At 41.9% G+C, this 288,358-nt stretch overlaps 3 protein-coding genes and 1 pseudogene across 11 annotated transcripts; 1 reads left to right on the forward strand and 3 right to left on the reverse strand.

The window, feature by feature from the left end:
* Positions 1 to 1,726: 1,726 nt before the first annotated feature.
* On the reverse strand, positions 1,727 to 5,896 carry LOC148040941 (serine/threonine-protein kinase AFC2-like). The gene is made up of 12 exons (XM_087674843.1): positions 5,428 to 5,896; positions 4,804 to 4,993; positions 4,669 to 4,695; positions 4,395 to 4,548; positions 4,270 to 4,321; positions 4,044 to 4,158; positions 3,804 to 3,895; positions 3,479 to 3,626; positions 3,289 to 3,353; positions 3,106 to 3,203; positions 2,614 to 2,719; positions 1,727 to 2,531 (listed from the first exon to the last, which is right to left on the reverse strand). Exons 1-12 carry the CDS (start codon positions 5,572 to 5,574, stop codon positions 2,388 to 2,390), a joined length of 1,338 nt encoding a protein of 445 aa, XP_087530969.1. The 5' UTR covers positions 5,575 to 5,896; the 3' UTR covers positions 1,727 to 2,387.
* A 68,385-nt stretch (positions 5,897 to 74,281) lies between these two features.
* LOC148040942 (uncharacterized) lies at positions 74,282 to 192,196 on the reverse strand. 6 transcript variants are annotated; one of them, XM_087674891.1, is made up of 18 exons: positions 191,979 to 192,195; positions 160,435 to 160,596; positions 158,575 to 158,692; positions 146,218 to 146,319; positions 145,991 to 146,103; positions 109,338 to 109,415; positions 83,998 to 84,225; positions 83,811 to 83,877; positions 83,421 to 83,587; positions 78,354 to 78,518; positions 78,189 to 78,260; positions 77,353 to 78,103; positions 77,192 to 77,268; positions 76,439 to 76,663; positions 75,487 to 76,365; positions 75,065 to 75,178; positions 74,672 to 74,839; positions 74,282 to 74,598 (listed from the first exon to the last, which is right to left on the reverse strand). In XM_087674891.1, exons 2-18 carry the CDS (start codon positions 160,576 to 160,578, stop codon positions 74,542 to 74,544), a joined length of 3,525 nt encoding a protein of 1,174 aa, XP_087531017.1. In that variant the 5' UTR covers positions 160,579 to 160,596; positions 191,979 to 192,195; the 3' UTR covers positions 74,282 to 74,541. The 6 variants fall into 6 exon arrangements, with proteins under 6 accessions (XP_087531017.1, XP_087531008.1, XP_087530981.1 ...); XM_087674882.1 differs by having other exon boundaries at positions 145,991 to 146,115; XM_087674855.1 differs by having other exon boundaries at positions 145,991 to 146,121.
* Positions 127,111 to 127,738, forward strand: LOC148040943 (uncharacterized; annotated as a pseudogene).
* Positions 192,197 to 224,585: 32,389 nt separating the features above from the next.
* Positions 224,586 to 251,066, reverse strand: LOC148040944 (P-loop containing nucleoside triphosphate hydrolases superfamily protein). Of its 4 annotated transcripts, XR_015690360.1 has the most exons (14): positions 247,980 to 251,065; positions 247,642 to 247,819; positions 247,452 to 247,564; positions 247,256 to 247,351; positions 232,442 to 232,511; positions 231,995 to 232,050; positions 230,192 to 230,242; positions 229,835 to 229,939; positions 229,713 to 229,757; positions 229,233 to 229,338; positions 225,895 to 226,091; positions 225,692 to 225,766; positions 225,060 to 225,616; positions 224,586 to 225,026 (listed from the first exon to the last, which is right to left on the reverse strand). XR_015690360.1 is itself a non-coding variant. In XM_087674912.1 (13 exons), the coding sequence occupies exons 1-13, from the start codon at positions 250,767 to 250,769 to the stop codon at positions 225,449 to 225,451; spliced, it is 4,050 nt and encodes a 1,349-aa protein (XP_087531038.1). In that variant the 5' UTR covers positions 250,770 to 251,065; the 3' UTR covers positions 224,586 to 225,448. The 4 variants fall into 4 exon arrangements, 3 of the variants coding, with proteins under 3 accessions (XP_087531038.1, XP_087531052.1, XP_087531061.1); XM_087674912.1 differs by having other exon boundaries at positions 224,586 to 225,616; XM_087674926.1 differs by lacking the exon at positions 224,586 to 225,026 and having other exon boundaries at positions 225,479 to 225,616; positions 225,966 to 226,091.
* Positions 251,067 to 288,358: the final 37,292 nt, after the last annotated feature.

The raw sequence follows: 288,358 nt of genomic DNA on the forward strand, positions 1-288,358 counted from the left end.
GAATGGATTAGAATAGCTAAAATTGATGGCAAAGAATGGCCTGAAGAATCCTAGCATGATATGCTCCAGGTGGGAATCTAAAGATCAAAATCCCCCAATCTAGAATGGCATAGGACCTGGTACAACTATGGGACTCTCTCTTGGGTGAAATGAAGCTTCTCCCCGATCCCCAAAAGAAATAGGATGGTTCATTGTTGCTTAGCATTTGGCTCTTCCCCTTCCCCTATGATCCTCCTTTCACAACCTATCACGAGCAGCCCAAACTGGCAAGGAAGATGGCCCCTAAAGGACAAGTCATGGGCATATGTATGGGACTCATCCTCCACCACTTGGGAGGATTTGCCTACCACAAGGCACCAATTTAGACCGAGAGAACTCCAATGGCTAATGAGACTGAAGTCACGCCTTAAGCCTGCCTATCCACCGCTGAGCAATCCATAGTGCACCCATCTCCTCAAATCACTGATCACTGAGGCAAGCACAAGAGCTTGGTTTGCCAAGAAGTCTGAACAGATTCATGGCTCATCTACCCAGGTAATCATGCAAACCTCGGCAGTCTGGAAAAAACAATTTCCTCACACCCGAATGTCCACTTGGAGGAGACGACTAAGAAGAACTTGGAAAGCTACCAATTCCAATCAACTAAACACCCTCCTGTGGAGACTGGTACTCAATAAGCTACCTGTCCAGGCAAGGCCTAATAAACTTCTTAAGCTCCCCACTAACTGCATCTGGTGTAAAAAAGAGGAAGAGTATCTGTCCTATTGTTAGACTAGTATGGAGAGCCATTAGAAATGGCTAAGAGAGGCCAATCTTAAGGATGCAGTCACTATGAAGCTTGCCCTTTTTAGGAATTCTAGGCCACTTGACAAGACCTCACTCATGCTGCTGGACACCCTAAGAGCAATCACACTCAAGCACATCTGGTGTGTCGAGAGGAATAGAGCCATCTTCGGATCAGCAAAGAGGACGACTCCTGCTGAAGACATACCATATCCACCCTGAAAGATTGGATCATAGTTCATCCAACGAGTATTAGGAACACCCATTGGGTCTTCCAACTCTTTTGTAAAAAGCTAGTAGCATTGGCCTAATGCCTTGATGCATACATATCCTTTATATGCTGTAACTACTCAATCATTATCAGTGGAAATTTCTCCACATTAAAAGGTTCAAGAAAATCAAATAATTATTTGTTACAAGGTGGTGCATCTGATCACTGGTGCATCTTGCCATCTTTTGAACCAGATCAACAAAAAGCTAGAAGGCATATTTTTAAATATCAATGTCAACAGTAGGATAACTGTACTAGTGTGTAAAAACATCAAACAAGATTCCACTTAAATGGAAACTAACACACGTTATAAGAAATGGAGACTTCACATACTTTAAAAGTAATGACGAGTGTCCTACACTTCAATGAAGATACTGGAGAAGCCATAACACAAATTGCCAATGATTCTAGTCAAAATAATCAAGGTACCCTACCGTATGCTACCCATAATGAAACCATGTGCATTTTTAAACCCCTTTGCAGAGAAAGATGCACAAATCGAACCCCTTCATTTATTACATTCACATAAATCAGAGAAATCAATAGTCATCATTTTCTAGGCACTGATTTATTTAATACTTCAAGAAAATATGTGACTGAAACCCAAAAGAGTGAAAAAGTCACTTGTGCTAACTCAGTGGGACTTAAGCCAACCACAGGTTAAGAGTTGGAAGTAGAAATGGTTGTATAATGTTGTATTCACAAAAAGACAACTTGTCATGCTATACAAGGGGCCCTGCAAAGACTCTAGCCCTGTTTCACAGGCTCAGGGGCCCTGCAAAGACTCTAGCCCTGTTTCATAGGCTCCTTCACAGGCTCAAGACCTTACCAGCTACAGAAGAAAATCCCAGATGTTTGATGCAGATCAAACTGCAGTTAGATTTACACCTGTGGTCTCAACAGGAATTCTCTCCTAAGGTTCAGAGGGTGCTGAGAGCGAGAAAACATTTGACATTTTGATAACTTTGGGGCAGGGGATTCTTGGTTGATCAAGCTAATCAACATGCAGTAGCAGCTGACTTGTTTGCACTTGTACTCCATTAGTTTCAAGTGCAAAACTGTCAACTTCGTCAATGATGTGGCACTATAAAGAGCAAATCAAGCTGATCAAAGTCCCCCCACTGGAGGACTTGCATCAAAAATGTTTTGCAGTTCTACTCCAGTTTCAGGTGCAGAATCAATAGCCTCCCACTGACAAAAGTCCTGCTCTGCCCCAACTAATGATGCCTCAGCTTACAGAAGACATTGTACCCTTGAGGAGGTTCTTTGGTTTGTAGCAGTCAAGACTTGTCATGCTCTGCCCAATTAATGATGCCTCAGGTTACAGAAGGCTTTATATCCTTGATGAAGACTTGAAAAAAGGATGTTCCAAGGCTTTTTTGGCTGTAAGCCTGTCCGCAGGATCATATTTCAATAATTGCTCCAAAAGATTTATAAGCTGACCTGCCGAATGATCAGCATGTTCCATGACAAGATTCTGATATCACAGGTACATTGTGTTAGTACAATAGCTTCCAAATCTACATGCTGAAAGTAACTCTTATTTCTTAGATTGGTACCTTCAACCGGGGGAGCCTGCGAACTGCCCGGATGCTCTCTCTCGATGAGGCACCATCTGGCCAATATAGTTCCCGACCATGACTAAAGTATTTATCAGACCGTCGCCTGTAAAGATGCATAACCACAGAAAAACTGATCATGATTGAAGTATTTATCAAAAATCTCCTGTAAGCATGCACGCATCAGCAGTAGTAAGAACAAAAACTTTAGGCACTGCACAGTAGCTATTGGAGAACTCGTAACACTACATCGAAAAAGCATACACGTCTCAAAAGAAATGCCAATCACCTTCCAAGGAAGGAAATCATAAGACAATCATAACAAAAGGCCTCATATAAAAGTACAGCTCTATTACTCTATCATTCAGACAACCTACCCCACAGACAGTAAAGCTGAAGATCTCCCATTAACAAGTAATTTACACAGGCCATGTATAGCAACAAACTCCATTGATGATGAGTAATGGCATCCCCACTGTAGACAATACTTACATTGCCCTCTTGATTATGTGAAAGGGAATAGGCCCAAGCACACGTTCCATCATGGCCAAATGCTCTAAGTTTTCATGTGTCTGAAAGAGAGTGTCACCCTACACCATGAAGGCTTTGGTTAAGCTTTCATTACTAAAACTGTAAGTCTCTCTATACAACAGATTTATTTCAAGAAGGTAATACCGAGCATAGTTCAATCAATATACAGCCCACGCTCCAAATATCAGAAGGGTAACTCCAACCAAGTCCTGGAGAAATCATCATAATCTTACAGACAAGCACATGTGGCAAAGTTTCCTTGGCACAACAGTTTTGAACCAAAGGAACATGATAAAGTCATCCTCAAGATCCATGACACTAGAAATTCACTGACCTAAGATCACCTCAGGTGCTCGATAATGCCTGGTTGAAATTACTGAATAACTATCTTCCCTGTCATATGTAGCACTACCAAAATCAATGAGCTTAATCCTACTTGATCTAGGGACCCGTTTCATTTCAACCAGCTGCTTTGATGCGTTCTGCATCAACCCATCAACAAGTGTTAAGGAATTTCTACAGGCTTCACTTAGTGAAACTGATGAAACACTACCCAGAACAACAACACAAAACTCATTAGAAATTCCTCTTAAGACAGGCAGATTGTGAGATTGCAGCTGCATGACTCAAGAAACCTTTAGCAGCATGCAAACCTTTACCTTGTAGTCTGTGACCTTCATGTAATCCGAAGATACAAGGAGTATGTTTTCAGGCTTTAAATCTGTATGTATTAATCCTAAGCCATGCATGTCTGTAACAAAGATACAACCATTGCCACCATACAAAGTGTTGGAACACAACTAATAAGGATTAACAGTAACAAGCGCAGTTACGTTCATGCAAAAGAACGCTTCCAAAAGGGAACGGAAAAAACCCAAATGAGAAAAGGGGTCACACACATGCCACAGACTCCAAAAGTTGCCTGCCAAATTCGCGGACAAGATCAACAGAGAAAGGGCGAAAGTTATTCGTCCGAAGAAATTCATACAGGCTTGGTCCAAGTTTCTCAAAGACCTGAAAAGCAATCAACTTTCTCATAAAGCAATCTTGTCATCCAGACAAGATTAACATCATACTGATGCTTTTCCATTTGATAATTGGTTCCAACAAGGTACAAATACTTACGATACAGATATGGTTTCTGTAGTCAAACCAACTCCTAATCTGGACACATCCACTGGAAATAGTAGACCCATTCAGTCGTGCAACAAGATTCAAAGGGGGGGAAGTCATTAAGTTAAAATACTAACCATGAACCAGTCCTGTCATTCTCAGAAAGTGCTCGAAGCACATCTACTTCGATCATAGCTGCCTCCCTGTACTTCTCTGCACTTCGAACAACTTTGACAGCTACAATCTCCTCAGTTTCAAGGTCACAACACTCAAAGACACGACCAAAAGTGCCTGCACCCAGCAAGTTCACCAAACCTGGCTTAAGCACAACCATCCAATCCAGAAGCAAAATTGCACGAACTCATTACCATATTTGGGTATAGAGAGCAATTTAAAGGTTAGAAGGCTCACCTTCACCCATCTTGCTCAATATTTTATCTGTCAGAAGAGGAACACAGTGAGTCCACAGTCCAGATCTGAAGTTAGTGAAAACATTCTTGTCCCAATTTCAATTAAAGCAACATTCTAGGCAGGTCTGACAATTACAGCGTCGATTTAGATTCTCCCCAATGGCAAACTGGAGATGGCCGTCTTCATCATCACCACGCCAGGGTGCATCAGCAGCATGCCTAGGCGGCAATTCCTTCTTGTGAGCAGCAGGATGTGACACTGAAGGAAGGCCAACTCTCAGAGCGTTCTGATTTGCAAGAACCCCATTCTGGGCTGCATTCTGAGCCTACACAAACGGGAATCTACTTGAATGACCAGATAATTTGTGTAAAGGACTTAAGAAGCTCTCTCTCTCTCTCTCTCTCTCTCTCTCTCTCTGCACGCTCTCATGTTTCTGTGCCTGTCTGCGTGTGCGTGTCTGAAGTCTGTGCGTCTATCTGCGGCTATTTGTGTCTGTGACTATCTGTGCGTCTGTGTGCACGCGTGTGTGTCTGAGTGCACATGCACCCAACAACATAGTTCTTGAAGCACATGCTATCAATTTTCTGACAGACAACATCCACAGCGAAACAATACACGCTGATCTGCAATAACCTAATCAACGGCAAGCAGGTTTCACAAGACATCAGTGAAACTAGACTCGAACAGACTGCAAATAGCAGATCTGGGCCTAGGTCAGAAAAAACCAGACACAGAAACTCAAAAAACGCATGCGCTTACCGACAGAAGTTGGGATGCGATCTGCAACTGCAAGCGAGCGGCGGCCTCATCGGAGAAGAAGGGACATGGAACGTCCCAGCCAAGGCGCGGACGTTTCTTGGGGCGGGTCTCGTCCCGGAAGGGACCGGACACAAGGTCGAGAGCCATTCGCAGCGACCAAAATCAGCAGAGAAGAGCAGGAGCCCGGGGGTAGGGTTTCAGGGAAGGGGACGACAGCAAACAGGAAGCAGTAGTAAGGTTTCACGGGAACGCGAGAGAGAAAGAGACGGAGACAGAACCAGACAGGCAGAGAGATAGAGAGAGAGAGAGCGAGAGAGAGAGAGAGAGAGAGAGAGAGAGATGCAGACCAAAACAAGCAATGAAAGCTAGGGTTTCGCAGGACCACAAATTACAGGCTTTGGTTAGAAGAAGAGAGAGAGAAGAAGACAAAGAATAAGAGAGAAGACACAAGAGAAGAAGAGGAGGACGAGGGAACGGAACGCTTCACACCGACTTCCAACGCTTTTTCGTTTTCCTTTTTTTGGGGGAACGTTGGAACGTAAGTCGGTCGATATAACAAATTACACTCTTTCATAGCACACGAGGGACCGAGATGCTTAAAAGGTTAACCTAGTTAGTCCTTTTATGATGACGTGGCATAGGAATCCTAGTCTGCTAACTAGGGTCTGAGGTCTCCCAACGATAACCATGGGGAGATCCACCGTTGAACTGGGATTCTAGTTAAATTGTGTGATGTGTTCCTTTGGATTGGTCCACATGTGGTTGAATCATGCTAGCCATGCCAATTCACAATTATTGCTTTATTGTAAAACCAGCTACATGTGCACCTGAAAGCCTTTGTTTTCCTCAACAGGACATACTCTGTTAGTAGCAGTCACAGTTCCTCGTTTGTGGAGGCTTTCAAGAGCCACATGTGCATTGCCAAAAGTGAGGACAAATGTAGAATTGACCTACACTTTGAGCTCCAGCAAACAAAGCTGACCTTCATTTTATAATAATATCCTCGATATTCAAGCATACATGTAGCTTTGCTATTTGCTATGGCAATAAAAGGTAATGTCCATTAGCACGACCATGGCTTAGATTTCACCGATAGTCACAACAAGCGAAGGAGTCTACCTGTCAACACACGCATGTTTTCTCTACCGCTACCCCACTCAATGGCACTCATGTGCTCACCCATGGCCAATGGAGGAGAGTGTCACAAGTCACTGCCAATCCATTGTCTACCCATGTTGCAATTTTCACAAACCAAGCATGAGATGTTTACACACCAAAATTCCCACCTACTCTCAAAGCTACTTGTGCAAGGTAGTGGTTAGACCAATGGGCTCCCATAGCCAAGGTGAGAGATCAAAAATCGCTTAATGCAGTTCTTTTTTTAATGAAAGAAACCTTTGTCTCTACATGCCTTGGATGCAGATGGTGCACCTTAGGTGGGGAATCTTGCTTGCCCATACTTGGGCGCACCCGTACTTGGGCGTAGTCGATAAAAAGTGAAGCCATCAACTTTTTCACATGTGGCAAGACACCCCTGCAATTTTGAGGGTGGGCGGGGGTTCACGCCCAGTGTGTAACCGGCCTCAATTTACATTACTTTTTCAAAGAGAGAATTGTTGGAGACCTTGAAAAGTTGCTCGTAGGCCATGCACATGATGGACTACAATGAATGAATTTGGCTCAACTAGTGCTTAACTACAATACTTTACTTATGCAATTTGGCATGCGTGAAGGGTTGGTCCAAGTATGCAATCTCCAAATAGCTAATTTAGCATAGCCTTTTCAAAGTACCAATGCAAAAGCTCCATATGGTCAATCATGTTGGTTTAACAATCTAGTTGTGATCAACACATCTTTTCCATGTGGTAATAAGGGGGCTTTAGTTAAACTAGAAGTTGAGTGCCATGTCATTAAAGTGTCAACTATGGTGACCTTTTCATGACCACAATACCTCATGTGCAATCGTGTGCGAGGGCTTTCATATTAGTCAAATAAGCCTATTCATTTTGTTATCCTTCTAGGAGGAAACACTTCATGTCACTGTGTGTGGTAGGGGATGTAAGATGAAAAATAGAATCAACCTCTTCATCTAAAGCACCCATGGTTGAAAAAGCAAATCCCACTATGGAAAAGAAATGAGAATTTTGGAATCCTTTGATCCAATCACTCCTCACATGTTCTTTGTGCATTTCACTAATCACACCAACTTTTTTTTTCAATGTTTCTCTCTCCTTGCAAGCATCTTCACAAATGGTTGAAATTAAAATGAAGAAATATGTTGCATTTCTCAATGCACACAATTTTGTTAGACAATTTGCAAATATGTCACTTTATTTTTGTTTGGCTTATTTATGAACCAATATATAACCAAATGTCTGGGACATTATGCTAATAAATCACCACTATTATGAGCCACCCCCACTGCTCTATCTACCCATGTGAAGATGTCCATCAATCTACTATCTAACCACAAAAGGGTCCAACCAAACACAACGTAGTTGCCTATTCGGCAAGGCGCCAAGAAGCTTCTTGAAGTGGTAAAGCATCCTCTTGATACATCTAAAAAGAGGGAGAGAATGAATGAAAGGTAGTGCTTTCTCCTCCACTCAAACTTCAAACATTTCACACCTTGAATTTGTGGAAACACAATAGGTCATCCAACACTGCAAACATCTATCTACTCTCACAAAAATGCACTTTCATGAGAGAGGGAAGTTATCAATCAATTCTAGGCATCTCTACAAATCCATTTATTTTCTTTTATGCATCAACTCACCTAATGTGCTTATTGATTTTGAATAATGGAAGCACATAGCAGCACACTCCTTCAAATGCCTCTCGCTCTACCCAATGCCCATAAACTGTTACTCACTCTCCCTTACACATCCCAATAGATAATTGCCAAGCAAAGGAGTTGGAGAGAACATGCTTCTCCTCTCCCTCATGCACTTATCTATCTAATATTGAGCCACCTAACGTGGTTCATTGATGGCTCTCCTATCTCCCATGGTGTCATTGGGAGGATGACTCTGTTTTTCTTGTTACTACTATTAGCTCAAATCCTACAACTAACACATGTTGTTGTTAGTGCCCCTAAACAAATTCAAGGTAGTCGAAGCCCACAAAGCTAAGTTGAGCCATAATAGCATTAGTGAAATCTATCACCCAATCCTACTCAAGAAGAAAGGGATTAAAACTCCTCCTAGTCAGAAGGAAGAGGATTTAAAACTCTCATCAAATTTTAATTGTTAAAAGAAGTAAATATCCTTGTTTTGCAAAATGAAAATAATCCACACTTTGTTACTTTACAAATTATGTGGCTTCAACTATGCTAATGTCCAAATGCAACCCCATGGACCCTCCACTACTTAGCAAGCTATTATATGATTTTGTATCTTTCTTTTAAATCTTACCGGTTTGCATTAATTTCTCATACCCAAATATTATTATATTATCATCAATATTAATTAGATGATAGATTTCTATGTGGTAATAAAACGAAAAAAATAAGAAACATTAACTAATCCCATTTGTTCATATTAGTAAATCAACAAATTAATCCATTCTTTCGTGACTTTACAAATTATGTAGCTTCAACTATGCTAATGATCCAAATAGGTAACATTAACGAATCTCTTTTGTTCACATTAGTAAATCAACAACCAAGCATTGATAAAAGCTAATCCACCTTTGGCTCACTAAGTACATCTGAAAGCCTTTGGCTCACTAAGTATGTTTGAAAGCCTTTTTCAGACTTCCAAAATAGTCATTAATAATTTTAGGCATTTTTACAAATCCTTTTTTTTTTCCTTCTACATCAACTTGAAAGGTGAGAAGGATCAAAGCTTGCTTGGAAGAGCTATGGCGAGAGAGCAAGAGCAAGAAAGAGAGAGAGAGAGACCAAATGGGAACTCCAACAGTCACAATGTGTGATCGGGCCTTCCTTTATTCAAACTGTCACTAAAAGAATAAGGAATAAAGTGACGGTGACGAGCGCCTGCCACCTGCAGTGTGTAGTGGCAAGTACTATCAGTGTAGTAATACACGACCGGCTAGGTGGAAGTGCCTTTACCCCCCAACAACCTCCCACTTAAAGGCGAATCTACCCCAATGAGGAGTGAGAAGAAAAGAAAAAGACAGTACAATGTATACATGTACAACAGGATGAGGTAAAACGTCATCTCATCCAATGCCCATCAATCTCCTAAGGAAGGCAAAGTGCTCAGTAGTGAGGCTTTTCGTGAGTAGATCTACAGGATTTTCATCAGTGGAGATCTTGACAAAGTCAACATACCTATCCTCCACGACCCCATGTATGAAGTGATACCTCACCTCAATATGTTTCATCTTTGCATGGAAGACCAGATTCTTGGCTAGCTCAATAGCACTTATAGAATTCAAATGTAGCATAGGTATAGTATCAATCCCAAGGTCATGAATCGAATAGCCCAACCATATGGCCTCCTTGCAAGTCTCAGTGGCTGCAACATACTTGGCTTCAGTGGTAGAGAGAGCCGTGAAAGGGAAGTGGAACCCAGGAGGAAGAAGCTTGGCGGTGAGAGCTATGGTGGATGGAGAGCAAGAGCCAAGAGAGAGAGAGAGACTCAAAAGTGGGAACTCCAACAACCACAATGTGTGGCCGGGCCTTCCTTTATTCAAATTGTTACTAAAAGAATAAAGAATAAGTGACAGTGACGGGCGCCCGCTACCTATAGTGTGAAGTGGCGCGGGTACTATCAATGTAGTAATACACGGGCGGCTAGGCAGAGGTGCCTTTACCCCCAACAACCTCCCACTTAAAGGTGAATCTGCCCCAGTGAGAGAGAAAAAAGAAAAGACAGTACAACATGTATACATGTACATCAGGATGAGGAAAAAGACGTCATCTCATCCAATGCCCATCAATCTCCTGAGGAAGGCAAAGCGCTCAGTAGTGAGGCTCTTCGTGAGCAAGTCTACAGGATTCTGCTCGGTCAGAATCTTGACAAGGTTAATAGACCTGTCCTTAACGACCTCACGAATGAAGTGATACCTCACCTCAATATGTTTTGTCTTCGCATGGAAAACCGGATTCTTGGCCAACTGAATGACACTCATAAAATTCGAGTTCAATGTAGGCATAGCATTTGTCATACCAAGGTCTGCAATCAAACGGCCTAACCAGATAGCCTCCTTGCAAGCCTCTGTAGCTGCAATATACTCGGCCTCTGTAGTAGAAAGGGCTATGCACTTCTTCGCCTTGGACATCCAAGAGATAGCCCCTCCAGCATAAGTGAACACATAGCCAAAAGTGGACTTCCTACTATCTGCATGTCCTGCATAATCAAAGTCAGTGTACCCCACGACTCATGTATCCTAGCTGCCATTACAAATACACATATCTGTTGTGCCTTTCAGGTACCTCATGATACCCTTCACGACATCCCAATGTTTCTTGCCAGGTGTAGCCATATAACATGCCACAACCCCAACTGCAAAAGCAATATCTGGACAGGTGGCTATCATGGCATACATAAGAATGTCCACGGCTGATGCATAGGGAATCTTGGCCATCTCGACCCCCCTTTGCTCATCTGTCTGCGGACAATCGGCCTGTGAAACCTTCACATGAGAAGGTAATGGACAGCCAATAGGCTTAACATCCTGCATGCGGAAGTGCTCAAGGACTTTATGAATGTACTCCCTCTGTGACATATAGAGTACTCCTTGAGATCGATCGCGCGTAACGTGCATACCAAGTATATGAGAGGTATGTCCCAAATCTTTCATCTCAAAGCTCTTCTTGGGCTAAGCCTTAAGAGCATCTAGCTCCTCATGAGCTGTCCCTGCTAAAAGCAGGTCATCCATATAGAGTACCAAAATCAATAAAGAACCATCACGGGCTTTCTTCGTGTACAAGCACGGATCCATAGCATTGCGGCTGTAGCCCTGTGACTGCACAAATGCATCAAACTTATGGTACCATTCCCTAGCACTGCGGCTGTAGCCCTGTGACTGCACAAATGCATCAAACTTATGGTACCATTCCCTAGGTGCCTGTTTCAAGCCATATAAACTCTTCTTTAGCTTGCACACTAGGTGTTCCCTGCTAGGGTCTGCAAAGCCCTTAGGTTGCTCCATGTAAATCTCATCATGCAAGTCCCCATGTAAAAAAGTCGTCTTAACATCCATCCGGTACAAGTCCAGGTCAAGCTGTGCAACCAAGGCCAAGATTAAGCGTAGGGTGGTCATCTTGACCACAGGAGAAAAGACTTTGTCAAAGTCAACACCATGCTCATGCTTAAAACCCTTAGCAACCAATTGAGCCTTGTATGCCGGCTTGGGGTGTCAAGGGGTACTTTTTAGCTTGTACACCCACTTGCATGGCAAAGCCTTCTTACCCTAAGGCAAGGAAATCAAATCCCAAGTCTGATTCTTATGCAATGAATCAAGCTCAGACTGCATAGCCCTCTCCCAAGAGTGACAATCACCCCTACTCATAGCCTCATCATAAGTGAGAGGCTCTCATGCATCTGTAACCAATACATAATCCATAGAGGGTGCGAAACGGTCAGGAGGTCATCTATCTCTAGTAGAACGCCTCAATCCAGGCTCTGCTTCCTGACCAACATCTTGTCTAACATCAGCATGTCTAGCATCTGGGCCATGAGCATCAGGTGATGCTGCACGCTGTCTAGCTGGCCATGGAGCGGGCTGAGCGGGAGCACGTGGCTCCTCTTGAAAGATAACTTTGCGTACCTCAACCACTATCTCAGGCTGCATATGCATTTTGTCCTTATGAAAGATGACATTATGGTTGCGGATCACTTTCCACGCCTACGGATCCCATAGACGGTAAGCCATCTCTCCTGCATCTCCATGGCCAATGAAAATGCATTTGACACTTTTAAGATCCAACTTATTGCGTTTGTCCTTGGACACATGGTAGAATGCTTCACATCCAAAGACACACAAATGATCATAAGAGGGGGGCTTGCCTACCCATACCTCCTCTGCAACCTGAAAGTCAATGCCACTGCTAGGCGACCTGTTAATGAGATGCACTACAGTAGTAACTGCCTCAATCCAAAAGTGCTACGATAAGCCAGCCTGGCTAAGCATACTATGGACCCTTTCCTGAATGGTCTTATTCATGCGTTCAACCATACCATTCTGGAGTGGGGTGTAAGGGGCGGTCAATTGATGCTTAATACCCCGCTCATCACAAAACTGCTCAAAAGTACTCACCCCCATTATCTGACCTTAGGCATTTGAGGCTTTTCCCAGACTAGTTCTTTGCCAATGCAAGCCAACGCTGAAATGTGTCTAAGACATCGGATTTTCTCTTTATGGGATAAGCCCAAACCTTATGTGAGTAATCATCTATGAAAGTAACAAAGTACTTTGTCCCACCAAGTGACTGATAAGGCATGGGCCCACATACATATGAGTGCATAAGAGTTAAGGCTCACCCATGCGTTTCTTACTAAACTTTTTATGCGTATTTCTAGTCTGTCTGCCATACAAACAATGATCACAAGAATCAAAATGCGAAGAGTCAAAAGGCGGAAGATACTGCAAAGAACGGAGCGTTTTCATTCCTTTAAGAACATATGCTCCAAACGAGCATGCCAAAGGGATAAATGGAGAATAGAACCCACAGACAAAACATGATCCAATGTAGCTCCAGATACAAGTAAGGGATAGAAGCTGCCAGACTTGGCACCTCTTGCAAGTACAAGCCTGCCACCAGTAATCTTCCATGCAGAGTCTCCAAAGGACACAAAATACCCTGCATCATCAAGCTGTCCAGCTGACATAAGGCTGCGAGTCAACGCAGGTACAGGGTGTACATCATGCAAAACAAAAGAACTGCTAGAAGGAAACTGTAGCCTAACATCTCCAATGCCCACAATGTCAAGAGACCTGTCATCACCAAGATGCACAGAACCAGACATGGTACGATAGGTATGAAACCAATCTCTATAGGGTGTCACATGAAAGGATGCATCCGAATCCAAGAGCTAGCACTGCGTATACATAGAATGTATCTTAGAAGTATGTAAGGCATCACATGCAGAAGCTGCAAGTATGTAATCATCATCTGAATCAGTGGCATGCATGACATTAACCTCTTCTATATTCACATTGGACTTTGCAGGTACAATACTGCACTTAGAAGACTTTTTTTGCACTTTTTCTTTTCCCTTTTCCTTGCACTTATCATCGTGTATTTTATGGCACTGCGGCCTAATATGTTATGCTTTCCCACAATAATGACAAGTAAGATCAGACTTTCGTCCGTGGGACTTACTGCGACCACGTGACTTGGACTTGGACTTATGAGAGTCAGTCCCTGCCCTTATGATCATTATCATGCTTGCCATGTCTGCCACCTCTAACTGTCAATGCATGTGAAGAGCGGGAAGCATCATTGTTTCTCCTATTGATTTCCTTAGTCAATAAAGCACTCTTAACATCATTGATTTTCAGCCCATCAAGCTTGTTTCTGCATATGGCAGTACGGAAGACATCCCATGATTCAAGCAAGGTGCCAAGCAAAAACAATGGGTGCAAGTTGTCTTTGAACTCAATACCCTGTGACAATAGACTCTTCATGATAGCATGAAACTGACTTAAATGAGATGAAAGGGAGGCCCCCTCCTTCATGCGAAGGTCCATTAACTGCTTCAGCTAATACATCTGTGATGCAGGACTCTGTTGCGCATAGAGCTCCTGAATCTTCTCCCATAAATCCCATGCACTCTGATTCTCATCTTCAACAACATTATGATGGATCTCTTTTGAGAGTGACAAAATAATGGTAGACTTGCATAGCTCATCAACTTCCATCCAAACATCATCATCCATATCCTCAGGTTTAATACCCTTGAAATGCAAGGGTTTAATTTGCAACTTTTGCACTAAAATCCGTCATATTTAGGACTTCCAATACCCATAGTTGGTACCATCCAACTTGGCAATGTTAGAGAGAGCTGTGTCCTTCAAATGACCAGCCATACTGTCCCAAATCAAAGCAAAAAAGTAAAATTACAGGTTGCTGTAATTAGCAGAAAATGCACTTAAACCATTGCTAAAACTGGCTGAAAGGGTGGATTTCACCAAGAGAAGCACCTGTCCACCAAATATGACCAAGATAACATCAAATAGTAAGCATTACCCTCATAGAAGTGAAAGGGAGCGACGGATCGGAGGTTGGACTCGAGAGCTATGGCGGGAGAGTAAGAGCAAGAAAGGGAGAGACTAGAAATGGGAACTCCAACAGTCACAATGTGTGACTGGCTGGGCCTTCCTTTATTCAAACTGTCACTAAAAGAATAAAGAATAAAGTGACGGTGACGAGCGCCCGCCACCTGCAGTGTACAGTGGTGGTGACTGTCAGTGTAGTAATACACGGGCGGCTAGGCAGAGGTGCCTTTACCCCCAACAATCTCCCACTTAAAGGCGAATCTGCCCTAGTGAGGAGTGAAAAGAAAGAGAAAAAGACAGTACAACATATACACATGTACAACAAGATGAGGAAAGACGTCATCTCATCCCATGCCCATCAACCTCCCGAGGAAGGCAAAGCGCTTTGTAGAGAGGCTTTTCATGAGCAAATCTGTAGGATTCTGGCTAGTTGAGATCTTGACAAGATCAACAGACTTGTCCTCAACGACCCCACGTATGAAGTGATACCTCACCTCAATGTGTTTCGTCTTCGCATGGAAGACCGAATTCTTGGCTAACTTAATAGCACTCATAGAATCCGAATGCAATGTAGGGATAGCATCAATACCAAGGTCCACAACCAAACGACCCAACCAAATGGCCTCCTTGTAAGCCTCAATGGCTACAACATACTCGGCCTCTGTAGTAGAAAGGGCCATACATTTCTGCACCCTGAACATCCAAGAAACAGCACCTCCAGCATATGTGAATACATAGCCGGAAGTGAACTTCCTACTATCTGCATGTCCTGCATAATCAGAGTCGGTGTACCCCACGACTCTTGTATCCTGGCTGCCATAGCATATGCACATATCTGCAGTGCCCTTTAGGTACCTCATGATACCCTTCACGGCATCCCAATGCTTCTTGCCATGTGTAGCCATATAGCGTACCACAACACCAACTGCAAAGGCAATATCTGGACAAGTGGCTATCATGGCATACATAAGACTGCCCCCATTGCGGATGCATAGGGAATCTTGGCCATGGCGGCCCTCTGCTCTTCTGTCTGCGGACAATTAGCCTGTGATACCTTCACATAATAAGGCAATGGACAGCCAATAGGCTTTATGTCGTCCTGCATGCGGAAGCGCTTAAGGACTTTATGAATGTACTCCCTTTGTGACAAGTAGAAGAGTCCCTGATGCCGGTCGTGTCTAATGCACATACCAAGTATGTGAGCGGCCTGTCCTAGATCTTTCATCTCAAAGCTCTTCTTGAGCTGAGCCTTAAGAGCATCTAGCTCATCATGAGCGTTCCCTGCTATCAGCATATCATCCACATAGAGTACCAAAAGCAATAAAGAACCATCATGGGCTTTCTTCATGTAAAAACATGGATCCATAGCACTCCTGCTGTAGCCCTGTGACTGCATAAAGGCATCAAACTTATGATACCACTCCCTAGGTGCCTGTTTTAAGCCATAAAGACTTTTCTTCAATTTGCACACTAGGTGCTCCCTGTCAGGTTCTGCAAAGCCCTTAGGCTGCTCCATATAAATTTCATCATGCAAGTCCCCATGTAAGAAAGCCGTCCAAGTCAAGCTGAGCAACCGAAGCCAAGACTAAGCGCAGGGTGGCCATCTTAACCACAGGAGAAAAGATCTCATCAAAGTCCACACCATGCTCATGCTTAAAACCCTTTGCTACCAATCTAGCCTTGTATGCTAGCTTGGGGTGTCCAGGGGTACTTTTCAGCTTGTACACCCACTTGCATGGCAAAGCCTTCTTGCCCTTAGGCAAGGAAACCAAATCCCAAGTCTCATTCTTATGCAAGGAGTCTATCTCAGACTGTATAGCCCTCTCCCAGGAGTGACTATCACCCTTGCGTAGAGCCTCATCATAAGTTAAAAGGCTCTCCTGCATCTGTAACCAAGACATAATGCATCGAGGACTGAAATCTATCTAGTGGACGTCTGTCTCTAGTAGACCGTCTCACGGCAAGCTCTGCTGCCTGCCCAGCTGCCTGTCCAACGCCCTGACCATGAGCATCTACTGCAATTGTAGGCTATCCAACTGGCTATGCGAGAGCTCTCGATTCCTCCTGAAATATGACCTTGCGGATCTCAACAACTCTCTCAGGTTGCCTATGCATCTTGTCTTCATGGAAGACTACATCATGGCTATGGATGACTTTCCACACCTGCGGATCCTAGAGACGGTAACCCATCTCGCATGCATCCCCATAACCAAGGAAAATGCATTTGACACTCTTGGGATCCAGCTTACTTCTCTTGTCCCTGGGTACATGCCAAAATGCCTCACATCCAAAGAAAAGGAGATGTGCATAAGAGGGAGGTTTTCCAGTCCATACCTCCTCTGCAACCTGGAAATCCAAACCACTAGAGGGTGATCTGTTTATGACATGCACAGCTGTACTAACTATCTTAGCCCAAAAGCTCTGTGGTAGGCCTGCATGGCTAAGCATACTACGTACATGCTCCTGGATGGTTCTATTCATCCACTCAGCCAAACCATTCTGGGGGGGGTGTAGGGGGCGGTCAACTGACGCTTAATACCCCTCTCATCACATAACTGCTCAAAAGAACGTGAGACATACTCACTCTCATTATCTGTCCTTAGGCATTTTAGCCTATACCCAGACTGGTTCTCAACCAATACAAGCCATCTCTGAAACACAGCCAAGACATCGGATTTCAGCTTAATGGGATAAGCCCAAACTTTTCGTGAAAAATCATCTATGAACGTAACAAAATACTTTGCACCACCCATAGACTGACAAGGCATGGGCCCACAGACATCCGAATGTACCAATGCCAAGGGCTCACTCATGCGTGGCCTACCAGACTTCTTATGCGTAGACCTAGTTTGCCTGCCATAAAGACAATGCTCACATGAATCAAAACATGCATAATGAAGCGGCGGTAAGTACTGCAAACCAGAAAGCATTTTCATTCCCTTCAAAGACATATGGCCCAAACGGGCATGCTAAAGAGATACATGTGGGATAGAGCCCACAGACAAAACATGATCAAGTGAAGAAGCTGATACAATCAAGGGGTAGAGATTGCCAGCCTTGGCACCTCTCGCAATCACAAGTCTGCCACGAGTGATCTTCCATGCAGAGTCTCCAAAATATACATGATATCCTGCATCATCAAGCTATCCAGCTGACATGAGACTGCGTGTCAAAGCAGGTACATGACGTACATCCTGCATAACAAAACTACTGCGAGAAGGAAACTGCAGCCTAACATCACCAATGCCCACAATATCAAGAGAGTTGTCATCACCCAAGCGCACAGAACTTGAAACAATACGGTATGAATGAAACCACTCTCGGCAAGGTGTCACATGAAAGGATGCACCTAAGTCCAAGAGCCAACACCGTGCATACATAGAGTATATCTCTGTCATCTACGAAGCACTAGAAGAAGCTGCTAGGATATAATCATCATCATCAACATTCTCAGGCTGCATAACATTGATATCTTCAATTTTAACACTGGACCTTGCAGGTACTATGCTGCAATCAGAAGACTTATCCTGCACTTTGTCTTTCCCATTATCTTTGCGCCTTTCATTGCGCAATTCATGGTATTGTGGCCTAATATGGCCCTTTTTCCCACAATGGTGACAAGTAACATCTGCATTCTTGCCACAGGATTTGTTACGTGACTTCCCACGAGACTTGGACCGAGATTTTTGAGAATCCCGTCCACGGCCACTACCACTGCCATGCTTTCCATATCCATCATTCCTGCCTCTAACTGTCATAGCATGAGACACACAAGAGGCATCCAAATTCTTACGGTTAACCTCTTCCTGTAGAAGAGCACTCTCAACATCAGACAATTTCAAGGTAGCAGTAGAGGCACATAATGTAGTGCGGAATACATCCCATAACTCATTAAGAGTACCAAGAAAGAAAAGAGGAGTGACATCCTCTGCAAAAGTGATGTCGTGCGAAGTCAAGTTCTTGAGTATAGCATGGAACTGGCTCAAGTGAGTAGGCATAGTCACATTCTCCTTCATGCGCAGATCCATAAGCTGCTTCAGCCAATATATCTAACTCGTTGGACTTTTCTTGTCATAGAGATTTTTTATCTTTTCCCAAAACTGCCATGCACTCTGTTCTTCCTCAAAGACATTATAGTGAACCTATTCTGTGAGAGACAATACAATAGTGGACTTGCATAACTCATCAAGCTCAAGCCATTCCTCATCTGGCATAGTTGTAGGCGGATGCCCGCTGAACCTCAAAGGTTTGATGTGCGATTTCTGCACCAGCACCTGCCAAATCTGGGTCTTCCAATAAGAGCAATTCGTATCATCAAGCTTACTGATGTTGAAAATAGCATGATCAGTGGACGAACTCACCATAATGCAGGTTGGAAGATTGTAGATAGTTCAAAACTGCTTGCTGTTTACTGCAGAAAATGACCAAAAAATCACAAAAATCGAGGGAAAATGGCGAGGAAAGTGGAACCAAAGTTCCTGCCCACCAAGTACTAGTGAAACTACATCATTTCAGAGTGTTTCAGCATGAAAAATCCATGTCAGTCCATACATATATGCTTGCTGTAATAAATTTCAGATTTTAGTAAAAGAGAGCTAACAATACCAAAATCGGATCCCAAGGTAATCAGATATTGCCAAGACCAAAGCCGGCATCATGCGGGCATAGCATAAGCATATGACTGTCGATAAGCATGAATCCAACACCCAAGTATCTCATACAAACATCTGCCAGTGAGTAGGCACACCCCCCAGTTAACGGGGCAAAGCGTTCCTGCCACTACCAAAACTTGACACAAGTAGGCACAAAGATACGGATCCAAAAACTGACACTTAGCTCATAAGCATACATTGAACCAAGACATATGATGTATCATCCCAAAGGGTAAGAAGTCCCAAAGTCTCAAGTGTCTATAACTGCTCAATAGCATGTAACGGTTCAATGCATAAAAGTACCGCTTGCTCAATGTCTGATAAGCATTCAAGAATGCTCCCACTGGCACAAAAGCCATATGTACAAGCTCAAGAGCTCAAGCCAAGGCAAGACACAGTGCCAATGACATAAGTCCAAGACAATACATCAATAGTACATCCCGAACATGTAGGCGGTAGAGCATCTGTATGTAGCATCCATAAGCATGTAAGACATCAAGTACATCCCAATCCAAACTCTGACAAGCCAAGTAACATCAAAGACAACTCCAGATAATCCAAGATGCATTCAAGGTAGAGCTTCAATGAGCACTCAAGCTCAACGTATACATAGGGTAATCAACCGTGACATGAGCATCAAGCTATAGGCAACGGGTATGCATAAACCCAAGGAGCATCACTGTCAAAGCATATATCACGGTCAAGCACGAACCATGTCCAAGAGTGCGTAATGTCAAAGCTCTTCCAAAAGCATCCAGAATGAAATCCAAGCTCGAAGTCGTACCTCGAAGATCAACACTTCATGGCATATATCCAAGATATAGGCCGGAACCAATAGGCATAACCCAAAGCATGTGTAATAGCTTCATCTCGCTTTTATTACAGCATGAAATGACTATAAAAACTGAGAAATTTCAGTCCCAAATCAATGCCAAAATGATGGCATAACATGTGCAATCCATTCCCAAGTTGATCGTCATCCAATAGGCATCAAACCGATTGACTATGTATGCCTAGACAAGCATAGCATTTACTGTCAATGTAGCATCAGCATAACATGACTGTGAACTGCTGTAAACAGTCCCAAACAATGTTTGAATCAGCCCCAAATCAATGTCCAATGCTCAATCCATCAAGACCGAGTATCAAGCATGTGCAAATGCCTCAGATGAAGCTTGTGGAAGTGCCCAATGGCCTGGAGCTTGAGGAGGACCAGGGTGGAGCAGGTATGGATCAGCCTAAAACAAGCGCAAATAGCGTGTTGCTGTCTTGGGGGGACTTGCAGCCCACGTGGCATACTTGGGGTGGATTCGGGGCTCAAGTAGGTGCCCAAGGGGGCACACACCAAGCCTCAAGGGTTCTTAAGCAAGGGCAATGAAGATATGAAGCACCGGAGCTTCAATGGTGGCTGCCCCAAACTGTTCACAGCCTGTGTGACCAGAGAACTGAAGTAAACCCTGAAGAAAATGATCAAATACCTCTGATGTAATGCCCTGAAGGTGCCCAATAATGCCGGGAAGGTGCTTGCGAAGCCGGGGAGTGATGGGAGCTTGAAGGAGTCAGATATGGCTGTCGGGAAGGAGACCCAATGCAAGTAGGAAGTCATGGAATGCTGAGAATGCCACGAACCAAGCTCAAGAGTCGGAAAGCAAAGCTCTGATACCAGTTGAAAGGGAGCGACGGATCGGAGGTTGGACTCGAGAGCTATGGCGGGAGAGCAAGAGCAAGAAAGAGAGAGACTAGAAATGGGAACTCCAATAGTCACAATGTGTGACCGGGCCTTCCTTTATTCAAACTGTCACTAAAAGAATAAAGAATAAAGTGACGGTGACGGGCGCCCGCCACCTGCAGTGTGTAGTGGCGGTGATTGTCAGTGTAGTAATATACGGGCGGCTAGGCAGAGGCGCCTTTACCCCCAACAAGAAGTGCTCAAAATCTGCAGATTTTAGCTTGTTGTAATAAATGACAGCAATATGTAAAACTGTCCCAAAATGAAGCATCACTGATACATATGTCATTGCAACTGCTAGGTAGCAAGATACATCCAACACCGAGTTTCCAGGGGCAAGAAGGTACCAAGAACTATCAAACCAATCACATGTCAAGCAAGAGACATCTTATAGGTCTAGAAGTCATGCATGTAATATGTCTCGGGGTAAGAGAAGAGAGCAAGCTCAAGCACAACTGATAGAGCAGGAAGCTCAATACATAACCATCCAAGATGCATCCAAAACTGACAAACCTGTGACAGAGATAGATGCCTGCCCCAATAGGCATATCAAATCAGTCCAGTATAAACAAATTGCAGACATAAAGCTCTCAAGAGAGCAAATGCATGTAACTGTCCCATAAGCTCAAGCTCATCTGTAAATAAGACTCTGTGTACATCCGAATATACCAAGAGGCTCCCACTGGAAGTGAAGTCAGATGCAAAGAGAGCAAGCAATGCTCTAATACATCAAATACATAGCATCAGATATGTTGAATCCCAGTAGGGTACATCCAAAGCATAAATCCCAAGCTATCTCAGACCCATGAAGCATAAGCTTGAAAGCATTCAAAGAGCATGTAACTGACAACCAAAGGGAATGCCCAATATATCCAAAATGCTCAAATACATATGAAGAGGAAGCTCCAAGTAACTGTCAAGCATAACCAAGTGGCATCCATATCTGAGCAAAGCATAAATGCAAGAAGCCTAAATGTCAAGCAGTGACAATAGGCATACACCGGTCCAAAGCATGCCAATTGAAGCCAAATGCCAGTGAAGAACGACCAAGTCGGAGCTTAATCCAAGCTCAAAAGCATTCCAGAACCAAGACGAAGCATTTGACAACCTCCAAATACATCGGGATGATCATTCAAACCTCTAAGAAGCACCCCATATCCATGAACCAATGCATATACATCGGGATGATCATTCAAACCTCCAAGAAGCACCCCATATCCATGAACCAATGCATACACCAAGTAAATGAGCTTCAACCCACTGTATTACATCAAGCAATTTATTGTTATATGAAGCTCAAACGGTGCTCAAATCTGCTCCAAATCGGTCCCAAAGCATAGACATAGCATCCCATAACATCCGAGCATCACGGGGCATCAATAGACATCAAACGGGCAATGCCAAGAAGCATTAAACAGTAAATGTCAAGTGCTGCCATTTGACAATCTTGGGACTGTGTATACAATAAAGGGCTGAAGGGGGAAAACTCGAATCGATCATCGGGAGTCAAGCACCAATGTCGAGGAGAAGCAATGCTCGGGAAGGTTGCCAAGAGTGTCGAGAAGCCGAGGAGGAGCAGGGAAATGCCGGGGAGCAAATCAACCCAGCCCCCTAAAAATGCGCCAAAAATTGTATTGGCTATTCTTGGGGGCTGAGGCATCTACAACAGCCCTCGGGGACACTTGGCAAGGTCAAGGGGGCTCCAATGCAACCTGGGAAGAAGCCGATAAAGGCCCGAAAGCTCGGGGAGGAGGCGAGAGATCAAAACGTACCTGCAAATGCCATGGCTGCCATTGAAGCTCGGGTTGAAGCTCTTCAAATTCGGGCTGAAGAGAATGTCGGGCAAGCTCCAATGCCTTTCCTTTGATACCAATTGAAAGGGAAGTTGAACCCAAGAGGAAGAAGCTTGGTGATGAGAGCTATGGTGGATGGAGAGCAAGAGCCAAGAGAGAGAGAGACTCAAAAGTGAGAACTCCAACAACCACAATGTGTGGCCAGGCCTTCCTTTATTCAAACTGTCACTAAAAGAATAAAGAATAAGTGACTGTGACAAGCGCCTGCCACTTGTAGCATGCAGTGGCGGGTACTATCAGTGTAGTAATACGTGGGTGGCTAGGCGAAGGCGCCTTTACCTCCAACAAGCCGTACACTTCTGAACCCTGGACATCCAAGAGACAACACCTCCAGCACAGGTGAATACATAGCCAAAAGTGGACTTCTTACTATCTGCATGTCCTACATAATCGGAGTTTGTGTACCCCACAACTCCTATATCCTGGCTGCCCTAGCAAATACACATATCTAGTGTGCCCTTCAAGTATTTTATGATACCCTTCACGGCATCCCAATGTTTCTTGCCAGGCGTAGCCATATAGCGTGCCACAACACCAACCGCAAAGGCAATATCTAGACGAGTGGCGATCATGGCATATATCAAACTACTCACGACTAATGCATAAGGGATCTTGGCCATCTCGGTCCTCTGTTTATCTATCTACGGACAATCGACCTGTGAGACCTTTACATAAGAAGGTAATGGACATCCAATAGGCTTTACATCCTGCATGCAGAAACACTCAAAGACTTTATGAATATACTCCCTCTGTGAGAGGTAGAGTAGTCCCTGATGCCTGTCGCGCTTAATGCACATACCAAGAATGTGAGAGGCCTATCCCAAATCCTTCATCTCAAATCTCTTCTTCAACTGAGATTTAAGAGTGTCTAGCTCATCATGAGCTTTCCTTGCTATTAGCATATCATCCACATAAAGTACCAAAATAAGTAATGAGCCATCACAGGCTTTCCTTGTGTAAAGACACGGATTCATAGGACTCCTGTTGTAGCCCTATGATTGGATAAAGGCATCAAAATTATGATACCACTCCCTAGGTGCCTGCTTCAAGCCATAAAGACTTTTCTTCAACTTGCACACTAGGTGCTCCCAGCCAGGTTCTGCAAAGCCCTTAGGCTACTCAATGTAAATCTCATCATGCAAATCCCCATGCAAGAATGCAGTCTTGACATCCATTTGATACATGTCCAATTCAAGCTGTGTGACTAAGGCCAAAACTAAGCATAGGGTGGTCATCTTGGCCACAGGAAAAAAGACTTCATCAAAGTCAACTCAATGCTCCTGTTTAAAACCCTTAGCAACAAGTCTTGCCTTCTTATAAGCCGGCTTTGGGTGAACAAGGGTGCTTTTCAGCATGTATACCCACTTGCATGGTAGAGCCTTCTTGCCAGCAGGCAAGGAAACCAAATCTCAAGTCATATTCTTACGCAAGGAGTCTATCTCAGACTGCATAGCCCTCTTTTAGGAGTGACTGTCACCCCTGTGCATAGCCTCATCAAGGTGAGAGGCTCTCCTGCATGTGTAACCAAGACATAATGTATCAAGGGCTCAAATCTATCAGGTGGATGTCTACCTCTAGTAGACCATAGGCTCTGCTGCCTATCCAACACCCTAGCCATGTGTACCAACTGCTGCTGCAAGCTGACCATCTAGCTGTGCAAGTTGTATTGGAGCACGTGGCTCCTCCTGGAATATAACCCTGTGTATCTCTACCACCTTCTCAGGCTGCCTATGCATCTTATCTTCATGGAAGACTACATCATGACTGCGGATAAATTTCCGCGCCTGCGGATCCCAGAGGTGGTAACCCATCTCACTTGCATCTCCATAGCCAAGGAAAATGCATTTGACACTCTTAGGATCCAGCTTACTATGCTTGTCCTTGGGCACATGGCAGTATGCCTCACATCTAAAGACACATAGATGCACATAAGACGGAGGTTTCCCAGTCCATTCCTCCTCTATAACGTGAAAATCCAAACCACTAGAAGGTGATCTATTTATGATATGCATAGTTATACTGACTGCCTTAGCCCAAAAGTTCTGTGGTAGGCCTGCATGGCTAAGCATACTGCGTACACGCTCTTGGATGGTTGTATTCATTCGCTCAGCCAAACCATTCTAGGGTGGGGTATAGGGGTCGGTCAACTAACGCTTAATACCCCTCTTGTCACATAGATGCTCAAAGGCATGTGATACATATTCTTCCCCATTGACAGTCCTAAGGCATTTCAGCCTATGCCCAGTCTGATTCTCAACCAATATAATCCATCTTTGAAACACAGCTAAGACATCGAATTTAAGCTTAATGGGATAATCCCAGACTTTACATGAGAAATCATTAATAAATATCACAAAATACTTTGCACCACCCATAGACTGACAGGGCATGGGCCCACAGACATTCGAATGTACCAATGCCAGGGGCTCACTCATGCGTGTCCTACCAAACTTCTTATGCATATTTCTAGTATGTCTGTCATAAAGACAATGCTCACATGAATCAAAATATGCATAAGTCAAGGAGCAGTAAGTACTACAAACTAGAAAGCATTTTCATTCCCTTCAAGGACATATGGCCCAAATGGGCATGCCAAAGAGATACATGTGGGATGGAACCCACTAACAAAACATGGTCAACAAAGGACCCATCAACTACAAGAGGATAGAGGCTGCCAGCCTTGGTACCTCTAGCAAGCACAAGTCTACCATGTGTGATCTTCCAAGTAGAATCCCCAAAAGAGACATGAAACCCAACATCAACGTACATCCCCAATGCCAACAATAGTAAGAGACCTATAATCACCCAAGTGAACTGAACCAGAGACAGTGCGGTAGGAATGGAACCACTCACGGCATGGTGAACGTGAAATGAAGTACCAGAATCCAAAAGCCAGCACTGTGCATACATAGAGTAAACCTCGGTCAACGGTGTAGCATCACTAGAACTAGCTGCAAGTATGTACTCCCCATTGGAGTCATTGATCTGCATGATATTTCTATCTCTAATAGTCAAAGCATGCGATACATGAGAGGCATCCAAGTTCTTATGGTTGATCTATTCTTGCATAAAAGCACTCTCTACATCAGGCAAGTTCAAAACAATAGCAGGAGCACATAAGGCAGTGCGGAATACATCCCGTGACTCACTCAGAGTCCTAAGCAAAAACAATGGAGTAACCTCATCATTGAAGGTAATTGGTGCGCAAATCGGATGCTGGATGTGTACGTAGCAAGCATCCAATTTGCGCACTAGTGGTATCAAAGCGAAGCTGAGATCAAGGGCTTCTAATCCCTTACCATCTCATGCGAAGGCGGAGCTTCTGGAGGAACGAACAGGCTCTACAATCAGCGATGAACCGTCAATACCAGCGTGTTCTTGGCGGTGAAGAACCCCCTCCTGTGCTGTTGGATTGCGAAGGACCACTCTTTATCGATGGAGAACCACTAGGGAAGCTCCTTTGGAAGACGTTTTTTTCCCCCCTCTCTTCGACAGAAAGTCAGTTTTCTTTGAATTGGGCTTAAGCTTTAAGCTTAAAGGGAAAAAAAAAAAGCTTAACCTCTTAAATCCAACGCATTACGGCAGTAGCATGTACTAGACGTCGTCGATTATGACGACGACATGCCACCATCCTGCACGTTTGATGACGATTTGTATAAGCTTTTTATTTAAAAACCTTAGAGCTAAGCTTTAGTAAAGCTTAGAAGTTTCATTAATAAACTCCTTCTCAGTAGGTGTTCACATTGAGCTCTTCCTGAATCAATCTCAAAAACTTCAACAAGTCCCTGTTCGTACCTGCACTGTGAGACAGAGATAATTTCCAGCAAGCAAACTAACACGCATAGTCTATTTCCCGCTTAAAAAGGACTTCATCGATTTTCGTATACATAAAAAGAAAAAAGATCGCAAAAAGTCATATTAAAAAAAAGAAGCAAGTCTTGTAAACCCAACCTTGAGCTATGCTTATCCTACTAATAAGATTTCGAGTGTGTGAGGTTGTTTGAAATTTTTCACAATGTTTGATCAAAATATGAAAGATTTTATGGCCGAAGGTGATTTACCAGAACTAACGGTGGAGCAAAAATTGGACCTAATTATGATGCAGCTTCAAGAGGAACAAAGAGCACGTCAAACTTTGCAAGCTCAACTGGCTACTCTTCAACGATCTATTGTCGATCCAGATGGACCGCAACCCAAAGATGTTATACGACGTACGATCGATGTGACACTTGAAGCACAATCTATTAGGAAAGAAGCCAAGATAAGTAAAAGAAATTTCAAATTCTGTACTTTTAATAGGCTACGTGACGAAAAGATTGTTCTCACTTTTATCAGTCAATTTGATGATTATTTCCATGAAGAACAGTATGTTGAAAAAGACAAACTCAAGTGTGTCACTAACTATTTAGTGGATAGAGCATCATTATCAAATAGTGGGATCTTCTGCAACAAAGAGATCGTGAGCCTATTTTGCAATACACTGAGCGTTTCTAGAACGCCTTATTGCAACTTCGAATGCTTGAAGATGTACTTGAGGCGATCCACAAGCATAAGTTTATGTCAGGTCTGCTTGGTCACTTCTATGTGGAAGTGAACATGTTCAAGCCAACGACTCTTGAGGATGCGATTTCTTTGGCCCACGATGCTGAAGACAAAATTTGAGGACAAGAGAAGAGACCAAAACCATTTCCAACTAGCGGTAACTTTGATACAAAGCAATTCAATTCGAACTTTTGAAGATTCAATCAAAATCACTTTGTTCCATCTTATTTTCGTAAATCTTGGACATGACCCCCTGCTTTACCATCAAACACAAATTCAAATCCTAAGCCATCTTTCCAACCAAATCCTAACATACCTAAACTCCCAGCCATTACCAATAATGTTTCCAAAGCCAAATCTATAGTTTGCTACAAGTGCCACCAACCTGGACATCTAGCGGTGAATTGTCAATCCAAAAAGCCAACTGTTCACATCAACTACTTGGGAGCAACTGAAGATGAAGACCATGAAGAAATGCCAGATTTCACAGAAGATGACGATGATATCGGTACTATGTCAGATACTTTACTAGGTATGCCAAATCCTCATTCTTTATTAACAATGAAAAGTCTTGTGCATGGTAAAGAAAATATTGTTTTACATGATGATGTGAGCACACACGATTTTATTTCTGTAAAATTGATCAACGAATTGAATTTACATATTGTTTCAACTCATTATCGCATCAAGACTGTATTCTTAGGCACTAGATACAATGGTACACAAGAAGTTCATGATCTAGAAATTAAAATTGGCGATTATGTTGAGCACAGAAATTTTTTAGTTGTGCCTTTGCAATCTAGTGACATTATTTTAGGAATGCCTTGGCGTCATAAATATAATCCCAATATAGATTATTCTACGCATTCAATGAAGATTTATTCTAATGGGAAACAAATCACATTACATGGTACTCATGCCTTAAAAAATTTTCCATTGCTTAGTCACACATAGGCTAAACACGCATTAAGAAAAGGTAGCAAATCATATTTAGTATGGGTGAATGAAATTGAACCCAAGGAAAATCAGATGCATCCTAGGCATGCACAATTTCTTCACAATTTAAAGATTGTTTTGCTGCTGACTTACCACCTGGTTTACCAGCTATACATCTTGAAGATTATAAAATAGACTTAACTCCTGATTCTCAACCACCATGTAAAGCACCTTATAGACACAATCAAATTGAACAAAAAGAAATCCAAGCCCAAGTTGAAGAATTGTTAACCCGAGGATTTATTAGGCCCAGTAGTTCTCCTTTTGGTGCACCTCTCCTATTAGTCAAGAAGAATAAACTACAAGGGGCCACAATATTTAGCAAAATAGATCTCAAATCTGGATATCATCAAGTATGATTGGATACACCTGATATTTTCAAAACTGCATTTAGACCTCAATTTGGTCATTATGAATTCCTTGTTATGCCTTTTGGTTTAACTAATGCACCAGCCACATTCAGTTGTATGATGAATTGCATATTTTTGAAGCATCAGATTGTGTAATTGTTTTCTTTGATGACATATTGGTTTTCAGCAAGAATGAGAACGAGCATTATGAACATTTATCTTTGGTTTTCAAACTATTGAAAGATTCCCATGAACCAACCACTTCTCAGTCCCCCCCCCCCCCCTGTCCCCCACATCCAAAAAGACCATCATAGTGGCACAGTCAAAGAGGACCTACTTCTCCTCTTCCTCGCACACTCATCAATCTAATATTGAGCCACCTAACATGCTTCTTTGATGGATCCCCCACCTCCCATGTTGCCATTGGGAGGATAACTATCTATTGTTCTTATTGTTGCTATTGCTTGTCCTCTTCCGTCTTTGTTCCTTCTTCTAACTTGAGGCAAGCATCCCTCAGTTAAGCTCTCTACACTTGGGTGCAAAGTTTTTGGTAGTGCCTCAAAGCATGCAACTAGTACGCGTTGCTATCAATGCTTGTGAACTAATTGAGATGCCATGCGATAAGAAACCCACAAAGCCAAGTTGAACCATTGATAGGGCTAATAAGATCCACCAACCAACTCGTAATTATAGGCATTAAGACTCCCCCTAAAGTCCTAATCAAAGGAAGAATAAATAAAGCTCCCATCTAGTCTTTATCATTGAAAGTCATAAGTATTATTGTTTACAAAACAAAAATAATCCACCCTTTGTTACTTTACAAATTATGTAGCTTCAACTATGCTAATGATCCAAATAATTAGCACTATCCAATCTATTTTGTCCTTATGAGTAAACCAACAACCAAGCATTGATAAAGCCTAATCCACATTTGGATCGTTAAGTACATTTGAAATATTTTTTTACTTCCAGCAATGGACATGCAAGTGCAAATAAAGAGATTTCCTAAGATTCAAACACTATTAGAACGGATTACTACCACTTCTTTCACTCAAGGGGCAATAGGTCATCTAACACTGGTATTTACTCTCATGAAAACACACTTTATGAGAGAGGAATTTCATTCTAGGAATTTCTACGAATCCCTTTTTCTCCCTTATCACATCAACTCACTTGATATGCTTATTGATTTTGAAATGTGCAAGTACTTAGTAGTACACTACCACAAATGCCTTGAGAATGACCTTCTCTGTCTATGCCCCAATGCCCATAACCATAACTCACTTCCCCCTTCACATTCCAAAAAATTGTCGTCAAGTGAAGCTGTTGAAGATGACTTTCTTCTCCTCTTCCTCGCATACTCATTTGGTCCAATATTGAGCCACCTAATGTGCTTCATCGATAGTTTCCCTACCTCCTACATTGCCATCAGGAGAGGATGACTATCTATTGTTGTTCTTTGTTGAGTCACAATGTACTCAATAATAAGACAAATGCAAAAATCATATTCATTCAAGATCTCAAACCATCCAAAGCTGACCATCTCTCACCTAGTCACTTGCTTTCCTCCTCCAAACCATTAGTTACTCTTGTTGTCAAGCAAAAGAAACTAATAACTCCAAGATTGTAGTAGACATATCTCAATATTTTCCATCATTGTAGACTCAATCCATAGTCGATGGTGGCCTCATGATCCTCATGCCACCACCTCAAGCTTTGAGCTCTCAATTCAAACTCTCAAGCCTCCTCCATGTTCACACTACCATTACAAGAGAGTGAGAAGATGAGGAGGAGGAGGAGTGGGAGGATGGTGGAATCATTGGAGTGCTTCATCTTTTGTCCCTCACACTCCCAAGCTTATACTCATTCCCTCTCTCACTCTCCCTCTCAACAACAAACAAGATGCAAGATGCATGCAAGGAGCAAGAGATGGAGAGAGATTGAAACACAAGTTGGCACACACTAGAATGAGCTTCTATTCATATTTGTTAACTATAATTATAGAGTGAACCTCGGTCAAAGGCGTAGCATCACAAGAACTAGCTACAAGTATGTACTTCCCATCGGAGTCCTCAGTCTGCATGACATTTATCTCATCTATTTTCACACAGGATTTCGCAGGTACCATGGTGCGATTAGAGGACTTTTCTTGTACTTTGTCTTTTTCCTTCTCTTTGCGCTTCTCATTGCGCAACTCACGACACTGTGGGCGTATATGAACCTTCTTGACACAATGATGACATGTCACATTAGCATTTCTCCCACGAAACTTGCTGCGCGCCTTACCACGTGACTTAGACCTAGACTTCAGTGAGTCTCTGCCATGGCCATTCCCACGATGATTCTTTCCATTACCATCTCTGCCTCTAACAGTCAAAGCATGCAATGCACGAGAGGCATCCAAGTTCTTACGATTGATCTCTTCGTGTAGAAGAGCACTCTCTATATTAGGCAAGTTCAAAACAGTAGCAGGAGCATATAAGGCAATGCAGAATACATCCCATGACTCACTGAGACTCCCAACAAAAAACAATGGAGTAACCTCATCATTAAAGGTAATGCCTTATGAAGTCAAGTTCTCGAGAATAACATGGAATTGGCTCAAATGAGCAGACATTGTCATATTCTCCTTTATGTGCAGGTCCATAAGCTGCTTCAGCCAATACATCTGACTTGCTGGACTTTTCTTGTCATAGAGGTTCTTAATTTTATCCCAAAGTTGCCAAGCAATATGTGCTTCCTCAACCACATTGTAATGCACCTGTTTAGTGAGAGAAAAGATGAGAGTGGACTTGCATAACTCATCAAGGTCATCCCATTTGTCATCAGTCATAGTTTCAGGTTGCTCGCCATGCATCCCTAGTGGCTTTATCTGAGATTTCTGCACCAATACCTGCCAAACTTGGCTCCTCCAGTAGGCATAATTCATACCATCAAGCTTAGTGATATTGAAGATAGCACTATCAATGGAAGAAGATTCCATACTGCAGTCCAAAATGGTGCAGACATTTTAAAATTGCTTGCCGTTTTCTGCTATAAACAGCCAACATACCACCAAAACCAAGGCAAAATGACCACGAACTGATAGCTAATGATGGTATCCACCAAGTACCATCAAAAGTACAGAAAATCAGGATGATTCAACATGAAAATTCCACGTCAATCCATGCATAACTGCTTGTTGTAATAAATTACAGCCAGGTACAATGAGAGGAAACTGTAGGTAAAATGAATGCACCAAGTCAACCACTGACTGCCAAAGCATAACCAGCATCGAGCGGGCATAAATTAGCATGTGACAGCCATACAGTCATTGAGCAAAAACCCAAGCATGTCAAATGAATCCATCAATAAGCCGACACACCCCCTGTGTAATAGGGTAGAGTGTACACAACACTAGCAAGACCCGACACAAATAGGTGTATGCTCAGGAAGTGCAAAGTCCAAATCAGCCCAAATACATCTGTGAGGACCACGACATATCAACCATGCAACATCCAGGTGAAGATCCCAGTCTTAAGTATCCAAATGCTCAAGTAGCATAAACCGCCTGCTTAATGTCTATCAAGCATATCGAGACGCTCCCATTGGCACAAAAGTCGTAAATATCAAGCAAGGAAGCTCAACAAGGGCATATGATAGCACCAGTGCGAGAGGATCCAATATGAAAGATGACAAGAATAGAAACAATGATGATGGCGAGCCCTTGGGCATAGTAGCCAGTTATGGACAGCTAGGAGAGAGAGAGAGAGAGAAGAAGAAGAAGAAGAAGAAGAAGAAGAAGAAGAAGAAGAGGAAGAGAGATAGAAGAAGAAGAAGAAGAAGAAGAAGAAGAAGAAGAAGAAGAAGAGGGAGGGGGAGAGTGAGAGAGAGAGGGGGAGAGAGAGAGAAAGAGGTGATAGAGAGGGTGAGAGAGAATAATCTAAGGAGGATTCTTATTCTCTTTCCCTTGTTAGAGGGTGACCACACGTGTTGCTCTTCTCCCCATCTCCCCGCGAGTTTAAACCCCCATCGCAATTGAGAAGAGTCACCCCGGCACACTATCTCTCTGACGAGAGACAGAGAGGGAGAGAGAGATTTATAAGCTAAAAGTATGGCCCCCAAACGGAGGGAGGCACGTATCAATGGTAATCTCGCATCCAACAATGGAACCGCCGGCCAGGACGTTATTGCTAATACAATTACAACGTCGGGTATGGATAATTCATATCCGAATATCCAGGTACTATTTTCCATCTTCTCTATTCGTGAGTCATAGGCTATAATGCTTCGGCGTGCGCATGAATTCATGTAAAGGAGTAGGTTGAATTTATTCCTATTGTTATGATTTTGGCATTTTGATTGTTCCTTTTAGCCTAACATAGTTGCATATGGCTTATTTGCTGATGGAGCAACTACAATGAAGAATTAGTCAAGGGTTATGAATGACATAGTAGTAAAAGAACGACATTAAAAGATCGTGCATATAAGTGCTAGGTTAAAGCTTAGTCAAGGGTTACAAATAACATAATTGCTAAAAGAATATAACATTAAGAATCGCAAATAGAAAGTCCTAATTTAAAGTTTGGATACTTCAAAAGTACTTAGCCCAAGAGCCTAAATATTAAGAAAACCTAGATTCTAGCTCAATGCAAGGCTTGTCGGAGTCTAGTTACTTGGGATCACCTCGCATCTATCTTATCAAGTATTTACATGTTAGTCCTATAACATGTTTGATATATGAGAATAATTTTGTGTTTGCTTCATGGCTTGGCTAAGAGCTAATACAAGAAATTAATCATAAGAATTAAAGCTAAAATGTTTTGAGATCTGTCTGATAACTATGACTTCCATCAATCCAATTTAAGGTTGGATTATCGATCAATGTAAGTGACCTATGGAACTTATGTCTTGTACAGTGTTAAAACCCCTAACAAATGCCTTAGCTGAAAGAAGGGCATGTTAAGTAAATTTTACATGGAACCGCTCCCAAGGGGGAGAGCAAATACTCGATGGAAAGGTTATCGCGACTATTCCTGCAATGTTTGGAAAAGGATACCATTGTTTCTGTTGATTGATCAAACAATGTCCTAAATGCTTTTGCATTAAACTGAGTGTTGGGATGTGATTTGGATAATTATTCCAAGTGTTTGTGTTTGATGGTAAATGCATGGTAGGGGTCAGTAATGACAAGTTGCCATGGGGAATAAAGGAATGTTTTCTTGGAAGATGATATTAGGATGATTGCCTTGATTGTGCTTGATTCTTAATTAGATTAATTAAGAAAGGGTATTTCTGCGCTGGTGGATCATCTCCAAGGTCACGCCGCGTTTCAATCCGAGAGGTCACTGCTCGATTCTGTTGAGATTCAGACAATCACACCTATTGACAGCCTCTTTGTATGGAGCTTCAGGGCTAAGGACATGTAGGCTTACCTATCCCATATACATAGTGGTACCTACTGCAGTTTACTACTTTCCTATAAAGCATTGTACTTACTTCCTTTTCTTAATGCAATGATAGTACTCTTTTCTTTTCAGTAAAGTGTCAGTGTCATTGTCCATACACAAGATTGTGTTTATGAGTTCAAGTCTCAATCTTGAAACCTAATTCACTTGTGTGACAGTCAGTGTCTAAGTCTATGTCTACATGAGTCTTCTTCCCGTCTTTGAACCACCATAGCCATACTCTAGATCCATGTATTCTCACATGGTATCAGAGCCTAGTCGGGCATGGCTCAGCTTGGCTTAGTTCTTCTCTGCTCTCTCTTAGCTCATCTTAACCTCAGGTCAGCTTGGGCCTAGTCAATGAGCTCATTCCTCACTTCCAACTTCTCTCAAGCTCTTTGTCTGCCATAGCCAAGATGACCCATCTCTGTTTGAGGACCTAGATCTGCATCTACAGGTCATATCTCAACTAGATTGCTTCTGCAAAATTATTCTACATTCCAAGGCACTTCATCATAGCACATCAGTCCTCAACATCATGCGCATCAGAAAGTAGCATTGCGAAAATTTCCTCTCGTTGCCAGATCTGGGCCTCTTCCTGTTTGTACCATCTGCGCCATCAGCACACGATGTATTTCAGCCTGCGACCATGGGGCTTTGGAAGGCTATGACATAAGCTTTCTATATATGTAAAAAGTTTGGGAAATGATCAAGTATACAGCCCACACAGAGCAAAAAAACCAGGCCCTTGTCTGATACCCTAAACTGTCAGCCATAGCCATTTTCATCAAAGCTAAAAAATCTCATCATTTTCTCTCTCTTGCCACTTGGAGCAACCCACAACCCACTGCCACTCTGATCTACTGCCCCAGCATCAAATCAAGGAGGCGAAGGGCCTAGAAAGATCGACAAAGGATCGAAGTCCCGAACAGGAATATTCAAGCTCAACATCAAGTCAGACATAGTGCGTTTTCACACTACCATTACTTGTGTCTCTTGACACATTGTAATCTGCTCTTTCACTTGTAAAATCTGAGAATCTTGGAACTGATTTGCTGCTGCTCCAGCTCTCCAGCATGGGAAAAGACTCACCGATAGCTCGGTTCAAGGGAGTTGGGTTTCACACCTGGCAAACCCGCATCAAGCTCATCTTGATGAAGAAGGGTCTCTGGGCCATCATAAATGGCAAAGAGAAGAAACCTTGGGATGTGGACCTTGCAGCTACTTGGCAAAAGAATGATGACAAAGCCCAGGCCATTATCAAACTAGAGCTAGACGATAGCTATATCCACCATGTGGATAATTGTGAGACCTCACAGGATACATGGAAGAGACTTGACACCTTGTTCGGTGCATAGCCTAAATCATCAAAGTATGGTCTCCTGATTGAGTTTTTCAGGCTTGAAATGAAGTCCAGCACATCACTTGCCACACATCTAAATTACATGGAAGGACTTCTAACCCAGCTTGCAGGAATCAACATTAAAATGGAAGAAGATGTTTCCATTGGTGTTCTACTTAAGAGTTTGCCTCCTGAATATAATAATGTATCAACAATCTTAATCAACATGCCAAATCCTGAACTTGTTGATATCCAAGCATCACTGTTAGAAGAGGAAAAGAAGCTAAAAACTAAGGAAGAACACAGTACCTCTAGAGATGAGCATGCATTATATGTTGGCGACATGTACAAAGGCAAGAAGGACCAGCTCTTCTGCGACTTCTGCAAAAGGACCGGACACACTGAGAAGTTCTGCCATGCAAGAAAGAGGTCTCAAAAGGCCTATCTTACAGCTGTGAAAGAAGAAGAAGACCATGGACCAAAAGAAGAAGATGAAAATGAAGATGAAGACTCCCAGGATCGAAAGGACAAACCTCACCAGTCCTTCTACTCTCATTACTCTGATAGACTGTTTTAAAAGCCTTGTATTTCCTAGCCCTAATGCGTCTTGCCATAAGCTTTGTAAACTCCCCATGTAACTTGGCATTACAGTCCCTGTACACTTTGTGAGGCCCCTGTTACATCCTCTGGATGTCCACCATGTTTTGGTGCCCACACTTAGCCTTTTTCTGCGATAGCCTTTGGTGTCTACCATGTTTGTGGTGTGCCCACACTTTGCAGGTAGTTCTCATTACAGCCTCTACACACTTTGTGCCTTTCTGGTTGTGATTGAGGAGGGGTGTTGAGATTCAAACAATCACACCTACTGACAGCCTCTTTGTATGGAGCTTCAGGGCTAAGGACATGTAGGCTTACCTATCCCATATGCACAGTGGTACCTACTGCAGTTTACTACTTTCCTATAAAGCATTGTACTTACTTCATTTTCTTAATGCAATGATAGTACTCTTTTCTTTTCAGTAGAGTGTCAGTGTCATTGTCCACACACAAGATTGTGTTTATGAGTTCAAGTCTCAATCTTGAAACCTAATTCACTTGTGTGACAGTCAGTGTCTAAGTCTATGTCTATATGAGTCTTCTTCCCGTCTTTGAACCACCATAGCCATGCTCTAGATCCATGTATTCTCACAGATTCACGGGCTGAAGGTCGAGTGGTGAAAAGGCCAACCATGGAAAGTGTGTCTCACTCTTAGGTCATTTGGGGTCAGTGGAGCTCCGGACACCCCTTGCCTAGTCCAAAACGGAGTGGTAGACTACTGTGAGCCCAATGTCCAGGGCATTGAAAGATCCTATTCTAGATAATGGATGGAGATTATGGTGCCATGTGATTTGGACTAGGTACTTCTATTGGACAGAAGGGATACATAATTTCTCTTGTATGGGCAAGAGGCAAAGATTAATGTGAAGATAAGTTAAGGAATTTATTTGAACTTGTTTATCAAATTGCTATGTATTTGTGTTTGTGCCATAAATTACGCAAACGAACCTTGTGCCCTAAAAGGCTTAATTAAGAAAGCTGATTTTAAATGTCACCATAAATGTGATATGACCTAACTAGATAAGTAAAGAACGCCTATTAAGGGAAGCGGGTGGACGGAGCCCTCGATGGATCTGTGCTACGGGTAGGGTGGTCCCAGAGAACTGGGAGGCTTCTCACAAGGTTTTATCGTCGTTCTCGACCTTTAAGTATTAATAGGTTAGAACCTGATTCATGCTGTTTGAGGGGACCGGAATGGGACTATGCCCTATGGGTAGAGAGGTTGAGCGATGCAATCCCTCTCGTTTCCCATTCTCTTTGGACCAAGTGCGGTATGGATTTGCTTCGAATTGGGTATCTCTGCGTAAAGTAGGATGTCCAAAACTTGATGCTAGAATGCTGTCTGGAGACCTTGACCCTAGGAACCTAGATTTCAGGTCGATCCTAGTGGGTTCACCGTGAACGTTCCATTGCGAGGCGGACTCGGGAAACCCTATGCGATAAACCTCGAAGCATTCCATGGGAGTGCCGGGTAGCGACACTTTTCTTGATGGACCGTAAAATGTGCTTGGACAGCTGATAGGTGGGCATGACATCCACAATGTTGAAGGGTGATATGCAAATTAGAAAACCTTACGGGCCACTAACCAAATATATCCCCTGCCTCAAAGATGAGCGAGATTGGATTCACGTGCTTGCCACGATAGATCTGCCATCCTCAGAGAGCGAAGAGTACGAGCAAGCTGTTAGGATAGCTGATATGCCTAGAAGCGCACCCTTAATGCCAATCTGCATGATGGCCAAAAGCTCGAATGGATGATCCAACCTCGTCAAACTCCATGTCCCAAGTAACAAGCAAGAACTCCTTGAGATTCTAGAATATCTAACAAAGCAAGCTAGCATGCAATCTAGCCGCAAACCTTAAACCTCTCCAAGATCTCTTGGACGAATCTAAGTGGCGATGGACCAAAGTACATACATTAAACTTAACATACAATTGGGCCTTAGCCACCACCAATGAGAAGGAAAGGCCCTATTGAGACCTAGGAGATGGTATTGAAGAAGGATTGGGTCTCGTCCATAGTGATGGTATTGACGAAGAATGGAAAGATCAAAATGTGCGTCGACTACAAAAGAAGGTAAATACTACTACTAAGCGGGACAATTATCCTTTGCCATACACTAACCACATGCTTGTCGAGAGAGTGGTAGGCAAAGAGGCCTACATTTTTCTGGATGGCTTCTCAGGATACAACAGGTGCAAGCGCACCCTGACGAGACATGCACAAGACCGCCTTTACCACTGAGTGGGGTATCTTCGCCCTACATAGTCATGCCTTTCGGGTTGACTAATGCACCTACTACTTTTCAGAGACTCATGTGTACAATATTCAAAGACATGCTTAGGAAAGAGTTAGAGGCCTTTGTTGATGACTTGTGTGTTCACTCCAATTGGAACGAACATTGTCCGAGCAGTCTTTGAATGATGCAGACTATATCGTCTCTCATTGAATCCCTTAAAGTGCCAGTTCTGGGTAAAGCATGGAAGCATCCTAGGGCACATGGTGTCAAAGAATGACATTGCCACTGACTTCTCAAAGGTCAGGGTTATTGTTGATCTTCCACCCCCAATCGATTACAAGGGAGTTCAGTGCTTCCTTGGCCATACAGGGTACTATCAATAGTTTGTGCTAAACTGTGCATTGATTTGCTAGACCCCTGTATAAGTTGTTGATAATATTTGAATGGACTCAGGAATGCTAGCATGCCTATGAGGAATTGAAAAAAGATCTAACCACCACACCAATCTTAAGGGCCACAGACTAGAGCGTAACCTTCCATGTTCATATGGATGCTTCAAAATTCGAAGTAGGAGCTGCGTTATGTCAGCCTGGTGACCACAATCTAGACTATCCAGTGAGTTTTGCTAGCAGATAACTCACGGATATAGAAATGAATTACTCCACGACCGAATGAGAGGGGTCAGCCTGGTGACCACAATCTAGACTATCCAGTGAGTTTTGCTAGCAGACAACTCATGGATACAGAAATGAAATACTCCACAACCGAATGAGAGGGGTTAGCCATGGTGTTTGTTGTAAAGAAATTTTGGCATTATCTTCTAGTTATGCCCTTTATTTTCTTTGTTGACCATCAAGCCTTGTTGTATCTAGTGAACAAACCTTGCGCCATAGGATGCATAGCTTAATGGTCACTTCTGCTTCTTGAATTTGACTTCTCCGTCGTCGTACATAAGGGAAAGCAGCACTATATGGTTGGATAGGGCATTAGAGACGAATTACCCAATGCACATCTATTTACCCTATTTGAGCGAAAGAGATTTGTTTAGAGCTGGCTTGATGCCATACTGGGCAGATGACACTGTCCAAGTATTGGAGTTCAGACTACTTGACTGACCCATAGAAAAGGCCTGACTGAGGCGGCTCATTCTCAAAATCCAATCCTATCAATTAATAGCAGGCCAACTCTATCGGCTAGGGCAATATGGGTTGATGCAGAGATGTGTGTGTGAGCACGAAATGTATGATGTACTAGTTGAGGCGCACAGTGGAATTGCAGGTGGATACTTTAGTGGAGAAACAATATTCCGCAAGGTGCTGCAGTCTCAACTGTGGTGGCCCACACTTTTTTGAGATGCGGCACAATTCGTGAAACACTGTGACGAGTGCCAACGGACCAAGGTGCTAGTTTGCAAGGACAAAATGAAGGTAAGCTCCATCATAGCACGGCAACCATTTGAAAAATGGGGGATCGACTTCATTAGGTCTATCAGTCTTGTGGCTCAATATTCACAAGCCAAATACATCATCATTGCCACCGACTATCTCACAAGGTGGAGCCACCAGAAAGAACAACGTACGGGAACCACTGCTAAGATCTTATGGGAGCAGGTGATCTCTCAATTTGGCTGCCCCATCGAACTTGTCAATGATCAAGGCATGCACTTCATCAATGAGGTGATTGCCCATCTCCTGTCCAGCTTCCTGATCATCCATCGGAAGTCCTCACCCTACTACCCTCAGGCAAACGACCAAGCGGAATCAACAAATAAGATTCTGGTAAATGTCCTGACCAAGGTAGTTTCTGCTTCGCGCAATGATTGGGATAACAAGCTAATGGCAGCCTTATGGGCATATCGGATAGATTATATAATGATTGTGGGATGATAGACCCCCTTCAGGTTGACCTATGGAACTGAGGCAATTATACTTGTAGAATTCTTCGTTCCTAGCTTGAGAATCACTATTCAAGAGAGGTGGGAGGGAAAGGAAGCTTGGACGAAACGTCTAGTTGAGCTAGAACACTTATCGAAAACTCGTCTTATAGCCACCCATGCGTTGATCTGAAAAAAGGCACGATGTAAGAGCTAGTTTGACAAGCACATCAAGCATCGAGATTTCAAACAGGGTGACTTAGTACCGTTGTACTTGGTTAAGGGACATAAGTAAAAAATGAAGTTTAAGGGGTTAGTACCTTGAAAATTCGCACCATAAGCCAAATCGGTAATGTGGAACTCAAAACCCTGGAAGGTGAGGGCATAAGCTTCTTTAATGGTAGCCTCTTAAAGAAGTACTACCCCCCCACACATCCACTTCACAAACCCCCGATGCTAGAACCCCCTGTCAATATAAGAATAGCTACCATTACAACGATTGAAGATGAGGATGAGGAAGTTGTAGCTTCGGCTTACTTACACATGACCATTATAGCCCAGTAGACACATGCCATTGATCCATTGATCGATGATGGTGCTGAATTTAATATCTTGACTCATGATCATTGGACTCTAATTGGCAAACCATAGTTACAACCCACTAATGCTAAACTCAGCCCATTTGGGGTGGGCCGATTATATGCACTTTTGGGAAAGTGCAAAGTTGTAGTCTCTATCGAGTTTGAGAACTTGCCCATGGTCTTTTATGTGTTGCCAAACACGAAAGATGCATGCACGGAATCGCTGTTAGGATGAACCTTTAAGAAATAGGCTCACTATAATGTCGACTACCAATCACAGCATATTCACCTGGACATCGACAATGTATGAATTGTCACAGTCTTTAGCGCAACAAGGGCTGCGTGATTCCATCATAGCCCGCCAAGTCATCGCTAGAGAAACCCACCATCAAGCTTAAGGAGGGGGGTCGTGATTCGTCACACCCTGCCAAACCTCAGCACCACCAAAAAGCCAACCACAAAGCTAAAACCCTTGAACACCAATTCAAATGGGTACGGAAACATCCAAGACTACTGCCTAGGAGCACCCAACCATGAACTCACAAGGCTAGGAACCTTCCCTCGAAACCTAGGAGGCCGAGAAGAAACTACATGCATTGATAGATGGTCAAGCTGCGATGGGTCCCCAAGACCTTGTTGCAAGAGCAAGGCTATTATAGGGGCAGTATTTGGATTTGGGTATCTAAAGCCAAGATGACCAATGACACTACTTAAACATGGCCCTCAAACTTGACCACACGAAGTATCAAGACACTTATTCTCTCCAAATACTCATGTTAGTGTAGCTAGAGTATTTTCCACTTATTCTCTACAAAATATTAGTGTCTTTTTCACTTCATTACAATCCATCCCCATCCAGAGGTTTTTGCTGTGAAAAATAGAAAAATGGGCTTATGACAAATGATTCCACAATGGAGATGGTAGAGTGCTACTCTATCACAATGATTACAAGAATGAAGAAATCTGAAAAAGTCTTCATGAAATGGATTGGATTTGAAGTAGACAACCAAGTAGACCATATACACATCCACTATAGGCCATAAACCTAAGAATTTGATCATAGTAACTTCATGAAAACCCTATTGGAAATAGTAGATAGCATGTTATCTACTACAATCACTATTGCAATAAAATCGAAATAACATTTGATGGGTTGGTTCGAAGAGAGTGTGCCATATGTTTAAAAAAAGCTTATGCCATGTACTTTCAGGATGTAGATTTTACGTCTTTATAAATAATCGAATATAACAATTATTTTAAAATAGTAAGCTATCTGAAAACTATGTACAGTGAAATAATGACTTAAATTGCTTAGTTTTTAACATGAAGAGCTTCTTTAAGATACCTCCAAGTTGGATGATGGTCTCCAAGAAGCTTGCCCTGAAGGTAAACCTTTCCACTTGATCTAATCATAAAAGTCTTAAGTGGATTTTTACTTAGCCTGATCTTAATATGAGGCAATGACGGTGGATCGAAATTCTGTAGGAGTATGACTTTGAAATTAAGTTCAAACTTGGTAAAGAAAATGTAGTAGCAAATGCCCTTAGTCGTAAAGCCTTCCTTACTGCTCTTATCATTGAAGAACCATCTAGGGCAGAAACTTTGGCTAAAATGGTATCAATGCCAACTAATCCTATCATTGAGTTGACCAAGGATGAAGAAAACAAGGACCCAGACTATCAACAATTGTTTTGGGAAGTTCAGATTAAGGAACAAGATCCCAAAATCGAGACTAAGTATCAAGAATTCTCTATAGATGAAGATGAGGGACTTGTTTATTTCAGAATGAGACTATGCATTCCTTCGAGTCAGACTCTCAAGAGAAGGATACTTTGGGAAGCACACGATTCTCCTTTTTTAGGACACCCTAGATATGCAAAAACTCTTAATGCTGTCAAGAAAAGCTATTATTGCACATGATTCTCTTTTCACATCACATTTCTGGAAGAGTTTATTTGAAGCCATTGGAACCCAACTTTGTTTCAGTACTGCTTATCATCCACAAAATGGGTCGACATAACGAGTTAATCAAGCAATTGAGGATATTCTATGCGCATATTGCAGCAAGGAACCTAAAAGGTGGATTCAATATCTATCCTTAGTGGAATTTGCTTATAATGCCTCTTATCATCGAAGTATTTAGATGACTCCATTTCAGGCACTATATGGTCAAGATTGCCGTATGCCACTAAATTTTTCCGATCCTACTCTAAGGGTAGAAGCTTCAAGAAAAATGTTAGAAAAAATGGATGATCAAATCAAGATTATTAGATAGGATATTCAAGCTGCCAAGGACCAACAAAAGGCATGTGTTGATATAAAAAGGAAAGAATGAATTTTCAAAGAGGGAGACATGGTCTTCATCCGTGTCCATCCAAAGAAGAGTTCTTTATCTTTAGGAGAATTTAAGAAGCTAAGTCTAAGATATTGTGGACCATATAAGGTTCTCAAGTGCTTAGGACCAAGCGCTTACAAGATACAACTCCCCAAGAATATAAAAATCCACAATGTATTTCATGTTAGCTTATTGAAAGCATACGTAGCTAACCCTAACCATATCCTTGATGATCAACAAGTTGTAATACCTAACCAGGAAGTCCTTGAGGTACAACTCGACAGAGCAATCGATGTAAGGGAGAGAAAATTGAGGAGTAGAACCCTTAAAGAATACCTTGTCCAGTGCAAGGATTATCCTGAAGAAGATGCGACATGGATAGATGAGAATGTTCTTTATTATCAACAATACCCACAGTTTCTCTTGAGATGAGGACATCTCGATTTCTCTAAGGGGAGCAGGATGTAATACTTCCACGCAATTAAAAGTTAGTTGGTTAGTTCGAAAGTTAGTTAGTCAATTAATAAGTTAGTAAGGTTACTAGCTAAAGACTTAACTAAAGTAAAAACTAACTAACATTAATGATAAATAATTTTATTTAATTAAAAATATAAAAAAAATCGAGAATCATAACCTTACATTTTTTTTAGATTGACAAGGATTGTAGCCACTCATCACGAAAGTTACCACGTGAACGAGAGTTATGAGCCATATTAGTCACTAGTGTTAATGTGTATAGTATGGATGGTCCAAAAATATTAGATTTTTGGGCAAAACTAGCATATTTTAGATATTTTAAATATTATTTATTATAAATATCCTAAAAAGATATGGAATTTTTGAGAACATGATATTATGTAAGAAAAAAAAGTGATTTTTTCAGTCAATTTTGAAGATTTAATGAAAAAAAAGAATGATTGGTGAAATTGCGCACGTTGTGATCACAGTTTACAAGTAGCAAACAACACTTCGAACAGGGAGAAGAAGAAGAAGTGATCTAGAAGATTTCCAGGCAAGTGTCTTGGGGCTTTACCCCCCTTTCGGAGCCAATGGAACTATCATATTTGTGATTTGAGCATTAGATTGAATCCTAGAAGTTTCAGATCACTGATTTTACCAAGATCCCCTCCACAAAGAGCTCTTCTTCTCAGCCATAACCATTCTTCTCTTTTTTAGCTATAAATATGAGGCATGGGGAGTAGTTAGAGAAGCATAAGGAGACCCTGAGAGGTTGCAAGAGAGAGGTAGAGAGAGGGAGGTAGAAGGATACTCCTCCAAGAGGCTGCGAGAAGGAACAAGAGAGAGGTAGAGAGACGGAGGTAGAAGGATACTCCTCCAAGAGGCTGCGAGAAGGAACTTGAGAGAGAGAGAGAGAGAGAGAGAGAGAGAGAGAGAGAGAGAGAGAGAGAGAGAGAGAGAGAGAGAGAGAGAGAGAGAGAGAGAGAGAGAGAGAGAGAGAGAGAGAGAGAGAGAGAGAGAGAGAGAGAGAGAGAGAGAGAGAGAGAGAGAGAGAGAGAGAGAGAGAGAGAGAGAGAGGAGTTACCTTGAGAGACTGCGAGGGAGAGAGTTAGCTCAATTCCCCATGTCTTGGTCTTCGACTAAGTCATCTTCTCTTATGCTCTCCTATCTCGAATTCCTCCTTCGTTATCTCTTGAATCCACTTTTGCGAAGGATGGCTCCAAAGTGACGAGGTGGAAAGACCACGGGAACCACCGCACAACCGGTCAAGGAATGGGTATTGCCAGAAATACGAGAGTGCCTGAGGTTGTTGGAGTTGCCATTGCCAACAGAACATCGGGTGTGGTGAATGCAAGTGTGAGCAAAGACAAAATTTCCAATGTCACTGTGTCAAACTAGGTTATTCATTACTAGGTTATTATTTTTCCATATAAAATAATTACATTAAATATTAACTTTTATATTTTACACTTACACAAATTGATAGTTTCGTCTAGAAAGAGATTATTGCACATATGAATTTATGTACACTTGAGATTAGTAAAATATCTCGATATAATTATTGTCAAATGCAACAAGGTTAAGTGATGACTAATGCTTAAAAAGTGAAACTATTTAAAGGATTTGTAAGTCATCTCGTTAAGTTATTGGCACAATAAAATTCTTTAAGGAATTTTGCTTATGTTAGGTAAGATAGCCCAAATGGGAAATTCATGCCTTGCTTAACATGTTGAAAGAGATATCTCGGACAATAGGAAATGTGGGTGCTAGGGGGGGCTCTGGGTATAAATCCTGCATTGTTCCTAGAATTTGACAAGCTCCTTTGTGACCTAGGATGGGAACTTGGAACCCTAAATACTAGTTACAAGGGTGGAATCTTGGTGGAAAGAATACCCTCATGGAATTCTGTGTATCTTTGACAGGGTCGAAAAGATGGAAATTGTAATAAGCTTCCAATACAATAAAGAAATTTGTTTTATTCAAGGATTGTTTGAATTGTATGCGTGTCTGTGAGATAAACTATGTGAAGAAACATGTGATTTAACAGACTAATTAGGGAAGCTGGTTGTATATGTTCCAATAAATGTGCTGTAGGTAATTAAAAAACTAAAGATGATTCTGTCATAAAAGGAAAGAAGGTGGGCGTGACCCCCGACATGTCCATCCAACAGTAGGGTGGTCCTGATTAGCTAGGAGCTTTTCTAAATCGGCAATAGAAATAGAAAGAGATAAATTGACCAACTAGTCGTTATAGGTAGAATCGACTTGCATTGTTTTAGGGGGTCGGAAAGGGATTTTGCCTTAGGGTCTGGAGGGTTGACGTACTGCACTCCCCTCCGTCTCCCATTCTCTTTGAACCAAGTGCAATGGCAAGTCCGCTTTAGATCGAGTAATCTTGTAGAAGTGGGAGCTCGAAATTACTGATGCTAGCTAGTTGCTAGGAGATCCATCTGATTTTAGGAACCTGGAAATTTAGGTCAATCCCAGTGGGTTCAGCCGGAACTCTCCTGTTGCGAAGTAGACTCAGTAGGGCCTTAGTGATAAACCCCGTGATGTTCCAAGGGAGTGTCGGGCAACATCATTTTTGGAAAACCTACTGATGGACTACTAAAAGGTGTGCCATGGATTGAGACTTGCAGACACCTCACACTTTGGGCTATGTGGAGACAAGGGATTATATAGCTCACCCCATTACTCATATTGAAAATGTTCCTATGAGTATGGAAGATGGCAAAACTGAGTACTTGGCAGATGTATTGTATGTGACAAATATTATAAAAAACTTGGTTTCTGCTAGTTAGATGGTAGAACAAGGATTACAAGTTTGATTCACATATGATGGTTGTTATGCAGAAGATCTAAATAATGATTGTAAGTTGATTACAAAAGGAAAACATGTTGGTAGATTGTTTACTCTTGATGTAAGTTTGCCCAAAATGGATATTGCCATGTTTGCTTAAAGTTTAGGTGTTGTGGATGATATTGAAATTTGACATAAGAGAATTGGTCCTATAAATGTGTAGGGACTAAGAGACATGTAATCAAAATAGATTGTGGATGGCTTGCCCAAGTTTAGGATTCATGGGATGCATCAGTATGCGAAGCATGTCGATTTGGAAAGTAAGCAAGGTATGTGTTTCCACATGAAAAGTATGTATACAAGAAGCCACGTGAATCGATACATTTTGATGTGTCGGGTGCAGACAAAGATTGCAACTTTGAGTGGTTGTAGATATTATGTTTCCTTCATTGATGATCATAATTGCAAAGTATAGGTTTACTTTATATGTGGAAAAAGTGAGGCGTTCACTCACTTTAAAAGCTTTAAGGCATTGGTTGAGAAGGAGACAAGGTCACATATTAAATACTTGAGATCGGATGGAGGGAAATAATATATTTCTAATGTTTTTTTTTTGATTTTTTACAAAAAAATGGTATATAGAGGTAGTATATATGTAGATATACTCCATAGCAAAAAGAGGTGCTGAGTGAAAAAACATGCATATTGCAGAGGTGCTTATTCACTAATGTTAGAAATAAACTTGTCTCATTACTATTGGGGCTACAAGAAGCCACGTGAATTGATACATTTTGATGTGTCGGGTGCAGACAAAGATTGCAACTTTGAGTGGTTGTAGGTATTATGTTTCCTTCATTGATGATCATAATCGCAAAGTATAGATTTACTTTATATGTGGAAAAAGTGAGGTGTTCACTCACTTTAAAAGCTTCAAGGCTTTGGTTGAGAATGATACAAGGTCACATATTAAATACTTGAGATCGGATGGAGGGAAAGAATATATTTCTAATGATTTTTTTGATTTTTTACAAAAAAATGGTATATAGAGGTAGTATATATGTAGATATACTCCGTAGCAAAAAGAGGTGCTGAGTGAAAAAACATGCATACTGTAGAGGTACTTATTCACTAATGTTAGAAAGAAACTTGTCTCATTACTATTGGGGCTAAAGCAGTTGTTGCTATATTATAAAAACGTGACACCCAATTACTGTTATATATGGTATGACACCCAAAGAGAAGTTTATGAGTAAAAAGCCAAATCCGTTTTATCTAAAAGTATTTGAATGTATTGCTTATGTGCATATTCTTGATAAGTTGTATAGTAAATTGGATCCTAAAGTAGAAAAATGTGTATTTTTTGAATATTCTCTTGACAAGAAGGGATATAGATGTTATAATACTATTATATGTGAGCTGAGAGTTAGCAAGAATGTTATTTTTGATGAAATGAGTTGGTATAATAATGTGTAGAATGTAGTTGGGCTTGATGAGCATAAGAGTGTGGTTATGTAGAAAATAGGTCAATAATTTCACATGGACCAGAAGAGTCTCCTAGTCATAGTCATATTGATAGACCTTGGAGTGGGAGATTGAGATCACAGGTTACTCCACCAAGTATATCACAAATATTAAGAAAAGGTAAAGAGAGTGTTGGGGACTCACATATTGCACTAGATGTATCATTAGGTTTCTCTCATGTTGATATTGATTCAGATGGCTGTGAGTAGAGCCTGGATAGGAGTCTGGGATTCCATCTATTAAAACACATGGTGTGCAGAAGGCACAAGAGGATGCTAAAGCACTTGGTAGTGATCTAGGTCTATGCAAGTCAAGTGAGAAAGTGAATGCATGCATGGATTAACATATGATAACTATGTAGCTCATTACTATGCATACATGGCTAACATTGTGTAGGATGTGAAACCCACTTATTTTGAGGATGTAGTGGATAATGAGTATTGGGAGCATGCTATGGATGAAGAAATGGTTGTACTTATGGATAATGACACATGGGAGTTGGTGCCCTCACTTGAAGGCAAGATAACTATTGGCACAAATAGGTTTACAAGGTATTGAGCACTATAAGATATGATTGGTTGCCAAAGGGTATGCATAGACTTATGGTATTATTTATGAGGAGACTTTTTCTCCAATGACTAAAATGGCCACTATAAGGTTGTCATAATAGTGGTTGCATCAAAAGGTTGGATGATGCATCAGATGGATGTCGAAAATGCCTTCCAGTAGCATGGGGAGTTGCAAAGTTTATCTGGAGTAGCCACTTGGTTATGTAGATATTAGAGTCATCTAGATTATGTATGCAAGCTTCGTAAGGCCTTGTATGGGCCGAAGCAAGCACCTAGGGTATGGCATGATAGGATTGCAGAATACCTTATCATCATTGGATTTCACAAAGCATAGGCTAATCACTCACTCTATATATGTGAGTGATGTATGTATTGTCATCACTATTATATATGTGGATAATTTGATCAAAGAAGGTTGAAATTAGAAACGAAAAAAGTAACAAGGTAATTATGCATCCAGTAGTAGCAAAAACAATGATGATAGAAGTGAACAATTGTTTGTTATGTAACACTTCATGAATTCTATGATTGTTGATGGTTCGTGAAAGAATGATGTATGTATGTAGTTTTAGCCACCTCTAGCCACATGACTTCTCATGGAGAGTGGTTTAGAGAGATGCGTTGTCTAGAGTCTTTGGGCTATGCGGAGACAAGGGATGATATAGCTCGCCCCATTACTCATGTTGGAAATATTCATTTGAGTATGCAGGATGGCAAAATTGAGTACTTTGTTGATGTGCTACATGTAACAAATATTACAAAAAAATTGGATTTTGCTAGTCAAATGGTAGAACAGGGATTACAAGTTTGATTCGCATTTGATGGTTGTTATGTAGAAGATCTAAAATATTATTGTAAGTTGATTACAAAAGGGAAATGTGTTGGTAGATTGTTTACTCTTGTTTGCCCAAAATGGAAATTGCCTTGTTTGCATAAGGTTCAGGTGTATTGTGGCTGATATTGAAGTTTGGCATAAGAGAATTGGTCCTATGAATGTGCAGGGGCAAAAGACATGTAATCAAAACATATTGTGGATGGCTTTTCCAAGTTTAGGATTGATGGGATGCATAAGTATGTGAAGCATGTCAATTTGGAAAGTAAGCAAGGTATGTGTTTCCACATGAAAAGCATGTATACAAGAAGCCATGTGAATCAATACATTTTGATGTGTTGGGTGCCGACAAAGATTGCAACTTTGAGTGGTTGCAGGTAGTATTATGTTTCCTTCATTGATGATCATAATCACAAAGTATAGGTTTACTTTATACTTGGAACATTTTGATGTGTTGGGTGTCGACAAAGATTGCAACTTTGAGTGGTTGCAGGTAGTATTATGTTTTCTTCATTGATGATCATAATTGCAAAGTATAGGTTTACTTTATATGTGGAAAAAGTGAGGTGTTCACTCACTTTAAATGCTTCAAGGCTTTGGTTGAGAAGATGATAGAGTCACATATTAAATACTTGAGATCAGATGGAGGGAAATAATATATTTTTAATGATTTTTTTTTGATTTTTTATGGAAAAATGGTATATAGAGGTAGTATATATGTAGATATACTCCATAGCAAAGTCAAAAAGAAACTTGTCTCATTACTATTGGGCTAAACTAGCTGGTATTGCTGTATATATTATAAATAAGACACCCATTGCTACAGTACATGGTATGACACCCGAAGAGAAGTTTACGAGTAAAAAGCCAAATCTGTCTTTTCTGAAAGTACTTGAATGTATTACTTATGTGCATATTCCTCATGATTTGTATAGTAAATTGGATCCAAAAGTAGTAAAATGTGTATTTGTTGAATATTCTCTTGAGCAAAAGGGATATAGATGTTACAATACTATTACATGTGAGCTGAGAGTTAGTAAGAATGCCAATTTTCATGAAACGAGTAGCTGGTATATTAATGTGTAGAATATAGTTGTGGTTGATGAGCATAAGAGTGTGGCTATGCAAAAAATAGGCTAGTAATCTCACAGACATTAAGTGGACACTAGAAGAATCTCCTAGTCATAGTCTCATTGATAGACCTTGGAGTGGGAGATTGAGATCACAATTTATTTCACCGAGTATATCACAAATATCAAGAGAAGGTAAAGAGAAAGTTGGGGACTCACATATTGCACTAGATGTATCATCAAGTATCTCTCATATTGATGTTGATTCAGATGGCTCTGAGCATAACTTGGATGGGGAGTTTAGGATTCCATCTATTAAAACACATGGTGTGCAGAAGGCACAAGAAGATGTTAAAGCACTTGGTAGTGATCCAGGTCCACACAAGTCGAGTGAGAAAGCCAATGCAAGGATTGACATATGATAGCTATGTAGCTCATTACTATACATATATGGCTAAGGTTGTGTAGAAACCCACTTATTTTGAGGATGCAGTGGGTAATATGTATTGGGATCGTGCTATGGATGAAGAAATGGTTGTACATATGGATAATGACACATGGGAGTTGGTGCCCTTACCTAAAGGCAAGAAAGCTATTGGCTAGAAATAGGTTTACAAGGTTAATAATATAAGTTAGATAGATCTATTGAGCGCTATAAGGCATTATTGGTTGCCCAAGGGTATGTGCATACTCATGTTATTAATTATGAGGAGACTTTGCTCCAAAGGCTAAAATGGCCATTGTAATTGCTATAATAGTAGTGGCTGCATCAAAGGGTTGGATCCTACATCAAATAGATCCAAAAATGCCTTCCAATATGGGGAGTTGCAAGAGGAGGTTTATGTGGAGCAACCACTTGGTCACATAGATGAGAGTCATCCAAATTATTATATATGCAGGCTTTGTAAGGCCTTGTATGGGCTGAAGCAAGCACCTAGGGTATGGCATGATAGGATTGCTGTATCCCTTATCATCATTGGATTTCACAAAGCATAGGTTGATCACTCACTCTATATATGTGAGAGTGATGCAAGTATTTTGGTCATTACTATATATGTGGATTATTTGATCAAAGAAGGCTAAAATTAAAAACAGAACAAGCAACAATGTAATTATGCATCTAGTAGTAGAAACAATGATAACAGAAGTGAACAATTGTTTGTTATGTAGCATTGTATGAATACCATGATTGTTGATGGTTCATTAAAGAATGATGTATGGTATGTAGATTTAGGTGTCTCTAGCCACATGACTTCTTATGGAGAGTGGTTTAGAGTGATGCATATTCTAGAGTCTTTGGGCTATGTGGAGACAAGGGATGATACAACTCACCCCATTACCCATGTTAGAAATGTTCTTTTGAGTATGTAGAATGGCAAAACTGAGTACTTGGTTGATGTACTGCATGTAATAAATATTACAAAAAACTTGGTTTTTGTTGGTCAACAGGGATTACAAGTTCATTTCACATCTGATGGTTATTATATAGAAGATCTAAAAAATGATTGTAGGTTGATTGCAAAAAAAGAAAACATGCTAGCAAATTCTTTACTCTTGATGTAAGTTTGCGTGAAATGGATGTCACCATATTCACATAAGGTTCAGGTGTTATGGTTGATATTGAAATTTGGCATAAGAGAATTGGTCCTATGAATGTGTAGCGGCTAAAAGACATGTAGTCAAAATAGATTTGGATGGCTTGCCCAAATTTAGGATCGATGGGATGCATAAGTATGTAATGTATGTCAATTTGGAAAGTAAGTAAGGTATGCTTTTCCACATGAAAAGCATGTATACAAGAAGCTATGTGAAATGATACCTTTTGATGTGTGGGGTCCTGACAAAGACTGCAACTTTGAGTGGTTGCAGGTATTATGTTTCCTTTATTGATGATTATAATAGTAAAGTATGCGTTTATTGTATATATGAGAAAAGTGATGTGTTCACTCACTTTAAAAGCTTTAAGGCTTTGGTTGAGAAGGAGAAAGGGTCACATATTAAATACCCAAGGTTGGATGGAGGGGAACAATATCTCTCTAATGAGTTTTTTGATTTTTTAACAGAAAATTGGTATGCAGTGGTAGTGTACATGTAGATATACTCCATAGCAAAATGGAGTTTCTGAGTGAAAATATAGGCGTATTATAGAGGTGGCTCATACACTAATGTCAGAAAGAAACTTGCCTCATTACTATTGGGCTAAAGCAGTTGCTATTACTAATACATTATAAACAGAGCAACCATTGCTACTGTACATGGTATGACACTCACAGAGAAGTTTACGAGTAGAAAGCCAAATCTGTTCTATTTGGAAGTATTTGGATGTATTGCTTATGTGCATATTCCTCATGAGTTGCATAGTTAATTGGATCCTAAAGGAGAAAAATGTGTATTTGTTGAATATTCTCTTGAGTAGATGTTATAATGCTATTACATGTGAGTTAAGAGTTAGTAAGAATGTCATTTTTGATGGAATGAGTAGCTGGGATACTAATGTGTAGAATATAGTTGGGGTTGATGAGCATAAAAGTATGGCTATGCAGAAAATAGGCCAGCAGTCACACACATTAAGTGGACCACAAGAGTCTCCTAGTCATAGTCCTATTGATAGACCTTGGAGTGGGAGATTGAGATCACAGGTTACTCCACCAAGTATATCACATATATCAAAAAAAGGTAAAGAGAAAGTTGGGGACTCACATATTGCATTAGATATATCATCAAGCTTCTCTCATGTTTATGTTGATTCATATGGCTCTGAGCAGAGCTTGGATGAGGAGTTTGGGATTCCATCTAATAAAACACATGGTGTGCAAAAGACACAAGAGGATGCTAAAGCACTTTTGGTAGTGATCTACGTCCACACACGTTGAGTGAAAAAGCCAATCCAGGGAGGATTGAGATATGATAGCTATGTAGCTCGTTACTATGGATACATAGCTAAGGTTGTGTAGGATGTGAAACCCATTTGTTTTGAGGATGTAATGGGCAATGGGTACTGGGATTATGCTATGGATGAAGAAATGGATGTGCTTATGGATAATGACACATGGGAGTTGGTGCCCTTACCTAAAGGCAAGAAAACTATTGGCTATAAATTGGTTTACAAGGTTAAAAACATAAATTAGAATACAAGGCATGATTGATTGCCTAAGGGTATATGCAGACTCATGGTATTAATTATGAGGAAAATTTTGCTCCAATGGCTAAAATGGCCACTCTAAGGGATGTCATAGTAGTGGTTGTATCAAAGGGTTGGATCGTGCATCGAATGGATGTAAAAAATGCCTTCTAGTATGGGGAGTTGCAAGAGGAAGTTTATGTGGAGCAGCCACTTGGTTATGTAGAGATGAGAGTCGTCCAGATTATGTATGCAAACTTTGTAGTAAGGCCTTGTATGGGCTGAAGCAAGAACCTAGGGTATGGCATGATAGGATTTCACAATACCTTGATCACTCGCTCTATATATATGAGAGTGATGCAATTATTGTGGTCATTACTATATATGCCAATCATTTGATGAAAGAAGATTGAAATTAGAAATGAAGAAAAGAAACAAGGTAATTATGCATTTAGTAGTAGCCGAAACAATGATGATAGAAGTGAACAATTGTTTGTTATGTAGCACTTCATGAATACTACGATTGTTGTGACGGTTCATCAAAGAATGATGTATGGTATACATATTTAGGTGCCTCTAATCACATGACTTCTCATGGAGAGTGGTTTAGATAGATGTGTAGTCTAGAGTCTCTAGGCTATGTGGAGACAAGGGATGACCATTACTCATGTTGGAAATGTTCCTTTGAGTATACAGGATGGCAAAACTAAGTACTTGCTTGATGTTCTACATGTAATAAATATCACAAAAAACTTGGTTTTTGTTGGTTAGATGGTAGAACATGGATTATAAGTTCGATTCACATGTGATGGCTATTATGTAGAAGATCTAAAAAATGATTGTAGGTTGATTGCAAAAGGGAAACATACTAGCAAATTGTTTACTCTTGATGTAAGTTTGCCTGAAGCCATGTTTGCATAAGGTTCAAGTGTTATGGATGATATTGAAATTTGGCATAAGAGAATCGGTCATATGAATGTGTAGGGGCTAAAAGACATGTAGTCAAAAGAGATTGTGAATGGCTTGTCCAAGTTTAGGATTGATGGGATGCATTAGTATGTGAAACATGTCAATTTGGAAAGTAAACAAGGTATGTGTTTCTAGATGAAAAGCATATCTACAAGAAGCCATGTGAATTGATACATTTCAATGTATGGAGTCCCGACAAAGATTGCAACTTTGAGTGGTTGCAGGTATTATGTTTCCTTCATTGATGATCATACTCACAAAGTATGGGTTTACTTTATATGTGAGAAAAGTGAGGTGTTCACTCAGTTTAAAAGCTTTAAGGTTTTGGTTGAGAAGGAGATATAGTCACATATTAAATACCCAAGGTCAGATGGAGGGGAATAATATCTCTCCAATGAGTAGAATAGTAGATGTTATAACCCTATTACACGTGAGCTGAGAGTTAGTAAGAATGTCATGAAATGAGTAGCTGATTTATTAATGTGTAGAATATAGTTGGGATTGATGAGCATAAGAGTGTGGCTATACAGAAAATAGGTCAGCTCACAGACATTAAGTGGACCACAAGAGTCTCCTAGTCATAGTCTTGTTTTGATAGATTGGTAGATTGAGATGACATGTTACTCCACCAAGTATATCGCATATATAAAAAAAAGGTAGAGTCCTAGATATATCATCAGGCTTCCCTCATGTTGATGCTGATTCAGATGGCTCTGAGTAGATCTTGGATGCTAATCACTCACTCTACATATGTGAGAGTGGTGCAGGTATTATGGTCATTACTATATATGTGAATGATTTGATCATTGTGGGTGATAGTGAGATAGAGATTGACCAAGTGAAGGGTCCTCTCAAGACTGAATTTGAGATGAAGGATTGGGGGGAACTGCTCTATTTTCTTGGCATTGAGATAATTAGGACTCCAAAGGGTATATGGTTGTCACAGAGATAATGTGCATTGAATATGTTTAAGAAGTATGGTATGACTGATTGCAAGCTTATTTGTATATGTTTGGATAGCATGTTAGGTAACCAACATGAGGATATGCTAGTAATTCTACAACTAGACTACACCCATGCAATCAATCTTTAGTCATGGCACATTCATTGTACCACCTCTTCTTTCCATGCGGGTTCACACTTAATTAGTGACCACACCAATTGTGTCAAGCATGAGTGCCAAGATTTGACCATTTCTTTCTTCATTGAAGCTCTACTATTCTTTCAAGTTCTCGGGAGAGTAAGCAAGAGGCATTTCAAGGCAAAGCATTCATGGCAATTAATCAAGATTAGGTTTGAATCTTTGGAAACGACTTTCCTATAGCTAACATTAGAAAAGATTTCATTTGAATTTGTCTTGGTTCTTGAAGGTAGGGTTATTATCTATAGCAATCAAATTTGGTGGCTTGATCATTGAAGTGGGATCCTTCTTAATCAATCTTGAAGCTATTCACATTGAAGTTGGAGCATCCTTTATCAAGGTCGGAGCTAATCTCAAGTGGGTCAAGTGGCATTGAAGGTTCTTCATGGACGTATGCATTGAGACTACAATCTAATTTGAAGAGGTATGATGATTCCATTCCCCATTCAATTTTCAATTCTTAATCTCTCTTAAATATCTTATTAAGCCCAATCCATTATTGTAAGAGAGATTAGGTATGAATAAATCTCTTCATTGATTCATTAGAGGTAGCCTATCAATTAGAGCTTTGAACTTTCTAATTTTCTATTGTTTTGAATCATTTTATCAGCTATTCTCTTCATTAAAACACCTAATCTTGACATTGCTTTGATTTGTGTCTTTTGAGCACAATGATTAGAATATTATTCATGAGGGTAAGTGAAAAAAATTGTAAATAGTTAGTCATCTCTGTTGTGTGGTAAGCCCCTATCTAATCTCACTCTATTTGGCTCTTGTATAAATTAATACCATGATATCATTGAAATTCATAAATAATCATTTTAATCCTTATATATCATCACTATTTTTTTAATCTTAGCACGTAATTGCCATGTATATACATATGAGAAAAAGTGGATGCCACGTGATTTGGTAAGATAAAGATAGGTTACCCTCCCTTATCGATATATTTGTTGCGATTGGAGGTCCTTTTGGATTCTACAAATGTTCCATAGTCCCTTACAGATGCCTATAGGTTTTTGGTGATGTAAATGATTTTGGATTACTTGTCTAGGACAAGATGTAAGAAACTTGTGGATAGCTACAAAGATCAATCTACCAATTTTTTTGTACACATCCATAATTCAAGATTAATAGTTTATTGCGTGGAGCACAACGTTAGCTCCGTTTTGAGTTAAGAATTTTGTCATTTGGATGTTTTTAGCTCAAGTTATTACCAAATTAGGAATTGTTGTCACTGTGGATACTCTTATGCATATGGCTAAGAGAAAAAGGAAGGATCAAATCATGAAAACGATTAATGAAGATGTTAGAGCCTATCAATCTGAGAATCACCAAAAATATGTGAGACCAAGTGTACTCAATGCACAAAATATTCAACATGTGAACGAGGATATTCATGCTTCTCAAGGGTCTAATGATTACCTACACCTAGCAAAGGAGTTGAATCACATGAATGTGAGTATTCTTGGAGGTACTCATCAGCTTAACAAGTCTATGGATAGAATGGATAGTAGGTTTGATGAATTGATAGTAGTAGCCATAAAAGGTTTGAGTGGTAATTTGTAGCATTCACAATAGCTACTCAAGAGCCAATTCCAAGCCCATAGTATATTCCTAGTAGAAGATATATTGATTAGCTACATGGGCCTAACTTTGAAAGGGGAGAACCATTGAAGATGAAAGAGACATTCCATTAGTCTTAAGTGCAAGCTAAATACAAAGCAATACCTTAATTCAACCCAAAGAATGTTGATAGAGACAAGAAGTAGACCTTATGAATGAAGATGATTATCATGATTATGATATATTTTACGAATCTTTTTACCCTTAGACCTCAACCATGCAAAAGGAAGTGGAAGCTCATAGCCAACAGAATCGTGAAGACAAGCATAAGGGTAGAAAATCATTTCATGATCAAGCAAATAGAGTGCATTATCCGTTCGATTAGCCCTTTGATCATGGATTTGGGCAACCACTTTCTCATGGATTGGGTAACAATCAATTTGGATAGCCCTCCTTTAGACAAAATTCATGGAGTAAAGACTCATGGAAGCAACCTTCTTATGGATAGCCTAATGCAAATCCATCACTATCTAACAATGAATACAAAGAGAAAATCAATGGGGACAACTCTTCAAAAATGGAATGGGAGGAATGGATTAACAAATTGGAGATGTACTTTACACTCTACCCCACAATGGTGGAGCTAACATTTAATATGCAACCCTTCATCTTGAAGGATATGCTCACACGTGGTGGAGGTACATGCGAAAAATTGGAGAAGAGTTTTTTTGGGAGCTTTAGCTCAACCGCCAAGACCCACTGACTGCTTACTGCTCAAGCGTTTCAAGCCGAATGCGAATGGCTACCTCTCACGTAGCTGTACACACTCTCAAGCCTATGAGTGTAGTGAGCTTACCTCAATGCGCGATAAAGTATCCTTCTCTCTCAAGCACACCGGTAGCTCCACAATCCGAGATGTAGGCTCAAGCAACCTCAATCCTCCACCTTCAATCTGCATGCTCCATAGCTGTGCACATGAGAGAAGAGAAGAGAAGAGAAGAGAAGAGAAGAGAAGAGAAGAGAAGAGAAGAGAAGAAGAGAGGAGAAGATGGAGAGCTTCTCCACCACGGTCCCTCACCCTCACACACTCACTACCTCACATTCTCACACTCCCTCTCTCAAGCACGAGCACAAGAAGGCAAGAAGAAGAAGAGAAGAAGAAAAAGAAGAGGAGGAGGTTGCAATATACCAAGAATGAGCTTCTCTATTCACTTTTTGGTTTTTATACATGTCCTTATCCCTTTGGGCACCCATCCCCTTTTTTGCATGATTGGCCATCTTGCCAAGGTCCTCTTTCCCTTCTATTTACATTATGTTTTCACCTATGCCTGTCTACTCTTTACAACTTGCATAGGGGAGGGGGACCTGGCACTCTTTTACAAAAATTTAGAGGCGCCTTTACATTTTAAAATGCGCCTTTGCCTTTGCTTCGATAAGGTTGTCCTTGCACTTTTGGCCTTTTCTCCTCTTATCTTTTTGTCGAGCCACCATTTTTTACTTTGCTCCACATTTTTGAATTTTCTTTTTCTTCATTTTTCTCTATCTTTCACTTTGCTTCCTTTTTCTTTGTCTTGCAGTGGGGTTAACATTACCCCCCTCCTAGTCGAGTGCCAGTCAAATGGTACTTGCTGGACTTTGTTGATGAGGGCTCGAGTGATTTAAGGGTGGTTATGTGAGTCGATGATGGGGCTTTTGTGGGGAAGCATGTCAAAATGGTTAAGGTTGTGGAGACTGAGGGTATATTGAGTGGGTGACGGGGGCCTCTGAAGTCGATGGCTAGATGCAAGTTGTTGGATTCACCTAAAAAAGAAAAGAGAGTGTACTACCCCCCTTGGGGGGTGTGCCTACTTCACTGTGTAGTGCATTGTGTCTATTAGAAGGGAACTATGAGTTGGGTCGAAGTGCAAGTAAAAATCTTGGGGTGTTGTCCCACACTTAAAGACCTAGTTTGTGCATAGGGAAGGTGCAGTGGGTGTAGCTTGGGGAGACATATCTAACCATAGTCAAGTGTGACCTCCCTAGGTATGTCCTGCCCTTGATATGCCCTAAGCGTGAAGTGGGGAGAAAAAGGGCTAGCGAGTTAGGGACAAAGCCGGCTGACCAAGGCTACCGGACGCACCTAACTTGAGGACCCCTAAGTGTAGTGATTGTGGCACTCATCAAGTGAGGTGTGTTTTCCTACATTCTACTTGATTTTCTTTTCTTTCTTTGTTCTTATCTTTTCCTTTTTTCACTTTTCTTTCTCTTTTTATTTTTCATGTTTCCTTTTTCTTTTCTTTTTCTCCTTTTTTTTTTGAATGTACACAAAGAACTAGTCCTCTCGTTCATGGTCATGAAAGTGAGAGGAAGAGGCTGGGGGCTTAAGGGACTCGCTAAGAAAGCTCTTACCCTGCATGTAGCCCTTTAGGTTCATGTGCACATTTAGAGGGGTTGTTGACAAAAATGGATGATTACATCTAGTAAATCAGCTGTCGTTCATGTCCCCTAGTAGGGCCATGCAAAAGGATGGAAGGAGGGCGGCTCTCATCATGAGTCTAGCCATCGTGCAACTATATATGACAACATTCAAATAAAAAAATAGGGGTGGTTAGGCGGTATTTATGAGAGGTAGGATCTTGCTTAAGTAACTCTAAGTAGCCTAAGGTAGTTACATGTTGTAATGAAAGATGGATCGGGACAAGAACAGAATTCACTAAGGAAATGGGAGATGGAGGGCCCTAGGTCATCTTCGGAGAATGTAAGGGCTTCCACTGGATTAGTAGCATTTACATTATATATCTTAGGGAAATCATAACAACCATGGATGTGAGAGTTAAAGTCCACTCCTACCCTTCTTGGATATGGCATGTATGTTGGGTCATTTTTCTCATAGGGTAGGGTGTTACAAAATGACATCCGGGCATCCATGTTCCCATCCCAAATTCTTCTCCTCCACTTTGGCTGTGACTTGTATCCCTTCACAGTCTTGGGCACCTCCATAACTTTATCTTCCCAATAGTCCTATGCTTCTGTCCCCCATAGTGTTGGTTTCTTCTCTCTTTTGGCATTCCACTCATCTCCAAGCCTTCTGCCCATGCTTATCACCTTGTCCACCACTTTAGGGGATAGCACTCGGCTCAGTGTGGGTAGGTAGTAGAAGGTAGAATCGAATTCACAGGTAAAAAATCCTCTTTCTGAGGGATGGGCACTTTCGGGGCCACTAGTGGTTGTGCTCTCAGTCTTCTTCATGCTTGTTCCAACATCTTCTTCCTCTTTTTCCTAACTTTTACTTTTCTTTCCACAGTTGTATCCTTTGATGGCACTTCTTGCTGAGCTTCTGATCTTGGAGAGGGTGGTTGTGGGACTTGTTCTTCTTCTTGTTGCCCCACCTTGAAGTCCTGCCCTACTTCAGGAAGTGGTATCTGCTAGTCTACTCCTCTTACTACTAGCTCATGTGGTCCATGTTCCTCCTTATACCCTAGCAATTTCATCTCTTGAACTATTAGTCCTACCCTTAGCAGTACTCCCTTTGCTCTTACTAGCTTAGGTTGGTTTTTGCTTCTTGCACTTGGATAGACAAGCCATGCCTTATAGCTCTGCAGGTAATCTCTAGCTTCTTCTTTAAGGTTTCAATGACCTCCTTCTCTTTTGGATGCGTGACATCTAAAATGGTGGTGAAGAAGGCATGTTGCTGGGCTTTCCATTCTCATCTTTATGGCCTTTGCCCTGCTTTGTTGCCTTTAGCATGGGCTAGATGGCTTGCCAAGTCTTTCACTCTTTCCTTGCTCTTGGCTACCCATTCCTCTGCTTTTTGCTTCATTTCCTCTATGCTTTCATTTTGCCTTTATGTTAAGGCCACCATCCGTTGGCTCCTACTCTTTCCACCTTTGGATTGCTTCTTTTTTCTCCTTTTCTAGGTGCTCAATTTTCCTTTCCAGCCTTTCTTGCTCTCCCAGCTTTGTTAGTAGCTTCTGCTTCATTACCTCCATTTCTCTTCGATGCTCTTCCCTTTTTTGAGCTTTTTCTATGTCAGCATCTGCTTCAGGTTTTGTCTGTTGCCTCTTCTATCCTTTTCAACTACTCTCTTAATTCTTCATGTTGCCTAAGGATGAGCTTGTACTCCCTTTGTAAGCTTATCAGCTCTTGTCTTTCTTCCTCGAGCCTTTCTTACCGATTGTCTTCTTCCTTTTCCTTAGCCTTGAGCTCTTCCTTTGACTTGTAGATTTCCTTTCGATACCTTGCTACTTGGCGAGTTCTCTCCAACTAGAAGGCTGCTAACACTTCTTTTTTAGTCTCCAATTCAGCCACCACAGCTGTCTTCTTTTCCTCCTTTGTTCTTTCCAACTGTGCGAGAAGCTCCTTGATGTACTTGTCATAGCCCATAGATGACATCACTGCTATAGGTATAGACATTGTTGATGCCTCTATCTTCTGCTTCTTAGCATCTTGCCTTGATTCGGCATCCGCAGCTGCCAATCTCTTCATTCCAGCCGTTGGAGCTCCTCCACTCAAGTCTGGGGCTATTTCTTGCACTCTATTCACTAGATATTGCACCCATGCCATGAGATTGCTTGTATCTACCGTGTTAGTGATGCCTTGGGTGGTTGTGGTAGTTACAATTTGGGACACAAGAATAGGCAAGATTGGATGCAATAGGCCCTCATCTTTGCCTTTTGTCATTAGAGGTGGTTTGATTTTTGGTACTTTGGTACTAGTGCTTGGGACTTTCTCCCTTAGTGGACTCATAGAGGGTTAACTCCTCCTCCCTAGAAAGTAGTTCCATCGACATATGAATGGCTTGAGATATGTCTTCATATTCCTTCCTACACCGCTCTTTTGCCTTCACTTTTGCTTTCCTCCTTCTCTCTTTGTCAGAACTCCTTGACTCCTCCTGCACTCTCTACAGCTCGGCGTTTTCTTCCTTGGTCATTCTCTCCCCGATTTCTTGCTATTGCTTTTGAGGAGTCTTCTTCTTTGGCTTCCTAGGCCCTCCTTGACTAAAAGGTGTCTCCCGTTCTCCACCCTCACTCACTGTCCTTTCACTTAATTACTCTTACTCATGGGGTGATGATATTTTAGGTGTCTTCCCCACTTCCTCTTCACCTTCCACCTCTCCCATAGCCTCTTGGTGGATGATAGCGGTTAGCACCCCACCAAACCCTATAATCAATGCTTTGGATGATGATTTCTTCCTTGTCGTCCCTGTTGTGGAAGTTGGAGACTCCACATGCTTGTTGGTCTTATACATGTGGCTAGTGCCTTTGCTGAAGCTTCAATGGTTTTTTGCACATAGCCATTCCAATTCACTTCATCCAAGGACTTGCTGGCTGCAAGGCTCTCTAGCAAGGGCACTCTAATCCTACTTATTAAAGCATTGTACCTTTGACTAGAGAATAGAGCATGGATCGTCTTTGCTTGCAACTTGACCTCAGGGTGTGGAATATCGGCTAGGTTGATGTTGTTGTTGGTGTGGACTAGGGCCTTGCCCATTCCCAGCATACCGTAGACATCCCCTTTAGGCCACCTCCTCTTGACCTTGTTGACCAAGCCCAATTCTCTTTCCACCATTTTTGGGCTCAATTCAACCTCGACCATGCGGGTTTCTTCTTCTTGTCTATTACAGTGCCGCGGTTCCTAGTAGCATCAAAGGTTCCTCGGAGCTCTGCATACTTACTGTAGTGAACAGCTTGTCCAACCTTCTCCATGTACTTTTCCAAATTGCATCGATTGAAAATTTGCTTTACAGCCCGTTCTTCCATGGCCATGAGCCGTACCCTTCTGTGCCCTGGACATCCAAGAGATAGCCCCTCCAGCATAAGTGAACACATAGGTAGAAGTGGACTTCCTACTATCTGCATGTCCTGCATAATCAGAGTCAGTGTACCCCACAATTCGTGTATCCTAGCTGCCATAGCAGATACACATATCTGTTGTGCCCTTCAGGTACCTCATGATACCCTTCACGGCATCCCAATGTTTCTTGCCAGGTGTGTAGCCATATAACGTGCCTCAACCCCAACTGGAAAATCAATATTTGGACGGGTGGCTATCATGGCATACATAAGACTGCCCATGGTTGATGCATAGGGAATCGTGGCCACGTCGGCTCTCTGCTCATCTGTCTGCGGACAATCGGCCTGTGAAACCTTCCCATGAGAAGGTAATGGACAGCCAATAGGCTTAACATCCTGCATACGGAAGCGCTCAAGGACTTTATGAATGTACTCCCTCTGTGATAGATAGAGTAGTCCTTGAGATCTGTCGCGTGTAATGTGCATACCATGTATATGAGAGATCTATCCCAGATCTTTCATCTCAAAGCTCTTCTTGAGCCGAGCCTTAAGAGCATCTAGCTCCTCATGAGCTGTCCATGCTAAAAGCATGTCATCCACATAGAGTACCAAAATCAGTAAAGAACCGTCACATGCTTTCTTCGTGTACAAGCACGGATCCATAACACTGCGGTTGTAGCCCTGTGACTGCATGAATGCATCAAACTTATGGTACCATTTCCTAGGTGCCTGCTTCAAGCCATATAGACTCTTCTTTAGCTTGCACACTAGGTGTTCCCTGCCAGGGTATGCAAAACCCTTAGGCTGCTCCATGTAAATCTCATTATGCAAGTCCCCATGTAAAAAAACCGTCTTGACATCCATATGGTACAAGTCCATGTAAAGTTGTGCAACCAAGGCCAAGACTAAGCGTAGGATGGTCATCTTGACCATAGGAGAAAGGACTTCATCAAAGTCAACACCGTGCTCCTGCTTAAAGCCCTTAGCAACCAATCCAGCCTTGTATGCCAGCTTGGGGTATCCAGGGGTACTTTTCAGCTTGTACACCCACTTGCATGGCAAAGCCTTCTTACCCTGAGGCAAGGAAACCAAATTCGAAGTCTGATTCTTATGTAATGAGTCAAGCTCAGACTACATACCCCTCTCCCAAGAGTGTCAATCACCCCTGTGCAAAGCCTCATCATAAATGAGAGGCTCTCCTCCATCTGTAACATGTACATAATCCATAGAGGGCGCAAAACGGTCAGGAGGTCGCCTATCTCTGGTAGAACGCCTCAACCCACGCTCTGCTACCTGACTAACATCCTGTGTAACATCAGCATGTCTAACATCTAGGCCATGAGCATCAAGTGATGCTGCATGCTGTCTAGCTGGCCATGGAGTGGGCTAAACGGGAGCAAGTGGCTCCTCCTAAAAGATAACTTTGCGTACCTCAACCACTTTCTTAGGTTGCATATGCATTTTTTCCTCATGAAAGATGACATCATGGCTATGGATCACTTTCCGTGCATGCGAATCCCATAGATGGTAACCCATCTCGCCTACATCTCCATAGGCAATGAAAATGCATTTGACACTTTTAGGATCCAACCTATTAATGAGATGCACTACAATAGTAACTGCCTCAGCCCAAAAGTGCTACGGTAAGCCAGCCTGGCTAAGCATGTTACAGACCCTTTCTTGAATGGTTCTATTCATGTGTTCAGCCATACCATTTTGGGGAGGGGTGTAAGGGGTGGTCAACTAGCGCTTAATACCCCACTCATCACAAAACTGCTCAAAAGCATGTGATACATACTCACCCCCATTATCTGTCCTTAGGCATTTTCACCCCCATTATCTGTCCTTAGGCATTTTAGCCTTTTCCATGACTGGTTCTCTGCTAATGCAAGCCAATGCTGAAATGTGTCTAAGACATCGGATTTTCTCTTTATGGGATAAGCCCAAACCTTATGTGAGTAATCATCTATGAAAGTAATAAAATACTTTGCCCCACCGAGTGACCGAGTGCACAAGAGCCAAGGGCTCACCCATGCGTTTCTTACCAAACTTTTTATGCGTATTCCTAGTATGCCTGCCATACAAACAATGATCACAAGAATCAAAATGCGAAGAGTCAAAAGGCGGAAGATACTGCAAAGCACGGAGCATTTTCATTCCTTTAAGGGACATATGCCCCAAACGAGCATGCCAGAGAGATACATGGGGGATAGAATCCACAGCAAAACATGATTCAATGTAGCTCCAGATAAAAGTAAGGGATAGAGGCTTCCAGACTTGGCACCTCTTGTAAGCACAAACCTCCCACGAGTAATCTTCCATGTAGAGTCTCCAAAAGACACAAAATACCCTGCATCATCAAGCTGTCCAACTGACATAAGGCTGTGAGTCAACGCAAGTATATAGCGTACATCATGCAAAACAAAAGAATGCCAGAGAAAACTACAGCCTAACATCTCCAATGTCCATAATGTCAAGAGACATGTCATCACCAAGACGCACAGAACCAGAGATGGTACGATAGGTGTGAAACCAATCTCTACAGGGTGCCACATGAAATGATGCACCCGAATCCAAAAGCCAACACTGCGCATACATAGAATGTGTCTCAAAAGCCTGTAAGGAATCGCATGAAGAAGCTAGAAGTATGTAATCCTCATCTAAATCAGTGGCTTGCATGACGTTAACCTCTTCTATGTTCACACTGGACTTTGTAGGTACAAGACTGCGCTCCGAAGACTTTTTATGCACTTTCTCTTTTCCCTTTTCCTTGCACTTATCATCACGCATCTTATGGCACTGCGGCCTAATATGTCATGCTTTCCCACAATAATGACAAGTGAGGTCAGACTTCCATCCACGGGACTTACTGCGGCCATGTAACTTTGGCCTGGACTTCTAAGAGTCCTTGCCCTTATGATCATTATCATACCTGGCATGTTCGCCACCTCTAACGGTCAATGCATGTGAAGAGCGGGAAGCATCATTGTTTCTCTTGTTGATTTCCTCAGTCAATAAAGCACTCTCAACATCTTTGATTTTTAGCCCATCAAGCTTGTTCGTGCATATGGCAATATAGAAGACATCCCATGATTCAGGAAAGGTGCCAAGCAAAAACAACGGGTGCAAGTTGTCTTTGAACTCAATACCATGTGACAATAGATTCTTCATGATAGCATGAAACTGACTGAAATGAGATGATAGGGATATCCCCTCCTTCATGTGAAGGTCAATTAACTACTTCAGCCAATACATCTGTGACACAGGACTTTGCTGCGCATAAAGCTCCTGAATCTTCTCCCATAAGTCCCATGCACTTTGATTCTCATCTTCAACAACATTATGATGGACCTCTTCTGAGAGTGAAAAGATAATGGTAGACTTGCATAGCTCATCAACTTCCATCCAAACATCATCATCCATATCCTCGGGTTTAACATCCTTGTAATGCAAGGGTTTAATCTACAACTTCTGCACCAAAACCTGCCATATCTGGGACTTCCAATACCCATACTTGGTACCATTCAACTTGACAATGTTAAAGAGAGTTGTTTCTTTCAAATGACCAGCCGTACTGTCCCAAATCAAAGCAAAAATGCAAAATTGTAGGTTGTTGTAATTAGCAAAAATGAACTAAAACCACTGCTAAAATTGGTTGAAAGAGTGGATATCACCAAGAGAACCACCTATCCACCAAATATGACCAAGATAACATCAAACAATAAGCATTACCCTCATACTAGTGCTCGAAATCTGCAAATTTTAGCTTGTTAGAATAAATTACAGCAATATGTAAAATTGTCCCAAAGTGAAGCAATCACTGATACATATATCACTGCAACTGTTAGGTAGCAAGATAGATCAGCAGTGAGTGTCAAGGGGCAAGAAGGTACCAAGAACTGTCAAACCACTAACCTGTCAGGCAAGAGACATCTCATAGGTCTAGAAGTCATGCATGTAATAGGTCTCGGGGTAATAGAAGAGACCAAGCACAAGCACAACTGATAGAGCAAGAAGTTCAATGTATAACCATCCAAGGTGCATACAAAACTGACAAACCTATGACAGAGATAGGTGCCTGCCCCAATAGGTGTATCAAATCAGCCCACTACAGACTAACTGCAGACATAAAGCTCTCAAGAGAGCAAATGCATGTAACTGTCCCACAAGTTCAAGCTCAAGTGTACGTAGAACTCTGTGTACATCCGAATATGCCAAGAGGCTCCCACTGGAAGTAAAGTCAGATGCAAATAGAGCAAGCAACGCTCAAATACATCAAGTACATAGCATCAGACATTCCAAATCCCAGTAGGGTACATCCGGACCATAAATCCCAAGCTATCCTAGAGCTGTAAAGCATAAGTCTAAAAGCAATCAAATAGCATGTAACTGACAACCAAATGTAATGCCCAGTAGGTCCAAAATGCTCAAATACATCCAAAGACGAAGCTCCAAGTGACTGTCAAGCATGGGCAAACCAAGGGGCATCCATATCTGACCAAAGCATAAATGCAAGAAGCCTAAATATCAAGCAGTGACAATAGGAATAAACCAGTCCAAGGCATGCCAATTGAAGCCAAATGCCAGTGAATGACGACCAAGTCGGAGCCTAATCCAAGCTCAAAAGCATTCCGGAACCAAAAAGAAGCATTTGACAATCTCCAAATACATCAGTATGATCATTCAAATCTCCAATAAGCACCCCGTATCCAAGAGCCAATGCATAGACCAAGTAAATGAGCTTCATGCCACTGTATTACAGCAGCATATTCACTATCAAATGAAGCTCAATCAGTGCTCAAATCTGCTCCAAATCAGTCCCAAAGAATAGACATAGCATCCCATAACATCCGGGCATCACCGAGCATCAATAGGCATCAAACGGGCAATGCCAAGAAGCATTAAACATTAAATGTCAAGTGCTTTCATGTTTGTGATAGTCCTGGGACTGTGTATACATCAATGGTGGCTGAAGGTGGAAGCACTCGTATCGATTGTCGAGAGCCAAGTTCCAATGCCGGGGAGTTTGAAGATGATCAGGAAGGTTGCAAACAGTGCCAGGAAGCTGGGGAAAGAGTTGGAAATGCCAAGAGGAGATCAGCCCAACCCCCTAAAAATGCGCTGCATTTTGCGTTGGCTGCTCCTGGGGGCTGGGGGTCTTTAGCAGTGCTATTGAGCACTTGGCAAGGATGAGGGGGCTCCGATGCAGCCCTGCAAGGTGATGAATGAAGGCTAGAAGATCGGGGTGGAGGTAGGAGACCAAAACATACCTGCAAATGAAGGTGCCATGGCTACTATTGAAGCTCAAGTTGAAGCTCTTCAAATCCGAGCTGAAGAGAATGTCGAGAAAGCTCCAATGCCTTTGCTTTGATACCAGTTGAAAGGGAAGTAGAACCCATGAGGAAGAAGCTTAGCGGTGAGAGCTATGGTGGATGGAGAGCAAGAGCAAGAGCGAGGGAGAGAGTCAAAAGTGGGAACTCCAACAACCACAATGTGTGGCTGGGCCTTCCTTTATTCAAACAGTCACTAAAAGAATAAAGAATAAGTGACTGTGTGACACGCGCCCGCCACCTGTAGTGTGTAGTGCGGGTATTGTCAGTGTAGTAATACATGGGCGGCTAGGTGGAGGTGCCTTTACCCCCAACAGATGGCATGCTACTGGAGTCATTTCCTTTAGCTCTTAGAGGATGGTTTTGCCAACCAAATGAACTATATGGATACACAACTGCAACATGAGCTACATATAGTTGTTGGATAGATTCATAACCTCAACACATTATGTAAGGATTGAGACATGTAATTGTTGGAAGGGTGAGGAGATAGAGGCATGCACATGCCAACTTTGTGATAGAGAGCCAATACAAAGAAACATTACATTTGTTAGTGTATAGCATATTATGAAATTTAATGCAGATACCACCATTTGTTTCTATAGGGTTTGGGCCAAGTATGACAAGTGATATAGTTTGAGAAATAGAGGTGTTTGGGAATCTTTCTCTTAGAGATCTAGATATGGAAAAGTAGTGTTGATTGATAGTTGGCTAGATAATTGTAGAGAAGCTTCATCTTCCAGAGGTATCTCCTTGGATAGAGCAATGGTACTCAATCAAGTGAGATGTCCATGTCCTCCAGGGAGGAGAGCTAGATACCCTTACCATAGATAGCTATCACTGAGCACCATAAGAGAGAGATGTTGAAGCACCTCAACTGTAGAGAGCTACACTTCCATTGAGGGAGATACTTCACTAAGGGAAATGACATTTTTGTCTTTTTTTCTTCTATTGGTAAGTAGTATCATTTACATTTGTACTAGAGGCACATTCTGACAAAATATTGCATAGCACCTCGTTTCATAAGCATGTCTTTTACCTTTTTCAAATAAGAGGTACTCTTCGTTGTATGCATTGATATGGTGTCATGGGCCACATTGTCCTCACCGATGTTAATACTCTCTCTCTCTCTCTCTCTCTCTCTCTCTCTCTCTCATGTCAACAAGATTCACGTGCATGGCCTATGTGTAGTTGACATTATCATATTCTAAGTGCTTATAGACCCTTGCGAGGGGCTTGTATTAATATGAATGACACCCTTTTTTAGCTTCCCTTACCTCGATGGCTTCCCTTACACTTGTTTCAAGTACTATTTATCATAAGAAGTGATTACATAACCCATCATTCCAACATTCTTTTCCTACTTTTCACGTTTAGTGCTTTTGGTATTGTCAAGATTCCAATTATGTCTTGCTTTTCTTTTTGCAAATAGTGGAGTTGCTAGTATTCTATGATCGTCATTCTCTTTGTTAACTTTTTATCATGTCGACAATCGTGATAATACTATTGTAATGTGTCCATCATTCCCAAGATCCAACACAATCAATGGCACATGGTTTCATAGCTCAAGCTTCTTATCCTTGGCATCTTTGCAAGAAAGATATTAAATTGAAGCATTTTGCTTCAACATGTTCATAAGATGCACGCCATGTTATGCCTTGCATGCAATTGAAACTCCATTGACAATTGTGTCATAAGGCTAAAACGACCCATGTTTTTACATTCTAAGATATGAGGTTTGATAGAGCTATCTTCAAGTCTCCTCAAGGAAATAATCACAAAACGTTTTCATTCTTGATTGGAAAAATGCATGTACTTACAATTATGTGGATTGAGATACTTGCGTTTTCTGTCATATTAGTTGGTAGACTAGCATGTTTGTAGCTATAAATGCTAATCACACTACTAGGAGTAGAGAAGCTAGGTTATAATACCATATCAAATGCTTAATCAATAAGTAGCCTCACTAGAGAGAGAGAGAGAGAGAGAGAGAGAGAGAGAGAGAGAGAGAGAGAGAGAGAGAGAGAGAGAGAGAGAGAGAGAGAGAGAGAGAGAGATGTATTAATGTTCGTTGAGGCAAAAAAAGGGCCTATGAAATAAAATCACGTACAATGATCATCATCAATCACTCAACATCAAAGTCTGGCATGCTAAAATGTATTTTGTTATATATTGTTTAAAGAAGCTAAAGTGATGTACAATACAATGCCCATGCAAGGATACTACAAGATGGAGTGGATATATGCAATCATACATGTCCATGTAGAGAGAGAGAGAGAGAGAGAGAGAGAGAGAAAGAGAGAGAGAGAGAGAGAGAGAGAGAGAGAGAGAGAGAGAGAGAGAGAGAGATGTGTTAATGTTCGTTGGGGCAAAAAGGGCCTATGAGATAAAATCATGTACAATGATGATCATTACTAGACATCAAAGTGTGGGTTGCTAATAGGTATTTAGTTATATATTGTTTAAAGAAGTGAAAGTGATATATAATACACTTTCACTTCTTTCAATCATTACTGGACATCAAAGTGTGGCATGCTAATAGGTATTTAGTTATATATTGTTTAAAGAAGCAAAAGTGATATACAATACAATGCCAATGTAGTAAAATGAGATGGAGTGCATAGAGGGAGTCATACATGTCCAATTGTGCACATGTCCATGTCCATGTCCATGTGTGTGGTGTGTGTGTGTGTGTCAAAAAGAATGGCCAATGAGAAAAAGCCGTGTACAATGATGATCATCACTAGACATCCAAGTGTGGAGTGCTAAAAGGTATTCAATTATATATTGTTTAAAGAAGCTAAATTGATGCACAATACAATGCCCATTTGAGGATACTACAACAAGATGGAGTGGATATATGAAGTCATACATGTTCATTTGTGTACATGCCTGTGTGTGTGTCCATTGAGGCCAAAAAAAGGCATATGAGATAAAATCATGTACAATGATGATTCTCACTGAACATCAAATGTGGAATGCTTAAAAGATATTCAATTATATATTGTTTGAAGAAGCTAAAATGATGTGCAATACAATCCCCATGTAGGGATACTACAAGATGGAGTGGATTTATGGAGTCATACATGTCCAATTGTGTATATGCCTCTCTAAATGTGTGCCCATTGATGCAAAAAGAATGGCCTATGAGATAAAACCTTGTACGATGATGATTGTCACTAGACATCAAAGTGTAGCGCACTAAAAGGTATTCAATTATATATTGTTTAAAGAAGCTGAAGTGATGTACAATACAATGTCCATGCAAGGATACTACAAGATGGAATGGATATATGCAATCATACATGTAGATGTAGAGAGAGAGAGAGAGAGAGAGAGAGAGAGAGAGAGAGAGAGAGAGAGAGAGAGAGAGAGAGAGAGAGAGAGATGCATTAATGTTCATTGGGGCAAAAAGGGCCTACGAGAGAAAATCATGTACAATGATGATCACTACTAGACATCAAAGTGTAGCATGCTAATAGGTATTTAGTTATATATTGTTTAAAGAAGCCAAAGTGATGTACAATACAATGCCAATGTAGTACAATGAGATGGAGTGCATATAAGGAGTCATACATGTCCGATTGTGTACATGCCCATGTATGTATGTGTGTGTGTATGTATATGTTCATTAAGGCAAAAAGAATGGCCTATGGGTTAAAACCATGTAGAATGAGAATCATCACTAGACATCAAAATATGGCATGCTAAAAGGTATTATATATTGTTTAAAGAAGCTAAAAGTGACGTAAAATACAATGGCCATGCAAGGATACTACAACAAGATGGAGTGGATATATGGAGTCTTCAATTGTGTACATGCCCATGTATGTATAGAGAGAGAGAGAAAAAAAGAAAGTTATATTAATGTCTTCTAAAGACCAAAACTGACCTATGAGACAAACTGTGATACAACTGATGAGGTCCAACTATCCAAAATAAAAGTGCTGAATGAAAAGCTAAAAACTGAAAACTGAAAATACGGTGCTGAGTGTGATAAGTGTCATGTATGTGTATGTGCATATATAGCTCTGGTACTCCAGATAATGGCTACAAAAGGGGGAGAGAGAGAGAGAGAGAGAGAGAGAGAGAGAGAGAGAGAGAGAGAGAGAGAGAGAGAGAGAGAGAGAGAGAGAGAGAGAGAGAGAGAGAGAGAGAGAGAGAGAGAGCATGTCCCGAAATCCAAAGCAACTTAACAAGTAGATGCCCTAAGATTAGACAATGATCTTGAAGACTCCTAGAAAATGGGAAATTAATGTTGAACACTAAGAATCCTTGCTATTGATACCTTGAGTCTCTATGTTCAACATTGATGCCAACATGAGAAGTTTAAGTTTTCTTTCTCCAAGGTCAATTACAACTATAGAAGCGTTTAATATTTTGTGCACAACTTGGATTGATTAGCTATCATTTGTTAGGCCGTGTTACTAAAATTTTAGTAAGAAACAAAGAGGATGAAAGGACAATTTAGAATGTGTATAATACTCAAATGGTTTACAAGCATCAAGTAACATTTCCTAGAACGAGCATTTGTATAAAACAGTGTGAGTAGCACTTTCACAAATAGCTTCTTTTGACCTATGGTATCACGATCTTTTAGTTATTGATTATATTAGTGCACCCTATTGACACTTGGAAAATTGATTATATATTTAAGATTTATGATTAGCAAGGTTTGAAAACTACCTTTTAGGTATTAATCCTAGTAATCTACATACATCCTTGTAAAAAAGTAGATTGAGATACCTTATCATGCAAGGCAAAACAAAACAAAATACAAAAGTTAACTTTGAAACTTGGATCTACCTAAAAATCACATTATATTCAATGAGACATGGATCCTTCTCCAAATGTTGTAACCTAGGCATTCTATAGACTCCAAGACATGTTCAAGCTATTCCCCTCTTAGAATGGATGGTCAAAGTACTAAAAATTTGCTAGAGCACTTTTGGTTGTTTGGAGATAGATTCCACACGAAACACTTCAAAAGTCGACATCTCTTTCCTACAAATTGTGCTTCTTTCCAAGTTCCATTGTCACATTTGATAACACACAACACATGTATACTCATACTTGGATTTTAGCTTTCATTTGTGCACACGCATATATCTAAGTGTTCACATGCAAGTACATCCATGCACATGCACACACTACACAATACACTTGTAGTTGGATTGTTACTCTTAACCTGTGTGTGCATGTCCATCCACACGTATATACAAAGGGGATGTGTGTGAGTCACACACACACACACATTCATACATACATAGATACGTTTGTGATACATAAAAGTGGTCTCAGGTGCGTGATACATAAGGTTGGAAGCCTTAGCTTTTTGAATAGCAAGGGCTTTATACTGCTTCAAGCGAGGCTTGCACTTCCCTTATAGACTGGTATCACTTGGCAATCTCATCTAATCAACCAAGCTATCTGCGCACTAGCTGTGTGAAAGATACTTTGGTGTACAAATATCACAAACCATCGACATCCCATGCATGTGTATATTGTTGGTATTTATTTGTTTGGAGAGCATTCACATGCATATCCTTAAACAGAGCAGCTACACCCTCATGTCACAACATACCACCTTCATCTAGGTTATACCTTCCATTTTCTTCTAGGAGACGTGCCAAACATTCAGCAATTTGCATCGAGCTCCTCGTGGTGTAGACCCAAATAGTAAACCTCTTGCAATTTCTCATTTGGATCCCATAATTCATTTATCCTTATCAAGAGTTAATGGACATGGCGGTGTCTCTCCCTCGTGGTAGCACTTACAGAAAGACGTGGTCTTACACAGTAGTATTAAACAGGACTGATACCAGTAAACATGACTTCCGGCACAAAAACATAATGCTCAAAACAGAAACTGAAGCAATAATTAAAATCTTAAATGTACCTCATCAACCTTTTCTAAATGAATATACATCATGGTTAAGAATTCTATAAGACCTGTACAGATTTGCTCCATGTCAAAATTGAGCCTTGCAACAACAACTTCAAAACCAAAGAGAAGAAAATTTATCTATTGTGAACTCATTCATATTGCAATTCCAGGTACGAGGAGACATTTGCTTTGATTCATATTAGTCAGTGTACTCAAATTGGCTCTACATACGAGTGTTGGGACAGTTGAAACAATAATTTAGGATCGACATTTATCTACCTGACCATCCAATCTCCTTACCAGATATCAATTGCGAAAAAGGGGACAGATTCTACATAAGAACCAAACAGAAAGATCTAAGGTGGCTCAGATCAAGGCCTCCATGGAAAATGAGCACCAAGATCACGCTGTAACAGGGCCACATATTCCTGCAATGGAATTCTCATCAGTTTTTTGATGACCGTTCAATTGTGTGAAGCAAACTACAATTACAAAGCTTACATGTACAAGAGAATCATCTTGGGCTAGATGCTCTGCCAACTCAGTTGCATTCTCTCCTTGACTGTTGTTGATGGCCATTGATGCAGCTGCAGTTTCTGCTATGACTTTCATAATGTCTGAAGGCAAGTTACCTTGCTCGATTTTCTCAATAGCTTTCTCCAACTCAATCTGATCCACACGACCAGAACAATTTCAGCCTTCCATCATCTATCAATCTTGCTTGCGATGCCATCATTGTGTCTGGTCATGCCAAAGAATAGCAATATCCCAATTTATAATAAACAAATGTGATGCACACAAAAGCTGAAGATGGATTGCAAATGCAGGTGAGTGGTCAGAATGTTGTAAATCAAGCCTATAGTTGGAAAGAGCAAAGCGAAAAGAAAACCTTACTTTTTGTCGCTTCGCAATAGGGGCACTTCCTGGGTTTACCTCACTCTCATGTGGTGTTGGTTCTTCCTGTTCACCATTTGCTGCAGTCACTTCATCAACCTGAGGTAATTCTGCCTGAGATTCATCAAAAGAAACAATTGGTCAGAGATCTTTCTTGTCGCACCACTACAATTATTAAAATCAAGTTACAAAAGACGAGACAACCTGTTGAACAGAAAGGCAGACTAAGTTGTCAAGTTCCAAAATTTAAAGTGAAAAACTGTGCAAGGCATAAATTTTCCCCCCATCAACTCCACAAGATGCTTGATGTTAATGTCCAAGTAAAGATGGTGTGCATTAGTATACCACAGAATTAAGTAACTGTTTTACATTTTCAGCTCATACAATGCAGGTATGAGCTCTGGTATAGAGCTCCAAACTACCTGGGCCGTGGTACGTTCTTGCCCCTCCCTAGGAATAAGTAATTGTTCCAGAACGCCGCCTGAAGCCTGCTGTGGCACATCTCCAAGAGCCCTACCAAATGCCTGAGCAACAGCAGGCATCATTTGTTGTAACATTGCTGAAAGATTTGAGCCATTCAGTCCATCCAATTCGATTTCACGTAATCCATGTGCTTGATCACTAGCATCTGCAGATACTCTGCTTCTCTCCACACCATTGTCTCTCTGTCTGTTACCTATGGCGTTTGAATTTGCAATTTGGTCAGAATTGGTACCACTCACTCTGCTGAGGGCTTGGCTGACAATTGGCATCATCTGTTGTACCATTGATGAAAAATTTAGGCCGCCTTGAGAGCCCATGCTTGAGAAAGCCTCCTGAGTACCATGTGGTTCATCAACATCAACCTGCTCTACAACCTGCTGAACAACATTCCTCATAAAAGGACTTTGCATAACTTGACCCATGAGACTACTTAATGCTGCGGCTGGAAGACCTGAGCTCTGATTGCTATTTTCTGTAGTCGGCATGGCATATGTGGAACTGTTTCCTGCATGTGCCATGACCTGGGAAATCATGCCTCCAATATCCATATTAGTTCCATCACTTCTCGAGAGTTGATTTTGATTGACCATAGCATTGAGTATCTGGGAGATCCCAGATGGAAATTGATGTCCAGAGCCAGCCCCAGTAGATACGGGGCCATCTTGCCTAGAGACAGAAGGTCCTGACCTTCCATTTGAGAATGGGGCTGGATCATTTTCTTGAAGCATGGGCTCGGCATGCTGATCATGTGCTGACTGAGATGAAGGAATAACAGCATTCTGCTGGTTTTGATGTTGTCTGGTTGCCCTTCTGAGGGTCTGACACAAAACCAAAGATCAGCAGCAGACTACAAACAAGAAAGAGGAAAGGATGACATAATACTTAACCTACCCGTGCTGGTAGTGGCTGCAAGCCTCTCAGACCAAGGCCCACAGGAGCATCAGGCATGTCATGGTCTTTAGCTTTTGATTTATTTCCACCAAGGCTTCCAGAGCTTGTCCCCACATTGGTCTGGTCATTCACAGCACTTGTTTTTGAAGCATCTGGTGCTGATTCATGTTTGTCCTCATCTACAGGATGACTTTTAGCAGTCAAAGTATCATGCGGTACCACAGCCTGAGAAAAACAAACCTTTATAGGTAATAAACAGTGTTTTCATAGTTCAAAGCAAAGAATTTTAATAACTAAAATTGTGGAATATGACGACATGTCCATATCATGGCCATGCATCAAATTACCTACTTTGGCATACTTATCACAAACGCTCTCTAGATATGATAAGTAGAGAAAGAAGAGTATTGCTAGTAATTTCTCATATTAGATTGCTAGGAGTTATGGAGTAAAATGGTATGGACAAAATCTGAAGATAGAATAATTTTGGTAAAAATGTTATGCAAGGGCAACTCTGCATCTGTGGCGTATGCAAGAGTGTCAAATGTGGCTTCAGTATTATGAACATTCATGCATGCAACTGCGAGTTATTCTTGTGAAAGATCATGCTAGACAATTCTGTAAACAGCTGGTGGTACTGACAAACTCAAGTATTTCCAACTCATAGCGATTCAACCATTCCATGATAATTAAGGCCTACATGGTACAAAACTCATTCATCTTGGTGGAAAAAAGTAAACAGAAAAAACAGACCTGCTGATCAACAAGAGGTGAAACAGATCCTGGCATATGATCTGATTGCAAAGCAGAATTCTGCTGGCTTCCTGGATCTGCAAGAGCCAAACACAAATATGAAAATGTCCTTTGAAATTTTGAATGAAGATTTAAACAAACACAAGTTCAGTGTTGCTTGCCTGCCCTACTGTTTCGCATATTCTGCTGCTGCGAAGGAGACCCTGCACTAGTTGATGACAGTGGAGCATTCAAGGTCTCTTCAGTATTGGAGGATCTCATCACTCCTTGCTCATCTGAAGCATGACCAGGTGAAGGGACCCAAGCTTGCACCTGAACTTGGGCCCGTATTGTTGGCGCAACTGCATTTGTTGGCTGCTCTACTGCTGTAGCTCCAGCCTGTAGTGCTGGCGAACCTGCTTGTGCTCCATGTAAGGAAGCAGCAGCTGGTATACCATTGACCTGTTGAGAATTCAACTGCTGAAACCTTGCAAGAAGAGGATAGAACACACCAAGGGAAGTTCCAGCATTTTCAACTGGAGGCCTGTTATGAAGTCCAGCTGGAATTGCTGCAACCACAGTTCGCATAGGCATGATGCGGACTCCAGTTTGCTCACTTGATGATGAGTTATTGCCTTGCACTGGAACTGATACTACATGTGTTGCAGGTCTATCAGTAGAAACGGTTGACTGCTGAGATGGGGCCACACTTCTGTCATCACCGGATACAACTGGAGGAGTATTGTGTGAGACCAAACCGCCTTGAACCGGAACCATAACTTGAGGTGGAAGCCCAGATCCTGTATCACTTGTATGGATATGAATATTGATGTTGCGTGGCATATCATGGACCCCTGGGCTTGATGCTCCTACACCTTGAGGGGCCGCACCGGTTAAATTACCAATACCAGAAACTGGCTGGAAAGGGAGGGGCTGCAAATCCAATAAGCACATGTAATGTTGCTTTGAAATGAGTCGTTATCACACTAAAGAAGAATTACACGACCTTGCTACTTACCTGGACCATCATAGGGTTTGGCCCAGCCTGAGAAATAAACACAGCAGGGCCAGAATTCACGGCAGACTCCAACTGCAAAGATCCACAAACCTAAATTTCATGCTACCCAGAAAGAAAAGGAAAAAGAGAATTCATAACAGGCCACTACAGATGGCTTATACATACAGAAGATGCTCCCATCCTTAAAGTTGATGTTGCTCTGCCCAGCTCCAGCAATAAAGCTCCCAAATGCTGTAGAAGGACCCCATTACGCAATGCTAAGGACTGAACCTCTGCTCGAGATGCTGCATCAACAAATGTTGGTTCATTCTCCAATTGCGAAGCCAGCCTCTGCCAGGCCACATATAAATATCATTAGTATCACTGCAGTGATTTTTCTTCCTTTCACTTTTTTATGTGTATATGAAAAGGTTCAGATAACATCAGAAACTTAACAAACAACTTGTAGTTTGTTTTCCAAAAACCAAAAATTCAAAATGTACTAGACCATGCATAATAACAAAAACAAAATCCCTACACATAGAGCTAGTTATCACTACAGACATCATAGAGAGCACTTGATTATATTGTTATGATTCGTTTCAAGTTCTCACCTCAAGAGGTACAGCTTGAGATACATAATTTGTAAAATCATCTTAGGTTCAGCTTCACAGGTATTTGCTAAATTTTTTTAAAAATGCTCCCATATGTAAGAATATTACAGAAGAGGACATGTCACATGATCCAGCTTCCTTTGGATCATAAGGAGATTGCTTTTGGTCAAACCCGTATATGATGATTGGGATGACTGACTGGGTGTTGACAGTATTAAAAAGAAACTTAAACGATTCTAAACCAGATAAGTCTCAGGATTTGCAAAAATAGCATACTGGCAGGTTGGATCTGGATGCTTGATTGCTGCCTGACATCAATCCTTGACATTTCAGTGGTGGTGCAGCCACAATTGCTGCTAATCCTGCATCGAATTCCACCAAAAACCACTAAAATCTTTATTTGTTTGAGGTAAAGGTTGCCTCACATCAATGTGGAAGAGGAGATCCAACACAAACCAAGGGGCATAACCACCACCATTGGTAAAGCCCGCACAGAGGCGAAGTACCTAGGTCAATATAAGCATAGGGCCTAACTTAGGCATAAGTAATTGCACATTAATGAACTATGATGCACCTTGCTAGATTAAATCGAGTCAGTATGAGGCAAGCACAAAGGGCTCTAGTTTGAGTTGGGATCATGCCTTAACAGTTGTCCCTCATCACTTTCAGGCAATCTGCATAAGTAACAAATAACTCTATGTATACAGCTGTACGCAAGCACACAGGGAGAGTCTAATGGGCAATCCCACATCAATTGGCATCCAAGTTTATGTGAGAGAGACTGCACTTTAGCTGTCTACAAGGCCTTATTCTCTATTGTTCAAGAGCTTTTGCAATTATACTCCCAAATATGCATTCCACAAAATATTTTCAATGCCAATGACTTTGGCAAAAAAGTAAGTTTTTCAGTCAAAAACAAACAAAATCATATCAATTCGAGTCACCTTCTTGAGACCTTTGTAATCGGCACATAAGTTCATCGTGCCATCCTTCTTTTTGGCAAGAAGGACAGGTGTGCCCCATCGGGATTTACTTGTCAATATAACCCTTAGCCAAATAGTCTTGAAGTTGCATGGCTATCTCATCCTCCTCTTTCGGGCTAAACCTAAAAGGTTACCAAGAGACGGGATGGCTACTAAGTAAGGTTTGCGTCCTATGGTCTAAGGTTCTTTGAGACCACGAAAGTCCGTCAAGTAACTTGCACAGAAAAACACCAGCATGCTCATGTAATACAAGATCCAAATACTCATTTACATTTGAACTAATATTACAATTATTATTTAAAAAAAATAAACCGCATTGATAATAAAAAAATTGAACTTTTTCAACGAAACAAACATAAGTAGTGATAGTTGAATTTAGCAAAACATCGAGTGAACTCCATTGCGGAAATCATCATATGTACATTATTTTTTGTGATCCTGGAGGGTAAATAGCTTTCAGCCACATTGAAATGACCATCAAGCTCGAAAAGTACATGATTTTAATAATCAATATACAAGGAATAATATTTTTCAAAGAACCGTGGCATGCCAAGAATGACATCCGCATGGTCAAGGCCTATAAGTCAAAAACCCATAATCTCATGGTACCATTGAATCAAAAGATCCAAGTTTGGCACCATCCAATCCCAATGATCCACTGTAGGGCCCTCCGCATATATAACACGATAAATTCGGTCAAGGGTATTGTGTGGAGTTGTAGTCTCTGTATCAAGCGAGAAAAAATAAAATTATGAGTAGAACCATTATCAAATAAAACAATAACGTCCGGGCTATTTATATACCATGTGACCTTTAAAAGTTCCTGTGGGCCAAAAACAATTTTATCGATAGGACTATTGTTACTATTGCTAGTATTAACAGAACATTCTTTAGATAAAATTTCAAAAGAAATACCTAGAGCCTCAAAAGTATTTATCGAAGTCTTAAAAGTAGGTTTTCCTTATTTGTTTTGGAAACATTTGCTATCACCGCAAAAATGATCCGTCTAATGGCACGCAAAACAACGCCTCCTTGACCTTTCGCTTGCCATCCTCTTTCTTATGCAACTCCGAAATCAGCTAATGACGCTACCGAAATACATGACTCCTTCGACTTAAAGATTGAGGAAGCTCAATGGGAACCTCTAGTCGACTGGCTGCCCCTACTTGCAACCAAAGTATTACCAAAATTCTTTGCATACTTGTAGGCATCTCGAAGCGAGTAAAGAGGATTACGGATCAAATCATTCTAGTAGTCTAACGACAATCCAAAAAGGTATAGCATGTAGAGTAGTGCTTAAGGCTCATCTAAGGCCTTTGTCTTATGCAATAAATTTTTTAATTCTTGAGAGTATACATCCAAGCTCTTCTTCCCCATGTCAAGCTCAGACAATTTTTGGAAATTTTCAATCCAATCATCGATCACAAAATGTTTTTGAAAAACAGATTGAAAATTAGCCCAAGTCGTTGACTTAGGACGTAAGCCCACCCACCAAGCATACATCTTTCCCTGTAACATGATTTGTATTTGCTTAATGTGTTGAGTGTCATCGAACTGATACAAATCAAAATATACCATCCATTTGGCCAGCCATGAGTCGATGTTTGTCTCATCACATTCCTTCTTCTCCCCTTCAAAAAGATTAAGTTGCAATTGAAGAGTCAATATCCTCATGGTTGCGGGCACAAATGGAAAGTGCGATCTGCATTGTGTCAATGCATAGCGTGGAGTGAAGCCAATCCCGAAGCTGGGCCCTAGATGGGGAGTGTCCTATGATACAGATGCTATTTTCAAATAGGGGGTTCTGGACACCACGGATCGCCAGCTCACGACGGGCATAGCATAGGTGGTGGGTTTGCTGGACAGGGCTGGGGCCGCAAGGTGAAGGAGGCAGGGGGGATCAAGGCGAGGGAGAGCCGGCACAAGACCTTGCTTGGCAGGGGGGAAGCTAGGTGGGGAAACAGTGCGCCACGGGGGTAGCAGGTGGGGGAGAGCTAGCGCGATGGCAGGGCGGGGCAACAACATGACGCGACGGGCAGGAGCTTTGTGAAAGATGATCTCCTCACTGGGGCTGATGTGTATTGTTAATGGTTAGCTTTGGCATTATTAAGTTGTGCACATGTCAAGTACACACGTGGAGTGCAAGTTAGTTAAGGATGGTAACAAGTCCAAAACCTAAGTTATGCATTGAGGGACATAGGTAAAAGTCATGTTGATAAGTTATGCCGGTTGGATACTTATGGGTGTCTAATATCAATTTTGGCATTGAGCATCAAATGAGCCCTAGAAATGATTTGGTGTCATTTGGGCTAGGCAAAAATTAAACATCTAATGATAGATTAAGGCCGATGTTAAATTTTAAACAACCTTAAAGTTCAAAGGGCTTAGCACATTAAATGTAGATGGGCAAAGGCCAACAAGGACGAGGAATCTTAATTTCCAGCCATTAATAATTGCTGGAAATAAGTCTAGAGGCTGAGTTTCATTTTCAGAAATTGTAGCACTTGGCAGCCAAGGAAGAAACTTGCCCATACAAACAGGATAAAGCCTATTTAGGGTTAGTTGAGGCTTTGGGAGCCCATTCTGAACTAAAAAGCAGCAGCACATGAAGTTCCCAGCCAAGGAGAAGCTGCCAGGATTGGGAGCCAGCTGAGGCGACAGCATTTGCAACCATTGGGGCAGCAAGCGTCAACATATCTATAGTCGAAAAGTCATGCAGCAACTGATTTGGGGCAATTACCGTCCTTAGACAAATATCAGAATTTTCTCTCTCAACCATGTGTTGTCTTCCCTAACAATCCGTCAGCCATTCTCAGATTTTCTCAGCATTAGAAGGTGGGCAGCAGTGCAATTTGCTGTCAAAAACCTAATTTACAGCAGAAATTAGGGTTTCTCAGCCACCTCAGGGACTGTGCCCATTAGTTAAAGCCTAGGTGATCCAAGTAGCAGCTGTAATTGAAGAATTTGCAGCTAATGTGAAAAGGAAATGCTCATCTATACATAATTAGGCCGGCATGAAGTATTATTGGATCAATCTATGCCAAAATTGTAGCCAAATCAAGGGCCAAATTGATCTTTGATGGTGCTGGTCATTTCTGACAGCCCAATGTAATGAAATTTGGAGAGATCAGCCAATATCTCATCGACTACAAATGGAAGCAATGCAAATTAAAGAAATACTGCAAGGGGCACCAATTGTTGGGGCCGATCGGCCGTCAGTTCTCCAACATTTAAGTGGTAAAGTATTATTTCAGTTTTGTGAAATTTATGCTTGCTGTACTTTGGGTTGAATCGGGCCATCTACCACCCTGTCCAAGAAGGAAGGCTGGTTTCACATCAGCGCTACATGAACTAAAAACTCACTGAGGTATTGCTTTCTAGGTTTTGCAATAGAGAAAACATGTTCTACAATTTTGCCTAATTGATGCAGGACATGGTTAAAGGCATGTATCACTACACATAGCACATGCGTTTACCGGATGGTTGATGGAAAACAAGGAGCCAAACAATGTGTAAGTTATCAAAGCTTTTGAAGAAAAGTCAAATATTCATGTTTGATAATACATCGTCAAAGTCTCAAATTCTTCAATTCAACCACATAGCAAAGTCGATTTACCAAGTTATGCAAAACTAGTGTTTAAGCATAATCAACTCACAGCTAATTCAGCTCCAGCCTGACCATTGAACAATGCCATTGTGCGTCGAATAATGGCACCCAGATTTGCGGGCACAGGATATGCCCTTGATCCAGCTGACGTGCCAACAGCTGGAGAAGGTGTCGGAGCAACTGTAGTTTGAAAAGGTGGTGATTGAGTTTGCTGGCCTGTACAGTGCAATCAAGGAGATCAATGCCATAACTTGTTCAAACTTTGTATCAATAGACTAACTTCCTATGTCACAAAACACAGACTTGATTCTGCTTATGATTCACCAATGTGTGGATAGATTTGAATGATAATGGTTGAACTGCTACAAAGATGATGCCTTGACAACAAAATTGAAAGATACTTCTAAAATCTCCCCCTAGTCTCCAACTGTTTCCTCACCATTTGCAAATACTTGATCTAAACGGTTTAGATACTGAGACATTGTTGTTAAAGCATCTGGTATCACCTGGAAAACATTCATATTTCAAAGAGGTTAAGTTATCAGTGAACCAGCCATTGATTGTCTATGAATTTATTAACTTAAAAGTTACATTTGACTCATTATGTAACCCGTACCAAGACAGACCTGTTGCAAAAGTCGAGCCTGTTGTCCCACAGAGGTCAAACTACCAACAAGACCAACAGGCATCCTCAAGCCATTGCCTGCATCATGTGAGTCAACAGCTGGACCTCCACCCACATCCCCAGATGGTGCTTGATGTCCGTCAGTTCCTGCTGGTGCCTGCCCTCCAACAGCCTGACTCTCTTGCATGCCAGATAAAATTGGCTGTGACTGACCAGCCGGCATAACCATCTGCTTGAGTACAAAAATAGTGATTTTCAACTTTTCTTATCTGATGATTCAAGTAATCCATTGACAAGCTATCCAGCCACTGCACACCTAAGGTTTTTTCTTATTGCTCACCTCTCTTGATCTTTACCATACATAATGTGGAAAGTACAAAAACAAAACTAAGTTATATAGAACAAAGGCAACGTTTCATAATCAAAAACCATGGTCTAACAATCTGGAACAGGGCAGATATAAATATTCTTTCACTGCACATATTACAGACATGCAATCTGCTATTGAAAACAACAAAAATGAGGAAAACCTTGACTGTAAGGTACCATTCTCCTAGTAAAATAAAGAGGACATATGTCTACTTCTAAAATTGTCTCACATGCTTTGTGCACCGAATCCTTCAAAATTTCTAGGTTCTACCCAACTCGTGTACATAAGGTAAACTCCAACAAGAAATAAAATGAAGAGTGTTCTTATTTAAAGCACACATCTCGGACTGGCACCAGGAGGAATCTTCCTCTGCAATTTATTAGTCCATATTTCTGAGGTTCTTTTGCACCATTTTTGAAAGGATTATGTGCAATGCTAACATGAGTTAGCATGATCAGCTATGCAAGGCATAGGCTCCAGAAACATACATTCTCTTGACTATCATGTCACAAAGATAGTAATCCGTTGCATTGTATGAAGCGCTCTAATCATGGAATCTATCTTCACAATTTGATAAGAGGAACCAGGTGAAATGGCTCTATCATATTCCCAATCAACTAGCATAGAACCCTGTACAGGAGTACATCCTTCCAGCTTGAGAGAGGGCTTAGATCCTAAATTCAAGAGTGAAAACATCATTCACTCTTGAAATGTCTCTCTGCCAAAAAATGAGCCTCCCTGGCACTTCAACATCCGAAAGGGGGATAAAATAGTCCACCTCAAATGTGAGCTCTTCAACAGCCAAAGGGGGATAAAACAGTCCACCTCAAATGTGAACTCTCCATCCAAAACAAATTTCCTTCCACATTAGCCTTACCAACTTTATCAAAAAAGTGAATCCACATACAGAACCATGAAATTGTCCCAAAATCCAATCCGCCAACAAGAATGATCCAATTTCCAAAAGCATATGTGCAAGGATTCATGCATTTCAAAGCAGCCAACATTTTGGTGCAAGGTTGCTTGCTTGCTACAAACTTCTTTAACAATGCTGATTTGCAAGCCAAGACATGATAATGAATGTTTACATCCACTCCACCATCCAATCTTGGAAAATAAACCTGGCACAAAGCTAAAAATCAATACCCTTTTCCTCTCTCTTAGTTTCCATAGACATAAACGCATCAATTTCAATATTAGCCAATAATTCAAGGCAATGGAAATTTGTATATAAGCCATAATGAACAATGCCATTATTCACAATCTAACAACCAAGGGTCATGTTTTTTTTTTGGCATCTAAAATTACTAATCTCTTGGCAATAATGTTGATGCCAAACCTTACTATTCATAGGGAGCAATTTGGATTTTTTAAATTCCCATGCAAGCTTGCAACTGATGTAAAAAGTTTCCAACATTCTCCTTATGCAAGAAAGGTATTTCCCCCCCCAATACTAGGGGAACGAAATTCTTCAAACACACGCATAAGCCACAAAAGGACCTCCATTTAGAAGGTGCAACCCATCCAAATTGATCACATACTGCGAGGTAAGCTAAATAGGACAATCAACGATGAGTGGCAATCACATAAAGCATAAAGCTGAGATGACAACCTTGCCTCACTGATTGAACCAAATTCCAAGGTTTAGTCAAAAATTTGATACCATTGCTGTTAGGTCAACGAGTAACATTTTTGCAATTTTAGTCTGAAGCCCAATAGAGTCTACCTCTCAACACGAGGTTGGTGTTAGCAAATTAGTCAGCTCATGAGTGAGTCTGTGCATGTGTATTTGTGGGCCATCATGATGCTGGATGACAAGATGCGTTTTAGGCATTATTTTTTGCCTATTTATTTGTGGGCTCCCTCCTCCTCAGTCATTTCATCACTTGCTGTCTTCTAGTGTAGGCCTTGTTAGAGAGAGGGAGCCGATGAAATGTCCACACAGCCGGTGACTCACCATTGCATGCAACTGTCTCATGTTTGGAATATGGGTTTTGTTTCCTAAGCATATCTCTAAGTTCTCTCTTTGAAGTGTTCCACTATTCTTCTGTTTTCCTCTCTCTCTCTCTCTCTCTCTCTCTCTCTCTCTCTCTCTCTCTCTCTCTCTGTGCAATCTATCACAACAATCTTCTACACTTCCATCGTTTCACCCACTATTGAACTTGGTGCCGAAAAGGAGTACCATAGGAGAGCATTTTTTAATAATGATCAGAATGAGAATCATAATAATCGTAAAAAATATTATCATTAAAAAAATATTATAGAACACAAGATAACTTGGGTAGTTGATAGGTGCCTAAGGTTGGCGCCCAAAAGGGGTAGCAAGAAGATAGCCTTTATTATAATAATTATAATTGGATTATAAAAAACATATTACAATTATAATCATAACAAAATATTATAAAAAAGTCTTCATCTCTTTGGCCTTGTATAGCCCGGGCAGCCCATTGAACCCTGAATTGAACATCTGAGACAAGGCATGAGGTTAGCATGTTGGTGCCCGTTGCACCCCTGAATATAAAAAATGGACATCAATAGCATTGGTCATAGCCTTTGGTCATAAAGAGATGTAGTGTGAATGCACTAAGGCACTTTAGGGTTAGAGCAACCAAGTCCTATTTATAGGACTAAAGACCCATTTGTTTACATCATTGTTTGATCACCACTCTTGCACTTGAGGCCTTATGGCCAACATGTCCGTGCATTCAGACTATGGCGGATTGTCGTATGGGACACCAAGTCTTTGGTTTCAATCATGCCACATGGCCTAGTATGTTGCTTGACCTAAGCCAATGCCTAGCTCTACCACTAGGAGATGAGTTTGATGTCCATCCCCTTGATGGTTCTATGTTGTGGGTACAACTTGTGTCATTTATTGTATGCATTGGATCCTAGGGAGACGTTTCATTGGGAGGCCATGTGGTTTACCTAAAAGCTACAAAGGCCTTCAATTCAATGACTACTAGCAAGTGTTTTAAGATATCCTTGCAATCTTGTGGACAGTGGACCAACTCAAATTACCAAGAAGATCAATGGCCTTGTGAGGCTTTTCTTGGAAGCCCGAAACTTGACAAGGAAACAACAAAAAGCCACATAGACCAATCATGAATAGCAAAAAAAGAATTGTTTTTATGCCTTCCAACACGCATGATCAAGATGGTTTGGGCAAACTTGGATTACCAATATCTACATTGTACATACAATATTCCAAGGTTTTGTATTGGTGCAAGGGCTACAATCAACAATGATGTTCAAGGCTTGATCTCAAGCTCAAGAGGAAGTGCGTTATCACTGATAGGGATTTTGTACATGGAGATTCTCTTGTCAAGGCTATATATGCATTGGGGTTCACTTCGAGCTCTCCAAGATGTGACCATTGTAAGGTCACATAAGCTCCTCGAAGTGTGTGGGATTTACATAGGAAGGAATGGTATTTTGTACTCAAGGTTTCCATGGATATAGAAGGTTGAGATCCTATGATCTGGAGGATGTTGTTTCCATATTCTCAATGTGGTGTTATGCGTACATGGGACAATTAGGATGTGACATCCACCTATGATGGCAACACGTTGATCATGGCAAAACATTTCGAATCGCTGACCTGACGCAACTACAGTGCTGAGATAGAATGTGACACATACATAAAGTTTTGACGGGCTGGCTAGTTACCACAACCATCTGAAGACTATTGCAATGGTTGATATATAAGATTCCGAGGAAGAAGCAATAACAAAGAGGAGTCCAAGGCCTAAAGAAAGCAGCACTATGAAAAGACATAGGGATGAGGGTGGCTGGAAAGCTTCCCCCAACGAGGATATAGCTATTTGGGTCGCCTAAAGTAGTCCCAAGTGCCATTTTTCTCAAGAGATTCCATCTTTGACAACATGGCTTTATACCATTTCTTGCTGTCCAGTCTGTCCATTGCTTCCTTGAAGAAAGACGGTTCACCACAGTTTGTCAACATGACATAATCAGCCACATTGTTTGCACCAGGAACAAATCTATCAGGTTGTCTAGTAGCCCTAGACGATCTCCTAACCCAATGATCATTGTTTGCTGGCTGTTGAGCATTTCCAGCTTGCTGTCCTAGCATTTCGGCCTTCAAATCAGAATTAACAGCTTGCTGTCCTGGCTGTTCCTGCACATCCAATGGCTCATTATTATGGGCAATAGCTGGCTGATCATTTCCAGCTTTATTTTCTATCTTTGCAGGGTCATTTTCAGTAGGTATTTGCCGATATACAATGGGCACATTTTGCTGTCCAAAAGGTATTTCTTCTCGGAATACAACCCTACGGACCTCCTCAATCTTTTCGGGCTGTTTATGCATGCAATCTTCCCAGAAGATAACATCATTGCTGCGTACTACTTTCCTTTTCTCGGGATCCCATAATCTATACCCCATTTCACCCTCATCACCATATCCTAGGAAAATGCATTTACAAGACTTTGACTCAAGTTTGTTGTGTTTTTCTTTACGAATGAGCACAAATGCTTCGCAGCCAAACACCTTCAAGTGTGCATACAAAGGTGGCTTGCCCGAAAACCCCCCCCCCAAAAGACATGCTTGGTAATCGATTAATCAAGTATACGGCTATCATAACAGCCTTTGTTAAAAAACCATGGGGTAATGCAACATGACACAACATCGTACAGACCTTATCCTATATGGTTCGATTTATACACTCTACAACTCCATTTTGGGGTGGATTATGAGGGGCAGTGAGCTCCCTCTTTATCCCTTTGCTGTCACAAAATGCCTGAAAGGCCTTAGACACATATTCCCCACCATTGTCAGAGCGAAGACACTTAAGTGTCTTATCAGTTTGATTTTCAACCAACGCTAAGAATTTTTTAAACTTGTCAAGCACTTCGTCCTTGCTACGTACAGGGTAAACCCATATCTTCCGTGTAGCATCATCGATAAAGGTGACAAGATATTTCTTTCCCCCTAAAGACAACCCTAGCATCTGACATACATCGGAATGTACTAACTCTAGAGGAGAAGATTTCAGTGAAAGAGACTTCTTATGAGACGTTTGTATATTTTTACCATAAACACAATGATCACAATGCTCAAAACCACAACACAACAAAGACAAGGCAAATAACCCAAATGAGAAAGCACTTTCATTCTAGTTTGACTCATGTGTTCCAACCAGCCATGGCACAAAGAAACACTTTGCTGCTCGGTCATGGCAACAACATGATCACTCACACTAGATACATGGAGAGGATACAAGATATAACTTTTACAACCTCTCGCAATCACTCTAGATCCCTTACAGATCTTCCATTTTCCATCACCAAAGGTGGTATGAAATCCATCGTCATCTAGCTGCCCTGTGCTAATCAAGCTCTTCTTGAGTTGAGGTACATGCCGAAGTGTGAAGACAGAACCATGCTGAAACTGCAACTGCACTGCCAATACCTACAATGTCACATGCATAGTTGTCCCCAAGATGAATAATACCATGTCGACCCCTTGTATAGTCAGAAAAACGCTAACGATAAGGGGAGACATGAAAAGAAGCACCTGAATCTAGAATCCAAGTATGCATGTCATCATCCGTATTTGCAAGTAAAGCACGTATACTAAAGTGTAAAGAGACCAAGAGTACATCATTTCCACTGTCACTATCATGAGTGACTACATTCACCACTTCAATTTTAACACTTCTCTTCTTAAGTTGACTCTCTTTCTTCTCTTCCTTCCTATCATCTATCTTCTTGTCCTTTCCTTTTTCTTTCTTCCATTTGTAGCGGTCACATTTAAAGTGACCCTTCTTGCCACAATGACGGCATTCAACATCCTTACCACGTGATTTATTGTGTCCCTTGCTATCAGATTTGCCTTTCTGCTGTAATCTGCCCCAGTATGCAAAGCGCTAAAAGACATATTGGATGCATTCTTCTGCCGATTCATTTCTTCCATGAGTAGAGCACTCTACATCGGCATACAAAAGAATCGCATTAGAATTGCTCATAGCAGTCCTGAATATATCCCAACTCTCTGGCAAAGTGCAAAGCAAAAACGTAGCCTTAAATTCTTCATCAATCAAGAACCTCAAGGCAACCAAGTTAAACTCACTCAAGTGAGTAGACATTTCTTCACCCTCTTTCATACACAAATCCATAAGCTTTTTCAGCCAATACACTTTTCTTCTGGCACTCTTCTGTGTATACAATTCTTCCAGTCAAGTTCAAATAGCATATGCAGAATTCAAACCTTTAATGTTAAACAACAAGGCATCAGAAATCGATAGCTCGATGGTTGGGCGTGCAAGCTCATTTAACTCATCCTAATCTTCCTGTTCCATATTTGCAGGCTTTGCCCCTTTGGTCTTAATCAGCTTTGTCTGCTTCTTCTGCAACAGGATATTGTAGCACTATTTTTGCCAGACTGCAAAATTATGTGCTCCTTCAAGCTTCTTAATGTGCATGAGATTACTACTGTCACTATTGCCAGCCATGATTTCAACCCAAATGTGACCAAAAAATTCAGCAAATGCAGGCCCAAACTGTCACACAAGTGACCAAGGTACAAACAAGTACCAACCAGCAATAAATGACCACGTAGAAGCAGAAATTTCAGATCTGTAAGTAAATTTTCAGAAGCACCAAACCTTGTGCTACAGCACTCCACAACTGATTACAGTTGTTTCAAGGGCAAATATATCACATTACATGATAAGTCCCAAAATTTAGCTGCAATTTCTGTTGTACATGCATCCACGGGCACAAAATTTGACACACACGGTCAAAAGCCCCAAAATTTTTGTGCTCAAAGCATCAACCATACATTTGCATTGTCTTTGACATGCATAGAATAGACCAATTTTGCCAAAATAGAGCAATTTCCGCAAAACCCCCAAATTTTTCCAAGTGCTAGATATCCAAATTGCATGGAATTAAACCCGTATGTACATAAAATGTTCAAATGGCACACAAATTTTGCCCAAACAGTAAAATGCCCAAATTGCACAAGGTCCAATGTGCATCAATGTCGAGAAGTTGGGTAAATTTCAGCCCAATTTTTGCATGTACATGAAAGCCCCAAATGTTGGAGGCAAAATGTCACAAATTCCTGCAATTTCTAAGACAAATGGTCTTGCTCTGCATCACAATCCCCAAATCCGGGAAAAGCCCCAAATTTCCGGCCCTAGATTGCACAAATCTAGAAGCTGTGCCTCCACGCATGAAACCCCGTTAGAGGGCCTATCAGAGAGAAAAGGGGATAAAAGAGATTTTTAAAGGGAAAAAAACCTGATTTTTGAAAGATGTGACCAGGGGGGAGGGTTGTTCATTGACCCTATGCAGGTTGCCGCCTGGCCATCGCCCGCAACTATCCCGTCCGTCAGCGCCCCGCTGGTCCCGCCGTGACATTGCCCTACGCGTGGCTCTTGTCGACTGCCGTCACCACGTCACCAGCCCATCGCGTCGCCTACTCTCCAGTCGACTATTCCGTGGCGGCAACTGTCACCTACTCTCGAGCATCCACGACCTGCGTATGCCCTGTAGTGACGACTGCAAACTGTCGTCTATTGCTCGTCAAATCTGCCGACTGCTGCCCGCCAGCGACTCCTGCTCACCTGACATCTCGACTCGCTCTGATACCAGTTTGTTGAGCTCCAAAGGAGCGCGAGGATCGAGACACACAGTGCTTATTGGCAGCAAAGAGAGAGAGAGTGTGTGTGTGTGTGTGTGTGTGTGTGTGTGTGAGAGAGAGAGAGAGAGCGAGAGAGAGAGAGAGAGAGAGAGAGAGAGAGAGAGAGAGCGCAGAGTAGAGAGGAGAGTCAGCCCCACTTGTGGATACAATGACAACTGTATCTCTTTAGGTTTTTAGATAGATATATATATATATAAGAAAGTACAAGTGTGCTAAGGGTGTGTTCACACCCGAGCACATATAAAAGGCAGGAGGGCCCTTTATTCCCAACAAAAGCCATCCTCGTGTGTTGTGGCTTGCGGATAGTAGGTAGTCGAGAGCTGACTCCCTATTTGCAAGGGTGACTGAAGTTTTGGTATCCTTGAGGGTGCTCTTGTACAATCTACTTGCCTACATACTGTGGTGTTAAGGAGATCTAGGTATGTTGATGCTGTTGATTTGTGAGCCTTGGGTGGATAGTTTTTTGTTCTTTGAGAAGGATTACGAGTATGAGGGAGCTATCATATCAAAGGAGACGAATGTGTTGCCAACAGCATTTTCTATTCCATTCAAGTATTCTCATGGTCCTCTTGTTGTCATGCTCATTTATGAGAAAAAAAGGGAAGTAGACACACCCTTATGCACCCTATTCTAACAAGAGTCAATCATGAAAAGAAGTGATACCAAACTCTTTGCCCTAGCTCATATAAATGTTCTATTAACACCAATATATGACCAGAAAAGAGGACAACATGTTTGATTGTACTAAAAGATCTAATGATCATATGTATACCTATATTACTATATATATAATGGTGAAAGTCACCCAAACAATGAATAATCTTAGGATGATTGAAGGAATATAATTTTAACAATACAAGAGAATGCAAACAAGTATGCCATTACCAATCACATCTAATGTAACTTTCATGATTGGCAAAGCTAAATGAAGATCAAAGATGAAAATTGCCTACTATCCAAGTCTTTGGGCATTCTTTCTATTATCTCTCTCTCTCTACAATAGTTTCTTGATTTATTAGCGTCAATTGTATTAGATACAATCTCCATATTTTTGAAATTCAAACAAGTGGTATCAAACCTTGCACACTTTGTAATTCTAGGTAGAGAAGCAATGTAAGAGGAAGAAAAAACACAATCCATGTTAACATAAGAATGAAAATGAAGAGTCAATTCAATCATGTCTACACCCATGAGAAAAGAGAGGTTATCAAGGGATCAATAATAGGTCGGAATTTTCAACGCTATTGAACATAAAATTAATTTAGAAAGGTTTGAGTGAAGGTAAAGTCTGAAATATGAGTGTTGAGCAAACAAAGCACATGTTTTGGAGAGTTGATGTTGATTAAATCTTGAAGGAGGCAAGGTAAAGTCAAGCAATGAGTGAGTCAACAACTATTTGACACATTCAAGTTCAATTCTTGACATACCTGGCCACATGAGAGGAATTCAACAAATGCGAAGGCGTGATGTCCGACATGACAATTCATCACATTTTTTCCCTCCAAATGAATAATATAGTTTTTAATCACATGTTTCTTTAAAATGGTCAAAGTATTGTTGGGTATGGAGTTCACATGTGTGACCAGCAAGGTATGGTAGATGGAACTCCATTTTGGTCTTTGTTTTCTTCTTCTTCTTCTTCTTCTTTTTGAGAGGGGCGGGGCGGGGCGGGGGGGGGGGGGATGTGTGCACGTGCTCTCACAAGTACACAAACTATAAGAATAAACCAATCATGATAAGCGATATGATTGGTAACAAAAGTACAAAGCTTAGGGCCTCATTATATAGGCCTAGGGCTTCCCCCAAACCTTCGACCCTCATTTGACATTGGGAGGTGTAAAAGGTGTTCAGACCTTTAATACACACACTTAGACACCTAAGATATGACATGAGGATGAATAGAACTAACTAATAGACCCCCCTTCAAGATCATGACATGAAACATTGCAAAAGGAAATGGAAAGGCCTTACCTTGATAGAGATAGTGTCTAATCCATATTGAGATCCTAGAAAGAAGATACGAGAAAATATTTGGAACCCTTCACCTATCTTTTCTAGGGGCGTTTTTTTCCTACTATATTACCTTAATTGACACAAAACAAGATTTACTTTTTGAAGCAAAAATCAAAGGCATTGCAATGTTTTAAGAAGCTCAAGGATAACCTTGAACAGTAAGCAAGGGCAAATGTTAAAGCTTTGAATACTCATAGAGGAGAATACAACTCCAAAGCATTAGATGAGTTTTATAGGGAACATAGCATACATCATGAACTTACAACAACATATACTCCCCAACAAAATGATGTGTTTAAAAAAGAAATAAAACACTTTCGAGAGTGCTCGTAATATATTGAAAACAAAATTTTTTAGTAACTATCAAACCATCCACATAAACATAGAAGCATTAGTAGCCAAAAGTATCAAAAACGGTAAGATAGGAAATGAGAACGAGGGGAATGAGAATATGTATCTTTAATGCTGAGATTTGGTATTATTAAGTTGTGCACATGTAAGGCATACATGTGAAATGCAAATAACTTAAGTAATGGTGATGGCATAATTATCCCATGTGATCAATGGGTTACATTGGCAAAAGTTGTTTAAAGTTATGGTGACATTGCAGGACTAGGCATGAATTAATTTATTAATGCTAGTCCAAAGGCCAATTAATGTTTGGGGCAATTAATTGTCTCCTGGGGGTTAGCACATAACATGTGAATGGGCACTAGCCAGTTCTTGGGCAAGATCAAAGGGATAATAAATTAATTTTTAGAATTAAATTTTTGAGAATCTATTTATTAATGCTGGATGTTAAATTTAAAAGGTTGCCACTTGTCAAAATTACCCATGTAAATTGGGCAAGGGCTGTTTGGGGGATGATTGAGGGTCATTCCAGCCCTTCAAACTCTTGTGGAGGCTGGGAGAGACAAGAGAGAGGCTGTAGACTGCAGGTGCTAGCTGAAACAAGGCGTTTCCAGCTAGAAGAAGGCAGTCCATGGCAAGGTGACAGCATCCAAGAGGTGCACAACTACAAACAACAGCATTCAAGGCTGGGCAACTGCACAACTCTATCTTTTCCTTCGTTTTGCTTGTTGCATGGTAATCTAGCTACCTTTGCTAATAATGGTAGGAATCCATCTTCCATCTATTTGGAATAAATTAAACACACATATGGATGTGATTTTAGAGCTTGGGCACCTTATTGAATGTCGAATTTTTGTATCCATGGCAAAGAGAAGGGAGAGAGAGAAACACAAAACCACCAAGGAAAGAGATGAGAACCACAAGACAAGGGAGGGAAAAAATATGAACACTAAGCTTTTTGGTCATTTGAATTTATTTTCAACTGTCATTATCAAATAATCCCAGATATATCATTAATGCAAAGTGGCCAAGAACCTATGTCATTAATGTAAAGGATGTCATAATCACAATTATGAGATGATTAAAATAGATATTCATAATAAAAAATTGTAGTAATATTATATCCATGTTTATTTATAAAATCTATTTTTACATTTTCAAAAATGAAACTTTCGTTATGAAGGCTTTGCTCTCATTGGTCTAGAGCACTCTCTCTCTACATCCTAAAAGGCATTTTCGAGACCTCAAAATTCCCCTAATGGACCCACACTACTTTATAGCACGCAACAACTTTCTGGTTGGTCCCAAGGGTGACGGCAAATTCAACCCACTTCTCACGGCAGAAATCAAAAATCTCTCTCCCCTCTACTTTCTCTCCTCTCCAATCATTCCCTCAAAATTTCTTTGCCAAAAGTTTCATGGACCACCACATCATCAAATGCAATTGTTGCTCCATCTCCATGGTTGCCCAACCCACAACATACCTACATTGACACAATTGCAGTTTGGTCTCCTTGTTTTGTTGTGCTACTTGTTAACTTTCCATTCTGCATCATCCAACAACAAGTTTGGAGGTTGTTGCGCTTTGGTTCATTCCCGAAGTTGGTATCGTGTGAGTCTAAGTAGAAAAGAGCAAGAATTCGGAATGAGAAGAAATATAGAGACGAGAAACACAATAGAATTGAAGGAACAAAACTGACTGACACAAAGTAACTCACAGATACCATGGTGCAAGGCTGCAATCTGTCAGCCACTACATGCAGCATTAAGCATCAATGAAGACTCCAGATACATGGGAAGAGATGGATACAATGATGATGATCAAGGTTGTGATGATGATGATGCTAGACAAGATGGAGAGGGCCAAAATAAATAGGCCAAAGCCATGCACTTAATGCGGGTTTGACTGGTTCAAAAATTCCACCTTGTCAAAATGATGCCACCTAGGTCTACTGGTCCATGGTCAAAGGCCGACCTTGTCTCATAAAATGGATCCGAGGGTGGCAAAAAGAAACATGCCTAGGAGGGTCCTTCACACAAGGCAAACGGAGCCAATATAGTCCTTTCTCCTAAACTTATCACAATAACAGCTCCAAATGTAGAAAAAGACGGCCCACTTGGTGAAGAAAACTTGGTATCGAGTCTCATATAGAAGATTGGAGCCCAAGTCTAAGACATGAAGAACTTCTAATACAAAGTGCAGAGATGGACGGTCAGAACACAAAAGCAAGGCGCCCACACCACAAATAGGCATAGATAAAACACCACCTAACTAACTAGACTCACCTGAGAATAGAGATCCTAGAGCCAATCTCCTCAATGAGCCACATGATCATATCACCACTCTCGATGGGCTTTCCATTCTTCACCTTAGGTGAGGACCACTATATCTTTTTGTGCTTGGCTACAAGGAATGCCAATCATGCAACCTCCACCTCCTATCTACCTACAAGTGAGTGCTACTCTACTTTCACCATAAATGTAATATTTATCTGTCTGACAAAAAGCCAAACAACAATCAAGTTACTCTATTTCCCCACTGCATCCATCTATTTGAATTTATGTAGCAAGTTATCTTTATGACACCCCTCCCCAAAAAAGAAACTATTAGTTTGAATATCTCCTCTAGCGTACCGTGTTTACATGACCAAGTCCACAAGAAGACACTTCGTCTCGTTTGTCCTTTTTAAAGGGGTCTCATTTTTCTTACTATTTGAAAAGTCAATCAGCGGGCCACAAGAACTTTGACAATCAAAAGGCAAGCCTTGAGAAAAAGATCTACCCTTCCTCAAACCCACCTCAATCTTTGGAACCTACTTGGTAGAATATGTGAAAAACAATAAATATTGTGCTCAATGTCAACACCTTGGTCATGTGGGGAAGTGACATTCCGAGGCCCAAGGTAATCCACCTAGGCCTCCCCAAAATGCCTTTAAAACCTCAAACCCAACCACATTAGCCAAGCTAATAAGCTTAGCATCTCAGGGGGGGTCCTCTCTTGCATCATGTGGGCTATATATTAAGAAATTATCAACTCGTTCTATTTCCTATTAGCTTATTCTTCAAGTATACAATCAATGACTAAAAAAGTTCAGGTTGGATCTTAATGTAGATGCAATGATTTGTTTTATGGATGAGGTTCCCATCATATTTCCACACCTCACCATCCCCCGGACCCAATGGAGAACCTGCTAAAAATGTAGCTTATGTCAATCCCCTCAATCAACACCTTTCATGACATATAAAGGCTTGATTGACTAGCCTATAAAACCTACTGTGGACTTAAGACCCCATGCTCATCTAGCCTCCCTTATAGAGATTCACACTGTGTCAATGGTCCAAGAAGCATCATCCCTCAAAAAAAGTTCCCCTGGCAAATAACTAATATGGAGGGTTTGGTGGTGACCCTCTCCTCGGGCTACTCTCCTTTTTTGGCCATAGTTAAATACTACTACTAAGTACCACTTTATACACTTCTTTCTTCTTTCATTGCACACTCCTTCAGCTTTAATATGCATCTTTTGCACAAAAAGCATCTTAAGGGGGGGTTTCGCAAGACTATTAGTCCTACCAATACAAGGGGTCTAGGGTGGCCATAAGTCCCCCAATATGGCGGAGCTCCAAGATGGTGTAGCCTATATATTAATTAATTCATTTCTATAACTTGAAAGGGCCAATGTTTAAACTTTATTGAGTGAAAATGAAGGATTGCAATTTAATGACTAAAGCACACACAATGAGCCATTTGAAATATACTTTCTTAAATGTGTTGGACATATCAACAGTTAAGTATTACCTAATTTGCATTTTGGAGTACAATGGAATTTTATTTTGTAGATAGTGAAGAGACTTCATTTATACATACAAAAAAGAAGAGGAAAACACCCAACTCAATCACCATAGCAGTCCATTCTCCTGTGTTTCGATCGCCCCTCCCTTTTCTCATGAAGCCAAATCTAAGTCTCCATAGCTATACGTCCTCCATAGCCAAATCTAAATCTAAGCCAAATGCAATCCTTCGATCATCAATGACAATGAAAAGAGTTGCTCTATGTAGGGAGTAAAACATAGTCCTCCGAGCAGTGGAATGTCGAACTAGACACTAGAAGATGAAGGAAATCAATAGAGGGAGGGAAATGCAATCCTCGGGAGCTGTCAAAGATGAAGGATATATTAAAATCTCCCGAGGATGATGGCTGTTGTCAAGATAACTGCCAGGCAGCCAACCTCAGAAGAAAATGCAAGAAAGTTGGTGAAGATTTCTTTCTGTAAGTGGATGTAGACTTGTGATTGCTGGGCAGCCATTTAGGAGTGAAGAAAACTCACCGGTATCTAATATAGGGCCTGCTGTAGACGGCCTGAATCTGCTGCAAACGCAACCTCCATAAAGTGGCTGATGGCTACAAACTGTCGCCTCGGTGCTAGGGAGGCAAGAAGAGTTGGAAACACACAATAATACTGAAGATGATCTGCTGTACAGATCCAAGGAGAAGTGAAACCAGATAACACAGCAATGGAAATGATGAAGAACAGGTCGCTGGACTGTGTGGACTCAAAATGCAACAATCTAGAGTTATGCAACTGATAACAATGTGAAGATGACCTCCAAGAAGAAATCGCTCACTGGTAAGGCATCACGATCAGCTGGACAGCACCACAAAGTGTGGAAAGCAGTGGTAGAAGGCTGAGGCTAAATGTGTGATGGGGGAATGATGAAGAATGAATGAGAGAGTAAGTAGAGTGATGAATGCACAATGCCCATGCCCTATTTATAGGCACATGAGTGAATACTACCTAGGGTGGCACCTGACTCTCTCGAGGGGCGGCCAGACACTAATAAATGATATAAATAAAGCCTTTTTCGGGCTCTAAATGGAGACCAAAATACAAATTAATGTAAGACAATGAACTTAAAATGAATTTAGTATCTCAACACATTGCTCACAACAGATCCTCAATAAGCCAATGGTCATTATGCACCATTCACTCCTTACATTACCAATCTTCTATGCCAACATCCTTGAGGACGTGGTCTTTGGTCCCCTATAAGAGTCTAGAAATGTCACAACTCTATAGAAACAGAATTTGTATCCTTTTTGACTAATTTGTCTATATAATGATTTATTAAAAATTTGTTTCCTTTGCACTAATTAGATATAAAGAAAAGTGCATTGGAGCTGGCCACTGATGAGTGGTCACAGGTCATGGTGGACCCACGCGGTGGGTTAGAGAAAAGATAGTTCACACTTCCACCTATATGGCCCGATTGGGCGCCTGTGACCAGAACTCACGCATATCAGGGTTAGACTCGCACACAGAAAAGATTGATGCCTTGAAGTGTGGGCTAGATCCACCAGAACAGACAGTTACAATCAACAAGATGGCATGATCATGAAATGCTTGTATAATGTGCATGTGTGGGCTGAAAGCTTGAAATGCACATTTCTTTGCATAGGAAAGTCACATGAAGATTCTGATACCGTTTTTGCGATGTACACGGAAAAAGCTTTCATATGACACCTATATTGGGGGGGGGTCCCTAAATTTTAGGAGATCCCTAAATTTTAGGAGCCTCGAATTAGCCTAAAAATGCCAGTCCTAAAAAATAGGGATGTCATTCTAAAAACAGTAAGTTCTGTACTCTGACTGTGCTTACTAAATTTGGTTGTTTCTATTCTTGACAGTATTCAACCCAAAAAGGAAGGCCATAGAGAAGAGACAAGTGTGAAGACACTTGTCACACAAGTTTCCAAGTGTCCCACCACTTGTCACATCTCATGACATGTGGCTGGACACTTGTCTTGTGCTACTCCACTTTCCCCTTTTGTACTAGCTCTTCCCTCTCCTATAAATAAGAGCTCGTTTTTCTTCATTCAGCATCATTTTTCTTTGCTGTAAACTCATGTACAGCACCCACAGATAGCCAGAAACTGGCCCCATCCATCCCCATCATCATCCCCCACTTCTCCATTATCAAATTCCTCCATAAAGGCATAAGAAGAAGAAGAAGACTAAGTCACTATCTCAACTTGAAAAGAAGATCAAGTTCAGTATGTATGAAGGTTCCCAAAATCCTGATCTTGTTTTGAAGTTTATTCGTCAATTTCAAATTTTGTATGGTCGTGACAAGTATAAAGAAAAAGAAAAGATTAAGTTTGCAGCTTTACATTTAACCGACTTAGCCCATACTTGGTGGACGGGGTTGAAATATGATCATGCAGCCCCAAAATCATGGCGGTTCTTTGTTCGCATGATACAAAGCCAATTTCTTCCTGTTCATTTCAAAAGAGATGTAAAAATGGAATGGGATCGGCTTTGGCAAAGAAAAAATGAGTCACTTGGTGACTATACCAAGAGATTTTGGGAGCTACTTTTGAAGGTCCAACATTTGAAGAAGATCAGCAATTCGGAAAAGCTTAGGAAGTTTCAAGGAGGTTTGCATTTTAAACTTCGTACTGCTCTTAATCATTATCATTGTTCTAGTCTCAAGGAACTCATTGACCATGCTGAGACATGGGAAATGGAGCACAATGGCAACAAATCATTCCAAAAGAATGATAAGAAGAGAGTAGCTGATGATGAGGAGTATTCAGCCCCAAATGAATGACAAAAACAGCGGCAAAAGCAGCCATCAAATCAAAAGAAGATGAAGCCCTATGCACCTCCTAATGCTCCTCAATTTCGCTCCAATCTATACCCACAAGCAAAGCAACTTTCCGAAGAAGAAAAGCAACGCTTCATGAAAGAAGGGAGGCGCTTTAAATGTGGACAAACAGGCCACATAGCGAAGCAATGTCCAAACAAGGGACAAAGCAAGGTTTCTGACAACAAGCCTAAGTCGCCAGTGAAAATCAATGCTATTAGTGATGTAGTTGCAAACACAACTCACACTCAGAGATGCGCAAATTATTAAAAGCTTGGGGACAGTTGCAAGGTAAGCAAGTACTATTCTTGATAGATCTTGAGGCGAATGAAAATGTCATTTCCTTGCAATTAGCTAAAGAGCTTGGATTAAAGAATGAAGAGATGGACACTCCGGCAGAAGTTCGCCAAGCTTTAAATGCCGATGAAGGTGACACAGTGAAGACTGTGACACCCTACATTGGCAAGCTCAAGTTTCAAATTCAAGGCTACAGTGATGAAGATACCTTCTGTATCGGAGACCTTGATGGTTGCGATGTGTTTCTTGGCATGCCCTGGAATCATAGAGTAGATTCAACCATCTTCTCTCAGAAAAAGAAGGTAGAACTCACCAACAAAGGCAAGAAGTACGAGATCCAAGCTGGAGTTTCTGGAGACACCATACCTATGGTAAGCCATATGTAAGTCTCTAGAGCAATTAAGAATTGTGTTCAATGTTGTTTGCTTTATGTCACTGATTTAAAAGATAATATAAATGCTGAAAACCAAGAGCGACTTCAGCTCTTGGAAAAGTATAAAGATTGTTTTTCGGAAGATCTTCCTTATCAGCTTCCTCCAGAAAGGCTAGAAGACCATCATATTGATATTATCCCGGGCAGTTCTCCTCCTAATATAGCACCATACCGTGTGAGCCGTCCTCAACAAGAAGAAATTAGAAAGCAAGTCAAAGACCTACTCAATCGTGGGCTAATTAGGCCAAGTAGCTCACCATTTTGTTCACCGGTTCTTCTTGTTCAAAAGAAAGATGGCACATTCAGGATGTGCATTGATTATCGAGCCCTCAACAAAATCACTGTGAAAAATCGGTTTCCTATTCCCAGAATTGACGACATTTTGGATCGTCTAGGAGGCTCAAAGGTTTTCAGCCGCATTGATCTAAAGAGTGGTTATCATCAAATTAGGGTAATACCACAAGATGTACACAAAACTACTTTCCGCACTTCATACGGTCTTTATGAATTCTTGGTGGTTCCTTTCGGATTAACCAATGCACCAGCCACCTTTAATCGAATGATGGAGCGCATCTTTAGAGAGCATCGACAATATGTCGGTACTTTCTTTGATGATATTCTTGTCTTTAGTAAGAATGAAGAGGAGCATCATGAACACTTGGAAATTGTTCTACAATTACTTCAACAAAATCAACTCTTGGTAAATGGTAAAAAGAGTGAATTTTTCATGCATAAAATAAATTACCTTGGGCATGTCATCTCTTCTGAAGGAATTCAAATGGATCCTGAAAAGATCAAGATAATCCAAGAATGGCCTCATCTTCATGATGTACATGAGGTGCGATCGTTTCTTGGCTTATGCTCTTATTACCGCCGCTTCATCAAGCATTTTGCACAAATGGCTTCTCCACTTCATGACCTTACAAAGAAGAAGACCTCTTTCCAATGGAAGGAAAAAGAGAAGGCAGCCTTCACAAGGCTGAAAACAGCTCTTACTTCTGGACCTGTTTTTATCATTCCAGATTTGGTAAAACCATTTATGGTGCAAGCAGATCCTTGCGGTGATTGTATTGGTGCATTGCTAAATCAAGAAGGCCATGCCATAGCCTTTGAAAGCCGCCGTCTAAATGATGTGGAGAAAAGGTATGACATTTATGAAAAGGAGCTCTTAGCAATGGTTCATGCTTTGAAGATATGGAAACATTATCTTTTGGGCAATGAATTCCTTATTAAAACTGATCATCAGAGCTTGAAGTATTTCAAGACTCAAAAGCATTTGCAAGAGAAACATGCAAGATGGAAAAATTTCTTGTCTATGTTTCATTTTCAAATTATGTACACTCCAGGGAAACAAAATGTAGTTGCTGATGCACTCTCTAGAGTGCCTCGCATTGCAACTATTACAGTGGCTCATCATGAAGATTTTCAAAAGATGAAGAATACTTATGATGAAGATACTGATTTTGCAGCAATTTGGTCAAATTTACAGCAATCCAGATTATTCCATCAAAGACGGTTACCTTCTCATGAACAATCGCCTTTGTGTCACTCTTCCTATTCGACAAAAGGTGCTTAAAGAAAGTCATGAACCCCCTTATGCAAGGCATAGAGGGAGGGCAGCCACTCTAAGTGCAATTGAGCACTACTTTTATTGGCCAACATTACGAAGAGATACACATAACTTCATTGAGGCTTGTCTGGTATGCCAAAAATCCAAGTATGATAGGTAGAAGATTCTAGGATTGTTGCAACCTCTTCCAGTGCCCAAAGATCCATGGGAATCTATCACAATGGATTTCATCTCAAGTATTCCAAGAACACCTTGAGGTCATGATATGATTTGGGTCATAATTGATAGATTCAGCAAACAATCACCTTTTATTCCATGTCATAAAACATTGAAATCCGCACAAGCTGCAAGACTTTTCATTCAACATATCTTCAGATTACATGGTATGCCTTCTAAGATCATTTCAGATAGAGACTCCAAATTCACAAGTAACTTTTGGCGTGCTTTATTTGAGAATTTGGGAACCACTTTAAAGTTCTCCTCAGCTTTTCATCCTCAAACTGACGGCCAAACAGAGGTGATGAATCTCACTCTTTTGGATATGTTGAAAGCTTATGTTAGTGAACATAAGTCACAATGGGAGAAATATCTTCCATTATTGGAGTTTGCTTACAACAATACAGTGCACTCATCCGCAGGGAAAGCTCCAAATGAAATAGTACAGGGTAAAGTGATTCCTCCTCCAATTATTCGCACTAAAGATAAGATTTTTGCTACTGATGAGTTTGCGTCAGATTTAAAAACCGCAATGGATCAAGTTCGAGCCACTATCAAAGTTGCCCAAGAGCGACAAAAGAAGCAAGCAAATAAACGAAGAAGACCTTTGGCTTTTGAAAAAGGTCAATATGTCTTGCTAAAGTTTGATAAAAGCAGGCTCAAACAAGGTTCCGGTCAAAATTCATCTTTTCCAAAGCTCTCCAGTAGATACTTTGGACTCTTCAAAGTGATTGAGAAAATAAATGAAGTTTCTTATCGACTTGAGCTTCCTACTCATTGGAAAATACACAATGCTTTTCATGTAAGTTTGCTAAAACCTACATAGGACCAGAACCAAAGGAACCCATTACTGAAGATCCCCCATAAGTTGAAGAAACAGAGCAACTCTTGGAACCTGAACAGATTTTGTTTCACAAGGATCGAACCACGAGAAGTGGCCTTGTGACACGAAAATTCTTACTAAAATTCAAGAATCTACCCACAACAGATGCACAGTGGGTAGATGAAAAATTCATGAAGGATTACCCAGACATTCTTCAGTCATATCAAAAAGCTTTTCAGCTGAGGACAGCTGAATAAAAGCCAGAGGGCTGTCACAACTCTATAGAAACAGAATTTGTATCCTTTTTGACTAATTTGTCTATATAATGATTTATTAAAAATTTGTTTCCTTTGCATGCACTAATTAGATATAAAGAAAAGTGCATTGGAGCTGGCCACTGATGAGTGGTCACAGGTTATGGTGGACCCACGCAGTGGGTTAGAGAAAAGATAGTTCATACTTCCACCTATATGGCCCGATTGGGCGCCTGTGACTAGAACTCACGCATATCAGGGTTAGACTCGCACACAGAAAAGATTAATGCCTTGAAGTGTGGGCTAGATCCACCAGAACAGACAGTTACAATCAACAAGATGGCATGATCATGAAATGCTTGTATAATGTGCATGTGTGGACTGAAAGCTTGAAATGCACATTTCTTTGCATAGGAAAGTCACATGAAGATTCTGATACCGTTTTTGCGATGTACACGGAAAAAACTTTCATATGACACCCATATTGGGGGGGTCCCTAAATTTTAGGAGATCCCTAAATTTTAGGAGCCTCGAATTAGCCTAAAAATGCTAGTCCTAAAAAATAGGAATGTCATTCTAAAAATAGTAAGTTCTGTACTCTGACTGTGCTTACTAAATTTGGTTGTTTCTATTCTTGACAGTATTCAACCCAAAAAGGAAGGCCATAGAGAAGAGACAAGTGTGAAGACACTTGTCACACAAGTTTCCAAGTGTCCCACCACTTGTCACATCTCATGACATGTGGCTGGACACTTGTCTTGTGCTACTCCACTTTCCCCTTTTGTACTAGCTCTTCCCTCTCCTATAAATAAGAGCTCGTTTTTCTTCATTCAGCATCATTTTTCTTTGCTGTAAACTCATATACAGCACCCACAGATAGCCAGAAACTGGCCCCATCCATCCCCATCATCATCCCCCACTTCTCCATTATCAAATTCCTCCATATTCCCTCTTCTATCACTGTTGTTTTACAGGACAGCAAGCCTGTAAATTCATTACAGCACCTCCTTCTCAAGCTCTTTCTTCCATTTAGCAACAAGAAGCAAGCCCTATCTATGTACTACTGTTCAACGACGGAGAAAGGCTGATTTCCCCTCTTTCTTCTCTCATAACTGTAAAGAAATCAGTTCTTATCATTGCATAATAGATAATGCATGTGTGTTTGTACATCTTTGCATGATCTTGTGAGAGTGAGAATTACTTCTCCTCACTCTCACGTTGATTGTAACTGAGCTCTTCCCTAAGGGACTTGGATTGAACAGAAATACATTCCTTCGGGGGGGGAGGTTTGGTTGCCCATCTTCAACCCTCAATCTTGTCTCCATTACTCTTACATTTTCATGGCTGTAATTTTGTGAGTAATTTTCATTTTCAAGTTAAGTGTTCATTCTCTTTTATATTAAATCTAAAAAACAAGTGAATATCACAATTGTTAAGCATACTGCGTTGTTCGGGGCGTTTACAAGAAAATGTATATAAGGGCCAACTCTCGATTCAAATTTTTCTTTTAACTTGAAGACCTATAGGAGTGTTTCATCACAATTATGATTATGACAAGCCCTTGACCAATCCTTTGTGACACCCTTGGTCTAATGTCTTGGTTTCTTTGGGGTGGACATCTTGATACTCCCAAAGATTATCAACCTTTCAAATCCCAGTAGGGCCTTGGGCAGCACTTCACAGCACCCTTCTTCCAATAACTTTCTCTCTTTGGGGGTGCTACCTTTTGGGTTGGGTAAGGAGCCTACTCATCTATCTTAGATCCCGTGTTTTTGTCCTCAAGGGGTATTAAGCTACTCATAATCAGCCTTAAACTCAGTCTCATAATAAGGGCTAATTACTCTGAACTTCTATATGGCCCTAAAACTCATGCTAAAGTAAATAATGTAAATACAAAACTTGATAGTTTTTGGCAAGACAAATGGCTCAAAATTTTCCATAAAAGGGTACCAATGTGCCATCATTTGATGATCCCAATTCTCCCATTCTATCCCTAATCACACCCCACTACCATCAAAATTTGCCATCATCCCATCACCATCGCCATCAATGATGTGTTTTGCATCAGCATCCTCTCGAGCAATCATCACCATCATCTCGAGTTGACACCCTATGCTTGTAAAGTATTTTTTATTTTTCCTTACTATTGCCATTGTCGACAACTCCCTACAAGTCTTCCTAGTACCTACTAGTGTTGCTCAATCCATGTCATCATCTCGCCCGACATAGCTGCATTTTGGTTTCCTTGCACAATAGTCAACTCATTCATGTCATCCAATATCGCATTTTAATGTTTTCCTACATGCTTCCCTCAAGATACAATCCAAAAAACAACATTCTCCTTGAGCTTTCCTCAAGCCACTACCACGAGAGCGAATGGCTGTTGAACAGCCCTCGGATTATGGAGTATCCATTGTATCACACCTAGAATACTCAAGAGTCAGGTCTGTACATTGAGTTTCATTTCAGCATCCTTTCCCTCCTCTCTCTCTACTTGTGTTTTTCTAAGTTCATTTGCTAGTAGTGTTCTACAAATCCTAGCGTATTCTCATATAGCCATCCTATCTAGAGGGGAGCTCCCAAGGAGGACATAAGATACATAAATATTAGTCAGCACCCAGAGAGACCACAAGACTGCAAATTGTTGCGTTACCAATCCACCTCTAAATATGCAATTACAACCACCAAATCACCATACTGCCATACTATATGTTTGCAACACATGCATGTTTTTTCTACCATGAAACTCGTTAGCCCTCAAAGTCTTGGCCTACTATTTCCTCCTTTTTTCACACTAGGATGGCAGAGGGAGCTATCAACCTGCTACAAAATATCAGAACCTAAGATCGCGACAGATTGGTGGTCAAGCATTTCTCACACACAAGAAACCTATTCACTCCCTTTCTAGCACACATGTTTAACGAAGCTCTATGTAGGGTTTCGTCGCCCCTAGTTGGACCACCAATACTGTGTAGGGTTTCCACCCTTAACCAAATTTTGACATTAACGACCATCAATAAAAAGAGCTGAGGCATAAAGATGAGGATCAGGGCAGGTCGCTTATCCACCCACACAAGGGATGGAAAGGGGAAGTAGAAAGTGGTCTCTGCTTGCCAGATGGTGCACCTTTCTTGTTTTTTTTTTTCAAGAATGAGGTACATCATACCTCCTAGCCTAGTGGAAGAGACGTTTGAAGATCAGCCTTGAAAGATCGTTGTAAATCATTGTTGCTGATTGTCAAATGGCCAGTACCACACGAGTTTAAACAAGCAGAGGTGGTTGCAGCCTCCATGGTGGTTGAGGCTCTCTTCCAAGTGATCATGTACATCCATAGACCGAAGGAATTGATTCCAAATAGTCACCCCTTAGTTGGCACTATGCTCCTCAAAGCAACCTGTCACGAAAGGAGACAGTGTTGGTCCCACAGACCAGTACATGGGTGAAAGACCTACTCAATGCACTACCACCATTATAACACGGCCTAGACGCACCTATAATGCAGCTCAGCCATGCTAAGGCAAACCAAGCCATCACAAGAGACATCACCACAAAACACACATTTAGAGGACATCAAACCAACATGGAATGTCCTTGGAATGAGATGTGCCATAGGCCAAATTAAAACCTCCTCACACTAGCACTAACTTGAGGATATAGTGATGCTCTAGTATGTTAAAGATGCCAAAAGTAGGAGACTGAGGCAGAGGAGCATTGCATATGCAGATTGTGTGCCTACAATTAGATACATCTACCACTGCCTCTCACAAGAACTATTTGGTTCACCACATCAAGTCATGACATTCCCTTACTAGAAATGCATAGGATTCTGTGTGTTGGAGATCCGTGAGCACCAAGATGCCCTCACCCATCCTTAGGACACAATGTTATTGGGTATGTGGGACATGAGACAAATCAACACTTATGAACAAATAAACACTTACAGAATTTTTTTAAGGTCACAGAACCACCAGCACAAGTTCAACCCACAGGATGGGCTCCACATAGTAGAGGACTATCCAAGGCCAATATAGAAATAGCCACTACTACACTATCATCTCTCATGATAGCTAGAGATTCCCAGTAGATTCACTTCATCAAAATTTATCATCAGGAATGATATCCCTTCAACATAAGTTATGATGGATCTTGCACATGGTAAAAAAAAGTCCATAGGTCTCCAGCCATTGAACGGCATCATCATCTTTCATTCGATGTAAGCTCTTTATTTGCTTTATTTTGTTTCGTCCTATCTACCTCTACCTCCATTTTGTGGACAAAGGACATCAATGATCCAAATTGACAGAGATAGTTCTAATATTCATTTTTGCTTGTCATGTTAGTAAGAAGACCCAAAATACATAGATTTAAAGCTATCAAATGAGATACGAAATTCACACAAGTACCTCTGTGAAAAGTTACAATCAAACTAAATCGTTGACTCGTATGCATGCTTGTTTGCTCTATTGTGAAACATATTATTACCATGTGGAAATATAAAACACAAAAAAGAAAGGAAAAACAAAACAAACAAACAAATACATCCATGAGAAGATCATGTTCAACCTAAATTGTTTACTCATACAAATTTCTTTTGCTGCATTGTGAAATGTACGACCATGATGTGATGAAGCAAAAAACCGAACAACAATTTACAAAGGAATGGCCAATGTTCATTTTCCTATGACTTGAGAGAGAATCTTACCCCACCAATGGTACCACCGTTAAGGTTTGCTTGACCAAAATTTGGCACACCTAGTGATGAGAGCACCGAGCTAATAATCTGCATTTTGAGTGGTAAATATACTTTAGAACCAAGATAAAGAACTTTTTAAAAACCTTAGACAACCAAAGACACCTCTTCAAATAACAATAGAAATGATTCTAGAGATCAGGAAGATAGCAACAATGGCTGAGAAACAAAAGCGATATTTTTAGCTTGGTCATAGGATGTAAAAAGCTCGTTATAAAATAAGATCAAATATCAAGTGACACTAGCCAAATCATAAAGAGCACAAAGACCTAAAGTGTAGGCTTATACAAACATTTTCATAATGACCAAGTAAAGGAGAGAATTTTCCCTAGCTTCCCTATGATACAGCAAGACTACTACATACAAAGACCTCAAGAAGAGAGCGAAGGGCCCAACACTACTGGACCTCACAAGGCAGGTTTAGAGGATCTACCCCTACCTTGCCAAGCTCCTGCTGCTACTTTTCCACCTGCTCCTCCCCCGCATAACACTGCCCCTATATCTGTTCCCCCAGCACTGTTTCCTCTTCCAGTATTGCCACCCCCTCCCCTGCACAGTACCACCCTTTCTTTTGCTCCACCCTCACCTTCAGCTTCCCCAACTGTTGCCCCCCTCTTGCCTCATAGTAACGCCTTCTCTCCCACCTTCCGTCTCTGCCATTGCATCTGCCCATTTTCAACTCCAGCTCACCACATGCCATCCACTATATGCTCCATCCAATTCACCATCCTCTTGTTTCGGAACGAGGCTGAAACATCAAGTTTGAACTGATCATGTCAGTTTTAGCATCAGTAGTGGCATTAGCTTGAGGGATGGTAGCAGTTTATGAGAAGGTGACAGCTTCTTGTAGCAGTCTTGTCAAATGTAGTTCCACATCAACTGCACTAGAACAGCCGTTGCAAGCCCTGTAACTGCCATCACCTGCCCTAAACAACACTGCCAGACTGAAAACAGCTTCGCAGCATCAAAACAGCTTCACCTGCTAAGAGTTGCCCTGTAGTCTTTCCCATCTCACCTTGAGTGTCTACACAATCTCTGTAGAAACTGAAAGAGACTCTTTCAAGCATGTACACCCTGCAGGTCTGTGATATGACTGCACCTCCAGTCCTAATGAGCCAAGCAATGCATGCTAGCAATCAAACTTCCATCTATGAAAATGGCCTCAGTCCACTCGTCTCTGTGCAACATCTACCATGGGGACAATATATAAGCTCTTTTTTTCCGTGAAGTTTAAATTAATGTATAGAAATATTTACATCAGGCCTTCAGGCCAGCCAAGCCCAACAACAATAAACACTCAAAAAGCCAAAAGGGCTATCAAAACACCATTCTACAAGAACAAAAGAAGAGGATCATGAAGAAGAGAGCACAACACGGATGGAGCAAGCAATATTCATGCATGGAGCAACCAGCTCTCCAATTATGAAGCCAGCTGAAATCATGGAAGAAAGCTGCCATAATAGCAAGCCTCGCACATGACCCACATGACCATGGATACTTAAGGCCAAGTTAAAGACAAAAGCATTGTGATTCCACCAAATGTGCCAAAGACCAGTCCATCACATGAACTAAAACAGGCAAGAATGATGAGACTGCAACCTGACCATGGACAGCATCTTGCATAAGACCCAAGAATGAACAGGCTTTCTACCTGTCAGTGAGGTACACACGCCCACACACAAATTCTCTCTCTCTTTTTTTTTTGCGAAGATAATTGAATTAAGTAGCGATATTTACATCAGAACATCAGGTCAGCTAAGAAAAACAGAATAGACACAAATGAAAGGCTACCAAGACTCTTAACAAACAAATATCACACAGAAAAGACAGCTGGTGTGGAGCGACACCTCTCTCTCTCTCTCTCTCTCTCTCTCTCTCTCTCTCTCTCTCTCTCTGACAGCAAAAATGGCTTTCATGAAAAAAGAGAACATACTACATGCTCTTGTGGCTCCCATTTATCTAAATGATGATTTGACCAAGATGCAAGTAAAACACAAGCATGCAAATATGCCAAACATAATACAGGCTAGGAAGCAAGCAACAAAGTACTATACAAAGATAGTCGTGCTATCATTGATCAAAGTGTAGATCTCACGAGAGATCGGATGATGTACATTGTCCTTTGCTACCTTCCCCCGAGGGGATCAAGATATGCAACTAGGCAATCCCAGAAACGGGAGAGGGAGGAGCGGATGGAGAGTCCTCGTTCACAAATCTATCAAAGGGCATCCTAGGTTACGCTAGTCTAAGTGAAATTCTCTTAGTGGAGGATTTTAATCCCAAGACAGAGCAAGCAATGCGACACACATGACTAAGGATCCAAGACGACTACACATGATGGAGGCAAAGGAAGCCGGCATGGACCGAGTATCAATTGATACTACAGCAGATAGCACTCAATATGGTTAGTACCTACCGAAGCTAGGGGCATATCATCATCTCATTATCTATAAGGGGATAAAGAAGTGGCCCATGAAGGGCGAGCGGAAGTGCCCAGGTAGTATGTGCAGCAAAGGAGGTGTGTTCAACAGTAGAGAGAGTGCAAAGAGAACGGAGACTCGAGATGCCTGTGTACCAGTGTAGTACACACGAAGAATAAAAGAATGTATTTGTACTTAGGGTATGATACACTTACAACCACAAGAGTGCGATCACGCGTACAAGTCAACATATATACACGAGAGTAGAGAAGGGCCTTTACACCTAACAACCTCCCACTTAAAGATCCTAAGCGAACCTTTAACCAACTCCCACTAGTCGAATGCAATGCTCATGTTGAGCCTTTGCAAGACTCTTAGTAAGAGCATCTGCAGGATTATCCTGTGTTTTGATCTTAGTCAGTGCGACTAGACCATCATCTAGAACCTATCTGATAAAGTGATACCGCACATCAATATGTTTGATATGTGCATGAAACATGGCATTCTTAGCAAGGTATACATCACTCTGGCTATCACATCCAAGTACACGTGTTTTGGTGGGTAGCCCAAAATCCTTGCCCAAACGACCAAGCCAAGCAACTTCTTTCGAAGCTTCAGTGGCTGAAATATATTCAGTCCTAGTGGTAGAAAGTGCTACTATCTTTTGCAATCTAGAGCACTAAGAAATGGCCCCACCACTTAAGGTAAATATGTACCCACTAGGAGACTTGCGAATATCCAAATCACCTACCATGTCTACATCACAATATCCTTACAGATCTATTGTATCCTTTTCATAGCAAATACATTTTCTTTGTGTGCCTTTAAGGTACTAGAAGATGCATTTCACTACTTCCCAATATCCTTTGCCAAGATTTGGCATAAACCTACTCACAACTCCCACTGTATGAGCAATGTCAAGTCTAATGGCAACCATAGCATACATGAGTCACCCACAAGCTGAAGCATAAGGACACCTTTCATATAGTTGATTGCCTTATCATCTTTTGAGCAATCTGCTTTGCTAACCTTAAGGTATGGTAGTAAAGGAACACCAAGTGGCTTAGTATCTGCCATAGAAAAACAATCAAGTACTTTGCTGATGTACTTTTCTTGTAACAGAAATAAGAGCTGCTGCTCTCCATCTCTCGTTACACGCATGTCCAAAATGTGATCAATTGCGCCCAAGTCCTTCATGGAAAAGGCTGAATTCAACTATCTTTTTAGTACATTAACTTGGCTTTTATGCTTACCAACAATAAGCATATCATCAATATAAAGCACAAGGATAATCAGGCTTTCATCAGCCTTCTTTATATATGAGCATTGATCTGCATTGCTTTGTTTAAACCCATGAGAGAGCATAAAGGCATCAAATTTCTTATATCACTCTCTCGAAACCTGTTTTAAGCCATACAAGCTTCTTTTAAGCCTACACACTAAATGCTCTTTCCTTGGCATAACAATGCCCTCTGGTTGTTTCATGTACAACTGCTCTTCTAAATCACCATGCAAGAATGCAGTTCTAACATCCATTTGATCAAGTTCAAGATCCATAGATGTTATTATAGCAAGCAATACCCGAAGAGTGGTCATTTTGACAACAGGTGAAAAGACTTCCTGAAAGTCAACCCCCTCTTTCTATGTATAACCCTTAGCCACAAGCTTGGCGTTGTATTTGGGTTTGCCATCCACACACTTGATTTATAGACCCACTTGTTAGGAATAGCTTTCCTATCTTTGGGAAATGGAACCAAATCCCAAGTATCACTCTAATGCAAAGACTTCATTTCTTTCTGCATAGCTAGCTTCCACTTTTTCTTTAACTCACGTGATAATGCCTCTTTATATGTGAGAGGCTCACCCTCATCTGTGAGTAAAATGCAATCCAAAGAGGAATCAAACCTTTGTATAGGTCTCCTACCACGTGTAGACCTTCTCACCCAATGATCTGTGTTATAAGGTAGTGGATCCACATCCAAAGGAATGTCAATGACCTCATTATTTGGCTGTTAAACTGCATTTTCAGGTTGCTGTAATACATTTTCAGGCTGATGTAATTCATTTTCAGAATTGCTAATTTTGTTGCCCAAGCTGATTTTCAACATCCCTTTACTGCCCATTGTCATCTAGCTCAATAATGATGCGTTGATTATCAAAACCAGTATCAAATGGAGCTGAATTATCAGTGGCTGATGGCAATCCAAGTGGCTGATGATGCTGAAATTTTACTTTCTTTGTGTCTGAATCATTAGATGTGGCATTTTTCAATAGCTTTGACTCATTAAATACCACATCTCGGCTGTGTAGTACCTTTTTCATGCTTGGAACCCAAACTCTATAAGCCATTTCACCTTCATCCCATAACGCATGAAGAGGCCTATGTGGGATTTCATGTCAAGTTTGGTTTTGCTATCAACAAGTACATCTACACAGCATTCACAACCAAAGACCCTTAAGTGGTCATATGAAATAGGTTTGCCAGACCAAACCTCTTCAAGGATTCCACTTTCAAGTGCATGATATGGAGATCAGTTGCAAATATGTACCACAGTTTTAACTGCCTCACACAAACAATTGCGGGAGATTAGCTATGGACAGCATGCACTAAATCTTCTCACATAAAGTACGATTCATTCGCTCAACCACACCATTAGATGATGGATTATAAGGAGCTATAAGCTCCTGTTTAATCCCATTGACATCACAAAACTTAGTGAATTCTTTAGATACATACTCTCCCCCATTGTTTGTTCTTATGCATTTTAGTTTTAAACCCTTTTGAGTACTAACAAATGCATAAAAACTTTTAAAGGCATCCAATGTCTCGCTCTTCTACTTAAGCAAATAAACCCATAGCTTTCTAGAATGGTCATTAATAAAAGAGACAAAATAACAAAAACCACTATGAGTTTTTATTGGCATGGGACATACATCAGAATGGACTAAATCCAAAATGCATACCTTCCTAGAGACTCCATGAGAGTATGAACTCTTTACATGTTTTCCCAAAACACAATCATTACAAAAGTCAAGCTCTAAGTTTTTCACCTTAACTCTTCCAAGGGAAAAAAGTGCCTATAAACCCTTTTGGCTCATGTGTTCAAGATGCTTGTGCCACAACTCCGTGTGTCACTGTACTTCTGCAATTGCAACAAACTTTCAAGAAATGCCTTGCAATGAAGAGAATATAGAGTTTCCTTTTTACCACCTCTAGTGACTAGCATAGATCCTTTCTATATCTTCCACATTCCACCACCAAAGGTAGTGAAGTAACCCCTGTTGTCTAATTGCCCAACATAAAGCATGCTCTTCTTAATGCCAGACACATACCTAGCAGCATCAAGAATCAATTCTTAGCCATTTCAAGAGCCAAGTGTATGGTGCTTGCTCCTTCGATATCAAATGCATAATTATTCCCTAGGTAAACTTTTCCAAGGTTACCTATTACAAAAGAAAAAAAACACTCCAAAGATAGAGCTACATGAAATAAAGCATCACTATCAACAATCCACGATTATGACAGACCATCATCAGTAGAGAACAAGGCATCTACCACATCCCTTTTAGTGATATACATGTCTTCCACTGTCATAGCATGTGGATCTAAAGATGCAACCAACAAATCAACATCTTTATTTTCTTCTATCTCCTCAATAACAACATTAGATACTACATTTGCCTTCTTTGTTTCTTTAGGGGTAGAGTTGTCATCCTTTTCATTCTTTTTGCCTTTTGCATTAGCTGCTTCTTGCGTTCTTACTCCTTCTTATAGTACCTGCAATTGAGCTTTTTGTGCCCTTTGTGTCCACACTGATAGCAAGTAAGATCTTGCTGTTTTCCTTGCTTTTGCTGCAATTTTGTGCTTGTTTGCAGCATTTGACCTCTTTTCAGTTCGTCCTCTTACATTGTAGCCTGATCCACTCTTTTCCCCACTTGCCTTGCATCTAATCTTCTCATTGAGAATAGAACCACGCACACCATCAAATGTCAAGTTGGGGTTGTTGCTCAATGATACAACCAATGCTTCCTATGAATCTGGCAAAGTCATAAGCAAGAAGATAGCCCTCAGCTTAGGATCAAGCCTGCATCCTGTAACTGACTCAAAAAACCAATGAAAGCATTTAAATACTCTAAGGCAGGCTTAGACTCACCAAATCTAGGAAAAGCCCCAAATTTTTTGGCACAAATCTAAAAGTTGTGCTTGCACGCGCGAACAGTTGTCAATGAGCTAGGGGTCTGCTGCAAAAAATAATTTAAAAATCTGACGAAAAATGTTTGAAATATGTCACAATGCTGTCACTATCATACCGACAGCCTCTCGTGACCTGCACCTGCCTGTCGATGGGTCGCATAGGTCAAACGCTGATGCCGCCTGGTCAAAAACTGACCTGTCGACTGCCTGAAATACTGTCGTATGCCTGCTCGTGACCTGGCCTGCGCCTTACGCCGGCTGCTGTTTGATATCGACTAATTGCAGCTTGGTCAAAACGAACACCTGCTAACTCTTGAACAAGCTGAACGATGGCGAGCTAGCTCCTTTGCGCAAGCACTCTTCCCACAACTTTGATACCAGTTTGAAGGGCGAGTGGAAGTGCCCAAGTAGTGTGCGCAGCAAAGGAGGTGTGTTTAGTAGTAGAGAGTGTGTAGAGAGAGTGGAGACTCAAGATAGGTGTGTACCAGTGTAGTACACACAAAGAATAAAAGAATGTATTTATACTTAGGATACGGTACACTTACACCCGCAAGAGTGCGGTCAATGTACAAGTAAATATATATACACGAGTAGTGAAGGGCCTTTACACCCAACAACCCAAATCTGAGGCATGCCCAAGCGCACACACAGAGACATGTATACGTACATGTATATGTATATGTATATGTATATGTATATGTATATGTATATGTATATGTATATGTATATGTATGTGTGTGTGTATATCCACTAGAGCTAGGGGCACAACATCATCTCATTATCTAAAACAAGATGTAAAAGTAGCCCAAATCCAAGGCACTTACCTAGCCCTAGCACAGTGGACTATATGCTCGGATCCACTGACACAACAGAGTTAGTCAAATCCTTCACCATCCCCTCCCCCCCCCCCCGCTCGATTGCAGTAAACTACACCTATCTATCCCTCACTATATACTCGTCCCCACTTCTATAGGCTCCAGCCATTGCTTACACCCAGCCCACTACCTTCTACTTCACACATGAGCTATCTGATATATATAGCCACCATATATATGCACGGCTATCACATCTTGAGCACACTGCCTCTCTAGGGACACTCACATCCTAGCTCACATCCATCCTACATTCCAATGCCTTTCAAAGCTTTCCATACTCCACATGAAGTAGGGGCTCTATGGCATGGGACCATGCCCTAGAATTAATGGTATAACAAGAAGCTATAGAGACATCTTCAAATCCAAAAGGGGACTAGGATCTATCACCAAGCAGAAGACTCACAGAAAGATGAGGACTTTGACTCATCGTAAGCGGCGAGCATATGAGAAGGCATCGTATAGGGACCTATACCACTTACTCATGAGTCAAGATGCAACCACAGCCTCACATTGACCATGAGAGCCATGTCGAGCATTTCAATTATGCTATAGACACCATGGATTTTCTCCTTGTCTTTATGTTTAACAAGGCCTTGGCGGAAGTGGACTATGCACACTATTGTACCTATCCACAAATCTGCGGATCCCCCTAGATCTAGAAACTACCCAAACCATCATGTTAGGCTCACTGGCAAAGATCTACAAAGCAATGTTAGAGGCAAAGCTCAATGCATATGCAAAGAGAGGGGGTTTGAGACCAATAAGACAAGTTGGATTTAGATAAGGTTTTCTACGCTCTACCATATTCTCACGCTAAGGGCCATGGTTGAGCAAATGAAAATGAAAAAGAAGAAGCTCTACTACTGCTTTGTGAGTTTCCGTAAAGCTTTCGACACAATTCCACATGATGAATTGCTAAAGAGGTTGCAAACACTAGAGATCCCATTAGACATGATCTAGAGTATTTATGCATTGTATGAGAGGGTGATTAGTCAAGTGAGATGTCCAAAAGGACTATCTAACATGGTTTCTAGTACCATAGGAGTGACGCGAGGATATCCTCCGTCTCCCACACTCTTTGGACTCTACATTGATGAGACAAAGAACCACATCACGCGAGGAGGGGATGGGTTCGAACTAGCATGTATATTGATCTCCATTTTGCTTTATGCTCATGGCATTGTCTTAAGTCTCTAAGTCATAGGAGGGCCTATAGCAACATCTAGATACCCTTCAAAATTTCTATACACATCATGGATTGATACTAAATCTTGGAAAAACCAAGATTTTGAGCTTTCACACATCCACCCAATGAGAAGGAAGTCAATCTTCCACCTATAAGCTAGGCAAGTGGAGTCTTAATCAACGTGTCCCATGTCCTTGCTCTCAACATAAGGTGGCAATTAGATGAAAACGTCGATTGTCTATAGAACACGTACGATGCTTTGGCGAGTTTCAATCTAAGATCATTGATAAGGCAATCTTAGATTTTGAGCAAACGGTAAGAAAAGTTTATATCAATCATGCATTGTATTCGCAAGCTAATTGAATACCATATACAAACACTCATATGTGAACCTCAAGTCATATTTACTATATCAGAACGGAGATTCACTATGGCATAAACCGCTAGGGATCGATTCACACACAATAATACACTACATTGGCCATGCTAGAGCAATAGTGTTACTAGGCACACTTCCAGGAGTCTCACACATAGAGGTGGCTAAATGATACATTGGTCACTCCCACAAGGACGTAAAATATTTCACATGCTAATGTGACTTGCACATGTGAGATACAAGTTAATTATTTCACAATGTGAGATCCAAGACCCCGAAATATTAATTGATGCCAAAGACAAACGTTTTAATAAGTTATGTCTAACAAGTACTTGGTGGTACTAGTGTTAAATTTTGGCCTAGACCAATTTATTAGCCACTAATGTCAGTGGTGATATTAGAGACTAGGCATTGATTAATTAATTAATGCCGGTCTAAGAGCTAATATCTACTCAAGAATACTCGAAAGACAAATTTGCTTAGCTACTTTAATTATTTCCTATGAAATTAATTTTTTGAGCACTAGAATAATTAGTAATATTGTAAAAGTTAATTTAATAAGCTAGATAATGCTGAAAAATGGAATTAGAAAACTGCCACTTGTAAAACTTGCCCATCCAAGTGAAAAAAACGTTTTTGGGACTGGTGGAAGTCTATTCCGACCATTATGAGAGAGAAGGAGGCTATTATAGGGCAAGGAGATGTTGCTATGATTTGCAACCACCAAGGGTCATTCCTACGGTAGGTGATAGTAGTTTGGAGCTCTCCAAGAGTAGGTCACAATAGCTCAAGGTCCTTCTGGTGTAGGTGACAACATGCAAGAGGGGGCAGTTGTCTTTCTGGTGATCCTGAGTTGTAGATGATAACTTCAATGGCTATTTGAGTACGGCAATAGCACTTTTTCGACATTTCTCACAATGAAACTTTGAAATTTCTCTCACATTCCCCAACCATCTCTAAAGTTATTTTAGCATTTTCTAGCACTTTGAGTCATCAAAGGTGAGGATATTGGAAAATTCTGATGTAAACCCTAATTTACAATAGAAATTAGGGTCTAAAGACCATCTCATGATCCATGTTCACAATTGAGAGCCTAGGACTTGAATTCCACCAGCTGAAATCGAGGAATTTTAAGGAAATTCAAGAGGCTAGCCAAACAATATCAGATTTGGGGCTGAATTCGTCTTTCAAGGAGCAAGGTGAAGGCCAATCCCCAAGCAAACCAAGGAGCAAATTGGTTTGAAGGCTTGCTGGTCAATATTAATAGCAAGAGGCACTTGCATTAGCAAAGGAGATCAGAGAATCTCAATTATACTCTATCCATTTGCAATAAAAGTTAAAGAAATACTGCAAGGGGTGCCAATTTTAGGGTCAACAAGCTATCCATTGTCCAAGATTAAAGTGGTGAAATGTACATTCTCAATTTATGTGAATTCTATACATAATTGGTGATAAACCAGGTTACTAGCACCCTATCGAAGAAGAAGAGCTGATTTCAAGGTTCCATTGCCGAGATACCATCAATTCCCATGAATTGGTGGACTTGACGCACCCGATTGAAGGCTAGAAGGTTTGCTCTAGTGCTGAAATTGTATTCAACTGAGCATTACAACAAGAATGTCTTCAAATAGTGAGATGGGATCAAGCAAGAATGATGTCTCTCATGGGCAGCAAGTTGAGAATGAGGAAATTGAACAAGTGGTGGGTCCTTCTAGGTCTCTTGATGTTGATGACCAGCAAGAGCAAAGGAATTTGATAACAAGATCAGTTGAGGACAGCAACTGAAATGTTCATGCAATTGGCAAATGATCCTCAATTCATGCACTTTTTGTATCCCTTAAAAGAGGGCACCAAAGGCAAGAAAAAAAAACCATCTTCAAAGAGCTTCCGGACAACAAGATGCACCAAAGGAAGAGCCAATACAATAGCATAATGTTCCAAATATGGGTGGTGAGCATAAACAAATGATGCTAGGGGGGTAATTAATGCATATACAAGGTCAACTTAGAAGTGCCAATCCAATATTTTTTGGACAGCAAGGCATGCAAGCAATGATGGGGCAACCACAGTACTTCAGTGGTGGCACTAGTTTCCATGCTATGGTGGGTCAGGGACTACAAACAGGGATATATAACACAACACCTTATGGTGTGCAGCAACAAATGCATGGTGTGCAAGGCCCAATGTATCCGGGTATGGCTAGTAATATGCATAACCCCATGTATAGCAATGTTGGCATGATGCTAGGGCATTTACCGATGCATAAATATAGCCCACTGTGTTTGGGATTCATAGTATTAATGTTGGTCATGCAAAATGCTCCATATAGTGCTAGTCATGAGGAAAACTCAACTAATGATTCGTGCATGAGGAAAAATGCAGCTATGAATTGATACAATGTATGGAAAAATGTATATTGGTATGGCTGGTATTATCCAAATTCCTATGCACAGTCATATTGCAATGGTCCAAAGTATGCAAATAAGAATGGTGCCTAATGCATCTCGTGCTCCTAGCATGTTAAGTACACATGAGGGGCTAGTCAACTGGATGTAATGTTGCATATTATTTAAGTTGAAATTGCAATAATGTGAAAGTTCCAAGGATTTGTGCACTCCAAAGAGACAAAGGCCTAGAATCTAGTGGAGGTTTTGAGGCAAGTAAAGTTACAGGTAAAGTGGAGCCAGCCTTTCTTTTCTCAGATAGGGTGGTAACTCCCATCAAGCAATTATTTACAGCAATCAGCAAATAAACATAATTGAAATGCACACTTTACCTTCAAAATTCTTGGACAATGGACACCCTATTGGCACCAAAAATGGCGCACCTTTCATTATTTCTTTATCTTCAATTGCCAATGGATGTATTACAAGCTGAGGTTCCACAATCTCCTTGGCTGATCCAAAAGCCCTTTGCTAGTCTAACAATCGGCAAACAAAATGGGCCAAATGCCCATTGAATTTCATTCAAGACTTGCTCTAAATTGAACCCCAACTAGCCAAATGCTGCCCCAAATTTACAATGAATGGCTAGGCAACTCAAATCCCTGATAATTCACAAATTTCAACTCCTGATTTGAGTGTACAATGTCTTCTCCTATTGGCACTAGTCTCGAGGCAGTCACTAAACCCTAATTTTTGTACAAATTTAAGGTTTGCAACTAAAATCCCTCTGTTGTCCACCAAATATGGCTGAGATCTGCTCCAAATGGCTGGGAAATGCTAAGGTCTCTTGAGAATGGGCTGAAATAGGTGAGAGAATGCCAAAGACAAAGAGAAAATTCAGAGTTTTTGCACGGGAAAACCCCTAAATCTGCTTGCCACATGCACCAATCAGAATTTAATGCTGTCACTTGCTGTCTAGAGCCCTCTGATCTGCTGTCACCAGCAGGTCTTGGTGCCAAAATTCCTATCACTTGTTGCTTCTAACCTCTTGGCTGTTGTCTACTATCTCCAATGGCTAATAACAAGTCTGAGATCTAACCAACAACACCTTCTCTCTCTCTCCCAGGCTAAAAACTAATTGAATGGCTTAAACCAGACCCAAAAACGTTTTTTCAATTTGCATGGGTATTTGTGCCAAGTGGCAGCTGTCTAAACCCATTTTTAAACATCATCCAACGATTAATAATCTGAAAATCAATTTTAACCCTTTGAACCCTACCCAAAATTAAATATCCCCCTTCAATAATTAAATTAGCTAGGCCATTTGCAACCTGGAGTGGTCCCCAACCTCTATTGACTCTTAGACTGGCATTAATTAATTAATTAATACTAGTCCCTAGTGTCACCACTAACACTTATTGGCCAAACAACTGTCCTAGAATCAAAACTAACACCAACTGACTACCAAAACTCAATCAAGATAACTTATGACAACCTTTGCCTTTGACACCCACTACATCCCTAAGGTCCTTGAGCTTGTTACTATGAAATAAGTGCCATGTGTATCACATGCACTAAACCACCTTGCACATTTGATTAACAACTTACTCAAATGTTATTGGCAAGATTAAGCATCTTAAAACTTCACGTCCCTATAATATAAAGTTTCCATGTGCTTCTTGGTGAAGCTTTAGTATTGTTTCACTATAAAAAAAATGCAATTGGATGGAGGAAGGTGAGCCGGTAGATCGTCCTTAGTGATGCACTTTACCTTGATGTGTTTCAGTTAGAGCAGATTTTGGATTGGACTTTTTCAAGTTCAACAAAGTATAGAGGGTCTAGAGTATTACCGGATGCTCAAGGGAAAGGTCGCACCTCCACTCCCCTAATAATGGACAACTTGGTAGGATCTAAGATGTACTTGGTTTGCATCCAAGGTATTGAATGCTAGTAGTATTTCTGCCATTGGGATCACTACTCGGTGTACTAGTCACTGTGAGTTGGTATGTAAATGTGTATGGTTTGCACCTAGGCTCTGAATCTATAAATTTACAAGGTTACTAGCATATATAAACTACATGCGATATACATTTTGATGTAATGTACATTTGCAAGGCATGTATTGGATACATCGATGGTATGCAATGTATATTTGCCGATGATACAAGAGAAGTACAATTGCATATGTTACATATGGTTTGCAACTAATGTATGCATGAGTACATTTACTAAGCTAGATAATGCTTGGAAATGGGATTAAAAGACAGCTACTTTGTAAAACTTGCCCATGCAAGTGGGAAAACGTTTTTGGGGCTGGTGGAAGTTAGAGAAAAGGAAGCTATAATAACGCAAGGAGATGTTGCTAATGTGATTTACAACCACCAAGGACTATTCGTACAATAGGTGACCGCAGTTTGGAGCTCTCCAAGAGCAGGTAATAATAGCCCAAGGTCCTTCTGGTGCAGGTGACACTATACAAGAGGAGGCAGCAGTCTTTCTGGCGATCCTAAGCTATAGGTGACATCTTCCATGGCTGTTTGAGTAGGGTAGCAACAGTTTTTCAGCATTTCTTGCGATAAACTTTGAAATTTCTCTCCCTACAGCATTCTCTCCCATTCCCCAACCATCTCTCAAGTTATCTCAGCATTTTCCAACAGTTTGACTATCAAAGGTGGAGAAATTGAAAAATCTCTATTGTAAACCATAATTTAGAGCAAAAATTAGGGTTTCACAACTACCTCAAGACGTGTGCTCAAAATTAACAGCCTAGGACTTGAATTCCAACAGCTGAAATTGAGGAATTGCAAGGAGATTCAAGAGACCAAACAGGTAATATTGAATTTGGGACTGAATTTGTCTTTCAAGGACCGAGGTGAAGGCCAAACCCCAAGCAAACAAGGGCTTACTCGTCAATTTTGACAACAAGAGGCGCTTGGATTAGCAGAGGAGATCAAAGGATCTCAGTTGTACTCCATCCATTTGCAATAAAAGCTAAAGAAATACCTTGGGACCAATAGGTTGTCCACTATCCAAGATTAAAGTGGTAAAGTGAGTGTTTTCAACTTATGTGAATTTTATACTTGTTTAATTAGCATTAAATCATGTTAGTACTACTCTATCCGAGGGCTGGTTTCAATCACACCAGCCAAGATGTATGGTGCACCGGTTTGGACCCTTGTCCTAGCTAGATATCTATGGACACAAGTTAAGAGACTACATCTCCACTGAGAAGAAACCATGGCTCGTTTGACACTAGGGCCACTTCCCCTATGACATACCAACATGATTGGCTTCAGGATCTTCATTGCTGAGGGGATTCGGTCACCACTGGTGAAGTGGGAACTATTTCCCTTTTGCCAAATTGACAAGCTTCAAGGAGCCCAAAGTTCTCTATGTCCCGAATCTAGCCTTTAACTCTCTTTCTCTCCATGGTTTGACACAAAAAGGTACTCATGTGGTCTTACCCAGGATGTTGTGATCGTTGGAGATTCTTCTACAAGTTCCATTCTTTGGACAAGTAGGTAGGAGGTTGGGCTTTATAAGCTCAATGCCCTTGCAACATGGACTTCCCAGAGCTTGGGCTACTTTTGCATGCACGTTATGGGTACCTAGATTTCAACTCCCTTCGACTTGATTCTCGAAAGCAACTAGTGAAGGAACAACCAAATTTTCCTCCCATTCACACTTTGTGCCCTAATTGCTTTGCGAGGCAAGCAACAATGACAACCTCATCCACAAATAGCTTCTCACAGGGCTACTACATTGCTAGAGTTGGTACATAGAGACTTATACAGGCCTATGGGCATGGCCTCCCTTAGGAAGGCTAGGTATTTGATACTGATTTGTAAATGATTTCAACAAATATGTATGGACATGTTCTTAGAGTCCAAGAGTGAGGGATACTCCAACTTCTGTACGTGGAAGGTGGTTGCAAAAACATAAACAACTTTCAGGATTCAAAGTCTTTGAACTTTCCTCGATGGCGAGTTTTGTTATTATGTTTTTCCTAAGTTTTGCAAGGACCACAGCATTTGGAGGAATGTTCCCATCTAAACATACCATCTGAGAATAATGTGTTAAAGGGCGCCAATCAAACCAATCACCATACTTGAGTGGTTCAATCGATGTCGGCACATAGGAGTCTATCTCACTCTCTTTAGGGTGAGGCAGTTGTAATATTAGTACACATTTGCAATAGGTTTCCTACTTCAGCATTGCAAATGTGTTAATCGCAATAGAGGATCAACTTGTAGATACAGACAAGAAGAAACATGTCTATCACCAGCATTTGATGTGCAAGAGGACATGATATGTCATCAATAGCAATACAAACAACACACCAATGATTAACATAGAGACTGATGTCGGGACCTAAAAGGTGTCCGAAAATGACTCTATCACACTCTAAGCTCACTCCCGAACCTTGCACAACCAACCCCCATGGCCTTGTGGCCCTAAGCGATCAGCTACAACTAAAATAAGTCTCTCTAAATAGTAACATGTTCCATTGTTGTCCAATAAACTAACTGCCTACCCCGAACTCCAAGCAGGAGTGCCCAACATAAGATGTCTAACACACATCTTTGGGTGCTCATCTTTTCTTTAATAGCTTGCACACCTTGACATATATCTCTATCTCCGTCTCTGGTACTGCCATCATCATCTTCAGCCTAATTCCACGCTCTCACTAATGCTTTGAACTGCGTGCAAGTCCATCATTGTACTTGGCATTCATTTCATATTCAATGCAAATTTATGTTCCCTTCTTCCTGTCTTTCTCTTCTCCTTTCTCTCCATGTTCATGTTCCTCTTTCATTGCGCACTTTCATAGATTAAAGATGGATGATCTCACAGATTGTACATAGGATGTACCCCCCAAGACCCTTGGCACGAAGATGGTATAATATCACCATCATTTCTTACACATGTCAATAGAGGGATTCATTTTCAAGTCAATGTACATGGATCTCCACCTCTCCCATGGAATACGTAGGGCTATTGGACACATGGGGACATCATCACACCAGCTCAAGATTGAGACAAAACAATATACACACATCTCAGGATACACACATTTGCTAGTTATGCCAACAAGAGGTTGAGTCCGAGGAGCACAACACCCTTACCTTCGACAGATTTGAGCCATCATCGCTCACAATCAGAGATGAGTTTCTTCTCTCAGTGGACTCCCTTTCTTGGACCACTGCAAGACAAAGATTCTTGCTTCGAGGAGAGAGAATTGTTTCTAGACAACCTTATGGACTAGGATGGTATTCTATAGGTCAACTAAAGAATCATCAAGAGATCATTTGGTGCATGATGGTAGCCTATACTTGCAATTGTTAGACTGGTAAGCATTAGCATAGTTCCTCCTTTCTCATTTTCATTGTTGTTCTCAAGTCAAGACGACATGGATAGATATACTCATTTCTTTGTCTCATTGACTATTCTAGCTTTTTTGAGATGTAAAAATCTCTCTCTCTCTCTCTCCATCTCCTATCATCACCCTTGCCTGCCTGTCCAGGATCATCAACAACAAGACTCTGCACAATCAGGGCTGTGTTTTCTATGAGGAGAAATTTTCGTAGCATTCGTGACTTTTGAAAGGGTCAATGTATTGCGTGTCCCCGTCTCAATCAATAGTCCACGTCAACTGGACATGCGCAACAGGACAGGTCGTCTTCGCTGACAGCTCCACGTCAAGTCGCGATCCCGTTCCGCCGACTACGCCTGCTAGCCAGCTCCTGCCCGTCGGCCCTACCATCAAATCCCTCACCATCCCGCAACCCCTCGTCACCTGCACCACCTCAACCTTTCGTCGCCTGCTTGCTTTATCTACACCACCTAACGCCACCCTCTCCCGCCATCCATCAGCTCCCCACCCACCACCTCTGCAACCCCCACTTCCTTGTTACAATCTCCTAGTCCCACAATCCCTCCTGTTGCAGATAGTAAACCTGTCATGAAATGGCTGTTCCTCACATACACTAAAATGGTTATCCTCTATTCTGAACTCTGAATCGAGCTCCCCCACAGGCCCAGAACAACAAGGCGGAGTTCACCCCCAAAAAAGGAGAAGGTTCAAATAGAGCAGATGATTACCAATACCATCAACAAAGGCAAGGAGTATGACAACGGATTGAGCATAGTGAACAGGCAGCTGAACAACAAGATTAAAAAGCTGGAATTGAAGATAGAAGCCCAAGACGGGAAGATTCAATCACTTAGGAAGCTACTAACTGACATTCAACTTAGCCCCAAGCTAGAGGAAGGAGAAATTCAACCTAGCATGACCGAGGAGCTCACTCGCATCAAAGAGGAAGTACAACAACTCCAAAAACAGGAGGAAACGAAAGAGGTTTCTTCTTGGGCAGAGATGCTCAAGAAAACCCAACAGCACGTAGAGGAGGTGGAGCAATGAATTCAAATTGCAAAGAAGGGGAAACACCTAGCACATGCACCTACAACAACCATAATCAATGACACATTGGAGGAGGAACAAAAAAGGAAAATGAGAGCACTCCATGTTCAGGTGACGGGGCTGAAGATGCACGAAAAAGTGGATGAGGACACCAAGGTGCTATACACGTTAATGAATATTAAGAAAGACACACACATCTCCGCTTGGAGAGTTGTGCGTGTCTACTTGGAGAGTGGGCAAGAAAAGCACAGAAGGGGAGAGCTAAAAAGAGCGTGCACTCATTCTCCGCTTCCCCACCATGGAGGCTAGGAGAGACTTCCTAGCTCAACGTCGTACATTGAAGGGGACCGTTGTGTTTTTGGGTGACAATCTCACACCAACCCAACTAGCCCACATGAGGGAGTGCATGCCAAAAATTAAGGCAGCCAGGGAGGAGGGCAAACTCGCCTTCTACAGAGGAGGGAGAGTGGTAGTCATGAAGAGATGCCACAAATGACGGTGTGAGACCTACGGGACCAGCCTTGCAGTGGCAGTTTGGAACTATAATGGAGCCCTCCAATTGGATGTGGGAGCTTTTGAGGAGACATTCAGAGGAAGAGATAGTGTGTTCTACTTAGAGACACATCAGGGACCACATACTACACTTCCGCGAATGACAAGCTATAAGAGGAAGTCGGCTTGCAGGAAGGAGACACGCACAGACCACAGTAATCGCGGGTCGAAGGAGTGGCAGTGTTATTCAGGGAGAAGCTACAGCAGATGATCTAGGTAGTCCGCAGAGATGAATAGGCCAGATACATGTGGGTGAGAGTGCGTGGTGAGGAACGCACTTTGTATGCCCCCCTATGACGTCCCGATATACCCCACCCAAGGGGCAATCACCATATTTGGCTTTGGATGAGGATATTTGGGAGTTCTCGAAGGAGGGAGAGGTTATCTTACTAGGAGACTTTAATGCCAGGACAGCCTCCCATTAGGTGTCTTTCTTTGATGCGTCTGAGGATATGCTACAGGAGCAGGATGTGTCAGAGCTACAGCTAGAGAGGACATCTCAGGATATGGGGGAAGTCACCAAATATGGAAATACCTTGTGGAGATGGGCACAACACACAGGTTGGCCATTCTCAATGGCATGGCTAAATACCCCCTATCCGGCGCCTTCACATGTTATCCTCACCGACACGGTGCCAACACAGTAGACTATGTTCCCCCACTGATGCTGATATCTCACATCCAGGACCTCTCAGTATCCCCACGCCTTCTCGGAGTTGCAGTGGATCACACCTATCTATCATTCACCATCGACCTCCAATTCACTGACGTGCACACCCATCATGCATCTCCACGACACCAGAGATACCTCTTTTCTAGAGACACAGAGGATATCTATGAGGCAAATATCCTTAGATTGTTACATGATACAAACCTCGACGTTCCATTACAAGAGCTGACTCAACAGTTCAGTGAGGCCCTACACATCGCTGCAGGTGTAGCCTTCCCACACTCACGACCCACACAGAGAGCCTCCACCGGGGTGACACCTCGGAACAATTGGTATGATGATAAGTGTCGTGAGACCATAGCACGACTATAGAGAGAGATAGCACTAGGGTCCACTACCCACAGACTGGCACAAATACTCTTTAGACGCCTCACACGATGGAAGAAGAGAACATTCTTGGCCCAGCTGGAGCGAGACCTATATCAGTTATTCTTGAGCCAGGACTCTAGAGAGGCTTGGAGGCTTTTCAGAGAGCATTGCCTGACCACGCCTATTGCGTCCACCACTGTATGGGAGGAGCATGCAGCTAGTCTTTATACTGTGGAGGGTCAGTCATCTCTTCCTGACCCACTTGAGCCTTGTCCAGAGACCACCACTTTCTTTACAGAAAGTAGGGTCCAAGAGGCCATTGACAGACTTAGCTGAGGAAAGGCACAAGTTCATGATAGATTAGTAGCCGAGCACTTGATCCATGTTAGAGATTTGGTGGCAAGATTCCTAGCTTACATTTTTAACAGAGCCATGTGTGAAGGCCTACCAGAAAGCTGGAGCACGAACACTATTGTGCCTATCCTCAAGCCAGGGGACCCTCTATCATGGTTAGACATACATTGGCTAAGTTATATGCTTCCATCCTTGAGCATGAGTTAAGCAGGTGGGCAAAGATGTGGGGTCTTAGAGCATAGGGGCAAGCTGGCTTTAGGAGAGGCTTCTCCACATTGGATCACATCCTCACACTCAAAGCGATCATTGAAGAGGGAAGGGCCCATGGCCGATAGCCCTACTACTACTTTGTGGACTTCCGCAAAGCCTTTGACACAATACCGAGACAGACTGATACATAGATTGCATGCCATGGGAGTACCGAAAGAGCTCAGTCGGGGTATTTTGGCACTGTATGAGAGAGTTGTGGACAGAGTCTGAACACCTGAGGGCCTTTCGGCACCTATTTACTCCACCATTGGGGTGAAGCAGGGATGCCCCTCTCTCTGACATTATTTGGCATGTACATTGATGGGATTGCTAATATATTTCACAAGAAGGAGATAGACGAGCTCCACTAGCTAGCACTTGGATACCTCTCCTATTGTATGCAGATGACATTGTATTGATAGCTGACTCTCTAGAGGGTCTACAAAGACACTTGGATGCATTACACTCCTATACTTTGGACAGTGGGCTTTCAGTGAACCTTGGTAAATCTATGGTGATGGTATTTAATACTACACCACAGTGGGTCTTAAGATCAATACCTAAATTCACATATGGATCTGAGGGCTAGAGTATGTGGATTCTTATACATACTTGGGAGTCTTATTTACAGGGCCCACCTTTTTGTATGCGACAGACAGCAGACACTAGGCTGACTCGCGCATACACAACACTAGGTGGTTTGGAGAGGATATGCTCATAGGTGCAATGCCAAGAACCCCGCACCAAGCTATGGCTCTTCGATACACTGGTCACATCCACACTACTTTATGGAGTACAGATATGGGGGCCTAGTCTTGACCATTGTAGCAAATCAGGGCGCACTTATGACGGATGGAGATCGATGGAGAAACCCCTAGTGTCCATGATATCCAGGATGATCAGATCTAAGGCCTCAGTGCCACATGAGATCATTAGAGCCGAGCTAGCAACTACACCGATTGTGGTAGAGGCCCTCACCCGATCGGTCGCATACATACATAGCCTATGGGACTTACCTAGACACAAATATGCACGGTTAGCCCTTGAGTCCTCCAAGCAGCTTGCTAGAGAGGGTGACACTTCTGCACAAATGTCAGCTTGGTTTGAGCTGCATGGCTTTAGCATGGACAAGTTACCCCCCTTCCAGTACTCCCTTGATGCACCATCTCTTGATCTGAGCAAGTTAGAGATTCGCAAGATCATCAAGATGGATCTTACGCAGTTGGATATCAAGCAGACATAGTTGATGCCAAGACAGGAGCTAGGGACAAAGATGGCTTTCTACCACGAGCATTTCCTTCATACCACAAATGATGGATTTATTGTTCGCCCGAGATACATGGACACCCACCTTTCCGATGGGATCAGATGTACTATTGGCCAGTTGCGCACCTCCTCACATCAGCTAGAGATTAAGACTGGCAGATATAGATCCATCCCACCAGAGGAGCGCATATGCCAGATATGCCAATTAGAGCCCGAGACAGAGGAGCATTATATCGGCCACTGCCCAATGTATTATGAGGTCCGTGGTCATTTCCACTGTCTCTTTAGAGACGAATTTGAACCACTATCCAGAGTCATGGATTTTACCAATCAACGATGCCTTGGTCTCTTTCTTCTTGAGATACGACGGCTTCGTGACACGCGCCTCAGGAGTACAGCTGCTCTAGGACACTGAGGCCCTTCACAGAGGCAGCTCACAGACTTCTTTGCAAAGGAGACTCAGAAGACTTCAAGACAGTTACAGCCACAGTCCACACGAGAGCCTCTCTCATCACCACAGTCCACACACTGACAAGGAGTACTAATTGATCGAACCGTTCACCTAAGCCGATCCAAACGTCCTAGGCCTCGACACAGACACCAACAACACCTTCATAGTGTCAAGAATCGCGTGGTGGAGGGGGTTGCTCAAGATGCTGCACCGAACACACACAGAATGCACAAGGAGAAGCTCACTCAAGAGACAAGAAGAGAGATGGAGGCCAAAACGTTTTCTTGCTGATTTCTTCTTCTTCTTCCACACTCTTTACAATGTACACAAAGTATAGATAAGATACAACATAAAAGGAAAGTGGCCTACTAAGTCAAACAATGCATAACCGACTACACTAGTCTACTGGCGCTATAACTATGCCAGCTGTAAATAGGTGTAACAACCTGAATATAATAAGTAATGAGTCAGTGGCCATGTGAGAGTCATAATGACCACCGACATGCTAAGTGTAGACGTGTGGACCCATCTAACCAGGCGGTCCATCATCCATGTCCACATGTGTTGAGCTTGCCATCTCAACACTCCCCCTCAAGCTCAACTGCATCTCTGCAACTCCAAGTAAGCTTCGAAACTTTTGAAGCTTCTCTGTACCCACTGCCTTCGTGAAGATATCAGCTATCTGATCCTATGTGCTGACATACACCAAGTCAATCTCACCTGCTAGTACCTTCTCTCCCACAAAGTGGTAGTGTACCTCAATATGTTTTGTCCTGGCATGGAACACAGGGTTCCTAGCCAACTGTATACTGCTCATGTTGTCACAATAAATGACAACTGGACCTTCCACCTGCACATCCAAATCAGCCAGTAACTTTTGCAGCCATACTACCTCACATGCTGCAACAGCAGCACCTCTATACTCAGCCTCTGTACTCGACAAAGCAACTGTAGATTGCTTTTTACTGCTCCAAGCAACTGCTGCACTACCAAGAGAGAACATGTATCCGCTGGTAGATCGTCTGTCAGACATACTACCAGCCCAATCTGCATCTGTGTATCCAAACACCTGTACGTCTGTACCTGCCTCATAGAAAAGCCCATAATGTAATGTGGACTTCACATATCTCAATATGCGTCTGACTGCATCCAAATGTGGCTTTCTAGGTACTTGCATAAACTGACTCACAAGACCAACAGCGTAGCTCAAGTCTGGCCTTGTAATGGTCATGTAGATCAAACTCCCCACTATCCTCCTGAACATAGTAGGGTCTTCTATCTCATCCCCAACATCAGCACTCAGCTTTACATTCTGCTCCAACGGGACTGAAAGTGGTTTGCATGCAGTCATACCATACTTGGATAACATATCCAAGCCATACTGTCTTTGGGACAACCATATACCATCATCACATCTGATCACCTCAATGCCAAGGAAGTACCTTAGTTCACCTAAATCCTTCATCTCAAACTTCATCTTTAAACAACCCTTGACTTCAGCAATCCCACTATCACTATCACCTATAATAATCAAGTCATCCACATAGATGACTATGATGACCAAACCTGCATCTCCCTTTCTCACATAAAGTGAGTGATCAGCATCAGAAACATAAAAGCCAATATTAACAAGATACTCTTTGATCTTGTCAGACCATGCTCTAGGTGCTTGCTTGAGCCCATAGAGTGCCTTCTTCAACCTGCACACATACGTGGGATGCTGTAAATCTTCATAACCTGCTGGCTGATCCATATACACTTCTTCCTGCAAATCACCATGCAAGAAGGCATTCTTTACATCCATTTGCTGCAACCTCCAACCTTTGGCTGCTGCCAAAGCAATCACACATCTGACAGTTGCCATCCTAGCAACTGGACTGAAGGTTTCATCATAATCTATGCCATATGTCTGGGCATAGCCTTTTGCAACCAGCCTAGCTTTGTACCTGCTAATAGAACCATCTGCATTGTGCTTAATCTTATAAACCCACTTACATCCAATAGCTTTCTTTCCCTTCGGCAATGATACTAGATCCCAAGTCTTATTGGCCTCTAATGCAGCCATCTCCTCATCCATTGCTGCATCCCAATGAGCATGACCAACAGCCTCCTCAAAACATGTGGGCTCAACATCCTCAACTAGTTTCACCATATAAGCATAATGGTGAGCTGCATAACCTTCAAAACCAAATCTTTTAACAGGGTATCTCACCCTGCTAGACCTGCGTACCACTGGATCACTCAATGGAGTCTTTGCATTAACGCGTGCTCTCTGCACACCTGGAGTCCTCACTGAAGGAATGCCAAGCTCATCATCCAAGCTCTCTGAGCCACTGGAGTCTCCATCAAGAACTGCATCAATGCCTTCTGACACTTTATTCTTTCCTTTGTCTTTACCTGTAGTGCTACTAGATGCACTCGAAGATGTAGAGGTACTCCTTCGTCTCCCAGACCAGGGACTACCAGATGATGTCTCTGGTCCACTAAGAGTCCGTGATTCTTGCCTTTCAGCCTGCACATGAGTGTCATGATCATCATCAACATCCAATGCATCACCACTAGATGCATACCAACTGCTCATTTCATCAAAGATGACATCCCTGCTCACTCTGAACTTACATGTGACAGGGTTGTAACAGCGATACCCTTTTTGCTCTAAAGAGTATCCAATAAAGACACACTTTTCAGCCTTTGGATCCAGTTTCTTCCGCAACTCATCTGGCACATGAACATATGCAATGCAGCCAAATACTTTCAAGTGTGAAACATCAGGCTTCTTACCTGTAAAACATTCTTCGGGGGTCATACCATGAACTGCAGCTGTGGGAGTTCTGTTCATAATATAAACAGCAGTATGAACAGCCTCAGACCAAAAATGCTTAGGCATATTCTTTTCAGCCATCAAGGCGCGTGCAACTTCTGCAATATGCCTGTTTTTCCTTTCTGCAACCCCATTTTGCTGTGGGGTATACCTGCATGTGAACTGTCTCTTTATCCCATGAGACCTCAGAAAATCACTGAACTCATTGGAGAGGTACTCTCCCCCTCCATCTGACCTCAAGCACTTTACTTTCAAGCCTGTTTCTCTTTCAACTGCAGCCTTGAAAGTTCTAAAGTGCTCAAAAGCTTCACTCTTTTCCTTCATAAAATATACCCACAGCTTTCTAGAGCAATCATCAATGAATGTGACAAAGTATGAACTACCTCCAAGAGATACATTTTGTGTAGGCCCCCAAATGTCTGTATGCACAACATCAAGGATATTCCTGCTTACATCTCTGTCATGTGAAAAGGGTTGTCTTGCCTGCTTACCAAACTGACATGCTTCACATACCTTCTGAAATTCTGCAACTTTAAATGTAGGCAAACCTGTGACCAACCCTTTGGACTGCATTAATTTCAACCTTTGTACATTTGCATGTCCAATGCGTTTGTGCCAAATTTCAATGTCTGCAACAACACCTTTTCCTTTGGCATACATAGCAGCATTCATAGTAGGAATTCCAGCATCTAGAGTGAACATACGTCCAACTCTACTTCCCTTTGCTACCAATCTGCACTTGTCATTGAAGTCTTCTACAAAGCAGCCCTTTGCATTAAATCTGACTTGCAGCCCTTGCTCTACCATTTGACCGACTGACACCAAGTTCTTTGTAATAGATGGCACATGTAATACATCTGAAAGACTCTTTGTCTTACCATCATGCAAGGACAAGGGAACTTTTTCAATGTGTGAAATTGGGTGGCATGAGTCATCACCCGTCTGCACATAACCTGCATTCTGCAAATCCTGCATCTCTCCAAACCATTCTACATGGCTGGTCATATGATTGGATGCACCTGAATCAACATACCAAACATCTTCATGTGTTCCCTTTTCTGTAACAGCATTCAACATATGTTGCATAACGAACAAACGTTCATTTTTGTCTTCATTCTGTCGTGAAGAGGATGCATAGTTTCCTTGCTGCAACTTACCACTGCGGATATCATCTCTCTTAGCATAACATTGGGCTGCAATATGACCTGTTTTGCCACAGTAGTGGCACACAATACCAGAGTTGTTAGAACCTCTGTTCTGCCATCCACCTCTTCCTCTAAAGCTCCCCCTGCCTCTAAAGTTACCACGACCTCCTGAAACCTGCATATCGCCAAATTGCTGATTCAATCTGTTTTGCTGGTTGTCACTACCACGGCCTGTACCACGGCCTCTTGAAGAGAACCTGCCACGTCCCCTTCCAGAACTGGAGTAGAAAGCCTGGACCTGTTCACCACTTCTTTCAGATGTCTCACTCTGCATGTTGATTTCTTCAGTGATCATTAGAGAGACCAACTCATCGAAATCTGGAAATGGCTTTCTAACATATACAGAAGTTACAAAAGACTTCCAAGCCTTTTCATTGTTAAGTCCACCCAAGGTAGACGACACCAAATCATCATCATCGGGCATTGCATCAATCGCTGCCAATGCATCTACAATGCTTCTTACCTTCAGTGCATACTCATTGATAGACATCTTCCCTTTCTTTAATGTATTCAACTCTTGCTTGAGTTGAATCTTTCGTGCCTTTGTATTTACAGAAAACATACTTTCAAGTATGGTCCAAGCTGCATATGAATTCTCTGCATTTCTAATGTGTCCCAGCATATTATTGTCAATTACTGCAGACAACCAATACATGACCTTTTTATCCTTTGCATTCCATTCTTTCCGTGCCTTTGTCTCTTCTGCAGTTGGAGGATCACTCATCTCCGGCTCCTTTTCTTCACCTGAAACGAACTCGTAGAGGCCTTTTCCAATAAGGAAGTTCGTGACACGAAACTTCCATGATGGGTAGTTGTTCTTGTCGAGCTTCTCAATGATGGGGCTTCCACTGTTCTCTGCCATTATCACAAAATTAATACCAAACAACAAGCAAATCTTCTGCAACCCTTAACCTGTAGTGCACAGCAATACACCAGACAGCCTTTTTCACTGTCTACTCAACAATACATGCAATCTGCAACCAGTTTGCAGATAAACCTTGTGTTTACTCACTGGTAAACACCTTTGAACTTACAGATCTGAAATCTGTAACCTGCGCACCCACGTTCGGTCAATACAGTCGAAGTTACAGTGTACCCTGAAACTGTTGTCCGCAACCTTGCGGCTCTAAAACGGGCCCTGAAACGGCCTCAAATGCCCAAAAAAATATGCAGAATACACAGCGCTCTTCGCGCACACCAAATCTCACTGCAATCGGAGATTTTTGCTCTTCCCTGCTTCCGGTGCCTCCACAGGCACTATCCAAGAGAAGAAGTGGAAGAATGGGAGAGATTCTTACCCGTAGCTTGCTTGCTCGAACCTTGCTTCTTCTCCTTCACTTCAGCCTTCGAAATCAGCCTCTCTCAATGGCGCGGCTCTGATACCATGTCAAGAATCGCGTGGTGGAGGGGGTTGCTCAAGATGCTGCACCGAACACACACAGAATGCACAAGGAGAAGCTCACTCAAGAAACAAGAAGAGAGATGGAGGCCAAAACGTTTTCTTGCTGATTTCTTCTTCTTCTTCCACACTCTTTACAATGTACACAAAGTATAGATAAGATACAACATAAAAGGAAAGTGGCCTACTAAGTCAAACAATGCATAACTGACTACACTAGTCGACTGGCGCTATAACTATGCCAGCTGTAAATAGGTGTAACAACCTGAATATAATAAGTAATGAGTCAGTGGCCATGTGAGAGTCATAATGACCACCGACATGCTAAGTGTAGACGTGTGGACCCATCTAACCAGGCGGTCCATCATCCATGTCCACATGTGTTGAGCTTGCCATCTCAACACATAGGCGGATATAGGGGATTATTGCTCGAGCTAGAGCTAGGCTCTTCATACCCACATGAGATTGTACCATTTGGAGCTCATTGTTACTAGATAGAGCTCTATGTTTTACACATAGCCATAGTTTCCTTTCTTATTTTGCTTTGTGCTACATATTTTGCCTAGACAGTTGTACCATCATACACATGATTGTAACTCATGGTCTCATAGGTCATTTTGGCCTTTTGTAGACATTAATACTCTCTCTCTCTCTCTCTCTCTCTCTCTCTCTCTCTCTCTCTCAGAGAAGGACCAAATTTGCCAACTAAAGGGAGAGAGCAAGCACTACATATGCAGATGTCCGATGCACTATGAGATTAGAGGGCGCTTCCACTATCCATTTTAAGCCACATTCGGAACACTAAGGTGATGGATTGTTACCATGAGAGGGGGGTCTAACATGGGGACAAGCTTGGGATAGTATGGGAACGAGATGAGACTCCACAAAAAGCTAGAAAATGGCCATCCCATGCTATTATGCTTTTAGAATTACGTCGACATAGAGATCATCTCATAGTCTTAAGGGACGTATCTTGGGGGGTCACAGCAATACACGCTCATTGACTTTTTCAAAGCTACAACTACACCAAATACCTCAAAGCATACCCACAACCAACTAACTTGTGGTTCCACCACATGGAGTCACCTTTGACAAGGCCAATGAGAGATACAAAGCACGCTGCCCATGGCCCACCAGTCCATATCCCCACTATAGATGCCACTAAAGGATACAAATAATACTAGCACATCATCAAGCAACTCTACCTTGATACTTCCGCCTATCCATGATGCATAAACCCATGAAGGATATCTTGAGATGATATTGATCCCCATATCAATTCCACATTGTATTCAATCCCTACTCTTTTTTAGTATTTTCAGTTATTTGTTGTCTCCTAGCTAGATGTTTTAAGATTATGGTTTCATTATTTTACTTGGAAAACGTGATAGTTTCTTGAACTTCAGATGTATCTATTTTTTTCTCATAGGCCGATTTGGCCATCTATATACACACTAATTTCCTTCACAACCCATTTTTGTAGTTGTTTTCTTCAATCAGTGTTATGACTTCTTTTACTAGAATCTCTTTCACTGATTTTTGTTGTTGTACTCACCTCCTTTAGTGCTTTTGTTTTCTTAATGTGCATGGAGATCCTAGAGGATGAAGAGATAGAGAAAGAAATCTTTATTCCGGAACACAAAATAATACAAAGAAAGGTGTGTAGGCCCATTCCCTTCATCGATATCTCCCTCAATCATGGTCAAACAAAAGCATGTGACATTCCAATACACATCAATACAAGAAAAGATAGGGATACTAAAGCAAACCAAATCCTTCCAAGCAACCAAGATATGGATGGCAACTAAGCTCACACCCATCCAACTCAAGAACAAGAAACAAGGATTGGCCAAAGTACATGAAGCTCCAAGACAGGAAAAATAGATAGTCTACAAATGAGGTAGAGCCATCATTGCAAAGTTGCAGACATCCAAAGCAAAAAAAAATGACCATCTAAAATGCCTAGATGGATCTTTCAATATAATGTACTCCTATGTTGTAAGGACAAGTTGATCTAAGAATTTTATTTTACTTCTTTTTTTTTGGGTTTCCAATTGATTGTGTCTTTTGGCACCCAAAGTGGAATGTACAAACTTTGATTGATGTACTTGATTCGTCTTTTAGGTCAATTTTGGCCTCCACAAGATGTTAATAAAACTCTCTCTTTTTTCGTAAAAGGTAATTGTATTAATTTCAAAAAAAAGGTACAAGATTACATGATTACATGATTACAAGAGACACGAGGGTCCTAGGCCAACGTGTGGGAAATCCCCGTACTAATGCACGAAAAAGGTTACACCAATCATGGCAACGACCCAGAGGCAATTGCCATATGCCAAGGAAGTAAATCCTCCCCAGGGAGCAAGTCGGAGTGCCAGATGAGATCTATCTGCCAATGCAAGAGCCCTTTAAGCCTGGCAATATGTCTCGGTACATTAGAGACCGAATCAAAGAGAAAAGCATTGCGCGTGGTCCAAATGTGCCAGCATCCCCAGTATCTGAAAAAGTGAAATAAGATCTTCATATGTAACTGTGGCGGTGTGAGGTACTTTGGGCGCACAAAAACCCAATCGAAAGGAGTTAGTGAGGACCCCACCACTGCGCGCCAGATTTGCGACAAGAGTGACCAGATATTCTTGGCGAGCGGGCAAGAAAGAAATCGATGTCAGGCCGATTCCGCAATAGTGGTACAGAAGAAACAATTGCCATTCGAGATTCTACGCTTGGAAAGGGCCGAGGCAAGAGGAAGACCACCAATCATCACCCGCCAAAGAAAGACCTTGCATTTGAAAGGTGCCCTATTCAGCCAGCCCTCCATCACCGTTGCCTGCCACCATGACTACGATTTCCGCAGTCCCCAAACAGTATTAGCTTTCACACCCAGCCATTGGTGATCTTGAATGAGAAGATGATACACCTGATTAGTAGAGGCCTTTTCCAATCTCAACCGGCCTGCAAGGTCCCAGTCCTGCCAAGGACGATCCACAACCAGGGCAGGAAAGGGTTGCCTACCCTGAAGCTCCGACAAAAGCTGTTCCCATAAACCACGGTATCCGCGCGGCATCCTGAAAAGTCTCCTAGCAGTCCGAAACGATGCAAGGACATTGCGAGTAGCAAGGGTAGCATCCACAATCGAAGTCACACCTAAACGGGCCCTGCGATTAAATCTCGGTCTGAGCTGATGTTTGTCTTCCCATGAAAGTAATCGCGATACTGCCAACAATTCCAACTGAAAGGAGTTAGTCTGCAAGTGGTCCCCCACTGGATGCCAACGGGCCTTTTGGAGCACCACTTTCCAAGAGCCGACCAAGAAAGAGACCAACGAAGAGCCAGCATATGAGTTTCTGCATCCAAAATAGCTCCACCACCCATGCGTTTAGGGGTACATGTATGTGACCATGAAATCCACGAAATACCTGCCTGCAGTGAATCCTTCTTCCATAGCATGAAACGAATGGGATGAGTGAGAGCCTTCAAAGTAGTAGGCGTCCACGGCAGCAATGGAAGGAAATACGTTAGCATTGGTAGCATAATTGTCTGAGCCACTTTGAGGCGGACATGGAATGGCCACGCTTGCGACTTCCAATACATAAACTTCGCCGCCAGTTTTTGTGAAATTCACTCCAGTAGTTCCTTTGGCCGTACATCCACCCCCAATGGGTATCCAAGATGCCTGACAATGGAGCCACGGGAAACCACCTGGCCCTGCCAGCCTAAATAAATCTCTCTCTCTCTCTCTCTCTCTCTCTCTCTCTCTCTCTCTCTCTCTCTCCCCCCCCCCCCAAGTTGGCACAAGTACAACATTGCACCAAAATAAGAGGGGAATTTCATCCTTGAAACAAGTGTATTGAAGGAACAATTGAGTAAAGTAGTCCCATTTGTGAACTTGGGGGAGCCCAATGGTACAATACCCAAATGCAAGAGTATTTATGAATATGATAGATAAAATAGTAGTTATGTAGCAAACAAGGTCTCTCCAAGGGACAAACATATGGATAGCAGACAAGCTAACTCCACACCAACTAAAGAATCAACCAATAGAATTGGCTAAAATAAAAGAGGTAAGAAAGAACAGTAAATAGAGGAGAAAAAGCAATCATTAGAGACTTTGTAACTAGCCTTCCTTCTATGGAGGGGTGGTAACAACCTAATTATAACTTATTTACAACAAGCAATAATTAATGAAATGCTCAAACACAAACACTTGCCAATCAATCTTGGACATTGGACACCCTCTTGGCCCTAAAACCGGTGCCCCTTTCGGTATTTCTTTATCTTTAGTTGCAATTGAATTTCAATACAATGGTATTCCTTCAATCCTCTTCGCAATCCAAAAGCCCCTTGCTATTAATAATGACCAACAAGTCTTCAAATTGATTTGCCCCTTGATTTGCTCGAGCAACTGGCCTTCACCAACTCCTTTGGAAATGAAATTTGCCCCGAATTTGAAAGTTAGCTCGAATGTTGCTGAGAATTAATTCTCAGCTCTGAAAATTCAAGTCTTGAGACTTCAATTTCTGCTGTAAATTAGGGTTTACAGCAAATAAAAATACAATTTCTCAACCTCTAGGGATTAGAACGCTGAAATCTTCGAAACAAAGCTGGGAAATGGCTGGAGAATGAGAGAGAATGCTAAATAGAGAGAAATTTCAGACTTCCATTCCGAGAAAATGGAAAAAATCAGCTGCTGCCTTGTCTAGACAGCCATGATAGCTATCTCCATTGATTGAACACACCCAATATGATGTTTGTTTGACTGAAACAGCCCTCAAACTGCTGTCCCCTACTACTGCAGTCTCTTCAAGGCATGTCACCAGCTCCCCAAGAGTCTCTTGCTAGCTAGAAATGGCCTGTCAACTATTATAGTAGCTATGGCAGCTTTCTCTCTCTCTCTCTCTCAACTTGCACAAGGCTGGAATGACTCTCTCTCTCTCTCTCTCTCTCTCTCTCTCTCTCTCTCTCTCTCTCTCTCAACCTCAGAAACGTCTTTCCCACTTGCATTGACAAGTTTTGCCAAGTGGCAGCCTTCTAATCCCATTTTTCGGCATTATTTGCATTATTAAATTAATTTTTGGCTTTAAAATTCTGAAAATCAATTTAAATTTATTTTTGTGCCTATAAAATTAGTCTAACCAACCAACAATTAAATTGGCAAGGCCAATTTATCTTCGAAGTGTTCCCGAATCTTCTTTAGCCCCTAGTTTGGCAGTAAGTACCATTAAATGCCAAATCCCTAGTGTCACCAACTAACACTTATGGCTAATAAAATGTCTTAAGCCAATTTCTAGCACCAGATACCACCTAGTGTAACATTACTTAAGACAACTTTAAACTTTGACATCCACTGATTTCCTAGAGTCCTTGGCTTGTACATATGAAATAATTTCAATTGAACTTCACATGTGCAACACATACTTAAACATTTGATTCAAAATTAATCCAAATGTTAAGTAAAGCAAGCAAAATTTCACATCCTCGTGACAAACTTCCATACCCCAGCTCATAAGAAATGAATCTATCAGAGACTACATCTATCTTCTATACACATATAAGGATGTTTGCTATAAAGTGTATTGTAACAATGCATTTATCTGATTAGTCCATTAGACCAATCTCTTTTTTTTTTTCGTGAAGATAATTGAATTAAGTAGTAAATATTTCCATCAGACCATTGGGTCATCAAAGAAATTGACGAAAGTCTACCAAGACTTTAATACAAAGAAATCGCACAGAAAGAACAGCTGGAGTAGAGAGAACAATAGCCAACCATGGAGCAACAATGTCAGGAAAAACCAGGTCAACGAAAATCATAGAAGAGATCTGCCATAACACTAAACCATGAACACGGGCCACATGACCATGGATGCCCGATATTGAATCAAAAATAGAGACATTCCAAGTACGCTAAATATGCTACACATTCCAAGTACGCCAAATATGCTACAAGGCTCTCCCTCTCCCTCTCCCTCTCCCTCTCCCTCTCCCTCTCCCTCTCCCTCTCTCTCTCTCTCTCTCTCTCTCTCTCTCTCTCTCTCTCTCTCTCTCTCTGTGTGCATAATGAGTGGTTTATTATATGAAGTCAAAAAATGATAACAAAAGTTAGATTAGAAAAGAGAGACAAAATTACAGCAAAGGAGCAAAAGAGATTGCCGTATACGAAGGAACTAAATCCTCTCTCAAGAGAAACTTTGCATATTGAGCTAAGAAATGCATTACATGCCAATTAGCCTTTTAAACAGCCGCAAAACATGCTTATTTAATGAAAAAAGTAAAAATGGTTCATGGTTCAAGAGTTTCTGTGAGACCCTAATTTGGGAGTGTCCATCCACATCTATAAATAGACAAGCTGCCCCCCCATTCAAGTCTCCATCCTTTTGTGCAAGTCTCTCACTCTACCATGCAAATTTCAGCCATCAACCACCTACCATCTGCCGTCCAACCATCACCAACTTCATCACTATCCAACCCTAGGCAGCCTATTTCTAGGCATCACACTACTGCTTGGAGGTCTCCATTTGATGCATCATCATAGCACCTAATCAGCTTGTGTTTTCAACATCCGATGAAAGGCGACGTGCTACTGTCATCTCTCCCATCAGGCAACTATTGCAGTACCTACATTTTTGTTGTCCAACACACTGCCTATATCAACAAACACCTCTCCTGTTGTCGCCTAACAATTCTCTGCCTCGTGTGATCAATTTTTAGCCTTCTCCGCTGGTACAATGCTACGTTTACCGGATTTCAGCCTTCTACAACTGTGTTTTGGTGACCAATTGTTGCCCTTCATTATTCAGCACTCTCTCATCTCCGACTTGTGGTTACAATACTTGGGATCTGTCTCCACAGGACATCACTCTTCAGCACCACTACTTTGCCCTTGGGTACTCTGTATACTCTTCATTCATTTACAATTTTCATTCACTTCAAAGTCGTATTCTTTCTCTCTCTTTCTACTTGTGTTTGTTTTTGTGTTTGAGTTTGGAGTTCTGCACGTCTATGTCTATATCATTGTGTTTCTGTCATTGTCATACACTCGATGTCTCCTTAGTGCAAACCCTAGCAGCAGCTCCACAGTTTTCTTCACATAATATCAAAGTCGGTGCTCTTATAAAGAGTATCCTATGGATATTGTGGAGTGCTAGGTTTTGTGCGAGGCACACAAACGCCTCCTAACAGAATTACAATGTCTCAATCACCTTCTTCTCGAGACCCCATGATGTCTTATCAAGCTTCTCCATCACTGGAGACCCTGAGAAGATAGTATGGACTCAGCAAGAAAGATGACCCTAATCCAAAATGACCTACTCGATTAACTTTGGTTTCTCTTGTTCCACATTTTAACCTCATGTCAAAGGAGAAGTTTCAAGAGTACTTGCGTATCACGTATAGTCAAACTTACAGCCCTCCAACCAGCTTTGCTACTCCATCCGGACTGGTTGGTAAGACTGTCCGTCTCTTCATCACAGAGGATATACAACATTTGGGATGACTCGCAACTCATCTTTTTCATCTCAAGCAGGCCTAGTGTCAGGTTCATACAACCCCTTTGAGTCGTTCAAATCAAAACCCTCTCATGTTTTCCCTTTTGTGTGCTGGTCCAAATGATTTTCTGTATATAACTTCAATAGAGGAGACTCTCAAAGCATAATTCTTCATCAGGTATATCTACATCTTTTGTTTCATTTGAGCAAGTAAGCCACTCTTCTCAAATCACTCCCATCCCACCCTCTTTTAGACCACAACTTAATTTCCTCTCTTCTTCATTCCAAACCCTTGGATTACACTCCACATCTGCATCCCCCATACTCGAAGTTGAAACCTCTGTTTCTGCTCCTAGCACATTCTCATTTTCCATTCCATACTCACACTTTCCTACCACTTCACACCACGGTGCATTGTTACCGAGAATGCTATCCTTTAACATGGTAGCATCCACTTACTCTCAAGCCACTTTGCACCATGGGGCTTTGTTCTAGGAAATGCCACCCTTTAATACAATTCCCTCCACCTTTCCCCAAGTGAGCACATCATTTCCCACTGGGATAGCTGTGCTGGCCATCCCCCTCACTACCCCTAGTCACACACATCTTTTGACCTCTCCGATGCAAGGATTTCCATCCCCTACTAATGGTGTGTCATCCCACTCTCCATGGATCACTCCTATGCAGTGATTCCCATCCTCTGCTCCACGCGTCCCTATCCCTCTTCCATGGGCTCTTCATGCAACTACCATGCCCATGCCCATGCCTGGCCACTCCATCTCCCCATTTGGATCCACTATGCACACATCCCGCATGCATGGTGGGCACTTTGGGATTAATTTCCAAGTGTACTCCACTTCCCCAACCTATCCACCCTACCCCCACTACCCACCTTATCCATCTCCTAGCACTACCACTCCTGTTGCAACGAGCAAGACTACCTTCACAAATAAGACTCATTTAACAGGTCAACTTTGACCACTTAATCAAACTTCATGCAACAAGAGCTTGAACCTTAGGAACTTTGGAACCTTGTCATTGGTCTAGAGACTATGCCAGGACCCTTGACTACCTCACCCTAATCACATCCATCAATGGAGAGCTTACAATGCCACAGCCAATGTTAAGTTAATGCAGGGTTGCTTCCTAAGTTCCACTCTCAATTCCAATATTTTCCCCTCACATTCGAGCGAGTCATCTCATTGACCACTATGCAACAAGAGATCACACTCGATGTATCAATCTCGATTTTGAGCTTAAAGAGTTTTCCATTAAGAAAGGGAATGATCTAAAAGTCAAGTTGGCCAAATATTGGCTATTACTCACAAACTTTGCCACTATTGGCTCCCCGAAGTCAAAGACAATGATCAAGTCAGTTCTTCTTGAACAAGTTGCCCAAAAAATAGTTCCATTTTATCCAGCACATTATTTCACTACCTAGATTGCCAACCTTCTACGAGAGTGCCAGAGTTCTTGCATTACGCAGGGCCGCATGACCAAGTCCACGAGAGATACTCCACACATACTTATTCACAAAGGGGGCTGGTTGCATCTTCTTTGCAAGGTAAAACCAACAATGAGAAGAACTCGCAAGATGTGACTTCTACACTCCTTGTGCAGTTTGGCAGTGTATAGAGAAACGATGGGCTTATGTCAAGAGTCAATGTATAAGCAATTGACACCTGAGAGGATTAAAGCCTGTTTACATGTGGGGATGACATTTAACCTTGGTTTTGGAACACTCTCACTGAGATGCAGCACAAGAGAAGCAACAATACACATCATGCTTTAGACAATGAAACCAAAATCAGAATACAAAAGTAGGAGAGAAATTCCAAAGTAACCTCTGCATTGAATTTGAAGCTTTACACTGTACAGAAAGACAACGCAATGGTGACACAACTACGACATAAAATCAACTTACTTACCCTACCAACATCTGGCACTCCTCCATCCCCATGGTCAGGTATACTAAAAGTTCCCAAGAGAACACTGTGTGCCACTTGACCAGGTCTGTTTCGTCCTGCAGCAGGACTTGGATCTGTTGTTGGTCCTGCAACTGAAAACATTTAGCAAGTAGAGCATTTTTCTTTTGGTCTATCCTGATATTTTTCCTGTACAATGAGCTTTCTTATACTTCCATACACACAAATACCTTGTTCTTCTACTCTCCTACTGCCTCCACCTGAAGATGACGGAACAGCAGGAGGAGGAACCTGCCGTGTTACAAGGTGAAGTGTATGGCCGTCTTCAACATCTGCTTACTGGTTAAAGGAAGTAACTCAACCAAACAAAAAGTTTCTGCAAAGATCTTGTACAGCTACTAACAGAAAGAACATTTCAGCTGACACTAAACCACCCATATAAGGTTAAGGAACAACCTACAGTTCATTTGCTTGCCTGTCACTATGTGACACATTGAGATCTACAACTCACAGGTGTACGACTTCTGGTACCGAACCCCAAGATTCAGAATGCAAACAAATACACAGCTGAGCTACATATGTTCCAGAAAATGAGTAACAACCACCTATCTAACTCCATCTAACATCAGTAGCTTGAAAAATATTTTTTATTTGGTCTCTTCCGAGACAGATCGAAGTGGACCAACTCATAAATCAACATGCATTGTAAACAAAACATTACAGTACAATCCATAAAAAAGCTGCAAACCCTCAGTATTTGCAAAACCAATTTGCTGTTTAGAGACATGCCTCCTTACTGAAGCTTACCAAAAACAGTATATATATGATGCTAGACTTACTTCAACTTACCCTAGCACCCTGTCTCACACATAATCCATCCATAACACAGCTTGTCTGAAGAGCTATCATGCATCTATAAAACTTCTTGCAAGAAATGAATTTGCAGCTTCTGTTGCTTAAGGATGTGAGAGTGCGCAACGGAAGAAAGAACACGAACAGACAGAGAGAGAGAGAGAGAGAGAGCAGAAAATGAAAGAAGAAATACTGCACTGACTGAAATGAATGCTGAATACAATGATGTGGACTGATCAGTCCCTGCACACAGTCCAGAGCATCAATGAGGGCACCAGATCAGATTGAAATGAATGGCAGCACCAATGTCTGAGAGGAACGGGAGATAAGAGTGCTGAAATCTGCAGAAGAGAGAGTGATGTTGAGTGAGTGGGGGGCTGTTACATATAGCACCTACGCCCCAAATCTGGTCGACCTGCTGGCGGCCAGCCGAAACTGGTCGACTGGCCCTAAATCAGGCCAACCTGCTGGTGGCCAGCCAAATCTGGCCGACCTGCAGAAAATGCCCTAAAATGGGCTGCCTGCCACATGAGAAGGAAATGCAAACACACACAAATGCTGAATGAACTGACAGAGCTCCTCTGTCTCTTGTTAGACTCTGACAGGAGCTCACAATCAAGAGATGACAGACTAACATGCTAAAATAGGCAAGCTAACACCCCCTCTCAAATCCTGAGAGAGTCTGAAGACCCAACAACCTCATGTAATGAAGCAAAGAAGCCTTGGGCAAAGGCTTCATGAAGAGATCAGCCGCATTGTCCTCCGTGGGATAATAGGCCACCACCGACTCCGAATCCATGATTCACTCTCAAACATAGTGATATTGAACCTCAATGTGATGAAGCAAAGAAGCCTTGGGCAAAGGCTTCATGAAGAGATCAGCCGCATTGTCCTCCGTGGGACAATAGGCCACCACCAACTCCGAATCCATGATTCGCTCTCAAACATAGTGGTATTGAACCTCAATGTGCTTCATGCGAGCATGAAGCATTGGATTCTTGGCCAGAGCTAGGGCACTCTGGTTGTCCACGCGTAGCTCTGCAAGTCTTGACTGTGGAAAGCCAATCTCCATGAACATACGACAGAGTAAAACTGCCTCCATAGCAGTCGAACATAAGGCCCGATCTCAACCTCTATAGAAGAAAGGACCACAGTAGACTGCTTCTTGCTGCTCTAATAGATAGCTCCAGATCCAAGGGAGAAGGCATATCCTGTAGTGGATCATCTCAAATCCACACCACCTGCCCAAAGAGTTACTCCATCTAAAGAGTGACCCCCTCTCCATACATGATCTTGTAGGATCGAGTCCCCTATAAATATCAAAGAACATGCAAGGCATGTAGAGTTGAAGCGGAAGCAGATAGAGAGAGAGCAGAGAAAGGCACATTAATCGAGGTGCTCAATGATCCAGAACTGAACAAAGTTGAACAATGAGATAGAGTGAGAATGAGTCAACGGATAGGTGTGTACCAGTGTGGTACACATAAAGAATAAAAGAATGTATTAATACTTAGGGTACAGTACACTTACACACACTAGGATAAGTTCATGTGTGTGAAGTAATATATACACGGGAGAGCGTAAAGGGCCTTTACACCCAACAACCTCCCACTTAAAGGTCCGAAGCAAACCTTTAATCAACTCCCACAAGTCTAATGCAATACTCATGTTGAGCCTTAGGAAGCGAAAAGATTCACCTTGATCTTGGCACTTGAAAATAGAAGATCTTCTTCCGATTTCTCCACGGCAAAAAATCAGAATTTTTTTTTGAAACTCTAATAAGTTTTCCTATCCTCTTTTCAATTTTTCCTAATTGGGAGATAGAAACATCAATAAATTGAGGCATTCACGGCATCTACGTCAGTCTATTCTCTTTGTACCTCATGAAGAAACGGTACTTCCTAGATGATCCTTCTAACCGTCCTAAGAATATGGGCTTGGATCAAGTCGATTCAGAGAAGTCTATTGAAGAGAGATCAAGCTTGGTGAATGATTGCATTGGAAATCGGCTCGATCAAAGTGATTCATCTATCAGATCTTTCTGGGAATCAGAAGAATTGGAAACACTTTACGCAAGACTTTTAGTGAGAACATCTGCAGGGTTATCCTATGATTTGATCTTAGTCAAGGTGACTAGACCATCATCCAGAACCTGTCTGATAAAATAATACCGAACATCAATATGTTTGGTACATGTATGAAACATTGCATTCTTAGCCAGGCATACAACACTCTAGCTATCACATCTAAGTACATGTGTTTTGGTGGGCAGCCCAAAATCCTTGACCAAACAACCAAGCCAAACTGCTTCTTTTGAAGCTTCAGTGGCTGAAATATATTCAGCCTCAATGGTAGAGAGTGCTACTATTTTTTGCAATCTAGAGCACCAAGAAACCGCCCCACCAATCAAGGTAAAGATGTACCAGCTAGTAGACTTACGAGTATCCAAGTCACCTGCCATGTCTGCATCACAATACCCTTGCAAATCTAATGTACCCTTGCCATAGCAAATATATTTTCTTTGTGTGCCCTTAAGGTACCGTAAGATACATTTCACTGCTTCCCAATAAGATTTGCCAAGAATTGACATGAACCTGCTTACAACTCCCACTACATAAGCAATGTCAGGTCTAGTGGCAACCATAGCATGCATGAGTGAACCACAAGCTGAAGCATAAGGAACATCCTTCATAGTACTAGCTACCTTATCATCTTTTGGGCAATCTGCTTTGCTAAGCTTAAGATAAGGTGGAAAAGGTACACCAAGAGGCTTAGCATCAGCCATAGAAAAACAATCAAGTACTTTGCTGATGTACTTTTCTTGTGAGAAAAATAAGAGTTATTGCTCTCTATCTCCTGTTACACACATGCCCAAAATATATTCAGCTGCACCTAAATCCTTCATGGAAAAGGCTGAATTCAGTTGTTTTTTCAATGCATTAATCTCGCTTTTATGCTTACCACCAATAAGCATATCATCCACATAAAGCACAAGTATAATAAGGCTTCTATCATCAAACCTTCTTAATATATAAGCAATGATCTGCACTACTCCTTTTAAATCCATGTGAAAGCATGAAGGCATCTAACTTTTTATACCATTGTCTAAGAGCCTGTTTCAAACCATACAAGCTTCTCTTAAGCTTACATACCAAATGATCATTTCCTTGTATAACAAAGCCTTCCAACTGTTTCATGTACAACTCTTCTTCTAGATCACCATACAGAAATGCAATTCTTACATCCATCTGATCAAGTTCAAGATCCATAGAGGCTACAATGGCAAATAACACTCGAAGACTGGTCATTTTGACAACAGAAGAAAACACTTCTTGAAAATCAATGCCCTCCTTTTGTGTATAGCCCTTAGCCACAAGTCTGGCTTTGTATTTGGGTTTGTCATCCACACATTTGATTTTATAGACCCATTTCTTAGAAATGGCTTTCCTATCCTTGGGCAATGTAACCAAATCCCAAGTATCATTATGACACAGTGACTTCATTTCTTCCTGCATAGTAGCTCCCACTTTTTCTTTAATTCACATGATAAGGCTTCTTTATACGTAAGAGGCTCACCTTCATTTGTGAGCAAAATGCAGTCCAAAGAATAATCAAATCTTTGTATAGGTCTCTAACACATGTAGACCTTCTTACCCAATGATCTGTGTTATCAAGTAATGGATCCACATCCAAGGAAATGTCAATGACCTCATTGTTTGGCTGCTGAACTGCATGTTCAAGTTGCTGTAATACAATTTCAGGCTGCTGTAATTCATTTTCAGCATGCTGATTTTCGTGCTCAAGCTAATGTTCAACATCCCCTTGCCGCCTATTTTCATCTGGCTCAATAATAATACGCTGATTGTCATAATTAGCACCAAAAGGAGCTGAATTTTCAATGGCTGACGACTGCTCAAAGTAACTGATCGTGCTGAAATTTGACTTTCTTTTTGTCTGAGTCATTAGATGTGACATTTGTCAGCAGCTTTGACTCATTAAATACCACATCCCGACTGCGTAGCACCTTTTTCATACTTGGAACCCAAACTCTATAGCCCATTTCACCTTCATCTCCATAACCCATGAAGATGCCTCTATGAGATTTCATGTCAAGTTTGATTCTGCTATCAACAAGTACATGTACATAGCATTCGCAACCAAAGACTCTTAAGTGGTCATACGAAGCAAGTTTGCCAAACCAAATCTCTTCAAGGATGCCACTTTCAAGTGCACGGTGTGGAGATCAGTTGCAAATATACACCGCGGTTTTAAGTGCCTCTCCCCAAAACGATTGCGAGGGATTAGTTGTGGACATAACGTGCGATTCATTCGCTCAGCCACACCACAAGATAATGGATTGTAAGGAGTTGTAAACTCTCGTTTAATCCCATCGACATCACAAAACTTATTGAATTCTTTAGATACATACTCTCCCCCATTATCTATTCTTATGCATTTTAACTTTAAGCCCTTTTAAGTATTAACCAATGCATAAAACCTTTTAAAAGCATCCAATGCCTCACCTTTCTGCTTAAGCAAGTAGACCTATAGCTTCCTAGAATGGTCATCAATAAAAGACACAAAATAATGGAAACCACTATGAGTTTTTATTGGCATGGTGCAAACATCAGAATGGACTAAATCCAAGATACATGCCTTCCTAGAGGCTTCATGAGAGTATGGACTCTTTACATGTTTACCAAGAACACAATCATCACAAAAGTCAAGCTTTGAGTTTTTCACATCAACTCTTCCAAGTGAAGAAAGTGCCTGCAAACCCTTTTGGCTCATCTGTCCAAGACGCTTGTGGCATAACTCCATGTGTAACTGTACTTCAGCAACTCCAACAAACTTTCCAAGAAGTGCCTTGCAGTAGAGATAATACAGAGTCCCCTTTTTACCACCTCTAGTGACTAGCATAGATCCTTTCTATATTTTCCACATACCACCACCAAAAGTAGTGAAGTAACCTTTGTTGTCTAGTTGCCCAATAGAAAGCAAGCTCTTCTTGATGCCACGTACATACCTAGCATCATGAAGAATCAATTCTTAACCATTTTCTGGAGCCAGGTGTATGCTATCAATTCCTTCAATATCATTTGCATGATCGTTGCCAAGGCAGACTTTTCCAAGATTACCTTCTGCATAAGTAAAAAACACTCCAGAGATGGAGTTGCATAAAAAGAAGCACCGCTATCAACAATCCACAATTGTGACAAACCATCACGAGATGACAACAAAGCATCTATCACATCTATTTTAGTGATATACATGTCCTCCACTATCATAGCAAGCGGATCTAAAAATGCAACCAGCAAATCAGCATCTTTATCATCTTCTATTTCCTCAATAACAACACTAGATACCACATTTACTTTTTATGTCTCTTTAAGGGTAGAGCTGTCATCCTTGTCATTCTTTTTGCCTTTTGCATTAGCCTGCTTCTTGCGTTTTTGTTCCTTTTTAAAGTACTTGCAATCGGGCTTTTTATGCCCTTTGCGACCACATTGATAACAAATTATATCTTGCTATTTTTCCTTGCTTTTGCTGCGATTTTTGTTTTTATTTGCAGCATTATATCTTTTTTCAATTCAACCTGTTACATTGTAGGCTGATCCACTATTTTCCCCACTCACCTTGCGTCTAATCTCTTCATTTAGAATAGAACCCAACACACCATCAAATGTCAAGTTGAGGTTATTGCTCAATGACACAACCAATGCTCCATGAATCGGCCAAGGTCATGAGCAAGAAGTTAGCCCTCAATTTAGGACCAAAAGCTAGCAAACCTACATCCCGTAATTGACTCAAAATACCAGTGAAAGCATTCAAATGCTCTGAGGCAGGCTTGGACTCATCAAGCTTCAAGTTGACCAACTTCCGCATGAGATGTACTTGATTGACAGAAGTTGTATTCTCATAAGTAGCCTTGAGTTTCTCCCAAACTACATAGGTAGTATCAAGACCCTTTATATTGACAAAGATATCATCTGTGACAACCATTTTAATGTACGTAATGGCCTTTTTATTCATTTGAGCCCAATCCTCATCTAACAAAGCAACAAGCTTATGTTATGCTAAAGCATCATCACGATCCTTTATACCCTGCATACGATCTTTCCAAAGATCAAAACCATTGCCATCGAATTTACGAATCTCAAAGAGATTCTTTGTGTCAGATGATGTAGATGCACTGCCAGCCATCTTTAGCAATACACAACTGCAATAAAGGGCTGAATGTTTTCAGCCAATAGCAAGGTTGCAAAATTGTAACAGCAAGTACACACTCTTGTACTTCCAAGGTGTCCAAGAAGTAGATGTTTAGCTGCAATTTCAGTCTCAAGTACTGATTACAGAATATACATGAATCAAAATCAACAGCCCGACAGACTATTACGCCTGTTGATCCCAATGGTGACGACTGTACTGTCAGCAGTGGCTACCGATCATGATTGCCTACTTGCCTGAGCCATTGGCTCTGATACCAGTTTGTAGAGTTTAAGCGGAAGCAGATAGAGAGAGAGAGAGCACAGAGCAGAGAGCAGGCACATTAATTGAGGTGCTCAATGATCCAAAATTGAACAGCGTTGAGCAGTGAGATAGAGTGAGAGTGAGTCGATGGATAGGTGTGTACCAATGTGGTACAAACGAAGAATAAAGAATATATTTATACTTAGTGTACGATACACTTACACCCGCTAGGGTGAGTTCACGTGTGTGAAGTAATATATACATGGGAGAGCGTAAAGGGCCTTTACACCCAACAAGACGGCCCTCCAATGATCCTGTATAGGAGTCTTCAAGAAAGAAGAAAACAAAGCCACCACAAAAGAAATATTCGGCCGTCTGTGGATAAGCCAGATAAGGCTTAAAGCCAACAAGACACTTGTAATAGGTAGCATTTGTAAGGGGAACTCCATCTGCCAGGAGCTTGAAATCAAGGTCCATGGGGCAAGAAATAGGCCGACACTCAGCCATTCAAAACTCCAAAAGTAGCTCGGAGAAGTACTTGTGCTTGGAAATGAAAATACCTTGTGCCATCTAATAGATCTCCAATCCAAGAAAGAAGTGTAGGATCCCAAGATCCGTAATGTCAAACTTCTGCCTCAAAATAGCTCGAGTATGATCCACCCCCTCAATGTCGCTCTCTGTAATGATAAGATCATCAATATACAAAATAACCAAAGCACATCAGCCACCCTCAACCTTGTAGTATAGGTTGGGATCATGATCAGAGCGATGGAAACCACTCTACACAAAGAAACAGTCAATCCTCTGGTACCAAGCTCTAGAAACCTGCTTCAAGCCATAAAGGGCCTTCCGCAATCTATAGACATGGTCCTTCCCCTACACAAGAAAACCTGGAGGCTATGAGACATAGATCTCCTTCTCAAGAACACCATTCAAACAAGGCCGACTTGACGTCTATCTAATAAACACGCCAGTAGTGGTAGGTTGCAAGAGCCAAAATAGCTCGAATAGTAGACATCTGAGACGTAGGTGCAAAAGTCTCAAAGTAGTCCAAACCTGCCCTCTAAGCAAAACCCTTGGCAATAAGTCTAGCTTTGTGCTTGTCCAAGGAACCATCTACAAGGTATTTGGTCTTATAGACCCACTTCACACCAATCACCTTCTGCTTCTTGGGACGCGGAACAAGCTCCCAAGTCTAATTTCACTCAATGGAATCAAGCTCATCCTGCATAGCCTATCTCCAAACATCCTGTGCAAGAGCCTTCTCAATGTAGAAGGCTTGGAATCCTGAAGAATATGTGACATAAGAGCATAGTTTACACAAAGTAAACTATCCCGTTGGGCCTGTAATCGGTCTGATCTATGTGGATCTAAAGGAGTAGTAGGAAAGTGAGTGACACATGAATCCTGCATAAGTTGCCTATACCACCAAGGAATCTGAATAGACTTCTCCTGTTGTTGCGAGGAAGACTAAGTTGCCTCCAGAACCTACAAAGCACCCGTCTATGAAAGGGACTCCCCCTCACCAAGGGAAGGTATATCCTCCTCATCTGAAAAAGGCTATCCCTCGAACTGCTGAGTGTCTCAAGAAAACTCCTAAGGGGAGGCTGAAGGGGTGGAAGAACTTGACGACGAAGTAGTCATGTCTGCCAAAGGTGGAAGGGAAGCCGAGGTAGATGGTAATGAAAGAGGAAGAGAAATAGGAGGGGGAGGAGCCGAAGACAACGGAGGGGTGCTAAGAGGCATAGTGGAAGGAAGAAGAGGTACTGAAGGTGTGGGAGGATCAGTTGATGACGAAGTATCACCTAGAAGAGAACCATCAATCGGATCCTCGGAGGCCGCAACCTCATCAAAGATCACATCCTTGCTCACCTCAATCTTCCGTGTCGTCGGATCATAGAGCTGATATCCCTTCGTAGTTATGCTATAGCCCACGAAGATAAGCTTCCTCAACTTCGAGTTGAGCTTCATCTTCCTCTTCTTCTTGTCCACATGGACAAATGCATCACATCCGAAAATGCGAAAATGAGACATGGAATGTTTCTTCCCAAAGAAAGCCTCATATGGAGTCATGTCCTATAAAGTAAAAGTCGGAGATCGGTTGCGGATGTGAACCGCAGTAGCCACTGCCTCACCCCAAAGAGAATGAGGAAGACTCTTATGCTCCAACATCAATCGGGCCATCTCCAGCATGGTCCGATTCGCACGCTCCACCACACCATTCTCCGATGGTGTGTTCGATGGGAATACTCCACCCAAATGCCGTAGTCCCTGCAAAACTAAAAAAAGAGGTGAGAAGTAAAGTCGCCACCATGATTTGCTCATACACCACAGATTGTGGAAGTAGTTTGCATCTCCGCAAACACCTTTCACTTACAAATCAGGAGCACGCCTCGCTCCTATACTCCAGAAAGTAAGGCCACACATAACAATTGAAGTCGTCAACAATCAGCATCAAATACTTGGCCTTCTCAAGGGAGGCCATGCCCATAGGTCGGCAAAGATCGGTATGCACCAACTCCAGCAGTAGTGAAGAAGCCCTCCTAGAGGCAACCTGCGGGTGAGGCTCCCTATGGTGCTTGCCCCTCAAGCAGCTAGGGCATAAAGTGTGAAGAGGAGGGAAATCAGGACTCCCTCCACCATTTTCTTCCAAGAAGCCTGTCAGATCGCGTCGAGATGAAGATGCCCATAACGAGCATGTCAAAGCAACCCAAGCTCATGGGAAGACCGCACAGCTAAGGTTGTGAACTTGTAGAGCCCACCCTACTGTGTACATGTCCAAAGAGCTACACCTGTAGAAGCATCCCCCATGGTAACTACATCCTAGGTAAAAATAACTCGGATACCTAGTTGTGTAAGACCATGGACAAACAATAGATTAAAGCCCAAAATCCAATACATAAAGAACTCTGGCGGAAAAAAAACTGCATATCAAAGAAATAAGGTAAAAGTCCCCACTCCCCGAACAGAAATAGTAGAGTTGTCACCAATGGTGACTGTGCCCCCTCTAGAACGGATGTCTTGAAGCCAATCCTTCCTAAAGGTCATGTGAGAAGCGCCACTATCCACGAGCCAAGGCTTCTCTTGAGTGGTAGAAGAAAGGGCTATATTCTCCTCGACAAATACATCCACAAAGATGGACTCTGTCATGGCTGGGATCGCCTTCGAATCTTTCTCCTTGGGCTTCAAATGGGGGTACTTCTGCCAACACTTGTCCTCAAGATAAGTGCCCTTCCCATAGTGTGGGCACTTGGCTTCTTCTCCTTTGAATCCTTCTTGTCCTTGGCCTTCTCCTTCTAATTCTGCTTTTAATTCTTCCCACCACCTATACCTGCAATAAAGGCCTTGGTGGAGCCAGAACCACACACCCCCACCTCTTTGAGTCGCTCGTCCCGCTCCAAGGCAAGCAATGAAAGCTCCTCCCATAAGAATTTCTCGCATGTCCTCGAGGTGATGAGGCTGGTGTAGAAAACATCGAACCGGGTAGATGGCAACTGAGTTACAAGAATCGTCGCCATATCCTCAAAAGAGATCATCCGAGAGGCAAGCTCGCCTCTCACATCCTCCATCTTCATGATGTGCTCCTTCATGGAAGAAGAATCACCAAGACCGAGCATCTGCAATTTCTTCTCAAGGGAAATCTTGTGGGCAAACATTTTGTGATGATACAAAGATGCAAGCTTTTTCCACACTTCCACCACGGTCAACAATCTGTGAACAAATACAAGAACAGAATCATGTAGACTCATGAAGAGAAAGGATCGGGTTCCAGAGTTAATCCGATCCCATATGGCTACACAGTCCATGGAGACTCCATCATCAGGGCTCTCCTCAGGATGCGAGCAATCGGTGAAGAAACAAGCTCCCATAGGTCAAAGATGTCGAGGATACACTCCACCCTACAAGACCATAATGAATAGTTGAAACCATCCAATTTGTCTTCCTTGGATAAAGAAGGGAGTATAGGCACCTGAATAGAGGGAATCAAAGAAGGCATACAAACATTCGATGGAGGCTTCTCCGACAGAGCCTTCATTGTAGATGGAACCATCTGAGATACATGGACAGAAGGACGGGTTTGCGGAGACTCCTCCCTTCGTCGATCACAGAACTCCCGATATTCATGTCTCTGCTCAAAGGAGTGTCGAGAAGGGAGCTCCTCCTCTGAGTCATCAAAGCCTAAGAACCGATAAGACATCTTCCGAATCTGCAATCACCAAGTAATCAGCAACACAAGATAGAAAGAGAATGTGCTGATTGCACAAAACTGTCGTCAACAACTACAAATGTTGCCGCCTTGGCCCAAAAGATGCCGCCTACAGCCAAATGAGCTCGTCTCCTCTCCTGAGGATGAAGTCTGCAGCCAAACGCAATGTCTGATGTGGTTGTGTTCTCCATATGATGCTGCCTCAGCAAAACACAAGGTGGAGTGTCTGGATATGGCAGCCTCAGCTGCGTTTGATGATGGAAGGTTGGGGGTTGATGGCTAGTGTCCTCCTCTGTAAGAAATCTCTCCTCCATACTCTCGGGTAGGCTTTGATACCATGTGAGAGCGCGCAACGGAAGAAGGAACACGAACACAAAGGAGAGAGAGAGAGAGCAGATAATGAAAGAAGAAATGTGCACTGACTGAAATGAATGCTGAATACAATAATGTGGACTGATCAGTCCCTGCACGCAGCCCAGAGCGTCAGTGAGGACACCAGATCAGGCTGAAATGAATGGCAGCACCAAGATGTCTCTCTTTGCAGTGGGGGGTTGGACTCTTCACACCTCGTTTTGGTGTTGCCTGTCCAAATGTTTTCCTTTCAGTCATTTGTCTAGTGATGATTAAGTGGGATAAAAATATTACACCCTTGTCACGTAAGCCATGCCATAATTACAAGACCAGCTTAGTCAATCTCTAATCCGCATCTAGAGGGACTCTTAAGAGCTACCACCAAAGATGCAGTTATACAAATGTCAGTTCATCACACTCATTATGGATAAGGTCATTCAGCAGCCAAAACACTAGTGTCTCATCCATGAGCATACCATTTGAGTCTTTGACTACTACTACTACAACAATACCTTCTCAACCACACTCTAGGACCAAACACTGTACATCCTAAGAATTAAAGTACCATCAGGTAGTATGTTACATGCATTAATTTTCTACTTTTAGCCCTTACTTTTGCCATTACTTTCATTTATTTCCACAAGACATTCACAGAGCTATCCCCTCTCTCCCTCCCTCCCTCCACTCATATGCCAATATAGGATACTGTAAGCAGACAAATTATGGTCGTCCTTCAAAACCTTGCCTTTGCAGATTAGTCGTTGCCTTTCAGGAGGTACCCCTGTCAGTACTGCTACCTGCTCTTTCAAGGCAGGAACAGAAATCTGCCACATTTGTGCATATTACAACAAAGATTTGTAGAATAAGTGTGCGTTAAATATTTGAAACCATGCAGCATAGAAAACTTTACTTTATACCACTTGATGCAAGCACTCAAAAAAGCCATTAAAAAACCACGCTCTTAGGATCATGAATTGCACACTTGGTGTTTCCCTAAAAACAATTTAGCATCATAAACATGACTACTAGCACTTGTTATTGCAATATGAATAAAAAGTAGCATTCTTTGAATGCACAAGATTTTCTATCTACTGCATTACTTCATAATTTTCCAAAATCAAACAAATACTAAAAACCTTGATTCTTCCGTATGAGGCCAAGCCAATGGAGAAAAATGACTATTGTGAAGAAAAGACCGCAGGCTGAAGTTGTTAGAACTCAGGAGCACAGAAAAACTTGTGAGGTGGTGGACAAAAATGCAGTTGAAGGAGTAGCATTATAAAACTTAGTACAGAAGTCGTATGGCACAAGTTATCTGGACTCTGACCTACATTTTATATTCGAGGTTCAAGTCCTAAAATCAACATAAATCTTTGTAAATGCAGATAAAATTGCAGTATATCCTGTTACTCCCTTAACTCCGAATAAAACACAAAAGTAATACATATAAGTCAAACATTCAAAAAGATATACATGCTTTGCTAAGAGCTATATGGGGCTTTATTACCACACAGAAAGTCTTATCCTCACCACTCAGGGAATTTGGTATAGCTGCACATTGAACCAACATCTACCTCCGTAACAGGTACTATCTAGGCTTGTTGATTACCAAAAGGGACATGTCTGCTTCTCTTCAAACTTACCTCGATAAAGACTGCAGAGCTATATGGGCGTTTATTACCACACAAAGTCATATCCTCACCACTCAGGGAATTCGGTATAGCTATACATTGAACCAACATCTACCTCCGTAACAGGTACATCTAGGCTTGTCGATTACCAAAAGGGACATGTCTGCTTCCTTTCAAACTTACCTCAATAAAGACTCCAGAGCTATATGAGGTTTTATTACCGCACAAAGTCTTACCCTCGCCACTCAGGGAATTTGGTATAGCTACACATTGAACCAACATCTGGCCTTGTTGAATACCAGAAGGGCCATGCCTTTTTCTCTTCAAACTTACCTTGATAAAGACTGCAAAGCTGCAATACTCAGATGAAACATGAAGCAATTTGAACTGGCAACACACTTAATATTTTGCAAGTATCAACAAAAGAATCCTCTCTCTTACCATGTCCTAAAGAAAAATCAACAGGCACACATCATTTCTAATCCAGTCAGATTCACAGCCTCCCCCAATCAGAAGCAACTATTCCCAAGCATATGAAAGGATTTGATGAGCAAGTGCAGATGAAACTCTGCATAACTAATGAACTATGTGGAGGACTGCCCAAACTCTGAGAACGTGGCCAGTTGCCCAACCAGCTTAGAAACAACAGCTTGATTCCTTTGCATGACAAGTCATGGTCAAAGTTACTCATTCTCATGTCAATACCCATCACTTTGTCTGCAAAAATGTGCAATTAGAAATAAACCCAATTGAAAGCACATAATGTTCATGTTACTCTATCCCGTCAAAAATTTGTGACAGACAACAAATAGCAGATTAACTAAAGTAGACTCGAATATTACATAGTGCAAAGCAATATAGCCAAAACAACTGGTCGTCAAATTGCACTCCATTAAATCTTGACATATGATTCGAAATTGAGAACAAAAGAATACATTTTGCTCCACCCGACATGTGTAAACTTGTGAGTCTAAAGTCTTGATTCTGATCTCCACAGTAGGAGCCATGCTGCTGGTCCCTGCATCTTCCTCAATGGTGCTGCCAACTTGATTGGTTTCCTCACTGTTATGCCCCTCCATAATGGGTTTTGACCAATCCTGCCAAGGCCTTCTGAAGAAAATGAGGGCTCTCTCTCTCACTCTCTCTCTCTCTCTCTCTCTCTCTCTCTCTCTCTCTCTCAGGTTGCTGAAATTAAAGAATAATCAGATGTACAAGAGGCCATCTGGCCAGCATCCAAAAGCCATACTTATCACTTGAAACCCTCTTCTTTTCGTGATGAAGTTTGAATTAAGCTGAAACATTTACAAAGGGCCTTCTAGCCAACCAAGCACACTTAAAAAACAGGCAGTAAAAAACACATGGAACCAAAGGCTACAAAAAACACAAGGCTACAAGAATACAAGGGGATCCCGAAGCGGGCACAACCAAAGTGGTGCAGATGATATCCATCCATGGAGCAGCCACCTCTCTAAGGATCACACCAACCAAAACCATGGAAGTAACTTGCCATGATAACAGTACTCCAACCTGGCCAACATGACCATAGATACCTGAAGTCAAATCAAAAATAAATGCATTGCGTGTCCACCAATTGTGTCAAAGACCAGTCCAACACAGAAAACAAAAAAAGGCAAGGATGTTACAGCTAAAAATTGGCCATGGACAGCATCTTGCCCAAAACCCAAGAATGGATGATTGCATAGCAGCTAAGAAACGCATTTCTTTGAATTTGAAACTTACGAAACGTTTCTTAAAGTACGAAACACTTCTGAGAGTAAGAAACATGGGTTTTTTTTTTTGTGAGTTGGAACCCAAAACATGGTTTTTTTTACAAAAACTATTGGGCAATGTTAAACATGATGATGATGATGTGTAATGACTCGTGAGGGCTCAAGATTTTGGATGAGAGACTGATTTTTTGTGATTTTGTTTAGTTATTGGACTTTGTCAATCTAGTATCTATTCTTGTCTTGAGATTTGAATATTATAGGACTTTTAGTGTCATTTATGAGTTATTTATGATATATTACGATTCATTCTCGATTTTGACATTTTGTCAGTTTGTTTTGAAATGAGAATCATGATGTTGCAACTTGACTCAATCCATATTATACATAGGCAATTTACATGTTAATTTCAATTTTCTTTGTATGATATGTATAAATCATAATGTTTGAGTTCTTAACCATAGTATAGCTTGTCCAAAGACTAACTTTGACATAAGTGACAAGTCAATAATGGATCATAGATATGAACGTATAATGTATTATTCTCAATCGACTCTATTATTACTCAAGCTCAATTAACCATTCTTTGTTTAAGAGAGAGTTCCATATAGGTTTAGAACCTCTTTCCCCAGTCAAAACTATTAAAAATCCCTATATTAAAAAACCCACGTTTCTTATTTTACCCCCTCTTTAAAGAAACTTACGAGACATGTTTCTAACATTTCGTTTCTGACGTTTCTGGCTGCTATGGATGATTGTATGCTAACGTGTCACTAAGGTCTATAACTTGGGAAATGAAAACCCAAATCTATCTAGCAAATGGGCAAGAGATAAAAGATGAAGAGTCTCAACACAAGTAATATAGAAGACACATCTACCAGTGGGAACCTTGCAACTGTGTAGCATATCCCTTGTGGGAAGCGTTAGCAAATTAGTCAAGTCATGAGTGAGTCTATGCAAGAGGATCTGTGGGCTGGCCACATTAGTTTATTTATTTTAAGCATTTTTTAATGAATATTCTTTAGGATTCTAGCATTATTTTATGGTTGACCAATATTTTATTATTATTTTATTGTTGGCCAACCTACAACTCCTTAGTATGCTCATACATATCAACATTTGGCTCCAAACTCTCCAACTTCTCAATCATGCGATCCATACCTTCATAGATCTTCCCAATGCATGGATCCATACCATCTGCAAGCCTAAACATATGCATGACAAGATCAACCATTAGAAAGGTGCGATTCACCTCATCCCAAAAATCTCTATCAGAGACCTATGCATTACATAACACAGCAGTAGCAATGGCAACCCCAATCCAATTTTCATTCTCATCACTAGCAAATAGCTCTCCAACTACACCTTTGCAATAGTGCCATCGACCAAGCATTAAAAAATTATAAATAAATAGTGTTCCGAGTATTTGAGAAGTTCTTTGCCACTTCTCTTGCAAAACTCAGTATGCAAGTACTAATAATCACATATAAATGTGACAATCTTGTTACAGTTCGCAACAAGAGATGCAATCCATGGCAAGTCCCCAATATCCTTCAACAAGTTATTCAAGCAATGTGCCATGCATGGACTGATACCACGACTATTAAAATCGCCGCCAATAAGGAAGCACGAGAGTCTATTCATTCACCTCCCAGCCATGCTCAGGAAGATGCAGAAAAAAACGAGTATAGTATCCTGCCAGTCGTCAATTTCTAAAGAGTTATACTAATTTTTAACTCACTTACTTAAGGCCTTGTTCCCACTTATTTCCTAAGCCCCTCGAACCCCGTACAGGTGCCCAAGGCCCCCGGACAGTCATCTCTCGTGTTGTTTCCCCATAAGTTACATTCATTAATGTAACATTTCCTCCCCCTCAAGAATCGGTTTCGTCCTCAAAAACGATACTTGGAAGGTCTAACTGTAAATTGGAAAACCTTTTTCTTAAAATCCTTACTCACTCCCATGTTGAGCTTTCTTCTGAACAATCTCTCCATTTTACCAGACATTCTTGATAAATAGTATGCCTTGTTCATCTATTACGAACATTTAAAATTCTTTTTGGTTCATGTGGAATAGATTGGTCATTGAATAGCTCCTTAATCTTATCATTTAAGACTAGATTATCCATATCACCCAGCTTCTTTCTTAGCTTGCTTACATGGAAAACTGGATGTGTTTTACTACCAGCAGGTAGTTGGAGATTGTAAGCCTGTTCCCCCACCCTCTTAATGTTAGAGATCATAGCCTATTTTGGAGGGCAGCTGCACAGTCGGACTGCCACGTGGCAGTCCGACTGGTTGCAGCCCAGTCGGCTGCATTTAATGCAGCCGACTTATTTCCTGGCTGCGCCCTATTTCTGGCGCCCTATTTCGTGGCAGATTTCGGCTATTTATAGTCGACACTTTCAGCAGTCTGTACACTCTTCTCTGACGCAGATTACAGACCGGTGACGCGCAGTTTCTGTCTCTGTTCACAGATTTCAGACAGCAGACAGTGCAGACTGCAGCAGACTTCGAGGTGGACAGCAGGTTGCATCGTCGAGGTGGAGACACGCAGTCCAGCGCACTGCGCCCGTGTATATCTTTGTATTCAGCATTCTTTATACAGCAGATCTTCATCGTCCACTGTCTCTTTCTCTCCCTTCTCTCTCTGCGTTCTCTCTCTCTCAGTCCTACGCTTCCGCACCGCTGCACTCTGACATGGTATCAGAGCAGTGTTTGAGGGCTGACTGAGCGCAGAATCAACCTGAAGAGGAGTTTCCATCGCGACACAAATTTGCGTTTTTTGCGTTTAAGGGCAGACAGGAGGGCTGCGCCTTGGAACAAGGCTGAAACGAGTGTGGGCGCACAGGAAAGGAGTACAGGTGGTGGATTTGCTGCTGTTTACTGCTGTTTGACGCGGAGAAAGTTTGAGTTTTCAGCCTACAAGTGCAGGTTTTGCTTTTTCATCGCCTCCGGGGGGTGAAGAAGGTTCAGGACGCGGAAGAGCCTTAGCAAGCTGAGTTTTCCCAGTCAGAGGGGGCTGCTTTTGCGTTTGTGAAGGCATTGCAGGTGAAGATGTCTACAGAGATTGACTTGGAGTTCCAGGCGAGGACCGGAAGGTGCCTGTTTTACCGGCTCTTCCTACAGATCAGAAGCTCGACGGCGACAACTACCGCATTTGGCGCATCATGATGTTGGCCATTCTTGAGTCCTATGATTTGGCGGAGTTGGTACAGGAGGAGATTGACCGGCCCTCGGTAAGAGATGAGTCCAAACTCTCTTCCGTGCTCGTGCGGAGTTGGCCAAGGCCCAGTCTCATTGGGACAAACTGAATGCGAGGATTCGATCCTTTCTCTTTCTATCATGCACTACAGCCGTGATCGCTCATATCGAGCACTTGACGGTGGCTCGTGAGATATGGCTGGAGCTTGATCAAATGTACAATCGGATGACCCTAATGAAGAGGGTTTCTTTGGAGGTACAGATGCGGATCTTGTCCATCAATAAGTCTTCTTCGCTAAGGGAATACATTAACAAGCTAAGGCAGCTACAGATGCAGGTTCAGAATGCGGGGAAGCCGATTTCCTCCGAAGACATGGCGATCACACTACTGTCCCAGTTGCCGCCACGATTCGGTACATTTTACTCTGCCCTCATTGCTTCTGGGCGAGAGTCTACTCTTCGGTGGGAAGAGTTGGTTCCTATGGTCTTGGACCAAGAGGAACAGTTAAAGAGACAGAATGCTTCCAAGACGGAGGCGCTGACAGGTCAAGCCTCTCAGAAGAAGGGGAAGGACCAAAAGAAGAAGAAGGGGGATAACAAGTCCAAGAAGGACAAGGAGAAGGACAAGGACAAAGACTCCACATGCCATATTTGTGGCAAGACTGGCCATTGGAAGAAGGATTGCCCTGACAAAGACACGAAGGACACCAAGAAGAAGAAAACCAAGGATTCTGGAGCAGTGGCTGCACCCTCATCAGCTGCATTTCTTCATCTAGCTGTCATTGAGGACGCTTTACCGAATGCTTCTGATGCTGCAATGACGGCCCCCCAGGCTCGAGAGTGGATTGTTGATAGTGGTGCCTCACGGCACATGACTCCTTCATCAGATGGTGTTGCCCAGTTGCGACCCTTGCGTGGGCAGATTCTCATTGGCGACAGCTCTTCAGTTTCTGTTGCAGGTCGGGGTAAGATGCAGCTTATTCCGGATGGACGAGGTGGTACCCATACCTCAGAGGTTTTGCATGTACCAGGACTAGGGTACCATCTCCTTTCAATTCATAAGATTTGCTCCCTTGGTCTTCTGGTGGAGTTTGACAGTACTACAGTGCGAGTCCTTGATCGTGAATCGAGGAAGGTTCTATCATCTGGATATGAGGAGAACGGCATTTACAAACTGAAGTCTTCCACCGCCCTCTCTACTCTTCTTCTTACCTCACAGTCACAGTCAGAGTTATGGCATGCTAGGTTTGGTCACCTGAACTATGACTATCTTCAGAGGGCGTCACGTGGACAGCTTGTTCGAGGGTTGCCGGATATAGTGGTGAGCCAGCAGCCATGTGTCTCCTGCATACGGGGGAAGCAACATAGGGATGCCATTCCCCACACAGCTTCGCGGCGGTCTACTTCACCGATGGAGCTAGTATCTACGGATCTATGTGGCTCTATGAGGAATGAGTCCCTGCGTGGAAGCTCTTACTTCATGCTGATCGTGGATGACTATAGCAGGATGGCATGGGCCTACTTTTTGGCACTAAAGTCAGAAGCTTTCTCGCACTTCAAGGATTGGCTTCTCTTTGAGGAGAACCGATCAGGCCGGCGATTGAAGACCTTGCGATCCGACAAGGGAGGTGAATTTGTGTCTAATGAGTTTGCTCGGTTTTGTGCAGATAGAGGAATTCACCAGGAGTTTGCCAATACCAATACTCCTCAAGAAAATTGTATTCTTAAACGGAAGAACCGCAATGTGATCGAGATGGCGCGCACCATGATGGAGCACCGACAGACCCCTCAGATTCTGTGGGCCAAGGCTGTGGCTACTGCAGTCCACATCCTTAATCGATCCCCTACTTCGGCCGTGGAAGGGATGACTCCATTTGAGGCTTATTTTGGGACGAAGCCAGATGTTTCTTACTTTCGGGTCTTTGGGTGTGATGCCTATGTTCACATTCCCAAGGCTCACCGTGATAAATTTGAAGCAGCTTCTCGAAAAGGTATTTGTTGGCTACAGCTCCCAGTCCCAAGGCTACCGACTGTATGATCCCATCAAGCGGGATGTATACACTAGCCGTGATGTGCGGTTTGTGGAGGTTCCGGCTACTTCAACGGGTGAGGAGCATCCCGTTCTTGGAGATCCAGGGGAGAGTTGGGCTCCTTCTACAGTTCCACTGGAGCCCGTGCCTTTTGATTATGATTCTGTTTCTAACACAGAGTCTACTGTTCCACCGGACCCCTCTGAGGAGTTACCACCAGTGGATATTCCAGAGTCTTCTGCTGATGGAGAACGACGAGGGGCGGTTCGGCCTCCTCCTCGCTGGGCCCGTGACACACTCCGTGATTCAGGGATCGAGGGGGTTCCTGAGGAGTGGGGACCGCAGGATGGTCCGCGGCGGTCACGGAGGCACCAGGCGCATTCTTCGGAGCTTGTTTGCTCCAACTATTGTTTGATGTCCCGTGTTATGCAGGATTGAGAGCCCACCTCCGTGAAGGAGGCTTTACAGTCCGCCCCATGGAAGAAAGCTATGGAAGCTGAGTTGGAGGCTATTGAGAGGAATGGCTCTTGGTCACTTGTGCCACGCCCCCCGAAGAAGAAGGTGATTGGAGTCAAGTGGGTCTTCAAGACCAAATATCTCAGTGATGGTACTTTGGATAAGCACAAGGCTCGCCTTGTTGCTAAAGGTTTTGCACAGCGCCCAGGGATTGACTGTCATGACACTTTTGCCCCCACAGCTCGTATGGCAACCATTAGAGCTGTTCTTGCTTTGGCTGGCCATAGGAGATGGCCTGTTTATCAGTTGGATGTGAAGTCGGCCTTCCTGAATGGTGATTTGAAGGAGGAGATCTATGTTGAGCAGCCTCCTGGCTTTGGTTCTTCAGATGGGAAAGTCTACAAGTTGAAGAAGGCCTTGTATGGCCTCAAGCAGGCCCCGCGAGCTTGGAACGAGAAGATTGATTCGTTCCTCCAGTCTCAGTTGGGATATCGGCGGTGCAAGGCCGATCCGCAGCTGTATGTACACACTTCCGAGGATGGTTGTGTGATGTTTGTCTTATATGTTGATGATTTGATTGTCACAGGTGATGCTGCACAGCAGGTCCAGGAGACAAAGTCAGCTTTACATCGGACGTTCGAGATGACGGATTTGGGTCTACTCCATTTCTTTTTGGGCCATGAGATTTATCAGTCTCAAAGGGGGATCTTTCTCTCCCAACAGAGATATGTACAGGAGCTCTTAGTGTCTTTTGAGATGGAAGACTGTCGGGCCCTCTCTACTCCTATGGATCCGAACTGGAAGGCCACTTCCCATTCAGCTTCTCCTTTGGCAGATGCGTCCCGCTATCGACAGTTGATTGGGTCTTTGATTTGGCTTCTCAACACGAGGGTTGATCTATGTTTTGCTATTGGGCTCTTGGCAGGGTTCATGAGTGAACCTAAGCCGGTGCATTGGCAGGCTGCTCAAAGGATACTTCGGTATCTGAGGGGGACGTCTGATTTAGGGATTCATTACCCCGCAGGGACAAATGGGTCAGATCTTGTACTTGCAGGTTCGAGCGACTCGGATTGGGCCGGTGACGTGGACCACAGGCGGTCTACTACAGGTTACTGCTTTACTTTGGGTGCAGGTGTTATTTCATGGAGTAGCAAGAAGCAGCCCACGGTAGCCCTTTCCTCTACTGAGGTGGAGTACCGGGCCGCGTCTTCCACCACATGCGAGGTTGTGTGGCTTTGGAGATTGTTGGAGGAGCTTGGGTGCCCCCAGACTCGTCCTACATTGCTGCGATGTGACAATGAAAGTTGCATTGCCTTGGCAAGGAACCCTGTTTTTCATGCCCGGACGAAGCACATTGAGATCCAGTACCACTTCATCCGAGAAAAGCTTCTAGATGAGACCATCACTGTGGAGTATTGCAAGACGGAGGACAATCTTGCGGATTTGTTTACGAAGGCGCTTCCTCAGGCTCTACTTCGGAGACATTCCAGATCCCTCAGGCTTCTGCCCTGTCCAGGCTCTGAGAGGGGGTGTTAGAGATCATAGCCTGTTTTGGAGGGCAGCTGCACAGTCGGACTGTGCAGTCGGACTGCCATGTGGCAGTCCGACTGGTTGCAGCCCAGTCGGCTGCATTTAATGCAGCCGACTTATTTCCTGGCTGCGCCCTATTTCTAGCGCCCTATTTCGTGGCAGATTTCGGCTATTTATAGTCGACACTTTCAGCAGTCTGTACACTCTTCTCTGACGCAGATTACAGACCGGTGACGTGCAGTTTCTGTCTCTGTTCACAGATTTCAGACAGCAGACAGTGCAAACTGCAGCAGACTTCGAGGTGGACAGCAGGTTGCATCGTCGAGGTGGAGACACGCAGTCCAGCGCACTGCGCCCGTGTATATCTTTGTATTCAGCATTCTTTATACAGCAGATCTTCATCGTCCACTGTCTCTTTCTCTCCCTTCTCTCTCTGCGTTCTCTCTGTCTCAGTCCTACGCTTCCGCACCGCTGCACTCTGACACTTAAGTATTGGAAAGAACCACAACACCTGGGTGAAAGCTTTGGGCATCGTCCCGCTTTCATGGTTTCAGTTTGTCCAGGCACTTTAAGATAGACCAATTCCCCTTTTTCAAAGGAGATGTCTCTTCGATGAGGATCTGCATAAGCTCTAGCTCAGTCTTGAGCTTTCTTAATATTTTCTTGATCAAATTTTAACATACTATTCATATCCTCCAAAAAATCTTTTGCTGCCTGAACCTTTTCCTTATGCAATCCTATTGCATGAGGAGCTCTAGGTTAAAACCCATACACTAGCATAAATGGACTATATCCAATGGAAGAGTGTTTGGCACTATTATATGCAAACTCTGCCATCGGTAAATATTCTTCCCAATTAGTTTGCCTTTTACTTACATATAATCTCAGCATATCTTCAAGGAATTGGTTAACCCTTTCAATTTGCCCATCAGTTTGCCGGTGCTCTGCTGTGCTCAAGCTAAGTTTAGTATCCAACTTCCTAAATACAGCACGCCAAAATTGACTATCAAATTTTATATCCTGATCAGAAACTATATTTGCCGGAAGGCCATACAATCGATATATGTTCTCTATGAACAATCTAGCCAATTCTAGTGTTTTAGCATCAGTTGAAGTTGGAATAAACCTAGCCATTTTGGTTAACCTATCCACAATCACCCACGCAGAGTCCTGCCCCCTCTGTGTCCTAGGTAACCCAACAATAAAGCCCATAGAGATACTCTCCCATTTTCCCGAAGGAATCTCTAATGGGTGGAGAAGTCCTTCCATTTTCAATCTTTCAACTTTATTAACCTGGCACTTATTACATTTGACCACATAATCAAGGACGCCCTTATTCATTCCAGGCCAATAGAACTGCCTTTTAATAAGACTATAAGTCTTATTAACTCCTAGATGTCCCCCACTAGGGGTATCATGACACTCAAAGAGTATCTGGCGCCTTATTTCTTCATCTTTCGGGACACATACCCTACCCTTGTAGAGTAAATAACCATTATCAATGGTAAAATTCTTCCACTTGAATCCCATTTGAGCAACCCCTGATGCTTCATTTCCTTGTTGAATATCCTCAGATGTTCCTTCCTCAGTGGAGGCCCTTCCATTTGGATCCTCATTTTCAATTGCTTCCCATATGTTGGAATATGCCGGATCAACCTGGCATTTCTCTTTTAAGAATTCAAATAAATCATAAGAGAATTGAGTAAAACAAAATTCATTTATGATGGCCATTCTGCTGAGCACATCAACCACTATATTGTACATTCCTTTTCTATACCTTATCTCATAGTCGAACTCTTGGAGGAGTTTGACCCATCTAGCTTTACGCCCTTATAGATCCGGTTGGTCATTAAGCCACTTAATGCTTTCATGATCCGACAAGATCAAAAGTTTGGCACCGTACAGATAGTGCCTCCATTTCTTCATTGCATGTACTATTGCATACAACTCCCTCTCATAAACTGAACAATTCCGTTTTGCATGGTCTAATTTCTTGCTTTCAAAAGCAACCAGTCAACCCTCTTGTAATAAGACCATGCCTATTGCCCTATCACTGGCATCAGCTTCAACTACGAATGGTTTATTGGGATCCACAATTAATAGTCTGGAGCTCTAGCAAAAGCTACCTTAAGTTTTTCAAAATTTTCATTTTGGTCTATTCCCCAATTAAAGCTCTTCCCTTTCCCTTTAAGTTGGTCCATCATTGGAACAACTATCTTAGCATAATCTTGAATGAATCTACGATAAAATCCAGATAAACCTAGAAAGATATGCAGCTCTTCCAGGTTCCTTGGAGATGGCCATTCAATAATTGCCCTTACTTTTTTTGGATCCATCTTAATTCACTCTTTCGAGATAATATGCCCCAAATATTTGACCTTGTGTGGGAAGAATTCACATTTAGTTTTCTTCGCATAAAGAAAACGGGTTCTTAACAATTGGAATACTAGCCATAAGTATTCCAAATGTTCTTCTTTTGATTTACTAAAGATCAAGATATCATCCAAGAAGACTACTACAAAGCGTCCTAGATAGGGCCATACCACACTATTCATCAGCTTCATAAATATAGCTGGTGCATTTGTGAGGCCAAAAGGCATCACCAAATAATCATAGTGCCCGTATCTAGTACGAAATGTCGTCTTAGGAACATCCTGGGCCTTAATTCTTACATGGCGATAGCCTGATTTTAAGTCAATCTTTGTGAAGAATTTTGCCCCTTGTAATTATCAAAAAGATCTTCCATTCTGGGCATAGGAAATTTATTCTTCACCATTATCTTATTAAGTGCTCTATAATCAACACAAAGTCACATAGAGCCATCTTTTTTCTTCACCAATAAATTTGGCGAAGCCCAAGGTGAATTGCTGGGTTGTATAAAACCCTTATCCAAGTAATCCTTGATTGTCTTTCAACTTCTTGGTGCTGTGTTTCACTTAGCCTGTAAGGTGGTTTAGAAACAGGGCGTGTATCCCTATCTATATCAATTGGGCGATTTACATCACCTCTATCTGGTAGAAGGCCACTAGGTAAGTCAAATGGAAACACATCTTTAAATTCATCTAACAAACCACTTAATTCACTATTTACATTTAACTCACAAGCATAGGAAAATTGTTGCTTTATATTACAAGAAGTAAAAGTGTCCTGTATAGGGAGGGACCATAACATATATACCTCACAAGCTTCCTTCTTCATCAACTTCAGTACTTCAAGGGAACACATCAAAGGGTTATCAGATACTTCATGTTCACCTTGAATCACAAAAGTCTTACCATCCCTTTCAAATTCCAGTGTATTATGATGATAACTACGCTTTAAGGATAGTTCCAATCCCCATAGCCACTCCCATCCTAGAGCGATATCAGCCCTTTCCATATTCATAATTTGGAAATCAAGCTTATCTTTATATCCTTGGATCTCAATTTCCAAATTGGATACCATTGTATCCCATATTTTGTTATCCTAACCTCACATCATACAAACAATATATTGATGCTCACTCTTTTGTTGGGAAAGTTTCAACTTTTTGACAAGTACATAGCTTATGAAACTGTGGATGGTAGAGTCATCAATCATTACTCTAACCCTCTTCCCACCTATCAATCCATGCACTCTAAGTAAATCATGTGGCCCGAAGGTAGGTTGCCACATGGAAGTTGACATACAACATCTTTGTTATACATCCTTGTGCAAGACCTCTAAAGATTTATACCTTTCATGCCCCTTTAATTCCAAGGTCTGCACTACATGGATTTGTTTCTCTTTTCCCTTGCCCTTGTCAGCAACTCCATTTGAACCCCCTGTGCTTGCACACGAGCAGTTAAATCATCAAATTGCTCTCGTGTAGCAAAAAATTCTTCCCAATGTTCTTCTTGCATTTCCGTTTCATGGGATCTTTTCATGGGGATCCACCATAGGGTGGTCCCCGGAACTAGAGCGTTCCGTTGCCCCCTCTCTCTCTTTCCCCTCTATCTATACACAGGAATTGGAAAGAAAATGTAAGAAATTTGCAGATAAAGGTGGGGTGCTTCCCTGTATTGGGTCTACAGGCGGGGATAGGCACGTGGGAATCAACGGTAGTATGGCGCATGACTGAGTTGGAAGATAACGTTTGCTGATGGGCTGCTCGTCAGGTCAAGTGCCGCATGGATGTCAAGCAGCTACGTGGCCGGAGCTACAAGCGAAATTGCAACCTAGCGCACAAACTGAATGACTATAGTGACAATCGGGAGAATTGCGGGCAGATTGTCGAGTGGGGCTGTCGGCACATTGAATGGGCCGTCGATTGACAAAGTAAGACCTAAGAGGATTGCAGGTAGTGTGACGAAAGACAGGCCGTAGGAGATGAGGTGGAGCTTTTGTGCTTTCCTATCAGGTAAGAAAGCTGGGTTGCCCTGTCACGCTGGATGCGGCCCTTAGCAGCGGTGCCCTGTCATGCTGGATACGGCCCTTAGCAGCAACGCCCTGTCTCCAAATCACGAGTGGACGAGATCGTTGCTTTGATACTAGTGTTAAAATCGCCGCCAATAAGGAAGCACAAGAATCTATTCATTCACCTCCCAGCCATGCTCAAGAAGATGCAGGAAGAAAACGAGTGTAGTATCCCACCAGCCGTCAATTTCTAAAGAGTTATACTAATTTATAACTCACTTAAGGCCTTGTTCCCACTTACTTCCTAAGCCGCACCCAAGGTCCCCGGACAATCATCTCTCGTGTTGTTTCCCCGTAAGTTACATTCATTAATGTAACAACGACCTACTGACACTAATGGCCCATAAGAAGGTTACATAGCCGTTAATACCAATGGTCTTCTATCCGTGCTAGCCTTGGAGTCCATGATGCTGGATCCACTGCTATGTTTGGTGTCCTCCTAGCATGTGAATTTGCCATAGAAGTGGCTACGTGGTCAAGCAACTCTTGTCTTTTCTCAACTTGTACAAAGGTGTAAAAACCCACCTCTTTCCCCTCATGCACAAGATGGGCTTTCACTTTATCGACCCCTGTAAGCATAAGGGTAAAACATTTCCAAGGGGAAGCCCCTCCACCTCTCACTAGCACCCCTACATCTACCTCATCCCACCAAATGCCAAGGTGTTGATTACAATTTTTAGATTCAAACATTGTGTATATTGTCTAGCTCTTATCCCTAGTATGTTCCCATGCCTTCAAAACAATTTATTTCTATTTTCATGGATTTATATTGATGTATTCATAATTTTTGAACATATAGTTTGTAATGCAATTATATGATTGTAGCTAATTTAAACCATTAATCTTTTACTTGTTAACCCAATGTATTATAATTGTTACTTCGGTAATATATTACATTCCATTGGAAATGAAGAGCTTGCACATGCTATTGCTCGGCATATGTATTGCTAGCTCATATCCCTAGTATGATCCCAAGCCATTGAAATATTTTAATTTAGTTTTCTGAGATTCTCATTATTTCTTAACTTTGTTTCTTACGGAGTCTTTATGATTTTATGCACATATAGTTATATGACTCTGGCTAATTTAATCCTTCATGATTGTAAAAAGGCACTTGGGCAAGAGAACAATTTCCTTGTGAGGACACTTGTCCAAGTGGCACCATTGCATTGCATTTTGTATGAGCATGCTCCCTCTTGAATACCTCCAATGCATTAGCATTCTGTTCGTGCAAACATGCATCTGTGCACATTTATCCCTTTTTAGCCTTTAGACTAGTCGACTCTAGATCCACCATATTTGTGGCATTGCACGTGGCAATCTCTCAAGCAATCTCCCTTGCTTGCTTAGCTTGTTTAGCTTCCGCACTTCTTTTTTGCCTCTCCATATACCTGCCATAGATGCTTCCCACACTTAGCCTATTTTCTTCATTGTCAACACCCAATAGTGGTTGGGATAGGTTTATTTTTACTGAAGGTCTTGGGACTAACAATCCCTATCTCCCTTTGGAAGACTTCTTCATTGTCAATACCCAATAGTGGTTGGGATAGGTTTATTTTTACTGAAGGTCTTGGGACTAACAATCCCTATCTCCCTTTGGAAGACTGCTAATCAACCAAATACTTTTTGAAAACCCTCACTTAATGATAAATCTTAGATTTTTGAAAAACACAACAAAGCCCTCCCAAAAAAAAAAAAAAAACTTGTGTTTCCATCTGCCTTTGCAACACTTAGGCTCCCTTGGTAAAATAACCGGGAGTGGTTCAACAGAGTTTTGGTGTTGCACACATAAACCCTAATTTGGGAGGCCCCAAACTTTCAATAAATAGATAGTTTGCCTCCCATTCAGCCCAATCTCATTTATGCAGGTTTCAAGTGATCTAGCTTCGCTACCCACACCCTATCCGCAAAGGACATCTCAGTCGAAGCTGCCTGGCATTGCCTTTACCCATCCAACACTTATTTCTAGCCTCCATCTTGCCATGGTGTTGTTTCCAACTGTCGACAGCCCTCCGAAGGCTGCAGTTTTCTTCTCCTCATTGCTCTGTCTATTAGAGATCTGGCATATACTGTTGCTAGATGTCTTCAAAGGCTGCCTTTTTGCATTTTGGCATCCATTGGAGTACGAAACTCTCTCCAGCTCATTAACTCTAATCAAAACAAAATAAACACCTACCTACCTCAGGAGCATAGGACCACCACTGACAGGTGAGCTTTTTCACACTCCAGAGAGTGCTAATGAGTATTGAGCTTGGGATCCCAACATCCTGAAACACCATATTTCATAACACATCTAGTCGTTACAAGCATGGACCCATAAGATACATGCCTCATCATTCTCAAATCCAAAATCAAACATAACCATAGAAACATTGTTTTTAATACACTTCTTGATATATCCAACGCACAAAGTCTACCCCTTCATCCATATCTGTATCTTCCTAAAAGCATATCATTATTTTAGTATGTTTTCCTATTTTCTAGTAGTAAATATCAGTAATTAGGGTATTTCTTTACACCCAGGGATTTGAAAGTGTAGCAATACTACACAAGGATGGGCTTAATCATATATAGTACAAGTGGTCAATAGTAAGGATGAGCAAGCATGCTTCTTTCAGTGACTAAAGGGCAAAGATATAAACACGGCAACACAACACCCTATACAACCTACAAAAAACACCTTCTATCAGGGGCTCATGGCTTGCTCATTTACAGTGAGCCTTGCACACACCCCCCATTGTGGAAGATCCACTTGCTTCTAGTTCAACCGAAGAGAACCATGAACACAGAGAGAGAGAAAGAGAGAGACAGCAAGAGATTGAAGAAAGAAATCTGCACTAACTGAAGATGAATGCTGAATACAAAAGAGTGAACTGATCAGTCCTTGCACACAACCCAGGGAGTCAGTGCGAACACTGGATTAGGTTGAGAATGATGATGGTAGCACCGGAGACGGAGGAGTATGCCAAAGACAGTGTGTCCAAATCAACAACCTGCAGAAAGCCAAGATGAGAATGAGCTGCCAAGTGGGAGGGGGGTATAAATAGCAGAAATCCCCCCAAAGTGGCCAACCTGAATCTGGACCCTAAAATTGGGCTGACCTGCATCCCTGGCGACTACAATAAATGCAATCCAACTGCACCAGAATACTACATAAATGCTGACATGGCAGTACAGATGTAGATGTGGCAGTCTGGAGCAGTCATAATGCGGCAAGGGGCAGCAAAATGACTGGAAAACCTAGGAAATGCATGTGAAATGCACACTAAACTATCAGAGCTCCAATGTCTCTATCAAACTCTAACAGGAGCTCACAACCAAGAGATGACAGAGATTGACAAACCCTAAAATAGGCAAGCTAACACCAACAGGGTGGACCATGGAGTCTGGACTATGTGATTGGACTTCCCTCACTACTAGGACTTCTCTCTGCTCATCCCAATCATTGCCTTAACGATTACTAGATGCCCCCTAGCTAGCTCATCACACTCCTTCTCAGATACCTCATGAATCGTCACTCTCACTACCATTCTCAAGTTCATGTTTCTACTCAGCAGAGGAGGTACACCACCGTGTCATAGAGTTGGATCCAATCCATGGGAGTGAGATTGTCATACAGCCAACTGTAAGAATCTAGGCTAACTTGTACTATGAATTGTTTGACCAATACTACTAGTCATGGGTGCTGAATTTGCATTACCAAATAGTCACTACCAACATGCTTGGTAAGTTAGGTTGCACCCCCACCTAAGAGCCTCACTTGGCGCCCACATTTGGGTCCATTATTCGGATAGATAAGTTTGCATACCTCCAAACACATTTCCATGCAAACCTGTTAATTCAGTGCTGCTAGGGCTTTGGCCAGCCAGAGCATTCGCTGCCATAGTTTAGAACCAAGGGCCTCCTCCAAAATAACCTAGATGAGTAGATGGTGGCTGAGCTGCATGCTGCACCTGCTGAAAATTATTACCTTGCCAATTAATTTTAGCATCCAAAATACTACTCTACTGGGAGAACACTCTGCACTAATGGTTTTATTGATCGTTGTCCAACAAAATGCTGGAGTCTAATATCAAGTGGGCTATTCTTGAACCATACAAGGACCTCAAATAGGTGTAACCTGCCTCCAATTTGCGGTCTCTGAAGAATCTTACAATGCAACAAACTTGGGATTCTTCAAAAGCTAGGCAAAAGACTTTATTAAAGTAACATCATCCATCTAATCCCCATGTACTAGAGGACTGGACTCCCATTCCTTCTTTACATCATCTGCATATTGAGAAACTTTTGTTCCAAGAGATCTCGGTCCTTTAAAAAATCCTTGCTTCATTCCACATGGGACATCTTCTTGAATGCTTTTTTTGCGACACTGAATTTTAACACTTAAGGTGCTCACACCCTAAGCAATCATGGAGTCCCCCCCCCCCCCCCCAAAAAAAAGGAATTTAGTAATGTCCTAGCATCTCAACCATGAAACTGACCTTTGGTGAATCATAAGGCAATTATCTTTAACTTACACGCACTTAATCTTAGAAACAAAAATCTAGTAATAAAATACCAATCAAATGGTGGAGTAGAATATTCCTAGGCTTGGACACATAGAAAGACTGGCCCCAAAGTCGGACACCCCTAGTGGTGTTTCTTTTATTATTATTAATTTCTTGTACAATTGTTACTACTCAAAAAGCTCCGCTTGTTGGCTTTCTTTCCAAACTCAGCCCTTAGTAGGCCAATCAAATACCACTACTCATGGATTTGCAATATTCGAGTACATCTTTCCAATTGCTCTCACAAGCCAAGACCAGTTGTTAGCAATTATCAACTCATGAGTGAGTTTGGGCATTTGTGGCAATGGTCTGGGCATTTTAGTGTTAGAAGGGCCTGCCAACCCCTCCTACTACTTTCTAGTGCAGGTGATGCAATCACCCTCACGACTCTCCACTGCCAGAGAGGGAATATGAGAGGGTGGTGAGGTGGGAGCAATGAGCATAATCTATACAGGATACAAGTGCACATGTTCCATAGAGGGACTTCTTTTACTCGTCGACCGAAGTTTGGCAAGTTTTGAGATCTTGGAGCTAGGATTGACTTCCAAGTTCAATTATTACTTAATAGGGAGCAGGATTTGCTCCTAGACCAAGCTCACATGAGGGGATACTTTGGCACTCTTGGCCAAAGGCGGAGAATCCATGTTCACACATACTCAAAGTGCATTTTTGCCAAGATGGTCATATATGTGGTCTTTGTTGTATGGCCTACGATGAGTCATTATCCTTGTCTCCTTGAATTGTATCAAATCACCCATGATGTGTCAGAAGTGGTGCAGCAATGGACGCATAAACAACATGCTGAAATAAACTACTAAAACACAAGACGAGAAAGAATGAATGAATAAACACAAATACAAATGAGAACTCAGATGTATGCTCGGGAAACTGAATCCATATCGAACACGAGACAGCAACATACAACAGTGAGTCACTGGCTGTGTGGGCATCCTGGCACCGACTCCTCTCTTCCCAAAAGAATCCACAAATGATGGCTGAAGTACAGAAGAGGAGGAGGAGCCCCAACAATATATAGGCATAAAATGGGGGGAGCAATAAATGCAATCAGCCAGCATTAAATGCTCCCTAGCCCTAAAAGGGGTGTCAGAGTGCAGCGATGCGGAAGCGTGGGACCAAGACTGAGAGAGAGAGTGAACGCAGAGAGAAGAGGGAGAGAGAGAGAGACAGTGGAAGATGAAGATCTGCTGTATAAAATGTGTTGTATACAAAGATAAGCAGATATGTACACGGGCGCAGTGCGCGGGACTGCGTGTCTCCACCTCGACGATGCAACCTGCTGTTCACATCAAAGTCCGCTGCAGTCTGCACAATCTCTAGCCTGTAACCTGCGAACAGAACTGTAATCTGCACGAATCTCCAGCCTGAAACCTGCGATCAGAAGTGTGAAAACTGAGCAGAACATCGGCTATAAATAGCCATCATGAATGCGCCCAGAATATGCAGGTCGGCTGCATTAAATGCAGTCGACTGACTAGTACAAGTCGGACTGCCACGTATCTGATATCGCTAACACCCCCTCTCAGAGCCTAGACGGGGCAAAAGCCTGAGGGATCTGGCATGTCTCCGAAGTAGAGCCTGGGGAAGCGCCTTCGTAAACAAATCTGCAAGATTGTCCTCCGTCTTGCAGTACTCCACAGCGATGGTCTCATCCAGAAGCTTCTCTCTGATGAAGTGGTACTGGATCTCTATGTGCTTCGTCCGGGCATGGAAAACAGGATTCCGTGCCAAGGCAATGCAACTCTCATTGTCGCATTGCAACAAAGTAGGACGAGTCTGGGGGACGCCAAGCTCCTCCAACAATCGCCGAAGCCACACAGCCTCACATGTGGTGGAAGACGCGGCCCGATACTCCGCCTCAATAGACGAAAGGGCTACCGTGGGCTGCTTCTTGCTACTCCACGAGATAACACCTGCACCCAAGGTAAAACAGTAGCCTGTAGTAGACCGCCTGTGGTCCACATCACCAGCCCAATCCGAGTCGCTCCAACCTGCAAGTACAAGATCTGAACCACCTGTGCCTACTGGATAATGAATCCCTAAGTCAGATGTCCCCCTCAAATACCGAAGTATCCTCTGGGCAGCCTGCCAATGCACCATCTGAGGTTCACTCATGAACCGCGCCAAGAGATCAACAGCAAAACAAAGATCAACACGAGTGTTGAGGAGCCAAATCAATGATCCAATCAACTGACGATAACGGGAAGCATCCGCCAAGGGAGAAGTGGAATGTGAAGTGGCCTTCCAGTTCGGATCCATAGGAATAGAAATGGTCCGTCGCAAAAGAAACCAAGAGCTCCTGTACATATCGCTGCTGAGATATGAAAACCCCCCTATGAGACTGATAAATCTCATGGCCCAAGAAAAAGTGGAGTAGACCCAAGTCCGTCATCTCGAACGTCTGATGTAAAGCTGCCTTCGTCTCTTTGACCTTTTGTGCATGATCACCTGTGACAATCAAATCGTCAACATACAACACAAAAAGCACACAACCAACCTCGGAAGTGTGGACATAAAGCTGCAGATCGGCCTTGGAACGCCGATATCCCAACTGTGACTGAAGGAACGAGTCAATCTTCTCGTTCCACGCACGCGGAGCTTGCTTGAGGCCATACAAGGCCTTCTTTAACCTGTAGACTTGCCCATCTAAAGATCCAAAGCTAGGAGGCTGCTCGACATAGATCTCCTCCTTCAAATCACCATTGAGGAAGGCCAACTTCACATCCTACTAGTAGACAGGCCATCTCCTATGGCCAGCCAAGGCAAGAACAGCTCGAATAGTCGCCATACGAGCAGTGGGGGCAAAAATGTCATAACAATCAATCCCTGGGCGCTGTGCAAAACCTTTAGCAACAAGGCGAGCCTTGTGCTTGTCCAAAGAACCATCGCTAAGGTACTTGGTCTTGAAGACCCATTTGACACCAATCACCTTCTTATTCGAGGGGCGAGGCATGAGATACCAAGTGCCATTCCTCTCAATAGCCTCCAACTCGGCTTCCATAGCTTTCTTCCATGGTGCGGACTGTAAAACCTCCTTCACGGAGGTGGGCTCTCAATCCTGCATAACACGGGTCATCAAACAATAGTTAGAGCAAACAAGCTCCATAGAATGTGCCTGGTGCCGCCGTGACCGCCGCGGACCATCTTGCGGTCTCCACTCCTCAAGGACCCCCTCGATCCCTGAATCTCGGAGTGTGTCACGAGCCCAACGAGGAGGAGGCCGGACCTCTCCTCGTCTCTCTCCATCAGCTGAAGACTCTGGGATATCCACCGGTGGTAACTCCTCGGGGGTGACCGGTGGAACAGTAGACTCTGTATCGGAAACAGAATCGAAATCAAAAGGCATTGGCTCCAAAGGAACTATCTCGGGAGCCCAACTCTCCCCTGGATCTCCAAGAACAGGATGCTCCTCACCCGCTGCTATGGCCGGAACCTCCACGAACCGCACATCTCCACTGGTGTACACATCCCGCTTGACGAGATCACACAAACGATAGCCTTGGGACTGAGAACTGTAGCCAACAAACACCTGTCTTTGGGAAGCTGCTTCAAATTTATCCCGATGAGTCTTGGGAATGTGAACATAGGCATCACACCCAAAAACCCTGAAATAAGAAACATCGGGCTTAGTCCCAAAGTAAGCCTCAAAAGGTGTCATCCCATCAATGGCCGAAGTGGGGGATCAATTAAGGATGTGGGCTGCAGTAGCCACAGCCTCGGCCCACAGAAATTGAGCTGTCTGTTGGTGCTCCATCATGGTGCGCGCCATCTCGATCACACTTCAGTTCTTCCGTTCAAGAATGCCATTTTCTTGAGGAGTATTGGTGTTAGCAAACTCCTGGTGAATACCTTTATCTGCACACAAACGAGCAAACTCATTAGAAACAAATTCACCACCCTTGTCGGATCGCAAGGTCTTCAATCGCCGGCCCGATCGGTTCTCCTCAAAGAGAAGCCAATCCTTGAAGTGGGAGAAAGCCTCCGACTTCAACGCCAAGAAATAGGCCCAAGTCATCCTGCTGTAGTCATCTACGATCAACATGAAGTACGAGCTCCCTTTCAAGGACTCATTCCTCATAGGGCCACAAAGATCCGTAGATACAAGCTCCATCGGTGAAGTAGACCGCCGCGAAGCTTTGTTGGGAATCGCATCCCTATGCTGCTTCCCACGAATGCAGGAGACGCATGGCTGCTGGCTCACCACTATGTCCGGCAACCCTCGAACAAGCTGTCCACGTGACGCCCTCCGAAGATAATCATAGTTGAGGTGACCAAACCGAGCATGCCATAGCTCTGACTGTGTCTGAGAGGTAAGAAGAAGAGTAGGGAGAGTGGTAGAAGACGTCAATTTGTAGATGTCGTTCTCCTCATATCCTGATGAGAGAACCTTCCTTGACCCACGATCAAGGACTCGCACCGAATCACTGTCAAACTCCACTAAAAGTCCAAGTGAACAAATCTTATGAACCGAAAGTAGATGATTACCCAAACCTGGCACATGCAAGACCTCTGAGGTATGGGTACCACCACGTCCATCTGGAATAAGCTGCATCTCACCCCGTCCTGCTATAGACACCGAAAAGCTATCTCCGATGAGAATCTGCCCATGTGAAGGTCGCAACTGGGCAACACCAACTGATGGAGTCATGTGCCGAGAGGCACCACTGTCAACGATCCACTCTCGAGCCTGGGGAGCTGTCATCGCAGCATCAGAAGCCTTCGGTGTAGAGTCCTCAATGACTGCTAGATGAAAAAACGCAACTGATGAGGGTGGAGCCACCGCTCCAGAATCCTTCGATTCCTTCTTGTTGGTGTCCTTCTTGTCTTTGTCGGGGCAATCCTTCTTCCAATGGCCGGTCTTTCCACAAATATGGCATGTGGATTCTTTGTCCTTGTCCTTCTTTGACTTGTTGTCCTCCTTTTTCTTCTTTTGGTCCTTCCCCTTCTTCTGAGAGGCTTGACCTGTCAAGGCTTCCGACTTGGAAGTATAATGTCCCTTCAGTTGTTCCTCTTGGTCCAAGACCATAGAAACCAGCTCTTCCCACCGAAGAGTAGACTCACGCCCCGAAGCAATAAGGGCGGAGTAAAAAGCACAGAATCGTGGCGTCAACTGGAACAAGAGTGTGATCACCATGTCTTCGGAGGAAATCGGCTTTCCCGCATTCTAAACCTGCATCTGAAGCTGTCTAAGCTTGTTGATGTGCTCCCGCAACGAAGAAGACTTGTTCACGGACAAGGTCCGCATCTGCACCTCCAAAGAAACCCGCTTCATAAGGATCATCCGGTTATACATCTGATCAAGCTCCAGCCATATCTCCCGAGCCACCGTCAAGTACTCGATGTGGGCTATCACAACTATAGTACAAGACAAAAAAAGAAAAGAACGAATCCGGGCATTCAGTTTATCCCAGTGAGACTGTGCCTTGGCCAACTCCGCACGAGCATCGGAAGAGAGTTTGGACTCATCTCTCACCGAGGGCCGGTCAATCTCCTCCTGTACCAGCTCTGCCAAATCATAAGACTCAAGGATGGCCAACATCATCACGCGCCAGATGCGGTAATAGTCGCCATCGAGCTTTTGATCTGCGGAAAGAGCCGGTAAGACAGGCACCTTCCGATCCATGATCGTCTGGAACTCCAAGTCAATCTCTGTAGACATCTTCACCTGTAATGCCTTCACAAACGCATAAGCAGCCCCCTCTAACTGTGAAAACGCAGCCTGCTAGGGCTCTTTCTTCCGCGTCCCGTACCTTCTTCACCCGCCGGAGGCAATGAAAAAGCAAAACCTGCACTTGAAAGCTGAAAACACAGCCTTCCTCCTCTTCAGACAGCAGTAAATCCACCAACTGGACTCCTTTCCCGTGCGCCCACGCTCGCTTCAGCCTTGTTCCGATGCGCAGCCCTCCCACTTGCCCTCGAACGCTGGAAATGCAACCTTGTGTCGCAATGGAATCTCCTCTTCAGGTAGGTTCTTCACTCAGTCAGCCCTTCTTCACTGCCCTCATACCATGTCAGAGTGCAGAGATGCGGAAGCGTGGGACCAAGACAGAGAGAGAGTGAACACAGAGAGAAGAGGGAGAGAGAAAGAGACAATGGAAGATGAAGATCTGCTGTATAAAATGTGATGTATACAAAGATATGCAGATATGTACACGGGCGCAGTGCGCGGGACTGCGTGTCTCCACCTCGACGATGCAACCTGCTGTTCACCTCGAAGTCCGCTGCAGTCTGCACGATCTCCAGCCTATAACCTACGAACAAAACTGTAATCTGCACGAATCTCCAGCCTGAAACCTACGATCAGAAGTGTGGAAAACTGAGCAGAACATCGGCTATAAATAGCGATCATGAATGCGCCCAGAATATGCAGGTCGGCTGCATTAAATGCAGCCGACTGACCAGTACAGGTCGGACTGCCACGTGGCAGTCTGATTGGTCTGTTATGCAGGTCGGCTGCATTAAATGCAGCCGACTGACCAGTACAGGTCGGACTGCCACGTGGCAGTCTGATTGGTCTGTCCGACCAGACTACCGTACTGTACGGCCAGGGATCTGATATCGCTAACAAGGGGCACCAAAAAAATGCCAAATAAATACTACATAAAATGTTGTAGCCTCTGTAGCACAGACTCGTACCTAAGCTGACTAATCTGCTAACACCCTCTCTCAGATCAGGGGTGATCTGATACAATACAATAGTACAATGATAGGGAATCATAAACTATACAACATAAACCACCAGAAAAACCATGGATATCCAAGTAGTGAGTGGCCAGCCCACCACCAAGATGCCTCGAAGAGTATCTGACGTCGATGTCGATCATAACAGCACCACCTGAAAATAGAGAAGAATCATAGCAGCTCTCTGTGTTATGTCACCTATGTCACGCAGGACATACAAGACCTATCTGCCAAACATGTCACTGAGCATGTGACCATGGAATCCCCGCCTTCGGCCAAAACTGCCAAAGTATCCCCTCATGTGGGCTCCAGACGAAAACCTCCCGCTCTCTGTCAAGTAACCAGCCCATCATGAACCTGGATGTCAATCCTAGCTCCAAGATTTGTTCCTGCCAGACTTCAGTCGATGCGTTAGGGATGTCCCTCTCTGGATCTTGTGCATCTGTATAGACATATAGATGAGGCATGGCTGCCCCATCCCACCATCCTCACACTCCCTCTCTGGCATTGGAGAGTCGTGAGGGATGTCCGCATCACCACCACTAGAAAGCAACTGAGGAAGGGGCCACTAAGCCCTTCCCATGATCCGAAGAAGAGGATCCCTTCCGCGCATTGACTTCGCCTTGGCTGGAGGATCAGAATCAGAATCTGAGACAGATGATGACTCGTCGGAGGAGTCATCATCTGTCTTCATCTTCTGCTCCTTTTTCTTCCTGGAAGCCGCTAACTCTTTGCAGTCCTTCCTTAAATGACCCTTCTTGCCACAGTGGTAACACTGGGCCTTCAACTTCTTCATCTTCGAACCCCTCTCTGAAGCTGCAAGAGCCTCACCTGAACATCCATAATGTGACGGAAGCCTCCCCTATAGTTGCAAAGTAGCCTTATGCTCAAGTAGCATGGAGGACATGTGAAGAAAACTAACAGGAGTCGTAGATGTCTGTGTCCGTAAAGCATTCACCACTCCATCAAACTCCCGAGGAAGCTTGTAGAGTACCGTACCAACAAGATGTGCCTCTAATAGCGCAGACTGCATAGTGCGAAGCTGGTCCTGGAGTTGGGTAACACTAAGTAGGAAGGATTGAATCGTATCTTTGGATTCAGACTTCAGTTGCTGGAGCTGGTCATAGAGAGTAACGGCCCTCATGGTGGAAGGAACCTCATACATCAACTATAACTTCGACCATGTCTGAAGTTGTCGTACAAGAGGTGACAGCCGGTAGGACTTCTTTGGAAATACACCAAAGTAAGGCCAAAGAAGCACAAGCATCATCCGAATCCCATGTAAGCACTGCCTCCTCATGGTTATCTTCATCAAAATCAGATGGAACAGGAGAAGGTTGTTGAGGACGGGCCATAGCTCCACCAACCACGTACCATAACCGCTTCTGAATAAACCAAGCCTTCATCACGGCACTCCACGTGTGGAGCTTGTCATCAGTGGATGTGCATGGAGGAGCCATCTGGAGAGGATTTAGAAAAGAAGTAGAGGAAAGAAGGGATTGGGAGAGGGAACACGGCCAAACCACGAGCACAGACTGCAAAAAGCAAGAGTTTACGTGCAGTATAACCCAAAATCTGATCAAAATAAGACAAAAGCTGCTGTGAAAAGCCAAGAAATCAGTCAAAAATAGCAAAAACGGCCTGATGATGTAAGCCCCCAGCCATGAGGAGATGCAGCAACACCAAAACGCAGGCTGAAATGGATGCGCAGGCTGTACAGATGCTGACGTCAGCAAAAAACGCAGGCAAAACTGGTCGCCTGATTGGAGCAGTAGCTGCCTGATCAGCAAGAGGGAAAACAGTCCTGAAATCAGCAAAGACAGCAAAAACACAAATCCTGAAATCTCATACCATGTCAAAAGTGGTGCAGCAATGGAAGCATAAACAACATGCTGAAATAAACTGCTGAAACACAAGACAAGAGAAAGAATGAATGAATAAACACAAACACAAATGAGAACTCAGATGTATGCTCCGGAAGCGGAATCCATATCGAACACGAGACAGCAGCATACAACAGTGAGTCACTCGCTGTGTGGGCATCTTGGCACCGGCTCCTCTCTCCCCAGAAGAATCCACAAATGATGGCTGAAGTACAGAAGAGGAGGAGGAGCCCCAACAATATATAGGCATAAAATGGGGGGAGCAATAAATACAGTTGGCTAGCATTAAAGGCTCCCTAGCCCTAAAAAGGGCACCAAAAAATGCCAAATAAATACTACATAAAATGCTGTAGCCTCTGCAGCACAGACTCATACCTGAGCTGACTAATCTGCTAACATGATGTGAGAGAGGTGTCAGAAGTGGAGCAACAATGGAAGCGTAAGCATATGCTGTAATAAACTGTTGGAACACAAAACAAAAGAGAAAGGGAAAGAAAGGACACTAAAGAACTCAATACAGATGAGAACTCAAATGTATGCTGGGGAAATGGAATCCATATATCCAATACGAGACAGTCGCATACAACAGTGAGTCACTAGCTGTGTGGGCACCGGCATTGGCTCCTCTCCCCAGTAAAACCTCCATAGGTGATGATAAGTGACTGACTGACTGAGGAGGAAGAGCCTGAATAAATAGGACAAGACAGCCTACGGGGCCTAAAAAGAAACACACTGATATGCCCACCATCTAAAATGCCTTAAGTACATAAAATGATTGACAATGACAATGTTAGAGCTCCTAATGTCCTCAACTTACTCAGACTGAGGTTCATAGGTAGGAGATGATTATATAAGACACACCTTTGCTAACAAGTTCTCTCAAAAAAGCCTAAAGTCTTAGCAGATCTACACAAAGCTATGAGATCATTCTCGATATTCATGAACAGCATCACTAGCTTAGGATAGCATCTCTTTCACCATAGCAACCATTGCCTACCCTACTATTGCCATCACGTGCCTTGGAACAGAATCAACTGGCTGAAAAACAACATTGCCAGCATTAGAACAGCGTCACATAGGCTGAAAAACATTGCCTATACGGTAGCCAGCACAATCAACCTCTGGACAGCCACAACCAAACCAATAGATGATGGATCCCCATGTGGCAGCCACAATCATGTGTTATGGTTTCCATTGCTCATTCAATCTTTGAGTTCTTATGTTCCTTTCTTTCATTCTTCATTCTTTTCAATATTCCGCACTTATGTTTTTCCCGTTTATTTGCTCATTCTCACATGGTATTGAATGACTAGTGTTGCAGATTTTGGTGCTTTGTGATGTAATTCCTGTTGTTTCAGATTTTCTAGAGGCTGGTCTACTACCAAGGAGGTTGTCAATCATTGTGTTTTCATGTAGAAAGTCATCATCTTGAGCCGGGCAACCAATTGCATGCTGAGTTTAAGCTGGGCGAACCTTCTCGTTGCTGTGCAACCTACTGGACAAAGCTGACTACCCTGCATTTTTTACTCTCGATGCTTCATAAGTGCAAAAGCTGCTTTGTGTTAGTCTCCTATGCAGTCCCCTGCCTATTCACTCAGTTGTTGACTTTGTGTGTCCACTTGGACTACAAGCATTATGGTAAATCTATTGTTTTTGACCCTTCGAGCTGACCTTTTTTTTGGCTGTTTTATGTTGACGTTCCTTACATGCACATGGCAATTGCATTTTCAATGGCTGGTGGAATCTGATTGTGTTTCAGCTTTAGAGTAGGTTCATGTTGTTGAAAGATAAGCATAGGAACTCTCCCTACATTAGAGAGGATAAGGGTAGCTAGGTGTAAAAGGGCTGGAGGACAGGGGAAACCCTAACCCTAACCCTAACTCCTCCAGTGGCTATATAAACAGCCTAAAGTATACACTCAATGAAGAGGAGAGTGTACTAGTTGTACTTTGAGCAACTAACTAACAAGATCTTGTCTTGTACTTGAGCTCTCTCTCTCTCCCTCTTGTGCACACTCTCTCAAGCCTTCAACTCTGATTTGCAACATGGTATCAGAGCCTTCTCTGATCCCTTCAGCTTCCTATACCCTCAACTTCATTAAATGCATATGATTTTCCATCATCTTCATCTTTTACCTCTTACCTCCATAGCCAACTAGACCCACCTTTGATGGAGGACTTGGGGAGAACAAAGGAGGAGGTTTCAGCTCAAGGCCCCTTCTAAGGAACTCTTCCCCAACTCAAGGCGCAACACCCCAGTCCCATAAACCCCCACATTAGCCACGCAGAAGGACGACATTGCATCAAGCTCAGAATCGGCACAGTTTTAGGCAATGTGATGCTTCCAGGTATGGCGTGGTCAGTAGGTGGCGCAATCTCCTTGGCCACCATAGGGCTTTTAAAGCCCCACCAGTGAGCTATCTCCCGCTAAGAGGGTTTGCTAAAATTCTTCCTGTATTGGCTGAAATCAACCAAACCCTAACTGCCAGTTTCCTCGCAGCCATAGCCAGGAAGCTTCAAGCTTCTTCAACTTTTAAATTTTTTAATGTTTGGTCATTAACAATGATTTTAATCACTGAGTCAACTCTTCCTGAGTCAGTTACTAATCTAGGAACCTTATCTCAAAGGTTATTGTACTTGGAAGGTCATCATCAAGCTCATCAAGACCGACATCTACCATCCCTAGCAACATGAGCTAGAGATGAGTGCTTGTAAGCACTAAGGCACATTGCTCAATCATTATTGCTGCTGGTACTTACAAAATCTGAATTTTTTTCATCAGAAAATTAAAACAATTGAGTACTTTACTTCATGTTGTAAGGCTATGTGTACAATTATAAACACATAGACCATCATACCCTAAACTTGTATTGCATATCTTATGTGACTTTTTTTTTTCAAGTACACTGGTCAATGAAATCAAAGGGATGAGTATCATTATACTCTCCTCGGAATCATCATCAAGCTTATCAAAACCGACATCTACCATCTCTAGCAATATGAGCTACAGATGAGTGCTTGTAAGCACTAAGACACATTGCTCAATCATTATTGCTGCTGGTACTTACAAAATTTGAATGTTTTTCATCAGAAAGTTAAAACAATTGAGTACTTTACTTCATGTTGTAAGGCTATGTGTACAATTATAAACACATAGACCATCATATCCTAAACTTGTATTGCATATCTTGTGTGACTTTTTTTTTTCAAGTACATTGGTCAATGAAATCAAAGAAATGAGTGTCATTATACTCTCCTCAGAATCATCAGCAACAAGTATTGAAATCATAGACCGTCCTTGTCCAACACAAGGTTCATCCACTAAGCCATACCACAAGGAGGAGCCCGAAGTCCAGTCTAGGTTCACATCATTGAAGCCTAAAAAGACCATTAAACCTCCGGAGAAGATTGCACATAAGAAAGGACCACCCAAGTCATATTTTGAAATATTACATATGTGTGATTTTCAGCCTTTTTCCTCATTACAACTTTGATATCAATTGTTTGATTTGCTCAGTGACAAGGTTGTAAGGGACTAGACACTGCCCTTGCTCTAACAAGTGGTAAGACCTTTCCAATGGCCACAACATATGCTGATGTCTGTCCTCAAATTCGAAAATTTAATGGAAAAGATTTCCATCCTTGGCAAGTTTTGATCAAATACAAAATGATGGAAAGAGGATATTCGCCCTTCATAAAAGGAACCAAAGTAATTGACCCATCTAATCCCCTTGATGTAGAAGATGATGAACGGGCTCAGGCCATCATCATGCTTCGTTTAGATTAATCCTTAATTCATCACATTGACCAACTCTCAACTGCAAAAGAAAAATGGAATGAGCTCAAAAGGCTCTACCGTGCTACAAGGAAGAACTCCAAGATTTTTCTCAAGATTGAGTTTTTTAGCTTGGAATACAAACAGGGAGAAGATCTAAGCAAGTTCATTTCACATATGAAGAGGCTTATGGCACAGCTTGCCTCCGTTCAAGCACCTATCCATGATGAAGATGCCATTGCCATCCTACTAAAGTTTGTGAAGAAGGTTTTTCCAACCCTTGTAACTACCCTAACTAATATCCTGAACCCAACTTTAGCAAGTACCATCCAATCATGCCTGGATGAAGAGAAGAGAAACCATACTGAAGGGTCTTCAGCATTTACTTCCTATGAGCAAGTGTTAGTTCATACAAGTTCTACTAAGTGCTTCTTCTATCACAAAAACGGGGATATTATGAGCAACTACTAGAAGAAATATCCTAACAAAATGAAGTGCAATAAATGCAAAAAGACTGGGCATATCACCAATATAAGTGTCTCGGTGTTCCAGAAGTACCTAAGGAATTGGAGGTCAACTTTGCCTCCCAATCCACAGGTGACCGACTCTTTTGAGTCTTGTAACGCTCTCTACCTATAACCTTTTCTTGTAGCCTGATTTATAAAGGCATCTCATTGAGAATTAAGGGGAGGCATCCTATTATGTTTGTATCCAATGCCACCTGGCATTAGGGGGGGTGTTAAAAGATAAGCATAGGAACTCTCCCTACATTAGAGAGGATAAGGATAGCTAGGTGTAAAAGGGTTGGAGGACAGGGGAAACCCTAACCCTAACTCCTCCAGTGGCTATATAAACAGTCTAAAGTACACACTCAATGAAAGGGAGAGTGTACTAGTTGTACTTTGAGCAACTAACTAAACAAGACCTTGTCTTGTACTTGAGCTCTCTCTCTCTCTCCCTCTTGTGCACACTGTCAAGCCTTCAACTCTAATTTGCAACACGTGTTGATTGCCATGTTCATACACGTCAAACTGGCCAACCTATCAACCTCCAAGGAAAAATGCTACCAATCTGCCATAAATGCTGCCACATGCTGTCCAACCAACATTTAATACTAATGACTAGGAAGAAATGCTGCCTCCTGCCTACCACGTGTCAAAATTGGTAATGCACCACTCAAGGAGTGTCAATATGGACTAACTCTAGACTGGAAATGCAATGGACAGTCAGAGCTCCTCCATCTTCATCAAATTCTAATGCAACTCACAACCAGGAGATAGCATGCATGAACTCACTGAATGCTGACGCAATCACAATGGTCTTCCTTGTCCATTATACAAAACATCTAATGAAATAGCTTAGCCTAGAGTTCATTTGCTCTATCTTTTACTATCTTCTTTCTTGACATCCTTGTTCTCTATCTCATATGTCTTTGACATTTGTCTTTGCCTTCCTTAAATCCTTGACTTCAATCACTGGTGTGTCCAACCCCTCCATCCAAAATATACATGAACAAAACGTCAATTGTATGAACTCCACATTGCTCATTGGACATTACATATTGAATTCCCTCACTAGCATGTCAACAAATTCATAATGTTTCGATTTCTGGTACACTATCAGCATAATTTGATAGATTCAAGCTCAGAATGTCACTTTCCATAAGCTAGCCAACGTAACAATAATAGAATTTTTATTGCCTCTTGTTTAGAGAACAAACTCATAGAACTATACCATCTGACTGCTGGCAAAACCCCAAACTGACTGCTAAAAAACTAGATGCCATTTGACGTGCAGATTTTAGTGGGACATCATTCCGTAAGGCAAAGCTTCCCGTGACTGGTGAGAAGATACAAGCATGCTTCCTGAAGCGCTCCACTGACCAGAAGCAACAGACAACTTCAATCAGAGCCTGCTTGTTCTATTTGCGTTGGTCCAAATAAAATCATATGCGCACGAGGAATCAGTTGCTCGGACACAACTGTGACCTGTTATACCTGCCTTCGTACACAATCGTATTCACTGTTGTAACCTTGATGATTGCAGGTGAACAGTGAAATGGACAAACGGAACCAAACCAATGCGAGTGCCACGTTATAGACATAGACGACCAAGCCAGATAAGCTTCCATATTTCTGCGAATCAACAGATCCAAACTATGCCTCAATCAACAAAGGAGGAAAAGAAAACACAGACCTTGTTCTTGCTTTGAGAGAAGCGCGCGGAAAGTGTCTCGATTTATACTGTTCTTCAGCACGATTGACCTTCCGCGAGACTCCTCGAAGGAAGACGATGTTTGCAAAGCGCAGAAGAAGAAGAAGCAAGCAACGAGCCGAGAGCGGCGAACTGCTGGTTTTTTTTCCTGTTGAGAAGAAGAAGAAGAAAAACGAAGCAGCAGCAGAAGGAAAGACCGCCCGGTAATTTAAGTCCCTTCCACACTATATCATCATTTATTTATTAAGTCTCCATCATTTTCTAATCGATTAAATATTCCATCACTTTCCTAGCTCCTCCACGCTTCAAGACCCACCCAGGCAAGGAAGAATCATTTTTTCACTTTCCACGAGACCTTTAATACAACCAAAGTAAAAAGGTTGATTTAATGTTTTGGGCGTTTGAAACATTTATCATCTATTACCAATGTTCCTTGCGTGAAGTAATACTAGCATTCCTTTGCGAGTTTCGTGGCAATGCAACGGTGTTGCAAGATACTTGCTTCCCTCACCTCTTCCCCATGCACTATACTTTACTTTTCTCATATTTGCTAGTGAAAAAATGCTAGGTTGCTTTATGGCCCCTTATAATAGCATAGAGTCTCTCTCTCTCTCTCTCTCTCTCTCTCTCTCTCTCTCTCTCTCTCTCTCTCTCTCTCTCTCTCTCTGTGAAGCAAGCTCAGTGTTAGCCTTATGTAACTCCTCCGTGGAGTGTTGCATCTCCTCATGGAAAGAAGAGTAGAGATGCAACAAGATTGATTGAAGTTCTTGAAAGAATACTTCCAATGCCTTCTAATAATCTGCTTCCAAATATAGAGTATAGACAAGTTGTTGTGGTAACCTCTTGATCAAAAGATGTTAAGATAGTTTATCGTACAAACTATCATAAATAACTTTCCAATGATTGTTACAAGAATGATCGTGTTTGGTATCTAAGAGTAAAGTTTTTGAAGTATATGATCACCAATTGTATGAAACTACAATAAGATCAAGATGTTAAATGCAAGAAGAAGATTCCCAAGAAAGGGAAAAGGCATACAGAGACCAATGTTGACCAAGGAGACGAGGGGGCATGGAGAGTATGAAAGTGGACCATGAGGGAGAGATATTCACAACTATAGCAAGTGAAGGCATGTCCTCAACATTGAAGGCAACTAAAGTGTCAAAGAAAGGCGAAAGGCTTTAGGAGAGGCAACACAAAATAGAACAGCTTTTTGTTGCCTTGTAAATACTTATGTATCGAATTATGATTTGGCTCGTGTGAAAGAGTAGGTTGCAATTTTTGTAGCATTCTTAATTGGGAATCAAACTCTCTCTCTCTCTCTCTCTCTCTCTCTCTCTCTCTCTCTCTCTCTCTCTCTCTCTCTCTCTCTCTCTCCCCATTTTTTCTCTCGTGCCACCTCTATTGCCATAAATTGATGCTACTTCCGCTATCAACGCCACTGTTGTCTCAAATGTCGTTACTACTACCACTACCAATGCTACTACTGTCTCCTTTGCCAACACCACTACTACCGCCACCTCTTCCTCCGTTGTACTACTATGCTATTATTGACCTTGTTGTTGTTGCTTCTCTACTAGTGACTACACTCTCTTCTATTGTGCTACCAGTGACTACCTTGGAGAGAGAGAGAGAGAGAGAGAGAGAGAGAGAGAGAGAGAGAGGATTCAAAGGCGCAAAAAGCTTGACAAGTGCATGCATGGTTTCAAGAGAGAGACAGAGAAAGAGAAAGAGTGATTGAGATGTGGGTTACATGAGGTACAAAAAGAGAGGAGAGAGAAGATAGATAGATAAATATAGAGAGGGCCATAAAGTTGTAGTAGAGGGAAAAAGGTAAAGTTTTGAAATTCAAATATTAGAGGTTTGGGAGAAGGTTGTAGGTTCGAACCTACAACCAAATAAAGATATAATATATATGTGCTATCTACATCCATTATGTGCTACCACTACCACTATCCATATTTTTTAATTGTATGATTTCTTGAGGCTTACACCCGCCCTACATGGCTACCCCATAGCCACTTCACCTCTCTCTCAATTGAGTCTCTCCTCCCTTGCTTCACCAAATTTTCAAGGATTGCTCTTGTCACCCCTAGGCAGGAAGCCCTATGGTTGTTTCTTCTCTCTTGTCTTGCATGCACATAGAACAAGAGATAAGGAAAGAATATCTTTTCTCATGAGTGGTTGCAACAAAGGCCCATAAAGCAAATAATGGGGAAATGGAAGTAAAGGCTACATTCTAAACACAATAAGGTCAACCTTGAAGCTATTTTTTGCAAATTTACACCAAATTTCCACAAGATGGTTGTTGCCAAATGCTTTATAGCAATTGATGATAATAAGCATGTACATAATGTTGGGGGCAAAGGCACATGTGCCTACACCACCCTTGTATTCATTACACTTGCAATACCCACACATCTATGCACTACTAGTGGTAGCAAGTGCCCATCATTGTCACTTCATTCTTTATTATTTCAATGACTAATGAATATAAGGAAAGGCCGGTCACACATTGCGATTGTTGGAGTTCCCACATCTTGAGTCTCTCTCTCTCTTGCTCTCTTGCTCCATCCTCCACAACTTGCACCTCTCTTGTTTCTACTTACATGTGATTTCACTCAAGCTTCTCCCTTCAACTAGTATCAGAGCTAAGATCGAGGAGCTTCACTCACCATTGCCTTGTCCATGATTTAAAATCTTCCACACTTCATCAATGGTAGCATGGCTTCAGCTTGCAAGGTATGCATGTTTAGTGTCCAGTAAGTTATTTGTTTGGGAAAATATATGCCTATGGCTCTTTGATGCCATTTGGGTACTTCATTGAATATATTGATGTTATGTACACGAATATGCTCTTGAAAGCTTTTGAGCTTTAACTTTGAGCTTGGTGACACTTTTATTAGTAGTAACTACTTGACATAGTGCTCCTACACTTATGGGCTTGAGGATTTACTATATATATTGCTCCTAAATGTATGGACTTAATGTATCTTAGCTTTCATATGCTTATGTATTTCACGTGTTGAGCTTGCACTTACTCTGTTGGCATCAACTTTGTTCAAATGGGAGCTACCTATTACTTGGATATTTGCAAAGAGCTTTGGATTTACGGAGTTGATCTTGAGCTTCTTTCATTGAGATAGTGGGACTCATTGAGTTATGTATATGCTCTCTTGTTCTTGGATGTCGTTACTCTTTAGTGGGCTAATTTGATTCATTCTTTGAACTTGGTACCTATTTCTAATGTCAATTATGTGTACACATAGCTTGGCCATGTATTGAGCTTCATTACACTTGCTCAATCAGTCATGCATTTGGTAGTTCTCTTTTATTCCTCCAAAGACCTATTACATGCATGATGTCTATGCCCACTAGATGTATGGTTTACTGACACATTGAGGTTGTGAGACAAATCTTGGTACTAGTTGCATGTCTAGTCACTGATAGGTGCTCTTGTATATCTTGTTTGTTGCAAGATATACCTAATAGCGTGAGTTTGGATTCACAGTTGCATTTATTACAATGTAATTGTAGGTTTATGCATTATTTATGAGAGTAGATGCTTTGTTCTACACTTCGGTGTTTTCTTCCATTTAGACCTTGTCTTGGTTGTGATTTGGAGCTAATTTGCAATCATTTACAAGTAGCATGTCTTCTTGTATTGTACTTTCATTTGTTGGCTTGATGGTTGGTGGATCAAATGATAGTGCTATCTTTAACATTAACAAATTGGATGGCACTAATTACAACTATACTGGAAGGTATAGATATGGCAAGTTTTAGTGCTGAAATTGTAAGACATGAGAGCCTAAATGCTTTGATGCTGAGGATTGGGTTGAATTGAATGAGTTATGTAAGGCTATAATCATTTTGCCACCCTCTAAGTAGGTATTCTAGAATGTTGTCTTTGAAGGGTAGGCTACATGGCAGTTATGGGAGAAGATCCGTGATGTCTATGATAAGTAGAGCCTTGCAAATGTACTAGATGAAGCAACTTATGGACCTTTATATGGAGGGGATTCCCATGTCTACCCACTTAAATGAGTTTCATTCTATTTTGAGCCACTTGCCTTCGCAGCAAGGAATTTACTTTAAGGATTATCTTCCACCATGGGACACATTCCATATTGCAGAGGATGCATTATTGAATGAAGAAGTTAATAGAAAAAGTGTTAATGCTCTTCGCGTAGCTCTCATGCTTTGATAGTCATAGGTAGTAATGCTAAGAGTAATAAGGATCACTATGAAAGAGACTCTCAGAAGTTTCATTCTCTGTCACATGGACAATCTTGCAGTAAGTCGCATGGCTATAAGTTTGCATTGACTTGTCATTATTATGGGAAGCTAGGCCATATTTAGCCACAGTGCCATAAAATGTGTGATGAGACAAGCACAAGGAAAAGGAAAAGAATAAAGTGTAGGAAAAGAATGAGGATTGTAGCATTCTCCCTAGTAAGTCTAGCATCAAGATTGAAGAGATTAATGTAGTGCAAACTGATTCAGGTGATGATTGCATACCTATAGCTTTCTCTATTGATATTTCATAGTTGAGTGATGCCTCATTTGCTTGTGCTCAATTTTGAATAATTGATTCAAAAGGGTTCATTTTATGTTACTCCATATCGAGAGTGGTTCACTCCTATTGCAATATGATAGGATCCGTCATATCAATAATGACTTGGCATTGGATATTGTTGGTATTGGAGATGTACAACTATAGTTTGCTTCAAATAGCATCTTTACTTTACATGATATATGCCATGTTCTGGGGCTCTAACCAAACGCTTGCTCTGTGTTGGATAGTTGGATAATGCACATTACTCTGTATCTTTTTGTGATTCCTCATGGAAGATTACCCATGGGAACCTTGTCCTTGCATGAGGTGCCAAGTCTAACACTCTTTATCCCTTACTTATATCTAGATCTATTAACCATGTTTTGGCCATGGCTTCAATACCACATGTATCATTATGGCATTGTTGCATTGGGCACATGTCATCTAAAGGGAATGAAAATGCTTACCCATTTGCAATATCTTCTGCCTCCCCTTGACTACTATAAATGTTTTAATTTTTGTGATCATTGTCTTTATGGCAAGCAAACACACAGTTTGCATTACAAGTCTAACGTTACACACATTGGTGAGTCTCTAGCTCTTGTTCGTTTTGATATTTATAGACCTATGCCCTATCAGTCGTCGCTAGGTGGCATGAAATATTTCATTACTTTCATTTATGGTTACTCACATAAGGTATGGGCATACCCCATAAAGCAAAAATTAAAAGTATGGTTATGTTTCTAAAATGTCTACGATTTGACAATGGGGGTGAGTATATATCTAAAGCCTTTGAGAAGTTTTGTGATGAGAAGAGGATTAAGTGTTAGTTGACCACCCCATACTCCTTATCCTAGAATGGTATCCTAAGCGCATGAACATGACGATTCATGATAGTCTATAGTATGCTTAGATAGGCAAGCTTACCGCAATATTTTTGGGTTGTAGCAATTACTACTATTGTACATTTGATTAATAGACCCCCATGCACTACTCTTGGCTATTAGATTGCAAAGGAAATATGGTTTGGAAAATATCCATTTGTGTATCTTTGGTTGTGAGGCTTTCTCCCATGTTCTCAAGGGTAAGCACAATAACTAGATCCTAAGTCGGTGAAATGCATCTTTGTTGGTTATGGGGATGTAGGTGAAATAGGCTATTACCTATGGGATCCATAGGCTCAGGAGGTCATCCATAGATATGATGTTGTTTTGCATGAGGAGGAAATGCATAAGTAGCCTAAGAATGTAGTTGAGGTATGTAGGGTGGTATTTCAGGAGGAACTGTGCTCCCATATAGCCAGCTAGACAACCTACAATGGCCCATGACCATGATGTTAGACAAGATGTACATGCCCCACAACTTGCTTTGAGACGTTCTACTAGATGTAAACCTCCTCCTTAGTTGTTTGAACCCTCCATGGACTATGTTATGGTGATAGATGCCGGTGAATCTCTTACCTGTGATGAGGCCATACATAGAGGTGATAGTCATTCTTGGGAGAGGGCTATGCAATTAGAGTAAAACTATTGTAGAAAAAACATATGCGGTATTTAGTTCATTTGCCTAATGCATAGCATTTTTTGCCATGCAAGTGGCTATACAAGTTGAAAAGTACCCTTGGACATCCAAGCTAGCATATAAGGCCAAATTTGCTAAGGGTTTTAAGCAAGAGAACGGTGTTAACTTTAATGAGGTATTTTCTCTTGTAGTCAAGATGACTATCCTATGGTTGGTATTGGCCTTGTTTGCATAGTTAGATCTTACATGATGGCTTTCGTGCATGGGGACTTACATGATGAGATTTATATGCAGTAGCCTATGGGATTTGAAGAAAATGGCAGGGAACACTTAGTGTGCAAGTTGAGAAAGAGTTGTTATACCCTTAAGCAAGCACCTAATGTTGGGGTTTGGATTCCATCGTCTATTTAGTACTTGTATACCTTAGTACTTTATATGTATGTAGGCTTTTAGGATCAACATGTATAAAGCGACTTTATATCTTATATGATGTTCAGGCGTCTGTCCTATGATTCAAGAGGTTGTAATCTTTCAGATTCTAGATGATCAAGAATGCAAAATCTTTCATGATAGTGCCAAAATATGGTCATTGATGTTTTGTTCTATTTACTAGTGTTGGTCTCCTGAATATTAATGATGTCTACTTCAAGTTATTTAATCAAGAATGGTTGTAAATGACAATAAATTGCATGATATTTTTCAAGACAATGATTTTTTGTTAATGATTATGATATGTACTTCATATTTTCATATCGTCTCTAAATATTAAATGCTTAAAATGCTTGCAAATTGATTCAAAAAGTTATATGCAATAATAGGGAAATTTCAAGCAATCTAGTGTTTTTTTTTTTGTGTTCTTGTTGTAGTTTTGAGAGGCCATAACACTTTGGCGATCCTGCTGGTTTCATGGGCAAAATTCTCATGATTTAGGTATCAAGCCTGGAATCGATTTCCACAAGATCGAGTTGCATGAGTGCAGAATGTTGATGGCATTGAAGATGTGTAGGGTGCTTTTTATGGGCAGCATATATGTTAGACAATTATCTATATTTGTTAAAATTCATTTTAACAAGGAGTTTATCTAGAGAATTAAAGAAAGCATTAGCAAGGCAACAAGAGCAGGAGGCGTTGTTGAATAATAGAGAAGAAGTAGAAGGATTAGGTAGGTTGGACGAAGAACAGTAATGATAGACATGACTATTTGGATATTAGTACTTCTACAGGTACCGTAACAATATACCATTCCCCTCTTACATCTATAGAGTCTTCTCCAACCCCTCCAACTCCTTCAAGCCCACCAAGTGTATCAGATGATGATGATTTAATATTGTTACCTAAATATCAAGATACTCCTCCTAAACAAGCATTGGAGAGATTGTAGCATATAGTGCTTGGGAGGATAGTGCTGTTATACAAGACAAGAGTGCAATCACGGAAGTCTCTTAAGTTTAATCCCTTACCACTAATTGAGGATGTCTCAAGAGCAAAGAACAATAAATCCAAATTATATTGTTAATCTAAAGGTGAGACCATCTAAATTTTTAGGGAAAAAGAAGGAAGACCTGGACTGCCGTATGGCTCAATTTGAGACAAGGTGGATAGCAAGTGGATTCAACCAGATGTATGGAGATCAAGTCAAGAAGCAGTAGTTCGCAGCCACCTTACAGGAGAAACCATGGACTGGTTTACCAGTTATGGTATGACAACATTTAATACATATAATACATTACGAATAGCATTTTTTGGCAGGTTCAAGAAGGATAAAACTTCGGGAGACATCTTAAGAAATATCAAGAAGATCAAGCAAAAGAATACGCTAGTTGAAGATTATGCTTAGAAGCTTAAAATTTTGTTTAACAGGTTGGATGCACTACAAGGGAATGGGAAAATAGCAACGGGGGTTTGCTTTAGTGACGCCATTTGCGACACAAATAGCGATGCCGGTCTGAGAAAAAAAAAGGCCGAAACCTGAGCGCGGTCTTTGTCAACATTTTCAAAAGAGAGCGAGAGATCGTTGCCGAGAGAGAGAGAGAGAGAGAGAGAGAGAGAGAGAGAGAGAGAGAGAGAGAGAGAGAGAGAGAGAGAGAGAGAGAGAGAGAGAGAGAGAGAGAGAGAGAGAGAGAGAGAGAGAGAGAGAGAGGGAGGGAGGGAGGGAGGGAGGGGAAGAGGGAAAGAGAGAGAACAAGAGCTTCTCACCACCGCCACCACTGTCACCATACGTGAAGAAGAGGGAGAAGTATGCAAGGGAGAAAGAAGGGACGTCACAAAGAGGAGGCGAAGTATCCATTCTCAGGCCTTTGTGGTAGGTACATTGCCTCTTCTCGCTTTGTTCTTGTGTTTTCTTATTTTCTTTGTAATGAGATGCATCGAAAGAGAGAGGAAGAGAGGAAAGTATAGAGGGAGAAGAAGGAAGGAAGAGGAAGAGAGAACGAGAGAGAGAAAAAGAGAAAATGTAACAAAGAAAGAGAGGAAGAGAAAAAGAGAGAGAAAGGGGGGAAGGGTAACAAAGAGAGAGGAAGAGAGAAAGAAAGAGAGGGGGAAGAGAAAAAGAAACAGAGAGTGAAGGAAGAGGTGGATAAAAGGGTGAGGTAAAGGGAGGAAGGAGAGTGAAAAAGAGAGACAGAGCTAGAAAGAGAGGGAGAAAAAGGGATGGAAAGAGGGAGAAAAAGAGAGATAGAAAGAATAACAAATAGAGAGCAAGTGTGAAGGAGAGAGAAAAACAAAAACAATGAGAGAATTAGAGAGAAGGGAATGATAGGAAAATTAAACGAGGGGATGTAGGCTGAAGGTGACTGCATGTTTTACAAGCTATCATATCTAGATTTTATATGCAACAACTAATCTAACTATTTCACAGTACAATACAAAATCTACAATGCAATGTAGTCACACGGGCAATATTTTCGTGTTGAGCGCATTGACAAAATATGCTCCATAATGGATTGTGGTGTCATGGTAAAGTTTGAGCAAGAGAGCTGTGACGGCAGGCCACGGATCCACACAGCCTTGTAGGGTGAGATGGAGTATTTTGGGAACTTGCAAAGTGTCATCTCAGTGGACTACTGTAGCTTCTCCATGATCATATTCAATGTACAATGATTTAAAGTGGTATTGAAAAGAGCTGGGGTAACCATTCGTGGCGAGGCCCATTTGGATTTCTAGAAATAGATTTCGAGAAAAGATGGACAGATCTGTGCGACACGTTTGTCTTGCCAGCCCATTGTAAACAGATGCATGACCTTTTTTTAAAAACATTTTTCCATGATAAAAAACAATCACAAATATTGATTCACTCTTATATGTGATATTGAACATGCAATCTTCTATCCAAATCCCCGACAACCTCAATGGTGGTATGTTGTGCCGTCAGCTCCTCGGAATGCGAGAGTATATGATGAAAGCAATGTTCTAGTGTAGACAAGGAGAGTATGCAAGTGGAGGGGTCGATATTGCCGAGGGTGGAGGCCAAAGAGGGCTTGGAGCATGTAGAGAAGACAGGTAGCACATGTAATGTAGACGAAGAGACATGAGGCCATGAATTTTTTGAGAATGAAGTGAACTCCTCCTTCTGTGGTGACCTATCTATAGACCTTCTAGTGTACTCGGAGTTGTGCCAAGAGATTGACATGGGGCTATAAGCTGGGTCATATTTGCATCCGCTTGCTCAATTTGTTGATGATTCGCTTTTAAGGGTACTTTAAAATATGCATTTTAATTAACATCATTTTTTAAAGAGTTATATTATTGTGCTTTACCTAAATCCTTATGATAACATTATTTTTTGTCTATGTAGGTTACCTTTGATGATACTTGGAGAGCAGGATGAGTTAAGAGATGAGCGATGAGGAGTTGCAAGAGATATTCACAAGTATGTATTTGGATCAAATGACCCATTTTAGAGAGATATGGCGGACTAGGAGTTGTCCACAGACATCATCGGGCCGTTTTATGAGATTTACTTCGGTACGCTCTCATGGTTCAGTTTCCAGTAGATGAGGTCGATGCTCTAGAATGGGGGTGTTTGTGGAGATGTGGATGTTGTGAGCCCACAGTTGATTCCAGAGAGGGGTGCTACTCCTTGCTCTTGTACATGTTGTTTTAGAAAATGATAGCTTAGGTGGATGTTGTGGAGGCATCGATGCAGTGTCTCCATCTCGTCGATCTTGTGGATATTTGTCACCTCCTCCAGGATTTGTCACACTTGTAGATACTATCCCCCATGGTGGGTACGCCAGATATACAGGGGTCTCTTGGTTGTGCCTAAGAGTGTGGTCACAAGTGGGAGAGGATACACCCTAGACATATCCCAACATGGTATAGATAGATATTGTGATCATGAATGATGAGGGGAGGAGGGTGATGTCTTGCATGAGAGAGTTGTGTCAACAAGTATTTAGGCACAATGTTTTGGACCATTAGAAGAATATACTGGAGGGGAGCAAGGACTATATAGTGACGTCTTTGCATGAGGAGTTTTTGGTACCTATGACGGTAGAGAGGTTTTCCACTAGATGGATAATGGAGTGTATGTATGCATACATGTCACATAGATGATCGGACACACGTAAGGCACTCAAGAGTGGCACCTCAAAGCATGAGTAGTTAGACATAGAGGATTGGTGGAGACTTAGGGAGGAGGCCACAGATTCTCTAGGATGATGGCGATGGCAATATAACAGGAGACAACGAGGGCATGATTGGAGGCAGGGGTCATGCATCATCTAGGGAGTGGTGGCCATAGGACTTATCTAGAGGACTTTGTAAGTTTTATTTTGGTTCTTCTTGCTTTCTTATTTGGAATCTCACTCGTACTAACAATCATGTTTCTAACAATTGTATTCTATTTTTTTTGCAGTACTCCATCACAAACGGTAATGCCGCAGGTTTGGAGACTTGATATGCAGAGAGACGGTCTCACTACACTTATCAATAAATTATACGCGTGCGATGGCCCAATAAGTCAATCATCTTTCTTGCATGTAGTCACTAGTTTTTTTTAAATGCATTATGTATAGTGGACTAATGTCTAGTTGTTCATTTTGCAGAGTCCTTTCGATACTTCTTTACATTAGGACAAGCTTTCATATGGCGAGGATCTGTAGCATGCTTAGATTTGTGGAGTGCACATGCTCTTCTTTTTTGGTCATGTGATCTGTGCAGGCCTCTTCCATGTAGTATTCCTTAGATGTACTTATCATCCTTATATAAAATTGCATCTTGAAATATTTACAGATAATGTCATGAGTTGTCATCACTAGTTTTGTACTTATTCTATGAGTTATCAGTCTTGTGGATTTTAGTTTTTGCACTCATCTTGACGACCATTGCATACCCAACATGTAATTGCTTTGCAAAATATTATAGAACACATGGTCCTATACGTGGTAGGACAGCTTACCAATATATTTTTTCCTCTATAACCGTTGCTATTTGTGTCATTGATTTATGTGCATCCATTCACTATTACTGTCATTATCTACGTCGCAAACCATCACTATCTGCATCGCTATTTGCATCGACACAAATAGCGATTGTTTAGAGACATTTATATCGATGCTTTTAGGGTACAATTTTTTTAATGAACATTTGCGTCGCTTTGAACATCAGTGTATGAGCGCTGTATCTTGTAGTGGTGTTGAAGATGCACCATCAGTAGAGATGTAGATTACTTATTTCATTAAGGGTCTTAGGGGTCAAATTAGGAATCCCATTGCTAATGTGGAGCTTGGTCAGAATGACACACTAGATACCATGTAAGAGTTGCTGTGAGGGTGGAGAGAAGGCTTTGTAGCTCCTAATCAAAGACCCGTACAGATGGTGATTCCTTGGATTCAAATTCTGATCCAAATTTAGATTCAAGATCAGAGATCGACAGTGAGGATGATAACAGTGAGTTTAGTTCAGAATCGGATTATGACTTTAGTGACTTTGATGATGAAGAGTCCAACAGGAAGAAACATAGGAAGAAAAGGAAGAAATCATGTTTAGCCAAGATTAAGAAGAAGAAATCAAAGGATAAAACTAAGAAAAAGGTAGGTCTTTCTGATACCAAGAGGAAGGAAAAATATTGTGAGATATGCCAAATGAATGATCATGAAACTAGGAATCCCAATATCAAGATGGCACAACAAATCCATTGATGTAGCCTAGGCCAAGACCTATGCAACCAACTGTAGTAAACCACGTTATTATTGACACAATGCCTCAGAGGCCCTTTAGGGGACCTAGAAGAATGTAGGAAAGACAACCTTGGGGAAATTTTCAAACACAGCAGCAAACTACTCAAATGGAAGCATGCCACTATTGTGGAGGTCAGGGACATTTTGTTGGACAAAATAATTAACTTTGGGCAAGGCATAGGACTGAGAGAGGTAAGCCAGTAGCAAGGTCCCGCATGCAATGACTTAAGACTTGCGGAGCATCTCATCCACAACATCCGCTTGCCCTAGTTACAGTAGTCCTCATAGAGCTTCCTAACCTTGATGAGCAAAGGCAACTTCCTGAAGGTACATGTGCAGCTGGTTATTGGAAGATTCATCAAGAGAAAGTTTAAGAAAGGACAGAGAAGATGTCAAGTAACTTGAATGTTGTAAGTGTGCATATTGAGTGTGATTGTTCTAATTGCATTAAAGTAGAGGATTGTCCTAATGAAGCTATGGTATTAGCTATCTCTAGAAGCCAAGTAGGCTTGAGGCTTGATTGGGAAGAACGAGAGAAGCCAAGAAAAAGGCAACAAAACAAGCTAGGAAGCTGCAAATATAAGCTAGGACACCAATATTTGAGGAGTTTGATGATCACAAGGATCAAGGTACCCTAAATCCTGATTAGCAAGATCAATATCTTAAATATAAGGCATCTGAAAATTTTCAGGAAGGAGGTTCAAAAGAGCTAATTCAGGCACCATCAAATTGATGTTTGCACTTAACCTTGGAGTAGATATTGGATTTAATACTAGGCTTCAAGGAAAGGTTGCTGCTAAAGATTAGGCTGCAAAAGCAACAATAAATTTTGAAAGATAAATTAGTTCAGGTTCAAGCGGTTTTTGATTGTTAGGCAGTCATGCCAACTCAACAAGGAGTTGTGGATTATCAAGTGCCTACCATTCAAGTTGAGTATGCAGGAATGAAGCATAATGATGTCCTATTGGATGGGGGACTAGGAGTCGATATACTTCCTAAACATACATATTTGGCAACCAAGCAGGAGAAACTGCTACTAGCCCCATTTCACGTTAGGATGGCAGACCGGAGGAGGTTACAACCATTAGATATTCTTAAGAATCAACTAATCAAAGTGTTTGGCCTGAAGTTAAAGGTAAGTTGTGTTGTGTACACTTTGCCCTATTACAGAGGGGGTGTGCCGACTTACCGACGGATACGTTTGACATCCTTGGGTATTTTCTCAATGTCCGTATGACTATCATATGCTGATTAATGCCCGCTTGATGCTAGTTATGCTTTCATAGTCCGTGGTTGACTTGGTGCATTGATTTTGCCTGCAGTTTGCTCTCATTGTACTTGGCTGTAATTTATTACAGCAAGTAGTTATGTATGGAATGATGTGGAAATTTCATGCTGATTCATCCTGATTTTATGTACTTTTGATGGTATTTGGTAGGCAACATCATTAGCTATCAATTCGTGGTCATTTTCCCTTGGTTTTGGTGGTATTTTGGCTGTTTATAGCAGCAGAAAACAGTAAGTAGTTTTGAATTGACTGCACTGTTTTGGACTACATTATGGGTTTTTCTTCCACTGACAATGCTATCTTCAACATCACTAAGCTTGATGGTACAAATTATGCCTGTTTGAAGAGCAAAGTTTGGCAGGTATTGGTGCCGAAATCACAAATAAAGCCACTAAGAATGCATGACGAGTAGCCTGAGACTATGACTGATGATGAATGGGATGAGCTTGATGAGTTATGCAAGTCCACCCTCATCTTGTCTCTCACTGAACAGGTGCATTACAATGTGGTTGAGGAAGCACAGAGTGCTTGGTAGCTTTGGGATAAGATAAAAAACCTCTATGACAAGAAAAGTCCAGCAAGTCAGATGTATTGGTTGAAGCAACTTATGGACCTTCGGATGAAGGAGAATATGACGATGTCTGCTCACTTGAGCCAATTCCATGCTATTCTCAAGAACTTGACTTCACAAGGTATTACCTTTAATGATGAGGTTACTCCATTGTTTTTGCTTGGGACTCTAAGTGAGTCATGGGATGTATTCTGCACTGCCTTATGTGCTTCTGCTACTATTTTGAACTTGCTTGATGTAGAGAGTGCTCTTATGCAGGAAGAGATCAACCGTAAGAACTTGGATGCCTCTCGTGTATCGCATGCTTTGACTGTTAGAGGTAGAGATAGTAATGGCAAGAATGACTGTGGAAATGGGCGTGGTAGAGACTCAGAGAAGTCTAGGTCTAAGTCACGTGGTAAGTCGCGTAGCAAGTCTCGTGGGAGAAATGCTAATGTGACATGTCATCATTGCAGTAAGAAGGGTCATATACGCCATAGTGTCATGAGTTGTGCAATGAGAAGCGCAAAGAGAAGGGGAAAGACAAAGTACAGGAAAAGTCCTCTAAATAAATGTCATGTAGATTGATGACTCCAATGGGGAGTACATACTTGCAGCTAGTTCTTGTGACGCTACATCGTTGATCGATGTTTACTCTATTTATGCACAGTGCTAGCTTTTGGATTTTGGTGCTTCATTTCATGTTACACCATGCCGTGAGTGGTTCCACTCCTACCGCACTATCTTTGGTTTAGTTCGCTTGGGTGATGGTAGGTCACTTGCTATTGTTGGCATTGGGGATGTATGGTTGCAGTTCTCTACGGGCAGTACTTTTATGTTATAGCATGTACGTCATGTACATGTACTTTTTTGGTACAGGATATACATCATGTACCTGTACTTTTCTATTACAGATGTACGTCATGTACCTGTGCTTACACGCAATCTTATGTCTGTAGGGCAGCTTGATGATGCTGGGTTTCATGTTTCATTTGGAGATTCTGCCTGGAAGATCACTCATGGCAAACTTATACTTGCTAGAGGTGCCAAAGCTGGCAGCCTCTATCCTCTTGTAGTTGATGGGTCCTCTATTGACCATGTTTTGTCAGTGGGTTCTATCCCACATGTATCTCGTTGTCATGCTCGTTTGGGCCATATGTCCTTGAAGGGAATGAAAATGCTTTCTAATTCGTAGTACTTACCGCCCCTTGACTACGCAGGTTTTGATTCATGTGAGCATTGTCTTTATGGTAGACAAACTAGGAATACGCATAAGAAGTCTAGTAGGACACGCATGAGTAAGCCCCTTGCATTGGTACATTCAGATGTTTGTGGGCCCATGCCCTATCAATCTATGGGTGGTGCAAAGTATTTTGTGACGTTCATTGACAATTTTTCACGTAAAGTCTAGGCTTATCCCATTAAGCTGAAGTTAGAAGTCTTTGATGTATTTCAGAGATGGCTTGCATTTGTCGAGAACCAGACTGGGCTTAAGCTGAAATGCCTTAGGAGACTGACAATGGGGGAGAATATGTGTCACGTGCTTTTGAGCAACTATGTGACGAGAGGGGTATTGAGCCCCCTATACCCCACCCCAAAATTGTTTGGTTGAGCGGATGAATAGAACCATGTAGGAGTGTGTATGCAGTATGCTTAGCCATGCAGGCTTACCACAGAGCTTTTGGGTTGAGGCAATCAGTACACTTGTGTATGTCATAAATAGATCACCTTCGAGTGGTTTGGATTTCTAGGTTACAAAGGAGGTATGGACTGAAAACCTCCATCTTATGCGCATCTACCTGTCTTTGGATGTGAGGCATTCTACCATGTGCCTAAGGACAAGTGTACTAAGCTGGATCCTAAGAGTGTCAAATGCATTTTCCTTGGCTATGGAGATGCAGGTGAGATGGGTCATCGCCTCTGGGATTCGCAGGCGTGGAAAGTCATCCACAGCCATGATGTAGTCTTCCATGAAGACAAGATGCATAGGTAGACTGAGAGGGTGGTAGAGATACGCATGATTATATTCCAGGAAGAGCGTGCTCCTACACAGCCGATTGGATAGCCTACAGCAGCAATCGGTACACATGGCCAAAGTGCTACACAGGCAGCAGAGCCTGCTGTGAGACGGTCTACTAGAGATAGACATCCACTTGATAGATTTGAGCCCTCGATGCATTATGTCTTGGTTACAGATGTAGGAGAGCCTCTAACGTATGATGAGGCTATGGCAAGGGTGACCGTCACTCCTGGGAGAGGGCTATGCAGTCTCAGATAGACTCCTTGCACAAGAATATAACCTGGGATTTGGTTGCATTGCCTCAAGGCAAGAAGGCTTTGCCATGCAAATGGATGTACAAGCTGAAAAGTACCCCTATAAGGCAAGACTTGTTGCTAAGGGTTTTAAACAGGAACATAGAGTTGACTTTGATGAAGTTTTTTCTCATGCGGTCAAGATGACCACCCTACGTTTGGTTTTGGCCTTAGTCGCACAGCTTGACTTGGACATGTATCAGATGGATGTCAAGACTGCATTCTTGCATAGGGATTTGCACGATGAGATATACATGGTGCAGCCAAAGGGCTTTGCAGGACCTAGGAGGGAGCACCTGGTGTGCAAGTTGAAGAAAAGTCTTTATGGCTTGAAGCAAGCACCTAAGTAGTGGTATCATAAGTTTGATGCCTTTACGCAGTCACAGAGCTACATCAGGAGTGCTATGGATTCGTGTCTTTACATAAGACAGCCCGTGATGGTCCTTGCTTATTTTGATACTTTATGTGGATGATATGTTGATAGCAGGGAAAGCTCATGATGAGCTGGATGCTCTTAAATCTCAACTGAAGAAGAGCTTTGAGATGAGGGATTTGGGACATGCCTCTCACATTCTTGGGATATGCATTAAGACAGGCATTAGGGACTACTCTATCTCTCACAGAGGGAGTACATTCATAAAGTCCTTGAGTATTTCCACATGCAGGATGTAAAGCCTATTGGCTGTCCATTACCTTCTTATGTGAAGGTTTTACAGGCCGATTGTCCATAGACAAATGAGCAGAGGGGGCCAAGATGGCCAAGATTCCTTATGCATTAGCCGTGGGCAGTTTGATGTATGCCATGATAGCCACTTGTCAAGATATTGCCTTTGCAATTGGTGTTGTGGCACGCTATATGGCTACACATGGTAAAAAGCATTGGGATGCTGTAAAGGGTATCATGAGATACTTGAAGGGCACAACAGATATGTGTATTTACTATGGCAGTCAGGATACAAGAGTTGCAGGCTGCACAGACTCCAATTATGCAAGACATGCAGATAGTAGGAAGTCCACATTTGGCTATGTCTTTACCTATGCTGGAGGTGCTGTTTGTTGGATGTCCAAGGTTTATAAATGTACGGCTCTCTCTACCACTGAGGCCGAGTATATTGCAGCCATTGAGGCTTGCAAGGAGGCCATATGGTTGGGCCGTTTGGTTCATGACCTTGGGATTGATACTATCCCTACACTACATTCGAATTCTATGAGTGCTATTCAGCTAGCCAAGAATCCCGTCTTCCATGCGAAGACGAAACACATTGAGGTGAGGTATCACTTCATACATGGGGTCGTGGAGGACAAGTCTGTTGACCTTGTCAAGATCTCCCCTAACAAAAATCTTGCAGATCTGCTCACGAAAAGCCTCATTACTGAGTGCTTTGCCATGGGTGTTGGATGAGATGACGTTTTTCCTCGTCCTATTATACATGTGTACATTGTACTGTCTTTTCTTTTTCTTTTCCCTCCTCACTGGGGCAGATTCGCCTTTAAGTGGGAGGTTGTTAGGGGTAAAGGCACCTCTGCCTAGCCACCCGTGTATTACTACACTGACAATACTCGCCACTACACATTGCAGGTGGTGGGCGCCCATTGCTGTCACTTTATTCTTTATTCTTTTAGTGAGTTTGAATAAAGGAAGGCTTGGTCACACATTGTGACTGTTGGAGTTCCCATTTGTGTTTCTCTCTCTTCTTGCTCTTACTGTCTGCCATAGCTCAAGCAAGCTTTGATCCTTCTCACCTTTCACCAATCCCTCACCATTGCATAACCTCTTACCCTCCTCTACCACTCCATTCACATCTCAAGCATCTTTGAAATGCCATAGTATTGGTACTAAGTAGTGAGGGGGGTAATGTTATCCAAATGCAAGTGTTGACACTCTTGCAAACACACCGCCAAGATCCACAAATTGCTTATTGCTTCAAGCGCTTCAAGCCAAGAGCTATGGCTGCCTCTCACGTAGCCATGTACACTCTCTCATACACAAGTGTAGTGAGCTTACCTTTGAATCTGATCAAGTTGTCTCCTCCCATGAATCCATCAATAGCTCCATATCCAACATGCGCTTTCAAGCAAGCTCCATCTCCAAGCTCCAAGCTTCAAGCTCCATAGCCACGCATACGAGAAAAAAGAAGAGAAGAAGGAGAAGATGAAGAGAGGAGAAGAAGAGCTTCTCCATTGTCCCTCACTCACACACACACACACACACTCTCTCTCTCTCTTTCTCTCTCATACACAAGAATAAAGTAAGAAGCAAGAAACAAGAAGATGGCAAGTTTGGCCACACACCATGAATGAGCTTCTTCGTTCACTTTTTGACTTTTATATATACCCTATCTCTTGCTTGGGTGGCCATCCCCTTTTTTGTTTTCGGGCTTTGTATATTCCTCCACTCCTTTTCCTCCTCCTTTCCTATTAGCATGGCCTTAACCTGTCTCTCTTATTCTTTACGATTTCTATGGGAGAGAGCTCAATACTCTTTTACAAAATAAATTACAATGCGCTTCACACTCTTTTTGCAAAAATGTTAAGATGCACATATTCTTGTGTGCCTCCCTTCTTACATTTAGAATTTTTTCATGCGCTTTGTGTCTTCAAATTTTCCTTAGTGTGCCTTTGTCCTCCATCTTTCTCTTGCCTTGGGGGTGTCTTTCACTTTCGATTTTTTGGATTTTTGCCTTGGTCTTCCAAGGTTTAGCATTACCCCCTCCTAGCTGAGTGCCAGTCCCATAGCACTTGATGGTATGGGCTGAAGATGTTGAGAGTTGGTGTGGAATGGTTCATGGAGCCTTTGGGGAGAGTGGTCATATTGGAGACGTTATGTAAAATTGGTTTTAAGATTGCAGATATTGAAGATAGATTAGTGGTGGTTGAAGAAGACCTTTGCAGTTGTTGGCATGCCGTACCATTGGCACAATGTGCCTAAAAAGAAAAACGAGTGCACTTCCTAGGGGGTGTATCTACCTTACTGTATAATGCACCATGCAAGTGATGGTGGAACCAAGAGATGGGTCAAAGCCTAAGGTGTTGTCCCATACTTGAGGACCTATTCTATGTAAAGGGAGGTGTTGTGTACAACTTAGGGAGACATGTCTATCAAAATTTCTTGCCCTTGATGTGCCGTAAGTTGTGAAGTGGGGTAGGGGCTAGGGTGGTCCCTAGGTGCATTGGTCATGACACTCATAGAGTACAAATGGAGAGATTTCATTTTTCTTTCCTTTTCTTTTTCACTTTCTTATTTTCTTTTCTCTTCTTTTTTTTTTTTTTAAATTACAAGGGAGCATGTTAAGTGGCATCCCATCCATGGGCAGCGGTTAAGCTATAGGGAGGCTTGATGGATTTGCTTAGAAAAGGTCAACTTTGCATATACCCTTCAAGTTGATTCTTACATTGAGGCTGTGGTGGACAAAAATAGATGGTTGCACCCATTAAACCTACTATCGCTCATATATTCTAATAAGCTCATATAGAGTGCTAGCAAAAGGGTGGCTCTCACCATGAGGCAGGTCATCATTGCATAGCTATCTATCACTGCATTAATGTCGAAAAAGAGAGGTGGTAACCGCTCTTCCTCTATAGTAGGCTTTTGTTTTAGTAAGATCCTCAAGAGGCAAAGATAATTACAAGTGGGTGTGATGAAGGCAGAATCTAGGATAAAAGAGAAGTCCTTGAGGAAGTGTAATATGGATGGGCAGAGGTCCCTATCTATGTGAAGGTTAGGCACTCCTCCAGAGATGTACTATTTACACTATAGCTTTTAGAAAAATCATACCTACCATGCACCTCATAGTCAAAATTAACTCCAATTCTCCGCAAATAGGGCACGTAGGAAGGATTATACCTCTCGTAGGATAGTGTGTTACAGAATGCCATCCAAGAATCTAAGTTAGAGTCCCAGATGTTTCTTCACCATTTTGGTTGTGCTTCATACCCCTCCACTTTCCTTGGCACCTCCATCACCTTGTCCTCCCAATAGTCTGTAGGCTCCCATTGCCACCTTGTGGGGTGTCTAATTCGCTTCTAATTCGCTTGTGGAGTTTTTTTTGTGCTAGCTCTACATGTTCTCTCCACTTGTGCCTCATTTCCACCATTCTCTCAAGGGGCATGGTCACCTTGCACTTCTGTTTATGCTTGTGTTTGAAGTGGGGGATTTGGTTCATGTGGCTACTCTCTCTCAAGAAGGCAATACTCAATTTCTGGCCCCTCTTCATGTATTGGCTCTCTCTCGACTCCTCAGGGGGAGACTCCGCTTGTTGCTCTTTCTCCCCAAACCCTAGCAATTCAAGTTCTTGCCTAGATAATCTAGCCATGATCAAATGGGCTCTTTGTTCCTCCACACCTAAGTTGGTGCTAGGTTTTGGCACCTTAGCATGGAGTCCATGTTTAAGTCATCTTCTTGCGAGCTCTAATTTCCTTTTGAGTTCATCAATCATCTCGTCTTCTCTTGTTTGGGTGACATTCAGTACCGTGTTCAAGGAGGCTTTTTGTTGCTTAAGCATCCATGTCTCCACAGCTTGAGCTTCGCTTTCTGCCATATTGCATTGCTCTCCAAATGTGCAAGGGCGATAAGCTAATTCATTAATCATGTCATCATTTTTAGTTGCACATTCTTTCATCTTCCCTTTCATTTGCTCCAATTCTTAGTTCTGGTATTGTGTGAGGATAGTGATTACTTGCTCTTGCTCTCATCACAATGTATTCATTTGTTCCTTCTCTCAGTTCTAGCACTCTACCTATTCCTTTAAGATGGCTTACTCATGGAGAGTTGCATGAAGTTGGTTATGTAGCTAGCCATCTTTCTCCTTGCTTCTTACTCACCTTGTGCCTTTGCCTCTTGTAGTTCTTTGGATAGATGTTCTCTTTGTTGCTTCAAGCTACTGACCTCTTTCTCAAGGCATTGCCTATCCTAAGATGCAAGAGCACATCGTGCCTCTAGAGCAATGCAGCTCTCCCTTTCTTCATCATACATGTATTTTATGTTAAGAATGTTGGATCTAGAGCATGGCAGGAGCTATGGAGGTTGGAAGATGAAGACTAAATTCATATTGACATAGACAATGTAGACCACTCTCACATAGGTGAATTAGGTTCCAAGATGGAAGCTTGGACTCATAAAGACTATCTTTATTTGGACTAATAATGAAAATGACACTAAAACTGAAAGAGGAAAGCATCATGATATTGTATTCATCATTGTGAAAGTGATAATTAAGTACAATGCTTTATAGAAGTTGGGTTGTTCCACTCTCCTCACTGTGCATATGGGATTCATGACAGGTCTTCTTGGAAGCATACATCATTTGTCATTTAACAACCCCCCCCCCCCCCCCCCCTCAAATGATGAGTTCCTACACTTGTTGGCTTTTGCCCCCCCACATGATGACATGGCTTGGGAGACTAGGTCATAGACAGCCTAGTCAAGTTAAAGCTTGAAACTTTACATCTTTGGCAAGGGTTTTTACAAAGGAAATCCACTAAGGGAAATATAGAGATCCACTATGGGAAAAACATATGAAAGATACAATGAAATTTCTTTAGAACAATATGTCAGATTTTTTGATGGTAGTGGAAGCATCTTCTTCTTCTTATTCTTCTTATTCTTCATTCATGAATTAGTTCTGGTGGTGATCATTTTGCATCTCCTATGCTCTTTTCTTGTGGAAACATTCACTGGCGGTGTAGCCAATCTTGCAATAGTAATGAAATATAATTCAATCCTTGTTGTTGTTGGTTTTGAGTCCCCGACCATAGCCTCTTACTCCATAAGTGCCCTTGGTGTACAAGAGATTGTTGTTGGTGGTGTGTTCCTTTGCATCCTTGCTTTTAACTTTGCTTTCTCCATCAAGTAGTGAGTGCTCAATATCTTTAATTGAGAGACTTAGAACATTACTTAGGGTGACACAAGATTCTCATATGGATCCTTATTTACACTTGCAAGCAAGTTCACTCATTTTGAAGGAGGTCTTACCACGAGCGTACTAGGTTAGTGTCTATCCTTTTACAAAGGGGTTAAGACTTACAAGAGATTTGATCAATTAGGGCATTACAATAAGCAGCTGAAATGGGATAAAAAATGAGTTGTTCTTGAGTGAGCTTATGATCCAAGTGCTAAGAAGCACTAATGGCCCCTCACATTATGCAAGGCTTTTGCTAGTGGGAGAGATTCATCGTAGATTAGCATTGTCGAGAATGTCCAAGATGATGCTACTATGGAGGTTTGAGAGGCATGTAATGTGTGAAATGAAATTTTGACTTTCAAATTCCGGCTATATAAGCTGATTGCATGTGCTAACATCAATCAGTGTTACTTTAGCAATAAATATTTTCCCACACGTGTGCAAATTAATGGTGCACATACATGCCACATGTCCACCACACTGAGGTCTCTTTTTGCATGTGAAAATCATTGTGTACATACCCACCACATATGCAATACCCAAGGCTATAAAGACTAGAGCGAGGGGGCACATCTGGCCCCCCCCCCCCATTCTCTCTCTCTCTCTCTCTCTCTGAGCTTGTGTTGTGTGCATGTCCTCTTCTCTTCCTCTTCCTATCAAATGCATGTCCTCTTTCTCTCCTTAGGTGAGGTGCGTTCTCTTTTGGACAATTATTATTATTTTGGTATCTTTTTTTGTCATCTTTTGGGGTGTTCATCTCCCCCCTATGAGGGACCCCCACCCCCTCGCATTGTGCAGGTCCCCCACCCCCTAGCACAACATGAGGGAGATCCTCGAGATTTTTGGGGGCCCCCCACCCCCTCTCATTGTGCAGGTCCACCCTCTGGACCCCCTCTGCCGATTGGAGTTTCTCATATAGTTGTGTTTACAGATGGATGCTATTGAGGTGCAACATGTGGAGGGAGCTTAAGAGCTTGCAAGGAATGAAGGCATTCCTAACACTCCTGCACAAGAGCCTAGGAGTAGTGGAGAAAGTCCTAAGGATAGCCTAGGAGTAGTGGAGGAAGTCCTAAGGATAGCTTAGGAGTAGTGGAGGAAGTCCTAAGGATATGCTTTTAGATTTCTTTTCTCGAGTGGAACAATAGCATTTGCTACCACAGGTTATTGCAGGTGTTTTCTATCACTACCTCTATGGAGAAATCGATCAGAGCCTCACAAGTCTACCTCGACGAGGAACAAGAGGCCAATTTTGTGGACCAAACATCTACTAGAGAGGTTCATATTGAGGGCCTTCATTATGTTCATATAATTGATGTCTTTGTTGAAAAGCCCATAAGTAAAAGGTTTAATAGGACAATGCTAAGGGTTCATGAGGGCATGAGAAAGGTAGATCTACATTGCCCTGCACACAATCAGAAGTGTCGTGTCATTGAGTACTCTCATGGGTTTGTTTGCTCTTCAAATGTTTTGCTAGGGGATGAAGGGAAAGAGCTTGCAGAAGATACACAACATCCTGTTGAAGCAAAGACTAATGAGGCGCAAGAGGTCTTCCAACTAGTAGATGTGGCCAATGAGAGAGAGTAGAGTGCTCAACTTGAAGTTGAAGCTTTGAGAAGGGAGCATAGAGGTGTGTCTTGTTGATGAGCAAGAGGTTGAGGAGGATGATGGTGATGTTCCTATAGTTGTACTCCACATCTTCCCTATTGGGAAAAGGCATTATGTTCTGTGAACTGACATCCAAGCCCTTTTTAACATTAGGGAGGACTACTGCTTGGCCATTATTGCATAGAATCTTGGAACAAATTCTAGATTGGGATAAGTATCTGCTTGTGGATTTAAATATCAAGGAATTAGAATACTACTCCATAGCAGAGATTTTGACCACAATATATAAGGATGCACTTTGATTGGAGTCATCCCTTTTTTGAGGAAGAGTTCAAAGCAACACAAAAAAAATCGAATGTATCTCACTTGGAAAAATCAAACAAGGACTTGACTCAAGTCTTTCCAAATTGGCCAATCACGCATTCAGATATGGAGTGAGAAGTTGTTGGTTTCACATGAAAATTAGAAGGTTAGTTTCATGGGCTATGTTCATTTGGATACTATATTGATTTCCATAAGAATTTCATAATAATTCACTAGGTACATTTGCTATTTTTCAACTTATCGTGTACAAGGATGGGTTCATTGGTCATGCATGTGGCAAACAAAAGGGAGGCTTAGACAAGAACTCTGTCTTGGGCCATTATATCAAAGACATCACCTTTCCAAAGTTTGTTGTTTTCCATCACAAGTTCTCAAGGGACAATGCAGAGTTCCCGTCTTTTACATTGAAGACCCTATCAAGATATCTTGGAGGGTATCCTATTAGGCGGAACGCAAAGAAGATAATTTTTTTGGAGAAATAGGAAGCTCTACGAATTTTTGGTTAAGGCCTTGGTATACACATACAATGTGGTAAATACCACTTAACGTATGCATCATTTGGCCTAATGAGTGGGATTAAGGATTCAAATGTGCTTGCTGAATATGGAAAAAGGTGCCTACTTAGAACTAAATCAATTCTAAAAATTAATCAACAATCTTTAAAAGAACTAAGCAACAATTACAAGATGAAGCTGGGCCATCTTCAAAGAGGCCACGAGTAGAGGAGTGAGCTTTGAGCATTAATTGTACCATTACCTTACTAAAAAATGGTGGTTTTGCAAAAAGAATTAGATGTATTTTTATCGTGTAAAAAGATCATTCCAAACATTAATAAGTGTTCCTTTATGTAAAATTTTCTCCAAAACTCCTCTTGTATTTATTTCATTGTGTATAGGCTTATGAGGAACTATTGTTTATAGGTATCCAAGCCTTTCCTTGTCTTTGTCTAGTTTGTCACCACATAGTATGTCTCATTGCTAGCATTAGAATTCTCCCACGATTCCTTTCTTCTTTATCTCTCCAAATGTTGCATTCCTTTATTGATTTTGGATATTCTTAGTGCTTATTTTGTTAGAAAGACAAATCTAGAGTATGGCTATGGTGGATGGAAGAGAAAATAAAACTCATGATTACATTGATTGTAGTTAATGACTATCACACAAGTGAACTAGGGTGAACTAGGTTCCAAGATGGAAGCTTGGACTCATAAACACAATCTTGTGTGTGTAGACAATGACAGTAATACTTGAGTGAAAGGACAAAAGTACTATGAGATTGCCATCAAATGATAGACAAGTACAATGCTTTAATCTTTAGGATAGGTAGCACTTTCCACCACTGTGCTTATGGGATTGAGCAAGCCTACATATCCTTAGCCCAATTACTCCATACAAAGAGCTACATTGGCTGTGATTGCCTAATTCTCGACACCTCTCCTCAATCACAACCTGAAAGGCACAAAGTGTGTAGAGGCTTTAGTGAGAAACCTCCTACAAAGTGTGGGCACACCACAAACATGGTAATCATCCAGAGGCTATCGCAAACAAAGCTAAGTGTGGGTACCGAAAACATGGTGGACATCCAAAGGCTGTAACAGGGGCTTCACAAAGTGTACAAAGGTTGTAGTACCATGTTGCATGAGGAGTTTACAAGCTTATGAAAAAGGAGCATTAGAGCAAGGTTATGCAAGGCTTCAAAAAAGTTTCAGAAATCTGGGAATAGAAGAAATGGCAAGGCTTGTCCTTTTGCTCCGTATATTCTTCTTCTTCTTCTTCTTTTGCTCCATGGTCTTCTTCTTCCTTCACAGCTGCAAGATAGGCCTTTTGAGATCTCTTCCTGCCATGATAGAACTTCTCAATATGTCTGATCCTTTTGTAGAAGTCACAAATTAGTTGGTCCTTTTTGCCTTTGTTCATGTTTACTGACATACAATAATTGTCTATCTTTTGTAGTTTCTTCTTTTCCTTTAATCTTCTTTTCTTCTTCTAACGAGGAGGCCTCAATGTCAACCAATTTAGGGTTTGGCATATTGATTAAGGTGGTTGAAACATTATTATAATTTGGAGGTAAACTTTTTAACAAGACACCAATACATATATCTTCATCCATTTTTAGATTTATTCCTGCAAGTTGGGTTAGAAGACTTTCCATGTAGTTTAGATGAGATGCCATGAATGTATTAGGCTTCATGTCCAGTCTGAAAAAATCAATTAATAGACCATACTTTGAGGACTTTGACTGGGCACCAAACAATGTGTCCAATCTATCCCAAGTGTCATGGGACGTGTCACATGCATCCACATGGTGGATATAGCTGTCATCTAACTCAAGATTTAGGATGGCTTGAGCCTTGTCCTCATTCATTTGCCATATTGCTACAAGGTCAGCATCCCGGGGCTTCTTCTCTTGTCCATTGGTGATGGCCCATAGGCCCTTTTTCATCGGGATAAGCTTTATGCGAGTCTGCCAGGTATGAAATCTGACTCCTTTGAAGCAATATGTTGGAGAGTCTTTGCCCATGTTGGAATGACTAGAACAAAAACAAATCAGCACCAAGATTCTCAAAAATAAGTTGCCTTTGACTGTGTCGAGAGACACAAGTAAAATAGTATCAAAAGATACTAGCTTAATTTCAGGCTTGATGTTGCCTAATTTTAGGTGGTCTTCTTGATCTTCAGGTGGACTTCTTGATTTCATGTGGATGGCTCCAAATCTTCTTCTTGTGGTTTGACTTGATGGAAACTTTAGATCTAAGTGACAGAACTTTCAGTGTGTGCTGAAACCAACGAGAAAATGAAGTGGAAAAGAGCTTAAAGAGTACTTGGCTATGGAGTTTATGTTTAGGGTTTTTTGTAGATCTGGTTTTTTGCCTGTAGTAGCAAGAGCTATAGTACATCATTTGAAGAACCCTCTAGTGGGGAGAGAGCTCATTAAGTGGACTTCAAATGCCCTATACTCGCAAGATGTATCACGAGATGCGCAAAGGTAGATTAGGCCATACGATAGTAAACGGGCGCAAATATGACAACAAAGACAAAATCACACAATGTTGGCTGCTCAGTGCATCAGTCATCTCAATTTTTGTGTTGCAATTACCTTGACTTGTGCAGACCTAGGTTACATTGTCCAAGCAAAATATGTAAACAAGAAAGTTAATTTCTCAATGATTTTGCACAGACCATGCATTATGCAGATATGGGCACCAAACAAGGGGATATCTAAAATTTCTCTAAATTTTGGATCTTTGAGGTGCCTGTTATGTGCCTCTTTTCAATTCTTTTTGTTAATTTCTTTTGCAACACACATGCAATATATGCATGGGCTCTTCAAATTGGCCCCTTTTGAGACATTGTACATGCACTTCAAGGTCTTCAAATCACCTGCTAGATGCCACTCTACTTTGAATCTTCCAAACCCTTCCACATCCAAGATTCTTCCATTCCTTTGCTCACTAATGATTTGGGGTGTATTTGTCTTATGGAAAATCCAATGCAAGGTTTCAAATTCTCGGACATAACCAGAAATACACTCATATTATAAGCATGTCACACATCCATACTATTAGCACAAGTAAACTTTCAATATAAATATATGGCTTACCTTAAAGGACCCTAGAGAGAATATATTATTCTCTGACTAGACACTAAACCATTTTGGATTGTGCTTTGAAATTGTTGGATTGAGTGCCCTGTTCATCAAGGTGATGGTGACCCATTCTAGATTTGTATCCTTCACAATCTGGCACTCATCAAGCTTGAGTAAAAATTTCAAAACACTATCACATTTATTTGGAGTCACCTTAAATAATTGAACAAAGGTATGATTGTAAGGCTTCCAAGCTCTAAAATATATTGTTGTATTCGTTATAAACCATTGTCTCCCATGTTTCTCCATAGTACGTATCTTTGATATGAAATGGAGCTCCTAGGAGCTATGGAACTTGATCATTGTTGGGTTTGGAAATATTGATCCATATAGCTTAAATTCCTTTATCTTCGATTGAAGAGATTTGTAAATAGTTGTATATCCCCTACTAGATATACCTACCTTATCCAACAAAGCCTAGATATCACTTGAGCTAAGTTGGTTCCCTCTCAAGAAGGCCTCAATCTCCTATTGCATAAGCTTTTGATACTTTGGATCCTTCAAGATCACTTTGATAGCTTCCTTATTAAGAAGCATTTTAATGTGTTCAATTGATGCCTCCATGCATGCTTGAAATATTTTCTTCATTAGGTTGTAGGATATCTATATTCAGAATTAAAATGTTCTGTTATCATATGGTACGTTATAAATACTTTATGAGATGGAGGAAGAAGTAACAAAGAGCTTACTTACTTCAATGCGTGTATCATTTTCTTAGTGCTGCCGCTTTGTAACTTCATATCTTGAATATTTTGAAGTTTTCTGCACCGTTTGCGAACCCCCAATACTATTTATTTAAGCCTCAACAAATTTATTTGTTTCTCTAACTCTAAAATAGTCTCCTTGTTCTGCAGTAGTTTGTTCTTACATTGCTCTAATATTAGCCTCAAAGAGGCATTCTCTTTCTCTAACAAATCTCTTTCTAACTTATATATATTGCTAATGGTATCCAAATGTTGTGTGTATCCTAAGAGGCCATTATAATCATTTCCAACAAAGCTTACTAACGTTGTTACCTACATAGTTCTTTGGATATAGAAGACATGAGATAGGGTTTATTTTTCTTACTCAATGGCTCATACTCGCAATCAAGATATGGAGGTGATATGTCTCTCTCCTATATCTCTTTGATAATGATTTGAGCACTACCATCTCCGTTTGTCATGTTAATTCCATCTTAGCCATCTCCATTTGTGATGTTGATTCTAGCCATCCCCGTTGATTCCACCCAACTATCTCCATTTGTAATGTTGATTTGGTCCCACATATCCTTGTTTATGATGTTTGTGAAGTTGCTTCTAAAAAATGAGAGAAATTATATTGAATGTTTCAAAACATAATGTGGCAAACATAACTCAAGACTTCACATTGTCTTTGGCTCATTTTTTGATAAAAAGAAACTACGATGTTAATCCCAATTAATCTCGATATAAGTCGTCAAGTTTTGAGCATTGTGCACCTAATTTTAAGAACTAATCTCTAGACTCCTAATTAGCCCTAATTTACAACTTAAAGGCTATGGGCTAATTTGTGTATTTTAAAAAAATAAAAAATTAACCATTTTTTATTTTTTAATCATTTTTAGTGATGTTTGAATTACCTCTCTCTATGCTGAGGTAAAATTTCTTACAATATCCCAACTTGAGTCCAAATCTCTCCTAATGTTTGCACATAAGGTACCACACACACATACTAACACCATGATCTCTTTCAACATCCCCCCTTCATGCCATATTTGTTGCCCCCATATTTAGATGGCTTTGGTTGCACTAGATGGTGGTTAGCTTTCTTCTTCTTGTTGCATTTTGTCTTTAGAATAGGTGTCCACATGTTGGTGCTTTGTTATTGTCTACCATGTAGTTGCATTCTTGTAGCTACTTAAACTTGCATATGTTTTTTTGTGTGACCAATTTTTTTGTTGTGTGTAATTTTGGTGGTTGCTTAAGTATTTATGCTACATGTCCTTTTGTTCCACAATGGCAACATTCCTTCTTGTTTTCCATTTCAGTGAAGAAAAATAAATCTCCACTAATTGTGATTAATGATGCTTCTTTATGTCCTTCAAGTTCTCTTTCCTTGAGCATAAACAATATACATCCCTCCAATGTAGATGAACTCAATAAAAGTGTCCTTCCTTAAATTTCTTGGGCAAACTTAAAGTAAGATTACTATTGTCTCTTTGTTTAGAATGGTGATGATGATGCCTTGGAGTTGGTCAACAATGCTTTTAATCTTAGCCATATGCTTTGCCAAGAGTCTTTGAATTCATGCAAGCTATAAAACTCAATTTTTATATGATATTTAATTATTCTAAGCAATAGCTCCACACATGGCATTTATCTCATAGCTTCTCTAGTCGGGTTCTTTGGGTTAACATGATAGATAAGATTTAATGAAAGCAAGTGCTTTGCTCATCTTTCTCAACCTTTTCACTTGTGATTTGTGTTGGTGGGATCTCCTTGATAACTATCCAAATACCATGTATGAACTTTCTCCCCTTCCCCCACCCTCAAACTTCTCAATGCTAAAGGTGGTGCTAGATAATATCATTCAAGAGTGGTCTTACCGTCAATGTTTGGCTTGCTTACAAGTTGGCATTGAATGTTGAAAGTGTGCATTAGCTCCCAACTCCAATACAATACTTAATTTTAGGTTCACTTTGTTCAAAATGAAAAAGAGATACAAATACCAAACCATGCATCAGTGATGTGCAATGGGTAATCTTAACTTGCACTTTTTGGTGCAAACAATATAGAAAGATCTTATAAGTTACCAACACAATCTCCTTGGGCATATAGCATCCATATTGAACCAATTCAAAGCTATCATTGTTGGACTTGCCAATGTGAAAGCAATTCAATTAGCTAAGGGTGATAACCTTTCTATCATGGGATGACATCCCTCAATTTGAGCCAGTTTGACTTTAGGGAGATCCCCAAGGGTCAACCTATATGCTATCTTGGGGTGCCCATGAGTATTGGAATTTCCCTCAAGGGCTACTTTGACTAGTTCTACAATAATTTTCAAGCCAAGGTTTCTAACTGCTTGCCATTCACTGCTAGGATAGCTAGGCAGACCGTCCTACTCAAAATGGTCATGACCCCTATGACCATTTTCGTTGTGTAATTGTTTCCCTTTGTCAAATCTAGTTGGGCCAAGATTGAGTCCCTCTTTAAGAGGGTTCTTTAGTCCTATGGTGACTCTAAGGGGTGGGCCTCCATCCCATCGGATCAAGTAATTGCCCCAATTGACGAAGGACTAAGCTTGGAGCCTCTCCAAAAGAAACCAACAAGGATGTCAGCTTCTCTCATAAAGTGGACCCATGAGGAACAACCATTGAGTATTCTAATATCTAGCTGGATTATGTAGTCCAAAATCTATGGGAAAGTATGGCCAAATGCCAATTACTACAACCTTGTACTATCTAGAGCAACCAACATTGGCATCCTACAATCCAAAGCAACTCAACAAATGGTGGTAACATGGATAGAAGTGACCTTTCTCTTTGGTTGGCAAGGTGGGACTAGAGGAAAGACTAATCCCTCTCTCATTATGAATACTTTGCTAGTCCCATATGCATACAAGAATGACATCATCTCCACTAAGTGTAATCCAAATATATGCATTGGCTTGTAGAAAAAAGGCAAATGATGTTGGCAAGATATTTGGGATGATGCAAGTTTAGCGTTTAAACCACTCAACCAAATAGTGGCTACCTTTGGTGTCAATGCCAAGGAGTTTGAATGGCTTCAAGACACTTCGACCAAACTCAAGGAACCATGGCCCACATCGAAGCTAGCCGGTGATAATGTGATCTTGAAATGGGTAGTTAATGAAAAGGGTAAGACTTTGATGGTTGCTAAGAAAAGGCATGACTTCTATGTTGCTAATGCATGGTGGTATTTCAAAACTCTAGAATCTTGGAAGAAAAAAAAACCTAGAGGGACATTGAAGACTTGGAAAAAACAACTCGAGAAGGCTTGGAGAGCCATCCCCTCACACAAGATTAACCTATTGTTCTAGAAAATAGTTTCCAAGCAACTCCCAACTAGAGATGGGGTCTCCAAGTTCACCCATGTATATTCCCCTTGTGTGCTTTTTGCAAGAGACATTAAAAAAGCCCCAAACATGTGTTTTGTGATTTTTTTGAAGCTCTCTTTGGAGGAAGATTAAAGTGGGAATGAAAAAAAAAACAAATCTCCATTGCAATGTAAGCTAGAAGTAAATGGGAGATAAGAGGGAACCTCAATGAAGTATCTAAAAGAATTTGGGAGGCGATCATAGGGGTCACTCTTCTCAACTTACGGACTCTTGGGAATAATACAGCCTTTGGTCATATTAGCCCATTGAGCATTGCGCCATTCACTTTAGCTCAAAGGAAAAACACATAGTTTAGGCTCATGCCTAGTCTCTTTAAGCTATTTATGTAGCCAAATTTTACCCGGTTCGGGGCGATGTAAATACTTTAATACAATATGCGCATTATTTTTCTTTTTAAGGGTGATAACCTTCTTGGCTATGCTCATCCATTCTATCAACCAAGGGGGCCAAAGCTTCCCAAATCACTGAAACACAGATAGCAGCATCAAATGCATGAACCGACTAGGAGCATCCTGTTATACCACTCCGGTTGCTTCAAAGCTTCAAGCTCTTCTGTCAAGCACATCTACTTCACTCTCTCCTCCTCCTCTGCTCACTAAGTGGAAAAAAAAAAGTTGATGCTTAAAACAAGCCACATCATAGCTATTACAAATCCAAGCTCCTCTCTTTTCTAAAAGAGTGAAGACAATATTTGTGTCTATGGTTGTGACATACAGAGGAGAGAGAGAGAGAGAGAGAGAGTATATAAAGGATTGTAACACCAAGATTTGCATTGGATACTAATTGGCTCTAGATACCATGTTAATTTCTCTAGACACCTAAGACTTGCCTTGGATACTAATCGCCCTATTTGGGGGACTCAACAGAATCAGTGTGTAAAAAGCTAAATGCATTACTTAGCCTCAAACTTTGTCAAATTGTATTTCGATTTTGTCATCCTTCCATCTTGCCAGGCAATGCTGATCAGTGTGTAAAAAGCTAAATGCATTACTTTGTCCTCAAACTCTGTCAAATTGTATTTCGGATTTGTCATCCTTCCATCTTGCCTGGATTTCGGTTTTGTCATCCCTCCATCTTGCCTGGATTTCGGTTTTGTCATCCCTCCATCTTGCCAGGCAATGCTGATCAGTGTGTAAAAAGCTAAATGCATTACTTTGTCCTCAAACTCTGTCAATTTGTATTTCGGTTTTGTCATCCTTCCATCTTGCCAGGCAATGCTGGCTGCTCGTCTTTTGGGCTGTGAAACTGGCACTGGCTTTCAGATACATCAATACAAAGACATGACAGGTAAGTGATCAGAGTGTTGGGCACAATCATTAAGATGGTGCCAGAAAAATATGACAATGAATATGTCATGTTAATCCACTTTTTCTTGCATCAGGGCCTAGGCATATAGAGATGATTATAGGGGTATTTTGAGGCTTGACCCTAAACTGTTTAAAACCATCGTTCATAACTTTCTTCCATGTTAGTCATCTTCTTCATCCTCCATTCCACCAATTCTCTGGCGCCGGCGTGCAAAGGCTGCTTTGAAAGTTTCCTGCTCAGCTCGAAGCTGTTCAATAAATCTAGTTTTCCTCCTTGAATCGGCACCAAGCTGGTTTTTGTCCATCTCTTCCAATGTAGGGTTTGACATCTGGAAAAATAAAGGAATCAGCTCAAGCACCAAAGTCTCACAAAATACAGATTCCAATATATCTTCTAGACATACCACATTGTAACCAGGGCCAGGGCCAATCACAAGTGGGGCATTCTTATGACCTATTGAATAACCTCCCTTGACACCCTGTAAGGAATCACATCACACTCATGCTTGTGACCTGATGAAAACTTTCAACCAAAATCCTCTATTATCAAGTTTAAATGTTGAAAAAGGTAAACACTGACTAAAACATCTATGCTGCACACTCATACCTGATTATCTGCCCAATGTACAAATTTATCTTTTTTACCATATGTTGACATGAGTCCAGAAAGGGCATTACTCGTATCTCTGCTTTCCTTGGTGCGCTCAATCCTGTTGTCTTCCGCACGCCCTTTAGATTTTGGCATAGCTCTATCACCTGAAGGTTCAGTCTTGTCCCCCCATTTTTCTCCCAGGACAGGCTTTCCTGTAAAAAAAACCCAACTCCAATATAAATTACCATTTTGAAAACAATCTGTCATAAGCAAGTGAACTCAACTTGGCCCTGCGATCAGGCTATATCATATAAGTTTATCAACAATTCATGTGTCTTCAGAATACTCTTTGTATATTTTATTTACCAAACAGTCCATTTATCCAAGTTAAGAGGCTCCCACAGAACCATGGCATCTGACTTCGCAGTCTTCAGTGAACATACCCGACATGATCAACAGCCACCATCACCATCTACTGGTCAAAAGCATGGAGGCTGGACAGCAAGCACATGGACCAAGACACACAGGAGTGTTCGTGTCTAAAAGAGGCTGTTGGAGGTTGATCGTGGCTGATCAAGAGCCTATCCTAGACACGGCAGCATGCACATTTTGAGGATTGGAAGCACATGAGAGTGCGCGATTGAATTCAGGGCCGGAGTGCAACATGGATTTTCTGCTGCAACTTGCTGGAACCTATATATGATAGGAGGATCATTTCTGCCTCTGCACTCTTTATCTTTCTTTGAGACGTACATTTTATCCCATGTATTTGCCCATTAAGTAGTCCCTACAGGCCTACCCTTAGCCTTCCTCAAGACTTGAAGTCATTTCGAAGGAGTAAGCATGGGACAATGCTTCCCACGATTTGGATGATTATTCCAAGTGCTTGTGTTCGATGGTAAATGCATGGCAGGGGTAAGTGACGACAAGTTGCCATGGGGAATAAAGGAATGTTTTTTTGGAAGATGATATTAGGCTGATTGCCTTTATTGTGCTTGTTTCTTAATTGGATTAATTAAGGAATGATATTTTTGCACGGGTGGATCATCTCCAAGGTCACTCCGTGTTTCAACCCAAGAGGGCATTGCTTGATTTACGGACTGAAGGTCGAGTGGTGAAAAGACCAACCACGGAAGTTGTGTCTCACTCCTAAGTCGCTTGGGGTCATTGGAGCTCTGGACACCCCTTCCCTAGTCTAAAACTGAGTTGTAGACTGCCGTGAGCCCAACATGTAGGGCATTGGAAGATCCTATTCTAGATAATGGATAGAAATTGTGGTGCCATGTGATTTGGACCGGGTACTTCTGTTGGACAAAAAGGAATATATAATTGCTCCTCTATGGGCAGGAGACAAAGATTAACGTGAAGATAAGTTAAGGAATTTTCTTGAGCTTGTTTGTCAAAGGATTGCTTGCTCTGTATTCGTGTTTGTGCCGTAAATTACGCAAACGAACCATGTTCCCTAAAAGGCTAATTAAGGAAGCTGATTTTAAATGTCACCATAAATGTAATAGGACCTAATTAGAAAACAAAAGCTATCAAGGGAACCATGTAGGTAGAACCCTCGACGGGTCTGTCCTATGGTAGAGTGGTCCCAGAGAATTGGGAGGCTTCTCACAAGGTTTTACTGCCATTGGACCTTTAAGTATCGTGAGGTTAGAATCTGATTCATTTTGTGTTAGGGGACCAGAATGGAACTATGCCGTATGGGCAGAGAGGTTGAGCCGCATATCCCTCTCATTTCCTATTCTCTTTGAACCAAGTGCGGTATGGATCTGCTTTGGATTGGATATCTCTGTGTAAAGTAGGATGTCCAAAACCCAACCCTAGAATGTTGTTAGGAGACCTTGACCCCTAGCTTCGCGCCCTCTACACAAAAGGATCCCCTTCGTAGCACCTTTTCTTTGGCTCTTCTCAAAGGGCTTGAACTTGGAAGTATCAGGAGTGTAGTAGCGCAAAGTCATCATATTAATCCTCATTCTTTGGTATTGCAAATAGTAGAGGTAATAGTTGGATCCCCTTCTTGGAATATTTGTCCCCTCTCTTCTTTCAACTTAGCTTCTTCCCCTTTTAGTTTCCTTGCTCGATCTCTCAGGCCTCTTCCGCTCCTAGCTCTAGATAGCACAGAGCGATCAGTTCCAAAATCGGAAACATGTGAACCTTTGAGATTAAAGACTTATGCAGATATTCAAAGATATCTACGACCTAACATAGCAAGTCGACAAGTGAAGATCATAATCTTCATACCATTAGATGTTTTTGTGAACTTCTTTTATGATGAGAAAGTTTAAAAAACATTATAAATGTTCATATGCAAATCGGAGAAATGCACAGACTTCTTAGGTCAAAGTCGAGATACAAAAGTGTGTAGGATTATGTCTAAAGTGCAACAAAAATCTACCCAGCCCAACTATTTTGGCTCCTTTCTTCGTACTCATGTTCTTCTTCCCATCTTCTACGGGTCTACATCCTACTCCCTCTTTTGTCCTATTCACTATCATCTTTTCAACTTTTGTTCCTTGTTCAACCCATAGTTGTACAAACCCTTTGTATCCCTTCTTCACCACCTTCTTTTCTTCCCTCATCTTCTCTACTAATCGAGCTACTGATCCATTGCATAAGTTTCCTTTGTTTCGCTCTTTTTCATCCTATCATCTTCTCTTCTATCTTGTCCCAAACACTAGGGATCTCTTCCTCAGCTCATCCCTAGTCTTTCAATCTTTCAGTCTTTCATAGATGTATTCCCTTGGTCTCTCTTCTTATTAAGGTCGAGCCTTAGTAACTCCTTAGTAACTAACTTGAAGTCATTTGGCTCGTGTAGCCTCTAGTCTTCTTTCACTTCATATTTAATCGGTAATACGCTTCCATCCTCATCTTCCAATTCCATCTATTTAACTTAGGATTCCACTCCTCTCGCCTCGTATCTATCGAAGGTAGGTGCCAGATTGGTCTCACCCTCAATCCTCATCTCTTTCCCATGCCATAGACTAAATTTACTTGCATCATGTTTACAAGCAGCTGCCCCTCCCACCCATCAAGGTTGCACATTGTTCTTCATTCCTTTCATCTCTTTGCTCATGTTCATTGTACAATCCTTCATATGCAGCTACCAGTTGGGAGTCACCCTCTCCACTTCATGGTTGAAAGTTCATCATTGATGCTTGTTCGATGAGAAGAGGAGAGAGAAACAGAAAGGTGTGAAAAAAAACTTCTTAAGGCAGAATAAACAACTCACAAGGAAAAAAACTTCTTAAGGCAGAATAAACAACTCACAAGTGACATGAAACAGAAGCAGGATAAAGACGAAATCAAAGGAGAAGAATGATTCATGCGAAGGTCACAAACTCACTAACCTTTTTCTGTGTGATAATCTTTCCGGAAAATCTGCTCTTGAGATGACTGGGATTTTTCTTCCTCCTCCTCAAGGTCACGCTCCATATCATCTGCATCCATCTCCACCTGCAACAAAAAGAAATGCGCTGAATTGTACCCTTGACTGAAAATCGATTACAAGCATGACACCTTAACATACAATTATAGGTGCTCTTCTTTTGAAAGTCAACATCAACATAGAACCAAAAAAAAAGTGCTGGGCAAAAACATGCTACACCATAGAATTACAGCAATATCTTGGATCAAGTCAAACAGCTGATAACAATCATGCAAATATGGAAATAATGCTCTAAACTGTTAATCCTAAACTCAATTATATTAAGTAAATCTTCATAGAGATTCTTTGCAAACTGCTTTACATACTCTTCCAAAAACTAGACCATAATTTTGGGCATTAACAATGGTGACATGGATACAGGTTAAGTGAGAGCATGAATTACCTCGATTATATCTTGAGAATTCAAGTCATCACCTCGAAACAAAGACTGCAAAAACATGATGGAATTGAGTTTATTGATTTCTAAGATACAAAATCCAAACTTTGAGATACTTGAGAGCATACCGATACATCAAGCTGCAAGTAAAGTGGAGGTGTTGGCTCCCAACGGTCAGCCATTGATTGTATTTGTTCTACCGTAAAGCTATGCACATTTCTTGCCCCGCACCCCTGTCAAAACCCATTATCAACAAAACATTTGAGCACATGCAGGCAGTGCAAGACAAACTTTAACCATACATGGCACCTAGGATGATTTACGTCTCAATGACTGGTTGCAGTAGTCTTCCTCAAAAATTTTAGAATTTAAGAATGTGGATGGATATAAATAACTAAAGCCTCTAGATGACTGTTGTTCACAAGCAACTTAAAGTAGCATCTGTAATGACAGCATATGTTCTGAAAGATAATAAGAAAACTCACCGCCACATCATTGTAACCAGCCTCCAGTATATAAACTTCATAGCCAGACCTCTGTGATAAAGAAGGACCAGAGAAATCATTACGCTCTCCAAAAGCCATGCAGCCAAAAAGAGACAGCCTAAAGGCTCTTAAACACATTCCAAACAATCTCTTTTTAAGTGCAATGTTTCTCAAAACAGATAATATCAAAGAACACATTGTATTTGGAAGAAGACAATCCAGTCTCTACAGCTTCTGTTTACTCATCAATTTCTTGACTCTTGGATTTGTCACACAGGTTTCCTTATATGGACTGCTTCCAAGCATCTGAATCAGAGAATCTGTCACATTCTATACCGACAAGCTTATGGTATGCTTAGACAATGTTGGGAAGTTGATTGGCCTTAAGAGGTGATGAACTTTGCTCTTCCCAAGGTCATGCACTAAATTGTCTATTTGTACAGAGAAAGCTTATGTTATATTTGCACAAATTGGATAATCAATTGCACCTGAAACTGATGAATCACTCTCTCAAGGATTCGAATGCAGTTATCAGACCAATACATTGTCATTTAAACAGGCAAGCTTATCCAAGACTTCCCCAAAAACAGATAATTTTGTCAGTTGTATCATAAGCAGCGACTACCTACACCAGCAAGAAGTTGCACTTCATTCGAATGAACTTTTGATTTCATTTGGACCTATGCATACAGTTTTTATTAAAGGGAATTTGCCAGATCAACATCTCAACTAGTTACAACAAAAGCATGAGAAAGTTGGCTTTTGATTTCATTTGGACCTATGCGCACATTAAAGATAATTTGCCAGATCAACATCTCAACTAGTTACAACAAAAGCATGAGCAAGTTGACTCTGGATCCCTTTAGAATGAGGATGAGGCTAGCTTGTCAAATTATGTCAGGTTCCAAAATACTTGTTGATCAGTAAATGCAACTTGCCAAACAGTTAGAAAATTCGAACATAAATGGGAGGCCCCTCAACCTCCCCCACAGGAGAGCATTATATTTATGCTCTTGAATACTCGCTCTTAACACAATCACAGCATTGTACAAAGTGGACAAACCCACAATCAATGGCTGAGATCAGGTGGTTGGTGAGGAGCTCGTCATATCTTGATCTGTAAGAGTATCTATCAGAGTGCACAGGTGCCTAGGTCTCCCACACTTGGTTTCTGCCTGAATGTCATCAGGCTGGTGTCTCTATTGCCATCATCACGTCACTATGACCATAGGAAAATTCTAGAAGTGACATTGACTGTGTGCCCACCTTTATTTTTTACAGCTTAAACAAAAAAGGTTGCAGCACTTTGATTATTTCACTAGCAAAAAAAGGAAGACACAACAGAACACAAAGAGTCAGTTACAGTAAACATTATCAACATTATTGCACATGAATACTACAGCTACAGACAGCATCATTCACACAATACATTCACAGGATAGTTATTTCCCCATGCAGTTTTAAACATGGAAACTAACCAAATCCATATATTTGGAAAACACTCAGACTGGCTGTTGTTATGTAACTCTTTTTTAACAACCATATGATTGTGCCACAGGTGTGGAAAATCTAAGGGAGATCCATTAACTCCCAGGTTTGATGCTATAACAAATGTCATTCAAAATCATACACTTACTTCAGACATGTCAGAGTAAAGGCAAACAAGATTCAGAATTGATTCAGGCCTAACCATGATTATAGCTATGAGCTAGATGCTGCAAACCTACCAGGTTCTAACAAGGAGACTGGCAAACACATGCTATTAAGCAGCATACTCAGTTCAGATCAGTCAAGAGAATATACCTTAGCAGTTGCCCAAAATTGAGCAAAATCAGCTACCAGCACATTGCGGTCATCCACTAAGATGAGGCCCACATGCCAGAAACCAAGGAGGTCAATCGTCGAGCAGCACTGCATTTGTGGTTAGCCCAAAGAAAAACTTCGAGGGAAATGTGGCCTAAGATACTTGAACCACTAAACAATTCTAGAGGCCATAGGCACTGAGGAATTTATACAAGCAACAACTATATTTGCATAGCCACAATGTAAATGCATTTGGCACACAGTATTTACTTTCCAACAACAAAATCATCAGAGGCTGCTTGATGTGAGAACATTACAAGCATGACTACTTCAACGAGAAAACATAAATCAGAAACATTAAACATCGTGATTGCACATCTTACCTATCAACTAGTACAACAGTTATTTGAAAAGAAAGGTCATACCCGAAACTTAGAAATTACCTACCAATGACAAAATTGAACATGCCCTCCTCCAATGTCTTTCTAAAAGCTTTAAGCATGCTGGCACGATATACCTGGCACCAAGGCACCCGTTGTCAGAGCATAGGTAGCAGTGAGCACCAATGACACTCCACCCCAAAAAAAAGACCCTCCAATTCCAAAGTACAAATATGACTTGTTTGTGAATGAATAAGAGAAGCAGTTTCTAATCTCAAAAACTCATTATGATCATAAAATCATTAACAACAAATGTGCTTGGAGTATAAGACGGTCTGGGAGACAGGAAAACCACAAAGAGACACTTCAGCACTATTGCATAACAACAATCCCATGAAACTACTGAATGAGGCATTTAATCACAAGAGGTAATATGCAGTTGTCATGGGTCATGGGGGCACACCACCAACTAGAGCATGCGGTACTGCAGCATACATGTCTAGGGCCACTATTATGTTCAGCAAATTATTGTTATTTGAGCCTGTTTTCAAAGAAGCAGACTCAAGAATCTTACCATTAAATTCGAACTCTCAATATGAGCAAGGGACTTTAAAATCTATGTGCGCCATGTCACGCTTTTTTACAACTGCCAACAAAAACTTAATAAATTGGTGGAGCATATTGCAGAATTAAGTGTTACATCCTTGGACATCTTGATGGACACTAGTAGCATTGGTCACAAAGGTCATGAAGTGGCTTAGTGCAAACTCTTAAGCGGCACTTTAGGGTTAGGGCAGCCAAGTCCTAGGGCCCTATTGTGCACATCATTGTGTGATCACCATTCTTGGACTCTTGGCCTGTAGGCCGATGTGTCCGTACACTATGATAGTGTGGGCTGGTGATATGGGATAACAATTCTCGGGATGTGGTGGTGACTCGATTTCAACTAGCTGCCAAGCTCAAGGATGAGCCCATTTGGCTCTATGGCTAGGAGGTCAGTGTAAACGGCCCGAACAACGTAGTATGCTTAACAATTATGATATTCGCTTGTTTTCAAGATTTAATATAAAAGAGAATGAACACTTAAGTTGAAATGACAATTACTCACAAAATTACAGCCATGAAAATGTAAAAGTAATGGAGACAAGATTGAGGGTTGAAGATGGGCAACCCAAACCCCCCCCCCCCCCCCCAAAGGAATGTATTTCTGCTCAACCCAAGTCCCTTAGGGAAGAGCTCAGTTACAATCGACCTGAGAGTGAGGAGAAGTAATTCTCACTCTCACAAGATCATGCAAAGATGTATAAACACACATGCATTATCTATTATGCAATGATAAGAACTGATTTCTTTACAGTATGAGAGAAGAAAGAGGGGAAATCAGCCTTTCTCCATCGTTGATCAACAGTACATGGATAGGGCTTGCTTCTTGTTGCTAAAATGGAAGAAAGAGCTCGAGAAGGAGGTGCTGTAATGAATTTACAAGCTTGCTGTCCTGTAAAACAGAAGTGATAAAAGAGGAAATATGGAGGAATTTGATAATGGAGAAGTGGGGGATGATGATGGGGATGGATGGGGCCAGTTTCTGGCTATCTGTGGGTGCTGTACATGAGCTTATAGCAAAGAAAAATGATGCTGAATGAAGAAAAACCAGCTCTTATTTATAGGAGAGGGAAGAGCTAGTATAAAAGGGGAAAGTAGAGTAGCACAAGACAAGTGTCCAGCCACATGTCATGAGATGTGACAAGTGGTGGGACTCTTGGAAACTTGTGTGACAAGTGTCTTGACACTTGTCTCTTCTATGGCCTTCCTTTTTGGACTGAATACTGTCAAGAATAGAAACAACCAAATTTAGTAAGCACAGTCAGAGTACAGAATTTACTATTTTTAGAATGACATCCCTATTTTTTTAGGGCTAGCATTTTTAGGCTAATTCGAGGCTCCTAAAATTTAGGGACCCCCCAATATGGGTGTCATATGAAAGCTTTTTCCATGTACATCGCAAAAACAGTATCAAAATCTTCATGTGACTTTCCTATGCAAAGAAATGTGCATTTCAAGCTTTCAGCCCACACATGCACATTGTACTATCATTTCATGATCATGCCATCTTATTGATTGTAACTATCTGTTCTGGCGGATCTAGCCCACACTTCAAGGCATCAATCCTTTCTGTGTGCGAGCCTGATATGCGTGAGTTTTGGTCACAGGCGCCCAATCGGGCCATATAGGTGAAAGTGTGAACTATCTTTTCTCTAACCCACCGCGTGGGTCCACCATAACCTGTGACCACTCATCAATGACCAGCTCCAATGCACTTTTCTTTATATCTAATTAGTGCAAAGGAAACAAATTTAATAAATCATTATATAGACAAATTAATGAAAAAGGATACAAATTCTGTTTCTATAGAGTTGTGACAGCCCTTTGGCTTTTATTCAACTGCCCTCAACTGAAAAGCTTCTTGATATGGCTGAAGAATGTCTGGGTAATCCTTCATGAATTTTTTATCTATCCATTGTGCATCTGTTGTGGGTAGATTCTTGAATTTTAGTAAGAATTTCATGTCACAAGGCCACTTCTCGTGGTTCGATCCTTGTTAAACAAAATCTGTTCAGGTTCCAAGAGTTGCTCTGTTTCTTCAACTTCTGGGGAATCTTCAGTAATGGGTTCCTTTGGTTCTGGTCCTATGTAAGGTTTTAGCAAACTTACATGAAAAAAGCATTGTGTATTTTCCAATGAGCAGGAAGCTCAAGTCGATAAGAAACTTCATTTATTTTCTCAATCACTTTGAAGGGTCCAAAGTATCTACTGGAGAGCTTTGGAAAAGATGAATTTTGACTGAAACCTTGTTTGAGCTTGCTTTTATCAAACTTTAGCAAGACATATTGACCTTTTTCAAAAGCCAAAGGTCTTCTTCGTTTATCTGCTTGCTTCTTTTGTCGCTCTTGGGCAACTTTGATAGTGGCTCGAACTTGATCCATTGCTGTTTTTAAATCTGAAGCAAACTCATCAGCAGCAAAAATCTTATCTTTAGTGCGAATAATTGGAGGAGGAATCACTTTATCCTGTACTATTTCATTTGGAGCTTTCCCTATGGATAAGTGCACTGTATTGTTGTAAGCAAACTCCAATAATGGAAGATATTTCTCCCATTGTGACTTATGTTCACTAACATAAGCTTTCAACATATCCAAAAGAGTGAGATTCATCACCTCTGTTTGGCCGTCAGTTTGAGGATGAAAAGCTGAGGAGAACTTTAAAGTGGTTCCCAAATTCTCAAATAAACCACGCCAAAAGTTACTTGTGAATTTGGAGTCTCTATCTAAAATGATCTCAGAAGGCATACCATGTAATCTGAAGATATGTTGAATGAAAAGTCTTGCAGCTTATGCCAATTTCAATGTTTTATGACATGGAATAAAATGTGATTGCTTGGTGAATCGATCAATTATGACCCAAATCATATCATGACCTTGAGGTGTTCTTGGAATACCTGAGATGAAATCCATTGTGATAGATTCCCATGGATCTTTGGGCACTGGAAGAGGTTGCAACAATCTTGGAGTCTTCTGCCTATCATACTTGGATTTTTGGCATACTAGACAAGCCTCAATGAAGTTATGTGTATCTCTTCATAATGTTGGCCAATAAAAGTAGCGTTCAATTGCACTTAGAGTGGCTGCCCTCCCTCTATGCCCTGCATAAGGGGGTTCATGACTTTCTTTAAGCACCTTTTGTCGAACAGGAAGAGTGACACAAAGGCGATTGTTCATGAGAAGGTAACCGTCTTTGATGGAATAAACTGGATGAGAACCTCCTTGCTGTAAATTTAACCAAATTGCTGCAAAATCAGTATCTTCATCATAAGTATTCTTCATCGTTTGAAAATCTTCATGATGAGCCACTGTAATAGTTGCAATGCGAGACACTCTAGAAAGTGCATCAGCAACTACATTTTGTTTCCCTGGAGTATACATAATTTGAAAATGAAACATAGACAAGAAATTTTCCCATCTTGCATGTTTCTCTTGCAAATGCTTTTGAGTCTTGAAATACTTCAAGCTCTGATGATCAGTTTTAATAAGGAATTCATTGCCTAAAAGATAATGTTTCCATATCTTCAAAGCATGAACCACTGCTAAGAGCTCCTTTTCATAAATGTTGTGAAGGCTGCCTTCTCTTTTTCCTTCCATTGGAAAGAGGTCTTCTTCTTTGTAAGGTCATGAAGTGGAGAAGCCATATGTGCAAAATGCTTGATGAAGCGGCGGTAATAAGAGCATAAGCCAAGAAACGATCGCACCTCATGTATATCATAAAGATGAGGCCATTCTTGGATTATCTTGATCTTTTCAGGATCCATCTGAATCCCTTCAAAAGAGATGACATGCCCAAGGTAATTTATTTTATGCATGAAAAATTCACTCTTTTTACCATTTGCCAAGAGTTGATTTTGTTGAAGTAATTGTAGAACAATCTCCAAGTGTTGATGATACTCCTCTTCATTCTTGCTAAAGGCAAGAATATCATCAAAGAAAGTATCGACATATTGTCGATGCTCTCTAAAGATGTGCTCCATCATTCAATTAAAGGTGGCTGGTGCATTGGTTAATCCAAAAGGAACCACCAAGAATTCATAAAGACCGTACGAAGTACGGAAAGCAGTTTTGTGTACATCTTGTGGTATTATCCTAATTTGATGATAACCACTCTTTAGATCAATGCGGCTGAAAACCTTTGAGCCTCCTAGACGATCCAAAATGTCGTCAATTCTGGGAATAGGAAACCGATTTTTCACAGTGATTTTGTTGAGGGCTCGATAATCAATGCACAACCTGAATGTGCCATTTTTCTTTTGAACAAGAAGAACCGGTGAACAAAATGGTGAGCTACTTGGCCTAATTAGCCCACGGTTGAGTAGGTCTTCGACTTGCTTTCTGATTTATTCTTGTTAAGGACGGCTCACACGGTATGGTGCTATATTAGGAGAAGAACTGCCCGGAATAATATCAATATGATGGTCTTCTGGCCTTTCTGGTTGAAGCTGATAAGGAAGATCTTCCAAAAAACAATCTTTATTTCAACACAATTCTTAATTGCTCTAGAGACTTGCATATGGCTTACCATAGGTATGGTGTCTCCAAAAACTCCAGATTGGATCTCATACTTCTTGCCTTTGTTGGTGAGTTCTACCTTCTTTTTTCTAAGAGAAGATGGTTGAATCTACTCTATGATTCCACGGCATGCCAAGAATCACATCGCAACCATCAAGGTCTCCGATACAGAAGGTATCTTCGTCACTGTAGCCTTAAATTTGAAACTTGAGTTTGCCAATGTAGGGTGTCACAGTCTTCACTGCGTCACCTTCATCGACATTTAAAGCTTGGCGAACTTCTGCTGGAGTGTCCTTCTCTTCATTCTTCAATCCAAGCTCTTTAGCTAATTGCAAGGAAATGACATTTTCATTTGTCCCAAGATCTATCAAGAATAGTGCTTGCTTACCTTGCAACTGTCCCCAAGCTTTTAATAATTTGCGCATCTCTGAAGTGTGAGTTGTGTTTGCAACTACATCACTAATAGCATTGATTTTCACTGGCGACTTAGGCTGCTTGTCAGAAACCTTGCTTTGTCCTTTGCTTGGACATTGCTTTGCTATGTGGCCTATTTGTCCACATTTAAAGCACTTCCCTTCTTTCATGCAGCGCTGCTTTTCTTCTTCGAAAAGTTGCTTTGCTTCTGGGTATAAATTGGAGCGAAATTGAGGAGCATTAGGAGGTACATAGGGCTTCATCTTCTTTTGATTTGATGGCTGCTTTTGCCGCTGTTTTTGTCCTTCATTTGGGGCTGAATGCTCCTCATCATTAGCTACTCTCTTCTTATCATTCTTTTGGAATGATTTGTTGCCATTGTGCTCCATTTCCCATGTCTCACCATGGTCAATGAGTTCCCTGAGACTAAAACAATGATAATGATTAAGAGCAGTACGAAGTTTAAACCTCCTTGAAACTTCCTAAGCTTTTCCGAATTGCTGATCTTCTTGAAATGTTGGACCTTCAAAAGTAGCTCCCAAAATCTCTTGGTATAGTCACCAAGTGACTCATTTTTCCTTTGCCAAAGCTGATCCCATTCCATTTTTATATCTCTTTTGAAATGAACAGGAAGAATTTGGCTTTGTATCATACGAACAAAGGACCGCCATGATTTTGGGGCAGCATGATCATATTCCAACCCCGTCCACCAAGTATGGGCTAAGTAGGTCAAATGTAAAGCTGCAAACTTAATCTTTTCTTTTTCTTTATGCTTGTCACGACCATACAAAATTTGAAATTGACGAATAAACTTCAGAAGAAGATCAGGATTTTGGGAATCATCATACATACTGAACTTGATTTTCTTTTCAAGTTGAGATAGTGACTTAGTCTTCTTCTTTTTCTTATGCCTTCGTCCATGCCCGGACCTTGAGGTTGAAAATGATGAAGTGCTTGATGGGGATGAAGATGGAGACGAGGGTGAAGAATGTTGCACCTTTGACGATAATGAGGTCTTCCAAGAGAAGAGTGTGACTCTTCGTCACTAGAAGAGGGTCCATCAGAGTAGGCGCCAGATGACTTTGAAAAAGAGGATGAGCTTCGACGCGATCTCTTTCTTTGTCTTGAAGTAGAATAGGACTGCCTCTTAGAAGTAATTGGACTTCTTGATCGGCTCCTTTCATTGGTATGGCTTTGTCTCCTTGAAGCAGATGGGCTTATTTCCTTGAATTCTTTGGGATTCTCAACTTTTTCTAGATTGAGAAGTTGCTCACGAATTTGCCGATTCTCCTCTCTAAGACTTTGAATGGCTTGAAGGATAGCACTCGACTGATCAATTGAGACTCTAAGAAAAATATGCTAAAGCACTCAATGCAAGGGCTGAAAACAAACAAACTTATAATTGTAAGTACTACCAGTGTTGGGGTGAGGACCGAGCAAAAGCTTTGATACCATTGTAAACGGCCCGAACAACGTAGTATGCTTAACAATTATGATATTCTCTTGTTTTCGAGATTTAATATAAAAGAGAATGAACACTTAAGCTGAAAATGAAAATTACTCATAAAATTACAGCCATGAAAATGTAAAAGTAATGGAGACAAGATTGAGGGTTGAAGATGGGTAAACCCCCCCCCCCCCCCCCGGAAGGAATGTATTTCTGCTCAACCCAAGTTCCTTAGGGAAGAGCTCAGTTACAATCGACCTGAGAGTGAGGAGAAGTAATTCTCACTCTCACAAGATCATGCAAAGATGTATAAGCACACATGCATTATCTATTATGCAATGATAAGAACTGATTTCTTTACAGTATGAGAGAAGAAAGAGGGAAAATCAACCTTTCTCCATCGTTGATCAACAGTACATGGATAGGGCTTGCTTCTTGTTACTAAAATGGAAGAAAGAGCTCGAGAAGGAGGTGCTGTAATGAATTTACAGGCTTGCTGTCCTGTAAAACAGCAGTGATAAAAGAGGGAATATGGAGGAATTTGATAATGGAGAAGTGGGGGATGATGATGGGGATGGATGGGGCCAGTTTCTGGCTATCTGTGGGTGTTGTACATGAGTTTACAGCAAAGAAAAATGATGCTGAATGAAGAAAAACCAGCTCTTATTTATAGGAGAGGGAAGAGCTAGTACAAAAGGGGAAAGTGAAGTAGCACAAGACAAGTGTCCAGCCACATGTCATGAGATGTGACAAGTGGTGGGACTCTTGGAAACTTGTGTGATAAGTGTCTTGACACTTGTCTCTTCTCTATGGCCTTCCTTTTTGGGCTGAATACTATCAAGAATAGAAACAATCAAATTTAGTAAGCACAGTCAGAGTACAGAATTTACTATTTTTAGAATGACATCCCTATTTTTTTAGGACTAGCATTTTTAGGCTAATTCGAGGCTCCTAAAATTTAGGGACCTCCTAAAATTTAGGGACCCCCCAATATAGGTGTCATATGAAAGCTTTTTCCGTGTACATCGCAAAAACGGTATCAGAATCTTCATGTGACTTTCCTATGCAAAGAAATGTGCATTTCAAGCTTTCAGCCCACACATGCACATTGTACAAGCATTTCATGATCATGCCATCTTGTTGATTGTAATTGTCTGTTCTGGCGGATCTAGCCCACACTTCAAGACATCAATCCTTTCCGTGTGCGAGTCTAACCCTGATATGCGTGAGTTCTGGTCACAGGCGCCGAATCGGGCCATATAGATGAAAGTGTGAACTATCTTTTCTCTAACCCACCGCGTGGGTCCACCATAACCTGTGACCACTCATCAGTGGCCAGCTCCAATGCACTTTTCTTTATATCTAATTAGTGCAAATGAAACAAATTTAATAAATCATTATATAGACAAATTAATGAAAAAGGATACAAATTTTGTTTATATAGACTTGTGACAATCAGTCTAATGTTATAATAGCTTCCATCCAAAATCCATGTGGCAATTTTTTAGCTTTCAGCATACATCTAGCCATCTCCATGAGGGACCGATTCTTCCTTTTTACAAACCCATTTTGTTGTGGAGTATATGCGGCAGTATACTGCTGTGCAATGCCTTTTTACTTCAAAAAATTATTCAACAATTTCCCCCTCGGTCCAACCAAAGAGTCTTAATCTGACAACCAAATTGATTTTCCACAAGTGCAGTAAAAGCCAAAAATGCATCATACACTTCAAACTTTTCCACCAATGAATAAACCCAACAAAAACGAATAAAGCCATCAATGAGGGTGACGAAATAATAACATCCACCCAATGACTTTGTCTACATGGGTCCACATATATCTGTATACACAATCTGCAACCTAGCCATAGCTTTAAAAGCAACGTCATGAGAAAAAAAAAACCGATGCATTTTGCCCAAAATGCATCCCTCACAAATGTGCTTGGGAGGTCTCTCCAAGAGAGGTAAGCCTTCCAACATTTGAGTACACTCCATAAGCATCAAAATACCATAGTTCACATGCCCCATACGAGCATGCTATAACTTTGCCTATGACATAGCATGAGTAATAGTAGATACCAAATAAACTAACTGATCAATCAAATGAGCATCTAACTCACAAAGTCCATGGCATAATGTGGCAATGAGTACCAAAGTCAAGAATTCCCTATCCCTGACCATGCATTTATCATCATCAAATGTGACTTACATTCCACATGTTGCTAAAGAAGAAATGAACATCAAATTCTTCTTTATCCCTGACACACTTAAAGCATTCAACAAACGAAGAGTAGAGTCATCAATGGCTTTCAAGACAATCTCTCCAACTCCTCTAACAAGATAAGATGCATTGTTGGCACGTTGCACTGATTTGCCAATAGAAGCTACAACAACAAAAATAAACACATCCCTATGGAATGTAATGTGCTTAGAAGCACCATTGTCAAAGAATCAAGTGTTGGCATCCTCTGTAGAGTTGAATGCTCTATCTTCCCAAGAAGAATCATAACTACAAATGTAAAAACAATAATCACGATCAACAACAAATGACACGGACTTTATAGCAATAACAGTGGAAGGTGTATTTGAAACAAACATCTTAGTCTTTTTTTTTACCTTAGCAATGTCTTTCTTGCATTCTGTGATATAATGACCTGGCTTTTTACAGTAATGGTGTCATGAGGACATATATTTTTGAAACCTCACTTAACATGTTGATTAACTTTTAATCACATAATTAAGTAAATATTGCACATGTGAGGTGCAACTGGGATTAGAGTAAATTTACGCGCCCGGGACCCGAGGAAACCACAGGATGTCAAAGGCAAAAGTTGCTATAAGTTATGCCACACAAGTACTTGCTAGTATTCGGTGCCAGTTGTTGGTCTAGGTCATGCATTTGGCCATTAATGCCAGTTAGTGACACTAGGAAAGTGGCGTTTAATGGTGTACCTAACGCCAATTTGATGGTCAAAGATGACACAGAGACACTCAGGAGTGAAAGATGCCTAGCCAATTTAATTATTGGCCAATCAGATTATTTTTCAAAGCACCGAAATAATTATTAGATTAATTTTTAGTATTTAAAGACCGGATTTCATATTTAATTATGGATAATACTGGAAAAACCATTTGGGAAGGCTGCCACTTGTCAAAAATGCCCATGCAAGATTGAAAAACGTCTTTAGAGGCCGGAGAGAGGGATGTTTATTGTATTGAACCTACAAGAGAGAGAGAGGAGATGCTACCGGTCTGCATTGGAGGACCTTCTGAGGTAGCCAAGGGCTGGAAAAGACCAATCCACAGCAGGTGACTGCATCTACAAGCTGTTGAGACAGGGTAACAGTAGTAAATGATTGATTTTCTTCAGTTCTTTGCAACAAGCTGTTGAGACAAGGCAGCAGCAGTAAATGACTGATTTTCTTCAATTCTTTGCACCTACAAGCTGTTAAGACAAGGCAGCAATAGTAAATGGCAGATTTTTTTCAATTTTTCACGAAGAAACTCTAAATTTTCTCTCTCTATAGCTTTCTCTCTCGTCTCCCAGCCATTTCACAGCCTTGCACCAAAGATCTCAACATTTGGACCCTTGGAGACTAAGAAATTGCGAATTTCTCCGCTGCAAACCCCAATTTACAGTAGAAATTAGGGTTTAGCAACAGCCTCAGGAAGCATGCCAGAAATTGGAAGCTCCAAGACTTGGATTTTTCAAGGCTGAAGGTAAATTTCAGCTAAATTCAAGTGGAGGACTAGCCAGCCATTAAATTTGGGGCATTTCCATCGTCTATGAAGTGGATGAAGGCCAATTAAGTGCCCAAATCAAGGGGCAAATCAGATGGAAGACTTGCTGGTCACTTTGGACAACAAGGGGAGTTTGGATTGCGAAGGGGATCAGGAGAATCCCATTGTAAATTAACTTTTTCTTCAATAAAGCTAAAGAAATACCGAAAGGGACGCAAATTTTGGGGCCAATCCGGTGTGCATTGTCCAAGATCAATAGGTAAATTTGTATTTTCAGATTTGGATTAATTGTTTGTTGCTGTAATTAAGTTGTAATCAGGGATTTACCACCCATCCACGGAAGGAAGGCTGGTTTCAAATGGCACTTGCCCTTCTTGGCTTGTGTGCCCACCTCCTTGTTGTTCTATGAAGTTCCTCAGCTTTCACAACTTTGCGGAGCATTCTTGGACTAATTGCCCTTGCCCTTCTGTCTTGCCATAAAAGCATGTTCAGAAGCTACAACATCCACCCCACTATTCTTCCTTGTTTGCTCTTCTTCTAGCAACAAGCTAACCAACTAAAGAAAGGTAAGTGGTTGCATAGAAATTCGCATTGTAAGATTCAATGCCATGTGAAAGGCCAAATAAGGTGGCAAGAAATTCAAAGTAGTAGAGATCATCTTAGCATCAAAATAATACTTATCTACATTCATCAACTACTCGCACAAGTCCAGAATTTTATTAAGGTGATCTTGCATAGCATCACCTTCTTCCATCTTCACATTTTTAAGCTCCTTCAAAAAAGAAATCTGAGTATCATTTTTTTCAACAAACATATACTCAAGTGTAAGCTATGCTACTCGTGAAGTAGTAGCAAACTGGATATGCGGGACTATAGGCCGCTGAATTGCCAATGCAATAAGTGACAATGCTTAAGTATCCCTAGTGTCCCAAGCCTTCTGTGCAACTATTCTTTGGGGCGAATAGAAGCTTGCGTTTGACCATAGCCTCCTTGTGGAGTTGCACGAGCCATATCGCCAAGACGGACTTCTTCCCCACTCACATACTCCCAAAGATTTTTTGCAACAAGCACATTCTTCAGCATGAAGGACCACAAAGAATAGTTGTTGCCATCCAATCTATCCTCTTTTGAAACATAAGTGAAGACATCACTCTATCCTTGATTTGCCATAATAAATGTCACTCTTCCAAATGCACAAGAGCGATAACAAAAGCTGGCTTGACCTCGAAATCTGCAAATTTCCAAAAATAATAGTAAATGTCAAGCTGTAATCAACAAGATGGCAAGCATCATTGCACGCTACATGCAATAATTCTCCCCATCAAGCTTTTGATCTGAAGAAAGAGCTTGCAACCTGAAGACCTTACGGTCAGTCCATAATAGCTTGAAACTCCACGTCAATTTCTGTCACATTGTAAATGAAATGACCTGCACAAAAACGAGGGCAATCCCCCTTTTACTCCGCACACGATGTCGGTGTTTCCTAGGGCTTCCTCTGCTCCTCCTTGAAGAGTTTCACCCGTGGAAGGCGATGAAAACTCAAAATTTGCAAAAAAAAGAAGGCTAAAAATGCAACCGTTCCCCCTCCACAAATAGCAAGGACTGCAGATTTCAGCCATCAATCCACACACAAATGGCTGTCCAGCCCCAGCAACTGCAACCACAACTGCTGTTGTGTTTGCTCCTCCAATGTGTAGGCGACAGCTAGCAGCCCATCTCCCTCATCAAGTGACCTACTGCTACGTTTGGACCTCTTCAACACCTAATGGCAACGAGTGACTGCATCTACAGCTTGCGTTTAGTGTCATCTTTCCAAGCAACAGCTTCCTCCATCAAGCGACAGCTCCTCCACATCAAGCAACAGTTGCCAGCCCTCTTCGACACCTATCCAACTTGTGTTTGTGCTCCAAGTCCTCCTGACACCTATGTCTGTTACATACTCTCTATCCTACACTCCGACTGGTGATCACAGACTTGGGATCCGTCTCCGGTGGATATCACTCTCTAACACTTTGCTCTACCTTTGATTATCTATACACTCTTACATTCATTTACAATATTCATTCACTTCAAAGTTGTGTTCTTCTCTCCCTTCTTCAGTTTCTGTTTGAGTTTTTGAGTTTTGCACTTAGTGTTTGAGTTTTGCTTTCTGTGTTTGTGTCTGTCTCTTTGTGTTTCTATCGTGGTCGTACACAGTGTTTCCTCGATACAAACCCTAGCAATTTTCTTCACAACAATCTGTTCACCGTAGCCTCCAAAGGCTAAAAACTCAAACTTTTGTCGCGAAGAATCCTCCTGATTAGGTCTGTCCATGATCAATCAACCCTTCTACGTTGCTCTGATTCCATGCCAAAAGAATGCAAAAGCGGATGGACAAGATTGAAAAACAATGAACATGAGAGAAAAGAGAAAAAAGAACACAAAAATTTGCAATATACAAGGCGACACTACAATGATGCATGAGTAGAAACCTATATGGCAACAATGGAGCCAAGACCAAAGAGAATCAGTTCAACCAATGTGAATTACCACCCAATGGTCTAAATGTAAGATGAACATCATAATGCATACAACAATGACAAAAAATAGAACCATGGATACCCAAGCCTTGGGTAATCAAGCTAAAGCTACACAAAAGCAACAAAGCAACTAAGAAAGAGATAACACAAAGAAGGGAACAAAATGAACAAAAATTGTGCATAACAAAGAAGAGATCAAGACTACATACAATGGTGAAAACGAGGGACTGGGCCCCTGCATAAATGCTCACAAAGGACATGATGAGTGAGGACACTAGAATAGAAGAGAGAGGAGAATGTGTAAGGGATGGACACTGCCAAAACAAGTAAACAACTGACAGTCATGAACAATGCTAGAGCTCCAAACATCCTCATCTGACTCAAACTAAAGCTCGCAACCAAGAGAGAGATGGAGACAACGATAGGAAATGGCATGACAGCTAACCCTCACAAGCAAAGGGATGTGAGAAGAATCTGAGTGTTTACTTCTTCCCATGTTATCGTTGTATCATATCAGTCGATGACATGGGCATTTGCCTTGAAAAGATGCAGCTAAACACCCAACAGCATATTCATTGCTTTGCATGATAAGTGAAATCACTTTCAATTTCATTGGCTTCACCCAAATCATCGACTATAGAAACTTGCTAACTTCAGCTCATATCCATATGAGGGGAAAAGCACTAGGACATAATCAATTGAACTTCATTCATGCAAAAAAAGGAACTCAAGTTCCAATTGTCAATGTGCTTAAACTTTGGCATCATCACTTATGTGGCACCCAAATCATTTCAATCTATACATTCCCTCTGATTAGCAGAACCTCTGAGACTATAAGGCAAGAGAACTCATATTGGATTTTGAATGTTAGATACATTATTATAAAGGCACAACTAATGTTGCCAGCGACCTTGACAGCATCCCCAAGGTCTTTTGCTTTACCATTTTTGGCAATAACTACTATCTTCTCTCATGAGGTAGCACCCATTAGATCCTCATTTTTAGTTGGAGTTGGCAACAACTCTAGTATAGAACCTATTACTCATAGCCTGTAGAGCTTAGCGGTCCGGACACCAAAGAGCAACTATTAAGAGAGAGACAGCGCAATATTACTACATCATTGATGGATCAAGGCAAAGCATGTGTATCCCAAGGATAGGTGTGTCTCCACATTCATACAGTTGTTGCATAATCTTCATGCAGAGCAGAGTGCTTGTAAAGTGTGAGCTGGTGAGGGTTTACATTGTTTATTCCCATGGTCCTATTCTGTGTACTTTGATGTTTTGTGTTTCAGTTTATATGCATTGTCTCTTTCATCATTCTGTCACATTATGCACTTCTTCTATCCATACTGTATGCAAACTGCACAAGTAATTATCCTTGCGCTTCATCTAGCCCTAACAGTAGATAATATCTTTCACACACTTCTACCATCTTATAAGAAGAGAAGCTTTATGCTGCTCAAAGGTATGTCAATATCCTTGCAGCCCTTTCATATCAAGGATTGAAGCTGCTCTGCCTAGAGCATACTCTTGCAACCCTTTCATAGCTTTCTTTTTTTTTGAAAAAAACAAACTCAAAACATATTCATCTATGAAAAGAAAATGAATAATAATTGAGAAGAAAGTTATTCACAAATAAATTTACCTCTTCCATTTCTGCCTCAAAGCAATACTCCATAACCCTTTTCACAATCTTTTTCCTACCCCTCAAACTGCTTGCACCAGTTTCATCATCCTCAGTCTTGTAAAAGATAAAACTCCATTTCAGTTCATGATAGTCTACCTTTAAATTAGCCTTCGAAGTATGGTATACCAGATTATCTGTACTCCAAACAACTAACCTTTTCCACCTCAGTCATAAAATAATCATCCATAGAATGAATTCGTGGAGCATTCCCTCCATTCATTACTTCCACATCACGCAATGCCTTTGCTAGATAACTCTTGCCACTACCTGAAAGTGATAAGCTGCATCAAGTTCCAAAGTTATACGAGGGGTATTTTTATGGTCTGCAAATGCTTTACACCAACCTGGAAGACCCCGTAGAATCACAACAAATTGGTCTGGTCTAGTCAGGCGGCCTGGATTTCTGAAAATGTTTACAGCATCAACCTTAGATTTTTCAGACTGCTTAGATGGAGCAGAGGAAATCTGTGATTGCTGATTTCCAGCAAGACCAACAGATGACTGGGATATAACAGGTACACCCTGCCATGCATTCATCATAACTGTAAATGATGATAATTTGCATTAAAAGAAACATGAAGTGTACAAAGTAAGCTACCAATTAAATAATGTAGTTGCTAACAGCACAACGCAAGATTACATGGATTGAATTGAAAACCACACGCTGCTACTGAGTACTTACATGCAAGCTTTGTTGCTCCTGCTGTCGATTATCTAAACTTTCACTATTCTGGTTGTGTACATTCTGCAACTTAAGGCCCTCAGTATAGAAAGTACATTGATGACCAGCCACCACACCTGCAGAAACAATTGAGGAGAGAGCAGGAGGTGCAGGTGTTGGCATTTCAAGAGGAGGAGGGGGCCCAGTGGGTGGTGGAGGTGGAGGTGAATTGGGCATCAAAGGATCGGTATCTGGAAGAGGAGGAAAACTCCTATAAGGCTCTTGAGGTCTGCCTAATGTGTACTGAGTACCCTCAATTCCAACTCCTGAACCATAACATTGCCCAAAAGATCCTGCAGTGGACTGCCAGTTTTGATTGGGGATGTGAAGCTGGTGTTCACCTGAGTTTGGATAATGAGATGAATGTTGTTCTGGCGCATTCCATTTTGTTTGATCCTGTAGATGCACCAGATGTTCTTGCTGCCACTTCTGCTGCTCTAAAAGCCTGGCCTGCAACTTTTCAGCCGCTACCTGGGTCTTCTGTGGCTGAGCATTTGGCAAGCTTAGTCTCTGACCCAAAGCAGCCTGATGTAAATGCACATCGTGAATGCCCGATTGTCTTGACCACTCATGCAGCTCATCTGCACTTGACTTTGCATGCTGCTGCAGAGATGATTCTGAACTGTACATTGAATGTTGAGATAAATGGGAAGCTTTATGCATCACACTGGATGGCTGGCTATCATGCTGAAGACTTTTGTCTTGTCTGCGGGTATCTTGTTGTTCATACATATGTGATTCATGAGCAAAACTATGATGATGTGATGAAGCATTGAGATGCTGAACAGCATGTGAGGGATGCCAAATTTTAGCTTTCAAGTGATCCAAACCCAATTCTTGCTGCTCTTTCTTAGACTGAGAGCTTTGATATCTTGGTGCTGGCTCCAAATGACTCTGGTTAACGTTTTGATGTTCTTGTGAAAAGTGTTGTTGAAGAGGCACATCCTGCAATGGAGCTGGATGTGAACTTCCTGTCTTCAAAACATGTTCATCCCTCTGGCGAATTTCCCTAGCCATCTCCTCAGCTTTCTTCACAGCTTCCATATGGCACTGCTCCGCTTCCCATTCTTGGTACTGCTGTAGCACTTCATCTTTTCGTTGTGTTGTGCCTTCAGAGATATCCATCTTACCACCATTCAAGGGGGGCTGCATTTCTGCCACTCGCACACTATGTGTAGGGTGCCAACTTCGTGAATACAAGGCCTCACCAGTAGGACCCTTTTCAGTTCCATTTCTTGAAAGGCCATCAAATGGAGACTGACCTGAATGATCTTTGGTTATTGAGTGTGTTTCGAGAGACCAGCTAGACGTCCATCCATCACTATTTCTGGAGAACCTTCTCATCGAATATATATCTGCAGCTCCCTGTTTGATATCACCTGTGATGCCTTGCTTCTTTTGAAGCCCAAACTCACTAGCCTGCTCTTTGGCTGTACGTATGGACTTCAGGGGCAACGCTGACTCTTCCTGAGGTGCTACCTGTTTGCTACCCACACTTGTAACTCCTTGTTTCTGTTTTGTATGCTCCAAACCTGAATCGGACTCAGAACTGGTCGAATCATCATCTAGCAATCCTTGCTCAATCAATAACTCTTCTTCACGTGACATAGGCTGCATTGATGAAATATCGGTGATCGTTCGCTTTCTCTTGGAACTCTTCCTCACTGAAGCCGGTCTGGTCACTGATTCTTCTTGCATCCTCATAGCTCCCACCCGTTCAGAACCCTTGAGCTGCAACCCTTGTTGCATAAACATTTCCTGTTGCCTCAGTACTCCTTCCTTGACTTTGGAAGCCTCCAAATCGTGCTCTGCCATAAGCTTCTCATCTCTTGGCCCATTCCAATTCTGCTCTCTGATACTTTTGGCAACAGTTGGCAGATAAGGCTGTGAGTCAATGACACTAGAAACATCTAGGTTAGCATAAGGGTAATGCCTATCAGCAAGAGAATAAGGCCTGCCTGCAATGCCATGTCTGGATTCTTGAGATTGCTCAGCCTGTCGCTGGTGATCCCATGGCATATCCCCTCTACTGGAGTGATTCACGGTCTCACTGACCTCAAAAGAGCTCTTGGAGAACCCTTGTGTTGGTCCCCAGCTGCCATCTTGGCCAAAGTGGTCCTTGGGGAAACCATGACCAAGGCCATTTTCTGGACCCCTCCAACTTGGCATGAACTGGTCTGCTCGTAAATTACTTCCATGAGGTTGCTGATGGCTATCTTGCAAACTGCGTTCTAAGTGTTGCTTTCTTGCAAAGGCAGAATCCGCAGCATTATTGACCCTTGAAACTTTTCCTGCGGCATGCTCTTCGAAGGATGGTTGGTGGAACCTGTCGGCCATTCCGGCAGCCTGGTTTTGCTGCTTATAGAACTGTTGTTCTCTTTCTCTTCCCATTTCCAAGCGACCACCCGGCGGGAAACCTGGACGATCAATTCGGGCCACTGAACCAAGTCCAGATTCTGGAGGCATATGGGGATGCATTACTGGAAGGTTGTGATAATGTGATGAAGTCAGAGGAACCAACTCCCCGGACGGATACCGCGCTGCAAACATGCTGTTAGAAGGGTGCTCCTGAGGCAATGCATAGTTGCTCCTGGCAGGGGAGTCGAACCTCGGCGGAGGCAGGCCATAGGGGGGTGCATATTGGGGGTAACTCATGGCGGCAGGATGGCAGAAGGGAAAATGAAGTAAACGGCAGACGGGGCAAAACTGGCCCTGCATGTTAGGCGGCAGGACAGGCCTCAATCCATCCATTTTTCGTTCCCCTTTGGGCAAAGAAAACCCTACGCACGGAACCTGCGGGACCACAGTCCTTCAAAGAGCGGCATGGCAAGGTGATATGATGAATGATCGGGGTCTAATGTCGCAGCGAACAGCGTTCCCGGTGTCAGATATTGTGATGATAACTGCACGATTGGCCTGATTGACGTTCCTCTTGCCCCCCTGCTGTGTGTGTGTCCAAGTCTCTCTCTCTCGTCTGTGTCGTGACTCGTGATGAGAGATGGCAGGAAAACAAACCCCGTAGAGATCCGCTTGTACGCACATTGGAATTTGGGCGGTCAATTTACACTCTAAAATATAGTTTTCCATTAGACAATTTTTTTTGACCTAATTGAATGCTAAATAGTGTGGGTTAATGTAAGGCCGGTTACACATAGGGCTAAATCCGGTGCTCGCCCATAAAACAGTTCGTGGAGTGGTTTACACACTAAAACGACGCCTTGGTAACACCAAAAGTGCCATGTCCTAGTGGTTAGCGAAGGCCCACCTCATCCCCATTGGCGAGGGCGCCAATGGGGATGAAGGTCTCGCTAAAGTCCTCTGTCTCCAAAACACCCAGAGCACAAGCAGCCCCCCCTTCCTCTACAGAGTACCTAAGAACTTTGGACTTGATTCTATTCCAGGTGATATCTTCTCTTGTACCCTGGAAACAAAGACCATTCCTAGCTTCCCATAATTCTCTTGAGTACTAGTATAAGACTCCTCAAAAAAGCCCCTTGGGAAAGCCCATACCAAAAATACAAAACGTGAACTAGATGTCTCCATGCTCCCCCACGCCCAAACATGGCCAAACATGCTCCCAAGCTCCTGATTCCCAAAGCAATGCAACCATTCTAGAAAATATGTTGTATAGCCCCATTGCTACAATGGTCTCTCTTATGTAATTTGCATGCAAACCAAAAGACACATGTGATTGCAAATAGCAGAGCTTAAGACTTTAGAGATCCCTAAAGACCTTGCTAAAGAGCACATCTATTGAAAGTGAGATTCCCCAATTTTCTCTAATTGTGTCCATGTCCACCTCTCCTTTTGGCTGGACACTCTTGATCATGCTTGTACCGAGTGCTTCTAGAGTGGCTTGAGCATGCGATAGCCCTCGTTGCTTCCCAAACTAGCTATGGTCAATTGCAACTTGTGAGAAATGTAATCTCGTGTAAGCCGGCTTGCTCTAGTTAATCCTCGACTAAATTGGCAAATGCTACCCATCTGCACACCTCCTCATGGTTCAAACTAGTGATGGATCTAGTAGGCTCCCAGATTTGGTTTGGCTCTCCGCCCAAGTTGCTCGGCCCCCAAGGGTGGCTTGAACTCCCATGCCCAGAGTACATTGTCCTCTCCACAAAGTTAGCAAGTATTCCTATCTATTTTGCACAATTCAAGGATTCTTTTCCACGATTCAATGATGTTGTGTGTAATTCCATATCCCTTGGCTTTAAATACAATTTGGGATTTGAAAATCTTTGTTCACTTTAACCTCCACCAATCAGATAATTCCTTATTCTTCTCATATATTGTATCCTCCATATCATAGACCATAGAGTGCATTGCTATCATAATCTCTTTAGGAGCTTGGCCTTGAGAGCAACTATTTCCACCTCTATCTTTGATATTTGCAGTCCCGCCACACTTAAGTCATTTTTTAGCTTATTTATGCTTACTAATGCTAGATAGCAACTTTTCCCACTCTTCCCCCATAAGAAGTTACTAATGGCTTAGTTGCAAATGTTGGTAGCTTTGTGATTCCAACATAGCAAATGCAAGTAGAATCTTACAGCAATATAAATAAATATTCTAAGTATCTTGAGTTTTACATTGAGCGGCTTTCTAGTAGCTAAATTTTTGTCTCATATTGGTTTTAAAACCCACTGCATTCTCTGTGATTCACTCACCCTTACTCCCATTGGAAAGCCCGAGTATTTGTAAATTTCACCTCTCTTGATGATGACTTTACATGCTTTACCCACCCATCCCAAATCAAGTAACTTCTCCTCTGTGAGGCTAATTAGCCTAGATTTGTGGTAGTTGATCCTAAAACCTACTACCTCCTCATACACCTTGAGCACTTGCATGCCTTTCTCCGTGTGGGGTTTATTAGCTTGGAGTAGCATTGGTAAAGCATCTATAAAGCCTTGGCCAATTAGTTGTCTTCCTCTATATCTTATTCCCTATAGTTCACCTTTCTATGCTAATTCACCCATTAGGCAACAAAGTGGGTGTGTGGCTATTGTGAAGGGCAAAGAGTTGAGTGGACAACCATATCTCACTTGCCACTAAATGCTAAATGGCTCCAATAGATGGCCATTCATGCATTGAGATGCCTAGGCTTTGTTAGCTAGCAATGGGATCCCAATTGGCCTCCCATCAAGGGGTAACCCTTTGTGCCAAGTTTTTGGTCAAGATTTTGTATGCAACCCCAAAGCAAGCAATAAGATGCCAGTGATGCAATCAAATACATTACAGCTACTTCGAGACTAGTGCTTTAATTGATTTAGTCAAAGAGTCGAGAAGGGCCCCTTTGTTCCAAGATTTATTGATGAGTCTTGAGAGACACCCTTGCAACTTCAGCCAAAAGTACAACATTGTCAACATAGTCAAACTATCAAATCCTAGGGACTTCTTTCTCCTCAAGCTTTTCAATGCCACTTCTAGCTCTTGAGACATGAAATCCTTTAGCAACATTATGTATCTCTATGAATGATTACCTTTTGCACTAGTTGTAGATTGATGTCCATTGCATGTTGCGAATAGGGACCCTTTTGCTAATAAAGTAAAGCAAAATAGTTCTTCCATGAATTTGCAATTTCATTTTGCTCTTTTTTTCCAAGTGTTGTCTTCCTTTTGATGTGCCACAAGGCTGACTTTAAGCCTCCTCTTCTTTAGGTTGTTAAAAAAACTATGAGAAGACACATTGCAGATCACATAATACCATTCTTTCATATAATATCCCAATTTTCTCCACCTCTCTTGTGCCTAATTTGTTGTGCCTTTTGCAAGAAATGCAAGTCTTCTCCCATCAATTTCCTACCCTTCCTATAATTGGAGAGATGATTTGGCACACATTCAACCCATTGAAACTCGTACCTCTCCTTGCTACATAGCATGACTCCTTGTAGTTTAATGCATTGTTTGACCACATTTATAAAGTTTCCCTAAGAGGATGTCACTAAATTAATTGCTTATTATGCATTCTCTATTTAATAAATTCATGTCAATAAATTAACGACTCACTTTTCTTTAAGTGTTGATGATAATCTAGCATGGCCATGAGACTAATAAGAGACCAGTATTCCTAGTGCATCACTTAATGGGGTGATCAGAGCATTGTGACGGGGACATCCAGTATAGGCAGTACAAGGGCAATACAAGTTATGAAAGGGGAAAGAAGTGTTTGCCAAGTGTAAGAGTGTACACAAGAACCAAGGAGTTACACATAAATGAAGATGGATTGAGTTCTAAGAGGAGAAAGTGCATTAGCATTGTGTATATGTATTTATGTGTGCATCCAAGGACGCCTGGGAATGTTTACTTGTGTATAATGAGCATTGCATTCATTTGGGGTCATCCTCTCCCCTACAAGTCAAGGTTTAAGGTATTTTCTCTCATTAAGAAAGATAAGAGAGGGAATTCTCTCACTAAGAAAGACGAGAGATGTGATCCTCTAGAAGTGAGGAGAGAAGTGATTTTCTCTTTCTAAGGTCTAAAATGACACAAGCTTTTGTGTGGAATTCAATCTTAAGGTTGAGGCCCAAGGCAATCTAATGAACTCTCCTTATCTATGACTTAAGGTGGTTGCATGGACCACAAGTTAAGAGTACAATTTAAAAAGCTTTTTTTAAAAAAATCATTTTTAAAATATATCGCAATAGAAAAAAGGTCTCTAAAAATGGGCCATGAAGGTTATCGGAAACAGCGAGATCTACAACTTTCATGTTGGACGTTTTTTCATCCAAACAACACACAAAGAGATATCTCGAAATTAGTGTTGCATAGTGGAACAACCACATCTTGCATGAAGATCAACTCAACTCTCTCTCCAAGAAGAGAAGCTCTTGAAAGCCTATAAAAGAGGAGGCTCTGCTTGGGTGTAAGAGAGAGGTGAAGGAAGCATCACTTTGCATGTATCCAAGAGGAGAAGAGAAGGTGCAAAAGCTGCGGAAGCTCTGCTGAAATCAAGTTCCAAAAGGAGAAGAGAAGGTGCAAGTGCTACGGAAGCTCTGCCAAAATCAAGTTCCAAGAGGAGAAGAGAAGGTGCAAGTGCTGTGGAAGCTCTGCTGAAATCAAGCACCAAGAGGAGAGCCCTACACATATTGTGTAAGAGAGAAGGAGACTCAAGAAGGATCAAAAGGTGCCAACTTCCAAGTTGTGCAAGTGTTAGCCGGTTGTATACCGTGCAAGGAACCGTGATCTTGTTTCCAAGATCTACAAGTAAGAACTGGCTTATGTGTAATGGAGGAGCTTGCTCCTTGTCAATAATATAACTCCACAAGGGGGGGGCTGGCCCATCTTCCAGTCCCTAGTGTGTTGCCAATTTCTCTACCTCTCTCTCTCTCTACATCTTTCTTTTCTCTCATCTATTCTCCCTCTGTGCCAACATAATATTCGCCATATATATTTTAAGTATATAAGAAATTCGAGTGTGTATCTCGGATTTTATAACAGAGGATCACTATGTTCTTCATGAAATTCCATGGGACTCTTTTACATCTTACATAGGCATATGCTGCCGATGACCCTTGTAATGGATCACATTATAACTAATCAATCGTTTGAAGATAGTTTGAAAATGTGTTGCCTTTGGCCTATATCCTTGTGCTTCTTCCCTTGTCACTCTTCTCTTTTGGTCATTGCTCTCTTTTCCCTTTGCCTCTTCTATTGTGTTACATAGGTTAACATCACCTCCCCTTAGATGAGTGCTAGTCCCTTTGGCATCTAACATCATTGTGAGGTGTATAGCGCTAAGAGTGACCTACTAGGGATAGAGGGTATCTTCTCGATGAATATATATGACTCATTGTGGGTGAGGGACCCAACCTCTAGGGGCTAGTTGTGTGAGATAGAGATGATTATATGAGAGTCGATGATTGGGATGGGGATGAAGGTGACCTAATCACTATAGAATTGAGGGTGTATTTGAGCTTTTGGAAGTCTAAAAGGTTACACTAGGTTTGCTCCAAGTCTTAGTATACTTGCAAGGACAATCACATGCAATTTTTAGGGGTGCGACTCCTTCACTGTGCAATATAGATGCACATACCCCAACATGACAAGTTTATTACCACAATTGTGGTGTCTTGTCCTTGATATGCCCTAGGGTGGTGAAGTGGGGAGAGGAGGTAGGGCATTCCCTAGACGTAGCATACATGACCGCCAATGTGTCCCCCCCCCCCCAACTATTACATAGTACCTAGGGAGTTGATTTTGGTACACCATTGCTACACTATTGATTTTGGTATCTACATGAAAGAATGTGGGTGACAATTCACCTTCATATGGGTGGTGCACTCATGGAGGCAATTGACTAACAACCTTAGATAATTACAAGTCATAATGAAGACTAGGTTAGGGTAGTTGTTTGGCAAAGGTCTTAATAAAACGGTTGAAGGAGGGTACTGGGTCATGAGGTTGGACAAGATGGATCTTATATTTTTGGAGGGCATAGATATTAGACACCTTAGAAAAATTGTAGCACTCATGCTCCTCCTTCTTAAACTACTCATGCGGGCAAGTAGTAAGTAGTGTTAGCCTATTCATGAGTTCTAACATAGCAAAAGGTGGGCCAAGTGATATTTTTAACTTCCAAGAGAGGATATTGCCACACCAACTATTGTGGCAATACATCCTTGGGCTTCTGGTCAAGGCAACTAGAAAACCTTGACATCCTATTGGGCAGGTTGAGCCATATTTTCTCCTATTCTAATGAGTAGCTCTATGGTCCATTGGGAAAGTGGTTTTTGGAGGTTGGTCCACTAGGGAACTGGCCTCTAGAAGTTGTTCTTCTCATGCACTTTAAAGTTGAAGGTGACGACGTTGCCATCTCTGTGTCTTTTGTCATAGTGGGGTTTTTTCTAGCACTTCTTTTTCTTTTAATTGTTGCATCCTAAGCACATGCTTGACCACCAACACATTCTCCTTATACCGATCTTCTAAGAATAGGGCATCTGCTACTAGGTCTGATGCCATCATATGGATGCCCTCAATTTGGGTACCTTCAAGCTTCACTATCCATCTCTTATATCACCCTTGTAAGGTTTCCTCATAAGTTGCTTATAGGTTGATGAAAGCATGTCCAGGCGATTGTTTTTATAATAGGTGTCCGTGAGCTCTTGGGTGAGATTCTCATGTATTTCATTTTCCCTTGCCACATCTTTTGTAAGCTTTATAACTTTGGCCAGTATTAGAGTAAAGGCCAATGTGATCAGTAGCCCATCTTACTTACTACCCTAACTATATATGTACACGCTCACTCTTTATTCTTTAAGTGATAAGACAATAAGGTGTTGCTCATAAGAGAGCTATTGCAAACACCACAAACATAGTGTCTTCTCTGTGTGTGTGTGTGTGTGTGTGTGTGTGTGTGTGTGTGTGTAATCTCGATTTTCCTTGCAACTTCATCAACTAGTACTAGTGAGGGTGGGAGTCTCTATCCGACACCACTAGTAGAAATCTTCATGGTGTCTTCATGGTCTCCATTTTGGACGAGATTTGATGTGTGTAAAGAGATCAACAAATTCTTAGGCTAATATTGTAAGGACTTAGTCTGCTCCTTTTCTCAATGTGAGGCTATTTCGAGCTTTGTTTTTTACCTATAAGTATTGTACAAGTTGTTTCATTTTTCCTACAATTCTACATGGGTTGTTTAAAACCTATAAAATAGATCAAGACTTATAGTGTTCGCTATAGATATTATGTACATAGGTTACTGGGCATTGATAACTAGTGATAAACTATTAGAAACAATCTATTATTACGGACTACAAGTTGTTTGACATAGGTTGCAAATTACAGATTTCATAGTTTTGGAGTTTGTCATTGGCTACTAATATATGTAGCAAGTGTTACTGGAATAAAGAATTTGATGTATATGTTGTAGCAAGTCTTGAGCTACATATGCTATCATACTATCCGTGCATTATTTACTCATGAATGAGCAAGAACATTATTCTTTGATATATTGCAGTGATTTCATGGAGATCAAACTAATGATGTACTTCAACAACTGAATGTTGTTATGTTTTTATATCTGCAAGTATTGATACAATAATGCGATGTTTTGACTATACACAATGATTTTCACAATGTTTGGACAATGATATATGCATTATTGTTGCTGAGCAATGATTCATTTTGTACCTTCTCTCAATTCTTGCTACAAAAATTCTACTAGTTTTGTGTTGTAGTTTATTGATATTCTAATTGTTGTGTTGATAGTTAGTTATTCTTTTGCGTAAATGGCTCCATCTTCTACAATGGATAGGGAATTGTATAACATCAAGAAGTCAAATGGCACTAACTTTATTTTGTGGAAGGTGCTAATTGTTAGCCATGGCTTGATGCATTATTTTTGCCCTTAGCATGGTTTAGAAGCTTAGACTTAGTACTTTCCTGTATGAAGCAGTCTTTAGATGCCTCGTGAAGTGTAGTTAGGTAGGCAATTTTTCAAGCGTGACCTAAAGAGGTATTTGTGGTGTCTATCACACTTTCATCATTCCTTATGCTTATGACTGGTTATTCATGATGAGATATGAGATCTGACCATTGGCACCATGATTCTCTCTATGTTTCTACTTTACTTCTAGCATATTCTTTGATTCATTTTTCTTATTTTTTGTTATCATTGTTGTATGATATATTTCCATATTCCTATGTTATTATTTTATAGTTTTAGGTTATTCACATGAGAGCGGATTTTTGAAGCCAATTTAGAGCATCAAAGTGACCCGGGAGGTGTAAAAGAGCAAATTTTCATGGAAAATGAATCGAGTGTGGATCAAGGAGCTAGAGTTTTCCTACATGCAGTTCGACATTAGGAATCCAACACGAGTCTCCATTCGGCAATCGAAGGTCATTTGACCCCCCATTTAATGGTTGCAAGATATGGCATTGTGAAGCAACTATCAAATTTGGGAGTTGGAAAGAGAGTGGCGGAGTGCAAATCGATGGATTTCAATGCCAAATTTGGGAGTTGGAAAGAGAGTGGCGGAGTGCAAATCAATGGATTTCAATGCCAAATTTGGGAGTTGGAAAGAGAGTGGCGGAGTGAAAATCAATGGATTTCAATGCCAAGAAGCTAGTCGTCTAGCCGGATCAGAATTCAGAGGGCATTTACCCCTCCAACAAGACCAAAACTGCTTATGGGAAGTGTGAATGCACAGGGAAATTGAACCAAATAATTTAAAGTTTAAGGCTTAAGCCTTCATGGCTTAAATAAAAGCAAAAAACAATGTGGAGAAAAGGGGGAGGCATTTTTTTTTTTGTGCCCCATCAATATGAGTGATGATGACTCTTTGTGTCAAAGATTCTAGGCAAGGATGGAAGGCAAACCTCTGATCTACATGTCAGAGGCTTCAATCTAACTGTATGCACATGTGATTTCAGTCTTTTTCTCTCCTTTGCACCTTTTTCCCTTGGCTATTTTATGTGAGAGAGGGGATGGACTAAGATGAAAGATTTTGGATGTGTGATGATGTTGAAGTGTTATGGAGCGTAAATCAAAGATTGAGGATGCATCAATGGCCATGAAAGAGAGTCAATGGCTTCCCAACTTTGAAATGCATGTGGATTCGTATGAAATTAATAGCACAAGTGCTCATTTTTTACGTTTCATGCCGAATCTTCCATGCATATTATGGAAAATGGTTTCAAATGTTTGAGTATGATCTCATTGCTTGCAAAATCCAAATTCTCACTTGGTTCTTGTTGTTCCTATAATAAACATAAAAATCGAGAAAACTTGCAATGCAGAAATTGCAAGATTTTGGAAAATTTGAGGGTTTTATGTATTTTCATGGTTCTTATAGTGTTCATATGGGGTCATGTGGAGTATAATGCTGGTTTTTGGTTCATGCAAGCTCTAAATGTCTAAAAATAAAAAAAACCATAATAAATGTAATATAAATTATAGAAAAATCAAGAAAATTGGAGGAAAATAGGCTTTATGCATGGAAAATTTACAAAATTTTATGATGTGTCCGTGAATGTATGGTGGGGCTAAGGCATGAGGTTCATCCTCAATTTATCCCCATTCTTTATGTTATAGTGCATATTTATTGCTTTCTATATAAGAAAAACACGTAAAAAAAAATACTATTCACACCTACCAATGAATGCAAAATTGTAAACGGTAGGGGAGAAGGGATTACGATAGTTAAATATCATTGAAATGTGCTCGACATCACTTGATATAGTGTCAAATGGTATAATTGTGGAAGATTGTTTAGAAGAGACATCAGTATTGGCCATAACTAGGGCTAAAGACAAGCATTATGTAAATTGGAATGATCACGAGAAGGCTAGGGAAGTAGCCTCCAAATAAATTCAGAAGTTGCAAAAGAAAAAGGAGTCAAAATAGCTCAATTCCGTAGATCTGTTGTATGAAATGTAGGGGAGTCAACTGCAACATGCAAAAAAAGCAACAGGATTTGCCACTTATTGTTGAAAGGTGAGAAGGGTCGAAGCTTGCTTGGAAGTAAGCTATGGAGGAGAGCAAGAGCAAGAAGAGAGAGAGACACAAATGGGAACTCCAACAGTCACAATGTGTGACCGTGCCTTCCTTTATTCAAACTGTCACTAAAAGAATAAAGAATAAAGTGACGATGACGGGTGCCCGCCACCTGCAGTGTGCAGTGGCAGGTACTGTCAGTGTAGTAATACACGGGTGGCTAGGCGGAGGCGCCTTTACCCCCAACAGTTGTAGGGTTACAAGTTAGTGGCCAGTAACAAAGTTTGGATCTTTATGAACAATCCCAAGGTTCACATGAGTTATTTACTACATTAACCAAATGTTCCTTATAGTTTACTTTAAAATAAACCCTTGACTTGATTCCAAGATTCAAGGTAACTCTTAGCAAATATTATGTTGAATTAATAAAGAGTTTGGAAACACTATTATGCTCTGATAATAAGGATATTTCAAAATGCCAATCCATTATCCCCACATAGTTTGAAGTAGTGGATCATAAAGTACCAATCATATAAGTGGAATACTTGGGATAAATTTTTGATGATGTATTGAAGGGGAGCTACGGAGCTTTACCCCGAGACCTACGGACCACTTATTGATCAAGAGTTTCAAGTCGAGCGGCCATGGCTACCTCTCACATAACCGACGCGCAATGCCTACCTTACGGGTGTAGTGAGCTTACCTTGATACTCGATCGAGTTCCCTCCTCTCTCTTGCACTCCGGTAGCTCCACGATCCTTGTGGCAAGCTCAAGCAACCTCAAGCCCTCTCCATCAAGCTCCATCCTCCATAGCCGCGCGAGAAAAGAGAAGAAGAGAAGATGAAGAGAGAAGATGGGGAGCTTCTTCTCCACGATCCCTCACTCTCACACACTCACTCCCTCACTCCCTCACACTCCCTCAACCCCTCACTCAAGCACAAGAAAGAAGGCAAGAAATAAGAGAAGAAGAAGAAGAAGCTTTGGCCACACACAAGAATGATCTTCTCATTCACTTTTGAACTTTATATACATGCACTACTTTTTGGGTGGTCATCCCCACTTTTTACATGGCCGGCCATTAGCCTAGGCCCTCTTTTCCTATTTCCCATCGTTCTAACTTATCCCATTCCCAACTAGTGCATACAATTTGCACATGAGTGAGTCTGGCACTCTTTTACAAGGATTCGGGAGCACTTTCACAATTAATGGTGCGCTTTTACTCTTTTCTTTTCTCGAGGTGACATTGAGGCCTTCTCGAGAGGTCGTCATTCAAAATTTTCAGGATCTGACTTCCATCTTTGGGGCACCTTTTCCTTCCTTTGTCCTGTGCCCTTTTGGTTATCTCCTTTTTCCATTTTCCCGCTCTTCTGCTCCATTTTCCCGCTCCTCTATGCTACAGTAAACATTACCCCCCTCCTAGCTGAGTGCCAATCCCATGGCGTTGTGGTGGGGAGTAGTGGGGTTGTTGCTAAGTGGAACTGGTGGGTAGATGACCACAATCAAAAGGTGCTATTGTGAATGAGAGGTGATGGAGTTTGATTAACGATGACCGGGAGAGATTCTGGCATGCGTTAGACTTCATGAAGATGCTTGGCATTTCTCACACAGTTGTAGCTTCCATTCTACGACGGCTGATAAAGGTTTTGCATGGGCATCTCTAATCATTTGGAGAATATGAGGTTCCAAAATCTATGCCAATGGTGGGTCCATCACAGAGTTTTCCTTCTGCTTGATTTGGTTTAGTCATGGTAGCCATCAACACGTAGATGGTCGGCTATATCAAGCATGTTGGTCCATCCAACCATCAAAGTATGCAAAAGCTCGTGAAGCTGCTGTAGTGGTGTCCTGTCCGACTCAGGGAAAAATTCTTGGTCATTAGCAGATATCGTGGATGATCTTCTTTAGCTAGGTAGCCATTCACTGAGTCACGATCATAGCCTGCAAGAGAAAGTTATGCACTCCCTAAGGGGTGTGTCTGTCTCACGGTGTGGCGTAAGTGCATGTGTAGTGGAACTAGGAGATGGGTCTAACCTTGGGTAAGCCCTTGGTAATGTCCCACACTTAAGGACCCAGTTCGTGTATTGTTGGAGGTGCAGTGCAAAACTTAGGGTGATAGGTTTGGAAGTCCTTCCCTTGATGTGCCCTAAGCATGAAGTGGGGGAGGGGCTAGGTGTAAACCCTAGGTGTAGTGAGTGAAGTGAGCCCTCGTGCTTTTTTATTTTCTCTTTTTCTTTTTCTTCTTTTTTTTTTTGAAGAATTGCATACAAGGAAGATGTCCTGGCTAATGCCTATCACCTTCAGCTAGATTACGAGACGATCGCAAGCATTGGGATAGGAATGCACGACTTTGTAGATATTCTTTAATACCGGCACGGGCCTTCAGAGGTGTGGATGACAAGAAAGGATGATTGCACCTCGTGAAGTGGGTATCACTCATATCCTCTAAGATTTCTAGGCAAAAGGAGGGAAGCAGGGTTGCCCTCATCATTAGTCGAGTCATGGCTCTACTATCTATCCCTAGGTCAATGTCAAAAAAGAGTGGAGGGAGGTGAGCTTCCTTGACTATGGGTCTCTGCATTAGTAGGAACTTAACTTAGCCTAAGATAATTACTGGTAGTTAAGAAGGCTAGATCTAGACAAGAAGAAAAATCTGCGAGGAAGTAGTTGATAGATGGGAGGAGATCCTCTAACCTAAAGACTAGGCATTCCTCGGGGCTATGAATATTTCGATCATAGTCAACTCCATGCCTACGGGGGTAGGGCATGTAGATGGGGTCGTTGTGTTCTTCAGGGAGCGAGCTGCAGAAGGCGGTCCCGGTGTCAAAATTTGTATTGCAAATCCTCCTCCGCCACTTTAGCTGTACCTCCTAGCCTTGGACGGTTTTGGGAACCCTGTTTACCTTGTCTTGCCAGTAGTCTTCAGGCTCTTGCCTCCATCTGGTTATTATGAGGCTTCTTTCCTCTATCCACCTATTTGCAAGATCATTAGCCAGATCCTTGATCTTGGCTAGAATACCCAGAGACAAAGCACGGTCCAGAGAGCGTGGATAAGCAAATGAAAGTTACCTTGTCTTGCCAGTAGTCTTCAGGCTCTTGCCTCTATCTGGTTATTATGAGGCTTCTTTCCTCTATCCACCTATTTGCAAGATCATTAGCCAGATCCTTGATCTTGGCTAGAATACCCAGAGACAAAGCACGGTCTAGAGAGTGTGGATAAGCAAATGAAAGTTCAAACAGCCTCGTCTGGAACTCCCGTTGATGCCATATGACCAATTCTTGAGCCCAATCGATAGGATGGGGATCCCCCCATAGTGGCACAGGCTCTTCAAGGAATTGTTTTGGCAGTGATCGTGCTCTGCGTTGGGCTTCCTTTGCTAGTTCTTGTCTTCTTCTTCTGGCTGCCATAATGTGCTCGGGCATATGGGCATCTTTGGGCTCTTCAGGCGGGAGGTCTGGTAGAGGCGGTCTGGGAATCTTCGCGCTCTTCAGGCGAGAGGTTTGGTAGAGGCGGTCTGGGCATTCTTTATTGCTCTTCTTCAGCATCCTACTCAAAGTCCGGACCCTCTTCGACATTCTTCTCGACAACCGATGGAACCGCTTGTAGTGGTGGTGGTGGCTGCTCATGCTCTTCAAACCCAAGCTCCTTAAGCTCAACAGTGGAGAGGTCGGCACGGCGTAGGTAGTGAAATTGCTGCTCTTTTGTGATTCCTGTGCCTGTTGGAAGCTCCTGTTCTTGAAGGCCATACTTTAATGCTTGGGTGGTCAGTTCTAGCTTTCTTATTACCTTCTCCACTGAATCATTGCCCTCCGCCTGGGTGACGTGTAGTACTGTGCTGAGGAAGGCTTGCCTTTGTGTATTGGCACATACATTAGCAGCTTCTGCCCTGGACTCCGCAAGCACTCTCTCGCACTTAGCCACCACCAAGCGTTCTGTTAAATCCCTAACTCTTTCAAAATTGTTTCTTTCCCACTCACTGGCTCTCTCGTCCATCTTCTTTCTTCCCTCCTCCAACTCACTTGCCAAGGTTGTCACAACTTGTTGCTGCTCATTCGTTAAGAACCAAAGTTGGTTCCTTTCCCTAGATTTTCGAGCTAGCTATTCTTCATCAATTTCTTTTGCCTGATTTGCAATGTTGAATCTTTTTTCTGCCTCAGCAAATAGCTCTAACTTTTCTTGCACAAGCTGCTCGTGACTTTGGATCTCTGTGAAGTGCAATCTTCTTTGGGTGAAGGCCATGGCCATGAGGGCCTCTGTGTCTCCCTTGGTAATCTCCAATGCATCTTGCAGTCGTTGTGCCTCATTCTGCAGCCTTTATGCTTCTGCTGCAGGAACTTTCGGCCTTTCCTGTTCTAGGAACTCTATTTCCCTCTCCAATCTGTCTTGTTCTTCAAGTTCATACCATAGCCGAAAAGGTATGGCATCTTCTTGTTGCTCATTTGGCTCGCCCTTCTGAGCTTCTATATGTCTGTACCTTTCCAGTTTAGTAGTTCTCTGTTGCAAGTCAGCATACTGCTCCACTAGTAACTTCAAGCTTCGCTATTCTGCCACCAGGTCTTGCTCTTCATCTTCCAGCCTTTGTCTTAGGCGACTCTCATTGTCCTGGGCTTCCTTGGTCTTTGCTTCTAGCTGATCTTGTAGAGTTTTCACTTTCCTTTTTTGATCTGCTCCTTGCTTTGAAACTTCTAGCCTTAAGGCTGCCAAAGTTTCATTTTCTTTCTCTAACTCCACCAGGGCTATCTTCTTTTCTTCTTTTGCCTTGTCCAATTGTGCTAGAAGCTCAGCCACATAAGCGTCATAGTTGGCACCAGATGGCATGGGAGTAGGGGCTGTAGTGGTTGATACCTCTAGCTTCTATCGTTTTGGATCTTGCCTAGACTCGGCATCTGTAGTAGTGGGCCTTTTTGCTCTGGCTTCTGGTACAATTTCAACCACTTTAATGACAAGTAGCTGCATCATGTTCATCAATTGGGCCATGTCTAGAGAGGGTGTGGGTTGTGGGGTGGTTGTGGTTGTGGTGTCGATTGATACTGGCACAAAGGAGGAAGGCAGGGGGTGCAGCAAGGACTTGCCCTTGCCTACAACTACTGGGGCCGTTTCCACACTGCCACTTGCTTCAGCTTCATGGCAGGGACTCAAAGGATCGATCTCTCCACCCCCATGGGTTTCTTCGATAGAACTATGAGTGGCCTCTGCCAACTCAACAAGTTCTTTCATTCTTAGTTCTTCGGCTTCCTCCTCTGCCCTTCTTTGCCTCTCTTCTTCTGCCCTCTTTGATTCTTCTCTAATTTTTTCAAGTTCTTCCTCTTCTTTTTTCCTGCGTTCCTCCTCCACCCTTCTTGACTCTCTTTGAGCCCTCTTCATCTCGGCTCGCTCTTCTTTGCTTAGTCTTTCTTTCTTCTCCTTCTAGCTCTTGTCACTCTTCTTTTGCTCTCGTGGTTTAGCCACTTGAGTAGGTGGTACCTTCGGCTCTCCTTTGTCACTTATTGTCCTTTCACTCGAGCCTTCTTCCTTGTGGTGAGGTAAGCTTTGATGCACAACTTGCTCTTCAACTACACCAGCATCCTTGATAGCCTCATGGATGATTGCCATCAGGACACCGCCATATCTGATTGTGGAGGCTTTCAAGGCAGACTTTTTCCTTGCGGATCGTGTAGTAAAAGCAAGAGACTCCTCACCAGCTGGTGCTGTGGTTGGAGCCAGGAGCGCGGCTAAACTCTTGATAGTTTTCTGCACAAAACCGTTCCAATCCACCTCCTCTGGAACTCCTGCAACAATGCTCTCTAGTAATGGCACCCCGATTCTGTTCATTAAAGCATTGTATCTCTGTCCTGAGAAAAGGGCGTGGACCATTTTAACTTGGATCTTTGTTGCGGGGTCTAGAACATCAGCCAAACTGATTCCATCCATTGTGTGCACGTCATCTTTTTTGACTCCCATCATGGTATATACATCTCTTCTTGGGTGTCTCTCCTTCTTGGACACAAGCCCCAGGGCTTTCTCGATGATAGCTGCATTAAGGGGCACTTGCACCCTTCTTTCCTGGTCACTAGTCCTTACTGTGACTGTGCCACAGCTCCTACCTTCATCAAATCTCCTTAAAAAGTCAGTGCACATGCTGTAATCTACACCTGTCCGACCTTTTCCACATACTTTCGGAGGTTGCATTTATCCACCAACTCCTTCACTGCTGGCTCTTCCAAGATGGTATCGTCTAAATTCAGGGTATGTTTGAACGTGAACTGGCTAAATCCACGTGTCTCAACACTGATCCCATACTTTGTCAGCTCCTCTTTAGTGAATGGAAGTTTACCCCCCTTTTCTTGTCCTGCCATGGTAGGTGCCTGTCATTACACCATGCCAATATTAGCATTATGAATTGACTCATCACTAACAAAAACCCAAGAAAGAATGCGTGTTACAATTTGTAGTGCTGCTTCAGAGGTATGAAACTTGGAAATAATTCAAAAGCAACATCTATTTCCTCCTTGCATTCTTTCCTATCTAAATTCAGTTGATCATTTTCATCTATACGTTGCTACATCACTTGGTTCTCACTTTGCTCCCCCCTCCTTAAGTTTTAAAGGAATCCTTCTTAGGATTAGCAAGGGAAGAAGGAGGACTCACATGGACTTTGTGGGGCGAGTTACTTGGCCAACAACCAAGTATAGAGGTTAGGGTTATATTCAAGCTGGGCATGACGATCAAGTTCACATGGTTGTATGGAAGCTTGAGTGATATAGGTCAAGACATCATGAAAGATATCCCCGGAGTTGAGGCGGCTAGCAACGTGCAGTTCCTCTTCCGTAAGGAATTGGTCAATGTAAGGGTGGGCTAACACATGGTCATCTAAGTGTATGTTGCATGTAATGGCCAAAACCCTAAATGAAAGAGGTGCCACATAAGTAGGGTCGTGTTCAATTGTTTTGATTGCCCTTCTTTGCTCGGCATTGGTCATGATGCGGCAGCCTTTTTTTTCCCATTGGAGTCACAAGGCATACCACAGTTGTAAGAACGAAGAATTAGAGCTGGCAAGCTACGTGAGCTTCTCCAGTTCTTGTTCAGGTGTAGAGCAAGCATGCTTGCGGTACGAGGTAATTAGTCTTCTAAGAATGGCTTGCTCCTTTGAGATTTCTCCATTAGTGATTAATTCGTCGGCAATTTTGGAAAATTTGACGGTCATAAATTCATAGTCTTCCCAAGCGCATGGCAACACACGAACATGAGAAGCAAGGGGTTCATCGAGAAGTCCTAGGTCAAGCCTCTCATAGCTCCTAGCGAATGTGGTGAAGGTGTTATCTAACTCCTTGATGCATGCCACTACGTCATCTCCCGAGGTCTTAGCAAGATCCTTGGCCATTGAAAGGAAAGATCATCTTTCATACGAAGGCCTAAGACATGCTGGTGGTGATGGTGCAATTGGTTTGGACAGTGGTGACTCCATTGATGGCATCACAGATGGGACTTTGCACTCAGAAGCACTTTGAGACGCTGTAGGGGGCTCCAGTGGCATAGGAGGTGTATTGCATTCTATCTGAGCTGGCATGGGGGTGCTCAATTCCTCTGATTTGGATAATTCTGGGACATCTAGCTTTGGACGATAAATGAGTTGGGATTCATTAATCACAATCGGTGCTAGTCTAGCTTGCTTTGCAGTTTGGGCTTCGTATGTGCAAGCCTCTCTAGTTGGAGTGAGGTTGCTTAGAGTTGAGCCTCTTGAATGTCCACTCTTAGACACCCATATCCAGGGGTTGCCCTCATAGTATCCTTATGCTCACAAAAGATCTTTGGGGATCCATCGCGGCATGGTCGTGCACCTACGTTGATAGTGTCTGAGCTGCCTCTTAGCCTGACTGATAGTTTTTGCATTTAGAAGCACATTTATATGGTTTACAAGGAGGTGGACCTTGTCGTTTTGGCACCCATATGAGCGCGGACTCCTTGGCCTTGTGAATGGCCTTGGTGGGATTGGTTCTAGCAGTTTGAGAGTAGGGTGAGATATTACAACCCTTCTCCCTAGGCTTGGTCATAGGCGTGGTTGTAGGGGTCTCTATCGGTGGCTTTGCAATTGTAGAAGGATCAAGATAACCCTTACTGAAAGTAGTCACTATGCGCACATTGCCTATAGTAAGATGGATGTGATCTAGGTTATAGTCCACATTGCAGTTCGTCTGCTTTTTAAAAGTGCGACCTAGTAGTGACTTATTATCGGCCCCTTTAGTGTTTGGCAACACATAAAAGAAGATTGGTATACTTTCAGACTCGATAGAGACAGCCACTTTGCATTTTTCTAAGAGTAAGTGTTGCTCCCAAATGGGCCGACTTTAGCGTTTGTGGGCTGTAATTTAGGTTGACCAATGTGTGTCCAATGGTCATGTGTCAAGATATTATAGTCGGCACCTTCGTTGATTAAGGCATCAAAAGAATACGTCCGTTCTGCAATGACCATGATTCGTAGGTAGGCGGGTGCCACTGCTTCTTCATCTTGATCTGTCAGTTCAGTAATAGTGGCCACGCTGATGTTGACAGGGGCTTCAAGTATAGGTGGTTCGTGCAATGAATGGGAAGGAGGATAGTACTTTTTCATACAACTGCCATTGAAAAAGCCTATTCCTTCACCTTTGAGCGTCTCCAATTCAACATTGCATGTTCTACTAATTGTACATACTCGAAAATGTCCTAGTCCTCGAAATTTCATTTTCTGTTTGTGACCCTTCATAGAGTATAGTAGAATGAGGTCCCCCTGATCAAAGTTGCGCTGTTTGACATGCTTGTCAAACCACATCTTTCTTCGTGCCTTCTCACAAATCAGAGCGTGGGTGGCTAAGAGTCGAGTCTCCGTGAGATGCTCTAACTCCACTAAGCGGTTGGTCCAAGCCTCTCTTCCCTCCCAACGCTCTTGGGCTGCTATCCTTAAGCTAGGGACAAAGAACTCTAAGGGTAGAATGGCCTCCGTTCTAGAAGTCAGCCTAAAGGGTGTCTGTCCTACAGCCATCTTATAAGCTGTATGATAGGCCCACAAGACTGCCATTAATTTGTTATCCCAGTCACTTCGTGATGTGGATACCACCTTTGTAAGTATGTTGACTAGGATTTTATTCATGGATTCTGCTTGGCCATTTTCTTGAGGGTAGTAGGGCGAGGACCTTCTATGAATGATTATGAAGGTCGAGAGCAGATGGGATATCACTTCATTAATGAAGTGTGTGCCCTGATCACTTACTAGTTCAATTGGACAACCAAAACGTGAAAGGACTTGCTTCCACAAGAACTTCGCAGTGGTTCTAGTGTCGTTCTTCCTAGTGGCTCTTGCCTCTACCCACTTCATCAGGTAATCAGTTGCCACAATGATGTAGCGTGCCTTGGAGTACTGTGTCGTAGGAGTGATAGGTCCAATGAAGTCAATGCCCCATTTTTCGAAGGGCTGTCATGCTACTATGGGGGTCAACTCCATCTTATCCTTGCGCGCATGCACCTTAGTCCTCTGGCACTCATCATAGTGTTTTACAAATTTAGCAGCATCATGAAATAGGGTGGGCTACCATAGTTGGGATTGTAGCACCTTATGGGCTGTTGTATCCCCACTAAAGTGTCCTCCAACTATTTCACCATGCGCTTCTCTCAATACATCGTGCATCTCATGCTCACACACATATCTACGCAACAAACTATCTTGTCCTAGCCTATAGAGTTGGCCGGTGATGGTATGGCTGGATCTTTAAGATAAGTATCCTTAGCCTGGCTTTCTCAATAGGTCTCTCAGGTAGACCATTCTCTAGCACTTGAACTACATCATTGGTCCAATATCGCATCAGATCGGCTCTAAACAAGTCTCTTTCGCTAGACAAGCCAAAGAGATGAGCGTCCGATAGGTCGTCAGGTATGCCTTGTCCAACAACTTCTCCTGTGGGTATGCAGGACATGTGATCAACCATGTAGTGCTGCTTTCCCTTACGTACAACCATAGAGAAATCGAATTCCAACAAGAGAAGTAACCATCTAGCTATGTGACCTGTAGCGCACGGCTTGTTCATGAGATAAAGCAAGGCTTGAAGGTCAATGAAAAAGACGAAGGGGGTGGCCAACAGATAATGCCTAAATTTCTTTACAGCAAACACCATGGCTAACCCTTCCCTTTTTGTAGCGGAATAGTTCATCTTCGTTTCAGTGAGTTGTCTGCTGGCAAAACTCATGGGGTAACCTAGGTTATGCTCACCAGGCTGGCATAGAACAGCTCCAATAGCAAACTTAGAGGCATCTATGTGTACATGAAACGTTATGCTCCAGTCTGGGGCTTGTAAGATTGGTGCAGTGGTGAGAGCCTTCTTCAACTCTTCATATGTACGCTAGCATTCCTTAGTCCACTCGAATATGATAAGCAACTTGTACAATGGTCTAGCAATCAGTGCGTAATTCAGTACGAAGTGTCGATAGTATCTTATATGGCCTAAGAAATACTGAATGCCCTTGTAGTTAATGGGTAGTGGTAGGTCGACAATGACCCTAGCTTTTGAGAAGTCAGTGGCAATGCCGTTCCTTGACACTACATGCCCTAGGATACATTCATGCTTCACCCAGAATTGACACTTTAAGGGATTCAACGAGAGGTTGTATAACAGACACCATTCAAAGACAGCTCTCAACTTTTCTAAGTGTTCGGCCCAACTAGAGTGTACGCATAAGTCATTTACGAACACCTCTAGCTCGCGTCTAAGCATATCCTTGAAGATGGTGCACATTAATTGTTGAAAGGTCGCAGGCGCATGCATTAGCCCAAAGGGCATAACGATGTAGGCGAATACACCCCACTCCATGGCAAAGGCAGTCTTGTGCCTGTCGTCAGGGTGCACTTGTACGTGATTATAGCCAAAGAAGCCATCTACGAAGCTGTAGGCTTCTTTGCCTGCTACCCTCTCCAGCATGTGCTCGGTATACGGTAAGGGGTAGTTGTCCCTCTTTGTAGCGGCATCAACTTTCTTGTAATTCACACACACTCAAATTTTACCATTCTTTTTCATAACGATCACTACAGGTGATACCCAATCCGTGTGCTCAATCTCATATATAAATCCTGCCTTCATGAGCTTATCGATTTCCTCCTTCATTGCATAGGCGTGTTTGGGATTCATAGGGTAAGGTCGTTGCTTTGTTGGCACCGCATCTGGAACCATTGGGATACTATGGGTCACAACCCTAGGATCGACTCCTTTAAGTTCCTCCAAGGACTAGGCAAACACGTCGACATACTCTCATAGGAGAGCAACAAGTTTAGCCTCCTCATCCCTGGTCAAGTCGTCAACAATGAACACAGGTCGAGGCTTCTCGCCTTCCCCTGCCAAGTTGACTTCCTTGACCTTGGCAGGTTCCTCAATTGGCTCACTGGTTTGCCCTTGTCTCTTTGCTCCTAGCAGAATCACCACTCTATCACCCTTCTTAAACTTTGTGAAGCGTTTGGGGAGATCCTGCGGCTTCTTTTGCCTCTTTGCTTCTAAGTCCTTAGTTCGCTTCCCAGCCTCCTCCTTTAGCTGTTTGCGCCTTAGGTGGACTGGCAAGTCCCCTTTGTTGCGTCTGACCTTAGAGGGTTGAGGTATTTTGGGATCACTCTCCGTACTTACTTCTGACTCCGAGTTAAACTCACATCCCTCGCTTGAGGAAGGAGTTTCGCCAGGGGATTATAATTCAGTAGGTGTATCTGTTGTGGGAGCTTTCACTCAACTGCCGAGACCCTCGGACCGCTTATTTTTTCAAGCGTTCCAAGCCGAGCACTAATGGCTACCTCTCACATAGCCGACGCGCAATGCCTACCTTACGGGTGTAGTGAGCTTACCTTGATGCCGTTCGAGTTACCTCCTCTCCCGCGCACTCCGGTAGCTCCTCCTCGGTCCCTCACCCTCACACACTCACTCCCTCACACTCTCACACTCACTCTCTCAAGCACAAGCTCAAGCAAGCAAGAACAAGAAGAAGAAGAAGAAGAGGAGAGCTACTTTTGGCCACACAAAGAATGAGCTTCTCATTCACTTTTCAACTTTATATACAAAACCCTAAATCCCTTTTGGGCGGTCATCCCCTTTTTCCCTTTTTTACATGGCCGGCCATAGCCTAGGCCCTTTTTCCCATTTTCCTTCTATCTTCCTAGCTTCCTTTCCACCGCCCATCTACATTTACAAATTGCACGTGTGAGAGCCCGGTGCTCCTTGAATTAAGCCATGATGCGCTTACGCTCTTTTACAAAAGTTTTGACTTGCGCTTTTCCTTGTGCACCTTTCTCCCTTATTTAGGACTCTTCTCCTTGTGCATCATTGTCTTCCGTTTCTATTTGCCTTAGCCTTTGTCTTCATCTTCTGCTTTAGCTTTTCCAGATTTTCCACCTTCATTCGTTTGAGGGTTAACATTACCCCCCTCCTAGACGAGTGCCAGTCCCATGGCACTCACCGTCGTAGGTAGCAGGCTGGAGCATGCATCGAAGACATGGGTGACAAGGACGGCTGTGGTTTCCGTGGAGGAGTGTTGGTGGTGGTGTGATAGAAGGTCCTGGGGGCCTATTGGTGGCCAAGGTGGCTTGGTGGAAGGTTGTTGGAGTTGGCGGTAGGGCTATTTTGTGTTGGGGATTGCATTGATGGCCAGCACAAGTGTTGGTTTGTTGGGGATTCTGCACATGATGATTCTTTGCGGGCTTGTCGGATGGTAAGGGATAAGCATTCAGAGTTGGGTGTTGATGGAGATCGAACGACACTTTTGTTGGGGTCTGCAACACCTGCAATTTGAAAAACTCTCGTGTGGTCTCTCCCTAAGGGGTAGTGCTAGTCTTCTTATCGTGCACAAGATATATTTGATTAGTTTGGGAGACAGGTCGAACTCTAAGCAAGCTGAGAGTATTGTCCTGCACTTGAGGACCCAAACTATGTATATACTTCGGTGCAGATATTATGTGAGTGCCCGTACATACTTAGATATTACGTAGTTAGAAGACTGTGGGCTAGTTTCTCGTAACAATGTGTAGATGAAGCAAAGTTATCCATGTTGAGAAGAAGTACACATGAAGGTATATGAGACATCCTTTGCATTGTGACTGCACAATGTAGCATAATTGAATATAGGGACACCGCACTTTTGGTAGCTGGAAGCTATTGGACTTGCTTGATGAGGACAGTGTACATTTCATGGCCAATCGTGCGGTGCTTACCACAATTGATTGCAATGGTACTAAGGCAGAGTGTAAGAGAGAATTGTGCAAGTGGGTCAGGGTGACAGGTCTAACCATAGGCGAGACAAGCTCCCTAGGTATGTCCTGCCCTTGATGTGCCTTGAACAATTGTGGGTGATGCTAAAGGGCTAGGGGACTAGGGACGGAGCCAGTCGATCAAGGTCACTGGACGTACCTAATTTGAGGACCCCTAGGTGCTGTGCTGTGATTGTGGGTGGTCCTTTTCGTTCATTTCTTTTCTTTGTTTTTTTTTTCTCTCTCTCTCTCTTTTTCTTTTTTTTGTTTGTTTTCATTTTTATTGCTTTTTCTTGTGCTTTTTTCTTTTTTTGTTTCTCATTTTTTTTCTTTTTTTTTCTTTTTTTTGACTTGCCTGAGTACAACCCTTGCAATAGGTTGAGGCTATCAGCCTTTCAGTGGGGGTTGGAAAATGTCAAGCTCGAAGGCTCAAGAAATGGATATTACAGTGATGATTGTGCCGTAGCCTCGTTGTTAGAGAAGCAGTTGTTGAGATAGGGAGATACACTTGAGATATTGCGAACCTCCTTGCGACACACGCGATGTTGGCACATTTGAGGTAATGACTGCCGTGAGCCAACTATAGAGCTTGACCAAGAAAGGGAGTGTGGTCCATGAATGTGCGGTGGGCCATGCGATGTGGGTGGTCGGCAAGGGTGCTTTCGGTAGCGTGGCCTTGTCGCGGCTCCTTGTGGGGTTGATGGTCTTGCGGTGATCGGGCATTGAGCACTTTCGCCCAAAGACCTGTTGGATCCTGTAACCACTTGTCGCTTTATGAGAGTACATGCATGGTATATGCCGCAACTATAATAAACCAGTGCAATGCAAGGAGACACCACTTATCTGAATTCTATGGTGTTGATTTGGACATTTATCACCTGCACTTAATTAGCTTTTTCTTTGTAAAAGACGTGAAATACATTAAATGCAGATATGAAAGTTTCGTACAATTCGAGGACATGTCAACACTTAACCATTTAAAGACAAAAAGTTATGGCCAGGTAGCATTTGATGAGCCCTTTATACGACATGGGGCTACTCTATTTGTACGAAGCAGGGCGAGTCTGGGTGGTCGGTTGATTGGGGCTTTGCTGACGTGGGGCTCCTGTGGGGTTGGGTAGGGAACATGTCGGCCGGGACATGAATGGTGTAGTCCCGGGCCGCTACCGTTTCCAGAATGTCTTTAAACAATTCATTGAATTCTTCCCTTTCCCGAGCTGCCCTTTCTGCCCTTGAGCATCTGGGGTCCGGGCGTGAGCTAGGGGTTTGTGCCACTAGTGTTGCCACCCGTTATGCGTTTTGAGTCTTGGCTTTCTTGACTCGAGGATTCTTCGGCCTTCGCCCTGGACAGTGGCGCTTAGGGCCTCGCTTCTTGGCATACCTCTTGATGGTAGGCACATAGCGCTCCGGTGGAGGGGCACATGCCACGTGCTCCCGTCGTCTGTGAAGAGCATCTTTGCATGCCAAATGTCCATGGTTCTCCATGTGTTCCGTTTGGAAGCATGCAAGATGCAATCCAAGGGTTAGACCTTGATACATGATACAACTGTTCGCATGGAAGGGATTTTAGTGTGGTTTATCAAGTCCCTGTGAGAAGGGGAGGGGTGAGGCATGCAGTGTTTCATCGTAAAGGGATGGCCCCCATGATGATGTTCGGTTTGCCTCCAGCCATTAGCCGATATTGGCTTATGCTGAGTTGTGTGGACTGGTTGTCATGGAGTGGGATAGGGCACATCCTCGGAAGGATAGACCAAAAAGGGAAGAAGGTGTATAGAAAGGGGCTGCACCCTGTCTACACCATCAATGTTGTTGGTCAAGGCATCCTATGGCGGTAATGTGGGTTGCATGCCCTTCACTTGGAGGTGGGAATGGTCACACGGCTTTTAAATGTGTGATGAGAAGAGGACTTGAGGAGCTTAGCCTATTAGAACCAACTCTTCTCCCTGCGCTTGACTGTCATTACTTGTGTGTGTTGATATTGTTTTTACAAGGTGACACAAGAATCAATGTTTATTTATATACATATTTATGAATCCATGTCACATCACGAGGATAAAAACCAATTGTAGAATTCAGGGTTGTACTGGAGCGTGGCACACGCATCCAGCACTCGTGGCAGCTTACTTAGTACCAATAGATATTTTGCCACATCGAGCAGCATGGACCCTTGTCCGAGTCTACTGGCAACATGTAACTCCTCCTCAGTGAGAACCTTATCAAACAGAGAGTTTTCTTGGCTAGGTTCAGCCAAGTCCCTACCCCGAATGGCAGTCAGCACTCGTAGGGAAGTTGGTGCCACATAGGTTGGGTCTCTTTGAGATCGCCATTTGGCCAATCACTCCTCAGAGACTGTCATGATCTGAGCCCCTACTTCGGCCATTGCAATGCGGCGTTCACATCAACGCTGTTCAAATTGACTTCGGCCCTCTATTAGGTCGCTTTAGTTGCTCTATGTCTATGAGATTTGGTCGACAGAGCACTTCATTGAACATGACGGTTAAGCGCAGTTTGTTAGCCTCCTCGTCAGAGATGAGTTGCATGCATTCATGTAAGAGCTTGTTATAGTGCACGTCAAGATGTTCTTGCTCTTCCCAAGATAAGGGGAATGGCAAGTATTCTTCAAGCTGCTCCTTAGGGCATGCGCCCATGTCCGCAAGGACGTAGATACGTGCGAACACTTTGAGCTTAGCATCCAACTCAGTTAAGCATTCTGCGACACTTCTATGTTCAGCGAGGGCTTGCTCGGTTGCCATCTCATGCAAGGTTCTAGGAGTTTGCCTGGGCTTTAGCATATGTGGGGGTTCAGGCCTGTATGAGCAAGATTGGTCAACGCCAGGATTGTTCATGCTCTTGGGGTTTCCTTGTTTCTCTAGAGGCTTCGTTGTTGTGTTATGGTTCTTCTTAGATGTGACTAGTGTGAGTTCGTCACCTTGTTGTGATCGTGTTGTATCCACTCTTGATTGGTCGATGTGGGTTCTATTGTCAGTGGATTGAGTGTTGAAAGAAGCCGTTGATGGCAACGACTGCTTTGTACTATCATGAAATATAGGAAAATTGTTCTTGAACGGCAAGAAATTATCCTAAATTACAGGAAACTATCCTAAACTGCAGGAAACTATCGTGAATTACAAGAAAATTGTTCATGAACTATAGGAAACTATCCTAAACTGTAGGAAACTATCATAATTGCAAGAAACTATCCTGAATAGCAAGAAATTGGTCCTAAACTGTAGGAAAAGGAGTCAGATACTTACATGTTGTATATATCACTGAATACCTAAGTTGCAACTATAGCAAATGCTCAAGGCACTGACAATATCACTCAAATTATGGGAGAAAAGCTGGACAACAAAAATTTTGCTTTATGGAAGTTCCGTATGAAGAATTTTTTGGTTGGCAGAGGTTATTGGGACTTATATATAGGTGATGAGGCTGAACCTAAAATGCCCAAAAGGAATCCGACAAATGATCAGAAAAGGGCTCATAAGCTATGGACTGAGAGAGCATGCAATGTGTTAAATTGATTTTCCTTATGTATATCAGATGCTATGGTTATACAGATGATTGGATGCAGTTCCCCAAAGGATGCATGGGATATACTCATGAATAATTATGGAAATGTAACACATGCAAGGAAGATTCAACTGAAGCAACAGTTCAAAGGAATGGCAGAAGCATTCAGGCCTACACTACTACAGAGATCAAGAACATAGTGGATCGGCTTGCCACCATTGGATCTTCAGTGTTTGAGAATGATAAGATTGTAGTGACATTGAATGAACTTGACAAAGAGTATAAAGCATTTAATACATCTATTTCTGTGAGAGGTGAATCCCTTGATTAGGATGAGCTGATTGCTTTGTTGCTGCATGAGGAAGTTAAGCATGGGTTGAATATAGGTTATAGTGCGTTTTAAATCAGAGACATTGTTCTTTACTCTAGCCAGTGTAGAAAAGACAGTAAAGGCCATGGTTCTTTTTGAGGTCAAGGAGACACTCAAAATGGTTATGGAAAACATCAGCAAAATGCATGGCATGGCACAAATACACAGGGCCACTGGCAGCTTTAGAGGCCAGGGGAGATCACCTTGTGGTGGAGGTGGTCGATCTAGTTCATTGCAGTCGAATGATCAGTCAAACAGAGATAAGGGTTGTCATTACTGTGGCAGATATGGACACATTGCAAAGGATTGTTACAAGAAGCAGGGAGATATGAAGGCAAAGGGCTAACAACATGGGCAACACTATCTTCTAGTGGTGCTCATGATGAGTAGGTTGACAGATTGTTTGCCATGTAGCATGCGTCTAAGAATGCATCTAGGCAGAACAAAGATGAGAGATGGCACATTGATTCAGGGGCTTCAAATCATATGACACCCTATGGAGAATGGTTTGATGAGATGGTTGCATGTTCACATGGTTATGTGTGTACTGGGGATGACAACCAACATGACATTTAGCACACAGGAATTGTTCCGTTGATGACGTCTGATGGCAAGAAAAAGAGCCTGCATGATGTATTACATGTACCTACAATAACCAAGAATCTTTTGTCAGTTGGACAGATGGGAAAATAGAATCTGCATGTGAGATTTAATAGAGATGGATGTTTTGTTGAAGAATATGGTAATGGCTGCAAATTGATTGCTAGAGGCAGAATGTTTACTCTTGATGCGTCGATTTCAGAATTGAAAGTAGCCATGCTTGCACATGATGGAGGTGCTATACGAGATATTGAGATATGGTATAAGGGGATTGGCCATGTGAATGTACAAAAGCTGAAATCTATGCAACAGAAGGAGATTGGACTGCTTAAGTTCAAGTATCATGACTTTGGACATGTATATGATGCATGTCAGTTTGAAAGTAGGCAAGGTTTCCATTTATGAGATATGTACGGAATAGCTCACAACCCTTGCAATTGGTACATTCAGATGTATGGGGTCCATCTCATAATCACCAATGTCTTGGGTTGTATGTGCAATGTTGCTCAAGGTACATCTCTCATCAAGAGTGTCATGTCCAGTCATCTTGGCATTTGTAGCTTGCTGATGTTGTATTTTACTCTGACTAGACATGGTATGAACACAATGTCTTTGTGTTCTTGTGGTGTGGCCTTTTTGCCCTTGATGGCTAGATTGGCCCATTGAGGTTCTAGGGTCTCTGCTTGTCTCTATTCGGGTATGGGCTTTTGGCTGCTCTTTTGCAAGTGAGAATCCATGCTCGTGTAGAGCCATTACCTCACTAGGGTCCAACTTGGAAGACCTGTCATGGCGCGCGTTTTCTCTCCAACCTACTTGGGGGAGGTGCGGAGGGGGCAGAGCCTCTCTGCGGGGGTCCGGGAGGGGGGGCAGTCCCCCCGGCCCGCAAGGCCGTTACGGTAAAAGCCATGCACAATTTGGAGGACCGTTTATAGCCAAATTTTGAACTACTTGCTCTAAGTTTCAGCCTAGTGATGGATCTGTGATGTGCCTTTAGCTCTACGTGGTCTTTGGGGTCAACTTTGGGGTTTAGATGTGTCAGAATTTGTGTTCACGATACCTGTCCGATTTTAACAGTTTTTGGTCCGATTCTAAGATGTCCGATTTTCAGGAGCCCGATTATCAGAATCGGACGTCCGATTTTGGGTTGTTCCGATCGGCCTAGTGGTCCGATTTTGGTCACGTCCGATTCTGGGAGTCGGACCAAAAAGTGGTCCGATTTTCAAAGTGGTCTCATTTTGGGAATCGGACCGGACAGGGTGGTCTGATTCTAGTAGTCGGACGGTCCAATTCTTGGACTGGTCCGATTCTGAACTGGTCCGATTCTGGGACTCGAACGGCCTGGTCCAATTCTGGACTGATTGGTCTGAATTTGGGACTCGGACGGCCTGGTTCGACGGCGCGGATGGCAGCTTGCGAGTTGTGTGCGATGTCTCTAGGTCAACGTCTACTACACCGAATCGGCCAGCGCCTTCCAGATAGGTACAAAACACTACCAGGAAGTGCCAGACATGCCTGGAATCACTATGGTGCTCGAATCGAGCGGCACTCCAAGGATTTGTGCCCCTATTTTCCTATTCAGCCTGTTATGCAGCAACAGAAAACCCTACTGTTTGCTTCTTTTCTTTTGTTTTTTTCCTACCTTAAATGCATCCAAATCACAAAATAAATACCTACACTACTCCTTTCCACAACATAAATCTCAAGAAAGCAAAAAACCTACTTGTCAAGGAGATCGAATACCCTCTTCAAACTCCCTCGCTTCCTACCTATCTACCTCAAGCACCGGTTCAGGGGAAAACCCTTACTTTGATGCTCGATTCGAAGCGCGCAAGCGCTCAAGGCTTGAATCCGTTGGTCCCAGCAACGGAACCAAAATGTGGGAGCTTTCACTCAACCATCGAGACCCTCGGACCGCTTATTTTTTCAAGCGTTCCAAGCCGAGCACTAATGGCTACCTCTCACATAGCCGACACGCAATGCCTACCTTACGGGTGTAGTGAGCTTACCTTGATGCCGTTCGAGTTACCTCCTCTCCCGCGCACTTCGGTAGCTCCACGATCCAAGTGCAAGCTTCAAGAAAGCTCCATCCTCAAGCTCCACGCTCCAAGCTCCATTGCCGTGAGCAAGACAAGAGAAGAGAAGAGAAGAGAAGAAGAGAGGAGAAGATGGAGAGCTTCTCCTCCTCGGTCCCTCACCCTCACACACTCACTCCCCCACACTCTCACACTCACTCTCTCAAGCACAAGCTCAAGCAAGCAAGAAGAAGAAGAAGAAGAAGAAGAGGAGAGCTACTTTTGGCCACACACAAGAATGAGCTTCTCATTCACTTTTCAACTTTATATACAAAACCCTAAATCCCTTTTGGGCGGTCATCCCCTTTTCCCCTTTTTTACATGGCCGGCCATAGCCTAGGCCCTTTTTCCCATTGTCCTTCTATCTTCCTAGCTTCCTTTCCACCGCCCATCTATATTTACAAATTGCACGGGTGAGAGCCCAGCGCTCCTTGAATTAAGCCATGATGCGCTTACGCTCTTTTACAAAAGTTTTGACTTGCGCTTTTTCTTGTGCGCCTTTCTCCCTTATTTAGGACTCTTCTCCTTGTGCGTCTTTGTCTTCCGTTTCTATTTGCCTTGGCCTTTGTCTTCGTCTTCTGCTTTAGCTTTTCCGGATTTTCCACCTTCGTTCGTTTGAGGGTTAACATCTATCTTAAGCACTGGAACTACCAATGGTTGCGCCACTCCTGCCTGCTCGTAATCCATGGCTCCTATGTGCTCCAACCAAGATCTATCGCACTCCATCTGCATGACTCCTCTTTCATTCCAACCTGCCCTTTCCCTTCTAGGCCTGAGTCTGCCTTGATCTATTCGATCGTTCTTCCTTCAGTGCCATATTCTATCGTGTTTAACTCTTCTTCACTGTCATCTCCAATAGAGCGGCAGTCCTCGTACTCCTCATCATCAAAGTCTTGCCCCTCTGACTGCTCGTCATCCCTCAGGCTTTCCTCTCCAATCTCCTTTTTGTCAGTGACTAAAGCCCAATTGTATAATAGGTTTAGATCATGAATTTTGGTCCATTTCCACTCACGCTTAGCCAAAAGATCACTTAGGGGTTTTAGATTGGCAGCAGCCATGTTGCCGTTCAATTTATCGGTCAGGTACTCTATGATTTCCTGAAGCTCGAGCTTGTTGGTGGGGATATGGAATGAGACCGGTTCCCTGGGTTACATGAGCTTCCTGCCATCATGCAGAGTGGCACGATGGGCTCCCTTGCTGGCATGCTTGGGGATTTAGCAGCTTGCCTATATAGCTCTTTCTCATCTGAGAACGGTAGGCCAATGGTTGCCAAGACGTGCATCCAATCCCACTCGTCCTCAGGGAAAGGGATGTACTTGGTCAATAACCCATAGGGTTTGCTTACCTGTGCATCACCTTTTAGCATCGTTGAGATAGCATCAAGGTTGGCTGAGGTAGTCTTCCAGGTATCCATCTCAACCCTTACCACTTCTGTTCTATTCCCCAAGAAGATGAGATTGTTACCCCAATCTTCAATAACTTGAGCGTTCCTCATCCAAGGTCGGCCTAGCAGTATGTCGTAGTCCATTCCCTTCATGACAACGAAGTTCACGGAAAACTGCACCCTTGCGACCTTCATTGGCCAGTTCTTTAGGACCCTGAATGGTTTGATCTTCATTCCCTTGGCCAATGTGACATTGAACCTAGCCGTTTCCATGGGTGGGTTTCCCTAGGCCTTTAGAACTGTGTGGCTCAAGACACTAACATCGACGCTTGTGTCTATGATTCCTTTTCGTGTTACATCCCCCAAGGCTAAGATAGGTAAGATTGCATGCATCTTAGTGCGTTCCCAAAAAGCATTGACGTGCAGTGACCTTGGAATTGAGTATAGTGTTAGGCTTGGAATCTGTGTGATTGTGTCTTGCTCTTGCAAGTCAGTGGCAGCAATGTGCTCCTTTTTTCCCTCCATACAATGATTTAATTCTTTCCATAAGGAAGGGTGCTGCTGAAGTAGATCTCCTAGGCTCAAGGTTATTAAAGTGGTGAGGAGATTGCTGGGTGGTTGCCTTCCTCCTTGGTCAACGCTCTTTGGCCATATGTCTTGGTTAGCTTGCTGACATGCTTCTTCCTGGTCTTGCCTCTGTTTGGTCTTCCAGTATGGGCTCTATGTCCTTAAGGTGTTCCTGGGTATCCTTGACCCACTCCTTGACTTTGGCTATAGCCTCGAGTTGCTGTTTGGGGTGGGGGTATTCCTCTACCTTGGCACTCCCTAGTTTTGCTGTCTTAGGAGCTGAGGTCTCTGCCTCTGCATCAGTGATCCTCTTTCCTGTCACTAGCATTGTAGCTTCCTCAGTCTGAAGGGTAATCTTTGCGTCTGTTCTCTTTCTCCTTCTCCTCCAGCTTTTCTTTCCCAATGAGGCTGCATCCAAGTTACTTGGCCCAAGCAATGAAATGCCTACCTGTTTTGTCTGTGCTCGCATCATGACATGTAGTGGGATGGGCGTATCCTCACTGTCAAAGGTCTCCACATCGAATAGCCCCAAGGGTACTAAGGTCACATTGGCAGAACTAGTTGATGGCTTCCGTCTAGGACAGTCATGAAATATGTGTGTGATTCCACACTCGATGCATCAAAGGTCAGCTTTGTCCTTGTTTGTCTGTTCCCTTTCCAGGCAGTGTGATGAAATATGGCCTGGATGACCGCAAGTTCAGCATGAGATTGGGTCTTACCTTGGTCCTCCAAAGCCTCTGCCTCTTCCTCTACCTAGGGCCATCACCGGTACTGGTCGGTAGTCCATCAGGGCTGGATTTCCTTTCTCATTATGGGTTCACATAGGTCTCCTCTTCACTAGGTTCTTCCACATAGTGAATAGGAGCGTCACTCGGTGGATGGGTTACATAGGGCCCTCATGGTCTGGGTATGCCTGTTGGGTTCATCTCTAGCCTAGGAATGGCCGGTCTTGCGTCATTTGGTGCTAGCGCCAACTGGGCTCCCTTGCCAAAGAGGTTAGGTGTCCTGCTGCCTAAGTATGGAGGGTTGTGTTGCTGCGCATATGGGAATCTCCTTGGCAGTCTACAATGTAATGCGTCATGACCGAACCTACTGCAGCTTGAGCACGGCCTAGATCTAGGATCTTGGCACTCGGTTGGGAGGTGGTTACCGCCACAATGTATACATTGCACATGCGACCGCATAGGTTTCCTCATTTGGTCTTGCAATCGTGCAAGCTCCATTCTCACCTCAGCCAGGTCCTGGCCTTGGTTAACACTCTTTCCCTTATCCTGTATGCTAGAGTTCTCTCTCTCTCTCCTGAAACTGTTGATCGCTCTGGAGCTCTCTGACTTGTACTGTCCCGATTGGTGTTCCTCATGCTTCGCTCCCTAAGCTGATCGTCCACCCTTATTGCCTCTTCAAAGACTCTAGCTAACACGTCTCGGTGTAAAGTGGAGTTACTAGCCAAAGCCTTGTAGAGCTCCTCGCTTCGAATTCCATTTATAAATACGGTAGACACAGCCTTCTCGTTAGGTTGCTCATTTGCAGGGATCCTCTTGAAGAGGCTACGCACATGAGTGACATAGTCCCTTACGTCTTCCTTTTTCCTCTGACTGACATTCATCAACCGGACGATGAGATTGTCAATGTACCCTGCCTTAGAGAATCTCTTGATAAAGAGGTCCTTAAGACGGGCAAAGTTCGTGCGCTCAGCTGCATCTAGACTAGTGTACCAAATTCTCCCCTTATCACCTAAGCATAGATCGAAAGCTTGAGAGTGTTGTGCAAGGTCCGTGAGACCATTTGCTTTGCAAACTTGTTCAAATTGCTCCACAAAGCTATATGGGTCATTGCTAGGTTCATACTTGTCTAGCTGCTTTGCTACAATAGGGATTCTAGATTGCCCCTTTGCCCCTTGCGTGATCCCTAATCCCGAGAGTAATGCGGTGGCAAAGGCTGTTGCACTCTGCTCAGCGGACGTATTGTCCATGAGCCGCTTGGCTAGGAGTTCACTCAATGATAAGTCAGCCTCTGCTGCTTGTTCTCTCTTTGCATTTGGCCCTGCTTTGGTTGCACTAGCCAAGGCTAGCACACGCCGGGCTTCATACATGTCTACATCTTGTTGGAGTTTCCTAGCCTTCTGCTTGTGGTTATAGGTAATTATGCTCTCTAGCGCCTTTCTAATCGCCTTTCTTTCCTCTTCTAGGCTTGCTACCACTTCCTTTACTGGTCTGCCCTGAACTACCATCTTAGTCAACAAGTCGTTCTCATTGACTAAATCCTGACATTGCTCCCACTTCCAGCTCCACAAGGTCATCGATCAATTTAAGTAGCTCCAGCAACGTCTAATCCTCTATGTTGTTGCCTTCTGGATCTTCGTGTCCTCTTAAGGTCCTACTGATGGGGCTTTCAGGCACCCAACTATGTTTTGGGATCTTCTCCTAATAGTGGGTTCCTTGATGTTATTATATCTCCTGATGAGTTCCTTGTTATTGAAAGCAGTTGTCAATCTTATTCACAAGTTGTGCTTCGTGCTTTCTAGTGCTCAGTGCGAAAACAAGCTTTTTCTTTTCTTGTAGTGCACCTTTGGTGATAAAATCAAAAGTGAGGTGCGGATACAGGAAATGCTCAATGCAAACTCCACTCTTCCCCTCATGTTCGTAGCAGAATATAGCTCTAAGCGCAGGTTCTGGCTGATCTAAGGTCTTACTGAAAGTCCATGCTACGTTCTCTATTCTGCTTCAGGGTTGGTTGGTTGGTTACTGAAAGTCAAGTCAAGTTCTAAATTCGGTGTGCTCAGTATCTAGCTGTTTGGGGTGAATCCTCGGTTATCCTGCCTGGTCTCTCGTTTCTAAGGGCTAAACTAGGTTTCCAAGGGGGGTTAGAGATGTGAACAGGGTGGCCAGGACTGTCAGGCACGTTCAAAAGCCCTCTATTTTAAGTTCTGGTGAAGTGGTCCGATTCTTAGAATCGGACCATCCGATTCTGGGAATCTGATGGGCTAGTCTGATTTTGAGACTCGAACAGGGTGTTCCGATTCTCGCAATCGGACGGGTGGTCCGATTCTCGCAATCGGACGGTTCGACTCTAGAAATCGGGTGATCTGATTCTGGGAATCAGATCCAGACAACTTGGTCCGACTGCACAGACGACGGCCTGTGGGTTGCGCGCGATGACTCAAGCTCATCAGCGCCTACTCCATGGAATCATCTAGTGCCTTCCAGATAGGTGCAAAACACTACAAGGAAATGCCAGACATACCTTGAATCACTGTGGTGCTCGAATTGAATGGCACTCGAGAATTTGTGCCCCTATTTCCCTGTTTTCAGCAGCAGTCAACAGAACCCTCTCTGTTTTCCTTCTTTTTCCTATCCTAATCTTAACCTAATGCAACAAAAATAAAAAATAGAGATGGAGATGGATGGTCCTACTCTAATATTCAACAACAAATCAAAATACTTACTTGCTTCAAGGATTAAAACCTCCTAAATCTCCTAACTATCTCGAGCACTGGTTCGGGCTGCAAACCCTACTTCTATGCTCGATTCGATGCACCCGGCGCTCAAGGCTTGATTCCGTTGGTCCCACCAATGGAACCAAAATGAAGGGAAGCTACGGAGCTCTACCCTGAAACCTACGGACCACTTATTGATAAAGCATTTCAATCCGAGTGGTCATGGCTACCTCTCACATAGCCGACGCGCAATGCCTACCTTACGAGTGTAGTGAGCTTACCTTGATGCTCGATTGAGTTCCCTCCTCTCTCTTGCACTCCAGTAGCTCCACGATCCTTGCAGAAAGCTCAAGCCCTCTCCGTCAAGCTCCATCCTCCATAGCCGCACGAGAAAAGAGAAGAGAAGAGAAGATGAAGAGAGAAGATGGGGAGCTTCTTCTCCACGATCCCTCGCTCTCACACACTCACTCCCTCACTCCCTCACTCCTTCACACTCCCTCAATCCCTCACTCAAGCACAAGAAAGAAGGCAAGAAATAAGAGAAGAAGAAGAAGAAGCTTTGGCCATACACAAGAATGATCTTCTCATTCACTTTTGAACTTTATATACATGCCCTACTTTTTGGGCAGTCATCCCCACTTTTTACATGGCCGGCCATTAGCCTAGGCCCTCTTTTCCTATTTCCCACCATTCTAACTTATCCCATTCCCAACTAGTGCATACAATTTGCACAGGAGTGAGTCTGGCACTCTTTTACAAGGATTCGGGAGCGCTTTCACAATTAATGGTGCACTTTTACTCTTTTCTTTTCTCGAGGCGACGTTGAGGCCTTCTGGAGAGGTCGTCATTCAAAATTTTCAGGGTTTGACTTCCATCCAGGGTGCCTTTTCCTTCCTTTATCCTGTGCCCTTTTGGTTATCTCCTTTTTCCATTTTCCCTCTCCTCTGTGCTGCGGTAAACATGTATTATTGGATGGAGGATCAAGAGTAAGCATTATACTTGAAGAGCAGCATCTTGCACACCAATTACTAGGACTTGTACTAGCACCATTTCAAGTTAAGATGGTTGACCAGTTGAGGCTTTTGTCTTTGGGAATCTTGAAGAATCAACTCATTTGAGTTGCAGGGTTGAAGTTTAACGTAAGTTTTGTTGTCCTCCACATGGAAGGTCTAGGAGATTCATCTCATATGCTGTCGAGAAGGCCTTGGTTTAGACTATCCGAATTGAAGTAGGACTAGGGTGCAAATACGGTAATTTTTTCCCATGGCAATAAAAAGGTAAAGTTATCTATAGTCAATTAAGTAGTATTGAAACCTAAATAATGTCCATTGGTTGCTCACTTAATAAATGTTGCAGCCAAGATTGAAGATGATGAAGAAGAACTCTTTTTATAGGCTAATCCTACCATTGTACTAGTTTTTGAGGCAGATGTTAAAAAAATTCTGTCTAAATATAGTGTGTTTGTAGTAACACCACTGCAAGCACAAGGGTCATTTGCAGGCTCCAGGTTCACTATTGCAGGAAAACATGGACTTGATATAAGAATAGTGACCTAATACAACAAGATACTAAGTTGAAAGCAATGATTGTTCTAAGGAAAGTAAAGAGACTGATACGAAGACTCTAAAAGAGTGCGAAAATGCTTCGTTAGAGATAGAGAAGGATTTGGATAGAGCCAATTAGCAAGCCATCATTGATGCTAAGTTGAAATATGAACATACTATTAGCATGTTAGCAAGAGTGCTTGAAGATGATGTTCATGAAGTGTATTTGGATACTAAGTCAAGATCTAAATTGTTCAAGATGAGTATTTTTGTTGAGGAAGAATTTAAGTAGTAATTGATTCACTTATGCAAAAAAATTTAGGATGTTTTTGCTTGGGAGTACACTGATATAAAGGGGTTTGATCCAATGGTGTGTTAGCATAGGATTAATTTGAAGGTAGATGCTAAAGTTATAATGCAAAAAAGGTACCATATGAATCCAAACTATGCTAAACATGTGAAGGAAGAGATTGACAAACTCCTCAATGAAGTGACTTGGTTGTCACCTATTGTAGTAGTACCCAAAAAGAATGGCAAGATATGGGTTTGTATGTTGATTATAGAAAATTGAATGTAGCAACAATAACTAACCCATTTTCTATTTAGTTTATAGAATTTTTATTGGATAATGTGGTGGGTCATGAGATCTATAGTTTTCTAGATGGTTTCTCAAGATATAATTAGATTTGAATGCATCCAGATGATATGGATAAGACCGCTTTTATAACAAAATGGGGAGTATTTGTGAGTACTATTATGAATTTTGAGTTAAATTTTGTTTTTAAGAGAGTGGTTCTTTTAGGCCATATTATTTCACAAGAAGGTATGTCTATAGACCCAAGGAAAATTTAGGCAGTTCAAAAGGCTACTCTACATACAATAGTTCAAGAAATGATGCTTTGTGGGGCAGGTGAAGTGGCATAGTAGGTATCTTTGATATTTAGCCCAAATTTGTGCTTTGCTCACTTTGCTAACTAAGAAGGGAGTTTAGTTTGTATGGATGCATGATCATGATAAAGCTTTTAGTGTAGTAAAGAAGATGCTTGTAGTGGCACCGATTTTGCAACCCCCACAATGGGGCATTTCATTTCATGTATTTGTTGATGCATCTAATATTGCAGTGGGTGTAGTCTTGATGCAAGAAAAGGTTGCATCCCAGTTCAGACCTGTCTATTATGCAAGTAGAAGGCTTACAAC

This window comes from Lygodium microphyllum, chromosome 1 (assembly GCF_053477565.2).
Source record: "Lygodium microphyllum isolate KBCC chromosome 1, Lygodium_microphyllum_v1.1.10, whole genome shotgun sequence".
Lineage (NCBI taxonomy): Eukaryota > Viridiplantae > Streptophyta > Polypodiopsida > Schizaeales > Lygodiaceae > Lygodium > Lygodium microphyllum.

Coding starts and splice junctions, on each gene's coding strand:
- LOC148040944 (XM_087674912.1), bottom strand. CDS start 250,769: ATGGATGGATTGAGGCCTGTCCTGCCGCCTAACATGCAGGGCCAGTTT. Junction 247,820..247,979: donor AGGAGCAACAAAGCTTGCAT/GTAAGTACTCAG, acceptor AATGCATGGCAG/GGTGTACCTGTTATATCCCA. Junction 232,512..247,255: donor TTGAGGCAGAAATGGAAGAG/GTAAATTTATTT, acceptor CCTTGGTGCCAG/GTATATCGTGCCAGCATGCT.
- LOC148040942 (XM_087674855.1), bottom strand. CDS start 160,578: ATGGAGGGGCATAACAGTGAGGAAACCAATCAAGTTGGCAGCACCATT. Junction 83,588..83,810: donor AGATCAAGTATTTGCAAATG/GTGAGGAAACAG, acceptor TGCACTGTACAG/GCCAGCAAACTCAATCACCA. Junction 76,366..76,438: donor TGCAGCCACTACCAGCACGG/GTAGGTTAAGTA, acceptor GTTTTGTGTCAG/ACCCTCAGAAGGGCAACCAG.
- LOC148040941 (XM_087674843.1), bottom strand. CDS start 5,574: ATGGCTCTCGACCTTGTGTCCGGTCCCTTCCGGGACGAGACCCGCCCC. Junction 4,696..4,803: donor GGAGAATCTAAATCGACGCT/GTAATTGTCAGA, acceptor CTCTTCTGACAG/ATAAAATATTGAGCAAGATG. Junction 3,354..3,478: donor AGCACCTGAGGTGATCTTAG/GTCAGTGAATTT, acceptor TGATTTCTCCAG/GACTTGGTTGGAGTTACCCT.